The sequence below is a fragment of the Chaetodon auriga genome, chromosome 12 (genome assembly GCF_051107435.1).
Source record: "Chaetodon auriga isolate fChaAug3 chromosome 12, fChaAug3.hap1, whole genome shotgun sequence".
NCBI classification, from domain to species: Eukaryota; Metazoa; Chordata; class Actinopteri; order Chaetodontiformes; family Chaetodontidae; genus Chaetodon; species Chaetodon auriga.
Genome location: NC_135085.1, coordinates 18,952,911 through 19,172,989, shown reverse-complemented (window position 1 = coordinate 19,172,989; position 220,079 = coordinate 18,952,911). Strand labels below are relative to the sequence as shown.

The following is a 220,079-nucleotide window of genomic DNA, read 5'->3' as shown; positions in this document are numbered from 1 at the left end:
TCTCACCTGAGCTTCATTCTGCCTTTACTCTGCGTGTTAAGTACAACATTATTCAGGCTGTAGCTCATTGTGGTGATGCAGAAAGCACCTTGTACAAGAGTAACAGTGCAGTTTATCCTCACCTGAAGCTGCAGTTAGGTACAGTTTTGAGCTACTTGTATTCAAGTATTTCCATTTGATGCCACTTTTTACTGAAATATTGTACTTTTTACTCCACTACATTTATTTGACAGATATACTTTACGGATTTAGATTTTACATATGAAACATGGAGAGTTTGTAACATGATGATGTGCTGTAATTACTGTGATTAAACCATCCAAAAATAGATAAAGTGTTTTAAATTAGCTCCACCTCAGCTTAGACATTAATGTATCAATAATAACAAAGCAGTAATATAACGCTCACACAAGTAATTTTTCTGCATTTTGAAACAGTTACTTTTACTTTTTTATATTAAAATACATTTTGCTGCTATTAAGCAACATCTTTTAATTTCAGATTTATGGATTAAAAATGGACTAAAGGTGTGAAATGTAGTATGTCAATGTGACAAAATTGCCTGTCAAATGACTTCATGTTGTGTACAGCAGAAACAGCATGAACATATTTGGCACTGGATGAGTTTTCCCATTGATTCAACAACAAACTGCCACCCACTGCCAGCAGCTGGGTCTCACTGTGCCGGACTCTTTACAGCAGCAGTGACTGTGTAACAGACGCCCTCTGCTGGTGCTTTACTGATATAGATGAGATTTTCAAACTTTAAGATTAACCAGTCCAAACACATAGATATCTTACTTCTGAACAAGTGAAATGAACAAACAACCTTTAAGTCTGAGTCAGCTTGCAGAGAGTGTTTCAAAGTCAGTCAGTCTGTCTGGAGCTGAGTCTGAACCTGCCTGATGAGGCTTTTTAAAGGATGGTTTTAAATATGTCATCAAGATATGTGCTTATCTGCTGCAGTCTTGACTCTTATCTGTGCTTTGCTCAGCAGGCCTCACTTATTTCCTGCAAATGTTTCTGATGGAGCCGTGCTGACCGACTCAGTTTTATATAAATGACAAGGCCACGTTTTCTTTTGCTGTCCAGAAACAAAAGTGAACCCTGACTCGCTGAGGCTCTCTTGGTGTTTTGGCACCTTTTTTGAAACGTTTCACAAAACCAGAAAATAGAGCAGATTATTTGAATGGTTTTATTTGTATATTAATTATGGCATTAATAAATAATTCATAAATAACAACCTTGCCATCTGTTTGGTTCCATAAGTCATTAGAGCTGTTTGCTTGCTGATGATGAGCGTATCAAATGTCATCTGTAAGAGAGTGGGCAATAATCTGTTTTGTAAACTTTGAGATTGTACTTTTTAACTTTTATGCGTAATAATGTCAGTGTAAAGTTGTTTTCTTTGTTTACAAATGATACAAAGGGCTTTTAAAACCATTTTGAAACAAATGGATAACCGGAGCCAAACTGCTACAATCACTACGATGAATGACGGGAGGAGACCGAAAGAGCGGCTCGTCTCTGTTAAAGTCTGCTGTGACGGGAGGTGGACTTCCCTCTGTGTGACAGACGAACAGCTGGAACAGCTGGAGGCTTCGGGAGTGAAGTCCTTGGCAGTGGTCTCAGGAAAAACTGCAGCCTGTGCATTCATGATCTGCTCTACGTCCGGGTGAAACAGCTTAAAGGTGTTCTTCGTCATCCTGATCCGGATCGACACGAGTTCGTTCTTTGAGGGTGGGAGTGTTCCCTGTTTATGCATCTTTCAGAGAATTAATGTGGGCACAGAGCTTCAGCGCAGGTCCCAGTTTAAGGTTCATGGTGCTGACCAGGTGCTCCTCTGTCAGAAGCAGCAGGGCCTGTCCGTCTATTTCCTGGGAGCGAAACACATCGGCCACATCCAGACCACCTGGAGAAAAGACGGAGAGACAGAGTGTGTGTTCATATCTCTGCGTGATTACACAAGCTTAAATACAGATATCAGGCTTATACAACGACATATATATTCTCACAATGTCAAAAACGGAGGCCTGCTCCAGCTTTTATGGGGCAGTTTAAGCAAAGGTACCTTCGCTGCTTTGAACATCTGGTGGCATTAATTTGATACACGGGAGGCGATTCGCTTTATGTCCTTGAAGGCAGCAGCAGTGTTTGCAATATAAATGAAGGATAAGCTGTTTATTCTGCTTTCTCAGGAGAAAAAAAAACCCACAAGTGTGCTGCATAACTACCTATATAAATTCAAATGCAAGAAATAACCCAAGGCTTGTTTATATTCTGTTCATCATTCGTTTGTTGTTTAGAAGAGTCTCAGGCAGGGAATGGAGCCCAGCCCGTCGCAGCCTGTTTGTGACAAGCATGGAGTTTTTCTTGTTCGGCTGCTTACGAGCATGAGGAAATGTCGTTTTGTTAGTGTCATAATGCTGGAGATCACACTGAAAATCAACGATGTTTCCAAAGAAAACTGTCAGTGGCCACAGGTGTGCCGAGGTCGCAGCGGTACCTGGCAGGGAGCTGATGTAAGAACACACTTGTTCTACGTTCCACTGAGACGGACAGCCGGCGTCGTCCTCTCCATCAGAGACGCTGTTCGTCTCCGTCATCCTCTGCTCCTGCTCTCGCTCCTGCTCTCTCTCCCTCTCTCGCTCCCTCTCAGCCTGTTTACGGAGCCTGGTTGTCATGGGAACGGGAGGCTCATCTTCCTCTTCTTCCTCCTGGTCTTCCTGGGCCTCCTCTCGGCCGAACGAGCCCCGAGCCTGTGGAGCACAAAGACGATCAGATCATGTCCGATTTTACGGTCTCCTCTGCTTTTCTCTATTATTTCTCTCACTTTTTTTGTCCTGCCGTGTTATTTTGTCATTTTAGTTTATTTTACTGTTTCATTCTGCAGTTTTACTGTAACACACTTAACCACTCACAGAAATAGTCGTGACTAGTAGTACTAGAGGAGATTTGATTCAGACTGACTGATTGAAATGTTTTTGTTGTTTTTTTTCTTCATAGTTGACAGTTGTTATTAAGCTATAGACCAGTGGTTTCCAACCTTGGGGTCGGGACCCCCATGAGGGACTGAAAGATGAATCTGATGATTATCAGGACATGGAGAGCAGAAAAATAAATTCTGCCACACAAGTGTATTTTTTCAGACTTTCCTCTTTCTATTTTTTTCTCGTGGGTTTCTGGAAATTGTTTTTATCTCTTCAGGCCACTTGATATGACTCAAATAAAAGAAGGAAAAAAGCAGTCGAACCCCAGGCTTCCTGTTTTTTCTTTTCTTTTTTTTTTATGAAACGGCACAATTTTGAAAATATGTTCACAAGCCAGGGGTCTCCTTCAGAGTTGTGCTCCTGTCACATGCAGCTGCTCCCCAGAGAGCAGCTTGTCTCATGGGTCCAGTGATCCCTGCAGCACTGCGGCGTTTTGCCCCGTGCACCAGGTCAGTGATGCTAACTGACCTGTCTCAGAAAATGTTCTCTGGAGGCTCCGTTGACTCTGCTGGGGGGTCGTCCTCTCCTGCCCATGGGCCTGCGACCCCAGCGACCTGCTCTCAGCATGGTGATACGCTTGGTGCAGCTCACACTGAACCTAAACACAGACAGACTCAAAATATTAAAGGGACAGTGCGCCTCTAAATTAAAAATACATTTTCTACCTCTCACCTGTTGAGCTATCTTTCCATCTAGATGATTTTGGGGTGAGTTGGTGAGTTGTGGAGATGTCGGCTTCACCTGCCAACCATCATCTACTCCCCTTACTCCCCTCAGTGCTAGCTTGTGGAGATTAGTTACAGCTCAGCTGAGGAGGACGCCACTAATGTTTACATCCCCTGCTGCCACGAGCTCGAGCCGCTCCTCCATGAGTAGATGATGGATGGATGGATGCTTCCTTCTGCACAGTGATACGGGTGGTAGGTGAAGTTCGGTAGACAAAAAACAAGGTCTGTGGATAATCTTAAGTAACCAGGTCATGATTTCTGGAATGAGACATTGCCGAGTGCCACCTGGTTCCATTATATTGAAGAGAAGACAGATGTCTCTACAGCCGATATCTCCAGAACTCTGCACCTCACACCAGAACAGTCTAGATGGATAAAAGGCACGACAGCTAAGAGAAAAAAAAGGTTGATTTTGGGGTGAACTGCCCCTTTAAATTAGATGCACACGCTGCAGATGGTCACATCTGCGTCGTGGTGGCGCTGCAGCCATGATATCATCTGTGAAACACAAACGCCGTCTGAGGTTTTATTTTCCTGTGTGTTCTGAGTGCAGACAGGCCGTTAGCTGTTGGCCACTGAGCTGATAGTGTGCATCTGGACTCAAAGCTGCCCTCTTTGATGCCTGGATGGAAAAGGGAAACCTGGGAGTGATTATACCCTGGAGACTTTTTATTGTTACCCAAATGTAGCCCGATGGATTCCAGATGACAGATGACGTGTCTCACCACCACCGAGACAAACAACATGTCTTTTCATGTACTTGTCTTGTGCGGTAGAGGAAACATAATGCTGCATTTTTTAATCTTTATTTATACAAGGCGGGATGTTCTTTTGCGGTAAAAGCCTTTTACAGTCATGTTTTGTTGACCTCTGAAATGCTCCGCTGCACTAGTTAAGTGCTTTGTTCAAGGGCACATTTAGCTGCTGAGGGATGAGACTCATTATTTGCACATAATTTACCGGGCAGTGTGACAAGGCAGCTGGGGAGCAAACTTAGATTAAAACAAAGCTGAAATACCCAAGTCAGCATTTGCTCTTTAAAATAATGTTAATTTAACACTATCAAATTAATCACTCATTAAAATCAGTCATTGTTTAAATGATAAGTGTGGTGTTATTCAATATTTACATGAAAAGACCAAATAATGTCCGGCTTCCCTGCCCTGTCCGTGATCATGCATCAGTGAGGACATCACAAATATAAAACTTTATCTATTAAAAGGCTCATTAATTTCCTAAAGCAGCTGGGTATGTAGTTTTTAGCAAACGTTACTCATATAGGAGTACGTAGTGGATTTGTTGGGGACTATTTTCAGCGGTGGATTAATACACATTCAATGCTCTAATTAGTATTTCTGACTTGAATAAACTCCAGTGTGTGCGTTCATGGTAATGAAGAACATCTCATCCAGTGCAGCAGTGTGGCCAATTTACCTGTTTTCATCAACTTTCATCAAGTGAAACTTAGTTTTACTGCATCAAAATGCATTTTCAGTACTGGACTGAACCAGAGCGATGCTTGATGTTCTTTGTGCTGATTAATTGAGCTGTTGTCAGTGCACTACATGAGAACCAGAAACGTGGCAATCACGTCCGGTTGCGTGAGCGGTTTATTTACCGTCTGACACACGTCATGGAGCAGAAGCGTCTGGAGCGCAGAAACGTGTGAGCGTAACCTCTGCTCCCACAGAACTCACACTGCAGCACACCTGCCACACTCTGCTCCAGCTCTGCAACTTCACAAGACCGGCTGTTAGTCATACGTCTACTCACACACAGACACACTCGCGCGCACGCACACACACACACACACACACACACAAACACATCACCTCACCCTCTGCTGCAGGGCCATCGTTTTCCATCTCAGAGTCTGTTGAGTCCGACTGGTCAGCATCCAGAGGACTGTCCTCGGCTGCTGCGTCCCCGTTGGTTTGGATCTCCTGGGATTCAGGAAGTGAAGCCTGCTGGTCTGCTAACAGCGATGAGGGGACCACCTGCATTAAGAGGACCAATTACAAAAGTAAAATCTCACACACTGACTTGGAAAGACGTGAGGTCTGTGGAGATACAGACAGGGTGTTATTTTTCATTAGATTATAGGGTCACACTTTACATACATTCACCATTAAAGGATAAAGCTGGTGATATTCACTGTTCTGGTTATTGTGGTGAGGACACTGTTGTAACCAGAGCTGGCACAGTAAGTCAGCCATTTTCGGTTCTGACACCAGCATTAAGACATCTACTGATGTTTCAAACAGTGGGAAAGGTTTTGTACTACATTCTCCATCATGCCTGCAAATGAAATATTGAGTTTTAATTGGCTATGAATAATAAATATATTACCACCAAGCAACAAACTGCAAGACACGGTGTCAGTTTGGAGGGTTTAAGGATAAAATTTTGCATCAAAATTACCGGGAATGGCTCCAGGCCCTCTCGGATGACAAAGCCCTCTATGAGGTGCGTAAGGACGTGGGTTGTAAGTATCCGGTCAGGGCTTCCTGGGAGGCTGGCTGGAGATGATGGAGGCTGGCTGGGGCCTCTTACTGCTGCCGGCAGGATGGGAGGAGGTAGAGGAGGAGATGGAGGAGGGGGGTTGCTGCTGCTGCTGCTGCTGCTGCTGGTGAGCTGCGACGGCTCTTCCACAACTGGTGACCTGATCACCGAGCGACTGGACATGATGGGGGGTGAACTCATCACTGCAGAGCAAGAGAGGCATGAAAGATAACAGAGCTGAGGGTGTTTCATAAAGCAAGATCAACAGGTTGATTTCAGGACATGCAGTTTCATAAGGGAGGTTTAAGTTAAGAAACACAGATTGGCTTAGTGTGAGCTGAACATAGTGTGAACTAGCTATGCAACGCCAGCTCCAAACCAGCTTTATAACACTGATCCCGGTTCAGATTTTTTAGGGTTCATTCCAGACAGGCTTTTCACAATAAGTTTTGATTTTCTGAGCCACCTTTAGGAAACACCCTTCTGGCTACTGATGAGAGTTTGTAGGGTTAGAGAGGTTTTATAGTATTGTATTCTTTTCCTCTCTATTTTATTCTTTCATTATCATATCTTACCTGTGCCATTCTGCTTAGTGGTCCCAGTGACAGTTGTTGTGGTCCTGTCTCTCTGTGGACTGGGAGAACATTCATCTTTCCTCTCCTCTGAGCTCAATCCATTCACTTTGCATGTTTGCCCCGACTGAAATTCCAATCACAGCAAACCCTTTATCAATATAACACAAACTCAGAACAGACTAATCTTAATCTAATCTTATCTTCACAGCACACGGCGACTCACCGATGGAGTTTCATTGCGTCTGACTGGATGCACTTTCAGATCAACAGCCACCGTCTGAGGAGGTGGGAGGTTCTGGTAAGGCATCTGGACCAGTGCCTCCGCCACAGGTAGCTCCTGCTCTGTCAGCAGCATCCGACCCGACTGGACAGCCAAAGCCTGGACTGAGTGCAGGGACAGCCTCTGGAGGGAGGCAGGGGGGTTCTGGGGCAGCCTGGGGAGAACCAGAGGTGGAGGAGGAGGAGGAGGCTGGTTCTGCACTTGTGGGAATGAGGTCCGACGCTGCGGAGCTGCCACAAGAGGAGGAGGCTGAGGCTGAACGGTGGCAGCTGTGATTGAGGTCTGAGCTGATGATGCAAACACGGTGGTGACAGACGAAGAAGAAGAAGAAGAAGAAGAAGAAGAAGAAGAAGGGGCTTGGGGTTCATTGTTGGTTTGTGACTGGGTGCAGGGAGTGGTCAGTCTTTTAACTGAGAGAGGAAGAGGTTTGGAGTTAGTTTCTTGAGGTGCTACTCTGAGGGCGATGGGCTGGAGCTGTCTGGGGTTTGCAGCTCCTCCTGCAGCCTGCTGGAGGATGAGCTGGTGGTGTGCCAGCCGCTGGCCTGGTGGACAGGACAACTGCTGCTTTACCAGAGCGTGGGTCTGCACTGGAGAGTAGGCTGCAAGGAGAGCGAAGCATAGATAGACATAGAGCAGAACTATGCTGTGACTCATCACTTAATCTGGAAACATATGGGCTTTCGTAATCTTTCCTTTAAACTTCAGTACTTGAACACATTAGCTCACCTGGGGTCATAATCTGGGGTCCTGAGGCCAGCCGGCTGACGTCAGCCGGACCTGTTTCTGTTGAGTTGTCGGTTAGCTGGCTGGTCTTCAGCGTACAGACTGACGTCTTGGATAAAGAAGCGGCCGGAGTCAGGGTTTGGGACTGGGTGGATGGCTTTAAAATCACACTGTGGGCTGTAGCCAGAGCTCCAGGCAAGTGGGCACGCAGAGCTAGATTCTGCACATGAATACATGCGACAGAAAGTCATTTTTACACTGATTATAAACACCATGGACTGTGGGGATGACAGCCCTTCAGCGCCTTTCATTCATCTTTATTAGTGCTTCCTCCAACATTCATCAAAATCCCAAGCTGCACTATTGTAGCCACATCTTTTAATATTGCAACACGGCTCATGCTCAAAGTGTGTAACATCCTGAACTCTATAATGTTACAGTCTCGTGGCATGCATGGGTTTATTCTAATTTGATGCCTGGCCAAGCTTGTACCTGAGAGGAGGTAGGTAAAGAGGAGCAGGAGGTGACAGCGGGGAGGTCTGATTGAACTGCAGCCACCGTGGCTGCAGGGGTAAGAATGAGCTAACAGAAGAAAAGCAAAAAAGCAGGGAGAGACAGGTAGCTCGTTGGTTAAAAATAAAGAAATTCCATGTTGTCAGAAAATGCATTCAATAAAAACAGAAATAGGGCAAATGAGTCATGCAGTTTCAAAGTACCAGCATGACAAAAAGCTTGAGGTATTTGAAAAGATGTGTACCATCTGAGTGCGAAGGTACATCTGAGCTTGGTTACAGTTGGCTGGTCTGTTTCCGAGGAGCATGGCCTGCTGGGATATGGTGGTTGAAGCACCAGTGGAGCTGGACGTTTGGGTTCGGCCAATCAGCTGCGCTGTCACTGGAGATGCTGGTAAAGTAATCTAGATTCGATGCAGCATAATGAAGAATGATAAAAGAAGGATGCCGAGGTTAATATCTGTGCTGAGAGCAGCTCAGATTGATGGTGGCAATAACACAGATACCTACTGAGTTTTGGGAAACACCGGCAGGCTGATGAACCAAACTGCTGCTGGATGACGAAGGTGACTGCCTCTGACAGACTGAAGCCTGAAAAGCATTTGAGAGACATCACACAGTCTGTAGCTCAGGTTAAAATGACTCATCTCGCTCGCCCTAACACATGACAGAGACACCATCTGACCTGCTGTATGGTGGCCAGACTCTGCAGATGGGGGGTGTGCTGGTGCTGCTGCAGGGCTGCTGTCTGCAGCATGAGGTGCTGCTGCTGGGCTGCGTACATCTGATGCAGGTACTGGGCCGCCATGCTCTGAGGTCTGTGAATGGCCTGCTGGATCACCTATTGCATCACATGATGGACACATTTAGCGCTTTAGAAATTAATTTTAGTCCAGTGTTTGCAGCACAAGGCTACTCGTGTTTTCATCTTTATTCCATTTGCTCTTATTGCACCGACAAATGGATATATTTAGGCATTTAGGACATTTAGTTTTGAAAGGACAGAATTGTTCCATGTTGGGATTGAAATATTCCTAAAGTAAAGAAGATTTGTTTTGCAAAAGATACTTTTACTTTGATGGCCACTCCTGGTGGACTGAAGAGCATGTAAAAAATATGTACAGTATATAAAATAAGACTTAATATATCCCATGCCAGGGAGATTCAATTGTATTGTAATATGTATTTGAGTAGCCTCTTTCCTAAACTTTCACAATAGTACAGAGGACAGTCTATTTCCTGTACTGCCTATTTTTCATTCTGCAAAATCCCAATATTCTCTATTGGCTCTAAGAGTTAGAGGAGCTCATCTGTTACCTCTGTTAAGTCGAATAATACCTGCAGAGGTACCAGGTACTGTCTATTACCTGGTCTGCCTGCCTGTCAGGTCAAACAATGCATGCAGAGGTCCCGGGGGCTGTCTATTACCTGAGTGGATTTTCTGTCAGTCAAGTCAAACAATGCGTACAGTGACCCCAGGTGCTGTCTATTACCTGGACTCCTTGTCTGTAAAATTAAACAATGCATGCAGAGGTCCAAAGTGATGTCTGTTACCTCGACTGGCTGATGGTCTATAACGCATGCAGATGTTGCAGGCACAGTCTATTACCATGACCTGCTGACAGTCAAGTCAAACAATACCTGCAGAGGTCCCAGTTACTGTCTATTACCTGAACTGCCTGTCTGTCGGGTGAGATGATGCTGAGGGAAGTAGAGGGCGCATGGGTGCACGTGGTGCTGCTGGGGCTGACTGTTGCCATGGTGACGGCAGCTGATGTGGTGGGGGTGGGGGTCCTATTAATGTCTGCCTGCTTCTCTCCTGGGCTCTGCCTATCCATCTCCCAGGTCACACTCAGATTCAGCAATGGGAAAACTGTGGAGGTAAAATAGACATTAATTAAAAGGAGGTAGTTAAACAGTTCTGACTGGCTGGTCGGACCCGTGCTGCTTAGCTCGTTTGTGGTTTGACGGTTTTCTAAACTGCCTGTCTGCAGCAAAAGCTTTGAGTTTAGTGTAGATAAGAGGTTTAATACACCAGTTGGAGATTTACATACTGAATAGCCGTTAGTTGAATAAAGAAACCCACCAAGTGTTCATGCTTCAAATGGTTAAACTACAGTATATTACATGAACACAAAATTGAAGAGGTCAAGATATTGTATAGTACAGACATGTTGATGTCTGACTGAAATGGGACAAATCATTTGTTCCTTCATTCGTTCAGTTCGGTTTGGTTTTAGTCTGCTGTGCCCCGAAGGAAATGAATCCACAACGCATACAAATAAAATGCATATCAAGTCATTACATTAAAAAATGCATTGAAATACCATCCAGTCTGGTTTCCTTTTTTTAGCAAATATTCTTGAAAAGTGTGTGCTTTAATAAACAATTTAAACAAACTAAACTTTGTGCTTTTGTGTGAGTATCTTAAAGCAGAAAGTACAAGCGAATCATCAAATCATACTGTAGCTCTACACACAAGTTAGAATAAACAATCACACCACAACATGAAGAAAACAAAGATGGATTATTGCATGTAACCTGTGAAAACATCTCTATGAAGAACTAATGAATATGTATGAACAAGGGAAATCATCCTTATCCTGGTTAATCTTCAGAGAAGGGTGTAAAGGTTACTTTACTGTAAGGAGGCAAACATCAGACAAAGATGCTCCAATGCTGGAGGGTTTATTTTCCTCTTGACTACTAATAAAACCAGCTAAATATGAGTAACATATTTTCACGACATTGATTTAATAATCCCAAAGAGCTAGCCTTAAACAGTGATGCTCTTTGCCATATTTCAGAGGGTTAAACACTGGTGGTCTCCACTGCTGTAGCAGCTTGAATATTGATTGCTTTTTGCTGCAGAGCCGGTTCTGTCCAATTAAACGCCGGCAGGATAATCTCGATAAACCCTGAACGATCACAGATTAGTCTCAGCCTAAATATACAGTCCATAATTCAGGAGCCTTCGGATAATACATTCAACACATCGGGATGTCTCTCCCTGTCGCTCTGCTGGTCGTTTCTCAGACGGCGCTTTATGCATGCACAAACAGTCACCTCTTGTCGGCGTTACCTGCCTGGTATTGATGGACATGGGCCATCAGGAACTGACCATACGCCGGCACTTTGTCCCAGTCATGAAGTCTACTGATGCGTCAGTGCTGTCTAAAATGGAGATTAAAAAAAAAAAAATCAGACGGTTCATAGCAGGCGATCAAAAACAGCCCTGACACAGCACCGCTCGCAGTGCGGGAGGACCTTCCACAGCCGGGGGAGTCAGTGCATGGAGGTGCCGGGGGTGTTTGACGGGTTAAAATGTGTTTTTATCCGCTTTAAATGGCTTTTGTCTGACGTCCGGTGGGAGTCTTAAAATATTCCCGCAAAAAAGAGTAAAGGCACATGGACCTGAGCTCCATAAGCTGTGTGAGGGAAAAGATGCGTCAGGAGACTATTTCAAAATGCAAGACGCAAGCCGCTGATGGGCTGCTTTTAAACAACTTATTCATTCCTGTGGGTTTGTTTTCTGAGAGGACACCTTTCCGTTTCATCACTTATATGCAAAACAAGACGAAAGCCCATTTCATGTGTATGTTTGACAGTGAATAATGCGTTATAACAGATTGTTGCTCTGCAGATTTAAGTTGATGTATGTTTGCCGGCTGTATCATAAGAAATTACATTAAGTAAATCAGCACAGTAGATGAAGGAAGCTGGAACATCTGCACGTAGTCTGCATATCATATTTAGAATAAAAATGACAAATTAAGCAATCTTTATGAAATATATTGCTGGAATCTATGTTATGTTAAATAGGCTATATTGTAGGAGATTGGACTGCGAATCAAATTATCAAGAAAAAACAAAACAACTAATCATATTAATACATCATAACGACGCATTTAGGCTTACTGAAAGTGAGTAAATATGTGGAGAAAGAGAGAAGGAAAGAAACATTTTTTCTGGTCGGTCATATTTTCCATTTCACTCTTTTTCTGTCTGTTTCACGACCCGTAAAAAGCTTCATCCAGGTGGAGGAAGAACGAAGGATGCTCTTTTCACGTGGTGTTCAAATTCTATAGGATATGTTGATGAACAGATAGATCTGCGTAAAACCACTGGCCGCAATGTTTGAACCACAGCCTCTGAGTCGTATGCAGCCTGTAGTTTGAACATTACAGCAAGGACAGCCACAAAGATATGTTTCATGGCTCAGGGAGCAGACGATTTCGATTTAATTATTTTATTTAGTGTTGCTGTATGTTTGTTCACGTATAGCCTGATGATGTATTGCATTAAAAAATAACAGCAATTAATTAAAGTAACACTAATATTTAAAGTAATTGTTAAATAGCCTTTTATTTTGTTGTCTATGTAATCTATTATCATGGTGTGCAGGTAGGTTCATATTTTTTCCTTCTTTTCCTTTGTTTTCTTTTTTATCTTCGTTCTAGCACAGAAGCCCAAAGTATCTCACCCATGTATGTATGTATGTATGTATGTATGTATGTATGTATGTATGTATGTATGTATGTATGTATTTATTTATTTTATAAATTGAGGAAAGACCTGCTTCTGGTCAATTTTGTTGTCACTTCCGAACGAAAGCGCTTGAATGCGCGGCATGTCTGGAAGGTTTCTACGATGTCCGAGCTCATATGTTTGAACTTGAAAGCAGCACTCACCCACACAAAACGCATCAGTTGGTACAGTCGGAATGGTGGCAGGAGATATATTTAACTTTTAAGAGATGTTAATCACATTCTATCGATGTGTTATACTTTGTTAACTTAAAACATGTATGAAATAGTGTACTATCGTGCTTTTTAACGCACTATTTGTTGAACGTCGGTTTACATGCCTGTATGTCTGTATGCGCCACCCCAAGCATTCCAACAATGAACTAATCCGTCGTTAGGCCTCTGCAGTAGGGAGTTGTTTGGCGGATCCCGCAAGTTTTTCTTTACTTTGAATGTTATTTTTGTTTCACTGAAGAAGGGCAAATTCTTCGTTTTTATTATCACTTGCCTCGTTGTTTACTCGGTGTGTCGAAGGACTATACAATCAAAGTGTTTTGGGTGTGGTACACAACTAGACAGCCAAAGAAGGAAGGAAGGCATCGGTGAGTCGGACTGACCACAGCTGAGCTTATGATGCCGACGTTGCGGGACAGCACCATGTCCCACCCCGGCGAGAATTCCCACCAAGTCCGGGTGAAAGCTTATTATAAAGGGTAAGAAATCACTCTTTCTCCCGGCATGTCATCGATGTCCTTAACAAGCCAACTAGTAGCAGTTTTAGATTCTGAAAGGCAGCTAACCAGTTGGCTAACATTAGCTAACCCAGCTAACGGCTTGCTAATGTTGGGTGCAGGTTTAGGTAAACTTAACCAGGCAGACAGACAGGTGAAACTGTCGAGACGCGTTGTCAGTGGCTCTCTGTGTTATTAAAGATTTGTGTCAGCAATATGGCGAAGTTGTCAGGTGATTTGAACTCAGTCTAAATTAGTAGTTTGTCGTGTTAAAAGCTTATTTCTGACACAGTTTTAAAGGTTTGGAGCTAGTCTGTCAGTTCAGCTAGCTATCAGGTGCTAGCAGCGGCTGTTAGTACTAGCGTTGCTAACTGTCACAGGTAGATGATGCCGACTGCTACTTCATTAGCCCATTTAATGAGGTTTACAACTAGCTTGTAATGATGTTATACACTGGTTAACATTAATTTCCTATTGGCAACTTTGACAAGCTAATATGCGATTAAAGATTAATGTTATGATGTGTAGTTATTGACAACAGGAAATCATATCCATTAGAGTGTCGATGTCCAAATTGTCATTGTTTAGATATGGAAAATCAAATCAACTAAGGTTTTGTTGTTGATATTCATCAGGTTGGACTGCCTGACAATGTGAGCTCAAGCTGATCAGTCAGTTTCAGCTGGTATTGTCAAATATTTTACAGATGTAATGCCACAACACAACATATCCTTAAAAACTTCACCATACACGTCGCCTGTTTCCTCATTTATTTGTGTTTCCTCTTCTGTTTCTCCTTACTGTAACCTGAACCTACAATGAACTCCAACTAGGGCTACAACTAGTGGTAACTGCCATTATCAGTTCATCCGTAATCTCTGTGGTGCCTAATATTAACCTAAATTAAGGCCTTATTAAGTCGCGCTTGGACACAATACAAACAATAGATTATAGACACAGAAATATCAATGAATGTAGTATCCATCTCTGACAATGTCTTTCACGGGTTATGGAGCTGCCAGTGCTTTGAGTTTTTCTCATACCAACCTTGGCAGAGACAGTTCACCTGTTGTAGTTTCACACTTGGATATGATGATGGAAATCACTGGTCACCCAGTTGTTTTCACGACACTCCCTGCCCCACTCACTCTGTTTGATGGAGGCAGTGATTGGAGCCCAGCCAAGACTTGAAAAACGTGAAGGACAAGTCACCTCAGCCAGACCTGTTGTATTTCTGACTGGCTCTGTGACACACCTCAGGAGCGCTGTAATGTGTGCTGATGATTAGGTGTCATCTCACAGAACAAAACATCTGAAGTATTTTATGAGGTTGCTGCTGAGGAATTCCAGCTATGCTACCAAAGAGGGAATACTGTAAAATGGTGTCATTGTTAGGCACCAGAGATTCGTTAAGCCAGGATGTCAAAAGTGCTTTCATTATTTGTCTTTAGCAGTTAGGAGTGGAAGATTGAGGAGTTAGAAATGCACCAAATCAATGTACTACATTCGTACCACTGACAGATCAGGTATCGGCCAAGTCAGTATTATTTCCCTGTTTTTTCTATTGTGTTATAACAACAAAAAATAAATAACAGTTTAATCAGAACAATACTGAAAATAATTGTTAGTTGCAGCGTTAGTGATCATGTAATACTCGCCACTATCCACCATGTGACATCAAGCACTCTTAAGACTCTGCAGGCTTCCCGGTCATTCATTCCGCTGATTAGTTCTGTTTTTATGTTTCTAATTGGTAATCAATGAAATCAGCTGATTTGTTGACTGTTTCACTTTATTTGTGCATCCTTTAAACCAGAAAGGTACCAAATGAAAGCTGACCCTCTGAATGGCCTTAGTCTGTGGCACTGTTTCAGCTTATTTTTTTCAGTGTAGTGTCCTTTTTGAGTCCATTGTCTCCTTTCTGCATGTCTGCTGTCAGTCAGCGCCAGCAGCAGCAGACTGGTGTCAGCCTGTAGCAGCCTCAGCCTGTCACTGACTCGTCTTCATTTTGCTCTCACTCCGGCTGATGGTCAATGGAGAAGGCTGCAAATGCACTGACCACATGACTAGAGACTGGCAGTGATGCTGCACAATGGAAATGAATGGACTGCAAATAAAAGCGTAACGTGGTTGAGCTGCAACTAACGGCTGTTTAGATTTTGTCATCGATTGATCTTGTGATTATTTTCTCAATTGTTTTGTTTATACATTTTTAGACAACTGAGAATTGTCCATCCTGGTTTCCCAGAGCCCCAAGTGACATCTTAATGGGTGTTTTTTCCTGCCTCATAAGATATTCAGAGAGAGAGAGAGAAAAACAGCAAGTGCTCTCAGTAAAGAAACTGGTACGAGCGGAGATTCGCATTTTTGCTTGAAATAGACTTGAACAATTAATCAATTATCAGAATAGTTACCAGTAAACTTTGTTTTGATTTGCTGATTGATTGATCGACTTATCTTTTCAGCTCTAGGTGTCACCATGTTGGGACCTCTGCATAAACCTTACGCTGTTGGAGTCTGCACATTGTATTACACCCATTGTTCACTTGTTAGACAGTATTTAAGATTTGTGATTTTTTTTTTTAATTTGTAATATTTTCCCCACATAAGGCAGCTGCTCACTTATATTTCTGTAGGCGTACATTACAGTTATTAAAGTAACTAATGCTTCACAGTTTCATAGCTCTCCTTAAAGAATATATATAACTGGCATCACAGATTTCCCTTGATGGCTTGCTATGTATGGCTTGCTGTAGTCTTTTGTATGTATTTCAAGTCTTTAATTGGGCCCAAGAGAGATTTTAACAGCTGACAAACAAAGGAGTGCAGAACGGACAGGGCTTTATATAGACAATACAGTTAATCAGCATCAAGCTTGATCCTGATCCTGCAAGTTGGCTCTGGAACTCCCTGCTTAGTTACATGATGTAAAGTTAGAGCTCATTTCTCAAGATCTTTGTTATTGTAATGTGAGTAAGTAATTAGTCTTAAATAATGCTTTTTTGTTGTATGAATTGATGATTCATACATGCATTCATACGTTGATTTTCCAGAATGGTCCATTCCTTTTAAAAACAAGACAAAGCAGGTGTTTCACATGGAGTGAAATGCATCTCCTGTGTTTGCTGGTGAGCTGGTCAGGTTTTTAACCAAATATTTTTCTAGTTGGAGGAATCTGGACTTAGGAGACCAATCATCTGACACTTTCCTCTTTTTGTGTTTACCAGTCAGCCTATCTTGGTCCTGTTTGGCAATCAAGTCGTAAACTTTTTTGTCAGCCTATTTCCAAAGAAAAAGTTAACACGCAACTCAGAGTTGTACCTTACAAAATATTGAGTTGTTTATACTGTAGCAGATTTTCTTGGAAAAAAAATTTCTGTATGTCGCTGCCAGTGTGTCACCATGTCAGGCCAGAAAAAACATTGTTTTGCAGAGTTGCCAACACCAACTAACACAGGGCTTCCTATGTGCCAGATCAACTTCAGGATTCCTTTGCAAGGCATGTTGTTTGGCAGGAAACTGGGATTATACCGGCTCGACGGAGCAGTTCAGTTATTTTACTCCTTTGAAAGGAGTTGCTCTTCTTTTTCTAAGACTCTGCCATCTGCATCAGTGCTTCAAGGCTTGGCTTTGTTTGAAATATGGCAAGCGTTCCTTGTCTTGCCATTTACATTTGCTTTGAAAGCCCCTCAAGCACTCAACCGCAAAGTCATACACCCTCACCCACCCATCCAATGACACACATCTTCACTCATGATTGTATCACAGATTCTCAACAGCTGCCATCACGTATGAGAAGAATTGTGTGTGTTGCAGCTTCCGCACTTACTGCAGATTGTTTGTAATACAACTCAGGTATTTCCATACACGTGTGTCTGTCGTTACTGGTGACCTTGTCTGAGGCTCAGCAGGAATGCGTTTGGTTGGCTGCGAGGAGCGAGGCTTCCTCCTGTTAAGCACCACAGGTGGGCCGTGTTGCCTGGAGACCACAGCATCCTGCAGTCTGCGTTTCATTCACCCTGGACTTACTTGGGTGCAGTGGGATAGTTCCTGATGTTGGATGTGTCTAAGGGGCTGTTTTGGTAACTTCAACTTGATGTGCATTTGTGTATTTGCTTCGGTGTGCTGCTTCAAACATTAGCGTATGTGCGCTAGCACGCAGTTCTGGAGATCCGAGTGTGTGCTCGTGGGTTGTGTGAAAGTGTTGCGGGAGCCATACCCGTGCATGGCAGGCAGTGATGACAGAGAGATGGATGGTCTGAGGTGCTCAAGGAAGCCTAGAGAGGCACCCAGACCCGTCTTCCTGCTTGAGTGCTCACCAGTGACGAATGGCTTCATACTGGGCAGATGGGGCTGCTGAGTCCTACTCACGGCAGTTCAGATGCCAGGGGCAGAGGCCAGCACTCCTCCTCCTCCTCCTCCTCCCTCTTTAATTTAGCTGTACTGTAGGACGGTACAGAGCAGAGGAATGCCAGGTCTGTGTGGAATGCCACTTCCTCCCAGTTTCTCACCAGTGATGAGCTCCCAGTTGCTCACTGCAAAATTCTTCAGCCTTAGTCACCGCGAGGACTCACACAGCTCAGTTTCCTTTGTCTAACACAATGCCTTTCTTTTTTAACATAACTATACATTCGTCATTCAAATGAATTTATTGGCTAACGTTTCACTGTTAATAATGCATTTTTCAAATGAAAGGAAGCAGCAGACGTCATCAAACAGCTGCCTGCTCATCAGCGTGGTTAGGGAAATACTGTCAAGCTCAGTTGTTATTAGTGCTGAACCAAAGAATCCTCTGAATTTTTGTCTAGAAGAAATTAGCTAAAGTGATAAATCGATTGCTGCAACTAACGGTTATTTTTATTGTCAGTTAATCTGGCAATTGAGCAATGAAATAGTCCTAAAATAGTTAACAATGCCTATCACAATTTCCCAGAGCCGAAATTGAGGTATTCAAACCCAGAGAAAATCAGTTGACTGTCTTATGACGAACCAGCAGCAAATCCTCACAGTTGGTCAGCTGGTCTTGGTGAATGTGTGGCTTGAAAAATGACTGAAATGATTAATTGATTATCAAAATGGTTTTAAAATCATTTTCCATTCATCAGCTAATTGTTTCACCAGTAAGAACTTATGAAACAGCCATCCTAAAAATTAAAGAATCTGGGTGGAAGTATTTTGCATTTCTGCTTGCAATATATTTTTAGGACTTTGTAGTTTCTGCCACTTTCCTGTACCTGCTGCTGCTGTTAGCTGAGCATGTCACTGTGTCACAGAGGGTGTTGTTTGAGGCACCGGAGACGTGGCTAAACTTTAACTACAGTGTAGACTCGCAGTGTTTAATGAACACCCACGGCTCAGGTCCAGTTACACGTGACACAGTTAAAGTCACCTGCTGGCACTAACACACTGCCTGGACCGTGTACAGTCGCGGTGTGGGAACCGCAGTGGATCGTTTCCGTGTATGTTCATGCACTCTATCCTCTGATGTTATCAAGACATTAGGAGGAAGTAGGGCTGCCATGCTGGTCCTGGAGGAGAGAACAGACTGTGGGAGAGAAACTGCCAGTCTTTTCCTCCCCCTTCTAATCATTAACACCAGCAGGATGGAGGAAGAGGGTGAGAAAAGAGAGGGAGGAGTAGGCGTCAGTTGGAGGTTTACGTCAGTTTATTCTTCCTCACAGTGCTTTATTCATTCTTGACGTGTGATTTTCAGACAAGACACTTTTAATACGTGCTGTACGGAAGCTGCACCATCTCGAGCCACACTCTGCGGATGCTCAACAAAAATGTGAAACTGAAGCGGCACCCAGTAAATCACAGTCTGGTGGAATGTCTGTGTTTGCTCCTGGCAAGGACAGACCCCTCGGTGACCTTACACACTCCATGCTGTCCTTGGACTTGTACAGTAGATGTCCTTGAAAGTGTGTGCTGTTAACTCCATGTGTTGGGATTTTATCATCCTGCTGTAAAGCTCTCAAGCTGATGAAAAACGGGGTCCATCTTTGACGATGGCAGTAAAGGGAGTGAGAGGTCCTTGTCCTTGCGGGTCACTCCCTGGCTGGTGGGATGGCTTTTACACATTACTGTCCTCCTTACTTTCCCTTTTACTTCACCTCTTTACCATACTTATCCCCTTGTTTTGACTCATTCTGTCTCCCCACTCTTTGCTGACCCCGCACATGTAGACGCCTGAGTGCAGACCGCTGTCGCCTGCAGACCTGTAAAAGCTAATGTGTGTACCGTCTCCATCCCCCATCTTTGGGTTGTAAACACCACCGAGGCTGGCCAGAGGGCTGAGAGCTGGCGACATCAATCCTAAGGCTTCCGTGAAATGATGACGGACAAATGATCCCATCTACAGGGATAGATGCTCTCGGTCACCCACCACTACGCTCCTTATCCCGTGTCTCACTGGAATGTTTGAGTATTTGTGTGAACTGAAGAGACAGAGAGTAATATAGGGCTTTGACCGCTTTCTAGTAATTGATGGAGTGCAGTGATGGACAGCGAGCCTTAACCAAAGCGGTCACAATACAATTACAACCACCATCGCCTGTGATTCATTCTGCTTTCGTTTGTGGCTCTCTCCCTCACTATTTTGCGGTCTTTCTCACTCTTGTTTTTGCTCTCTTTCTCCCACCCACAATCATGCTGTACAGATGAATGCACACACAAATGTGACAGACTGCGAGACTGTGACTCACACACAGCAGCGCTCGGGAAAAAAGGACGCTCTCTCACCTCTTTCCCTCCTCGTCAAAAGTCTGGCGTTCTCTAGAGTTTTCCTTGGAGTGCATCAGAGAGAGGGAGGGAGTGTTTTAGCTTAACGTCTGAAGTTAATGAGTAGTGCTCACACGATCGGCAGATTAATCAGTCAGCTATCAAACAAAACTACCAAATATTCTCTGGTTCCTTGGTGGGTCGTAACACCGTGACAGCTCTCAGCAAGTGCTCAGTTCTCCATCAGCTAATTGATAAATTCCCTTTCTGAAAACACACATTTTGAATGTTTCTAATGGTATTTGCTTTAACATCCATACAGCAAATTTGGGCTGTAGTAGTAGGTGTTACATGTATTTTCCTTACCATTTGTGTTGCCCTTGGCCTATTATCACTAGTGATGCTTGTATCATCTGACTTTTTCTCTCTCTGCTGATTGCCATACCTCAGCTGTGGATATTTGCCAAAACCATGTATTGATTTATTACCAGTGCTGCCATTTTTCCAAATTTAGAATATGTGAACCTCATTACATGGAACTCATGAGAATCATTCATATGTAACACAGTGATGGGGTTTGAGTCTGTTGTGACTGAATGAATGTAACTGAAACACAATTCACATTTTATAATGACATTGACAGAGAAAAGATTTAATGTGGAATCACAAAAGTCCAATAAAGTGCTATTTGTCTTGTCTGCAGGGACATCATGATCACACATTTTGAGCCGTCCATCTCATACGAGGGCCTGTACGGGGAGGTGAGGGACATGTGCTCCATGGACAATGACCAGCTCTTCACCATGAAGTGGATTGACGAAGAAGGTACGTCTCCCTTCCCCATTCCTCCCTGTCGTTTACTGTCTCGCTCCATCTGTACTCTGAGAGGAGGCGTAAGAGACCAGCCAGGGATGCGTCAAAATTTGCCCTACAGAAGAAATTTGTTTGCAAAACAAAAATCAGTCATGGCTGCATGTGACATCATCAAGTGGATTAAACAAAATTAGAGGCCATGGCTAAATTTCCAAACATTTGGTGATGCCATGTGTTAATATGAACACATGCCCACATAAGCACACACTGCCTTGTCACTTCACTGTAAGACTCAGTCTCTTGTCAGTCAAGAAAGGGTAGAGCCCACCCACCCCCACCCAATTCTTTTTTGTTGTCTGCCAGTTAGTCAGGCAGCAGTAATAGTGTCATAGGAAAGATGGATCTGTCACATCACTCTGCTCAGGAAAAGGTCAGCCTGCCCAGACTCATTAGACTCAGATCAGCTCGCACTGGTATCCTCCCACATACAATCACAGGACTCATTAGTCTGTCTGAGAAAGAAAAATGCTTGATGGTCATAATGAAGTACTGTGTTCAGTGGTAGATGTGTCTCTTAATGCCCCCTCCATGGAAACCACATGCATACAGCTCTGCAAGGTGAACTCACATCATTATCACAATAATTGGAAAATGTACCTCTGTTTAATTATCTGGTAACCCTGGTTCAAAGGTACCAAGTCACATCTGGTCTGTGCGTCATGTGATCTGCTTTGAATCGAAAGCTTTACAATGCGGCTTTTTCAAACAAAAGGATGCTGCACTTACCGTAGCTTATCTCACGTGTTATAAAAAGTTTAAATATGATGAATGTGCACACAAACAAGAATGTTTAATGAACATCTGAACTGTATGAACCACAGGCAGACCAGTAGTAACAGGCATAGGTGCAAAGAAGAGCCTGTCAGTTAAAACTGGAACAATCAATCGATTAGTCCGAAAATATTCTGGATAATAAATTGATTATTTCAGTTTTTTCAGGCAGCATCTCTTCACATTAGTGACTGGTTTTCTCTCTACAGTCTGTTCTCTTCTCTTCAAATCACCATAGCTTGTATATTTGACAGTTTTCAGTCATTTTATTGACCAAAGTCATTAATTGAGAAAATAATCGACAGGTGAATCGCTAATGAAAAGAATTGTTAGTTGCGGTCCCACTGTGAGTATATTGGCAGATATTGGCTTCTCACACATACGATATAGATCAAAATTGGCACATATGGTTTCCAATATGTAGGAGGAAATTGCAGCACACAATAGAGATGTTAATTCTCACGTTGTCACATATCTAGCAGCCATGCAATTAGAGATCCAGATCAAATAATCGCACAGAGAAGAAATTACTGATATTTAGCCTTCATGACTATAAGATATTACAAAAGCAAATCACAATCCATAGACACTAAAGGAAAAAATATCACATAGGGAGACAAAAAGATCCATTAGGTATGTGTCCAATTAGTAATCAATCTATCGATCATCTTGCCATCTTTAGTACAGAAGAAGGAAATTGTGAGAATCACTCTCCGTATTGTGTCAGTTTGTCCTGGTGTGTTGCAGCACTGGTGTGTAGGCTTCTCTGACTGTGAAAATGCTTTGTTAACAACAGATGAGTGCAGCACACACAATCATTTCTTACTGTATGGCATTTATTTCCCAACCGTATTGCTCTCCTTTTTCACGCAGTTGTGTTGAATAATGCATCTTATTGCACTTTCAGGCCACCAAATAGATGCACAATCTGTAATTAGAGGCGAGTCTCTTTCAGCCGCCCGGCTTCCTCGCCCTCTAAATTCGAACAACAACCTGTGTTTAATGTTAGCTAGAAACAAATGTCTGTGTCAGCCTGATGTTGTGTACGGATGCCAGCGTGTTGTACGGATTGCGTTTACATCTACCTCAGATCTGAACACAATGCGAGCCAGACCACCTCCATGTGTGGTCATGGCAGACAGCATGCGTGCATACAGATGACATGGTGATACCAGGGGTAAATGGGGTCTTAATGACACCTCGTGGAAACCAAGACTTTTGAGTAAAGATAAAATCAGACTTTACCTTTACCTTTGATGTGACGTTTGCCGCAGCCCACCCACGCCTTGTGTGTGTTACCTAGATCTGATATGTACTGTGTGTCATAGTTTCTGTTCTCAGCATATACATAAAAGCAGCGGTCTGTGATTGTGATTATTAAGGTAGAGCACTAAGAATAGAGTCGGTGACCTCAGTGTTAGTTCACACATGCCTCTCTGGGTGTGTCACACCAACACCTGACTACCTGTTAATGATAAGTAATAATTAGATCTGCGTCTGAGTGGTGTGATAATTATTGACTTGGATTAATGGCTGTACAAACAGGCCTGTACAAATTTAAAAACTGTGTCAAATGGAAACGTTGACTATGTTCTCACTCACACCCACACACTTTTTTCAGTGTTTACTTAAAGTTAGTTTTGTTTTTTTTTTATGACAAGCTGCGTGACTGTATAACTCACCATTTGCACTCACAACCGTTTGCAGTATATGTACCACTTAAATGTCTCTACTTCATTAGTGCTGGTCTTGTTGGTCTGTGCATTTAAAAGTAACTTGGCTGTTGTTGATTTTCTGCAATCACCTGATCTCTTAAATGTCATGCAAATGAGAAACCTGGTTCCCCTCATTGGATTTTGTTAACATGTGAAAGTTAAAACGATTAAACAAAGAAAAGAAATATTCATCAGAGCCATCAAAGGCAGAAAAGTGAGAACATGTACAATCACCCAGTGAGGAGCAAAAAAAACTAGATAAAACACATCCTCAGATGTCTTTTTTATCCAACCAACAGTCTGAAACCCAAAAATATTTAATCACTATCATGAATGACAAATAGGAACCATGAAACCATTATACGATCATCAAAAGTATTTCAGATATATTTTCTGTCAATCTGCTGGTAACTCTTGCAGTTCTACTTGTATCACAAACAGCCTCACTAAACGTCAAACTGAAATAAATACGTTTGTTTCCACGGCAGACACATTTTCTTATTCCCACAGTCAGGATGATACTCAAACATGAAAAAGTGAAATATTGCCCTCAAGCTGCGTTGTTGTATCTTACTACCGTGCGTAATCTGTGACAGCTTTGGTTCCTCAGAAAATTATATCATTGAGAAAAAAATGAATTCAAAGTAAATGTAGGTTCTGCAGAAACATTGACTGATTTCCGTTCTTCGCCTGGTTTCCTGTGTGCATTTCAACGTGCTGAATGACATCTGGTGTCTCCCGTGCTGTTAGGTGACCCCTGCACCGTGTCGTCTCAGCTGGAGTTGGAAGAAGCTCTGCGTCTCTACGAGCTCAACAAAGACTCCGAGCTCATTATCCACGGTGAGCCTTCCTGCTCCTCACACAGGCAGGATTTCTAACATATCTCAGGCAGTTTCAAGGTTTAACTCACAGGATGTTCTGGTGCCCTGCGCCCAGGAAGATGTTGCCTCGCACCAGGTGTTCGGTCGGTAAGAGGTCCAAATGAGAAGCCTGCTATCTTTTGACTTTCTGCCCTACAAATGGTCCACTCGCCTCTGTTGATATTTTTCTGACCAATCAGGTTTGCAGCATGACAGTGTCTTCCATTTCTGGTCCCAGAGCTACAGACGAGCTGTGCCAGCCACAGATCATCCAGGCAGTTTGGCAAGAACAAAACTCGACTGATTAGTAGTTAACTGCTCGCCAGTACAAGTAATTAGTCTCTACTGCTAACATTAGAAGTAATCATGCAAAATGTTTTCATTTAATTCAAAACATCTCCTTACAAAGTCAGGCAATTAATCTTTCACATTATTTTAGTCAGATTTCATATATGATATAATAACTTCAAACATGTAGGCGTAAATATAAACAGTGAGTATAGAAGTTAAGCAGTGGGTACCTGGAGCGTGTACCATGACTTCACTGAGCCATCACTGGTGATCCAGGCTAAGTGGTGGCTCTATTAACTCTGTGTTTGAGCTTCACATCCAGCGATGAGCACGTTCACGAGGAAGAGGCGGAGTTGTTAATTACGAGCGACATCATCAGGACCGTGACTGATGTGCTTGATTTGATTCGAGATGAAATGCGATACCTGCAGGAGAATTCTGTCACAGTAACGGCAAAAAGTGATGCTCAACAAGCTGAAACATAATCACATAATCAGAACAGAAGAAAAATCTGTGGTAACAATAGAGATCATTTCCAAATATCAGAGGAGGGCTATAAATAAGTGCATGGATTATCATGCTGTGCTGCATACGTCTTTAAAATTGAATATTCTGTTACATTATTGTCAGATGATGAACAAGCTCTCATAAATATGTGATGCACATAAAAAAAAGTTAAAAGTAATGGACGAAAAATAGCTATTGATCAGATCCATCTGTCTGACGATGCATCTGTAACGATGGGAGCTGATTAATTAAACTAGATTGTGAAAGCATCAACACGGTTTGGGAATGAAAGGATCGTTGTGCAGTTAAAATGCAGCTATAATCTCCATTATGTAGTCAGTGTCGTAAAATATCCCTCCGTTCGTTAGACGCGTTTCTTGGAACTGCAGAAGAGGCTTTTATGTCCTCTGCGGCCTGGAACCACTTGCAGACAGATCTGCTGCTCGATAGGCTGGTCCCAATTAGGGCATTTTTAAAATGTAGTGAACTGTTTGTTGGCAGATTCAACTGGAATTTGTAATTACTTCCTTAGCAAGGCTTTGTAATGTCTGTCTTCTGAGGCATGTGAGTCTGTGAGGTAATACTCTATGTTTTAGGTTTTTTTAACGTCTGTGTGATTCTGGTTTGAAACACTGTAATGCTGCGATTTTGGCCCTCGAAAAAGAGATTTTGTGATCTCAGTGGGACTTACTGTACCAGGTTAGATAAAGGTTCAATTACTAAAAATAAAAATGTATGTGTTCTGCTGAGCTGTACAAATGTCCTGTAGGAGAGATGACTGATTGGTCAGTAGTCAGACTGTTGACAGGATTTGATCTGATCGTCTGAAGTTAACCTGCCCTGGAGCAGGTTAGCCGTGCAGCGTAGCTTATCATGCTAATCTGCCCTGGTTAAAAATGAGCTTTGTGATATCAGAGAACTTGGGCCCAAAGATGGCTGACAGGGTCATTTTGGAATTAAATAATAGTACAAATATAGGAAACCTGATCAGGACAGTCAAACAGTAATGCAAAATAGATCTTTGGATTTGATTTCTTGGGGTCTGGAACTGTTTATTTGTCTGAAAATGGCTTTAATCTGATGACAAGCTTTTGACTTTTCTCTTTTAGATTTTCTCCATGCATTTACATTTCGGCTTAAATCTGAACAAAGATGGCTCGCTACTGTACATGACAAAAAAAAAAAAAAAAAGCATCAAAACATGTGGTTCATGCTGCACTGACCTGTGAAAACAACATTACTTCCGCTCTTGACGTCTGTCCCTGAGCCCTTGAGCTAGTTCACGTCCTCGTCTAAGATCGGCCCTCTTTACAAATAATTGTACAACTTCACGAATGTAGAGGTCAGGGCTAAACTCAGACGCAGGGTTTGGAGTGAGGGGCGAGGGTTGTATATGTGGAGTTATACTGCACATTTGATTGGCAGGCTCTGTATGTGTAAGCCTGTAACCTGGGGGTAGCAGGGACAGGGGCTCTATGGGTAATGTAAAGTTTTAATCAAATCAGAGGTGAGGGGTCAAGAGTACACTGGATGTTAGCATGACGGCAGAGAATGAACGGGGGTGGAGGGTGGAGGAGAGGATGTGACAGTGCCGCAGGGGGGTCGCCAGGTCTGCTCGTTAACGAGCTTGTCGGCTGTAGCCCACGCCTCGCCTCTGACTCAAGCTACCCCCGTCTAGCTCGATCTGTCTCTCTTTCTTACACACATTCATACATACATACATACATACATACATGCACAAATAATCTGTCGGCCTCATTAAGATTGTGTCTTTGCCCACTTTGCTGAATGTTGCACGCACGGAAACGCTTCATAAAAACAGCACGAGTGAATTTGATCATGAATTGCTGGAGGCGACAGGTTTGCTACAGGTGTTCTTAATTGTCGTCATGATGAGAGGAAGTGAAGAACAGCCTCACGGGAATACTGTCAGACTCGCCTCCCGTGGATGAAATTGATTTTCTACATGTATCTGCTTTTTGTTTGTTTTTTGCTTCCCAGTGTTCCCATGTGTACCAGAGAAACCTGGCATGCCCTGTCCGGGAGAAGACAGTGAGTTCAACATTTTCCTTCTTTAGTTTTACCTAATTTGTCAGCTGTGGTCTCAAAGAAAAATATATTTCATTCATATTTGAGACACTTAAGCCAGTTCTTTCTGTACAGCTTTTGAAATTATTTCTGGACGTCATCACAAACTCAAAATCTTAATTGAGTCCATACAAGCTTTGTGTATATACCATTCAAATCGATGCCATCCAATGCAGAAGCCCCCCTTTTCATCTTTTCACAGAGTCTATATATCGGCGTGGGGCCCGGCGCTGGAGGAAGCTTTACTATGCCAGCGGTCACGCCTTTCAGGCCAAGCGCTTTAACAGGGTGAGACATCACACTGAATTTTGTTCGCACCTGAAGGCCCTTCACTGATGTGCTCTCTTGGTTTTAAATCTTTCTTTACTGTATGTTTAGTATTGTATGTTTGACGTATTTTACATGAGGGAAATATCTGCTGTTCTAAGTTCATCCTAAACACAGTGAACATTTCAAAGCTTGGTCACTGCATGTGTATTTAAAGGAGAGTGAGACATCCACCGCCCTTAAAGTCATTTGTCTTTGTATTGATTGATGGAGTAAGGGGGATGGCGGTGACACAGAACGATGGCTCTGCTAGAATTTGACCGTAGACTAGCGGGGCTACACGTTTCAGACGCCATCACAGCCTCTCTGTCATCTCCTGGAAAATGATCTGTGCTTGTTTGCGATGATGATGTGTCTCCGTCTGCCCTCCTGAACAGCGAGCCCACTGTGCCATCTGCGCAGACCGTATCTGGGGCCTGGGAAGACAAGGCTACAAATGCATCAACTGCAAACTGCTGGTGCACAAGAAGTGCCATAAACTGGTCACAGTGGAGTGTGGCAGGCCGATGATCCAGGTGACAAATGTCATTAGCTTGATGGTGTAAAGTGGATCATTACCGTCCCTGATTCGTGCATACGTACATATTCTGTTTCTGGGATTATACTAAATGGCAGCTGCTCTTGTGTAGGAACCGATGATGCCCGGCCCACCATCGAGTCCGTTAGACCCAACTGAACAGCCAGGTAACACACACACACACACACACACACACACACACACACACACACACACACACACACACACACCCATGTGTGCATACATCTCTAAAAGTATTTACAAATGGCAATCACAAGTCAGAAACATTAAAAGGTTTTTCCTTGCACAAAATAAAGGCGTATTCGTTTATCTGGCAGTGGCCACCCAGACTACAAGTTGGTCACTTGCATTTGGGGTTTACCTACGGCACCAGACTTAAGTCCAGTCAGGTGGTTGAGAGGCTGACTGGTATGAGAGAGCTTAGGATCGTTGTTGCTATTGCTGGTGAGGCAGTTGAAACTCCTTGTGCTAAAAATACTCACTGGCCACCTGGGAAGTTGTGGGGTGCAGCCATGGAAGCACTGTTTGAAATGCATCTGTATTGACCGTGATCACTTGATGACATGAGAAGACGTGTTTCTTCTCTGCATGTATGTAAAAAAAAAAATAGTTATTTCATACTTATTATTTTAAATATTCTGTTTTTTATTGCAATGTTAAACATACAAAAGGGTATTTTCTCTTCTCAACAAACTGCGGGGCTGTGAACAAAGCATGTGACTGTCTCTCACCTACTTTTTCCTCCTTCTTGTCTCATCTCTCCTATTTTTTTCCTCTCCTTCCTCCCCCTCTCCTTCTGTCTGTCTGTCACGTTCTCCTCTCTCACAGGCCCCCAGAATAAAGACTCCAGAGAAAGCTTGCCTTACGATGGAGAGGAGAAAGAGGTGAGAGAGAAATCTTTTCAAACGCTGTTGATGTGTGACTCATAGTCTGTCAATCTGTCATGTTGTCTGGATGGATATGTGTGCATGTATGTGTGTATAATTAGAGAGAGGGATCGGTTCTGTTTGTGTGTGAGGGAGAAAGAATAAGATCACCTGTAATTGGAGGCAAGGTTTTGTTGTCTGTAGAGACGTAGGCGCCCTTGCAGTGCTGTGGGTATTGATTCCTTCGGTGGAGCTAATAAAGTAACCTTTTATCACAGCTCTTAACACCACAGGCTGATTAATGGCCAGGGATGTAGTCTGGGGTTGAAGGGGGGTTGTTGGACCGAGCAGGAGAGCTGAAGATGGGAAAAGAATGGATCGAGTTGGACACAGATAGACAGAGATAAAAGAGGCCAAGCCAGATGATCTTATCTAAGGTTCCCTGGCCCACTCTGGGGAGGGCGGTTGTCATGTGAATGGAGGTTAGATGGATAGATAGTGGGAGCAGTTCACTACAGAACAGATTACAGGTGAGAAAAGAGAGGAAGATAGGTGAGGAGATGTTGGAGGTGGTAATCAGTTCAGTTCACAGAGAAGTAGGACTAATACAGTAAGTGCTGTAATCTAATGGAGGCAACATGACCATATTTAATACAGACGAGAAAGCGATTACCAAGATTTACTGTGAAAAGGTGGTGCTGGTTTAAACTTCATTTACAAATCACCCAAAGGAAATCACACGCGAGCACAAACCAAATCGTCAGCTCAATCAATAGTTCATCGAAAATCTTGAGAAAGGTTGATGGACTGTGTTGCATGACAGATTGACTGTATGTTCATCACATTATGTTGTTTATATGATGCTCTCTCATGCTTGTCCTCTCACTCTGCATTAACCCCCCCCCCCCCCCCCCAGGCGCGGAGCAGCAGAGATACGGGAAAATCGCCTTCCAGCCTTGGCCTGGCAGACTTCGATCTGCTGAGGGTGATCGGCCGAGGCAGCTATGCCAAGGTGCTGTTGGTGCAGCTGAAGAAGACGGAGCGCATCTACGCCATGAAGGTGGTGAAGAAGGAGCTGGTCAATGACGATGAGGTAAACAACGCCGATACCATCAGAAGCAGCATGTTGGTATTATGATGAGTTGTAGGTCAGCTTTTGCCTGGACTCTGACACAGTTAGTGGATTTGGATTAAAGTGACACAGTTACTTTGTACAGAGTTGTAATCAGGGATGGGTTCTGATAGCTGGTTCCGTTTTGGGTAAAATCCCCCAATTCATTAAGCTCCGCAATCTATGAATCGCCTAATCAAATCACTCATTCACAACCTCTCTTGGATTGTCTCTTTTGCCTCTTTCCGGCATTACAGGCGTCTGCAAAGAAACAAAAACTGGTGAGGCATCAAAACACGTGCTAACAAGACTGACTGAACATGGCAGACCGCCTTAACTTAAACCACGGATGTGTTATGACTTAACCGCTCCAAAGTGTGGATACACTTCAGCAAAGTCAACGAAACAACTGTGATGATATTTGCAGGAGGTTACTCACAAGCCCATGCTTCAATATTTATCTACCGTCCATCGTGTTAAAGTGAGAACTGCTGCCATGTTTGATGACATGACGAGTGCTCCGACTCAGCCCACAGTGGGTTTTACGCTGTATTCTGTGACCCGTCCTGTAACCTGCAGCAGACCAACAGCTCTTTCGCCTTTTAGAGCACATGAAATGCGTTGAGCATGCAGAAAAAAATCTGCAGTTAATTTGGTTGATATTTGCTGAATGATAAAGAAGAATTAATATTCTTGCCACTGTCTTCTTTTACTGTAGCTTCTACGGCTTGTGCTGCTGTAGCGCAGCTGTTCTCCCTCACAGCAAAAGGAAAATGAGTCAGGACAGGGTTACTGAATGTCACAGAGCAGTGACAAAATATGTGATGAAAGCCTTACAGCCTTTCATTACAGTAAAATTAAACCAGCACTTTTTTAAAGGCTATGATAAACAAACTACCCACACAGATTCAATAAGAGGATTCTGAACTGGATTCATTCATTTGATCAGATGCTATCAAACCCCATCCCTGGTTTTAATGTATTTACTCCATCATCTGTATTTATACGGGCAGTTTGAAGCTGTGTTCAAGAGTGGATTTTGCATTATTTGATATGAGTTCAAAGACAAAAATCAGCTTGACAGTCTTCTCCAGTGCTGACGTTTGATTTTTCATGATGACATACAAAATTATCATTTGAACCACAGCAAAAAGAACATGATGAGGGTGCTTTTAGAGCTGCGACTAACAGTTATTTTCATTACTGATTAATCAATCATTTTCTCCATTGTTGGATTGTTTATATTATAAACTGTTAGAAAATAGTGAAAAGTGAAATCTTTGTTTCCTTGTGCCCAAAGGGGGATGACTTCTGACTGTTTGACCAACGGTCCAAAATCCAAAATGCTGTTTACAGTGACATGATATAGAGAAAAGCAGCAAATCCTCACATTGAAGAGGCTGCAACCAGAGAAGGATTTTCATAAAAACAACTTAAACAACTGATCAGTTATGAAAATGTGTGTTAATGATGATCAACTTATCAATTAATCGACTAATCGCTTCAGCTTCAGATGCTTCATGTAATCTTACTTTTGTGTAATTGTGAAACAAGCGAATTTAAGCATTTCAAGTTGTAATTTCGTTTGATATCTACTCATGAAGGACAAATGCGCAAGATTTGAAAAACAAAACTGTCCCTTTAAGTCCGTACGGTGTGACAGTAACACCACACCTGCATCTATTGAGATGTGAAAAGGTTAGTTAACAGTGAAGTCATCGGTCTCTTGTCACTGCCGTGTATAATTAATGCAATTAGCAGAATCAATGGGAGCAGTTATTCACAGCGCAATGAGTGTTTGTCTCATGTGATTGAGCGTCCATCTTGTGTATCTCGTCCGAAACACTTTGAGTTAAGTTGACAGACCTCTTTCAAGCCATCCGTCTTTCTGAGAAGGTGTAGATAAACCATCATGTCATCAAAAATTGATCTCGGCGCACACATGCAGCAGCACGACCAGAGGCGATGGGAGTAGTTAGCCTTGATTAGACGCACTTTTAGCGTGATTGACAAATTGACAAGTGCCTCTCGATCAATGGTGAAGTGTTGTGCTGTCCCTGTCCTGTCGGCGTGAGCAGCATCCGTGTCCAGACACATTATCATCCAGAGCATCGATAGAGACCTGCTTCCGTTTCTACTGGCTCAGCCCTTTTTCTCCTGCCTACCGTGCACATGAGTGAACCTCTATCTGTAGAGGATGGTCGATCAAGCACTGTGCTTATTCAGCTTTTATAAGTTCAAGGGTGCTATGTCAGAATGATCGCTGATGTACTTGTGTGTTTTTGTTTGTTTCTCTTCCAGGACATCGATTGGGTCCAAACAGAAAAGCACGTATTTGAGCAGGCCTCTAATCATCCCTTCCTCGTCGGCCTCCACTCCTGTTTTCAGACAGAAAGCAGGTGAGAGCGTCACAGGGGTGGTTCAGGGCTGGGCTGCAAGAAACTGAAAAATAGTCCGATTTTGGTGTCTTTTAAATATGTCGTGAATGTAAAAATTAGGCTACATGTGACACTCTGGGATTCCAAGTCATACCACGTGACAAAAAAGGTCATTTGTCAGCAAAACATGACAAAATGATCTGTATGAGTGAAGTGAAAAATACAGAGAACACTTTAAGGTCAGGGAAAGAGCATGGGCATGATTAACATTATGGGATGAGCCCTGTCATAGGCAAACGTGTACAGACAACCCCATAAATGTCACTACATTTTGATTCCTGTCCTGATTGGTGCTTGGAAGTACATGATATTATAACATTTGCTCCTTCTTACAGACTCTTCTTTGTTATTGAATACGTGAACGGTGGAGATCTCATGTTCCACATGCAGAGACAACGGAAACTCCCGGAAGAACACGCCAGGTACAGCCAAGCTCTCTGTCGCTCTGTGACACTGATGTCACTTAATATCTTTTTGTAGACGTTTGTAATTTTGAAAACACCTGAATCTCTTTTTCAGATTCTACTCAGCGGAGATCAGTCTGGCGCTCAACTACCTCCACGAGCGGGGAATCATCTACAGAGATCTCAAACTGGACAACGTGCTGCTGGACTCTGAGGGCCACATCAAACTCACAGACTACGGCATGTGCAAGGTGTGGTTCGCTGTTTATTGTGCATGAAAGATTGATACCACAATGCACTTTGGATAAAAGCGCCTGCAAAGCTGCATAAGTGTCGGTTTACAGCCCTCTCAGATGATCTCACAGCTGATGGTCTTTTTGTCTTTGCAGGAGGGCTTGAGACCAGGCGATACGACGAGTACTTTCTGTGGTACCCCCAATTACATCGCCCCAGAAATACTCAGAGGAGAGGATTACGGTGAGAATTACATCACACGAGCACTTACCAGAAAAGCTATCCTTTTCTTTGCTATCGTACAGTATGTGAGACGTTGTGAGGTGATATCATATCTGGGATGCCGCTCTCAAATGAGAGCGAGGATCCCTGTCTGGGCAGGTGGAGCGCTGCAGCAGAAAAAGTCATTATTCCTGTTGGATGTGCTGTAATAATTGGGCCACTGCACCCTATATAATCCATTTTACTGCTAATAGAAAATGGAAGCGAGCCAAGTTTGCTTTTTGGTGACTGATGCTGAAGACAAACAGTTTAGTTTATCTGACAAATAACATAATTAAGCTTAATTGAATTCCACGTGTGCTGCTGCCTGCGCAGCCAGCGACCAGTTCCAATGACTTGGACAACAACAAAGACGAAGAAGCCTCTCATGCAGATTTTGCCTCTTTCTTTAAAAGCTGAGGAACATGCAAAAAAACATCAAAAGCGGAATAGCATTAGGGTTAGCAAAAATTTTCAGTTTTGGATCTGGTTGGTGTCAGTAAAATATTTATTTAACAGATCTTTGATCAAACCTTTTATCTCTCCTCACTCTTTTTGTAACATTTTATGGATTGTGTGATTCTTTTTCCCAGCTGACAAAGGGTCGTTAGACATCTTTGAGCTGTAGTTATTTTAGCCTCAATTTACGTGCACACGTTGAAAGGTAAGCCTAATAAGATTTGATGAGGGATTTGAAAGGATTCAGATTCGATAAAGGATTTGAATTGGAGAAAATGTTGTTGAATCTCATCCCTGTGTGCTATTTTGATCTTAAAAAGATGATGTGGAGCAAAAACAAATGATATTTCTGTCTTGCAAGTGCTGCCCGTGTCTAGTCAAGTGATAGAACTGTTATAATGTATATTTTTAGTGGTATATGGTGGGAGTGGTTGCTATAGTAGCCCTAAAATACTGGTAAGCTTTTGTGCAGTTGTAAGCAGTAATTTAAAGTATTTGAGTTAATGAGAAAAAACTTGCTCTGAAGGTTCTTGTGTATTTTGTTTTGGTTGCTTTGCTCATGTCAGTTTGTCAGTTTTGGACACTCGTATGTTCACTTTGGGCTGTTTTTAAGTAGAAATAGGGTTTGTAACTGACTGTGTGCGTTTCTTCAGGGTTCAGTGTGGACTGGTGGGCGCTGGGCGTGCTGATGTTCGAGATGATGGCGGGCCGGTCGCCCTTTGACATCGTCGGGAGCTCCGACAACCCAGACCAGAACACAGAAGACTACCTCTTTCAAGGTAATATGCACGCACGCACACACACACACACACACACACACACACACACTGATGAAGTTTGTAACCGGAGGGAAAAAATAGCGCACTGGAAGCAACACCTTTGAATTAACACCTTTCTAATGGCCACCGGGCACATGCCATCTGTTCCAGGGAGATGTGTGAATGCATGTGTGTTTTTGCCTGTTGTTATTTCATCATAAATACACCTTCAAAATGTGCCAGTGTGCTCTTATAACTGCCCGGAAAGTGTTGGGATAGTTGGGAATTGAAATGTTGCCACTTGACAGACAGAGTCATATTTCCATACACTTTTTTCAAAAGGCATTGACACTTAATTTAAAGGCATCTGTATGTATGTTCAACACGAGTCCACTGACAGGACTGAACTCATAACTGTTACTTAGCCTTAAGGGACCGTCTGTCTCACCTTTCCCCTTCTCCTCTCGCCCCCTGCAGTAATATTGGAAAAACAGATCAGAATCCCCCGCTCGTTGTCAGTCAAAGCCGCCAGTGTCCTCAAGGGATTCCTCAACAAGGTACGAACGGGTCAGACAGGCCTGGCTCAGTCTTGGACAGTGCTGGCTCCTGCCAGCCCCTGAGAATATCATTATTACGGCTGCCGTCTCTCACTGTCTTGCATTCTTCTTTCCCTCCTTGTGTCTCTCACCTTTTCACCTATCCATAATACTTTCTACTTTCATTTCTCCCCTCACCTCTTTTACACCTTTCTTGCGAGTTCTCTCCTTTCTCACCCTCTCCACCTTTCTTGGCTGTCGCCTGACTTTTTGTCTGGCCTGTTCCACCGCTGTCCCTTACTGTCTCTCACCCTCTTTTCATCCTCACCCCCTCAGGATCCCAAGGAACGTCTAGGCTGCCACCCTCAGACAGGCTTTGCGGACATCATGGGGCATCCATTCTTCCGAAACGTCGACTGGGACCTTGTGAGTCATTCGCTTTTTATTCTCTCTGTGTTTGACTTCATCACAATTTTCATCACAGCTTCAAAAAAAGGAAATCCGTATGTGCTGGTTGCCAGATAGGTCAAAATCAATCCATACTGTGATCCTGCAGAGAAGGAAAAACAGAAAGCTGCTACCAGATAGCAGAAGGTCAAATCTAAGTGCATGAGGGCACCCTCTCTCTCCTGCCCTGTGGGCGTAGAAGCTCTGTTATTACTGATGGGATGAGGGTCATATCATGTGTGTAAAGCACAATGAAGACTGACCACAGCAGAAATGGACAAACCAAGATGGGAGACAAAGATGGAGATGAATAGACATGTTGAGGTCTGGCTGTACATTTCCTTTTCATTTGTCTGACAGGGATGTTATTGAGCCATTGGATTGTGAAGCAGCTATTCATTGTCATAAGGAAGCCACTGATAAATCTAATTTCAGCTTCATTGTTAAGGAGTTGTTTTGTTCCAACGTCCTTGTGAAATGCTGAACGACACCAAGCTTCAGTGAAGCTCCAGTAACGTTGGTCACTGGCATTGAGAATCTCATATGTTTGAGTACTTTCTTGGCTTCGGCTGTGGCTCGTGTTTGCGTTTGAGTGTAAATCGTGTATATTGTTAATGCTGTAAAACTGCGAGTGTGATTATGAACGTGGAGCAGGGTGTTGGAAACGAACATATGGGCTGTATTTACAGCAGCTTCTCTGCACAGATTGTGAAACACTATAGATAAGACTGGGTCGGCTTGAGAATATTAAGCATCACAGAGTAACTTACAGGAATCCAGCTGAAAGTTAAACGAGGACTAAAAATACGAGTTGGAGTTATTTATGAAGCTTCCTGTTCTCAGTTTCAGCGATGAGTAGACGTTGTAATTTAAGAGTGAATGACATTCCTCTTTTATGACAGATGCCAGAGCTGTAAAATGAAACTGATGTCCTATAGTTTTTCTCGGTAGTTGTTGTGAGCTGTCAACACATTCAGAGGACTGACAGGTTGATCCAGTCATCATTTTTGTTGGCTTGCAACGAACGGCCATTTTCCTTATTGATCAATCTGTAGATGATTTTTTTTTTGTGTCGAGATGATGAAATGTCAGAAATATAGTGAAAAATGCACATTGCAAGTTTCCAGAGCCCAAAGATGTCAGCAAATTGCGTTTTCTATCAGGGTGGACACACAAAAATACTCAGTTTATAATTAAATAAAACACAGAAAGCAGCACATCCACACGTTTTATAAACTGGAACCAGCAAATGTTTGACCTTTGTGCTTTAAAAATAGCAAGAATTAGCAAGATTACCAAACTATTTGACCATTCATTTTCTGATAATCTCAACCTGAAATTTTTAAATGAAAATTTAGATAAAAGTTGAAAATATATTTGACCAAAACAGCAAAAAAATTACAAATTGCATTTGATCTCTGTGAAGACTGACACCAGTTGAAGTTTATCTAGTGCTGCATATTGCTCTGAGTAAAGCCAGTTTTTCACATTACATTTAAAAGAAATCAACTTTTTGCTGTCTGGCGTGATTGTTTTTAGGGATTAAAAGTGTGTGCAGGGGTTAACATGTTGGAAGAAGTGTCTAATCTCGCTTATTAGAATTCAGACCGAGAGAAATAGAATCGACAGCTTGACATCAAGGTGTTGCCAAAAGTCTGAAGGAAACAGCATGTACTTCTGAAACTCTGCACACATGTAAATGATCAGGCACATTTCATCTCCTCGGGCAGACAGACAGACGTGACCTTAACAAACTGACAGACAGACATGCACTGGTGGATGACGTGACAGACAGACGGGGCAGCTCGCCAGGGATCACCATGACCTCTTTTTCCCTGTTTGGTCTGGAGCAGGGACCCAGCAGCCGGTCACAGTGTCTGGAGGGATCGGCTTACACCCCTCCCATCCTCCAGCCCTCTCCCTCTCCCAACACGTGCACACACACACACACACACACACACACACACACACACACACACACACACACACACTAACCTGAAAGTTTGCCCTGCAGTGCACCCAATGGCCTGCAGGGGGGGCAGTGTGGGTTTTCAGACAGGTCATGTGAAAACTGAGAGACAGATGAGGCGCTGCGAGTTACCTCTGCACTGTGATACATGCATTCAGAGGCACGGAGTGGAAGTAGATCAAGGTTTTAGTGTTTTTACGGAGGTGGTGTTTGTGACTCAGCCGTGATATTTATTACTTATGCACGGAAACCTGTGATGGGGTGGCCAATGAAAGATTGTAGTGTCTTTATGCTTGTGTTTGTTCCCAGGCCAGATTACAGTTTGACCCTCCAGGGCAACAACAGTCTAAAATCTAAAGATATGTCATTGATGATAACATGTGACTAGGAAAAGCAGCAAATCCTCACTTTTGAGAAGCAGAAAGGAGAAAACGTTTGCTTGAAAATTACTGAAATTATCAATCATATGTCAAAGTACTTGCAGATTAATTGTCTTTCGATCGATTGAATAATCCTTGCTGGTGATTTTTACTCTTCAGTTTAGATATTCTGAGAGTCATCAGGTGTTTTTAATGACAGTATAGGCAGATATGGTTGTTGTGATCCCACCTGATTCCTGTTCTGTTATTTCAGCTGGAGCAGAAGCAGGTGGTCCCTCCGTTCAAGCCCAACATCTCAGGAGAGTTCGGATTGGACAACTTTGACGCCCAGTTCACCAACGAGCCCATCCAGCTCACACCTGACGATGAGTGAGCTCCCATTTTACTCTCTCTCTTCCATCTTATTATAACTTATAGGTCATTTTTCCATCAGTTGATGATACTTTAAAAAACCCACGCTTTTCTTTTCTTCGTTGTAGTGATGTGGTGAAGAAGATCGACCAGTCTGAGTTTGAAGGGTTCGAGTACATCAACCCACTCCTGATGTCGGCGGAGGAGTGTGTGTGAGAAACGCGACGCCTGTGCTCACATACACACCACCCACACACACACACTCATGCACGTGTTACGTGGCGTCTCAGTGTCCTCAAGCTGCATGGTTACGAGACAACCTGACGACATCAACCTTCTGTTCGAGGGCCGCACATGCACAGTAGAACGCTTATTTGCCAAAACCAGTCTCACACTCAGCCATTTATAACCACTTGCCCTTAAGCCTACCTTCTTTCTTAATTATTTTTATATCATGTAAATCTGCACTGATATCAATTTTCTCATCGGGGCCTCTTTACCGCTAGCCAGCGAGGCTACAAAGTTCTTCCAAGGTTGCTGTGCTCGGGGACGGGTAGGGGGTGAGGCACGGCCCCTGACACATGAACTGAACAGGCTCTCCTTCCAGCTGGTGGGGTGCTTTCAATGCATATTTTATTTGTATATATATGAATCTACTCTCGAGGAAAATGTTAGAAAGGCCTTTTTAGCTTCAAGCCGCAGTCGGACAAAGCTGACAACGTAATCATCCTGAAGTCATTTTGATTTTGGCTTTGTGGCAACGCCCCCTCTGTAGAGAAAAAGAGAATCATAACACTAGCCTTTAAAAAAAACACAAAAAGATAAAAATCTATATATTTTTCTCTCTTTTTTTTATTTAACAACATAGCAGCAGTCATTATATATGTTGTTCTGAGTGTTAAATGTCCAGCCTGAGTAACAGAACCAAACTGGTTCAGGCTTTGTTGTTTAGAGGAATACACAACATCTGGAAAACACAAGGTGTCAGCTTCAAGTCCCTTCTCCCAGAGTGAAGGAACATATACAGCAGCACCCAACCAACACTAGTAATGAGTTAATACTCTCAAACTGTGAATGAAAGAGCTCGCTGTGCGGGGAAATGGGCTGGAAGAGAAGCACATAATACCTGAACGCTGGAGCACAGGTTACATTTCGCTGTGCAGACCATTCATGAAATAAACATTCACAGAGGACCAAAAAAAAACATTTTTCTGAAATATGTCTTGCTGGTACGAATTAGAAGGTACAGTATACACAAGGAAGATGTGCTGTCCTGAGTCATAGAATTTATATATTCAGATTTTCTTTTGATATTTTTTAATACTATGCCTTTTGGAAACGTATGGTCTGTTATGATTTTTTTTGTACTTTCTCCATTCCATGTCTGTCTTCTGTTGTAAATCAAAACACTAAGTGATTGTTGAAGCGAGAGCTCGGTCAGAAGTCTAAAGCTGTGACACAGTTCAGGTTTGGTCCTAACATGTGGCTTGAAAACTGTGAACTGTGTCTGCTGTGCTCCATTTTTACCACACTGAACCCACAGTCCATTTTTTTGAATTATATATATATTTTGTAAAACTGCTTTAAAGCATATGGAGGCTCTGTAGAGCCACTCTCCACCCCTGACACGAAGTGATGGTGCATGAACCTCTAGACTCTCGTCCAATCGAAGCTTCTCTCTACTTGGAAAATGTGTTTGGGCTCACGTGGTGACCGGAGGAACATGATCATCTGTTACGCGCGTTACTTTTGTTTTATAGTTTCTTTTTTGTGAATCAGAATAAATTTTGATTTTGTTTTTTTTTTATCACTACATTGATTCCAAAACGTTACTGGGCGAACCCAATGGAAACACTCTTTGTTGTACGTGTTGTGTTTTGGGGGTGTTTACCACCCAGAGGACTCTGCTGAACTTTGTTATTAGTGTGCAAAGAAAAAACACAGACGGTAAAATAAACATTTTATTTCTCTTCTTGTGGTAATATGTGCTTGTGTCGGTGTCTGTTTTACACATCTGTCAGTTTACTCATTGTGAGGAGTGCTGATGAGCCAAAGAAGAAAATAACCCTGATGATGTCATAGTGATGCCATCAGGGTCATACTGAATTAGATTTGAAACCTGCTGTATAAACTGGGGGCATTTAACTGACTGGAGAGGTCTGATGAAAGATGCTATTACTTTGCATTGTGGGAAGTGTAGGATCCACTGTCCCTCATTTAGGATTAAAAGTGAGGATACCTGAGCTGCTCTGCTGCTCCAGTTTTGACCGTTTGTATTTCAATCTCACAACTCTCAGTGCATTATGCAAGTGTAATACTAAATCTAGAGAGTATGTTCGTTACAGTGAAAAAAGTACATTTTACTCACTTTCACTAAATTCAGTTTTCTGATTTTCCTCTGATATAAATACTATTTCTATCTTTATAGTGAGAAAGTGGATATTTTCCATTCATTGTAGGCAGACGCTGAGAATAACTACCGTTTATGGAAACTACATAAATGAAACCAAACCTGATGCTTTTGACCAAAATGGAAACTTCCTGGTCGAGATCCTGTTCAGTGTATTTCATGTTTGCCGAAAAGAAAAAAAAAAAGAAAGAAAGTGGTTTGGTGTTTGGTCATGTGAATTTATGTTTTATCAAGTTTCACAGTTAAAAGAAAAACATTGCAGTGTGACGTGACATTGGTGAACTGGGAACAGGCCCCACTGGAGTCCCAGTCCAAACTGGAATTCTTTAGCAACAAGCAGCCATGCTAGCAGCTCTGAGAGGCTGCACTCAGGTACAATGGCGTATCCAGCTGGATGCTAATGTCCGCATGCTAACAGTGACAATGCTGTCATGCTCACCATCTTAGTTTTGTGTGTTAGCAGCAGTTAATAGTTTTGGTTATTTAATCATAAATCAAAGTATAGGACGAATTCAAGTTTTGCCATGATGATTGCTCTTGAAAGGATCACTAAATTCATCAGGACTCATCCTCTGGGCACCATGACGGCTGTGTAAAAATGTCAACCTTATGGTGGCACTGAAGCAAAAGACTGAAGATCACCAAAATCAGAAGGGTTCATCCACAGGGCACCAATATCTGCAAAGATTCAGACAGACATTTCCATCTCTGGAGCCCTGCTGGTAGTGTGGCTTAAAGCGTCGACCTTTTAAGAAAAAAAAAAACAAAAAACAGCTGTAATGTGCCACAGGCTGTCACTCACTACTAGATAGAGGATGTTGTTGGCAAAAAAATGGTGCACTCTTGATTAGATCATGCAAAACACACACCTGTCTGACCAAACTCGCACCATCAGCCTTGAGTTTTACAGCTGAGACCAGACCTGAGCTCTCAGACCCACATGGCTGTCTCGAGCAAAGGGAATTAGGCTTGAGTCGTTAAGCTTGAGCTTTTCCACTCCATCTGCCTGCGTCTCCGCCGGCCACGTGACTCCCGCCTGGCTTTTAGAAGGCCCTTGGCGTCCCCAGAGGTGAAAAGGTCATTGACACCATTGCTCTCCCCTCTGCCCTCACGCAGTGCTGAGCGTTGGGAGGTGAAAAAAAAGGGGTCATGGAAATGATGATGTGTCAGAAATAATAAAACCGACTGATTTGTGTGCTGCAATAACTCTCACAATGGTGGATAGAAACCCATTGTGTGAGGCTTATTTCACATCCTGCACCGCTAAACCATTATATATTGTCTCAATTGAAGCAGATTTCGCGGAAAATTACTCCCCTTGTACGACTGCACGAGACAAATTCAGCAGTGCCACACGCAGGACGAGGATAAATGCCTTTGCATAATTCTGTATTCCCATGATGGTGTGTTTGACATTGTTCCTGTGCCCTCTCCGGTGGAGAACGGGGGTAAGCCTCCCCAGGCACTGTGGCTCCACATCACCTTGTGGAAGACACAGGGAAAACTAACCTTGTATAATTAATGATGTAAAATGGAGGAAGATCTGAAAAACATCCTGTTTTAATTGCTCTTATCTTGTTGGGTGTTTTATTCCGTCCCTGAAGGGATTAATTAAGCAGCAGAAGAATCATACTTGGTGCTAAATGCAACCCTTTAGTAAAACACACACTGTAATTTAAGGTGCGCGGTTGTTCTACTTGGCTCAGTCTGCATGGAGTCACACTACATTTACCAGTGCTCTTGACTGTAGTGCTTAGATAATGAGTTGTTCTACAATGAAACATACTTACACCACCCTCCTGTAAGGTACCTTCAAATTGGTGTGTGCTACTTCAGTGATTGTAGTGATACACTGCAGGCATCTTGAGACATAAAGACATTTGTTTCATAAGCGGACTCTTGAGATGATTCCTCATGACCACGACTTCAGAAACACCTTCATACTGCGTGTAAATGAATGAGACTCACCAGTAGAATAATGGAGGAACAACTGCTGCGATAACATACGTTGATTAGAATTAGAGAGAAACATTTGTTTGTGCATCTAACATAAACCAGAGAAAGATCACACTTTAGGAGGTGAAATGGAGAATAAAAAGCTATGTGGGCCTTAATTACATAAAATTAAATTGAATTTACAATTACAATCTCACATATAAAGGTGGTTTGTATTATGTTGAATGTCATGTCGCAGTGTTTTGCTCCAGTTTTTGTGTTCTTGCACAGTTTTTCCTTTTGGCATATTCATATGAATGCAGCTTCAGTAAATTAAAGAAGTAGCTGTCATTATAGCACAACATAAGTCACCACAAACTGCACCAGGAAGGTCGGATTTATTGCATGGCTGTTGCATAGGCTGCATACATTTTAGCCAGGTGTACCTAATAAACTGGCAACCATGTGTATAAGAGTGTATATCATCTGTGACTTGAACAATGGATGATAGCAAGAACACACGCAATCATTGAGGTACTGGGACGGTCACGCAAAAATCACATTTACATTGCATAAAAGTACATGGTTAGACACACACACACACACACACACACACACACACAGAAGAATGTGAATATATTCTTATAATGCTTATCATGCAAACGTGAGCTCACAAGTTAGTCAAGAGAAAAACACAGAAAAGACACTGACGACTTGTCACAAAAAGGAAATGCACCTCAAAAGTCACAGAGCAGGTTTAACTCATGTGAAATGTTAAGAAAACATGCATAAGCAGGACATGCTAGAGGCCACTTAGAGGGACCTAAACACACCAATCACCAGCACCGCCCAGTATCAGAAGGACCCTGCCTACAATGGGGCCACTGCACGCCCAGTTCAGCTGAAGCTAACGTGAGACTGAAGCGCTTAGAGTTTGCTATATAAATCTGTATTTTTATTTATTTTTGTCAGTGTTATCGTCGTACAGTAAAACTCAGTGTTTCCGCTATCAGTTACATTCATTCAGTCACTGCAGACCGCTGACTCAGCAAGCACGAGTCTCATGTTACCCTCCATAAAAATGCCTCCAATGAGGCGACGTGGGGCAATCAATGGAGACCATTCACATGCATTTTGGCTTTGTCCTGAAATATCCATGAGTTAGTATCAGGATTCTGGGCTGTGGTGTATAGTATTGTACTTTGGTATTATGGCAGGAGATATTGTGTAAGAGAGGGAGTTTCTGAATGAAATACATGATATGGAAATAGGATGAGAGCTCAAGAGGAACAATGTCGAGAGAAATGGACGATGTTTACGTGTCAGCGACAAGATAAGAGAATGAACTACTGAATATGTCACAGGAATAAATAGGATTGGTGGGGACACTGCAATCCACATCTTTCCTTTTTTTTATTTTCTGTGTGTGTGTGTGTGTGTGTGTGTGTGTGTGTGTGTGTGTGATCTTTCTGGAATGGAAAAGCAGTAAAAACATGAAGTGTTCCATTTCTTTTCCCATGAATTGAATCGGTGTCTCGTGCGACTTACCAGACATCTTTAATAGCCCGCAAATGCATTTAGTGTGTTTACATGCGCGCTGATATCCCAGTTTTGACTCGTGTCCTTGCTTTGATCTTATTATGGATATGATGTTTACATGGAACATAATAAAACTGCTTATTCATGTCCCTGTATGTGTTTTAACAGTATCCAGCTTTCTGATCATCTGTGTGCAGTTGTGTCTTGATTTATCGCCATGTTCTGTACCAAAAAAGAACCATCAGAAACCTGATAGGGTGTTTACCTGCCACAGTATCCTGGTTTCTATCAGAGTGCTCCAGGTGACATATTCAGTTTTCTCAAAACTGAAATAATGCTAAACTAATTAACAGTATATACGTTTTGATCTTAAACGACTGGTCAGTTGTGAAAAGAAGTGTTTTGGTAACTGATCAATTGTAAAAAATTGTGATTTCAGCTTCAGAAATATGAAGATTTGCTCCTTTTTTTGCTTTTAATGACAGCAAACGCAACCATTTTGCAGTTTGGACTGTTGAACAAAAGACATTTGACGGTAATAATCAGCAGAGTAATCCATAATGGCATATAATCATTTGTTGCAGCCTTATAGAAAACAGTTAAAAATGAGCTCCACTTGAACCCACTGCGCAAAATGTGTCACAAGCATTTATGCATGAGTCATAATAATCTAATGATATATAATAATAGAAATAATACATACATAGGATATCATTAGATAAACTATTAACATGCACAGCGGCCATTTTTCTGCATCGAGTGTGGAACTTAACGTATGATGGAGTTGTTTTACAGTACGGTATTTGGACTTTAGATGAAGGATCTGAACATTTCCTGTAACAGTGCTGCGATTACACTGGAATTTACATCATTTCATTACATCATTCTGTCTGCCTCCTGCTCATACCAAGTGTAATTATGAGGGCCAAATGATGACTACCCTTTCAAATACGTGACAAACCAAATTAGACACACACTCATCAGAGAGCAGAAAATGTGCTGAATTTCCGCCCCACGCCGTCTGACATCTCAGGCTCCGCGGTGAAGGTGCGCGACCTCAGACCAGCACTTCAACAAGCATCATTACCCCAAATTACAGATACATCTACTCAGCAGCTCAGGACATATTTCAATATCTCCCATTGATCCCAGACAGGATGTATGAAAACGACTGTGAGGCGTCTGCCCCCAGGGTCCACTTAGTAATAAGTCCAATAACAGTTAGACAGTCTCCAGGCTTATCAGCGTGCTAGTCTGTTCCCCTCTGTCCGTGAGTCCCAGCTCCCCCACCACCGTCCACCATCCCCTCATCCCTCAGCTTTTTGCTTTAACTCCGATGAACAATCAGTGCTGGTCACAATATTGCAGATATGAGATTAATTTACTCCCCGCAGTACACAGAGTGATGTTATTACAGGAAAATCAATGTCCCTCTTGTTGTTCTCTAGGGCTGGACAGGGTGTACGCACATCTGCTCTCATAATACAACTGCTGACCTTGCTGCCAGAGAGTGAGCCAGAGAGAGAGGCTGCGGCGAAACGGCCGACGGTGTTGTTTATCAAAGCTTTATCAAGCCTCCCTGCTCTCACAGACGTGTGACATCAGACTGTGGGTCAGTCAGTCAGGGTGTACTCCAGCCGAGAAAAACCGCAGCGTTATGTCGACAGAGCATGATGACATTCATAGATTAAGATTTCAGCCAAGAATTAGAGATGATAGCGGGGCTGCTATGGGAATCCAGCCTCCTTGAAATGAACATATATGACCTGTAATTCATAAAATCTCATTCCTGACCTCTTCATACTCTGTGTTTATTAACTCCCAGACAATAGACCATCTGATTGACCTCTTGACCTTTTGCAAAGGATGGGTCCATAAAAAAGGCCCAGTTTTTCCTCTTTCATCCTCTCATTGTCACAAACTTGATGGAAAGCGAAGTAGAGAGATAAAGCTGTCGTGATGTCATTTCATGCCAGCAAATGTCAACCTACCACTAATAAAACAATTAAAACTGAAAGCCAAAAACAGCCAGGGACATGTATACAGATTTTTAGGGAGATATTACCTAAAAATGTATTAAATGTTATCATGCTTCAAATCAAATGTCTGATCATATTTCCTCATCAAACATGTCCTCTTTTTTTGGTTGAGATAAAATCAAATGTGCAGTAAAGAGCCACAGCAGTGATGACCGAACGCTGGACCCCTTTAAGGACCTCTGTAAGACCCCAGTTTCGGATCCACTGACTGCCTGCTGTCGACATCTTTCTTCTGCTCGCAGCTCAAAGAACTGCTGCTGGAGGAACAAATCTCTCTCAGGCGGTGCGAGACACACGCACAGACAGACAGACGGACAGACAGACAGGCAGACGGACAGACAGACACACGAGAGACACCCCCGCATAGTTTCCGTCAGCCGGGTGACGTCTCCGCCTCTCAGCCCGTGTGCAGTGTGACGTTGCGGGGCTGTAGTGGAACCTCTAGGTGCATCTTGTTGACGGTCCGCCAGGCTTTTCCAGTACTGAGAAGACCACGGGCGAGTGAGGACGGCGCACACGCAGCGTTCAGGCAAGTGTTTAAGGCGATTTTTTAAGAATATGGGGCTTTTAAACGGACCTTTTTCAGTAGGTTGTGTGTTCAGTTTGTTGATAGCGGAGACTGGCATGTGACGGTTAACGGTTGAGTTTGAATTCCCGAGTTCAGTCGCAGCCGACGGAGGGGGAGGCGAAGCTAACCCTGGTTTAGCCTGCTGTGTCCCTCTCTGTCTGGGGTTAGCCTGCTGTAATGTTAGCGCTTTCTGTCCTCTCGCTCATCGCGTAGCCTGCTGTGCTGGGTTAGCCTGCCTAATATTGTTATTCTTTTTCGTCGCGAGGGACACTGCTGTTTATAGCTGTATGTGCTGGGCGAGCCGAGGCAAGTTAGTCTGTTTTTATTATTGCTCTCACTGCTGGGGCGAATCGGGTTAAGTTAGCCTGTCTGTGCTCTTCGGAGCTGGGTTAGCCTGCTCCATAGCCCACCGTGCTGGTTAAACTGCTTCATAGTCGACTGCACCGGGGTAACGTTAAGATGGGGGTAGCTAAGCTAGCTAGCACGGTTAGTATTGGACGTTACCAATTTCAAGGCAAGACATCTAACGATAACTGTTATTTCTCAGTTGATTTCCAGGCGAATGCGCACATTTTTACGCTTTCACTTTGCGTACACGTCTGTTGTCAAGTCTATATCGTGGTTACGATTTAAAAGAATGAATAATAAGTAATATTCAAGGCAGCGTTATATCGGACGGGCACTTGAACGTTACCTGTGTGTTTGACAGAAGGGCAAGCCGCGGTTGTAAACCCCCAACGTGCCCTCACCAAGTCGGTGTGTGCGTAACGCTCGACCGCGGTGCCTTCCCAGACCAGACTGTAGTGTAGACAGTGAATGTCATTATCAGCGCTGTCTGCATACCAGTGCCGTCGTGGCGAGCCAGCAGAGGAGGCGAGGTACAGTTTGCAGACTGGAAGGGAGGAGGGGGATAGCTGGGGATGGAGCAGAGCAGTGAGCGCTGTTATACGCGGTGTCCTTGCAGCAGAAAAAGAAGGATACCGGACGTGGGGGTGACATTAAGAAATATGTCCTAATGGCTGCGAGGTTGTTCGAGAAATACCACCGCGATGCTGTTTAGCCAAACAATGCAGCTGTTGTGATTTCTGACGGAAATTAACCGATCTGGTTGGAGGATTTAGCAGGCAAACCCGAGTCCCGGGCAGACCGGGGCAGAAGCTGCCTCCCCGCAGACCCTCGTTTGTTATTGCTCGCTGGTTTGATTTCGCAGCGTTTATTTCCCCTCCTCATTCGGCCCACGGTGATATTTGCCATTAAAACGCCCACAAACATCAACCCGCTTTGGAATCGAGCTTGAGGTTTTCACCGCCGCAGCATTTTTCACTCGATGGAAAAAAAAAACAAAACGATGGGATGCTGAAATTTGCAAAAGCATGCAAATCCATTCACCGTGGTCAATTAACCGAATGTGCGTTTTTTTGCCTTTTTTGACAAGCCGAACCCACCATTTAGTGTAGGTGTGCAATTAAAATGCATTTCACGAAAGCGCAAATGATCCAGTAAATTTTGCGCTTTCAAGCTGAAGTGCACTCAATCTGCTGTCTCTTGGTGTCATACTGCAGCAGGAGCCATTATGATCCACACTGCGTTTTAATACCAGCTAAGTGTTGTTTTCTTATCACAGTCGACTCAGTAATTCCGCAGTAAAGTCTGAGAGTAAAAAGGGGGGGATCACCGCTTTCCTCACTGCTGTATGTCAAGCTGTGAAAGGACTAAAAGAAGGGGGCGACCGCTGTTAGCGCTTTTATCAATTGTTTTTCATGGAGTTGATGGGGTCAGCGTGGGGGAACGGCGAAGGCACAGTATGGCTGGGAAGGGGACTTTCATTTGCTAATTGAAATGTTTTTGACCATTGTAATAGGCTTACATTAAGAGTGTGATGGGAGAGGGGCAGGGTGGGGAGGGGGGTTTCGCCAGGCTCCTCATGTCTGGTCAACTGCTTTTGCTTGTTAATATTCTCACGTTGTTCTGGAAAGTTTGTCATAAAACATCTGGTGAAAACCTTGATGCAGATTTCCCCTGGGGTTCAATTACAAGGGCTGAAAAAAGCCTCGTGTTTGTGTGAAGTATGGTAATGACCATTTGGTTTAGTGGTCCATGCAAACAGCCATTGACCTCTTCAGCCCCCAGCCGGGACAGCGGCCATAAAACATTTAAACTCCTCATGGATGTTCATGCTCCACAACATTTTTTATGAGATCATTTTCGGTTTGTTTATTCCTCTACAGCAAAGACATTGATTAGCTATAGATGAAATGGTGACTGGGTTATTTTTTCACGCCTCCTCTTTGTTTTCTAAATTCCCCTTTTTTCATGCTCAGGACGCGGATCAGAACATAGAAAACTTCACTGACCATCATGCATGTGTCCAACTACCAGAAGATTTGTGTCATTTGAAACGACTTAAGGAGGAAAAAAAAAGACTCAGAGGACGACAAGAACTCAGTCAGCAGGCAGAAACGACAATAACCCAGTGCTTAGACATGGCCAGCACCCAGACCAGTTTGAAAACCCCTTTCAAAGACTTGACCTCTTTCAAGGGCAACATGAAACGGCTGTACAGAGAGCGACTGGAGGATGCTCCCATCAAGAAACGAGTGATGGCGGAGATCAACCTGAAACGCCGCAACTTGGATTCCCTCCCCAAAAGTCCAAAGGTGAAGAGGGAGCAGATTGAGGATCTGTGCCACGACTCTGACGTGGACGTGGAGGGCCGGGCTGAACTGCATGTGGTGGGCTCTGCTAAAGCCCTGGACCTGAGCCCTGGGCTCAAACACACACTGGCCCAGTTCACCCTCAGCAGCCAGAGCTCCCTCGGGGGCCCAGCTGCCTTCTCAGCCCGCACCGGCCACGAACATTCCCCAGCCGGCATGCCCCCCCTGCCCTCCCCTCCTGTTCTGGGAGGGGGCCCTCTGCTGGTTCCCTGTGACAGCTCCACTGAACTCACCCACTCACTGTTGGAAGGAGAATCTATCTCCTGCTTTGTCGTCGGGGGAGAGAAGCGGCTTTGCCTGCCTCAAGTGCTCAACTCCGTGCTCCGTGACTTCTCGCTGCAGCAGATCAACACTGTGTGTGACGAGCTCTATGTCTACTGCTCACGTTGCGACGCTGAGCAGCTGCACATCCTAAAGGTGCTGGGCATTCTGCCGTTCAACGCACCTTCCTGTGGCCTCATTACACTGACAGATGCACAACGGTTGTGCAACGCTCTTCTGCGTCCTGGGGCGGCCTTGCCTACCGACCCCAGCGGTAAGCTGTCGACCCAGGGCCTGCTGAAGGAGAGTGAAGCCAGTTTCCAGGTGGAGCACCAGTGTCTGGGGAAGTGCCAGGGTCTCTTTGTGCCCCAGTTCTACACCCAGCCTGAGGCGCCCTGCATCCAGTGTGTTGAGTGCCAGTTGCTCTTTTCACCACAGAAGTTTGTCATGCATTCACACAAGTCACCTGATAAGAGGACCTGCCACTGGGGCTTTGACTCAGCCAAGTGGCCCTGCTACCTGCAGCTTGCCAGGAAGTACCAAGGCACGCCTGAGGAACCAAAGCTCAAGCAGCTCCTGGATGAGGTCAAAGAGAAGTTCCACTACAAGCTCAAGAGGTCGCTAGAAAAAGTAAGTGCACTTTTTAATAATACCCGTGTCTTCGCTTGTTTGCATGCAATAAAATGTCACTTCTTGTTCTGGAAAGGAAGCGTTTGTTCTGTTGGATGTTTTGCATTTAACGTCTCCTATATCAGCTGGTTAGTTGGTCCGTCTTCCCTATAACGACCCACTCCCACATTTTGTGTGTTCAGCAGGTTTTGACTAGACAGCCTCACGGCTGGTGTTTTCTTAAACCAGTGTTAACCTACTTTGTGTGAGAGAGGCCTGGGACAGGTGGTGACATCTGCCTGGCCAGGTCTAGTCAGACAAGTTTAGGCCAGCTGGCCACAACTGAAGGGGAAGTGCATCATTTGTCCCTCAGGTCATGTGGAGGTCACTGGAAATGTCATTGAACAAAAGGCCAATGTAGGAAGCTCAGGAAGATCCTCTTTAACTCCTGTATTAAAACTCCGTGTCAGCAGTTAATTGTTAGACCTTTTATCTGACTGTCAAGTAAAAATCATTTTGGACTTTGCCCAGGGTAACTGGAATCCGTCTTTTTGCACATTCCTACACAATTTGAGTAAATGGAAAGGAAGCCTTGTTGTATGGCTTCAGCAAGGGAATTATTTTATGAATCCTGTCAAGAGTTGCTTAGCAACTTGGATGAAATAGAGTTGCTTCTTGAAGAAAATGTCAAACTGAAGTGTGCGCCACAGTTCCAGGACTGGAACATAGGCATCATTAGTGACCCCCCCTACCTTCAGGCAAACCTGAAAGTGGAATGGCTTCATTGCATTACCAGCAGCTATCACTGAAAGCCAGAATGCTGCAGAGTCTTCCAAATGATTTTGTCAATTCTCTTTATCTTCGCTGTGTAAAAAAAAAAAAAAAAATCATGTCAATGCAGTATCTAAGCCACAACGGCAACAAGCCTATTTGAAAAGTCAGCATTCAGTTGGGAGAAAAGCTCTAGATTGTTTCCCTGCCATTGACTGGTTTATGTCTCATGACCTCCCTCTGACCACAGTGGACTGCCCTTTTTGTATTGTTTTGTGGGTAAAGGTGGGGTTGTGCTTTTGTGTGTTTGGTGTGGTTTGTTCACACTCACATCCACCACTTCAGGGTGATTTTAGTGAAATGTGAAAAATCTTCTGCCTTTAACCAGCAAACGTGTTTTGAACAGGAAGGGGTCTTAACACAGCCCATGCTGGCAAGATTTATTTGAGATAGTTGTACAGCAGGTTAACGTGAGAGACTGCAGTGTGTATTTGCAGTGTGTGTAGTTGTGAGTATGTACATTTCTGAAACACAAGACACACATTTTGTATTGTTTGTGTACCTGAGACAGAGAGATGCCTTGCTTTCTCTCTGTCTGGTTAACTCTGTGTGTGAGTGCGCCGGAAATACCGTCTGCTGTCTCGTCTAGTGTTCCCGACTGCATTCCTGTCTCTCCTCTTCCCAACTGACCTCCTCCTCTTCCTCTGCCTCGGTTTAAGGTATGCATCTTGGAAGACATAGACCTTCTTATTGTAATAGCGCAGAGGAAACGTAAATGCAGTGTCAGGCACACACAAACAGCAATGTACACACGCCTCAGACACAACAGACATGTACAAAAATGTGTGCTCAAGGTGGATGATGTGTCCTACAATCTTTGTGTCTTTCTGTCTGTTGTTGTGTGGGAGACATTGCCAACCTACGTGTGTGTAATGAGCTGCTGACTGGAGGCTAGTATGACACATCTTCGTCTCTCTCTGTCTCACACTTTGCCAGGCTCTCTGGAGCGTCTGTCTCACCACAGTTTCAGGTGCTGTCGTCTCCCTGTGGGGTGATTTCTCAGTCTGTTTTTTTTTTTTCCTTTTTGTCTCTCTGTTGTTGTTTCTTTTCTTTTTTTGTAACTTGCAGCTATTATTTGGTGGCAGTGAGTAGGTTTTACCTTGTTCTGTTGTTTGTGAGAGTTTGGCTTGATCAGACATGAATTAATTGTGGAGGTAAAAGCAGACAAGTTTGTGTCTACAGACAGTCACAAATCGCCAAATTCCTGGAAAGACAGTTGCCTGTGAGTCTACAGGAAGCAGGTGATTTTGGCATGAAAAGAGGATGTCACCCCCCCCTCAACTAAACGGATGTAAGGGTGTGCGAAAGGTCAGTGGCCGGAGAACAAGGTGACCTGGCAGTGTCCTGCTTCAGTCAGTCAGGACACAGGGGTTACCTTCCATGTCCAGCCACTCTCTGTTTGTGTGTGTGTGTGTGTGTGTGTGTGTGTGTGTGTGTGTGTGTGTGTAATGAAAATGTGTGTTTGACTGAACAGGAAGTGAGGCAGACGGACATGTCTCTCACCCAGAACATCCTCCAGACTCTCCGTGTCCAGCCGCCTCCACTGCACTGGCTGTGTGACTCATACTTTCCACATCCCAGTGGATGTTAGTGGAAGGCCAGTCAGGCCGCTTACAGTCACACATGCTTCTTAGAAAGATGGCTTGCCTCGGTGTGTTGGTCTAACCCCGACTGCAGACCCTTTTCCCAGCGGCCCTTATTTACACACAGTGTCAATGTGCACATTTACAAGCGGTTCATGGTTTTACCGGAGAGCTCTGGGACCTCTAAAAGAGAAGAGACACAAACAAGGGAGCCTTCTGGAAGTTTTTTTTCACCCCACCATCTCCAATGGCTACTAGTCCCATATCCTGTTCAGAGTGTTTGGTTTGAGAAGGTGCAGTTAAAAACTCCAAGACTTGCTCTCTATAAATGGTGCTTTGTACCCAAAGGCACCGCTGGCCTGTCTCCTGATCCCTGCTGTGTAAATAGTTTGGTAGACAGACGCCACCAACAGACAGCAACAAGCTAAAGCCTTATCTCAAGCGTATCTTACAGACAATGAGTTCATTTTGCCTTCAGGGGCTGTGACGGACACTTGTACTTTCCACTGAAACAAGGCAAGATCATGTGTCGTCATTTTTATTGGGTGAGACAGGAAGTAACACAAACTTCCATCAAAGAACTTTTTTTTTGAGCTGCGTGTTTACATGGCATGTCATCAGACAGGCTCTAGCAAAGCAGTGTATTACAAAACATCCGAGTTTCAAAATCCCCACCTGAACTTGCATTAGGTCAAGGTGTATTTTAACATGAAGATACACAAAGGGAATTTTTACCATCTAAAAAACAACACTGTAATACAACTGTATGACTTTGTGTGGTGTCATTGGTTTGGTTTACTGGAGTCTGGACTCTAAGGTAGAAGAAGTATGCTGTTTCAAAATAAGAAAAAACATGATGACCTGATAGTGGTATTTCCCCACCCTACTGAGCATAACCACATGGCAGAGCATAGTGAACATAGCTGTGTGTTCCTTATTTGCCTCAGCCTTGTTTGTTGCGTTATGCTGGCCCAGAGTCAGAAGTGTCAGACTGAGAGAACAGCCTTCCTCTGTCTGTCTCCCTGGCTGGGCTGACACAGTGGCTGCGGCACAGACGGCAGACAGCTGCATCTCTCTGGCTTCCTCTATTTGCTATTTGGAAACCAGTGACTTCATTACCGCAGACCAGTGCAGCTGCACTCTCTGGCTGTCTCCGAGGCTGTCTGCTCTGTCTGTCTGTCATTCTCTTGGGCTGTATCTAATTGGATTTTGGCAGGCATGCTAATCGCTCACAGTGCTGCCTTTGCTATCTCTTCCTCCTTCCTCTACCTCTCCCTCTGTCTTGACGTCCATCTTCAATCTGCCTTCTTCTCTTGGGTTCATGTCCTCACCAGACTCGTGGCCTTCAGTCTGCTCTTCACTTTACCATCCTTCACTCAACATCATTCCTGTCTTCACAGACAGTTCTGCTGTTGCACACATGTGGCTGTAAACAGTCAATACCCCCTGGGCCCCAATCAGTGGACAGTAACAAAATAAGCAGCCAAATGACCCGATAAGTCGATCGTTACATAAGCAATAAGACCACTTGTGTGTATCTGCAAGGCGGATGAGAGGAAAGCCAGTGGCTATTGATCAGGTCTCCAACCTTGATGGATGTGGCGAGTTGTCGGGTGACACGGACACTGAATAAAGGAGGAGACAGACCAAAAGGGAGGCAATGGGAAACAGAAGAAGAGTGAAATAAGGAGACTTGGTTATGGGGACCGCAGCTGGTGTTACATAAGTTCCTGTCTGTGTTCAGACATGTGCACCAGTCCCAAGTTAACCTCACCTCTGCCTCTGCTGTCGCCTGCTTTCATTTTTGTAACTCAGACAGGCTGCCAGACAGAAGTAGCATCAGACAGACACAAAAAAGGGTATCTGCGGTCAGAAAACATACTACCACAGCGGGAGGCCTTCGAGCAAATGTGGTAAGGGCGGAGAAGTAAAGTAAAGAGTATGAAATGAAGAAAATGTAAGGGGAAAGCCAGGACAGGTGGGTCTGGCTGTTGTCTCAGTCACACACTTCTCTACGCTTAGGTCGTCTTCCATTAAACAGGCTGTGTTCACAGCCCCTAGGTTGTTAAAGGGGGCTCGGGCCCCAGCTCTTCTTTCCCCAAGTTGAAAATTAACCTCTCCAAGACCTGAGCTGAACCACAAATCTAGCTTGGAACAGCCCTCTTGGTTGGCCAATCACATGCCGTCTAGCTCGCATTTCCCTAGCTAACACTCTCCTTTGCCCACCACCCCACCCCATGACACCCATACACATATTTTAATGTCTTTTTCTACGTCTATGCATTTTCCAAACAACATTTATCCGCTTAACACACAGCAGCTTCTTTGAACGTTGGCCTGTAGTAAGTACGGTCCATCACGCCTGTATGTAGTTTGGAGTGGGACTGTCTGTGTTCCCTGTGCACAACAGGCTGTGCCTTGGACAGTGTTAGCTGCCTGTTGTAAAAGGGCTAAATGGGGCCCCACAAGGTAGGAGGGGCTGAGCCGAGGGGCCTCTGGTATGTCACCATCAGGTCAGTGCCAGTATCACAGCTCTGTAACAGCACTGCAGCTTACTGGAGGAACGCCAAAGTCATTACTTCCCAGTCTGTTTCTTAAATAGATAAGAATCTTCTCAAGTTTTTAATTTCAGAACCAACATTTGATAATGGTCACAGGCAGCAGTCACAGTTCAAATCACCCCTTGGATTTTTCGCATGCCAGCTCACCGCTTATCCTGTGCACTACAACCGCACATTTAAAAATGTACCACTGGCTGGCTGGTGGCAATTTCCCACCCCAACGGCGGCCTTTTATTTTTGACTGTTTCCTTGGCTTGGACTCTTTTCTCACCTCACCACTAGAAGAAGATAATGCGCTGCTATGGGACTGATCTGAACTAGCCACAGCAGCAGGCAGCGGAGATAGGTCAGTCCAGATACAGTGGAGCCTCTGCCACGTCTGCCAGCAGTCTCATAGACTAAACAAACTGGCTAAACCCCTCCCAGCCAAATGTCCTGCAGGCTTTAAAAGAGTCCTGGACTGACAGCCTGTTTGCATGTTCACTGCGCTCTGACTCTCCCCCCCGAGGGCGTCAGACCAGTTTGTTGCTTCTAAGGAAAATGAGAGCAAGAACAAGTGAAAGAGAAGGGAATATAATGGGCTACGAGTTCAAACAAGACTGTAAGAAGAGAAAGCGGCTTGGATCGTAACAACTCTGACTGCTTGCCTGGGTTGTTTTCCATCAGACCGGAATAATGAGGAGTCTTGGTATTAATTAATCGATGTGTTGATGAGAAGATTAACTGTCCACTGTCTGGTCTCCCTGGGAGACAGTCAGACGAGAGGGGTGTGTGTGTGTTGGGGGAAGGGAGTCGGACGCAAGGGAGGTATACTGTAAAAGGGATGTGGGAGACTGCCAGCCAGCCTGTGCGTGTTTTGTGCAACCAGAGAGAACGCGTTTGCATTTGAAAGACTCTTCTGTGCCCCCTTCCCGGTGGGAACGGTGATTAATGAAGATATAAATGGAGAGACCCAGAGACGGCACTTTCCATAGGAGCAGCATATACACAGCAGAGACACATACACACCACACAGGCACTTGGACTCCCTCTCTCATATTTTGTCCCACAGCCACAGTCTCCCAGACAGGGAGATAAACACAGGATATCAAAGGCGTGTCATGAGTCCCGCTGGGCTGCCAAACGGCACATCCACAACACATTAAGCCCAGCCACTACAGTGATCAATTATGCATGTTGCAAACACAGAGAAATCAGGGAAAATTGTCAGCCTGTACGATTAAAGGAATCCCCATCTCTCCACTTTGCCAGTAATTTATTTGCGCGTTTGGTAATAGCTTGTCATTTCCATATGGAGGCGAGTCTGCTTACATTGTCTGTTTAAGGTGCTTTAAGGTGGTTATCAAATGGCACCCACGTGCTTAGCTACACACAACAATGGCAGCCAAGTTAAGTGCTGCTGTGGCCCATGCTAGTTTTGACCTTCAGCCTTTCCACCAGATTAAAGCAATGGGCAATGTAGCATATGCCGTTTTTACGTTTTCATAGCTCTGCTAATGGGTGTGCAGGCACTGAATACATACACTCAGTTGCCAGTTTATTTGAAGAATCTGAAATGAAAATAATATTTTCATGTGAGGAATCAGGCATCTAAGACACGACTTCACTGGAGGCACACATATCAATCAATATGATCATTATGAGGATGTAGTTGATACTAATAATACTATAATAATAATGATAATAATTGTGTGGTGCTTTGAGGCTGAAATTTCCAAACTACGTTCTGTAGCTTAAATAAGCACAATATCTGAAAGAAGACAAACTTGTCTTGTGTTTTGGTGTATAAATCTTCTTTGAGGAGAGAAAGCTGTGGAAGGTACAAGGGATAAAGTACAATATTTTCAAAGAAAAAGCAGAGGAGCAGAAAGGGATCAGTGGGTAACATCACAGGTCAGCTGTGATATCTGAAGAAAACCGACAACCACCAGACATTCTTCAGAATACCTGTCACTGTTTGTTTCCCTTCCACCGCTTGCAGCCTCTGTACCCTGTAAATCCTTATCTCACCAGGGGCCTGACTGATGGTGCTCAGGGCAAGGCTATAAAGTTAGCAACTGGGAAACAGACTGCATTAGTGAAGGTGAAACAAGTGACATTTTGTGATTTGCTCAGGCCTCCATCTCTTTCTGCCTCCGCCTTGCCAAATGCTGATGTGTTTATCTCCGTGATATTCCCACCTGCGGTGATGCCGCTCATGGGAATCATCTGTCTCCCTGATATTGCTTAGGGCAGACACACACATGCAAACATACAGTCTTTTTTGCCTCATATACCTCAGAGGTCCATACCAACTCATCAAGATCTGTAAATAGAAGACTGTTTTCCTGTGGGTCCTCACAGTCCCACTGCACCTATTTAGTAGACAATCCTTGAGGTCGTTGACCTCCAGATGCAATTAATTACCTAATAGCTTTCATGAAACCTATATGGTGTATTGTTATTTGAGCACACTTCAACTACGGAAGACTAATTAAGGGTTGCATGTTTTGAGACTCCTTAACTGCACTTCTGCATCCTTGCATGCAAGCTTATAGCCAAGTCCTCCTTAACTGTCCCCAAGCCGTGGCGTGTGCTCGTTTGTGTGCGACTCATGTTGAACATGTGGCACCGATTGTCGTTCTTCGCGTGTCCAGCTCTTTTTCTGGCCTTGCCGCGGCTCGTATTAAAACAGCCTTGCTGCTGGGGCGACTTGGCCCGCATGGAGCCTTATTGCCCTTGACTTTATCCTTTGAAGAGTGGAGCGTTGGCTTGTGGTTTACAGTCTGGCTGCATTTTAACCGGTTCCTATGACAAGTGCAGTTTGTCATGCCAGACATTTTCTTTGTCATCACTCTGAAAATTCACTGGCTGAGACACATCCTGATCCCAGATGAGGCCATATGTACAGTAGTTCTTCGGAAGACTGACTCATGTTGAGGAGAGAAGTCTAGCCTCCAGCCAAACGATGGTAAGTTTTGGCGAGGTTGCCTTTCCTGTCAGCTGCTCTGGCAGACAACCAAGCAGCCTTCTTTTCTGTTCTACGCCTCAAACAGCAATGAAAGTTGCTGTTTAAATCTTAAATCCAAAAGTCAAACTTTCTGCCCTTGTTTCATCAGAGGTGAATGACAGAAAGCCAGACTGTTCATGTTCATGTGATGACATCTCTTAAGAGAGAGATGACACACACACACACACACACACACACACACACACACAGTAGCACGGGGCACTGTGCAGATGACACAGTCCGCAGTCCATGATTAAAGGAAGTCAAAGGGTCAAACACAGCCAGAAACACAGCCAGACACACGAAACACAAACACCATCAGCCACTTCCTCCCGTCACCACGCCAACCCTATCCTGCAGCGTGAGTCACGGTGCTCCATCAGTGCTGCAGTCTGCTCTCCACTCATCAGCGTCACTGTGGAGCCAGGACAAAGATTTATCACCATCCTGGTCTCGCACAGTCTGTTTGATCTACACCCAGGTGTGTTCACTTAGAGCTCTGACTCAACCGTAATGACATTTACCAAACCCCGCCACGCGTTTCTTGGACTGTTGTCAAGCCTCCGACTGACTGTTTTAATGAAGGAAGTCTGTTGAGCAAGTGTGTGGACTGTGAGTTCACCTGTCTTAGGTTTTGGTGCATTAATATCAGTGCAGGCAGGATAAAAATGAATCCATCCTGCCTGTACGGACCAAATGCTGGCAGATGTCTGCGTGTAGGTTTTGAAGTTCTTTGAATAATTTAGATTTTGCCAGATTAAAAGTAAATGTGTCAAGTACATTTTGCAGTCCATGAGCCATTGTGAAAGCACAGAGAATGAAGAAAAATAGTTGTACTTTTATTTGATACTGTGTTTGTGCATCCTGATTTAATTGCCTGCCTTTCTATATGCAGTAAAGACAAACTACCTTACACTGAGTGACAGATCCCTGAGTGACACCTTTTGTTTATATTGTGTGGAGAGCCCAGATCAGTCACACCTCAACCATTGCAGGAACCCAACTTGCTCCAGAATCTCAGCTGCTCTCCCTTTTGGTCTTTTGTCATTACAATAGCAATCTTAACACTGAAGTGTAACCTGCTTTATCCAGGAAGCCCAGAATTCAGTTCACCTTTTGCTTTGTAAAACAGTCTTGTAGTGAGCCTGTATAAATCTACCCGGCCGCCCCCCTCCCACCTGGGGGTGGCACAGAATACACATCTTGGGTGCTGGTAGTTTCAATGTCTGTTTTGAAAAGCAGAGCTTGTGACAGAGAGAATAGGGAGAGTCATGGTAGCTGATGGATTTGCATTATGGGAGCTGTGTGTGCGTATGTGTGTTTTTGTGTGGGAGAGACAGGCGAGCCCGAGGGGCCTGCACAGCAAAGCCAAGCTGCCCATGCAGAGACGAGCAGCAGAGGCTTCAAACAAGCTCCTGCATGTAATATGGATGAGATCGGAGCTCCCTGCAGAACAGTCAGAGGACCCAGGGCCTGTTTGGATTTAACTGTCTCCCTCTCCATGTGTCTGTGATAGGTTTTACCCTGCAGGCCATTTCGGCCAGGTGGAGCTTTCTCTTTGTAGGGCTGTGACTGTATCATGGGTCAGCCCCCTCACCCCTCTCTCTCTTTCTCTTACTCCACCCTTCCCTTTTCCTTCCTCCATCGTCGTCTTCATCCTCGTTGCAGACATTGACATCTACTGCAGTATCCCACATTACAGCAGAGCAGCCTCCTGTGCTGAGGAAGAAGTAAACAAACCACCGATCAATATATGACCGCATACTAGAGCCAGTAAAGAAGTGTTTTAGTCAGGGGCAACTCCAACTCTTGCATTAAAACACTCAAACCTCTCATCTAAACACTCACGGATTTAACTGTGCAGCCCGTTGTTCTTTAGGCTTGTTTTCAGAGATGGAGCACTGAAATTAAGAGTTTTTATTTTCACCATTCACTGAAGAGACATTAGCTAATCTTAGTGCCTGATTGCCGTAAGGCTAGTCTTACGATGGCAACAGGGCCAAATTATACCGAGGTTATTGTTACTGGGTAATATAAAGCACATGTAGCTACTGAATGGCTGTATTTTGAGGCATTACTGTGGATGCTGTGTAATTTATTGCAAAGCCAGGGGGTTGGGCAGTGTCTCCATTTTGTGTTTCTCTCAGTAGTGATAGCAGTGCATTGCTGGCTTGCTGACAGCCTCTCTCGGCTTTCAGTCTGCTTAGCAACGCTCGTCCTCGCTGCAGCTCTCTCACTCCCCTCTGTCTCCAAGCACTCTGGGTTGTTTCATCCATCCGAATAGCGAGCCGAGTTCCCTTATATAGAGAACCAGGCAGCTGACTTGTGTTTTGGTTGTGTGTGTGCGCCCCTGTGTGTGTGTTTCTCTCCCTAATTGCGGATTTGAACCAGTAACCCACCTCCAAACAGCGTCTCAAGGCAGCATGCTTCTCTGGAGACTTTCTGTTTCGTTTTTAGAGATGGTGAAGCACACACACACACACACATACACACACATTGCCCCAGATGAAACTCAAATGATGAGTACAGTCATCCGCAGACAAGACAAGAGCCCACTGGCCTCATTCTCAGTCAATGTGCCCTCCTGGGAGACTGAAGTGTGTCTGCTTGTGTCTGTGTGCGTATGTGTACACGACAGTTTGCTTGCGGTAAACTACGTCACCCTCCTCATCCTCCTACACTGCTGTTTGATGGAGCAGTTGTTTGATGGGATGTCTGTTTGCTTGCATGTGCATATGTGCGTGTATGTGTGTGTGTGTGTGTGCATGTGTGTGTGTGAGATGGCCTGGTTGACTCACATAGGTGAGCCCCGACAGCTTTGGTAATTAACGCTCTGGGGGGCACTGGGGAAGGAAAGTGGAGCACACACACGCTGAGCTGCTGTGCTGCTGTGCTGCAGACAGTAAGCTGCACATGTATATGCAGCTAGTATGCTCTCTTGCGCATGGATGATTTTTAAATGCCCTTCACTGACTCAAACTCACTCCCGTTTCTTTGTGCATACATTTCCTCGTGTACATGCACAGCAGATGAACATCCCCAGTTTGATACTGGCCTCTTAATGCTTCTTGTCAAACCTAATGACAGAAACTGAGGGAAGAGCGAATCTGCGGTAGATATATGGATTTCAAGAGTCCTCATGCCCTCATAACATTGCTTTGAAAGCGAAATGACCTGGTTAGAAAGAGAATACACTTGTCGCTTTTTTCTTTACTGTGGCTGGGCAAACAGGAAATTTCTGATATAAATCTCTCGACCTGCATGTGGTGCCTGTCTTTTACAAGGCTAAACAGTATTTGCTTTCTCATAAAGGTGCACAATAAAGGCTAAAACTATCGGATGTAGCAACGTAACTCTGTTCATGACTGTTAATCATAGTCGTTGAGGTTGATGATTTGAAGGGTGACATCATTTTATTGTACTTCTTGCCTTGATGCAATGTCTGGTCTACTTACTGTTGCAGCAAGCGTTTGAGTAATGTCTCATTAAGTCCCAATTATGTCTGGCACTGTTGATCAATTCTTTATGTAGTATATGACAAATGTTCTTCTGAAGTCATCAGAATACAAGTCAGTGTCTTAAAATTGCTTCTTTTGTCACTCAAACAGTCAAAACACCAAATTATTTTTAATTTATACTTAAATATGGAAAGAAGCATTATTTTCAACATTTGAGAATCTGAAGCCACATTTTGCTTAGATTACTTGATAAATGACTTAAATGATGAATAATCAGAGTTGTCATGGATTAATACTCTGCCAACCAGCTAATCAATCAGCACTAATCGTCTCCATGATAATTATGGCAAGTAGATGCATAATATTAGTCAATCGTGAAGCCATAGTAGCATTTTAAAATGGGGATAGACAGCGAAAACTAGTTGGATAGGACAACAAATGTGGAATGATTTTAGAGCTAAAACAATTAGTTTGAAGCATCGATTGACAGGAAACTGGTCTGTAAACATTTAATTCATTTTATGAAGTAAAAATACCAAATTGCTTTTCACTACGTAAATAGATACTGTGTTGTAGAGACTGTGTGTGTGACATGGGGGTTACCTCGGCCTGCCTAGTGTATTCCAGTCAGACAATTTGTCCATTCATGAGGCAACGTTATTACAACCCTCCTCGTGTACTGCTGTGAATATAGACTGGAAGCTGCCGCCTGGGAGTCGACTGTGAAACATGAGAAACGGAGGAGGGAGCGAGAAGGGGAGGGCGGGAGGGAGATGAATAGAAAAATTGATCGAGAGAGCTTAAAGAGACGTCTTTTTATGTGAAGGATCATAGAGAAATACTGTAGATGGTTTCCAAATTTAACTTCTGGCAGTCGTAAAGCTACGGTAGGTGGACAAGTTGCACTTATTGGGGGAGATTCCTCACTATCAGTTTTATAAGTCGCTTCGTTTTCTCCCATAGACGCCAGTTAACTGTTTCCCCCGTTGGGTCCCATTGGCTGTGGCTATCAAGGCTGTGGTGTGTGGACTGTAAAATGGCTGACTGTGGCTGTAGCTATGAAGGAAGGAACTCAACCCTGTGGCAGGGAGAGTAAAGTGTGTGTGTGTGTGTGTGTGTGTGTGTGTGTGTGTGTGTGTGTGTTGGATGTGCGCGTGATGACTGTCTAGACAGAGTGCCCGTGTGGTGCAAAAATGTGCCCGAGGCCTGAAGCCAAAGCAATTCGGGAATGAACCTGTCCTTATCTGCCCGTGTGTGTGTGTGTGTGTGTGTGTGTGTGTGTGTGTGTGTGTGTGTGTGTGTGTGTGTGTGTGTGTGTGTGTGTTTGTGACTCTGGAATGACTAGTCTGGCTGATGCTTATCAGTGTGCTTGTCTGGCTCTGTTCTTTCTCTTTGTGTTTAGAAATAGGGAGGAACAGGTGTGTGAACTGTGTGTGTGTGTGTGTGTGTGAGAGAGAGAGAGAGAGTGGGGGTGGGGGGGTGAGGCACAAACAGACAGTCTGTCTGTCTGTCTCTTCATCTGTCTTGGCTGTCTGCCGGCCCTTTTTTTTTTTTAAATTTCCTGTTTACCTCAGTCACCTGTTTGTCTAACCGTCCACCTGTCAGACCTGTCCTCATCTGTTCCCTGCTCTGTTTTATTACCGCTTATCTCTTCAACCAAGGCTTAAGTAAAAGGAAAATAAGTCGAGTAATCCTCTCAGCACATACAGTAAGAAATGCATCATTTTCTGCCTTTAAGCACTAAGTGAAGGGTCAAATACTTTGAGCAGGATCCAACAAAAGATTATTGTTGGCTCTTGGCTGGAAGTGATCGATGGATATGCTGTCTGTTAGAATATACTTGACTTTTCTACCATTATTCCATTATACACAAGTATAACTGAAGACTTAAGCATTCACGGCAGATAACTTATCAAGAACTAAACATGTAGACTCTGAAACAAAACCCAGTCATCTCATTTCACAGTGCTGATTTAATTAAGAGTGTGTCTACCCAAAGAAAGTGTATTCCTTTAAATGCCCCACTTTTCTGCCCGGTTCCCTTGTGGGCTGTTATTGATTTGGCTGCTGAAACAAAGTGCGGCTCCCAGTCCATGGATAAATGGCTTATTGGATTAAAACCTCCATATAAAGGCCTCAAGTGTCTGTGAGTGCAGGGGCAAGTGGGACCACCAGAGCACTGGACCCCAGTCAAATAGAAGAAAAATACATCCTAAAGACATATATCTGATTTTCATCATCTAGATCATTGTTGGGGAAAGGTGACATTCGAATTAGATGAGTTTAAAGATAAATAAAGAAGTTTGGGCAACACATTCAGCCAAGCAAGAGGCTTTTAATATCTTGTTTCATGGTTCAGGAAGTATACCTATATATCTGTAGCTGGATCTTTGACACAGTTGAGGACTGCAGTAGAACAGGATGTGGTTTAGAAACAGACAGGGTGTGACTGAGTGTGAGTGTCTGTGTATGTGTGTTCCTCCTTTTCTCCCTCACCGTCTGAGGCAGAATGAAAAAGGCACCCAAATAAAGGCTGTTTACTTCCTCCTGAGAGAGGAAAAAGGAGAATGAGCTGCACTACTCTGTCCTTCGCCGCCGCCGCCGCCCCCCCCCCCCCCCCGTCCCTGAATGCCAGGCTCATGAATGGGTCAGATGGGGAGGAGGAGGAGGAAGAAGAGGGAGGATGGGTGGCACAGCCATGTTTTGTGTGAACCTGTCCGTTTCTGTCCCACGAGCGAGATTGCGGCGCTCGCCTGGGGTTTGTTTCGGTTTCTATACACGACCACTGATGCCTGGGTTTCAACAGATGTGAAGACAATTGGGCCCCAACAGTGTTTATGTTTTAGGGAACAGAAGGGATTTTAAATAGATTTTAATAAAACACACACGCACACACACACACACACACACACACACACACACACACACACACACACGCACGCTCACACACACACGCAAGGCCTGCTGACTGGGATGAAAGGTCAGACCAAGGCTTCAACACTCTTTATTGTGCCCTAGATAAGATTTTCCAGTAGGCTTGTTGAGATTGGTTTGTGTGAGTATGTTTAGGAGTGTGTGTGTGTGTGTGTGTGTGTGTGTGTGTGTGTGTGTGTGTGTGTGTGTGGTGTTACACTGTGGGCACGGTTTTACACCGTTACCATTTCAGTAGCATATTCAGGCTGCCAGTTAAGAAAACAGCACACTGATCCTGGCCATTAACTTGAATGAAGGGCTGCAACTGATTATTTTCATAAGTTAATGTTTTTGTCTAGAAAATGTCATTAAATAACGAAAAGCGCTTTTCATAATAAAGCCAAAAATATTCAGCTTACAATGGTTCAGAAGGAGAAATGCTCCAAATACTCACATTGAAAAAGCTGGTACAAGCAAATATGAAGCATTTCCGCTTGAAAAGTGACTCAAACACTGAATAATTATCCAAATAGCTGCCAATTAATTTTCCGTCTGTGGACCGATTACTTGATCAACTTAGTGTTGCAGCTTTAGCCGTAGCTCCAGAATGTTCTCGGGCTTCTGTCAGCGTCATGTAATGCAAGGCAGTCCTTCAAAAGTGAAACAGCTCACCACAGTTTGAGTTTGATTCATGAGTTGTTAGCTTTGGTAGCTCAGCTTATGATTTGTTTGGTAATGTTCTGTGCTCCTAAATTTTTCAGAGCCAGTGCAGATCTGCTCCATGGAAAATGCATCACTTTTGTGTGTATATGTGTGAGGGGGATGAGCGGTGAATGGATTTTATTAAACATGTATGGAGAGAGCATGTGTATTTATAGCCCGCCACTGTGTGTGTGTGTGTGTTTATATGCTGTGAGACAGCAGTCATCTGGAGTGTCCATGTGACTGGAGTGGAGAGACAGTGGGAGGGGGGGGGGGGCTTGACCTCGGACGTGTTTGTACTCTGTGTGGCAGTGTGTCGATGTGTCTGCCTTTAGCTGAGATACATTTAAGTTAAACCAAGAGTAAAAAAGAATCCAGATTCCTCCTCTTGTCTGTGATATGAGCAGAGACTGGCAAGAGCTGAAAGGGCCTCGCTTATATCCTGCCAAGTCTTCTGCTACAAAGAAATTGGGTATCTGTCAAAGTTTTGAGAAGTTGAAAGCATTCACCCCAATCAGAAATCAACTCCTCATGAATGATATGGTGGTGCTTTCGCTCGCACAGCAAATTCTGAAATCTAACGCTCTGAGAGGACTTTCGTTTCTAGCTTAAAATTGAAACAAAAAAAGCCTTCATCTAATTGCAAAGTGAACAAGCTTGAAATGACACTTTTTTTTTTTAGATCACTGTTCACAGAAGCTTGCACAAGAGTGTCAACCTCCATTTCAAATGACCCTTTGCTACTAATTTCCAGCTAAAAAGAGGTAGCAACTGTTCCTGGTGTAAATGAGATGTTAGTGCGTTTGCAGTGGGATGCACAGATGGAGCTCACGGTGGAAACACACGGCAGCCGCTGAAGAGCATTTACTACTGCCTGCGTTTGCCAGACTGTGCATGGTAATGTACAGTCATGGATGTCTGTGTAGTAGAGTGGCGCTTGTTATTGTTGGATTTAACAGCACTCAGGCTACACACATACACACTCAGAGAGAGAAAACACTTTCTGCTCCATTAATGCGTCTGCTGTAGAAATGTCACGTGTGCTAATGGTCTTGGGACTAAACTGAAGCTCTGGAAATGGGTCATTGTAAAAGTTCACACGGCCCTGTGTGTGTCTAGAGCAGTATGTTTCATCTAGCTGTATAGTGGTGGGATGAACTGTGTGTGTATGTGAGTGTGTGTGTGGCTGCAGCAGCAGGCAGACTGCTGGTGATTAGGAACAACAGGGCAGAGTTCAGCTCAGCGAGTGTGTGGAATGCTAATCCACATTGTCATAAGGCGAGCTTCAGCCTGACAAAGGACTGAAGACATAGGGGCTGTTTGTGTGTGTGTGTGTGTGTGTGTGTGTGTGTGTGTGTGTGTGTGTGTGTGTGTGTGTGTGTGTGTGTGTGTGTGTGTGCGTGTGTGTGTGTGTGTCACAGAAGCCACCCAGATAAGAGAGGTGCTTGATTATTGTAGATCAGGACTGAGTAACGGCATCATGCATGTGTTAATAAAGCGGGGGGGGGGGGGGGGGTGGAAAGGTGGAATGGACGAGAGAGAGAGAGGGAGAGATGTGCGACAGGCTAAGAGGAAAACAGCTGTGTTGAAATGTGCAAACGTTTGCACCTGCACACATTCATTAAGGAATAGAGAGCGCAGAGCAGCAGGAATAATGAGCAGGGGCGTGTGTATGCGTGGGTGCGTGCGTGCGTGTGTGTGGTGGGTGGTGGGCGGTGGATTTAAGCTGTCAACTGTCAGGTAAACAGACAGGAATTACAGGGGGAGACACAAGGAACCATTAGTGGAACACACACATACTGTACATGTATGTATGTTCTATATGTGGATACACACACACACGCAAGCATGTAAGCACTCAAACAGTATTGTGTACACACACACACACACGAACCAACATAATCTCACAGTTTCTTGTGCTCCTTCTCTCACATACACACATGTGCTCATACTCACACCATCACACACACACACACACACACAGACCTACCTTTTAATGAGCTGTCACTTGTCTCATCATGTGATCAGCACATGAAAGACCTCTGGATGACCTGGTGTTCATGTCAGTGTGGCTGCACACTCTCCCTCTGTCTGTGTTTGTCTCACACACATAGACACGCACACACTTGTGCAGGGGGGAATGACAGATTTTAGGTCGGGGCAGTGTAGTAGTGGGTGCCATCAACACACACACACACACACACACACACACACACACACATTGAGGCAACCTTGATATTGGAGGGAATCCAGCCAACGAGGACCCAGCTCGCCTCCACACCACTGCAGTGGGTTTATTGTTGTTTCTGTCAATTCAACCTTCCCTCTATCTTTGCACTCTCCCATCATCCCACTCTCTCTCTATCTCTCTCTCTCTCTCTCTCTCTCTGTGCCTCCCCTTCACTACCTCCCTCCCTCGCTCCCTCCCACCTTCCCTCCTCTTCAGTGCTGCAGTGCTGCCTTCTGGAGAAAAAAACCAACCACAGGCGCTCGTAAACAGACGAGCCCCCTTCTATACATACGCACACACATGCACCTGGCAACGCGCATGGCTCCAGCCTATTACATTTGCATGCACATACTCATTCATCCATGTCCTTGTAAATAAGGGACTCTCCCATACACAAAGTACACATGAATTCACACACCCACACAAATCAGGAATAGTAGTAGGGTTTTTTCTTCTATGTTATTCTCATGTTTGTGTGTTAAGGTCGGAGCCGGAACCAGAACATGTTTAGCTTAGTTTAAAAGCATAAAGCCCGATAAAGAACAGAGGCAGGGCAAAATGGCGAGCTGGACTCTGCTCAGAGTTCATAAATACTAAATACTACTCACACCTCTAAAGCACACCTATTAACAGGTATCTCATTTGTTTAGGTCATAAAAATACAGAAACATCAAAACAAATGTTCGTAATTTGAGAGGGAGTTACAGGTAAATTGTGAGTACAACTTAAACTAGCGTTTATTTTTATTCATTAATCTTTTTCTTATTTTTGGGATTACTTGATTAATGATTAATTCTCTTGAAATCTCATAAAATAGTGAAAATTGTCCCTTACAATTGTCCATAGCCTAAGGTGAAGATATAAAACAGAAAAAAAGCCACAAATCCTCCCAGTAGAGTAACTATTTTGCCTCATGAATGAGTGAAACCATCAGCCTTCTCAAATTCCCCTAAACTGTCCCTATAAAGCTATAAAGGTCTTGTGTGGGTGAAGTTGTTGCTTGCATGCATTGGTATTCAAGCAGGGCAGTTATGGTCAATCAATAAAATATCTTCTATATTCTAAATTAAAAAAAAAAAAAGATAAATGTATTTTATGAGATGTAAGTGAATTATTGGTATTTATGGAAATAACATTGGCTAATTCTGCTAACTAAAGCCGTTGCTAGGCTATTACCCAACATGAATGTTAGGTGCTAATAGCTAGCTGTCACAGTAATCTGGCTGTATTTTCTAAGGCTGTTTAGCTCTGGCAGTAATAGTGTCTCTTAGCCAATACAGTGTAGAGGAAAATCTTTATGTTCGGCTGATGAAAGGCTGTCTGTTTATTATGTCCGCCTCGGCGTAAGTGCATTCTGTGGATAAACGTTTATAGATGGCTTTAAAAGGCTAAGAAGTCAATTATTGATGCCTGCTACTACCTCTGTCTCACTTTTGCCCTTCTTTCTGCTCTCTGCGTGTGCACTCTTCTCCTCACTGAATCCCTTCTCTTCCTCCATATGCTGTTTTCCTGTGCTTTCTCCTCCTCCTGCCTTCTCTCCTCTCTATACCTCCACCTCTCTGTCTGGTGCTGTGAGCTACTGAATGGTTCATATGGCGATGTTGGTAGGTCTTGTTCCTCTGGTGCCCGTGCTACCTGTCAGTTCAGCTGAGAGTGTGTGTGTGTGTGTGTGTGTGTGTGTGTGTGTGTGTGTGTGTGTGTGTGTGTGTGAACTGCAGGCAGCCTGTGTGTAGTGTCAGGCCTGTCTGCCGCAGATAAGCATCAACTCCATCAGCTTGTGACCTCTCGCTGAGCGTGTCCTGGATTTGCTCAAAAAACACACACATGCACACAAACTCAGACACACATGGGCACACAACTAGAGACAGTGCCAGCAGTATTTACTGAACACACACGGCTCAGAGGGTACGAAGCTGACACAATCAGTCATAAACATTCAACAGAAAATACGTCTTCGCATTGAGCAAAAGGCTAACTCCAGCCATGCTGCATGTATACCAGTGAATCACACGCAAAGGCGCACATAATGACAGGCCATGTTGTAGCCATGCTGACAACAGGCCTGGCTTTTTCTTGTGTTTTATTCATATGATTTCCTCAGCGGGCTCATTCAGGCTCTACTCTTGGCTAATCCATTTTCCTGCTGCCTTCATTTTCTCTGACGCTGTATCACGGTCGACTCGGGCCCATAGCTCACTCTCGCGGCTCACTTTTAATGCCATTTGTCTCCATTTTCTATCTCTCGAATGTCATTTGTCTCTATTTCCTATCATTTAAATGCCTTTTGTCTCCATCTTTCCCCTCTATGACCTTGGTGCCACTTGTATTTTTTTCCTCACCACTTTTTTCCTCCTGTTCCCACGCTCCCTGACAGAGTGCGTGCATCATTTTAATTGTTCAGCGTATTCTAACAAATGTATGCTGCGCTCGATTTTCTCTTTCTCAGCTGTGTTTAACCTTGGTGGTGTTTGTCTCCCTAACCGCCATCTCTTTTCTCTGTTTGTTTCAGAAGGCAGCAGAGGAGGAGGAGAGCCAGGTGAGGAAATCCACGGCAAATCTCTGCTCCCCCAACAGCAAGTTGGCCGACGGCGACCCTTCGACAAAGGTCAGTCGCCGGATCCCTCCCCGTATCCATCCATCCACCCCATCTCTCCATCACCTCCCACCGCTCCAACATCCCCTTGTCTCTTCCCCCTCCCCCTCCTCTACACACAGGTCAGCTCTCAGGGTCACCACCCCCACCCTGACTGACAGACACACCCCCTGTTCACCCATTCATAGCGGCACGCTTCTCCTGACCTGTCAGGAAATACACTCATACAGCTGCTGAAAGGCTTTGCTCTTCACCTCCCCCTATTGCAGCACACACACACACCGACTTTACACACACAGGGAAGAAGCTTTTTATCATGATTATCTTTTTTTCTCCAACCCGTGCACACACAGACACACACACACCCATGCACACACACACACCCATGCACACACCCACACCCACACACATACTCAGCTGATGCCTGATGGATGATCCCTCATCCACATGTATGCATGCATATATTAGCTTTATTAGATTATGGCTCCAAGAGCGCCATGTGCAGTACAGCACATTCCCTTCTCCTCCTCCTGCTGCGTCTCTGCATGTGGTCATGTGTATGCATGTCTATGTGTGCGTGCGCGTGTGTCTGTGTGCGCATGTGGGCATTCATCTGATTGCCATTGTGATTATTCATCTGCAAAATCATATGCAAAGATCAATAAATGTGGATGGAAGATGCTGTTCTGTGCCTTTGTAACCGTAGCACAATAGCTGAAAAGACAATGTTGCTGTGGTGTGTGATATTTATGTGTGTGTGTGTGTGTGTGTGTGTGTGTGTGTGGGGTTTTTTTTTTCTCAGGGGAAAACATCTCCACCCACTCTGGTGTTCAACCGTCTTTTCTCGGACATCAAGGAGGAGCCAGGACACCCCACCCTGGTCCATCCCAGGTACTACACCTTTTTACTCTAAACAACACCAGTACAGCATTTTAGGGTCGCAGCTAAAGGATATTTTCATTATCGATTCATCAGTGGGTCACTTTTTCAATTGATTGTTAAAAGATAGTGAGAAATGGCCATTACCTGTTCAAAAGTCTGTGTTGTCTGACAAACAACTTGAAGATATTCAATTTACAGGTATAAAACAAATCATCACATTTCAGAAGCTGAAACCAGACAATCTTTGGCATTTTTACTTGAAAAATGACTCAAACCTGTAATCATTTATCAGAATAGTAGGTGATTAATTCTCTGTTGATCAATTAATCGTCACAGCTCCAGTGGTTTTTATGAATACATTTTTTTCTGTCTTTAGTAGTTTGGTGTCTCTGAGAACATTAAAAGCCGTTTAAAGTGCTGTTTTGGGCGTGGGTGGACTTTGCTAAAAAAAAAAAAAAAAAAAAAAAAAGCATCAGTCAATACTGAAGCTGTTCAGGTTGGCCCGGCGTTATCTTTACAAACCTGCTCCCTCTGTAATTACCGCAGTTATGTTAAGTTTCACTTTGACTTCCGCTGCTTTCTCAGTAAATGAAGTTCAGATCCCCAGTTTGTTAGCACTGCACTCCCTCTCCTGCTCTGTCCCCTCCTTGTCCTCTAGCCTTCGTCACACGTGCCACTCCTCCCTCCCTCATTCCCTTTTCTTCCTTCGTTTCCTCTCCTCTGGTTCTCTGATCCTCCATCCCTCCTCGCAGCATACCAGACTGTGTTTGGAGATGGCGCACTAATAGCTCACACCGTAATCTGACCCAGATTAGAACATGGAATTAGATGGTTTACGGCGCCACGGCAAACATGTCTCACCGCCGTCAGGCCAGACGAACTGGCAGGATTAGAGTTCTGGTCACCTACCACCATCACATGACTGCTACACGCTCAAACTGGTCAGGACTCGCGCAGACCAGTTTAGTGCATGCCTTTTTGCATTGCAGCGTTAGTGTCAGTGAACCGCTACAGCCAGACGTCGTGCTAGACATCCACAGCACTTAATGTCGTATTTTGGTTACAACCGACATCCATTAGCGGTACACTTGTCAAATACCAGGCAGGCTTACATTATTCAATCACATCTTAGGCGTTTCATGTGAAGAGGTTTCAGATTCCCAGTCAGGCGAGCAGGCGGTGCTGCGTATCCAGAGGAGAGGAGGCAAGGCTTGGTTGGTAGTGCTGTAGTTTATCAGGCAGAGTCCCACTGAGCTGTCATGCTTAACCTAGTTCACAGCTCCAGCTCCTGCTCTGTCTGGAGGGGACTGCTGGTGGGGGAGGGGTTCCGAGCTTCTCTCCTCTCCTCTCTTCTCTTCTCCTCACATCTCCTCTCCTCTATCTCTGTCTCTTTCTATTTTTCTCTCCTCCCTCCCTCCCCACCATGCAGCCAGGAATAGACAGATAGTGTTGGCTCAGTGACTTCAGTGCATCTCCAGGCACTATCTCCCTCTCAGTTGTGCCCACTACCTGGACATTTGTGATAAGCCGAAGGTCTGTTTAGACTGAGATCCTGTAAACACATGATAAGAAATATCCATATTCCACATTGTGTTTTCAACTCCTGTCTTCAGATGGTGCACTTACTGTAGGTTAAAACAGCCACCAAATGACTGGTGTCCTATGACTCTGATTCAGCTGTGTTTTATTGCTGTAGAGGTAAAAGGGCCATATAATTTAGTGTAGGAGTGTATATTGCTTTATGTATATCAGCATTGCAAAGTCCATAATGTGTAACATTTTATGATCTTCACTGCAAAGAGAGAAGTATGTGAAAGGTGACAGTGTTATTATGACCAGAATAGGAGAATCAAAGGCGAAACAATGCTTGAAATTAAATTAATTAATATTGCTATTTAGTGCTATTGCATGGTCAGTATTTTTGTTTCAGGGTCAACATTCATATGGATTTATCTGCATCTGAACTCAGGTCAGTGTTTTAATGTCTTCTCTCTTTATCTCTGTTTCTCTCCCAGTTACTACCTGTACACATACGATAAAATGGTGGCTCCCAACGTGTCTCTGCGGAGGGAGGCGGAGATGAGCCCTGAGGTGTTCGGAGCGCTGCTCAAACACCACTACAGCCGCAGAGTGCTGGGCCACGACGAGCCACCCATGGGTCAGTAATGATACACACAGTAATACACACTTGCATTGACCCAACACGCAATACACTGAGAGACAAATGGAAAGACTTTAATTGAATGTGCATACGTGCTGTAGTCATGCTAAATTCCATGCGTACACCACCGTACCACACTGATCCAGATATTAGACTTGGATAACACATATTCATCCCCATCATTTTTTTCCTAAACCAAAGCAATCAAAACTTTATTTTCTAGCTACATTAACCAACACGAGACTGCAACTCTAAGTGAAATTTCATGTTCAGAAATCAACTTCATGTGATGAACTGCTACATAACTGACTCCCATAATTTTAGTGAATGTAAGATAATGAGGAAAAAATATGATAAAACAGTATTAATTTCGTGTGTGAAATTTATTTTAGACCTCTGAGACAGTAGCTTGAGACAAAATCTTACCCCAAGCCTTTTCTGTTTGAAAGCTCTGGGTAGAAGCCAGCGAGTGGCCCTTGAATTAAAATTTTATTTTTGAATATTAATGTTATCTGGATTCTGCTTAATTTGATACTAGAACCAATTTCAGATTAACGGATTTCCATAAACAACCAGATCTGGTCACTGAATGTTAATATTTGATAAATACTCGTGTGTACGCCGTATGTACATTAGACGCACAAACATGCCTCACACATGGATACTATAAATACATGAGCCACATACAGCAAGAGCTTAACATACAAACAACATAAGCAGAAGAGACATGCAAAACATGTAACACACTCAACAGAAGAGACACGTGCTTCCTGTAAATGTACAACCTGCAGTAAACTACCATCCAACACACACACACACACACACACACACACACACACACACACACACACACACACACACACACACACACACATTCATGCACACACGCTTAACATTGCAGCCTGCAGCGATGCACATAATCATGCACTGACCTTCACATAAAGACTCTGGGGGCACCTCACTATTGATGAACAAGGGGTGGAAATGGCAGTGACCTCCTCTCCACACTGTGTGTGTTTTCATGTGCACTTTAAAGTGTGTATATTAAGTGTGCATTAATAAGATAAGACGTGTATAGTGTGTGTGTGTATGTATATATATATATATATATATATATATATATAGACAGAGTGAGAGAGAGACAGAGAGGGAGACAGGAATGGTTTCCGTCTGCCATTATTACGCCACGTCTGACTGCCAGGCTGTCTCTCTCATGTCTCCCAGGCGTTTTGCTCCCCTTTTTCTTCTCCATCCAATCTGCTTCTCTTCCCTCCATCCACCCTCTCTTTTTCCTGGCAGCTATCTTCACATCCTCTCTGAGTCCGTCCTCCGTCTGCTCCCGCACTTCCTCTTCCATCCATCCATTCATCCATCCTTGTCTCTTTCTTCTCTGGCTCCCTTCATCTACGCCTCCCTCACAGTCTGCTGTCACTTTTTCCCCTCCTCCCCCCCTCCTCCTCCTCCACCACTGCCTTCTCCTCTTTTTTCTTTTCATTGAATGCTTTCCTCTCCCAGTCTGTCTGTGTGCCTTTCACTCTCTCCCTCCCCTGCTTATTTCTTTTCTAACCACCACCAAATGACCCACTCCTGTTATTTGTGTGCTTTCACTATCGTGTGTGTGTGTGTGCATGTGTGTGCGCTGTGCAGAGCATCTATGTGGTTTTGCGTGTGTGTACGCGCATGCGCAAACCAGCTTGAGTCAGTAAATGAGTGTCTCTCCAGTGCCAGACATGCTGTGTACAGAGCATGCTGCTTCCTGTCACACACATACTGTGTGAATACATTAGGCTGGTAAACAACCCACCATTCTCATGCTCCGAGTCCCTCTCTTTCACAATTTCTGCTCAATCTCTTTCCGTCTCTGAGCTTATAACTTCAAACCATCCCTCTTTACTAGCCTACACATGTCCCACTGCAGCATCTGCGCACATGTGTCTGTGCGTGTGAGAGTGTGGCACCGCCTGTTTGATGTTTTTCCCATGATGTACACCTCAAAGGCCACAGTGAAGGAACAGGCCGGAGTGTGAGCAGAGGAGGAGCCCACGCAGAGTGGCGCAGCTCCCACACAAGGCCCTTTATTCCTTTCTATTCTCTCTCTCATGCAGAGAGTTTGCGTGTGTGTGTGTTTGGTTCCTCGGCTGTTGCCATGCCATGCTTGTGCTTGCGTGTGCGCTCACGCTGAGAAAGAGGTGTGAGCTTCTGTGAGGTTGTGCGAGGGTGTTACTAAGCGTAGGCGGGCGTGTACACCAGCTCGGCTCGCACTTCCTGTCTTTCAACCACCTCCTCTCCTTTCTTTTCTTTTTTTTTTTAACTCCTTCCTTCGTCCTCCTCTTCCTCCCCTCTCAGATCTTCATGCGTCGCCTCCCGTCTCTGCTGGCGCCGAGGAGGCCAAATCCCAACGTGCCGCTGCTGCCGCGGCCACTGAGCGGGAATGCCAAACCCAGGCAGTTTCCATGGAGACAAGCAGCCCGAGCTGCAAGAAAGCCGCCCAGAACCCCGCCCACACCCCTCCTCCTCTCCCTGCGTCGTTGTTGTCGCCGGTAACGGAAGTAGCGGCTAAGGACACGGGCTCTGCCACGAGCAGCGCTGCAGTGGTGGTGGGGGGGCTGGAGGACGACAAGGACAGGATCGTTGTGGAGATCATGCAGATGTACAGCAGGCAGCAGGAGAAGCTCAACTCCACCCTGCACAAGCAGCTGCAGCTGGAAATGGTGAGTTGGCGGTCAGAAAGAACAAAGACCAAGATAAATGAGCCCCCGACTAAACCGTACCTGTCCTCGCCTATTAAAAGTGTCCTTGACGTAGACGTGGAGGTGATGTTCACCTTCCACCGACCCCTCCATCTCTCCCTCCTACCGCCTAAAAAAAGCCTTTTCTGTCCAAATGTTGGTATCAGATGGTTCTGCAAGTCAGCACCCCTCCTCACCCCCACAATGCTTCACTTCTATGTAACATATTATTAAAACTCTCCAGTTTGAGCTCAGTTTGGACATATGGTAATAGAATCGACCTGTATTATAGTGGAGTTCCCATCTCCTGCTGAGTTTAAATCCCTCCAATGGGATGTGGACAGAATTGCATTTGTATTCTAATATTAGATATTCACCATAAGAAAATACTGGATACAAAATGTCTGACAGAATAAAATGTAAGCAAGTTGTGCTTTTTTTGTGAAAATACTAGATATACGTCACACTTTTGTTTGGGAGTCTGTTCTCGTTTCCTACTTTTGTCTTTTTTTTGCCCTTGACCGCATCCGTAATCCCACTGAATGTGTTCAAGGTCAGAGGTTACACAGTTTCGGATTCTGTCTGAATTTGGGCAGCAAGGAGGCATAAGCAGCAGAAGCTTGCATTCAAGTCCCTTGTGGTATCAAACATCTGACCTCCCTGTGGAGGGGCTGAAATGTAAAGCATTTTTCTCTACAGGGGTCAGTGAAGTATCACATTATTATTGTTATTTCCCTTGACTTAGTTTCTGTGTCTCCAGGAGCTGGAGGCGTTGCGCGGGGGCGAGGCGGCGAGGCTACGGGAGCTGAGCGCCGAGCAGCGGGAGCTGCGCTGCGAGCTGGAGGCGGTGCACAGCGAGCAGGCGCGGCAGCTCAGTCAGGCCCGCCAGGAACAACTGGAGCTGGAGACCCGTCTGGAGCAGCTCAGACAGCAGGCCTGTGCCTGCGAGCCGGGGGCACAACGCCAGCAAGAGGCCCACTACACTGCACAGGTATGGAGGGGAACACATGCATGCACTGATTTGGGCATTGGAAACCGTCTGAGTGAATCACAGTGACATATACAGTATGCACATTGGCTTGCATCACATCATGGCATGAATCTTTTGTCCTCAGTAAGTTCCTTGAATTGCAGGTCAGCTCTCAGTAAATACCAGCAGTATGTTTGGACCAGTGGGTGTTGACTAAATGTAAAAAATATTTTGAGCTCTCTGATTTTCCCATCAGATAGTGATGAAGAACTCGTGAGAGCGTACAGTCCTCACCCACATACTTCCTCTAAGGCTAGCGGAGAGGGTTTTCTGACATCCGGAGATGTGGTGCTGATCTGTGACTGACAGTTTCCCAACTAAATAATTTTGCATGTGTGCATGTCCTATGTGAATCACTGTGCCGTTGACGAGCACCCATAAATGCACAGACTCAGAGCCTTTGTTCTTGAGATAGGTTCTGTTTTGTTGGCCTCGGCTCAGGGCTGCAGTACCACCCCCCCGTCTGTTATTGAACTCCGGCTCCTCCTGCCCCCTACCCACTCCCCTTGGCATCAAACTCGGGATGTCTGCCAGCTAGGAAAGGGGGTGTGCATATGTTTGTGTGGTTGTGAGATTAGTGCTGGCCTGAAACTAGGCACTGCGTGAAGTCATTTACCCGTTTTTCCCCCAAGTGTTCAAAATCAGAGTAAAAACACAGCAGTGAATCTGTCAGTCACAGGTGTCTGTTTGACTGACAGCACGCTGCCCATGACAGTAGGCTGTAGTAATGGTAGTAGTAAAGGTTAAGTCAGAGTCTGGCTGAGCACCAAAATGTGACCGCTGATGGCTGACAGATCACCAAACAATGAGGGTTAGGGTCTCTCCAATCAGGTTTTGTCTGCAGTCACAAAACTAATGGATAGCCTCTGCTATACTTTGCTCTGTTATGCTACTAGCTAACTGCTTTTCAGCTGCCATCTGTCTAAATTTTGTGTGTAGGGTTTTGTTCTGTGTACGTCTTGCTGTTTCTTTTTTTTTTTGGTTTTTATCACAAGAGAAGGGCTTTTTCAGAGGAGAACTCTGAAAATCTTAATGGGGTTTTGTATTGTGCAACGCTGAATCTTCCCTAGTCATCACAGCATCTTTTAATACGTCAAGAACACACATGACTTGTGACAGACTGTTGTTAAATGTGATAACGTGTTGGACTAAATGCCTTCTAATTCGCTGTAGGCATAAGTTGACCTCATGTCTGTCTGTCTCTCTCTGTGTCCTCTCAGTTGTCGGAGCTGCGTCAGAGGCTGGAGCAGGCGGAGGCGGACCGGCAGGAGCTGCAGGAGGAGCTGCGCAGGGAGCGGGAGGCACGGGAAAAGCTGGAGCGCACAATCACCCAGCTCAAGCAGCAGATGGCCCAGTCTGGCACGGTGGGAGGCAGCCCCTCTCCTCCTCCTACCCCTTCCACCGGACCCCCTAACGCCCACTCCCCGCCCTCCTCCTCCTCTTCCTCTTTCTCAGAGGCCCCAGCGGCTGGCCAGAAGTAACTGCCACCCCCTCCAGGCACCTCCCTCCCTCATTCCTCTCCCAATCACCCGCCAACTCTACAGACACAAACACATCAGCCTGAAGCAGAAAGGAGCTTCATGTCTCCTCAGGCTGTTTTTTTTTTTTTTTTTTTTTTTTTTAAGTCGTGCTTCTTACTCTTCCCTTTTATTTCAGTGTAGGACTGACTTTGTTTTTGTAATTTAACAACATCACTTAAAAGAAACATTTTACGTTGTGTTTTTTATTATTCTTTCTTTTGCTCCCCTCTCCTCTCTTTAAACAGTATTTAAAGATTTTTTTGGGCATGTATGTTTTGATTTAATTTATGATTTTTACTGAACAAGCAGCTGCTTCACAGACAGGAGTTTGGTCCCGTAAAGACCAACTCAACCCATCACGATTTTGTTTTCTCCCCCTCGATTGTCACCCTCCTCTCCCAGCCCTCCTCGCTCTCTCTGGATCCTGGAGCTAATGACTTGGAGACGTCTCTTCATGCTACTACCTGGCACAGCAACTGGTGCCCACGGACACAAAATGGCGCCTGGTTGCGTGCCCCTTCTCCGTCTTTCTGTACGTACAGCCCCAACGCTCAAGTACCAGCGACTGCAGGAAACTGCATGGACATTTCAGTAGTTTTTTCTTGCTCCTTGTAAAAAAACACAGAAAGAAAAGTCTATTAACATGTTAAAAACATCAAATCTATATGGAGGAGAAAGACCTTTACTATACAAAAAAAGATGGATGTTGTAAAACCTCATGAAAATATGCCAATAGTGACGCTGAACTTGAAATGAGTGTTTTGAGTGTGACCCCCACAAGGTAGCTAGCTAGCAAATAGTCTGGCCTGGACCCCAGCTCCTCCTAACACAGACTAGCTCTCCTCTTCACTCTGCTGGGCAGCACCTGGACTCTCCTGTCGTAGACCAAACAGTCTGTCGGTTGATCCACCAGCTGCCCTTTGTCTCCTCTAACCCCCCACCCCACCCACCCCTTCACATGAGGCCTCACACCTTCCTCCGCTGCAGGATAGCACCATAGCCCTCTACTGGAAAACTCCTTAACACTTGTTTTTCACCCACTTTGGGCTAGACAGGAAACACTGTGCCGTTTTCAGGCTTGGCATGAAGAAGCTCACGAGCAGTGTTATGCACTTAACGCGCTCACCTCCCCCAGAATCCCCTTGGGAAAGGAATGTGTCTGGACACGGGGGCCGGTTGAGCCGGTGTAGCTTTTCTTAGAAAGAAGAAAGGCAGAGTGTCACATTTGCACTAGCTGTACTGTGTTACCATAATACATACGACATCCTTGCATGCCCGCACACACTCGAGTGTGTCAGCGCAGTCCAGGCTTTCAGGCAGAACAATGGCCCAGCGTTCCCAGCAGATGATCAAAGCACCAGTCTGTCCTGTTTTCTGGGCTTCTTCTTTTTTTTTTTGTATAGTTTTACTTCATTGTTCGCAGACGGTTTTATCCCCACCCTGTTTGTCAGAGTGGCATCTAAGAATGTGGGTCGCAGGTGAAAGCAGTTAGTCCAGGGTGGTTTGGGCCTCTGGTCCGGCCCCTGCTTCACGTTATTCTGCCTGGCTGAACAAACAGCACCGGGCAGGAAGAGGAAGAGAGGGGAGGCGAGGATTGAGGGGAGCGCTCGGGGGATTGGTGCGCTCTTCCCCGCGGCAGGCTGGGTGGCCCAGACGCCGGAGGTACCGAGGGAGCCCTTTTTGTTTTGTGCCGTCAGAAAGGGGGCAGCTGTTGTTGTGCAGGGGCCTCTGCCCACCCTCGGGTGAGACTGTACAGGATCCCCCATCTCTCAACTCCCTCCTCTCCCACAAAACGACCGCCACTCACTCACGTACCCGTCCATCCATCTCCGGTGTCAGATCAGCTGGGGGTGTGCAGTGTTTGTAGATGCCCAGGAGAGCGAGCAGACGTCCAGCCAGAGGAAGAGAGGACTTTTATTGTGTCAGTTGCCAGGCAAAAGCGCTTTTTATTGCCACTAAGGAGATCCCTGTAAGCGAGAGTGAGTGTGTGTAAATAATTGTTTAAAAAGAGAAGGGGATCGGCCTCAGCTAAACTCTGAGCTTTTTTTATGCATCTGCTATAAATGCAAATTGATAGACATTCCACTGTGCTCCATCCTGTTGAATGCAGATTTTCTTACACAGCTTCCCTTTACAATAACAGACCTTAAAGACCGGGCAGAGTACAGTTGTGGTTTGTTGATAGTCATAAATGCAGGTGCAGGTGCAAGCCAGTAAAATCAAACCCATGCCGCAAATGTACACTCTACTGTTGTTCCATTTAAACCTTTATGAAATTATGAAAGAAAATATTTAACGTATTAACTAAAGATTTATATTCACTTTGTAAATACAGTAGTCATTAATATATTAACTGTTCTTATATGAAAAATCTTCAAAAGGTTATATAAATTGGACCAGAACTAAGGCTTCAGATGTTTTTTGCTTTCTTTTTTTAAAAAGTGATCTTTGCAGATATCAGAACTTGACTTTTGTTGAGTGGATGTGGGGGACTGAAACGCATGGTTTACTGAGACATGATGCAGGACAAAGGCAAAATAGGAAAATGATACTTTGTTACACACTTTCCCCCTTTTCTGAACTGATGCATTTGTTTTTTGTTTTTTTTTGTGGATTTCATCTTGACGGACTGTTCAACGCGTGATGTAATGAGCTTTTCCCCTGTTAAACCCCCTCCCCTGAGCTAAATTGAAAACAAAACATTTGTTGAAGAAAATGCATTTTGGAAAAAAAGAAAACAAAATGTTTTTTTTTTTCTTTTTTTTTTTCTTTTTTGCATGTTTTGCTGCCCCCTATGTTTTGTGTCACTGGGCCACTCTATCAATTTGTTCATTGTTGGAAAAAAAAAAAGATGTTTCCCCCCTTTGTAACACAGATTTTTGAGATGGCTCATATGCATGAACATTGAACATGTGCAAGTTTTATATCATTATCGGTTAGAGGATGGCTAAATATAAAGTCAGATTATGAACATAAAATGTAGCCTAATTTGATTTGGAAATGTGTGTGTGTGTGTGTGTGTGTGTGTGTGTGTGCGCGTGCGTGCGTGCGTGTGTGTGTGTGTGAGAAAGAGAGAATGTGTGTGTGTTTGTTGGCCTCCCACGTCCGACTGAAGCACAGCAGCTTTGAAAAGGGAAAGAAAAACTTGCTCATGTAGCTCTGGATGTTTAGTTATGTTTTGGGATTCTGATCATATAACCCTTGTCTGGATGTGTTGACATCACTCAAAAGATAATCAGTATTAGTTTTTATTGACTTAATTACCTCTTTAGCAGAACAAAAGTAAAAAAAAAAAAAAAAACCCTTTCAATTAATCACATTAGCAGATAACTTGCCAGTTATCGCTTATTTTCCTTTCTGTGTAATTTGCATTTTATACACAAGGGGGTGTAGTTTAGCTAGTTGTGCACCATAATGAAAAAGGACTAAATGTAAATGAAGGGGGAGAAAAACAACACGGTGTGCTGGGCCTTTTTGCATTTTGCAGTGTTATGACATGGATGTGCTTTGTACAGGATTTTTACAGGTGTAAAGTTTGCCCAACGGATGAAAACAAGGCGAAAGGGGCACACTTTTACAATGTGAACACATTTGAATCCAGGATTTACATATCCATTGCCTCCTGGCTATGTGACGAAAACTAGTAAACAAATCCAGGGTGACCTTTGAACTATTGCAGGTGGTATGCTTTGTAGTTGGGCGAACAACTTTCAGCCAGTAATTATTCTATGTCCTTGTGGGAGAAGTAGGAAACAGGGCTGTGTTGGTAATTGATCACACAGATCACTGGTTACTAAGAAAAGGTACACCACGGTTTTATTTATCCACATCCTGTTATAAATGAAAAAAATATTCATGGCTTTGCTAAAATGAACCCTTTCCCCCCTCAGTGCTGTTCTGAAACATGAAACACAGTGTCTGTGTATGACCATTGCATACTACGTTGCCAATACTACAGTGTGATGAGACTTTTGTTCTTGCATGAATCGAGACACTGTTCTCCTACCTCATGTTGTGATATAAAAAGATGTTTTTTAAGCAGAAGACACTGCATCTCTAACTGTTTATCATTGATATTTACTAGTAAATTACATACCTGTAAATGCTTTTAGCTAATACCTCAGTTGTATCTAGTGTTTGTTTTTTTCTGTTTTTGCCCTTCCCTGATTTCAGATCTTGTAAATATACCCTGTATAGACAATGAACTTGGATCAAATTCAAGTAAAGTTCTGTAGTGTCAAACCGGTGTTGTCTTTTGTCTTTCTTATCTGCTCGTGATGCTGACTTCCTCATCACATGTTTCCAGAAGATGCTCATTGACAGTCATGGGCGCTGCTGATGTGGTTTTAAGTTAACTTCTATCAGCCTGAATGTGAACTTCAGGAGAGAAAGCAGCAGCTGCAGAGCGGTACAGTTCATTAAGGTGATTTAAAAGCCAATCACAATATGTACACACTGAGGCCAGTGATATGCACACTCTCTAAAGGGAGAAGGGTAAAAATCCCCAAATAATGTTTGCTGGTTCCACTTTTAATGTAAGATTTCTTGTTTGTCTGATGGCATTGTGTTCGAACAAGGTGGAAAACTAATCAATCAGCTAAATACTGGGCAGATTAATCAGTGATGCGTGTGAGGTACATATTCTGACATGCTTTCCTGCTGAACCTGTAGAGCAGAGACCGTTTCATTAACCCTCCCCAGTGTTAATTGTTAAATCTGGTCAGCAAATTAATTTCTATTTTTTCACAGTTTGATTTTCTGTTGCAATTTTCACTTGAAAGTAATCACACACTTTCCTCTGCAAAATCAGAGCAAAAAAAGGTGTGACTTTTAATTTCACATGTAACAATTAGGTCGTGTTAGCTTCACAGCTTGGTAGCATTAACACAAATGGTTAAAATGGTTTAATGGCAAAATCTAAAGGGGGCGTTTCCGTGGAGCACCAACAGTCCTAAGAGAAGTAGACAGTTCTTTTCGTGCAGTTTCCTGCCTCATTTACTCAGAAAAAGCTGCCATTTTCCAGCATGATAAAGTAAAGCAGTGCTGCCCTGCTGAACATGCATCAGTCTCGCCTTGGAGAGAACCTGGCTTGCCGTCCCCCGCCCCTGGTAATTTGAAAGCGGCCATTTTTCATTAGCCAGACAGTATGGAGCGGGTGCTAAAGTGCCTTTAAAATGATACAGGCTCCAAAGAAAAGTCCAAATACTGCAGGATTTCTTGGAAACAACAGTCTGCAATCATATAGCAGCTCTATGTGGTTAATGTTAATGTTGCTGTGTGTCACGGTACTGTGAGCTAAATGCTAATGTTAGCTTACTAACATGCTCATAGTGACGATATTACAAGCCGATGGTTAGCATGTACAATGCTTCCCAGGACTAAATGACCTTGTGTTTATCCCCAACCATGTCCAGTTAAGTACCTGTTAGAGAAAATGATAGTTACCTTGCCGCCTGAATGTAATGCGAGGTACAAACTGCAAACTGTTTTTGTTCAGCGTGTAACATGCTAACATGCTAATTAGCACAACGGAGATCTGAGGCTGGCGGTAATGGCTTTAGTTAGAGTCACGTTAGAAATTAGTTAGGTATTTGCTCATTCCTGGACAAATTAAGATGATAAATGTTAGAGAAAGGTATTTGCCAAGTATTATTTAAACATCTATGTTTGAATCAATTGTGTGATTACAGTCAAATGAGCCAAAGGGATTTGCTAATGAGGTGTCTGTTTGAATGTTCTACTTTTATAAGGAGCCAGTACCATCGATCTGTTATGACTCCTCTGCACATTTGGTTGCATGCCTTTCCATGCGGTCATGGTCTTGAATCAATAATAATTCTGAATGTGGAAAATTTTAACATGAAGCATTTAATAGCTGTTGATACATTTCACACATGGTTGAGGCAGATAAAAAGTGGGATGAACAAAGTCAGTAACATTCATCGTTTAGGAACGGCTGTAACACACTTTGTGCTTATGTATCTTGTAACTGTTGAGGTATTTTGCTGGGTAAGTGAAAAGTTTGACCTGCTGGTGGGGCTAGATGAAAAGTCAGAGTAGCACCAAACTCATTTGTTCTCCTCAGGACCACAAATGTCTGAACCAAATTTCATGGCAGTTCATCCGATAGTTGTTGATTTCAGTCTGGGCCAAAGTCGTGGGCCGACACATGCACATTCAGAGAGTGAGTTTGGCTAAAAAACTTCTCTAGAAATACAAATGATTTTCCTCCTATGAGACATTAAGGTCTGCACAGCTAATTCCACTTCTTCTAACACGAGTCCTGTGTGTATTTGCTTGGTGCAGTCACGTTCTGTCCTCTGCAGCCAAGCTAAATTTAAACCTCCATTCACAGAAGCTGTCGGCAGGAACTGTTGCCAAGCCCTGTGCTAGCTGCGAGGCTGGACGGACTACACATAAAACAACTGATATCAGAAGACTGTTGAGGAAGCAGAGCCAGGCAGCGTTCAGACCCAGGTATGCAGGTATTCCCACAGGAAGCAGGAAGAGCATGGCCAGAAAAACAAGGAATGGGGCCCATGTGTTCAGAAATGTATGCACGGCTAGGTAAACAACACTTCTGCTGGTATGAAGTCTGCTTTGGTCTGCAATTTGGTCTTTAAGAGGAGGATTTTTTAATAATTGTGTGCTGCACCCAGCGTGCAATGTTGCACAGCCCAGAGTCAGGAGGAGCAACATGGTGACCTGCAGGATCTGAGAGGTGTGGGAGACCCAGCACTGGTGAATCTGGCTGTGAGGCACATCCTCCAAGACAGGAATGAAGTGAGACAGCAGGAAGACGTAGGCAGCTGTGAGGTACCACAGGAAGCTGGTCACAAATATGTACAAATACCATCTGGCCCTGGCAGTGGTGGGTTGCAGCCTCTGAGTGACGGTGCACAAATGGTCCAAACCGGCTAAGACTACAACAGGCCACTGCAGAGCACTGTAGATGTGTCCGAGGATTTGAACCAGTAGGCAAACATGGTACCTGGTCAGCTGCATGCCCAGGAGGACAGCATATCCATCAGCGTAGATGTGAAGGGTGGTGACAAAGAGGGTCAGGGTTGTGTCGATGACAGCGAAGGAAAGACTGAAAACTCCCAGGAAGCTTTTGCGAATGTGGTTACTCTGGAGAAACACGAGGGTCCAGTTGAGCAGACATTTTCCTACCAGACTGAGCAGGATGGAGGGGATGGAGATGTTCATGATGTGGAGCTTTTAACTGGAAGTGCACCAGGTACCGTGAGCCACTTCGGAGACTCTGCTGCTGCAGGGGGTGAAAACAGCATTCTTGAATGAAAGCTTTAAAAACACTTTAAAAAAATAGCAACTTTATTTCACATCTCTATAACACTTAAAATATTCATGAATAAACCTGCAATAGCTTTTTTTTTTTTTTTTTGGGGGGCAGTGGAAACAAGTTGTTAAAATGTTGGCAAACAGTCATTTATTGACGCATCCAGCAGTTATGAAGCAACATGAACATTCATATGGAGTCATGTTTGTGGCCGACTGATGATTGAAAGTTCAGTATTCACTCTCCTTTTAGCTTGGTTTTTGATCTCTACCAAAGGGAAATATCTGTCTCTTTAGTCACTAAATGCTCCACTCTGTTCACCAGCTTGTCACTAACCGTGTCCCATCCACTGTTTGGTGCTGACGGGTGTAGTGTACTTTGGATTGTATAGCTTTTTTTGCTGAAAATAGCTACCTGATGAGGCCGAAAACGACTATGAGTGTGGTGGAAGTGAACCAAGTCAGTGACGCTGTGAAACTGAAACATTGAGCTGAGTGTGGCTTAGATGCTCAGTAGAGCTCAGTGCACAACTGGTTGATAAAGTTTGTCACTCTGAGTGACTCTTTTCACATGCAAGTAGATCTGTTGTTAAAATGACCGTATTGATTATAGCCACTTTGAAGTTCAGACAAAAACATTTTTATTCATTATTTGTTAAGAGTTTAACACCTAAAAGCTCACCAGGACTGTTCGACTGTGGGTTGATCAGATTTGACTGGCAGCACTGGCAACATCAACAAATGACTGTCAAATTTGGATTCAGGTGTTGCTAAAGTCTGATTGGTGCACAGAGATGTCTGACATCACCTTTCTCCAAATGGGCCCTGCTCACTTCAAACCAATGAGAAGAGCTCTCCTGTGAAGTACTTTGGAAGAAGATGTGTGTTGATGTTGAACCCCATCGCTCACAGTAAGACGCTGATTGAGGAAAGGTCTTTATTAATGAAATAGATGACTTCTATGATGAGTCCAAACCAAGCTCATTTCATCACTACCAATTTTTTAAAGCTTAAACTGTATGGAAATACAGACAAACACTTACAGAGTCACTTACAGTCTTTCAGTCAATGCTTGCAGCAGAAATCTAAAGTGTCTCATCAAGGTGTTCGAGGTCAAGGCTGCTGACATAACCAACCCAAAGCAAAGATGGAACTGTGTATTTTCCACTTCTGCTTTTCAAAACTGTCATTTAACCTTCACCTCCAACTTTCACAGCCTGAAGAGACAATAATCCCAACCAGGAAGTGAAGTCTGGAACGTCCCACATGAAACTACGCCAGTGGAAGTGATACTCCAATCTTCTTCCATAGGTGGAGTTTGAGATTCAAAGTAACTTCATACAGGCGTTGAGATTCAGAGTTCAGTCTTCACCCTGGAAACAACAGTACGACAAAACAATCTTGCCACAGGATCCACTCTGTAATTTTTGTTTCCAAGGTGAAGAATGACCTCTCAAACTGCATTTTTTCTTTTTCTGCTTATTTCACAGAAAAACCAGCTGCACACTGACAAAAAATTTGAAGGGTTCTTCAGACACAGAAAGAATTTATTCCATGTGCAAAATGTGCTGAAGCGTTGGTGCAGACAATGGACCTTCGACCAAAAGGTCACTTTTTTTTTAACCTCGTGTCACCTTTTCCACATGGAATAAATTGACTCTTTTTGCATCTGAATAAAGCTTTTTTTGTCTGTGTGCTGGCAACTTTTCTCTGAAATGGGCTGCTGATTTTTAAAAGCCTGGATTCTAGAGGGCAAACACCTTCACAAGTCTTAACATTTTATAAGAAGCATTTATTTTGTTATATTCATTGTTTTATTTGCTCTTATCTATAAAGCACTTTGTAAATCTATAGCAGTTGCCAGTTTATTAGGTACACCTAGCTAAAACTAATGCGAGGTGGTCTCTTCCTGACATTTCCATTTTAAAAGAACTCTGTAAAAGGGTACATGTTATAATGCTAAAAGACTGAAGCTAAAGCTACATGTCCCAGGCAAAATGTCAACACCCTCACCAGCTGTTGATCCATGTAATATATATAAGGGAGCGCCATTGTTTGTGTGTGTTTGCAGAGAGCTCATTCACCCTATAGCATGGTGTTGGTGGCGCTGAGGCTGCACTCAATCATTCTCCTCCACAGCCTGGAGGTGTGTTTTAGGTCATTGTTCTGTTGAAAAACCAAATTATGGTCCCACAAAGCACAAACCAGATGGGATGTCACGTTGCTACAGAATGATATGGCAGTCATGCTGGTGCTTGGGTTTAGAATAAATCGCCCACAGTATCACCAGCAAAGCACACCCACACCATCACACCTCCTCCTTCTCCTCCTCCTCCGTGCTTCATGGTGGGAACCACACATGCAGATACCATACGTTCACCCTCTCTGCATCTCACAAAGACACAGTGGCCCGAACCAACACTCTTCTTCATGTTGGTCTCCCTCAGTAGTGGTTTCCGTTCAGCAGTTCAACTGCGAAGGCCTGATTCACACAGTTTTCTCCAAACAGTAGATGTTGAACTTTGTGAAGCATTTATGTGGGCTGTAATCTGCGGTGCTGTTAAATGGCGGTGTCAGAGGCTGTTAATGTTAATGATCTTCTCTGCAGCAGAGGTTAACTCTTGGTCTTCCTTGTTCTCTTTGCTTACTTCTCTTGCCATAATGAGATCACTACAGTTGAATATGTCTGTTTACTGTATTCTAACACTACCTGTGCAACACAACTGATGTCTCAAACACATTAAGAAAGCAGAATTTTCACTAATTAGCTTCTGGCAAGGCACACTTTTTAACTGACAGCCATCCAGATCACTACCTCTTGATGCTTGCAAATAATAATAAGAATGCAAATATAGTGCAAAACTGTCATCAAAGCAAACAGTGGCTACTTTGAAGAATCTGAAATCTAAAATATACTTTACTGAGTTTAACACTTGTTTACGTAGTTTTGATGTACAGTGTAGCAAATGATAAAACTAAAGAGACATTGAATGAGGAGGTGCGTGTAAACCTTCGACCGCACGTAAGAAGTTATGTTCAAGTCTGACTTGTTAATAGTTTGCTGAGCACTTTTGCAACTGCATGGCACACTGAATTAACAATGAAACTCTGACTATTGGATGGCTGTTGGATTACAGCCTGCATTAGTGTTAGTATAAGGTTATCATTATTACACATTTTATACCAGATTTTATCCCTGGTGGAAGAGAGGAAATGCTCAAAAATAGCTTGTAGACCATCATGATGAGAAATTCTGTGACATGAGCACGATGCACAGTTAACAGCAAGCAGGAAGAGCCAGTTTGAAGTTGACATTGACATTAACATTAACACAATGAAACCAAGTCACGTTTTGGTAAAATGTCTGTGTTTATATCGTACTTATTGACCACTCAAAGCACTTAATGGCATGAGCCAGTCACACACACACACACACATTCATACACCGGTCTTAAGGTGTCTCTTGCTCATCACAAGCAATAACCATTCACACACACACACACACACACCCCAGTGGTACAGCATCAAGAGCTATGTGTGGTTCAAAATCTTACCCAAGGATACTTTGACATGTAGACTGCAGGGATCGAGCCACTGACCTTCTGATGAGTGGACGGCTGCCCTACCTCCTGAGCCACAGGCGGGAGATTAAAACAGCCATTATCAGAGAGAGAACTGAGCAAGAAATTCATTGCATTTATGGATTTAGAACATTTCAATGCTGCAAACAAGCATTTACTAAAGTCAGCTTTACATTTTAGATTTCTCTCAGTTTGACATGTTACTTTTCCAATGCAACACTCTCACCTATTTAAAACAAATGCATGCAACACATAGTTACCTTTGGATTTGTTATTGGTGCAAATGCAGTCATCTGATGTTAAAAGCAGCTCTTTATGTCTGTCCCTCTTCAATTTTTAAGGCTATGCTGGTGCAGTGCAGCTGTACTATCATAAAGTCTTTGTTTAGAAGGCGTGGTTGGACATGAGGAAACCGGTTAAGTATCTGTCAGCCGTGAACAAGGAAGTTCAAAAGTCAATTCAGCTCGAGTTGTGTTTAAACAGCCAAGCAAAGTAACCACAGTTTTATTTCATCTAAGGCTTCTCATGTGGTCCAGCAGACATTTCCCACAACTTTGGAGCAGCAAAGAGCATGCATGCGTTACCTGTAATCTGAGCCCGAAGGCAAAGAAGGTGTGATTTCATGGTGTGACTATGCAGAGAGCACGGTCTGCTGAGTGCCTGGAGATTGCTTGTTTGCACATGTTGAAAGTCTCAAGACAAACAGAGCAGAGCCACTTGTGTAATTGGCTGTTGCTCTGCCTTTGGTCTAAATCATGAATGCCCTAGAATAATTGAATTAATTTGTGATTATTTTATATGTTTTGTCTTTATCATATCATTGATTTTATAATGTCGTATTTGATCATTCAGAACACTTTGGGTCCAACAATAGTGAAGTAGAAGTAGAAAGCAGACCATATTAAGTACCTTGAAAAAGATGGATCATGTAAAAGATTTTTATGCTTCCTATACCACTGATCTGTTATTGTAGCTTTTTTTTCATATATCTTACACGATAAGAACCATTATAACAATGCTGATAGTTAAAAACGGTAAAAAGCTGTAGATCCCTGCGGTTATTTCACTGCGCTGGTTGACGTTACACTGCGTTGTTGTGATTCTCTACCACCAAACATGGCGCTGTTCCTCTGCCTGAACTGCCGTCCTGATGGCCGTCCTGCGCACACGTAGCTCACAATGACGCTCCTGAACTGTCCGCAGGAAAACGTCACTTCCTCCGCCGGTCAAACGCTGTTCTGTATTATTTCATCTGTTGTAGAGTTTGACGGCACTGTCAGGTTTAAAAAGGAGTTTTGTTTGCGTTTAAAAACACTCGAGCCTTTGTGAACTAGTAGCATTATGAGCATGTTTGCTTCTTTCTGACACAGTAAGGCTTCCTTTCCTTCAGAGGTTCACGCTGCCTAGCTAGCGAGCTAGCTAGCTAGCTAGGCGGCTGTTAGTTAACAGCTAGCTAACGTTAGCTGTCAACAGACCAACGGTTTTCCATGGCTGTGACTGACAGCTGTCCGTTAAACTCACTTCTGACAGTTTGTTCGGTGGTTTTTGTGTCAGCTAACGTTACCGGCTGATTTACGAGTTGTTTGTTATACAAAGACGGCTGTCTCGCCAAAGATGGGTCCAAGGTCACTTAAATAATATAGGGAAGAAACTTTACCCTCATTCTGCAGTGTTAATGCTGAGGCCAAACTTCAAGACATTGGCTTGATAGGGAGCTAGGCTAACTTATTTCCCCCCGTGTTTCATTAGTTTGATAACGTTAGGTCAGTTCATTTGTTAAATATCAATTTCAAGCAGTTTGTGTTTCACAGCAAATCAGTATAGTCTGTTTGTTGTAGGACTCGAACGACTTCACTGATAAAAACATCGATTTTTCGTGGTTAAACATTTACTCTCTTAAACCCAGACTAGGACACACCCCATCCGACAAGTCCTAAAATTACGAAAGGCGAAAGTTATTCTTTATTTGGAATTAGAAATACTGTATTTATTTATTTGATTTACATATAATTAAACAATCCCTTCAGCACTCATTTGTGGCTCATACTAAGTGGTTGATAAAATTTTAACATTTACAATAGTCAAAGGTTTTGTCTTCGTAAGTATGTGCACATTACAGATGGTTATATTCATAGTTAATCCTCTGATTGTTTCCCTCATTTAACTGATTGATAATTTTTTTCTACAAAATTACAGAAATAGTGAAAATGCCCAGTATAACTTTCTAGAGGTGATGTCTCTAATGTGCTTGTGATCAAATCAAACAGTTTAAAATCCAAAAGTATTTAATTCATAATGATAGAGAACATTGAAAAGCAATAAATCCTCATATTTGGTAAGATGGAACTGGAGAATATTTGCAGTTTTCTCCAATTAAATTATTATCATAATATGTACAGATGCATTTAATAGTTGGCACTTAATTCTCTTATCAAGTAGTCTGCTAATTGTTTCAGCTCTACTTAAGTACTTTCAGTTATTCATAGAATCATCTCATGGATGTTTCCTTTCTTCACATTGTCAAAAATATCCTTAACAGATGTTTCCGTGTTGCTTCCATGCAGAATGGAGAGTTCAGAGACAAGTCCATTATCGGGGCCCCTGGCAGTGCCAGACAGAGACATGGCGCGACCCTCGGCCCCCTCGGGTCAACTGTCAGAGTCAGCCAGGCCCTCCAAGCACAGGGAGCACCCGTCCAAGTCACCAAGGAGACGGCGAAAGGGGACGAGGTCGCAGCAACGGGGGGTTGGTCACGAACAGCTGCTGCGGGAGATCGAGCGGCGGAGGTTGCCAGGCCAACACGAGCACTTGGAGACCTCTGGCTCGGCGAGCGACACAGCGGAAAGCTCTCCTAAGAGGTTTGCTCTGCGGGTTGCCAGCTGGTCTGTCGTGCCACTGGCACAGCTCTGTTGCCCCGGACATTCAGTCATAGGTCTTGACTCGTCCTCCTCTTTTTTCCTCTTCACAGGAGAGCCCACTTTCTACATGGACCTTATCCAGCCACTCACTTCGGACCCAAAGCCTGTATTCTTCCAAACCCAACTTCAGTCATGTAAGCATGAGGGTGCTGATTGAGTCAAACTTTGTGTGTACAAACTGTTTGTTGGGGGGCATTGACACAGACGGGCTTGTGTAACCTTGTGAGATAAGATAAAATGAGAATGCTGTGATTGGATGTTACATGAAATGGGATGGCTAAAATAACATGCTACAGATGCTTATTGCTTCCTGGCCTCAAGAGTGTTTCCTTGGACTTGGTCTGAAAACACACACATATGAATTTGTCCGCACAATGCCTGTCATACGCCACGCAAAGGAGGAGAGAGACAAATGGTAAAGAGCAGAGAGAGTTTTTTCTATTTTGATATTTGGAATTTGGACCTCAACTTACAGTCGTTACACCAAAGTTAATGAATAATTAACAGGTAACGAGTGTCTGCAACCGTTTATACAATGTAGATTTATCTTAACCTTAGCCAGAAGATGAGGTAAGACGGTATCATGTGGCGTCTGCCTTTATTCGGAACAAACTGAATTTTGTGTTTGTGTTCAGACTGTTTCTTTGTTTCTAACACAAATGTGTAAAATATGTGTTTGTGTATAAGTATTTGTGTGTTTGTTTGCTCACTAGTGTGTCTGTTTCCGTGTCCCAGGCACATCCAGGATCCAGCCAGCCAGCGGCTCACCTGGAATAAACCTCCCGTCAACGTGCTTGTCATCAGGAAGATCAGAGATGAGAGCCTCGTCGAGCCTTTCAAAGAGCTCTGCAGGTTTCTAGTGGAGGTACTGGATCACAGAATTTCATTTACGATATGCTTGTTGTCACGAACAACGAATGTTGTAGGGTATGATTGTGATTGAGGAGGTGGACTTTGGTGTCTGAAACAATACAGAAAACAGATTCTGATTCCTTCTGATTTTACTGCACACATTAATCATTTGAATTTTCTGCTGAACAACAGACCCAATCCACGCAATTTGGCAAAAACTTACATTTTTTATTTTAATTTATTGTATCATTAGCAATTATCATTAAATACTGCTGGAAGTACTGATAAAAATGTGATATGAATAAATAGTTCCGGGCTATATTGTCCTAAGTGTTTTCCATCTTGCTGTCATGCTTTGCTCTGTAAAATACATATTGAATTCTATTCTATGTGGTGTTAAAAGGCTATTCAAATGCTTTAACGTGGATTTGACATTGAAATACTTGTAAAATCACTGCGGGCTGCAGCTGCACTCTTGATATTGCTTAAATGCATTAAACTCGTGACTCAAGTGAAATATCATCTGTATCAACACTATCACCACCTCCGCCAGCAGCGCTCAGAACTGCTCCACCTGCTGCTCTGTTTTCCTCTCAGACATTGTGGCAAAAGTTAATTTAGACTTTACATATAGAAACTCTGCATTTTGTGTTTTTCAGTCATAATGTTAAAAATGTTGTATTTCCAACATTAGTCTACCGTATGTATTGATTTCAGTTATAGGTTTGTCCTTGGCTGCTTGTAAACTAAAGCCATGTTCCTGCTGAGAAATATGGCAGAAGAATGTGTGAAAGAACAGAGTGTGCATGGAAACATTTGTGGTGCTGAGGCTCAACAAGTCTTAACGAAAAGAATTCAGGAAATGAATCAGACATGTAGGTGAAAGTTTCGGTCGGGTCTCATGCAGTGAGACGCCTTCAAGACACACGTTTCCAAAACGAGCCGCGCTTTGTGTAACAAGAGTTCATGCATTTACATTCCATACAAACGCTGTCATATTAACCTGAACACATGTTTGGCATACCCTCAACTTCATTTTAGAGAGAGTGCTTTTGAGAGATGCCTGTGTGTGCTTTGGCTGTTGTCACTAAAGCATGTCTTTGTGTGTCAGGAGAAGCAGATGATGGTGTACGTGGAGCGCAGGGTAGCAGATGATGCTACGCTGTCAAAGGATGAAGCATTCGGCTCCATCCGCAATCAGCTGTGCACCTTCAGAGAGGGTGAGACTCCCGTGTGTCCTACCACCTATCACAACAATACAGACACACGTATTCACGCTGAACTAATGGCATCATTTTGATAACTTTGAAACGTGTAACACTAGCATTGTTGGGTGTATTTGTCCAGTTTGAGCTGTGTGAAGATTTTTTCCTTGTTGTTAACGCAGTAGCTGCTGGTGAGAGGAAGTTGTTATGAAGAACCATTCCTCTTGCTCCTTGCTGTAACTTTTTCATTTTGCACACATTGTTGGTCACCTACTGTAGGCTGTGTCACTCTTTTGGTTCTTACACTGATGCGTGAAGATAAGCTTTACAATGAAAACAATGTTTTGAATACAGCTGTGTTTTTGTCTGCCTGCAGGTTTTGATGATATTTCTGATTGCATTGACCTGATCATCTGTCTGGGTGGAGATGGGACTCTGCTCTACGCCTCCTCTCTCTTCCAGGTAGTCACACTTTTGTTGATCACCACAATCAAGCTGAAGTCAGATGTCATAAAGGTTTTATACCACATGAAGTACCTTTTAAAGGTAGATTATATTATGGCTCATTTTGTATTCCTTTAAATCAAATCAAAAGAAAAATCATTTCTTGTATGATTTCTTTTCTGATCTTACCTGGAACTAATACTGTCAAGCTTAACATGGATATTTTGATGTGATATTCTCTGATTGTCTTCCTTGCTTTTACCTATTTTCAGTTTTTGTCATACCCCTATCGTGATCACTGCGAAAACATGGCAAGATGCATTTAAAGTGATGGAAAAGATTTTTCAAGTCAGGAAATTCTGTGATACTAATTCAAATATGTGACCATTTGAAGTTGCCACCTGATGTCACATGGTCAGTTCGCTGAACATCATTTGAAGATCAAACAGAAAGTTATTACATAAAAGAAAAAGAAAGAACTACATTTTTGTCAGTGATTCTAAAGTTAGTCTCAGATTGTATTAAGAGATTCGTATATAAGATGAATCTCTTTAATATAGATATAAATCAAATTGTACATGTAGTTCAGTAGTGTTCGGTGTGTTTTGGGGTCACGATCCTGCAGATTGTGAATCCAGCAGAGCCATCAGACTGATTTTTACCTCCGAGTTTCTTCTTTTCTGTAGGGCAGCGTCCCTCCAGTCATGGCATTTCACCTCGGTTCTCTGGGTTTTCTGACGCCCTTCAAGTTTGAGTCATACAAGACCGAAGTGGCCAAAGTGTTTGAAGGTAACGTCGAGATTTATATGAAATATTGGTCTCAGGTTAACTGTTGTTGTCATTTGTGAATGTGAATGCAAACACTCACATTCTCTCCTGAGAGTCAAACATACACATAAATCATGTCCACTTCTTACTTGTTACAGTAAGTAGGTAACGTGTATGTGAATGCCACATCACTGCGTGTCTGTATGTGGGTTGTTAGGAAACGCAGCCATCACTCTGCGCAGCCGTCTCAAGGTCAAGGTGGTGAAGGACATGCTTCAGAGAGCAGGTCAGCAGCCGTACAGCCGAGAGACGCAGCAGCAGGAACACAACGGTCTCCTTCCTCACGGACACACCAACAGCGAGGCCGGCAAGGTCACGCTGCAGCTACAGGTGAGGAGGACGAAGGACAAGAGTGTCCACGTGGGCATATATGAGCCGAGCTAAGCTGATGGACTGTTTATTTACATCAGACGAGCTTCTGGTGTCTTTTCCTGGAGGACCCAAGTGCTTCTTGAGCTAAAAAATACACAAAGCAGGGTAAAGATATAGATTGCAGCTACTGTTCACTGCAGGAAGTTTGCAGGGCCCCGGGAACTATTTTAGGAACATAGGAACCTTATGTGCATTTCAACCAGAGGACTTTCTGATGGCCCAGAAACTATTGGTGTGTAGGCTGTTGTGCTGAATGTCTCTGATTCGTCAAACACCAAACTCTCAGCGGCTACAACTTGTGTACAGCTTTATTAATACAAAAAGGAAATACTGGGTGAGACGAGAGTAAATATTATAAGAGGCAGACGTGTAATGAAGTGTATTGATCTTTAAATCAGAGCTCAGTTGTCAGCTTCTCGACTAGTCTGAAAAGAAAGCAGGATAAAGAGAGAGTGTATGAGAGCACAAGAGAGCGAGAGAGGCGGCAACGAAGGAGAGAACAAAGTGACTGAGCGAGAGCAACTGACGGTAATTTGCTGCTTGTTTTATCGCAGTTACGCACTAAAAAGAGATGAATGACCTAAAGTCAGTCAGCGGATTGTCTGCTTTGGAGACAGACACTCACATGGTTGAATTCATCCATTAGAGCCACACAAACATCACAGTCACACAGCAGTCAACACACACACAGCAGCAGGATGATTGTTGTGTCCTCGTGTGAAAATACGTCATCTTTTAATCAGTTTTTGAGGTAATCTGCCTCATCTTCATGGTGCCTCACAGGCAGTGGAATGTTTGAAGGAGGAGTTATTGTTCCCAGGTCAGGTCTTGAGTTAGTTCCTCTGGTTCCATAGTTCTTGGTAATATTTGGTTGAAAAGGGATCGTGCGATTACATTTAATCTTCTTTATTAATTCCTGATCACACCCAACATGATGCTGTAAGCCCATAAAGATGATGGAGGCACGTGCGTGTGTGTGTGTGCGCATGCGTGCGTGCGTGTGTGTGTGTGTGTGTGTGTACGTACATGTGCGTATGACTGCAGCAGTGAGGCATGTTGTTTAGTTACACGGTGTGTCAGACCGAGAGCGTCAGACCTCATTAAATATCCATTCAGGGTGGACTGTTGATGCCATGGTCTCCATGGCAACTGGCTCGAAAGAACTTCCCAACATCCGACTTTCTCTCCCAGCAGTTTTATTATGACTGTCACCATGGCAACGAGCTCACTCGCTGAGCTGCACGCACGTACGAACGAACACCACAAACACACCCAGGATGATAAGAGAACAGGGGACACTCACGCACACACTCACACACATACACACACACACAGCTGCAGTGTTTTTGTTTTGTTTTTGTTTTTTCGGGTCGGTCTCATCAATAAAAGGCAGCGACGGATCGTTGCGGCGTCTCCGAACCTGAGCTTGACCTCACATTACATCACGTCTGCAGGATGTTTGCTCTGTGCTCGGCTGACGTCAGTACATCTGCCAGACATCACCGCTCTGCGCTGCAGCACTCTGTGTGACTGGAACATGATTTGTATGCTGCTTGTCTGCACACCAGCAGTTTTCTCTGCCGTCATGTCGGATTGTAACGCACTGTAACCCGGCATGTGCTGCTGGCTGATTTATTGCTTTTATTGAGCGCTTCGATAAAAATTTAGTTTCACACCTGCTGTCTGTGAAAAAGAATTACATACGTTTTGAGGACTTCCCTATTGTGCTCCACACCACAGTGGTTATATTGAGCTCTTCCTCATTATACAGCAAAGGCAGTGCAGTTGTTTAGCCTTTATCATCTCTGACTCTGACTGCTTGTTTTTTCACTGGATGTCTCAAAAATTACTCAACAGACATTAAGGAAATTTTGGGGCAGATTTAGGCTGTGATGTCTTTTTGTTGTGGATAGAGCCACCATGTGGGCATTTGTAAAGAGTCTTACATTGGGCACAATCTTGATATAATACTTTTTAAATTCATCAACTGGTTCAAGATCAGGCCCCACCCATTCCTCCATGAACAGATTTGTCACTATAAATACGTTTTAAGCTCACCTTCTATACTCTCCATCCATCTGGTCAGGAGCATATTAGACTGACTCTGGAAAAGTTGTTTTAATATTCCATTGCATTTTCCTGTTACTTGTAGCCAAATTCACATATACTCTACTTATAGAATAAGTACGTATGTAGATGCACATAAACACATCAAGACATTTATGGCATTTGGCCTATAGATGGCACCACAGTAACGTGTTTGGTTGAAATGGCCACGAGTCTGATTTTGCTTGTACAAAGCCTGAATGTTCCCAAAGAGGTTTTCTCCAAAATGAACATGATCCTGTGTCACATTTTGATTTTTTAAAAACTGTTGGGAATATGAAACAGGACGATCGTGCAGCTCTGGTGGAGTTATGTGCTCTCTGAGTGCCTTCTCATCGTGAGTTTGGTGTGTGTGTCCGTTTCTGTGTGTATACAGGTGCTGAATGAGGTGGTGGTGGACCGAGGCCCCTCCTCCTACCTGTCCAATGTGGACTTGTACCTGGATGGGCGACTGATCACCTCAGTGCAGGGAGACGGTAAGAGCAGTCACACACTTGTCCTGTCATGTGATGCCACTTTTTTGTCTCGACTTGTTGACGTTCTTCTCAGACTGAAACAGCAGGTACGGACAAGGTGAACTTTGTACGAGTCAAGCAGGATTAATAACCTTGTACGGTAAATGTGGTAAAGCCCCTCCCTCCCTTTCTCTGTCCTCCAGGTGTGATTGTGTCCACACCTACAGGCAGCACAGCGTATGCAGCCGCAGCCGGCGCCTCCATGATCCACCCCAACGTGCCCGCCATCATGGTCACCCCCATCTGCCCACACTCGCTCTCCTTCAGGCCCATTGTCGTCCCCGCTGGGGTGGAGCTCATGGTAGGAATGACGAGGACAGACATGCTGTTAACAGATGGTGTCTTAGTAAGGCGTCGGGCCATTACGAGCTGACAGATCAGCTTCAGTCATGGAGTTTCTGAACTCACTGAAAGGACGAGCATTTTCCAAATGCTGTTCCCTCGTTTGCCGTTTCATGACTGTGAAGGCCACAGCACATGAATCACATTCTTTTCAAACCCATCAAACCATTTAGAGAGTTTCTCCACTCATTTACTCTTTCATTTATCTACCGTCCATAGATGTACAGCACAGAGATCACATACATTACGTTCTACATTTTTAACCTCATACGCACCTGACAGAAGCTCCCTTTTTTCTTGTAAATGAATAGAAATCCTTCAAAGGCGCTGCTGGTTGCCAGGAGATTTTTTTTTTTTAATTTTATTTGGCTTCCTGCTCTTTTCTGTCATGGTATGAAGGTTCCATCAATCCCTGTTAATGTTTGACTGCCCCACAGCACTATGTGTGCTTATTGTTTTCAGGTACTGCAGTGTTCAGAGCCTTTGCTCTCACAGTGATGGTGCCATTCTGTACCTGAGCTCAGGACCAACAAGTTACTGCACCACATGCATTTTCTACCTTACTCTGGTTCATGACCAAATACCTGCAAAACTGATGACATGCAGATCAGCCTCAACTGTACTTTGAGTTTAGCTCCGATTATCAAATGTATTATCAAAGTCAAGATAGTAAACATGGTAAATACTATAACTGCTGAACATCATTGTGAGCAGATTAGCATGCTGATGTTAGCATTTAGCTCAAAGCCTTTTCAATACTTCTGTAGCTTAAAATCTGACCGTCTGTCCTGTTCTTCCCCAAAACAGATCACCCTGTCCCCTGACGCCAGGAACACGGCCTGGGTGTCGTTTGATGGCAGGAAGAGACAGGAGATCCAACATGGAGACTGGTAAACTTCATCACCTGTCACAGCTGCCGTTTCATCCCACATATTTCTCTTTCCTCAGTTTACGATTTGCCTCCTGTTTTTCTCCCGACAGTATCAAGATTACTACATCTTGTTACCCAGTGCCCTCCATCTGTTGCCACGACCTGGTGTATGACTGGTTTGAGAGCCTGGCTCAGTGTTTGCACTGGAACGTGCGCAAGAGGCAGGCGCGACTGGCGGACGTCTCGGACTCGTCAGACACAGAAAACTGAATCAGCGAGTGCTTTTGCCGGCCTGCGTTAAAAAGACATTGAGTGGACGCTTTCCACAGCAGATGAGTGAGTGAGTGAGTGAGTGAGTGAGTGAGTGAGTGAGTGAGTGAGCGAGCGAGAGAGGGAGCGAGCGAGCGAGTGAGGGGGTCAGAGTTGTTGTGGTACATGCACGAGGTCACCCTGCAGACATTTTCATGACAGAAACTCCAGACTGTGAGAGCGAGAGCATGTGTGACTACAGCCAAATTAGTGTTAAGTTAGTCCTATGAATAGCATGTGCAATTAGCATACTGTGTTACAGTATGTGACACTGAGATATACATGTGAGAAAGCATTACATTCCAGCACAAACACAATCCGTAATTTTATCTGCAGCTTACAGGGAGAGAGCATGTTTATCACCTAAAATTGTGAAGAAAAACTGTGTGGTTACTGAAATGATTAGAGTATATTAATATTCTGAATGAGTACTCAGTTTTGTTTTTGTTTTTTTTTTGGGACTTGAAGCTCTTTCTCATCAATGTGACGATCAGTGTGTAAGCTCTAGGTGTTACTGGCATAAACTGTAGGGGGGATTATAGGTAGAAAACACTGATGAATTAAGAAAAAAGGACTGTAAATGTAAATGTGTACATACAGGATTCTAGGATACATTTATTTAATGTCATGTGATATTTATATATTTTCATGATGGGAGCTTAAAATGATTTAAAACTGAATTCCTGTAACTGATTCTGCCATCTGCATACAGGAAATGTGCAGTATGTCTTCTGTTCAGACATATTGTACAATCTAAAGGCGTCCCTCTGTACATCTCAACCGTAGCTGTAAAGGACTCGATTCATTTTTCAGTTGCTTTCATAACTTTTCTGTAAAATTCAAAGTCACGCTGCATGTCGTAGAGCAAAATAGAATGAGTTTAATCTTCATGTTGCTTTCATGATCACCAAACTGTGAAATTGCAGCAGAGCTAAAATAAAGCTTTAACACTCGCTAACTTTTTTTTAAGTCTGATCTTTGTGTGAACCCAAATTCTCATTTTGCAGGATGCCATTGCATTATTTAAGAAATAGCATTTTTTCAAGGACATGAGAATAAACTGTTCTCTTACTCCCATTTAAATCTGGAGTTTTTTAACATTTTTAGATTCTTTCAGGACTTCTGGACATCCTGCTGTCTGACTGTAGACGCGTCTGCAGCCTGAAGCCGACAGTCCAGAGACTGTGTGACTGCAGGACGGAGCAGCAGGCTGCTGACCTGCTGTGGTGTTTTTCATCAGCAACGACAACCAGAACGCTGAAAAAAAGAAGTGAAGAAGCTGTAAGTGAAGTCTTCATTATTTAAAACGTTCCACCGATTATACACTGAGGAACTTTATCAGGCACATATCACACTCAGCTGCCAGTTTATTAGGTACACCTGGTTAAAACTGCTGCAGTCTAATAAAACAGCTCGGCAGTAAATCCTCCGTTCATGAAGGTTGTGATGTTCAGTTATTGGTGAAACTGTTTTAAAGAGGTTGATTCAACTTTATATTTTATAGCGTGTGGTGCTAATACTAACACCTGTGAGTATAACACAATAAAATTCAGCACCACCACAAACTGCATCGTCCAAAAGGATCATTAAGTTGAATCAACGCCTCTGAAACAGCCTCAACAAAGACTGAACATGATAACATGATGACAAAGGGAGGATTGTTGTTTTAATAATAAACAGGCAATTGAGTTTTTTTTTTTTCACCTGATGCATATCACCAATCTTCCATTAGCATTTGCGTCTGTAAAGCTGCACATGTGATCTGATTACATTAATACTAAATGAAAAGAATCATGTTTCAACCTCATAAACAAAGTCCTAAGAAATAATTCACATTAAATAGTAACTGGTTTTCACAGCTTTCACTTGCATTAACGTTGTTGGATGCCTGTAGCAGGTGGATCCTGACTGCTCAGAAAGGTCCTCTGTGAACCATCAGTCAGATTATACAGTATCTATTTATCTTCACATACGAACGACTGTCAGTGTTTACCATTTATTCGTCTCAGCACGAGCAGCTTGCTTGTTGTTTTCATACTGCTAACGTACCATTTTGTCCCATCAAGGATCAGACCAAAAGAAAGAAAGATATATTAGAGGAAAATGACGATGCTAGTGTGCTTTCTATATTTTTATTGCAATGATAAGATACAGATATATTTCCAGACATCCAGTTTTATTAAATTATACTCCAATATTGCATGAGACAGTCTTCAGAATGACATTGATCCAAATGTGGACAACTAGGCGATCAAAAGCCCCCTTTTTTTTACCCAGAGATAAAACATGGATGTTTTACAATTTCACTTTTTATTTCCCCCAGAAATGTGCGATGAGAAGCAGCAGCATAGAGTGTAATAATACTACAATATACAACAGACCGATACTGTGCAACAGTCAAGAACAACCGGGAGGATAAATCGTTTTTTTTTCTCGTTTGTGAAGTGGTTATGCCAATATTGAGAGTACAGCAACTGGCAACTCAGGACACAGAGATGCACTTTGCCCGTTTGGGGAAGGAAAGAAAAAAAAGACAAAGATGTCAGAAAAGAAACAAGAGCAACAACATGTCGGTTTGTGAGTGAAAAGAGCGACAAGCCTCAGTGGGATTACAGACAGCAGAGCAAACGACTGAACAGTGTAGGGGAGGTCGTTTTTAGACAAAACAAATGGACCACTGTGCAGAAAGCCGGGCGAAATGTACTCCACGACTGTTCTGCCGAGAGGAGACTCTTTGCCACGTCAGATTAAGTGGGAACCAGTAGGTTGCTGTCTGTGTTACACAAGCCACTGGTTTTATAAGCTCGGGTTAATGACTGACCAGTTTCAGTGAGAGGAACACAGACGTGGCAGCGAACACTCAACCAGATCACACATCCAATGTTATGATGGCAAATGTAAAAATTAACCACAGAAAAATGCTGATATCTAGTAAGTTGCCACTGTTTTCTAATCCCAGATGTTACCTTTACACAACGAGGACACTCTTGATCGTATAAACACAAAAAAAGAGCGTTACAAACACTCAATAAAAATTATACCTCCTAATACAAAAGAAGAGAAGGGGGAAAAAAAACCCAGCCGTTTTATACTTTTAGACTAAGTATATATTTGATATATCAATAGAATCCATATATAAATGATACATTTCTATTTTTATACTTAAATATAATCCTTGCTATGACTATAAAGAGCATCTAAGACATTTCTAGCCAGAAGATAATGTGAAGGAACAGCTTGGACCTCGGCCGCCAGTTACTGGGCTTGGACTGGAAATGATAGTGTAGTCTGGTCAGTGGAGCTGGATCCATGAGGCGCCCACTGTTTTCACACACGACGGCTTGTGCGAGACTCGACAGAACTGGTTTGGATGGGAGTCTAGTGCGAACACCCTTTAAACGGTTTCATTGAGACCAAAAATCTTTGTTTAGCTACACAATAACAACATCCTGCTGTGCTTTTTTTTCACCTTTTTTTTTTGTTGTTTTTTCCAAAGATGTGAAAGGTTTGAGGAGTTTGACACCGCAGTTACAAAATGAGCAAATTAACAAAATGTTCCCCTCGTTCTCGCGCTCAGCTCTCCGTATTAAATCAGCATGCATAACATCATTATTAGTTGTGTTTGGCACTAGTTTGCTTTACTTTATATCTGGTTCTGTTTGCAAATAGACAGTAAATCTGTGAACATCTTCTAAGTTTAGTTGTACAACAAATGCTGCAATCTTTTTTTAAAAAAGAAAATGAAGTACGCCAGCTGTGTCCCAGTTGCTCACGTTTACTCTTTAAGATGAGTCCCACATTAAACATGAACTAGAAGTACTTTAGACTGTGTAAAAAAAAAAAAAAAAAAATCTGAAAATGGCAAGTACCTCAAAGAGCCGTACTAACTCTGTCCTCCAAATACTCCATCCAGCCACAATATGGTCGATTTTTAGGTTCCTTCGCGTAAACTACAGGATTTGGTCCATCTGGCTTAATTCAGGTTTAAAGCAGACCTGCTGGTCACTTTGCTTTAAAGGCTGCCTGAGAAAACTGTCAGACTCACTGGCAGGATGTGAAGCGTGCTCCTGCCGTGGTCGTGCTCACCAAAACACCAACAACAGGTGAAAGAACCGGGGCTTTCTGGCTCTCCAGAACTGCCGTGATTGTACCAACAACATGGAGCTCAAAGACGACAATGAAACAAAAAAAAAAGGGGGGGGGGGGGGTGTAAAGAAACCAGCTCGTCTTCTCTCACCGGTCAATTTAGCACAAAAGCTGTTCTCCATCATCTGTATCTAAGATCAGCAAGTGACCTCGCGTACAACACATCCACATGTAACCAAAGACGGGATAAAACATTTTCAGCTGAAACGACACAAAAAGCGACTTCATGACATGAGACACGAAAAAAAAAAGGACAAAGAGATGAAACCCCTCCGTCAGGGCTGTTGTTGGTCTGATGGGTTTTTCCTCAGGCAGGGTTTCACTGGAACATAAATAACACGTGGGTGGGAGGAATCACATCCACCGTAAGGCTTGTTTTTCATTTTTCTTAATTTGTTTTCCTCATTGTCGTAGCCGTTTACTTTTCCCGGTACTGGTCTGTCGGTACTGTTTTTGTGGAAGATCTCAACAACAAGAGATGGAGCCTCTCCTCGGCCTCGGCGGGCTCGGGGAGGCCGGACGAGCAGGTCCTGGGATCACAGGAGGGAGGGAAGGACAGAGAGAGAGAGAGAGGAGAGTGATGGGATTGTAAAGAGTTTATGTTTCAGCAGTCTGGGGTTTAGTGTCACTCCCAACCCCTTCTTTCCTCTCTTGCGTCTCCTCGTCGTCCTCCTCCTCCTCTTCCTCCTCTTCCTCCTCTGTGTGCTGCTCCAGCTCCTCCCTGGTGATCATCTCAAAGTCGTTTCCGTTGCTGTGCTGTGAGCCTTCGTCCTCCCGGCGGTCGCTGTCTGTGTCTGAGTGGCGGTCCGTCCCCTCCCCCTCCGCGTCTTTACTCTCCTCCGCCGCCTCTTTGCTCTCATCCTCTTCCTCCTCCTCCTCCTCGTAGCCGTCCTTCTTCTCGCTGTCGGACTTCTCGTCGCTGTCGGACTTCTGGGCCTTGGCGGAGGAGCTGCCGTCCTTCTCGTCTGTCTTGTCCGAGCCCTTCTTGTTGCTGGCTCGAGGTCCTTTGTACTCGTGGGTGTAGAGCGGCCTGAACGAGTCGATGAAACCGACGTCTGCTGTCAGGTTGGGGAGGAACCAGAAGTGGTGGCGCCCGCCGGTCACCAGCCAGATGATCAGGAAGAGGATGCAGCGTGCTGAGGAGAAAGGAGACAACCAACGGGATCAATTTCAAACTATAAGTATTGAAAATATATCACAGATGAGCCAAATTGAGCTTAAAACCTCTGCTGTTCACCTGCACCAGCTTTCTACAACACTTAGATTTCCTCTGCTTATACTTTGAGTCGCGTCTGATTGAAAGGTGATACACATTTAAAGCTGTGCTGTCTTAACTGAAGAAGATTATTCCCAACATTTTTTAAGCAGTTCATAAAATGAAATGACATGAAATACAACAGCTCAGCCTCAAACTCTACCTTTACAAAGGTAGTAAAGTTCAGTTTTGATTGACACTGTTGGAGATGTATTCATTGATCTGTGTGTGAGTGGTGGGGTTGTTCTGGGCTGCATCTACTGAAAGATGTTTGAATGATGTCTCTTCATAAGATGGCATGTTTTGATGATGCTTTAATTAGTAATAAATACATTTGATGTTTTTTTTTTTTTGTATTTAATTGAACAGCAGTAGATGTCTTACAGGAACTTTTAAATATTTTCACAGGTATTTTTTTTTATAAAGTGCAAGTACTTACCAACAGCAAGAAGCAATATACTGGCCACAAAGCAGCCTGCTGCAACACTTAGATAGTAAACTCCCACACGCATTTCTGCTGGCCACAGTGGGAACAGGGTGGCTGCTATCACTGCAATGACTGAAAGACAGAACACACACACACACACACACACACACACACACACACACACACACACACACACACACACACACAGATGGAGTGAGTACAAAAAAGTGCAGTCAGTAACAGACCGTCCTCCACTTGTCCAAAAGAACTCCACTTGTGATTTTCCCCGCTGACTCACCGAGTATCAGTCCCATGGCAAACGTCTTGAAATGGACAGGATCGTAAATCCACACGTACACCTGAAGAGAAGAGACACATTTCGGGTTTTAAAGTCTTTCGGGGTCACAAACACTTCCATATGTCAGCTTATTCCGGAGGCACAATCACCTCATTCCCGTCGAGGAACAGCTGATCCTCATGAGGCTCCAGTTTAAACTTCTTCTTCACCTCTTTCTTCTTCTTGGGGGTTCCAGGACTGTCATCCTGATGAACATAAACCAAAATGAAATGTAAAATCTGCATTTTACTTACAAATCATGTTTTAAATATGAAGCTACAGCTCGCTAACTTAGCTTAGCACAAAGGCTGGAAACGGGGCAATGTAGCATTTCACTTGGTTATACTGAGAAGTGGATATGACGTATTTTCTCTTTTCACGGACCCAGACCGATCATCACAAACACACCGGGCTTCTTCCTTCCATGATTTCTGTGACTCTGCACTTTAAACCTGTTCTTAAAGTCAACATCCACCCATTTACTGTCAGGCTAGGAGGCCGAGCAGAGGAGCAGTGTCACAGCTACTCTGACTGGTCATAAAACAAACAAGTGAAGCTGAAATCGGTCTGTGAAACACTGATGATCCTGTTTCTGATGGATTCCTCCGACAAGGCAAAAATAATCCATCCAGTGTTTTTGAGCTAAATTCTAAATTTGTACCACAGTTTTTATGGCATTTTGTATTTTATCACTAACACTCATCTAATGGCAGACGCTCTGTCGTTAGTATTTCTCACAAGAGAGAGCGAAACATAAAAGCTGCTAACTGATAACACGCTCTTGTGAAGATAATCTGTGGAGTTGATCGTCACAGAGGGCAGCAGCGTTGGCTCACGTACGCTCTTCTCTTTCTTGGCTTCAGCGGCCTCAGATTCTTTCTTCTTCTCCTTCTCCTTTTTCCCTTTTTTCTCCTCCTCTTTGCTGCTGTCGCCCTTGACTTTCTCTTTCTCTTTCTTCTCCTCCTTCTCTTTCTCCTTCTCCTTCTCCTTCTTGGTGTCTTTCTCAGGCTTTTTCTTCATCACTTTGAGAGCCCGGTGGAAGAACTGCTTCTTTAGGAGTCTGCAGAGGAAGGAGGACAATGACTGGTTACAAACATTTAGTTAGAATTGAGCCCAGCATTTGCATCAGTTCGTTTCATCAGTTTTCTGCTCCGTTATTCAATTTTTTTGCTTCATGCCTGTAGGGCTTTGGACCACTAATCAAGTCATTTCTAAAGCAAAAATACAAAACTTTATCGGTTCCAGCTCCTCAAATGAGATCACTTGCTGATTTTCTTCATCTTCTGTGTTTGCAAACTGAATATCTAGCAAGGCATAACCTTGGCTTCTGGGAAACTGATGGACAGCTGTCATTTTATTGACTTAACGATTGATAATTGAAGAAAATAATCAGTAATAATCATAACTTACAGCACCACATGCCATTCATTTGAAGCCTGTCTATCAAATGCTTAGATATCTTGTTCTGGAATAAAATCCCACATGACGAATGTTTATTCCTCCTCAGTATCAGAGCTTGCAGTGCAGCTCACCTGTTGCAGTAATCCAGCACAGACTCCCTGGTGGTGAACAGCGCCTCCTCTCCTTTCTTCGCCTTGGCCCACTTGGAGTCCAGCAGACAGTCCACCGCCTTGGAGGCTGAATGTAGGGACACAAAGATGGACAGAAGTTGTGGCAGGACAGCTAAGCAATGAGCTGAAACTCCCTATAAGGCTCCATAAAGCTGCCCTTTTACATTGTCCTGTTATTTTCACATTGCCATTTGATACATTCTTCTTATAAATATTGGTCATTGCCATCCCTTTGTTTGACAACAAGGGTCACAAATGAAGCTTGAATACTGGCTACAGGCAGTAGACAGCTGCAGAAATATTACTGTCCACAGCAGAGGTAAGCAATTGTGAAGTCATGTGACAGTGACGAGAGGAATGACCGGCCTCAGCAGTCATAGCCTCCTCCACCCACCAACCAACCACTGAGCAAACAGCATTTCCCAAACCTGACAAATGGATTCCGCCTTGCCGCACAATAAGACAAATATAAATACAGAGTGGGAGGATCGGGTCTGCAAATGGGACTGCAGTGGAAACATTTGTTTAAAAGCTTGACGACTCTTCAGCAACTTGGCACAGTAACTACTAATGGTTTCATTTACTGTGACAAAACGAAATGTTCAGTCAACGCAGTAAACTGTCCGTGTGTTGGAAGACAAACAGAGGGCAGGGCAGTCATCTCCTGACTCACACCTCACCCACTGTTTGGGTGTTGTGTGTTTGTGCCTGGCGCCTCACGTCCCACAGCTCAGCACTAACCGATAAAGTAGTCGACTCGGTGGCCCATCATGTTCGTGGACTTGGTGGGGCAGTTGAATCGGAGGTACTTGGCCACCGCCTTCTCCTCCTTTGTGGGCTCGCTCACCACCTGCAGAGCACAGATGAACACAGAGATGTACAGACGCTCATAATTACACAGCACAGTAAGTCATCACAGGTGGGAAAATGGTGCTTCACTATATTCTGGCATTGAACTGCAGTCAGATCACCACTAATAAATCTACAGCTACATCTACGGTTGGGTATTAACTGAATTTATCAAAACACAGACATTAAAGATCTGATTTAAATTAACTGGTGTTACAAATTCAACAAATGTTATGAATTCCTGTCAAATTAAACTTCAATAGCCAATAATAATAATATAGTGTTCCATAGCAATTTTCATACAAGAAAAGCACCTCAAAGTGCTTCACAGCAGAAGATCAGAAGGAATTACACACACACACACACACACACACACACACACACACACACACACACACACACACACACACACACGTTTGTAACCAACCAATGACTATATACTATGACGTGTAAAACATAATGCATAACCCTGTGCAAAATACTGCTACTACTAATTTAGAGAGTTGTTGTGCTGCACACTGTGCTGTGATGTACACCTGATGTTTTGTCAATACACCACAAACTATGGCCTTATTCAGAAATGATTATGTGCTCAACAAAGGTGAACATTACAAGCTTCACAAAAACAGTATTTGTATCAGGGCGTCTGCACGGCATTACACTGAGTGTCTCTTCCACTGGGATCAGCTCTTTTAATGTCAAAATGTTCTTTAAACGTCACTCAGATCATTATGTGTGTTGCTTTTTTTTTTGGAAAGTCAAAACTAGATAACAGATTAAAAATAACCTAGATCTGTTTTTCCTAATCCAGTGAATTAACAAATCTGCCAGTGAATGTACTTCATTGTATTAAAGCAACAATCCTGTAAATCTAATAGTCATAAAACAGTCCTTCTCACTGAGTGATAAAACCACCTCCAACAGCCTGCTACAACCAGAAATACCTAGAAAAGTCTCCGACAGTTGACTAATATCTATTGTCTGCAAAATCAAACCTTCATTGTTACCTGACCAAGTTCATACTAAATTTAAGGAGTCAATCATTCCTATTTTACTGTCCTCCATCACAAAAATGACCATAAAAGCTGCATGTGCAGGGGTGCCGGCATCTGTGGCTGTGAAAATACACTCCACATTTTCATTTGAGACCATATCTGAGAGGTAACATCCACTTTCTGTCTGCGTGCAAATCCAGTGTCACATATTACAGAGGTTCATCTGTAGCAATAATACAGAATAATTCTTCTTCCTTCCATCTCACAACATCTGCACTGCCAGCAGCAGTGAATCACATGCCAACGCAGAGGCAGCGAGAGCATCAGCGCAGTGAGATTCAGTGCTGCTTTATGCAGTCCAGCTGGCTCCAAGCAGCATGAGGAAGACGAGGCCATCAAACAAACCTTGTTTAAAGAAGCCGGTATCGGTCACACAGCTCAGTTACATGAGACCCTGACACAGAAAGCCCCATGTCACAGTCTAAAAGATCTACCTGGCTCGACCACACGAGGATTAGCTGCTCTGTTTAACTGTGCACTCATGAAGCAAGTAGCAAGCAGGTCTTGGTCACAGGCATTGTATGTGAGGGCTGACTGCTAGTGCTCCACACCAAGACCGAAGTAGTACAGTACTAGTCCTTTAAAACATATATCCAAGTGACAGTTTTGGCTAGACAAGTAACCCATTTCAACCCTTATGAATACATGAACAAGTAAGAATAATCAGGAGAAATCTGCCAAAAATGGAGATAAGTGTTGTGTAATGTAGACTAGTGATCTCGGGAAGCCTCTTTAGTTGTGGTCCATGCATAAAGGAGATAACAGTATGTGTTGTTATCCAACTGAACTTGAACTGAACATGATGACCTACACTTAAAAGTCATTCTGTAAGCTGTAGTTTGTGGTGCTGTTGAACTGTATAGCATTATACTGAGAGGTGATTCTAATATTCAGTCTAATCTCATTGATTTAAATGGAGTTTCAGCAGAACATCATTAACATCATCACTGTCATGGAGGCAGGATTTAATTATTGCAGGTCTGCTGGATCAGAGCATTACTTACAGTATATACATGTGCCAGGTAACTGGAAAACAAGCGTACACTGAAATAATGGTCTTGGCTTCAAACCCATGTCGATCCTTAAATGCTGTGTAAAGCACAATCAAACGGATTTCAATAAATAAAGAGGAACTTGTGTAATGTGGAGTGGTGATGTTTTAAGAGACAAGCCTCTTTTGGTTGTGGTATGCTCATAAATGAGATAACAGAGTGTGTCGTTATGCAACTGAACTCAAACGCGCAAGAGGACTACAATACAGTAGGTATACCCAGCTAAAACTAATGCAGTCTACCACAACAATCCTGCAATAAATCCTCCCTGCGTGAAGGTCATGACAGGTCTCGACTGCAACCGCTGCCAGGTTACACTGGCAACCATTTTGAGAAACTAGCAAACATATTTGGCCTTTAGCTGACGTCAGTGGCAACCACTTTCTAACAGAAAAATTAGGGTCAGCAAATGGCAAAACGTACGTGTCTAAGGTGACTAAAAATGGCGACCACATTTTCAGTGTCAGTGACCAAAAGCTCTATTTTCAGTTCCGGCAGCCAAGAGCTAAGGCCTGGTTAGCCTGATTACCTCTTTTAAAAGTTAGTGTTGATCCCCGTATCATGTTCAGTTTTTGTTGAAACTGTTTCAGAGATGTGTTGATTCAACTGTACGCTTATTTTTGTTGTTGAATTGTAATGTGTAATTTCTAAAACTGTTCTAACAGAAACTGCACATTTGATCTCTTTTACAAGTTATTGCAGGACTTCTGTATTACACAGCATTAGCTTTTCAGCAAGGTCTATCTAATAAACTGACAACGAATATTTATCCAAGTCACATGTTTGGCTGAAATTAATTTCACCCTTCAATGCTTGCTGCAAGGCAAAGCAAAGTGGTGTTTAAGTATTGAAAACTGTGGCAAAAAACGGAGATAATCGTTCTGTAATGCTGAGTGATGATGCTGGTAATGAACAGGCCTCTACAGTTGTGTGTGTCAATGGAATATATTCTGATGCAGCTGAACTTAAACACACAAAAGGACTATTTTATAATGTTGGCCTGATGCCCCACAGTAGGCAAATTCAACATTTTCTTTCATCCACAATTACAACACATGGGGTGAAAACAGTTCATCATAGCTTCACACACAACTGCTGTGTCCCAAATCCATTCTACTCACAGTATGCAGTATTTCTCTGCAGTATGTTTTACAGCTGGTATACCATCAACAGACTTACTGTTTCATACAAATAAAGAAATATAAACTGCCAACTATACACAACAAAGACAGCAAAATGTTCCACCTGAATACTTTTCCCAGTTGTGAGCTTTTTCACCATTTCCTTCATGCACTACATTATGAACAATAGCGAACATTGAAATTGCTCTCAAAAATCTTAATGGTTAGTATGATTGCTGATGTCATTGAGTATTTAGCCCCCTTTCTAGTGTCATCTCATGACAAACTCTAAACCTGAGCAGAATTAGTCAATAACATGAAACTGGGACACAGGTCATATCTGAATTAAAACTACAGACACACAATCATACTTGATCTTAAACTGATGCCAAACAGATATGATAATCTGGATTTTATGAGTATGCAGCAATGCACAGGTCAAATGGTGGATGTCTTCATCACCTGTTCTTTCCAGGTGACTCAGAAACAATCAAGTTATTGCGGAGATTGGACCATCTGAGTCAGGACATGATTGTACAAACAGCTGAGCGGTTTATTGTTTTTGGGAGAGGCTTGAGATCCAGAAATCAGACTACTAAAGTTGATTTCACATGCCTGGGAGTGATGTTTAAACTGACTGAACCTGCAGCCACTCAACAAACTGTTGCTTCCATGAAATCAATGCGTTAATCTTTAAAGGGCTGTCGGAGCCATACTAGCTTGTTGTTACCTGCACAGTAAGTTAAATGATGATGCTCTGTGTTGACTCATTAATTAAAATCCCCGCAGATTGCCTCATGTTATGTAAACACGTCTGGTTAAAGCTGACGCAGCTTAGCCAGCAAACCTTTGCAGCCACTTCAATCTAAATAAAACGGCTGACTGAGGAGACAGCTCACTTGTCGACAATTAGAACACAGTTTTCATGTGTAGACCAGTGTATGAATGCTACTGGTGGAAAGGATAAGTGGCTAGGAAGCGTCTTATCAAAACACAAATACTAATATTTGTTTTCGCTAGCCAGCTAATGCTAGCTAACATTAGCCATCATCTGGCTTCATTTGCTGCCTGCTAACGGCTCCCCACGAGGATGCTGCCGTTCACAAACATCCGGCAAAAGGTCGTAAACCAGCGCCTGGTTTTTATTTGTTGTTCTTCAACTTGCATTTGCAGTAATTTGTATGAATTCAGTGATGTTACCTGGATCCGTTTCTTTTGCCTCCTGCGCTCCGCCATGATCCTCCAACTCAGCTCGTCCGACGTGCGCGTCTGCGAGAGGTTGCGCACACGCATAGAGCGTGTAATATCGCGAGACTAAGCGATTAACGGTTAAAAAATGTGATTTCATTCATTAGTTTTACAGTTAACCAAACAAACTCGCCTCAAGCTCTTTTTGGGAGGTCTTTTGCTGCATAATCTTTTTTATGCACATATTATGTCTCATAATAATAAGGCTAATCTTTTTCCTGTTAATTTTATTTACATTAAATTGTATTCCATTTTCTTCTACTTCCAAGTCTTCTAATAGTACACTACAATTCAGAGGGAATTTTATACTTTTACTCCATTACATTTAATAAAGTAATTAGCAAATACATTATGATGAATTATTATGGATAAACAAGTAAAAAAAAACATTGTTTTAAGGCTCCCTTTGATTGGAATAATTTACAATCACACATCAAATCTAGCCTTTTTATTATTTGAAATCAAGCTACTCTTGCTTTTAATGTTTATTCTTAGAATAATGAATTCATGTCATATGGTTGTTATTGCCTTTGTTTACTATTTCTCTTGTTTTTTCCCTCAGTGTTTCTATGTATTTTTTTTTTCTTTTTTTTTTTTTTTGTATGTATCATTCAATAGTCAGTGAAATTTAATGACTTGACAGGATCCCCTTGAAAACAGGATGACGCATATAAAGAGGCTAATCCTGTAAACAAGAATTGTATTCAGTCTTCAACAGAAAATGGATTTGCTGAGTCGTTATTGGAAAAGTAGGTGTTCAAACGTAGATGTTTTTCATTCTATGGACCTTAAAAGGAAGCTGAAGATGGATTTTTATATGTTTGTTATTCTTAAAATATGTGATCTTTGATCTTCACCTATTCTTTTTTTTTTTTTTTTTTTTTTTTTTACAAGATTTGAAGACAATACTGCAGGTTCCTATGTAGAAAAACACTTTATTTACAATCCAACAAATGCAAAAAAAAGTATCAAACATCCAAATCCAAAACACTTACATATTGCATTGTTCCATTATAAAACCATTCCCAACTGATTTCTATGGTCCTTATGCTGACCTACTGGAGAAATGACATTTAGCAGCTTAAAAAAATAAGTACGTTTAAAGGTACAATCAGACGTTTAGAGACTAAGGCCTGTAATGAAAAGTGAGAAAAGAAAACTTAAATTCAACCTTCTTATTGTCTCATAACTCAAAATCCACATCAATTTCACTCCACAGTTGTCAAAAATATATGTAAATATATATGTAAAACACAAATATTTAGCAGACAGCTGGGCCTAATGTGAACCTGGGCATTAAATGCTCAGATAGCAAATAGTAATAAAAAAGCATCTTCAGTAATCATTATGTAAACAAGTCCACTGGTGGCAGCAGCAGTTCAGGTAGTGTCACGCTGTACTGTAGGTGCAGACTGGGCCCGGTTAGCTGTGCATCTGTCCACATTGTCAGGCCGTCTCACTGCTGGCAGATGGAGGGGAGTTGTTTTCTGTCTCGTGAAGATGCTCTGTAGATTTGAGGACATCGGGGTCCCTTGGACTCGCCATCATCTCCTCACTGTTGCAGTTAACGGGGGAGCAGACCTCTGGTGAGCGGTCCCCAGGCTTCTCAGGAGTGGCCTGCAGGGTGGCGGTGGAGAGCGGCAGGTTCATCATGTACAACATGTTGCCCAGGCGCCTGGACACCTGTGAAGGAATAAAGAGGTGACCCATATTAGACCAGAGATTGTACCTGTGGTCACACCTATCAACACAATACAACCAGTATAATGGTCCAAAACCAGTGGGATAAGCACAGGTTTAAATAATCAAATCAACTATAGCTGGATTCCATTCAGCTGCTTCAGTTTCGGTGTCCCGGTATTTTGCATACTGGTTCTCTGTCACACAAATTAGTAACAACTGCAAAACAGCTGTTTTTCATACTATGACAAGTCAAAATGTTTGCTTGCAGAGTCTGCCTTCCCTACCTGTGAGCGGATCTTCAGAGCTGGTCCCAGCTTGAGCCCCAGTGTGTCCAGTAGATGCTCTTCTGACAGGAGGGGCAGTGTCTCCCCATCAATCATGTGGTCCTTGAAGGTCTGCAGAGTTAAATCACAATAACATTAGACACAACAGAGGCACAAGAAAAAGATGACTGTTCCAGAAAACCATAGGAACCAACCTGAGCATATTCTGAACATGTGGGTATGCTGTTGATGAAGTTGTAAACGTCATTCACCGTCCACTTCCTGATGTCCTCGGACACCTCATCTCCATTTAGGAAGAGATTGGGTGGACCTGGAAAAAAAAATGACGTAAATCAGTTGGTTTGTTGGTCCTCTAACATACACATTAAACTCATTTTCTAAAAGAATATAATCTATCTTTAGATTTTTTTCCAAACCCACCAGGTGGAAGGAAACCATTTCCAGGGACTGGGAACATGTAAGGCATGCCTGTGAGCGCTCCACCAGCGGACGGATACATGAATTTCTCCTGGAAAGCTGAGCATTGGCTGGATATGTCTTTATCATTGGTGCCGCTGTTGGCCGCATCTGCGCACCCGTCTTGACTGTTCACGCAGGCTTTACGCAGGCCTGGCTCGCCCTCTTTGTAGTTCTTCCTGCTTCCTGTGGCGAGCTCAGAGTCTATCTTTGCTTGGTGAATCGTCTTGCTGGTGGCACATTCCTCGCCCATGTCCCCCTTCGCCTCCACCTCTTTCTCCTCCCCTGATGTGGCTCCCGGGCTCTGCTCTACACTTTTGTCTTCGGCCTGGCCCTTCAGGTTGGCCACATGGCTCTCAGTGCTCTTGTGAGCGGTGGGCCTCCGTCCAGCCCTGCGCCCCCTCTCTCTGTGCAGCGTGTTGATTGGTGGGTAAGGGCTGGCTGACATGAGTATGCTGTTGGAGTGCAGTTCATCCAGGGTGGGACGATGGACGAAGACATCGTGGCCGTCTGGCAGGCGCTGGCGGCCCCGGAAAGCCATGGGGTTGGAGGGGTATGACATGGGATTATCAATTCCCATGAGCCCCTTCTGGTGGGCGTTCTCCAGCTCCTTCTGATGCAGGATGGCGTTCATCTCCATTCTGAACAGGATCACAGACAAATATTAGACATATTTGCACAACAGTGATGGCAGAACCACATGATCACACTTTGTTGGAGCAGAGTGGACTGAGTAACGCCAGATAATGCATGAAATGTCTCCGCTTTCTTCAGTAAAATGTGATGCAGTGTGTAGGTGGGATGTTTGCACACACTACCTGGCTATATTTTGCTTGTGAATGAGCTCCTGTCGCCGGGCAACTGTTTCCATGGGCTCCGAGGGCAAGAAGCCATAGCCAGCTGAGAAGACAGAGAGAGAGATAGGCCGTTAATGCTCGTTCACATTCCTCAAGACGAGCTGGGAATTCTCTCAGGCATGAACGTGCGTCAGGCCCTGCTCACCCGCTCCGGGGAAAGCTCGCCCAGGCAGGACGTTGGCATGCGGAGGTAGAGGTGGACCCAGGTGAGGTCCCATGTGCATCTGCCTGGCATCGGACGGTACCATCTCGGTGGGGGGAACCAGCTCCCTGATGACAGAAAAGAACGGAAAATCAGTCATTTAGACATGATATAATGGGCTGATCATTTCTAGATAATTAGCTGTTGGCTTCTTTAAAAACTGTTGTGTTTTCAGGTGTATTTTGGTCTCAATAAAAACATTTTCATCAGTGCATCAGCGGCCTTGTGCTCTTCAACTACTGTGTGCACCTGCAACTGGCAATTCTCAGGGGTGCCCTTTACCAGAGAGCTACTGTTTCAGTTTCAAGAGTGAATTCCGGGACAGACCTCTCCATGAAGCGAGGTTCGAACTGTGCTGGGACCCCCTGTAACCTCTGCTGCCCCTGGGCGAGGATCTGCGGAGCCATGGCCATCTGGTTCCTCATTATCAACTCTTGCCTCTGCCTCAGCTCTGCAGGAGAGGACACAGGTCAGTGGGAAGCCATAGCTTCAATATATCCAACAATACTTGAGACATGCACTGACTGTGAAGAGACTGCAGCACGAAAGAATCTATCAGAATCAATACATGGCAGACAAGGTCACAAAGTTGGTTTGACCTGTTTGGTGGTGCCGATTGGGACTAAATTCAGACAATTTGGAGGATGTAAATTTTAAAAGGTTATACATTTACATTTATGTACATTCACATAATTATCTCAGCTCTGCAACTATTTGTAAGTTTTGAAGTTTTGTGTATTTTTCCAGTTTTCTTGGGCGGCTTTTTTTTTTTGATCTTGTTATATTTTTAGTCTCCGCTGTGTTTTCATGTCTCACCTCCAGCTGACATGCCGTTGACCAGACGGTACCAGTGCTTCTCATCCAAAGCCCCCTGTTCTCCCAATGCTGTCATCTTCCTCAGCTGCTCCCGTGGGGTCATGACACTCACGACCTTTGACCTCCACCCGAATGCTGTTAGAGTTCAAGTTTAAAAAGAGGGTTTAAATCAAGCATTCTTAGAAACTGAAACACGTGAGTGCTTTGAGAAACCATTATAATATTGCATGATATATTGTAGGTTTGAAGTATAAAATAGAAAAATTGAAAATTGAAAATTGAACTGGGATGACTGATTGATGAATACATTTTGTAATTTCTTTCTACTGCCACTAGGGGGCAGCACAGCTCTACACATATACCACAATCACTGGACTTTGCGACGCCATGCCATTTTTACAAAAGAAGAATATATAATCTCTCTAAAATACCAACAAACACATTTTATCACAAGAAATTCTCATCACGTATATTAGAAAATGTCAACAGAACGTATCTTACTCTACAAATCAAGCTTAATTCTAATGTGAGAAACAGGGACTGCCAGCATGGGATCCATGCACACACACACACACACACACACACACACACACACACACACACACACACACACATGCAGACGCTGGCCAAGTTCATTCTCTAACCTTTGATCCTCACTCTCACCTAACCCTAACCCTAACCCTCACCTCCACCCTAGTATTAAGCATTAATCTTAAACCAACCTTAACCCTAGGCCTCACGTACCTTAAACCTAATCCTTAACTTAAATTTAACACCTAAGTCCAAATCCTAACTTTAATTCTAACCCCTTAATATGTGAAGAGCAGCAGAAATTGTCTTTTTTCTCATCTCTCTATGCTTGCAGATACATTTGGTCCTCCTAAGAGAGTAATGAAAGGACACGAATGTACAGTCACACACACACACCAAATGGCCACATTGTTCTTGGCTGAGCCGGCAGCTTGTGTGCACAATCACAACCAACTTAGACACCTCCAATTAGCCTTCTACACTGCAGAAATCCCATTACAAAATATGATACTGTAAACGACAGCGCAATAATCCAGTTCTGCTAATCCAGGTCCAGGGTGCAGCGCGCTTCTGAATAAATGAATCCAAATTGTCAGTGCACTAAAGTTCGCCATCCAGCTCTTCATATAATATTAGTTTCTATTGTTCTTAATAGCATTTGACTGATATATTTGTTAGTGTATGGGACATGTGCAAACTATGCACATATACTGTACTTGTCCACATTTCTTCTTCCGTCCCCTCCCCCAGACAAATGCTGTCATAAGATTTGTCCCGAGGCCTTGTGCATTATCCACAGTCACTCAAGTTCCCTCTGAAGCCCATCTAATCTGAGGGTTGTAATCCTCCTATTAGTCGTGCAACAGTCTGGTAGCTACATCTGCTGACCTGCCTGCAGACCGCCCTGCTGGCCCATCCACCCCCCCATCCCCACCCTACCAGGCCCCTGCTACCCCCTGGATCCTATTAGCTAAGTCCTGGCTATACAGCACTTTAAAGGGATGTGTTGGAGGTAATCCGCACGTTTAGAGTTTTACCCTCAGCAAACCTTGCCTGTAAGCATCCCGGACAATACACCCTAAGTGCTAAGCCTATTAGCCTCCATTAGCTCCCAGGATGTCCTAAAAACACCTTGGGGATAAATCTGGGGATGCAATCGGTTTATGTGGTGCTATGTGGCGCGAACACATGCACCCTGCCCACACCTACTTCTCCGCCAATGTCACAACAACTAGCATCAGCAAATGAGCAGAAACGTATTTCAACATTTACGTCTCTCTAATTCCCAAGTGGGCACTAAGCCCTGAGCCTCGGGGCCTTGTGTAATATGTTAGCGCCTTCACGTTCTCTCAACTGGGAATTAACGGTTTACACTTTCATGTGTGATACCGTAAACATATTTCAAGAAGGCTGGATCTTGTTAGTTTGAGAGGATGAACAATTTACGTACTTAAAGATTAGATCTTGAAAGTAAAAGAATCAAAGTCTAAACAAAGCAATGCAGGTTTGATCCCTGAAGCCTCTCCAGAAACACTGCATTGAGTAATCCTGTGTTCAGACAAAATACCACAAACTGTGACAGGCTGTCGCCTCGGGAAAAGAGGGGCCCGTGTTAGCACCAGATTGTGCCTCCCATGTATTAGCATTACATTCAAGTCGCCGAGCCTCCTGTTTCTCAAAAAAATAAAATAAAAACATACAGTCATCTTTGAAAAAATCTTATGAAGGTATTTTCAGAATCTCCAAAGACTCCTCACACCATCTGGATGAAAAAATATTCTATTGCACAATAACAAAGGTTTTTAAACAGTTTCTCAAGTTTTTCCTGAAGACACTGCAGGTGAATAGAAGTCAATTTTCAAGTGATAAATATAACTAGTTTATTACTATTTATGTTTAAATATGCAAAGTATTCATTATCCAATTAAATATGTGCTTATGTGTAGAAATTTCATGAAGAGAAATCTGAACATTCAATAAAGCCACGAAAAATTCTTTAAATTTAATGACATATTAGAGTCAAAGGGGTTCACAGAGGGCAATTTAGAGATCTATTTTTTATCACCACATAATCAGAAAATACTGTCAACATCCATGAAAAATACATTTTTGCCATGTTTTTAGGAATGAAATGTTATGATACATGAACAAGCTCCTCTGTAAAACCGTTCAGTGTATAGAAAGGAATAAAACTGGAAAGACCGGAGTATGTAAGTGCTGCAGAAGTGGAGATTTCTGGCTCAGACTGAGAGAATAAACTCATTTTGAACACGTCTTATTTCATATATTTTTAGACAAAAAGAAAGACAGCACAGGTTAAAAGGGCAAAATTTCTAATACATTTCACCATGAAACTTTCCCAGTTGATGACTCACTTTAAGATAATTATTTTTTTGCATTCCAAGTTTGGGAAATTTTCTGTTTAAATATGCAAAAGATGCATTATCTAATTAAATATGCACTAATTTGCATACAACTTACAACAAAAATCTGAGCCACAATCAACACTTAAATTTGTATTCAGGACATTTTCCTCCACTCGTCTGAAAGAAGACATGCTATGGAAGCAAAGTAGTCCAAAAACTCACATTTGACCAGTGCATAAAAAAAATCTCTCTCCCGTCACGTCTGGCCACAAATGATTTTTTGCAAAACACAAGAAAAACAATGATGCATTATTTTGTATGCAAATATAGAATACTGGCAACAAACATCAGTTTATACTAATGAGTCGAGCTGAGTCGATTTAACTTTAATTAAGCAAACATCGAGAGAAACCTGCCTTAGTGAGCTAACAAAGCAACGTTCAGCACAACACATGAATAGCAAAACCACCACATATGCTAGAACATATTAAGGTACCATGTTTATAAAAGATGGACTAAAAACAAGTAAAGAGTTATAATGATGTTACTGATAATAGGAGTTTAATTGTGCGTCATATTGGATAAATTAACAAAGGACATATGTCATTTCCAGCCATTATCTTTGTTTAGAACCTGGGAATCTGGTCAGAAATCTTTTTCATTGTGCAGCAGACGGAACATTTTTCCATCCACGTGGTTAAAAGAGTCTTTTGTGATTCTGTGAATACCTCATTGGAACAAATGCGACTGGTATTTTTGTTTCTGGAAATTCATTTTCTTCGCTCTGTGACTTCTTGTAAAGTTAATACATGAGAGGCACAAAGTGGGACCAGGCCTGTGGGAACTTGAGCCATTTGGAGAGAATCCTTTGTTAGGCCTGTTCGATCACAGCAAACGCTCTTACGTGAAGTTGTCGGCTGTCACTTAACACATCAAGCCTCGCACACGCTTCTTTGGCGGCCGCAGAATCTCACATGGGAATTTCAAGCGGCTTCAGCATGTGTGAGTGAAACTGTGATTACAGGTGAGCCTGAAAACTCTTGTCATATTTCCTTAACAGGGGCCACACCGCAGCTGCTAAATCCGGGGATTGGACTCCTTGGATTTGCTGTTGCCTGGTTAATCTCATTACAAGAATGAATTAAAGGGAAAAATTGCTGACGACTTAGATGGAGCCCTGAGGAGGTCATATCAGACAAGACAGAAGTATTGTCTAGTCCCTCCTAATCCTCCCTCACACAACAAACACATGCTAAAATCATGTATTGTCAGTAACACGAAGCAGGTTAGATTTTATGAGAGTCACAAGTGCAGAGTTGCAGGTAGTGTTGATTTAGGAATTACCCATGGTGTCATAAGCTCATATGACCAAGTGTTGAAATTGAAAGGATAAAATTAAATATGGCTGAATATATAGAAAGACAAAGCATAATGTCGACATAAATCAGCGCACATGATATGAACAACAGGCTAATTCATTGTGCGTTTTGGCATTATTTTCATGTCATCGCAGAATCTGGGCTAATTATTAGGTTAATTATACAGATTTCAAGGTTGTTCCTCTAATCGCATTGGCCTTTAGATTAATCACTTACTGAGGGATCAGCAGCCTTTTATGCAGTTTACTGCTTACATTATGCATGGCGAGGCTGAGCATGTGAAAGTTTTACATTTTTATAGAATTGCGATGCAAATATTCAGCTACGAGCGTGGATTTTAAGGCTGTTACTTTAACTTTTGATCACATACTGAGGCGTCAGATGCTGTTATTCCCAAGAGTAAGCAGCGTAAATGTGTCTCACAACAACTCTGAAATACAGCCTAAACAAATCAGTCACAAAGAGAAGCATGGGACAAATGGAAGAGGGGAGTGGGAAATGTTGAAAGAGGAAATCTTAATGGACTTACCTTCAAGTTCACACCAGTGAGCAGAGCTTGGAACTGGTTTTGTCCCAATTCAGATAAAAGCGCAAGTCAGAAATGTAAAGGAAAACCCTTTGGAGCGCTCACAGAACCTGCCTCTCCCTACTGTTCCTCTTTCACTTCCAACTAAGCGGCCTCCCACTAATAACCAGCCAACTGGTGTGAGCGCAGCCTGCTGCCAGCTAACTGCCTTAACTAAAAAAGACCTTTTAAATACCGATTCATTTCATCTCCATTAGATGGCCTTATCTCCTGTGGTAAGCCCTCCCTGTCCTGACATCACTATGATCTCCCGTCCAACTGCTCGCCACACCTTGCAACTGATGTGTAATTACTGAAGCAGCACTGGTCCTAAGCATGGAGTGCTAAACCTCTTTCAACGTTTACTTCACTAATCCCTTGTTAGCACTTTAGACCATGGTTAAGACACCTAAATGCTTAGCTTCCTTTTCCAGTGGCAAAATGGCCAAGCCCTCCTGAACTGCCCTGAGGCCACATGCGGAGAGGCTACATGATGCTGGTTGTAGACTGCAAAAATCCAACAGATCAGTCTTGTTTTTGTTTTTCTCCACATCTAGTTTGGGTGTCAGAAGTATTGTACTCCCCAGGGTGCCAAAGGGTTGACCCAAACATGCTTCGTGGTAATTTGCTAGAAATCCGACTAAATGTTGGACAGATCATCCTCTCAGACCTCTTAATCTGACAGTTTGTGTTCACCAACAGTTTACAGCATGGGCCTGCATGTCTCTGAATGATGTTTTTTAATGCCTGGTGGGCAGCAAGGTGTGCGCAATTGGTGGGCTGGGCGGAAAATTTGCTAAAACAGCAGACATGATGTGAAGGGGGGCCATGTGGCATTTCTATCTTCTACTCTTGTCTGCAAGGCAGCAAAGAGCTCCCGGAGATTTGAGTCAATCTGAAGGTCAGTGCAACCCTGTGTTGATTATTATATTATTATAAGTGCATACGCATATACACATTGCCAATTTATTGGGCAAACCAGGCTAAAACTAATACAACAGTCAATCCTACCTTCATGAAGATTATAGTTACAGTTGCAGTTTTTGTTGAAGCTGTCTCAGAGAGGTGCTGAATCAAGTTTATTATCATTATGGAGGCTGTACGATGTGATGCTTTAGCTAGGTGTACCTCATAAACTGGTAGAATTTATCAGGTACAGTTGGGAAGTACTGGATAAGCCCTGCTTTACCTCCATAACAGCCAGAATTAAGTGAAGGTCATGAGTCTCAGTTTCCGCAACGCAGCAGCTCCCTCTTATTCTCTTATTTCAAACGTTCATATATTCTGCCTATTTATCCAGTTAACAGTTACATCAAGGTTGCACTTATTGTGAGATGAACGTAAACTCCCAACAGTTTGCTAAAACCCCCAAATTCCTTAAAGAAACACAGAGGATATGACCTCAGTATCCCAAAAATAACTGGCAGGTGTATGGATGAATCATCTGTCTATCACTGGCTATCACAGACTAACTTCAACCAATCAGATCAATGAACCACATGACGTAGTAAGACTGTTGCCGAAGCCAATCGGGAGAAGACAGAAAACATCTTTTTCCAGGAGATTCTTTGTTCTTCTTTCGATGAAGAAATACTCTCTGGTTCTGATGGAACTGTTGCTAAAGCAGCTGCTGCATCATTAACCTTGTCAGGAGCCGCCATTGTTGTTTTCAAGCGAACAGATGCTTTGCTCGCAGTTGGCTCACCTAAACCCCGCCCATGGCTGCCGGCAGTTCCTCATTGGATGCTGATTGGTGTGAACCACTGTAGTTCAACTACATGTGCATAACTTGAAGCCTGGCGAAGTGGTTTCTTAACTTGCGTGAACTCATGTGATCTTGTGATCCAGTTGCCTCGCAAGGTATCTAAATGGTAGCTACACCCCCCCTATTGAACTTCTTTAATTTAGGTAACAATATTGCATGTATTGATTTATATGTGTATGTAATCCAGTACATATACAGTATATGCGCATGTATATGACCTGATATGACCTGGTTAACTTATTTTCAGAGTTTTTTTGCAAAGCAATTTTCAGTATCCGTTCTTGGCAAGTGCTAATGTGTGTCCTAATTTATGTTTAAATATGCAAAGTATGCATTATCTCATTAAATATGTGCTTATGTGTACAAATTTCATGAAATCTGAACATTCAACAAAGCCATGTAAAAATATCTGCAAAGCTTATTCCCATCAGTCTCAGCTGTACTTTGTGTTAAATGCTAAATAGGAAATGTTAGAATGCTAACACGCTAAACTAAGATGGTAGACATTATACCAGCTTAGGATCAGCATTTTATTGTATAGTTATTATGGGCATTTTAGCATGCTAATATTAGCATTTAGCTTAAGGAACCACTGTGCTTAATTACGGCCTCAAAGAGCAGCTAACATGGCTAGAAATTGTTTTGTTTGAATGGTGTATGATGTGCCAATGTGTGTTTTTACGTCAGCTGGGTGGACTTTTGCAATGTTTTGGTTAATCTGGGGCTGAGCTGCCAGTTTCACCTCATATTAAAAGGTGCCGTGTTTCGTCGAGGTCCGGAGGCTGTGCAGGCCACTGGAGGAAACTTAAGTCACTGTCCTGTTCCCACAAATTATTATCTGATGACGAGTATACAGGTCATTATTCTGCAGCTATCTCTTTGACAAAATGGCAGACATGAAATGGCGCACCTGGTCATCAACAAAGCTTGGGTACACTATGACATTGAGGGGTCTAATGTGTGCCAGGAAATCACTCACCACGCCATTACAGTACATTACATTACACATTACACCATTATGCCTTTTAATGTGGGACAGGATGGATCCATCACACCACATTCAGGCTTTATCCTGAACATAATGCAGCATGAATACACAGAAACAAAAATGCGCTGGTGTGGTTGAAGGAGGTTTTCCCACTCTTCAGTCATCCAGGTGTGCTGATCAGGTGCTCACAGTAGCTTCATCCTCCTGTTCTGAGCAGCAGTAGCATGACTTTTATTCAGATACTAGTTTTGAACCTCTGAAACCTTTCTGTCTGTTTAATCTATACACTGAGTTTTAGCCACATGACTTGGGAATATATTTAGCATTTCTATACTGCATATTCTTACTTATCAGCTGACATATATGCACAGCCATACACTAATATATTGTTGTATGTTATCAATATCGCTAAGATTGATGTTAGTAGTTGTAGAAGCTGTATAGTCATGGTGAGAGTAATAGTAACAGGGACAGAGACAGAAGCTGTTTTAGGATTTAGTGGTAACAGTGATTCTAACCTTAGTGGGAGAAAGAGTACACAGCTGTAAAAATATAAGACATACAAACAGTATAATTACATCATTGGATGTAATAGGCGTATCACTCACTTTAAGTTTTATTAGCCTATAAAACATTAACAGGGGAGAAACATATTTTGTCAGATGGCAGCTGTGTGTTTGTTGAGCTTTTCCGGAGACAAGTAGGTTGATCATTTTTACTGAAAAGAGACTAATAAAGGACTTAGGAATTAAGAGGACAGAGCATTAGGACATCTAAACCACTAATTTAAGAGTCTCCTAGGTGTAAGCTTTTTATAAGGGATTTCTGTCCATCTTGTTTGGACTCAGCATTATAGAGTCACAGTGAGGCGAAGGGATCAGAGCAGGTTTAACCTCAAGAAACAGGCCCAGCTATAAATTCACTGAGTCAGTAACAGACACCATGCATCTTCTAACTAGGTTACACTAGCAATCTGGTGTCCGTATCAGCGCCATATCCGGTATTTTTCTCCACTGAATGACAACTGTACCAAAGCTGTAATCCCTCAGAGGTGGAAGCATTATACTTTTACGCTTGGTGGAAATCTTGTTTAGGTCTTGATTACCGTGAGATCCCAGGTAGTAGGATTCTTCAGGATCAAGAACCCCTGAAATAACTAGAAAATCCTTAGATCCTAGTTGTGTTACATTCAGGAAATACCCACGCACACAGTAAATGTTTGTTTTGTTTTTTTTTTTTTTATAAGGATTTGCTCAACATACTGTAAAAATGTGCCGCTTTTTTATGTTTTATCACAACTGCTAAATGCATAGAAGGCATCATTCTGCTTCTGATTGAAGGCAGGCAATCATAAAAACAATTCTAGGTTTAAATTAGTTTTCTTATCAAGAGAATAAACCTTATTTTGGTGAGATACTTGAGCTATAGTGTCTCTAGGCAGGCAATCTTTTTTTTTCACTCTGCTGAAGTAGCACTTGACATGTCTGCATCAATAAAAGAAGAATACCTTGTCCTGTGACGGTCTCAGTCTCAATTGAGCTGATCAAACGCGTGATTTGAGGCAAAGAGAATCCCTGATGCAAAATGCATTACAATGTGCTTTGAAGAAAATGACAAAAGAAAGCTGAAATGAAATGTGAAATGATTAGCAGGGTGTTTGGTACAATACCTGTGGCTGTTAAATATAAATCACTGGGGATGGTGTCACCTGTATCATTGGATCAAATTCATATTTGGACTGAAATGGTACCTTAATTAACGAGACAGAGTCTACAGCCTCGCTGGTGCATGGCTCTGTGAGGCTGTAGCCTACATAAGCACAACAATGCCTCGAGCTAAATGCTAATGTCAGCTAACATGCTCACATGTGTAGCAGGCTATGTTTTCCATGTCCACCACCTTAGTTTAGCATGTTAGTATGCTGACATACTCACATAGAAAATGTAAAATTGCTGGCATTTAGCAGGTACTGGCCTAATGTTTTCCATGTTCACCACCTTCGTTTAGCATGTTCGCATGCTAACATTTGCTAATTAACACTGAACTCAAAGTATAGCTGAGGCTTATGGAAACGTTGTTATTTTTGCAGATATTTGGTCATAAATTAAGGAACTGGACAAAAAAAAGTAAAGAAAATCAATCACTACAGGCTACAAAAATTACGCAAGAAAATATCATCAACATGAATGAATGTTACTGCAAATATTTGCTTGAATTCTAGGAAAAGCAGCCAAGTTCAAGGTCAGCAGTGATCCAAGTTTTACACTAACCTGTCAATCATCTCTTTTTCTGTCGGAGGCCTCTTTAAACACAAAATATCAACGTTGAACAGGTGCCAATTCTCACATAATTTTCTCAAAATAGCGTCACATGCAAACAGCAAGGAGGGGCTGCAGAGCACATGTCACTGATCTATAAAAACACCATCAAAACTCAGAGCTTCACTGCTACCCGGTAACACAGGTAAGCAGGTGGCAGGTGTGATTCTAAATGAATTATATATAAAAACTGAATAACTGAATCAGTGTTTTTTGCTCTGTGCAGGTTGTGGAGAGAAGATGAATGCCATCCAGGTGATTTCCCTCACTCTGCTGTCCGTTCTGGCAGCCAACGCTCAGGTCATCATGCCAGGAAGATGCCCGAAACCTGCTGTTCAGGAGAACTTTGATGCTGCCAGGGTGAACACCAAACCTTCTCTTTACTCTAATATATCGTGACATTTCTTGATTTTAACTGCTGGAAGGAAACAAATGAGGCCTACCGGAGTGACCATCTGTCCCAATAAAAACCAATGCCACTAAACGCCTGATGATTCTGTATCTTCTCTTCAACAATAACTGGATTTCATGCTTCCTCTGCAGTATCTTGGTACCTGGTATGACATACAGAAACTGCCACATGCCTTCCAGAAGGGCGAGTGCAGCACTGCCACCTACAGCCTGAAGAGCCCTGGAGTTGTTGGTGTCCTCAACAGGGAGCTGCTGTGAGTACTCCACCCACGTCTCTCATGGATTTAACAATATCTTTGTCATCTGGTCATCAAAATGTATGTTTTATGAAGAGTTTGACCACTAAAAGTCAATGTTTTGTTCAGTCTGTAAACGTTTAAGTTAAGAAGTCTAATACAGGAATAAACCCCTTCCAGTAATTGACTGCAAATTTTTTCTCAGCTCTTTAAAACCTGAGCTTGAATGAGAACAGGTGGTTTATTTTCTGCTGTTTCTGTCACTGTTTTTTCTCTGTTTCTTTTAGTGCTGATGGGACCATTAACTCCATCAGCGGCTCTGCCATGGCTAAGGACCCTTCTGAGCCTGCCAAGCTGGTGGTCTCCTTCTTTGAGAGTAAGGACCCCTAATTTATTACAAACCCTGTCTGGGACAGCAATTTTATGACAACACTTTAAATTGCTGCATTGTCTTTAACAGAAATTAGTTCACTTGACTGTCCTGTCCCTTCACACCTACAGACTCTCCTCCTGCCCCTTACTGGGTGCTGTCCACCGACTACGACAGCTACTCCCTGGTCTACAGCTGCACTGACCTTGGTGTGCTGCATGTTGATTTTGCCTGGATCATGAGCAGGAAGCCCACCATGCCTGAGGAGACCATCGAGGAGCTGCACAGCACCCTGTCCTCCATCGGAGTCAGAGTGGACAAGCTGCTCCCCACCGAACAGGATGCAGCTTACTGCAGCGCCATGAATCAGTAAACAGCCTGAGGTAGACCTGATTCAACCCTCAGGCCTACAGACTGCATTGTGGTGCTTGTGTCCTCTCACGGGTGGAAATCTCACTGTATGCCTCATACAAAGTTAATACAATAAACTTATTTAAACAGCAGCACAGGTTTTGGTGTGTTTTCTGTGTCCTCTGTGGTGGTGAGTGGACTTCAATATTGATAATCGTTTAGCTATTCATTACAGTGCCTTTGCTGTTATGTTTTTCCTTACTAAAATCTCCCTTTTGTTAATGGGTTTTGGCTCTGATAGACAGAACGTTTACAGCCATAGTTTCACACTACATTTCACACCATCATTACTGACTTCTAAAAGTTAACAGCTAATTTGACGTGCAATTAAAGGTACAACAGTGTCTGTTTCCTCTTGTAAACAAATTTCACTTACTGTAAGTGACATGTTGTTTTAAAGTGACATGTTTTTGTGTATTAGTAACAGTTATTCTTTTTTGGTTGTCAAAAGAAGAAAAATGCATTAGCCTCATACAAGCATGGTTTCCAGAAAAAAAACAAAAAACAACACGCTGAACCTCCAAAATAAAAATCAAAGAAGAAAAAGCTGGATCACCATCAAAGAAATCTGTGTCTATATGCAGCTTCATATTCTTATTAACACGCTCCTGCTGATGCTCTTTGATTCTACCCCCCCACGTTTACAAGCAGCATACAAACTTTTGATTTCTTGTTCATAACAGACTGTAACACGTAGTTAAGTGAGCAGATATCAATTTCTATTTATGCATTTGTCAACAAGTATAACTCCACCAATGGACAGTAAGTGCAGGCTGGTATACAAGCAGATCAAATAATACAATGCAGTTATGATAATATAAAATATGTGTTAATAGGAGAAGTTATACCACAGCTGCTGATAAATACTGTACATTAATTAACAATTCAAATGTCCTTATATATTACATTTACAACTACACTACAATACAATTTCTTTATAATATATAACACCTATTGCTCTGCTTCAGTGCGTTTGCTTCCTATAAGGACAAAAAACATCACAGTGTGTAACTTTTTATGAACAATTGGGTTGACTTCACATGCACGATAATTAATCTTACCATCATCTGCGTACTTATACTATAAAGATGTTAGTACCTTCGAAAACAAATCTTACCAATAGCTACTAACACCTAATTTGCGTACAATTTTCCAAATGTGAGATGAAAACATGATGAAAATCTAAATTTTTATTGGATTCTATTGTAACACATATAGGTATTTATTATTCGTCATTTCAGTTTGTCGGGTTTCTGCCTTTCATAGACTCACAACACTGTTTAAATATGTATTACACTGCATGAGAAAAACTGCTCCTCTTTACATGATGGAGAGCAAACTGGGGCTCAAAGCTTTGTACTTTTCAAAGTGTTGTGATTCCTCTGGAGTGGTGCAAGAAATACTCAGACCACAGTGTAGAAATACTAATTAGCCACAAAATATGCATAAAGAACAAAAAGTAAAAGCCCTCATTGTGAAGAAAGGTCCATTTCAGAACAATGTATATGATTAATTTATAATTATTGATGCACTAATATGTATATAAAGTCTCATCTTTCTCCATAATGTCATAATTTGGTGGTAACATTTTGAATTATTAGTAACTAGTAACTCAAGCTATCAAAAATAAATGTAGTGGAGTAAAATATACAATATTTTCTTCTGAATCCTTGTTGAGCAAATGAACTTTGGTATTGAAATTGTAGTACTTATTAGTTTTTGTAGTTCAGAATCAGCCTTATAGGTCTCAAGACAAAACACCCCACATCATGCATTTCTTTCCACAGGTTTATTGCACTGACTTTCAACGACAGGATGAGACAGAGAACACACTGCACACAGTCGTGTATCAAATCCAAGTCGGCCTGTGTCACAGTCCTATGGGCTGAAACAGGAGTATCTCCGTTTACTCGTTCATGGGGCTGCAGTAAGTCTCATCCTGGTTGGTGAGGACCATCTTGTTCACATTGACTCCAGCAGAGGACAGGATGCCGTGCAGCTGCTCTAGGGTCTCCTCATTCAGAGTGGGCTCTCTGCTCAGGATCCAGGACAGCTCCATGTGGAACAGGCCGAAGTCGGTGCAGCCGTAGACCAGAGAGTGACCCTCGTAGTCGGTGGAAAGCACCCAGTAGGGACCAGGGGGAGATGCTGCAGGAGAGACCAGTATGAGAGTCAAAGCTTGAGAACACAAGTAACTACTTATAAAGACTGAACTGAATGTTGGAGTATATTTGTAATGAATTAAACTTCTTTACAGTCAAAGGAGACCTCAAGCTTGGCAGGCTCAGCGGGGTTCTTGGTCTTGGCAGAGCCGACAATAAAGTTAACGGTTCCATCATCACTAAAAAAAGAGAGTTAAAACATGAAACACTGCTAATAAAAATGTAAGTTTAGTTAGCTGTGTGCTTCTGTTCAGTCTAAGTTTGAAGTTGCACTGTATCATATATTCTCCCTTTTTCATGAAATGCTTTCCTTTCATAAATTTGAAATGTGTTTTAAGGGACATTCAATGCTGCAGGTGCATCAAGGTAAAAAATGTGCACAATGTGGCTTTAAAATCAATAGACGGTCCTGCGTGGAAACATTTCCATCCCTAAGCTGTTTTTTGGTGTAACTAATTTAAAAGATAAAGAACTTTTCATTTGCTGCTGAGCTAAAACATAATGAGTTTAAGTATTAATTTTTTTTAAGAACAGGAGTATATTAAAACCCTCAAATCAAAAATGTAGACATTTAGGTGGCGTGTACTCACAGCAGCTCCCTGTTGAGGACACCGAGAACTCCAGGGCCCTTCAGGCTGTAGGTGGCAGTGCCGCACTCGCCTCTCTGGAAGGCTGTTGGCAGCTTCTGGATCTCATACCACTTACCAATGTACTGCAGAGGACAGAGGATTTCACACAGTGAGAAAACTGGAGAGGCACTGAACATGTAATTGTTGCACAAGAGACAAGAGGCGAAACTGGTTAAATCTGAACAGTATTGTACACATCACATGCTATACCATTAATTACAGCAAAGGAAAATAAGACAAAAGTTTAGTATTCACCCTGGTAGGATCAAAGTTGGCCTGAACAGCAGGTTTGGGACATTTGCCAAACTTCAAATCCTGAGCGCTGGCTGCGAGAACAGACAGCAGAGTCAAGAAAATCACTTGCATGGTCTTCATCTTGTTTCCACAATCTGCAGGAAACAAAAACAGACAGCACAATGATTAGAATATTCAGCTTTATTACCTTAACTCAGTGAACAAAACATCATTTTTGAGGGTCAACTAGAGAATGAAAGAGCAGGAGACATGCACAGAAATGAAGAGGAAGCATCATGGCTGCTGCCGCTCACCTGTACGCAACCAGTGGTCCAACCTGTGTGCAGGACATTCAGTGTTGAGGGCCTTTTATAGATCTAAGGACCCGTAGTTTCATCATTGATCACATTCTTTAGCACCTCGCCTCCTCTGTGTTTACATGTACAGGTGTGTGATGACGAGGTGGAGTGAGTGTGAGAGTTGGCACCTGTTCAAACGGGCCTCACGCCTTCTTATCTTTGCAGTGGTAAATCTATCTCATTCATTCTTCTCTGTCCATTCATCTCAAAGATACTAACTTCTGCATTAGCATCACCATTTTCTAAAGGAATCTTGGCCGAAAACTGGCAAAACAAATCTGAAAGTTGAACCAGATCAATAAAAAAACACAAACAAGATCCAAAAATAACATAAAAGTTCAGAAATATATAAATTTATCTGAGTGCTCCAATAGACAGTAAACAGGTATTAAAGCAGCTGGGTCATTCGGCCATGCTGATATTCTGTGAACTAAAGAAATACAAGAGGCCACATTTCCCCTCTGAGGAGTTTAAAACCAGCAGCTGCTTATTTGCATAGCTTAAATATTTAAAATTATCTCCTCCAAAAAATAATTTCTATGCCTTTCTGGTACATGCTGATATTAGTGAGAGAGAGCAAGCTGCATGATCACCCAAACTTTTAACCTCTATTTCATTATCAAAGAAAAAGTTATGTGCTTATTCACTTACAGTACTTCTTACAGTTAACGGTAGATGTGAAGATCAGTGCCACTGGGCAAAGCAGTTCTTTTCAGTTTACTGAATCATCAGAATGAGTTCATTAAAAAGATTCGTTCACACCGGATCGTTCGGTGTTTGATCAGAGCTCTTTCGGCATCGTTCCACTCACTGAACTGAAACAGAATTCAGGATAAACCAGTGAGCTGAGAATTTAGCTGGATAAAGATATTGTTTGCAAACTCTGGAACAAAGTCCCACGCCACTATGTATAGCATGTGTATTTTCAGCACCTAAGAAATCAAATGTTCAGTACTATATCTGACTTCAAGAGTTCAAGACAAGAGAGGGCGGGAGATGAAGAGGGGTGGGCTTCAACGACTCATTAGCTTATGCACATTTAGAAATATCGCGTTCGAATAGCTTGATGGAAACAACAAAATAAAAAAAAACTTCCTCATTTTCGCAAAAAAAAGTTTTTTTACGCTTGCTTGCTAATGTGCTAAAAGGGAGATGGAAACATCTCTGCCAAACAAGTTCAGACCTACCAAACGTAACTCGTATAACTAATCAGCTGTTTCTGCTACAAAACCCGAAGAAGAAGAAGAAGAAGAAGAAGAAGAAGAAGAAGAAGAAGAAGAAGAAGAAGAAGAAGAAGCCGTCTTCGTCTTCATAATCCTCGTCTCTGGGCAGCATGAAACACGGCCAATAGTGGCTGACATGAAAGAACAATTACAACTTGCCGAAATGAGCAAATTCCTGCAGAAATCAAACATGTTTGTTCAAAAAATGAGCAGAGACTCCAGGAAGCTGCTAACGTTAGCGGCTAAGAAGCAGCCCCACACATAAAGCCACAAACTGACATTTCAGGTTTTGTATGTATTAAGCAAAACAGATGTCGTGTTCATTTGTGAGTTTTAGAGTTGCTGTTTGAGAGAATTTATTGCATTTGGACCAAGCTAAGCTTGCAGTTTCCTCCCGCTTCCAGTCTTCATGGTAAGCTAAGCTAACTGCATGCTAGCTGTAGCTTCATATTAAGTAGATAAACATGAGAAGTCTCAACAACAAAGTGAGTAAGCTTATTTCCCAGCTGCTTTCAATAGAATATCTTTCATCTTCCTATTTTCCTGGGTATTTGTGGGACATAACAGCCCTGCTTAAAGGTAAATGGATCAGCTGTGAGGACGAGCTGCTAATTTCAAAGAAGCAGAGTCTTGATTGCAGTGGAGTTTTTTCTTCCCTTTATAGAGGAGAAAAGGAGGCAATCTGGTTCTTATCACAAACAACAACAAACAACATACAAATTCCATTCCAGTGTTACCAGTATCAGGCTTTCAATCTTCAAACATAAGCGCAGTCTCAGGTGAACATTTACTGCATCCTCCTGCTTTTACAGACCTCAGGTTTCCCTCTCAGAGTTTTCTAAAGCTCACACAGGTGTAAAGAAAGATTAATTGGGCACAGGTGCATCTGGTTTTCTTGATGCAGCGCTCCCACAGCAGCTCTCTCTGCCTTTGGATTCACTTTTAATCCCTGCCCTGCTTTTACTGCCTTGGAAACCACTTGCACTGGAAACGGGTTGGAGCCGAAGCTGCCTTTGGTGGTTTAGAAGAGATGGAGAAAACAAAATCAGACAAAAGAACTGCAGGACTCAAAATGCTCATGAAAAACATTCAACATTTAGACACAGCGGGAAAGGTGCAGTTGAAATTATGGCCAGAACTGCAATATATTGTGATAAACAACCACTGCAGGTGTTGAATTTTAATCTGTTAATTATTAGGCCCACACTCAATGCACTGGCCAATACATCCTCACTTTTGTAAGACTCTGTCTGGCAATGTATTAGAGAATAAAACTGTGCTCTCATAATAATCTAAGTTGGTTTTCGTAAAGTTTTCACAGCAAAAATTATAATAATTACCTCCTTAGAGGAAAAGGTTTTTTTAAAGCTCAGTCCAAAACATTCATAGGCAGATGTGTCCTGTGATTCACAGTCAGTGTTTTCAGACATAGAAAGATCAATCAAGTCTTTAATAATCTGAACTGAACGCAAAGTCAAAAAACAGGTCTTTCAGTGGTTGTATTGATCCTCAGTGGATCATGTTGTTGTACTCTTGACAAAGTAAGTTTTTACCTGAGAAATGACCTCTGACCCTCCAATGTGACACATTCTCAGGCATGTTTGACCAAAACCATGAAAATAAAGGCAATGGGATTCTTATCTTTGTTAAAGGATAACCACCTACAGTATCAGCTTAACCAAACATTCACCTACTGTCAAAAGTTAATGGACAATGAACAACTTATTATTTAACTTAAATAAGTGTAACATGGAGCCCCCCTACCCTGATCTTCCTTTAGAATATTATATATTCTAAGAACTGCAGTATATTGTGAATATGTAGAATATTATATATTCTAAAGGTATGCTTAAAGCAGCACGATAAACTTTCAGAAAAACATTTTTTAGTATGCTTACAACTTGCTGATTTTTTACATAATGTACCAAGTTTGTTATTGTATGAGTCATAATTAGCCTCCTCAGGAAGTGGCCGCGCTTCAGTATTCAGCATTTCAATCTAATTATATGTGTGTGTGTATTCCAAATAGTTGAGTTTTAGAAATCTGCTTAATGTCAAAAAGACTGAAAAAAGCATCTATTTGACCTCGCTCTGCTGTTTTTGTACATTTTCATGAGCAAGAAAATCTCTAGAAGAGAGTTTTTGTCCCTTCTTTTGGACATTAGGCAGATTGTTTGGTTGTTTCTGTGGATCTTTTTCTTACAGCCATTGTTCCTCACCCCCCTTCCATACTGAACTCTAACCTTACTCTTACCTCTAATGAAGGTGGATGTTATAGTTTGGATGTTGCCATAGTGTCCATTAAAGCCACGTTACTGTCTGAAAAAAACAAAAACATATATATATATTTTTTTGTTTTCAGACCTGCTTTAATTTGGTGATGATGATGATGCTACTTGCACCATGGAAACATGGAGGTGTAGGCAGAGGGAGGTGTTTTCTCAAAGATGGGAAGGTGTGTCCACCTTGTGTGTCCACCTCTGGCTAGTTAAATTTAAGAACAGGCCACATGAACAGTGACTGTAATCATGGATGAGAAGGCAGAGAAAAGAGCGCCATCTACAGAAACATCACTGCTGACTGAACTCTGGAAGTGAAGTGCAAAAATAGCACTGCAATGCGTGAAAGAGACAAAAACAAAAGCTTGGTTGATGACCGCTGAATCTGCCCTCAATGTGATGAAAAACTCTAAATTTCGAGCATGTGATCAAAACAAGTGTGAGCCATTTTTTTCTCTGCTCCAGGCAAACTGTCTGCATTCTCATCTGCTTCTTTAATATTCTTTCCCTTTCTGATATTTTTTTCTTCATCTGCGAGCACGTACCCCAGCGTGGTTGGTTCTTTCCTTGATCATCTACTGACCAGTCAGGCTCGTTGCCTCTATCCAGGGAAAAACCTGGCGCCTCTGCTTTAACCAGGCTTTGATGTTTCCGGGTGCAGCTAACAAGTCATTCCTCTCTGAAGTGTATTAGCTGGAAATGGAGCCTTTTGATCTTTCTCTTCTTTAATTTAACCTTGTTTGTAGCCGTGGGGTTTTGTCTGAAAGCAGACAGCATTTAATGGTATTTCCATTTAATTGACAGGTTTTGCATGTATTTTGCCGCATAACCATGCATGACCACGTTTCTTCAACTTTTCATAAATACAGAAGCACTGCCAAATTTTCACAGGACATTTTGAATGAATTGATCAGGCTGGCGCAGGTCGAGCTCTCACTGATCACGTACCAACTTATAGTCTTTAACTACATGAGCATGTAAGCAATAATTTTAACAAAAATCATGGTGGTAACATTTAAAGTATGAAGATTACACACTTTACACGCATATCCTGCAACATTATGCCAATAAACACAAATCAAAGCTAATTCAAAACTTTAGCATGTTTCATTTCAATGGGCAAAAAAAACAGCAACCTCTCCAGAATCATGCCACTAACAAATCAACACTTCTGTGAAAATGAAGCTCCTCGATGAGGTTTCGCAATGTGCTCCAAGTGGACCCGGCCCCTGTCTTCTGTTTCCAGCAGATTTTCCAGCATGATGGCTGACAGGATGAGAATCACCAGTCAGACTGGCTGAAAACCAACACAGAGCAACAGAGAGGAGGGATTGTGCTCACAGAACACTGAGAAGAAATGTCAGAAAAGGGGTGAAATGTGTGGAAATAGGAGACCATTGTGTGTTCATATGAAACATGACTAAGAGAAAACAATGCAGATAGGTAAACCTTTACTAGTCAAATTGATTTGTTTAACCTTTATTGTTTTTAGGTAGCTTCACTGAGCCCTGGTCACTCTCACACACATTCACATTCTGAAGCTGTCCAGTGCAAACACGGTCTCATCTGGTGGCCGCTGAGCAGCTCCCATGTTTTGTACTCTGCCCAAGTGATGGTGATAACGGAGGGGAAGGGCTGCTTTTTCACTTTCCCCCACCAGATTAATCCTGTGTGGATCAAACTGGCAACCTTCTGGTGAATGAATTTCCCTAGAGGGATAAATAAAGTATGCCTTCTTCTTCTGATCCATCCAGTAGTTGTTGAGACTTTTCACTCTGAACCAGAGATGTTCAGATGGTCACCGAAGCTTCAACATTTCATCCTCTGGGGAACATGAATGTCTGTACCAAATTTCATGGGTTGAATAACTGTTGAGACATTTCGCTTCAAACCACAAATGTGACACATGCCACAAATGGTGCCATGAGAAGCTAGGGGATAACCTGAACTCAAAGATTCATTGCCTGGGTACTGTTCATGGCCTGGGTACTGTTCATGGCCTGGGTACTGTTCATGGCCTGGGTACTGTTCATGGCCTGGGTACTGTTCATGGCAATCTATCCAATAGTAGTTGAGATATTTCAGCCTGGACTCAAAGTGGCGGACCAACAGGCTGGCATTGCCATCTTTAGAGCCACGTTACAAAGGTTAAAGTCCTGAGTTATCAAATGTATAAGTAAGCTACTGTGATATGAACGTGACAAAGAATATTGAATTAGGTCAGATCTAATTCATTTTGTGAAGCCCGCTGTGTAACCAGGACTTAGTGGTTTCCTTTCTTAGGTTTGAGAATAATGAACTATTTGTATCTGTGTGTATAAAGACATTGTGTATCTCTGTAAACTGAGGTTAGGAAAACACACACACACGCACACACACACACACACACACACACACACACACACACACACACACACACACACACACACACATTCCTGCCCATCTAAGGCAAGAGAACATCTAGATTGTGTTAGAAAATTTCTACTGGTATGTCCCCCATGACTCCACTTTGCTAATAGTTTACTTCATGTCTGAAATGAAGATGGCTCTACACAAAGACAGCTATTGATGACGCAGACACGCGGGACTGCAAAATCTCGCAGAGAGCAACGTCTCTAATTCAAATACCAGAATTTGTCTGAGGGAGAGAAGACATATCTGCACCACCAGGCCACAGCAGTAAGAAATATATCTGGTAATGCATATAGATCATGATAAACAGTTCACTTACTGATTACTTTTAGGACTTTTTGTGCGAAAAAATGCTGTTCAGCAGCTTAAATTAATGATGTATTCTTATGTTTTTTTAATGATTTCTTTTACTTGTATCCTTATCTGCACATAATTCAAATTTAGTCATTCAGTGACTCATTTGTATGTTTTGGTTGAAAAACATTTGCAGGTAACAAAGGACCGTCGACACCATGAAGTTATTTTTAGTTCTGGTTTTTGCATTCATCCTGCCGCTCATCAGGGCCCAGGTGCCCCACTGGGGGCCATGTCCAGAACCAGCCGTTCAACCAGCCTTCAACCTCAAACAGGTAAGAGCTCCTTTGTCCAGAATATGATAAATAAACTGGCAGACCAATGCTCAGTGCTGTTGATGATAATGGTGAGGGGGTGACGTGATGTGTTGGAACCAAAACAACTGTCCTTTTCCTCTTGTGGCATTTTAAAAGGAAAAAAAAAAAGGTTAAATACTGTACATTAATATTTGTGTCAAATCCCTTATATCTGCTTACTTTGTGGGGGGTTAAAGTAAACTGGCATAAGTAGTATTTTACTGTTGTAGCTGCCAAGATGGAGCTAATTTAAAGTACTTTTAAACGGGAATCTGAAATGTAGTGGAGTAAAGTTGTATAAGATGGAGATGGAGTCAAAATTGTACTTGAGTAAACGTGCTTAGTTACTTTCCCCCTGCTGGTAAAGACAAGGTTTGATGGGACACCTGCTGTACATTTTAATGAATCCACTAAAGTATGTAGATTTATTCATACTCTCTACTGACGGTGCTCTGAATTGTCTTTGAACTCGTGTGTGTTTTTGCCCTCACAGTTCATGGGGAGATGGTTTGAAATTGCCAAACTGCCGGCCCAGTTTGAGAAGGGACGGTGCATCGAAACCAATTTCACTTTTAGGACAGACAACTCCATTCGAGTGGTCAGCTCTGAAATACTGTGAGTCCTGTCTGCAATTTCACTGTGCAAATGTAGAGTCAGGAGGTAATATTTGCATGGTTTTATTTCCCTTAATCCAACATGAAATTTAACTGTCTGGTATAAAACAGAAAAGGAGAGCTGAGGAAAATTGAAGGGACTGGAGTCATAGAGGATATGAAGAATCCCGCCAAGCTGGGAATAAGTTATTCCTACGGTGAGCGAGATTGATACATCTTTGGGAATAACTGCTGTGTGTTGTTCTGTCAGTAAAGTTGGTGAGCCTCCACTTTTATCAACCTCGTATGAGACTCTCTTCCTGTGTCAGATCAGGAGAAAAGATTGGTGGTGGTCTGGTTTTGATCTTCTTTTGTGCTCCCTAACGCCACAGTCCTGCCATACTCCCCTTACTGGATCCTGTCCACCGACTACGTGAACTCGGCCCTGGTGTATTCCTGCACAGACATACTGAGGCTCTTCCACGTCGACTTCGCCTGGATCCTGAGCCGAACACGAACCCTGCCGGACTCCACCGTCGAGAAAGCCAGGGAGATCTTCGCCAACAACAACATCGATGTGAGCAGGATGATTCCCAGCAGGCAGCAAGGCTGTGACAAATTGCTCTGAGCATCAATAGAAATGCAACACAAGATGGTGCTGTTGTTGACGAGAGGGAGAACATGATTCATCATGTGAAAAATATTTGACTAATATTTTATGCTGATTGTTACCAGGAGGTTATATTCAACTCAGTCACTGTTTATTTGTGGAACAGAGTTTTCCTGCCTTTTAAAGCCAATAAAAATGTTTACAGCACAAATTAACTGCATGCCTGTATTGTTCATAATAGTAAGTGGTTGGATGTAAGTAAAGCAGTATAAGTGCATGTGAAATCATTGTTTAAACCTGATGTTTATAACATGAAATGGAGACATAAAGTACCTAACTGAGTTAATAAAAGTCAGTGAAACTTACTGTTATGTGATCTTCTTTGATTCTGTAGCTACATCCTTTACTGTATGAACATCAGTGGACAGTTCAGACCTGGGATGGACTCACGTATAGAATCAGAAACAAAAACTAATTTGAAAAGAACCACATGAAAGGTATTTTAATCCACCTGTAAAACTATTTAAACTACAGACTACTAATTAATGTACTCAATGGTACTACACTGCAAGGCATGTTGTAGTGGTATAATGTTGTATGAAACATGTATGGGAGTGGTCACTTTTATGAAGAAAGAAACAAACTTTGTATTAAAGGTCTATATAAAGTATATAAATCGGAAAGTATGTAAATTATACACAATGCGTAGGCCTGTTATGTTTTTTTCTTATGGCAGCATTTTCCAACAACTCAAATCAAAAGTAAAGAATGAAAATACTTTTTGCTACCTTTCGACTGGGTTAATATTAATGTTTTTAATGTAATAATATTCATATAATATAACGGGCGTCATATGAATGAGGGCACAATTTCATGCACGACAGCTTTCCTCATAACGAACTCGCTGCGGAACCTTTGTCTCTTGCCTTTGCCTTCACGTCGGATTTATTTTTTCCTCGCACCACGCTAGCCTCGCCGTGTAGTTTACAGTGTAGCATCTCTGGCTAAAAATTTGACGATAATCTGGTTTTGTCCTCGTGGTTTTGTCCACCCATGCCACTGAAGGATCAATCAAACTCGACCGCCATGAAACCAGCAGTGGATGAGATGTTTCCGGAGGGCGCCGGACCCTACGTTGATCTGGATGAGGTTTGTTAGCTAACCAACAAGTTAGCCGGCTAACGCATTAGCTTCGTTACGTACATAAACAGTTATCAAACGTTAGCTAGCTGTTACTTAATAGCCGTCTTTATTACCCAGTTTACAGTCTAATACCGTCATAGTTAAGTTTAACGTTAACTGGCAAAAGTAGCAAATAGAATTAAATTATATTTTCATTCACATGCTAATGTTAATGTAGCTCTGTTTCAGCAGGTAGCTTCTATTTCGCTACTTTCTACCTTACGTTATTAATAACGCTTGTTTACTTGTTAGTGACCCAGATAAGCTACTGCCTGTAAGACGTATCCAGTGGTTGGCGAAGTATGTAGATCATTAACTTCGCAGAGAAAAAGTAGTACTACCGCACTGAGAAAACACTGCAAGTAGTACTCTTGCGTCCAAACTTTCAGTAACGCTGAAACTATGGAAGTATTATCAGTAGAATTGGCCATTAGCAGAAGTACCATTATGCAGGAAATGCTCCTGTCAATGTTGTGCTCGTGAAGATGATTTTTTGGGGGATTATACTACTGGTGTATAACACTTAAATGTGTACTTTGGATTTTGCTGCTGTAGTTAGTTAAAGTTGGGCTAATTTTAACTACCTCATATATACCTGGGTAGTTAAATCTGCAGCAGTGCATCATATTCTGTACGATCATCATGAAGCGTGTCGTTATCTCTCTTTTCATGAGCTCAGGTAATTCCCGCTAATCAAAGAGGATCATCACATAAGAGTACATAATACACTGTCTTTACAGATTCATGTTTTGCTACAACTAAAATTGAAATGACAAATTTAGCTAGAATGTTAGTAACAGGCTAGTTTTCTGTGTGGTTGTCCAGCAGGCAGGCAGCAGGTGGTCTCTCTTGGGTTAAATTTGTGCCTCTGAGCTGCATGTTTGTTCTCTGGCAGGCTGGGGGAAGCACAGGACTGCTGATGGACCTGGCTGCCAATGAAAAGGCAGTTCACTCAGACTTCTTCAACGGTAAAGATTTTGTCACACAGCTTGCCATGACTTACCTTTCCATCTGACAAACCAAGATCATCAACAACAGATTTACTGTTATTGTGTCAGACACTTCAACACACACACACACACATATACAGTATGTGTATACATGCTCTAGTATTCAATTGAAGATACATAGTGATAAAAATCTAATACACAGCAGCTCAAAGCTAATTTGAGTTATTTAATATTTAAAGTATTGTGAGCCAAATGCCTAAAATCTACTGCCACACCAGTAATACTAAATGATGAGTATTTATACACAGGGCAACATTTGGGGTAGCCCCCAAGGATACATTTTTCACTGAAATGCTGTTGACTGGGTGTGTGTCCAGCATTTCAATCATGCTTCATGTGCCTGAAGATGAAACGGCTTATTACTGCAGTTATTGTCTTCATCTGGAAGGAGTTAAGGGCCAGTAGCTGCTCACGGTAACGCTGTTGTTTGCTTGCCTTGTTTTAACTAGTTCTTGCAGTCAGATTTTCAGTCAGTGCTCTGGTCTTTTCAAATAAGCATCAAGATTCATCATGACGCTGGTTGTTTCATAGCACCATTGAATGTTCTAGATCCTAGAATTTCTCTGTCGAGTTGTCCTTTTTCGTCCACAGTATTGACATCAGGCTGCTCAGCAGTTTGTACACAATGGAACCCAACGTTTTGGTTCAGTTGGCGTCCACTCCCCAGGAAGTGGACGCCTTAAAGGAGGTATTTGATTGGAGAAATTTAGCAGGAGAGGGGTGTGTCACACACAACCACACAAACCTCCATATGTAAACAAAAGACCACAGAGACTAGTTAGTTAGATAGCCGTTTGTCTGACCTTTGTATTGACTTGCCAATTAATCTGTCCACCTCTAGACGGAGCCTTTAACCTGCTTTTGGCTGTAATGATCCTCTTAGAGGATTTTACAAATAGATGTATCAAGGCAAATTAATTTAGCCTCTCAGGTAATTTGAAGTGAACTGAGGAGGAGTCACTCATCTTCAAATAGGAAAATTGTCAGTCAGGCCAGATTGAACCTATTAGCACATGATGTTATTTCACCTCTGGGCGTCAGAGCGCTGTTGGTTCCACAGCAGGAACTGTCTTTACTGGACCCCAAAACATTCCTTTTGCCCCTGCCCCCCTTTTACAAACTGTGTTTTATAATGTAGTGTGATCTCTGTCCCGAGGCGCAGCTACATCAAACAGCCACTACGTCTCGCCATATGCGACACAGATTCCACGCAGACTTCTCAGCAGGAGCTCTGTGGATGTGCTTTGTATGAGGCTCATTTGGGGCGGCAGGCTTTATTCCCTTCCGATGGAGATATGTACCACTTAACTGTCTCTAGGCTTATTGAAAGCAGCTCCCAATCCCATGGCCTACATTTTTAAAGGGATTTTAAATGTTCATTCCTTTGAACAATCAGTGACATGCGGCTCAATTCTTCCACAGTCACAAAAGTGAAACTGCTGTGTTAATTTGTGTCATTTCACACTGCACACCAATATTTAGGTTACAGCAGATCTGTGCAAACATAACTTCAGTGGATTGTACTTGTTTGGATCTTTTTCTAATGTTTTAAGTTATATTACAAAGTTTTTACTAAATCAGCCAACATGAAACTCCAGTATGCATCTCATTGGAAATGTGTGTGTATTGTCAGTTGTAGGTGTGTTTAAAGTACAGTATAAACTCTGCAGGCTCACACTCTTTACCACCGTCAACTTGTCCACTTGTTTTTTTCCATAGTTAAAGTGGGATAATACAATCTCTTTTTGCATTGACACTTGTGTTTATTCATTAATGTGGGTTCACAGTGTGCAAAAACCCCAGAGTGGACATTTAGTGTTACATGTTCTCATGCTATGGTCTCTTACTTCCAATTAAGGGACATCTAAATACTCTAATGCACACAGTGACATTTTAGACAAGAGGATGCTTCCAACTTTGTGGAAACAGTTTGAGAAAGACCTTTTCTTGTGTCAGCATGACAACATGCTCAAACCCAGGTGTAAAATGAATCTGTTTTCTGAGTTTGGTGTTGAAGAACCTGCATAAGGCCTGAGCTCAACCCCCTCTGTGTCGTGACAGCGTATAGTATGTTGGCAGGAAGTTCATTTTTCCACTGTAAAATGTCCCTCTCAGTACACGTGTCATAGTCACAATTCTTCAACAAACTAATTTAAGGGATCCTCGTTGAACATGTTTGTTTATATCATTTGTTGTTGTTTATAAAACATTGGACAACATATGAAAATCTTAGATATTGATAGCGGTATCCACCTCAGAAATCCAGCATCAGCCAGGCTAAAGCTGTTACAGCAGCATATTAATGCCGAGGGTTTTGGAATGAGATGCTCAGCAATCAAGTCTGCATATTTCTGGCCATATGGCCAGCAGTTACAACATAACAGGAGGAATTTTGTCACCTGAGCGTACCTGTCTTTCATTGTGTTTTCTTTTTTTTGTGAAGGCTTTAATTAGGGCCAAAATGTTGTTTTTCTGTCATGTGCTGTCTGATTTCTATGCTCTGCGCCTTTGATGACACCTTTTAAAACAGCAGCCTGTGCACGAGGACGACTTGTGGATAACAAACAAAAAATGTGTAAATTCTTGTGTGCTGTCTGCACACAGCACGCTGTGTGTGGACGTGTAGTAAGCAAACTTTATTTCATGCACACACACGTAAATACCTGGCTGGTAGCCATTCCTTCCTTTGCTTTGCATTTTGGTATTGAGGTTTATTTTGATAAATGATTTTTAGCCTAAATCACTTTTCAAGCAGAAATTTCAAGAGAAAAAAGTTGTTGCTTTTTTGTCTCAGGTGATCATAAAGTATATGTATTGATATTTTGGACTGCTGCTGAGTCGTGAGACGTGCAGACATCACCTTGGGCATCAGGAGTTTTAATGATTATTTTTTCATTTTTAAACAATCAATTTAAAAAAGGCAGACCAATTAATACTGAAAATAATCAGGAGTTGCAGACCTAGCCTTTATTTTACCAGGATAACACTCTGCTGCAAGTAATGATAATTTTCATAAACGATTAATGTGCTGATTAATGATTAGTTCCTCAATCAGTTGATTTATTATTGTGCCTGGAAAATATCGGAAAATAGTGAAAATGCTGGTAATAATGTCCCACAGCCCAAGGCAGAAAAACAGCCCAAATGATAAATTGAATATAAAAAGAGTTGTAGTTGCAGCAAACATACAGCACAAACATACAGTATCCCCTCATATGGCACATGTCAGGGAGTGGCTGTGGAGGTGATGCCATACTGACTGAATGGTTAAACATTCACTAAAAATGCATGCAGAAACCAAGGATGTGGCACATATTCCCATGCATGTTCCTACGGTTCTCCTGCTGACCTATGACCTCACAAACTGTCAGACCCACAGGAAAGGCACTCAGCAGACTCTTCAGATCCTTTTACTTTTTTATCACCCTGCACCCCTCTAACCCTCCAACCTATAACGCTGCTTTATGAGAAAATGTCTGGCTGGCAGAAGCATTTGAAATACAGCCACTGTTTCATTGTCCTGCTGTTATGTAACTGTAGTATAATAATTATGTTTTTGTTTTCCTTCCACAGATTTTGAGGATCTGTTTGATGATGATGACATCCAGTGACAGAGACTAATGTGTCCTCAGAGCATTGATGGATGACATTCACACCACTCCGCGCCTTTTTTTTTTTTTTTTTTTGTGGAAAGCAAACCAACCATTTACTGTCTAATGACATACAATTTCCTTTCATAGTTGTCCTAGTTTCAGGCTGTTTAAAACATCCTTAAAAAGTCGTCAGTGGCTCCAGATGTTGTGAAATTCTTAAGATCCCAAGGATTCCTTCATATACGGTCGGTCAAAATTATGAGCTTGTATTGTGCTCATGTCTTCGACTGCTTCTAAACTGGATTGCAGGTTTCAGTGTGCCGGAGAACACCTGTTAGGAGCGTAATTATACATATGATGGGCAGAGGCTCCATATGCTGTCACTCTTAAACATACTGCAGATGGCATTTGATAAATGATGCTCTGCTGAAATGGCTCACATTATTTGTATGACAGTGTGTGATAGTCACATCCATTCTGTGTGTTTTATATCTGCAGTCTGTCGTGTTACGTCATAAATTTGTACATATGTGTACAGAGGTTATGCATCCACAGTTGTATTTTTTGTGATGGATTGTACATGTGACACTGGTGACACTGAAATTGTACAAAGTTTAAGCTGAGTGATAAATAGTATCTTCCATCAGTTAATGAGCGTGTTTTCATGTGACCTAGTATCTGGGTTGTGATTGTGTTTTTGTGCATGTAAACATCTGATCCTGGTTTCAGAAGCCTGGATGTGCCACCTGGAGTATTCTGATAAAATCAGGAAAGTGGCTTGCAAACACCTTATCCTGGTTTCTGATCATTCTTTACTGGGGCAGAACAAGGTGTTAAATCAAGTTAGAATTGTCTATACACGTACACATGTAAATGCACTCCATGAGACATGAACGGAATTAGTGATTAAATGAGTTCCTGAGAAAACAGTCTCACAAGTTGGTTTTGTACATGTAGAAATTTCAACTTTCTGGTCCATCTGTAAATGGATCTAATAGTTGTTAACAATTGCTGGTTGATCGATAGATCGAAAGAAATTTAATAACTATTTTGATACCTCATTAATCATTTTATACCATTAATGACCAGATAACATTACTTTGGTCCAGTTTCTCAAATCGGTCCTCTGCTTATCTCTGATCTGTGTGACCGGAAACAGTTATCTTTGGGCTGTTCACTGTTGGTCAAGAGAAAGACAAATTCTAAAACTGGAAGGGACATTTCTCCCTCTGTTGACATTGTATAGACCAAACAATAAACTGATTAATCAAAATTAAGGAAATAATCTGCAGTTGAATTGCTTATAAAAAAAAAATAATTGCCACCTGAGGCCCTTGTGAAAAGCACCATGAAAAATAATATTTAAACCTTAGATTTTCTATGTGATTTAGTCCACTTGCCATATCATCATATGGTAAAATCCTTTATATTGTGATATTTATTTCAGCCACACTGCCCAGCCCTTTATCAAGGTGATAATAAGATTCGTTATAAGATCATTAAATTGTCCCATCATTGCCAAATCTTAAAACTGCGGGATGTATTGCAGTTTATTCCAGGAGTAAGTGCAGAATGTAGAGGCTAGATAGGATAAGCCGGCACTCAGAGCGAGTGTGATCAACTCCAATACTGCAGCCAATAAACAAAATAAGATAGAGCAACTTTTGGGAAAGAACCTTATAAACAGAAACCAATACTTACCTCGAATATGAAACAGGACAGTTTTTGTAATATAATGTTATGAGTGCAGTTGGCATCTGCAGCTATGAGCCTAAAGGTAAACAACACACAGACTGCTGTCATAAGAAACCTGCTTCAAAATCTTGCCTACAGAACATGTGAGAGACCCGCCTGGTATCTGCATGGCAACATATAGTGTTTTTCAGTCTCTGCTTGTCAATAAGCGATGTAGGTTTTATCATTTCCAAAGTATTAACTGTGCTGATATTGAGATTCCCTCAATAGCAGCACCAATAAGAATGCTGATCTGAAGGTCAATAATATTTCCTGGTTTGGGAAACAGTATATTGGGCTTTATTACTATTCAGCACAAGTTGCAGACTGATAAGAGGCTTCTGAAGAGCACGAAATGCAAACTGCAGGTTTTTAACAGCTCACAGTACAGAATCAGCAAAACACAGAACTGTGCCGTCAGCACAGACATACACAGTTGTGTACAAGACAATGGCATTAATTACACTCAAAAACCAGCAGTACACGCAAAGTACTATCTGATTGGGATTTGCAAAATGAACCAGTGGCTACAGGATTGAGGCCAATTAACAAAAGTGTCTGTTATAGCGGGAAATTATCAACTTCATGGAAAGGGCTTTAGAGAGTCAAGCCGTCCAGACATGGTACAATATAACTTTCAGTTTGTAAAGGAAGAGAATTAATATCCTCTGCAGAATTAAATACCAATTTTGGAAAAGCTGATTATTTGTTAGGAATCCCAAATTCTGGGTGTGCAAGACAATGCAGACATTTGACAGGATTAGGTTATAATTCATACTCCATTAACAAAATCAGGAGTCTACGGCTATGCTAGAGGCTCTGTGAGGCTACATGTAGGCGCAGGTGCTTCCAGCTAAATGTTAACTTTGCATGCTAACATGCTCACAATGACAATGCCGACATGGTATCATGTTTACCATGTTCACCATGCTAGTTTAGTGTCTTAGCATGCTAACGACTGCTAATTGGTGCTAAATGCAAAAAAGTCAACCTCACGGTGGCGATAGACGAAAAGTCACAGAAACACCAAAGTTATCAGGATTCATCATTTGTCTGCACAAAATTTCAATCCATCCCGTAGTTCTTGAGATATTTCAGAACCAACCAACAGTGGCATCCAGACAGCCGTGCCGCCAGCACGGCTAAAATGTCCCCAACAAAGAAACATTATCTGTTATTTGGGCAGTTGAGTCAATATTTGTGAACATAAACATTCAGTCAAAGCGACAAACCACAGAAGTCTTCAGTCTGTGATTTCATTCATCCCTGTTCTTGTTGACAATGAATGGAAAACCTGAAAAGTTTTGGAACTATGTACATGAGCTTCGTTTGATGTCAGCACTGATAGATCTGAGCCAGAAAATGAAGCCGAGTATCTTGGCTACTGTCACAACAGTTTGGCTTTATTATTGCCCTGGAATGCCAATAAAAGGAAGTTTTCTTGTTAGATTTTTTTTGCTCCTCTAATTTGACAACATAACTTTTAATTATTAATAATCACAGGCTGATCTGTTGCGGATTTATTTTTATGTGACGTGCGACTTGAACCACAGCTAAAGTGTTTACATGAAAGCATTTGACTGGCATCGTCATTTTTACAAGGGTCTGCGTTTTTAATGAGCTTTTCTTTCACAAGTAGCACGAGATGCCTAATGGGTTCTTAGCACAATCTCTTGTTAAATTGCCGTGAATTTTCCGTGCACAGGAGAGACAGACTCCTCTCTTGATGGCTGTTCTGCTTTAAGCTGAAGAAGACAACCATTTGTCTCCTTTTGTGACAGCCGTGGTTATTCTGAAATGTGTAAATTGCAGGGATCATAGCCAAGACTGAGACATCATCAGTCATGCAACGAGTACATCGTCCAAGGGGACTGACTAAAAAAAAAAAAAAAAGCACCAAAAACAGCATTTAGGAACTGAATGGAAGATGATGTTAAAGCAGAATAATTTGATTAGTTTTTTTTATTAATAGGAATCAAAATATTTCGTTATCTAACTAGCTGAAGCTGCTCTGCCATTTATACATTCTAATGTACACGCTAGTGATTTTGGCGTACTTGTGCCTCAGGGGGTACTCCTGCAGTTACCAGGAGGTATGGTCAGAGGCTGTAATGTACCTGAAAATATGTATCATTTCATTAAAAACACAATTATCCATGTATAAAATCAGCTGTTGCACTGAATCACAAGTTATGACCGAGTGTGTGAAAACTAGCAAGAGAGCACAAAGCTACAGTTAGCTAAAATGGTTGAAATAGATAGCTGAAAACAATGAATAAACACTTCAATTGTAGCAGAAAGTAGTTGATAAGGGGCTGAAATAGTTAAAAGTAATGAATATATAGTTGAAATAGTTATATATTATCGCTAGATTTTTGAAATAGTTAAGTATGGTTGAAATAGCGAGATGTAGCCTAACGGATAAATGGTTGAAACTGCTAACGTTAGCTAATGGTTGAAATAACTAAAACTTACAGCCAATGGTTCCTGATAAGTGGTTGAAATATTAAGCCAAAATTTATGGATAAATGGTTGAAACTAACTAGCTGTGAAACTAACCAACCTAAACAATGACAGTTTAATTGTGTGAAAAATTATTGTAACAGTATCCACCTTTATATAGTTAATAGTGTTAAATAACATCCAATTTATACTTTACTGCACTGAATGTGTATTTCTATCTATATGTTTGTGTTGGTACGTTTTGAAGGGGATATACCTTCAGAGATCACTTGTTGTGTTGTTTGATATTTTTTCCAGCCAGTGTTTTGTTGTTTCCATGGCTCCCTGTACACAGTATACATAGATATTCCAGTGACACAGACTGGAGGCTGCACAGGCTACGTGGCAGAACTCAGGCATCAGGAATCTGTACCAAACACACAGCGGTGCTGGCATGCTGGTCCTAATGGCTCCGCACTCGTACAGCAGCAGCAGCTTCATTAGTGGCCCTCCGTGTGAGGCCTACCTCTGCTGATTCCAGCTTCCTCCATGTTATTGAATAGAGACACTGAATAAAAAACATGCAAGCTTTTATAAGAGTGGTCAAAAGAGTATTTATGTTCTCACTGACACTTTTGTTTTAATTGTTTAATTCTCTTTTTTCTATTAAAGTTTATTGGTGTGCTTATTGAGAATGAAAAAGCCTCATATCTGAGTTACAAACAACACCTGCTGTAATAATGTTTCCCCTTCAACTCCTATAAAAAACATTTGAGTAGCTGAACTGTATTCAAAGAAAATGAAAATGGCTGCAGACTTCTGACATGTTTGGAAACCTTTTGAAAAAGGCTGCTGCATCTGTTTCAGTCCATTTCTACAGAGAGACTGTAGCGTTTCATCTCATGGAGGCGGAATAAAAGCAGCAGGTCCTGACTGATTTCTTTAGTTTCCTCTCAGTTGTAGAGACAGTTATTGTTATTTTACTGCTTGTTATTTACAACTACATTCTGTTTTATCTAACTTTTTTCTTGTGTATCATCAGGAGCGAAACATGAGCATCAGGACTACCTCTTGCTCTACGGTTTCCACTGAAAATTATGAGCCACCTCTGCGATGGCCGGAGGCACTTCTTTATAAATCTGCTCTCCTGTAACAGAGGCCTCAAGCTGTGTGGATTTAACAGCTTACAGTTTTCAAGTTCACACCCACTGAGCCGTTTAAATTTCAAATCTCAAAATCAACCAGTGGCTCAGATACGATGTCACCTCGCATGTTGACCCCGAATTCCAAACCTGTGTGGAAAGAAACCCGGCGTTAAGTGGCACCTTGTTAATGTTTCTTCACTCAGAGCAGCCGTGCTGCTCACCTCTCCTAATTACAGGATCCCTATTGGTCAGACGGATGGCAGTGCAGGAGCCAATCCTGGAGCGCCTACCAGCACGCCGGAGCTGTATGACATGCCTTTTTGTTTTTAATGATCAAGCGAGCTCCTTAAAAATGTTTGCCTGCCTGTCCATCCCATACAGGGGAGCAGAAAGGTAGAGGGTTCAGACAGCTCAGACAGCCACAGTTCACCCCCATCCAGAAGCTCGATCCAGAGAGCCGCTCCTGATCACAGGAGGCCAGAACATCAGCACCTTTGCAGGTAAGGACTGATGTGAGTGCTGCATGTACTAGTCTTCAGTTCACAGAGCCACTGCAACTGCTTGCAAGTCCAATGTCATTCTCTTTGCATGAAAATTGAGAAAATGCTCAGATTTATACATAAATGCAAAATTGTAGAAGCCAATCTCTCATTCTGAGCACAGCAGCGGTAATTCAACACCCACCGTGCAGGAACAATTCAAGCTTTTGGCTGTGTGATTGTTCAGTTCAGTTGCTTTATTTGATATTCTGATATTCATAACTAAAGTCTTATTTTTCTCAGTAATCCAGGCTCTATTACGGCATGTCCCCAATCCTCTCCATTGTCTTGGCATCAGCCAGTTGAATTAAAGCTCTGTCTTTGTTTCGAGTGCATTGTCTTCTCGTTTCCATATCTAACAGTTTGCTAAAACATTCTGCACAAAAAACAAGACACAGTCATCAATCCAAGTCTAGCTGCATTGTAATACAGTATAATGCCAGAGGTTCAGACTGTGTTAACAATCCTCAAATATGGTTCTGTTACATCAGTGAATATCGCTTCTGTCTTTTACCTCAGGAAGCACGTAAAACAGAAAATGGCGCGTGTTGGACGACCATCACTTTCCCTGATCCACACAGGACTCCTGTTAGCTATTGTTTTATTACCAGGTGAGACCTGATTTACACATTTCAACTGATTTAACATTTATCTATGACTTTGTGTCATCTTTGACACTACCATTTATTTGGCAGACACATGGAAACTGACTCTAATGTAGAGGTAGCTGTACTTGGTTCATAAGCCATTCTACTGAAGAAAATGTCATCTTCTTGAGAGTTTGGGGGATTTAATGACCTGAGGACGAGTTCACGCTCTACAGTTACAGACAGATGATACAGAAGTATCTTTAAAATGGACTGTTTTAGGGTCAAATCAGATAAGATAGCAATGATATTTGTTGACAATTTTGAAACGCTGTTTAGTACATACAAGTACATTTACTCGAGTATTATACTAAAGCACATTACTTTACTTCAGTGCTTCCACATTCTGTCACTTTCTACTTCCACTCCAATTCAGAAGAAGGTGTACTTTTTCCTCCACTGCATTTCTCTGATAGATATAGTATATAATAGAATAGTATCTTTTTAACACTGAAAAGCTTGACATGTTAAAGTGCAGGGCAGCCTGTAAGTACTTCAAAACCTCAGAGACCTTAAAAGATACCTATGAAGGCTCCTCTGGGAGATTTTCCACATTAATGAATGAGATGGACCCCAAGTTTCTGCTATAATCAGCTGACTTGGCTGTTTTCTCCTGGTTGTAAACTTCTAAAGAAAACCCCTGGTGGAGCAGAAGACACTCCACAGACATGTCCCCTCCCTCCCACCTTCCACGTATACAGTGTATTGGTAATTGGTTTGTGTGAGGGCCCACTCTTTGTAGTTTTACAGGTTAAGGAGGCCCCCAGTAGTTGCACAAACTCCCCCGGTCTGGTTCAAAGCCTAACTGAGCGTGCATGGGGCTGAGTGGGGGTCTAGAGGAGGAGGGAGGGGTATTTAATCGGCAGGATGCTGCCTTTGCCGGGCGCCAGAGCCCCAGCACCTGCCGGGTTTCACCCAGGAGCTTATTAGCGGTTCAGCGTTTTCCCTGATGTTCAGGGAAAGCTCAACATCTGGTCCTCGTCAGCTAACGACCCTGCTGCTGCTAATGTGGCTGCTGCTTGTGTTTTACAGAGTTTCTGGGGGCTGTTCCAGTGGAGCAGCACAAGGAGGAAGGTGAGGACCTGAGACGTGGCATGTGGTGCTGGCTTTTTAGTCACCAAGGTCAAAAGTAAATTGGAGAATGGACTTTAAAAACTGAAATAAAGGCGTTTACAAGGGAGCATTCAACTACTCTCGCTTTCTGCTATTCAGCCTTATCAGGAATTTCGTTCTCACAGCTGGTGGCCAGAAAAACACACTCTTACAATCTGGTAAAATCCAATCTAGAGCTGATACGAAATGAAAATTATTTTGCCACAATTGGCATAATGGATTCATTGTTTAGGTAGTTTTTTTTTTTTCTGGGGGGGGGGGATGGCCCAAATTTGCTGGTCCCAGCCTCTCAAATGTGAATTTTTCCTGCTATTGTTTGTCTTATATGATACTAAACCGAATATCTCTGGGTCAAGAACTGTTGTTTGTACAAAACAAGCATTTTAAATTAGTCATCTTTGGCATCTGGGAGCCTTTGTTGTGCATTTTTACTATCTACTGTATACTGACATTTAATAGTCCAAGTCTAATCGAAAGCATTCAGCTGATTAATTGATCATGAGAATAATCGCTAGTTGCAGCCCTAAACCGAATCCAATTGGCCTGCTAGAAGTACCTTTGTGATAGTTTTGATTTTTGTTGGCAGTGTCTCAGAGAGGATCGAACTCAAGCAAAGTTCTTCCTAGGGAGATAAAAGAGGAGGAACACCAAACGATAGGATGTAATCCATTCATTTAAATCAAATATCACACAGTATCTTACACATCAACAACCTTTCTAAACACAAGCAAGCTCAGCTCATTTATTTTCTACATCTTAAAGGAGTAGTTCGATATTTTGGGTAAGAACAACATTTATTTTCTCGTCAAGAGTTAGATGAAAAGATCAATACCACCCTATGTCTGTGCAAAATATGAAACTAGGGCCTGCAGCCAAGTAGCTTAGCATTAAGACTGCAACAAGCTATAACAGCATCATCTCCCATAAAACAGTTAATTGATGTAACATGTTTACTAGCCTTAGCATTTTGTTACCTTTGGACTGAGCCAGGCTAGCTGTTTCCCCCTGTTTCCTGTCTTTGTGCTAAGCTAAGCTAACCAGCTGCTGATTCCAGCTACATATTGAGTGTGCAGACTTGAGAGTGGTATTGATCGTCTTGTCTAACAGCAGGCAGGAATGCAAACAAACGTCACAATACAAACAGTATTAACACATAAAGAAATAAAATTACCAAAAAACATTGTCATATTTCAATATTTTCAGGCAGGTATGCAACATAACTAAGACGCTCTCTTGTCTGTGCCTCATCGTCGTGAAGACATAAAAATACACATCTTCCATACTCTTTTGTACATTCTGGCACCAGCACACTTAATTTAGCTCACTTTGTCCCTCTGCACTCCCCCCAGTGCCTGCAGTGTCTGATGATGTGAAAGCCGAGGCCATGGAGAGCCTGACGAAGCTGGTTCGCAACAGAAGGAATGTCCCCGTCTTGGCTGTGCCCCAGTTCAAACGCCTGCCGGACTTCTGGGGATGGTACAAGCACTTCATGGACAGCCACAACCAGGAGGGAGTGAGTGGAGTTTCACATTAATAATTCAGTTTCTCCTTGTCAAGATTATGAAACAGTGCTTGTTTTACTTTTAAAAATTAGTTTTTGAATCTGAGTTTTTCCTCTTATGGTTTTATGTAGTTTATCCTTATTTTTTCACAGCAATAAATTCTTTATTGCTCAGACCATGGGTATATAAACGTATTAATATGCAATTGCCCTCTTAATATGCTAAGCTACTTTTTAATGCAAGTCATGTTCCAGCATGTAAGAGCTTGGTGTTTTAAGAGTCAGGCTGTATGGTTTGAGTAACAAGACAGCGAGCTGATAAAAGTACATGCATTCCTCTCAGAGGATTTGAGTGAAACTGCTCATCCGTCAAAGGCTTTGTTTAAATAAGTTTGCCTGTGGCATGTAAATCATATGGGATCAGATTTTCTTCATTTTGTCTCCTTTCCACTTGATGTCTTAGGTTGAGGATCTGGACCGTCTGTACATGGCCTACCTGCAGAACAAGCACAGGACAGAGGAGGGCCCAACCTTCAACCACTACCTCAAGCACCTCAGTGAAATCTACAAGAGCTGTGCTGATTCTGATGATCCAGAGTGCATCGCAGAGTCCACCAGCAAGCCAAAGGCTGCAGTGGTGATGCCCACTGCCATCAAGTCTGCTGCTGTCAGGATGTGCAACCCTTACCTCGACCCCTACTGCCTCTTCCCCCTCGCCCCCAAGGTTGCTGTCCCGGAGCCAGCTCCAGCTCCTGTCAAGGTGCCCGCCCCCATCCTCACCCCCATGCTGCCAATGCCCCTGAAGAGCCCCACTGGCTTCTACTACTACGCCCCCGTCCTGGAGCCCTTCCTGACTGCTGAACAGAGGAGTGAGCTGCTGAGGATCTGCAACCCTGAAGATGTGGATTGTCTGCAGTATCACCTGAGGGCAGCTTATGGTTACCGCCCAGCCCCTGGTCCTGTTCCATCCTACGCCGCCCTCAAGTGTGACCCCAAGGACCCCTACTGCATGCCCCCCCTGGTCCACAAAGCCCCCACTGGCTTCTACCACCTGCTCTACCCCAGCTGTGACCCAGCAGTCGATCCTCTGTGTGTGACCAATGTCGCTGCTCCTGCTCCCATCTCTGCAGAGGAGGCCCCTAAAGAGCAACACTGCAACCCTCTCTTTGACGCTGGCTGCAACCCCCTGACTGCCACCAAGCTGTCCGGCCTCACCAAGCCTGTGCTGGAGTACTCCCCCAAGGACCAGCCTGCACCTCCTGCTGCTCCTCTGACCTGCGACCCTCGCTATGACCCATTCTGCATACTGGCAGCCGCTGCTGCCCTGCGCAAGCCCGCTCCCCAGATGCCCGAGCACCAGGTCTGAATTTGACGTCCTGCTACTAGGATTGAATAGTTCAATGTTTTGACTAATCTAGTGTAGTCTTGCTTGTTGAATGGTTCTATTAATCTTTTATTCCCTTTCATTTGGTTTATTAAATGATGTGGCTGAAATGGGTGTTGCATAATGCTTTCACTTGCTATCCTCGAAACACAAATCAATCAATCAACCAGGTCCGCTACAAGCTCGGCGTCCGCGGCAAGACCAAGGAGGGCTACGACTGCTATGTGCACTATGACAAAGACTGCACCCCAGTGAAGTCTGGCCCAGAGGCCAAGGCCGACCTCAAGGCTCCAGCCAAGCCCTTCTGCCATCCATTCGACCCCAACTGCGGCAAGTTTGCCTCACCCTCCGGTGCTGAAGCCCCGAAGCCTGGCAAGGACGGCATAATCCTGCCCGACCCCGACTGCGACCCTGAGTACGACTACAACTGCCGCCTGCGTCGTGCCGAGCCCGCCCCTGTTGCTGATGAGCCCGTCGCTGCTGAGGAAGAATCTGCTGATGAGCCCCCCAAGGAGGCCGCCGTCCCACGCTTTGAAGACTTCCTCAAAAGAGTCATGAGCCAGTACAAGTAGATTTCAGAAATAAGAATCAACGCCAGATAGATAATCTACCTGGCAGACATGGAGCTCACTCTGCAGTCTAATCTTTATGGACTTCATGGACACAACCTTCCACAATATCATCAAGTCCATACAAAAACTACAAAATCAATCAGCTTTTAAATAGTCAATCTGATTTTCCCAGATAATCTGAAGGTCTGATTTTAAAAAGGGTAAACAATTCCAGAGGGCCAAGCAACATAGAACAGTATGTGAAACTTGTGGATTAAACACTTCATGTGTGTATGTTTGTAGAAAAGAGTCGTATGTATAGATGTGTGATAGATTAGGGGTAGTTTGAATTTGCGTCAGCAGGCAAAAATTTCTCTCTGTTGTACATTCTCTGTTTCCATTTGAGTTACCCTAAGTGTATTTAATGTTGTTTTTCACATTTTTCTGTAACTCCGAACCTCGCAATGCTTAATCTGTTTAGTTTTTATGAAGTTCTAAATAAAAAAGATTTGAAAAACGCCTTCTTTCAAGAGAGGTTAAACCATCACAGTCACATGTGCTTGACAGCTAAAGACAGAAGCATAAAGCCCCATGACGATAGCAACAAAACATCACTATTTAAGCTTTCAGTATCCAAAAACATTTTCAGTGTTTTTATTGATGCTAGAGGGAGCCTACTCTGTAAACGCACACAGCATCTCAGCACATCAGTCTCCAGCTGTTGCAGCTAACATGCAGCACGTACTTGAGCCTCAGTGTGGCAGCTGGCAGGCTTCCTGCACCAGTTCATCCTCCACCATTATGAAAATAGCTTATTATTGCTACATCTGCATATTTTATATTCACACATAATCGCTCAAAGTATGTGTTTTGCATGATAGTACATTGCACTGCAAGACCCCTAATGAATGAGACATGGATTACTATAGGAGGCAAAAATCAATATTCAATATTTTTCAGCATTTTTGCTTTTATTTGAAGGATTAGTGGTAGCAATAGTAAAGATACAGACAGGAAACACAGGGAGAGAGCAGATTGACACTCAACAAGGGTCTCCAGCATCATGGCATGAAGCCACAGACACTGCAGTTATATGTCTTAACCACTTGGCTACCAGTTGCATTCAGTGCTCTTCTACTCAATAGTTTATCAAGGATTAACAGTAATTTTAAGGGTCAACACATCCAAATCACAGAACCCTACTGCCATGCAGACAGCATCAGAAAAGAGGAATTCGCCTCTTTGATGCCAATAAATTCTAGAAATCTAAGGCACACCTGTGTTTTGCACTAAGTTCGGATTCTAATATGTTCATAATGGCAATGCTAACTTGCAGTTGTTTGGGCAGTACAGTGTTAACAGCATTCACCATCTTATTTCAGTGTGTTAGCATGCTAACATTTGCTAATTAGCGCTTAATGGGAATGTCATTAGTCTTGCAGGCATTTGATCATAAACCTGGAAAAATGACTGATTGACCAATCAACACTGCTATCCCCAGGGTCCCACTGCTGGCATGTCCACATTTGTCTCAGTTTCTACCAATAAGAAGAGGGATTCTGGACACAGTCAGGCTACACCTCACCTCCCATCCTCACCCATTCCATTACACACACGCATACTCACACACACTTGAAGCTGGAGGATGTTGTATTGACTCACATCAACCTTAAATAAAAACCAAGTGTTTTTCCCTGAAATGAACTGTGATCCAGATTTGTTCCTACAATGTTAATGTGTGAACAGGTATTTGTCTGCAAGATACAGTTTCAAACACACTCATGCACAAAACTAGAGAAGTTGATGGTTTGTGTGGTGGAGAAGGATCATTAATATTTGCATGTCACACATCAGTGTAACAACAGATACAGCTTGGGCAAGTGGAGCATATGTCCCTGTTAGCAAATTCATTCAATGAATAAAGGTGTTCTTACAGTGTGAACCACCTGTGCTCAAGAAATACTGAAGGATGAACTGTGGTGCATTCTCTCCCAAAGCTGAAACATTATATTTTAGAAATGAACTGCAGCTGTGGGCTACAAGTACTGCAGTCTGCTTTTCAACAACCAACTCTTCAGCAGCTCCGGCGCACAGCAGTCGCCTCAAGGAGATGAACACTGCTGCTGCCGCTGACAGTTTTAAAGGCAGATAACACGCAGCCGGGCCCGGTAATGACTACCTGAACACAACATGCACTCAAGAAAGCCTCATGGAAGTATGCTCCTAATTGTAGCTGTTGTCCTGTAAAGTTTGGACTTGTGCTGAGTTCTCCTGTCGTACTGGAATTAAAACTGTCTGAAGCAAGGCAAACTTAGACTTTAATTCTGGTTCAGTCAGTATGGTCAGCTGTATTCTGTGCTCTGCGTCCCTCTTTTAGCGGAGCAGTTTAAGGGAGTCTTGAAAACAAAGTGATTGGTCTATCTTGCCGTCAATCACCATATAAATAGCCCTGGTCCCTATGAACAAAATGAACTATCACACTCAGTTGTAACGTATCTTTTGCGTGTGATTCAAGCAACATGTGAACATCTCTCTTGGTTGTGTTCCATTATTCCTAATGGGAATTGATGCTGTAAAGAGTTCGCTAAATAGCTGCATGTGTTATTCATTGATGCTTGATGTATTCGCATCCTAGGTGCTGACCCTTGACCCCTGGGAAGTCAGAACGATTAGTGACATGATTTGATTTGAGTACAGTTTGAGTAAAAGGTTACTAATAAAATTTTGGCTTGTTTTAATTATTTGGTTATGAGGCTGTTGTCAGATCGGAGTTAGTGTCAGTTTCTCCAAAAACCTCACAAGTTGCACTGGTTAGTTGAATAATGCATCAAATATATATATTTTTCAGATAGGTTAATCTGAAAAAATGGCCATACATCGGTATTTGAGCCTGATAAGAGAGTTTCAGAAGCACATAACTGGAAACAACTGCTTTTGTTTTGGAGCTGAGACGGAAAGCGTTAATTTCCTTTAGGGTCTTAAATCCTTTTCATCTTGAAGAAAATGAAACAACACCTGCCATTTGAAAGGGATAATTTCAGAATATATTCCATGTTTAAAGGAAACTTTCCTCTCATGTCTCATATTTTTAATTTGCTTCACTCAGCCTCCATCCAATAAATGTTTTTCCTGAGAATGCCTTTAACCAAATAAAAATCCACTGGAAATAATATGAAGTCCATCATTTCAGAGGTGTCTTCACTTTATTTTGGAGCGTGAGCCTTCATGTTTACATGCAGCGTCCACCAGGTGGCGCTGATCTCCCAGCGCCAGGCTGTCAGTGCTTAAATTGGTGCAGGTCTGCCATCTGTCTACCTGCTGTCACAACTGTCTCTGTAAATGAATCTCTGTCTTCATCAGCATCTGATAGCTGTTTTAATAAATGACAGATAGTTGATAGAAGAGTCAGTTGAAGACAAAACAGTTTAGCAAGTAAAACCCACAAAATATTCACTAATTAATCTTAATTACGCCATCAATCCAACCTTGATTGTGTCAGTTGGGCTACCTCCTCTCTGATACAAGTACAAACATTTTTTAATCCAAACTGTACAGAACAGTTTATCTAAAATGAAAGCCGGATATCTTCAGGTGAGATGTGTAAAAGCTGCATAAAGTGTTCGTTGTTCAAAAAATTGAATTTCATCAAAGGTCGTCTCGGGGGAGCAGAGATCAAACAGTGTGAGGACGAGAAAAAGAAAATGTTTGGAATCAATTTCACGCCTCTGTGAAGAATAATTGCTGTGGATTTTAAACATTATGATATTAAGATAAGCACTTTTTCAGCTTGTCACAGCGGAACGCATTTAGTCTACTGGTTTATCACGGCTGCCTGTTTTGTGTTAATTACTAAATAACTGATGAACTTATGTGCTGTGAAAAACCTTTTTTCCCCACTTCTCTCTGTGACTGTGCTACATAGATAGATAGATAGATAGATAGATAGATAGATAGATAGATAGATAGATAGACAGGGTTTAAGCTTCACATCTTACTTTACTAGCTCTACCACATGCATGTATTCCCCTGACCTTTTTCCCTAAATTATTCACATCAGGACAGTCATATTTGTGTGCGACAGACCTACATGTATACATTATGCATGGAGAGTCATGGTCAGCTTCTGCTTTTGGGGACATCGGTTTAATAAAAGAAAACTCCAGCAGAGGTTTTTTCTGTCATAAACAAGCACTGAGCTTGTCTGGAGTCCCAGCCATTTATATCCTGACTCCTTTATATGGAGGCAGGCTGAAGGAACTAATGGGAGCAACATGTATTAATAACGCACTGGGAAATACACTTTTCAGTTGACCAGAATCCCGGAGCAGAAGCTGACGTGGTTTAAGCTGCCAGCTGGTTCAGGTTGGTGGCCTTTAGAGTCGAGTTAAAACTTGTCGCTCTCCACTAGTGGACTGCCTGAGTCTAAAGGAGCAATATAATAATATTTCTTTTTCTTGTCCTCGGTATTACTTTTTATATGAGTGAGGTAATACGGTGTAAAGGTTCACTAAAGCCATAAATTGACAGGGGCTCGTATATCTGGCAGTCTGTAGGGACCCCCTGCACTTGTGCTACAGACGATAATTATGTTTTGTGGGCCAGTGTCTGCTCTCCATATTATTTTGCTGTTTCAAAGAGATGATGGAAAATGCAAATGATTAGCAGAGTGGGAGACTACAAGTTGTGTGAGAAAGTGAGTGTGACAGGCAGACAGAGTGAGTCATTTGAAAGGTCAGCTCTGTATGAGCTCTCAGTGTGTTTTTGAATGAAGTAATCTAATGAACCTTTGCATATACATGTGTTTCAAGCTCAGCCAGAGGTGGCTCGAGGGTTCTTCAGTTTCTGCTGGTTTTGGTTTGTATGAAAAAATTGCTCTGACTCTTAAAAATGGCCTAGTTTCCTTAAATTATGTGATTTGCAATTTATTATGCTTAAATTACACAGTTTATGCTTTTAATTGATCATTTTAGGTGGCAGATATGGTGGTCTTAAGCTGCAGTGCTGAATGAATCACTGGAAGCAATAGCTGCTGAACCTCTGTTATCACCTTGTTGTCCTATCAACATTCATTGTGTTTCAAGTCAGCGGTAGGTCACAGCAAGACCTCAAACATGGAGAGAAACCCCACAGAGATTCTCAGCTGTCGAACAGAGCTGCTTCTGTTCCTAAAATCTATTTTCCTGCATAAACATCTCCCCCTAATAAATCTAGTCTTCTATATTTTTAACCAGAAAAAAAAAAAAGCCTGCAGCTTTGTAGGGGAGTAATTGCACCAAGACATTTTAAGAGTTTCTTTCCCTGCCAAGGCTGTGTGAGCCTATTTTATTTTCTAAATTATAAAAGGGAGGTAATTTGGTTGTTTCATCAGATTAATTTAAGTTTATTACTCTTTATGGGGTTGCTGCTTTGGTTTGCCATGAGGTACCAGAGGGAGATGTTCAGGGAGGTAAACAAAAGAGTTTTTTTTTTGACAGATTTATGATCGACTATCTACATCTGAACTTTAATTGGCCAAAGTCTACAGCGCACTTTGGCCTACTGATGTGAGACTATATATGTAACTTATGAAAGAAGAAAATCTCCTGCTTACAAATGAAATGTTGAATTCATTAGCAATAAAACGCACTGTTGCTCTGTTCAGCACACACACAGCGGGTTTACTGCTACAGCCTTACTTGGCAAGCCTTCTGATGCTGGTGTATTTTCATAATATATGACCCAATTATTAGATTTTATTCTTATTCTCTTTTAATGACACATTCCCCATTAAGGCTTACTGTTTCCTCTTTAAAATTCCATGCAGGGCTAGCTGGCAACCTAACTGCTAACATTCTAATGCTAGCATGCCACAATAGCTCGCTAAGCTAACTAGCTGGCTAACTGTCACTGACAGGTCAATCAAAAACCTCTGACCTTATGTTTATTAGATGGTGAAAGGCAACACTGTGTGACAGTGATTGTGAAAGCTCAATTTAGCATACAAATAAGTCCAAAAGATGGAAAGATTTCAGTTGTTTCTATTGTTTTTACTTTCACATCTTACTACCTCAGTCACCACTGGCTAACAGCTAGTTAAACCTCTTTAAATCTCTGTGTTTATATCAGTAAAAAAAACGATTATCTTGACTTTACACCAAAGTGGCTGTTCAATAATAGTTAGCTGATAGCTTGACAAATTCTCAATAGAGAGGTGAAGAAGAAGTGGAGGTAGAAAGATCCAGAAACAAGTAAATTGGCTTTTTATTTGTCAAGGTCTGCCTCAAGTTCTGTGTTTCTTAGCTGTGGTGCTGATTGCCATTAAATAAATGAACAGGGAGCCATAGCAGCAGAATTGCAGATTGGGCACTGGTTACATCTCTCAACAATCACTCTTTCCTCCCATAGACCTCCATAAAAAAAGAACATATTGATGGCTGTCAGCTGATCTGATCAATGTTGGCTGGCCACTTTTTTAATTCATTAACTGCATGGCGCATGGTCTTTCAGATGCAATCTAGCCTTGAATAACAGTGAGCGGCCCTGACAGGCTTTGTCATCGATCTGTCGCAGCTCGGCGGCTCTGCCAGCAGAGATCAGACCCATGGGTAAACCTGGAGATGCCTGCCATTCATCAGTGTTGACTCACACCAAGATGAACGAGGATGCAGGCGGAGGGCGATGGAGACGGAGTGGGAATGGCGGAGAGCTGTGGTTTATGCTGGATATTTGCAGGGAGATACAGTGGGCAGAGAGAGTGGAGACCAGAGAAAGAGAAACAGAGACAGATAAACACACATGGACAGATGGAGACTTAGAGAGAGACTGACAGGGCGAGTGAAAGAGAAAATGAGGGAAGGAAATTGACAGATGTACAGACAAACAAACTGTGGGAGTTGGGGGTGATGGAGTCAGAGACAGCCCTGGGGTGTTGGTGGAAAGCAATGATCAAAAAAACACCGAACTCCATTATTGTTATTCAGTCGGCATTCCTCTGGGTCTTGTGGACAACGATTTTAGCTGACTTGCTACAAAGGCAGCTCCTCGCTAAGTCTTGGCCTCGGAGGCTGCGAGGGAGACCCGGGCACTGTGGGAGTTTTCTCCGTTGCTTGAGTCAGCACGGGTGAGGTTTGTGCTGACTGTGGCTCAGCGAGGCCTCCGCACCCTGCACCTCCAGAGAGCTGGGGAATATCATTACCTCCAATCAAACCTACAGTCTATGAATGGCAATGAGGGGAGAAAAACCGAGCCGGTGAATAAGCTAACTGAAATTAGCTCCTCCGTACAGTCATTACACCCTGGTCGCAGCAGTGCCACAACGTTGCACTGCCTGAATCTGTACGGCGCATTTTGGATTCAGCACACGGAGGGCGTCTGCAGTCTGTTCATCAAAAGTTTAAAATGAAAAGCTTCAGTGAGAACGCAGCCGTTTCAAAGTTAAGTTTTCAAATATTCAATGTCTGAGTGAAACTTAGAGAACTGGCTACGTTTTACACTGTTTATACGAGGATCCCAAAAGATAAAATCAGCAAATATGAAGTAAAGACATTCACCGAAGACAGCAAACACAGTCTTTGCAGTGTATTACTGTTGCATTTGATGTGCTGCTCGAGAGCCACAGTCAACAACAGAGAGCTTGTTTGCTGGCAGACTTGTACTGGAAAAGTAGATGTACTGGAGCTTGTAAATTCACAAAGTTGCTCTTATCGCATGCAACTAAATTCACGTAATTTAAAGTGCAACAAGGAGCTCGGCTAGTCAGAAATGGTTCTAGCCTCGGGAGGGATGTTGTCAAGAATTTTCTTGGGTTGTCCTTTTGGAAATATTCCCTCAGCAGCACAAAGACATCAAACCGGTCCTTCAAAATGTAAAACAAAGTAAAGAGAAATATCAGATGGCATCTTTAAAATATTTAATGAAAATATGGCACACTTCTTTCAAGTGTGCAGACCTTTTTTTTTTTCCTCCCATCCTTTGGATACAAATGTTTTTTGTGTTCAAAGGCAGTGATGTAGTCAAAGTGCTTCTCTGCCTCAGGGTTTATTCATAATTTACAATTTTCCTACTTTTTTTTGCGAAAGAATGGGACTGGGCCTCACCGCAACCACTTCAGTGCTACTTTTTCCCTTTTTTTTGGATTCACAGACCCAAAAACTCATAGAGGGTATTAGCTTTCAATAAGAACATCATTTGATGTGGACTGCAGGAAATAATCTGCAAATTTTCAGATGTATCTCACTCAAATGCACTGACCAGGATGGTGACAGTGAGCATCAAGATTTTGGGAGCATAGCAGAGAACGCTATCTGACCTGTTTAACTGACAGGTAGGGAGGAAGGCTAAAAGCCATCATTTCTGACAGCACTCACCCCCTCTGCTCTGAATTTCAGATTTTGCCTTCTGGCTCTTGGTTCAGATTCCCCGATGTTAAGAGTAACAGGTACAAGCACTCCTCTACCCCACGGCCATTCCTCCTCTGAATGTAGGCCCGGTGAAGAGTTAGTGAGGCCGGAAGGCTACTCGCTTGGCTGAGTGTGTGGTGTGCTTGCAATGATATGATGATGTGATTGTGATGATGACGATGACGATTATGATGATGACGATTGGTGTTATGATGGCAGAGATGCTGATCATGTAATCATATCTAATCATTATGCACTTTACCCTTGTTGTGTGTTCATATGGTCATATTCTGATGCTGCTTATCAAAGACCCCCTCCAAAGCTCCACCGAAACCAAGTTTAACTTTGCTAACATGCCCATATAGTGTTGTTTATATGCCAATCTAAAATGCCATGCGTAAGCGTTTCCACCTTGGATCTGAAGTTAGCCAATGGCAGTGTCACAAGCGCGGACTGAGACGGCCAGAGCCAATCCTGTCAAGTTATGGGGTGGGGCTACGGTGAAAGGAGGAGGAGAAGCCAGGTGTAGCTACTTATCAGTATTTTGCTGAAATACTTTGCTGAGTATTTTGCAAGTTTCACTATTCAAATCAATCAATATTTTCAACTGTGAAGTTGCAAAAGGAGAAATGGTGAGCCTTGTATTACCAAAGGAAAATCCAAGAGCCAAACTGTAGCCATTTTCCAGAGCACTTTTTAAAAAAATTACACAACAACAGCAGGATTTTGCCTCAAAGCTGAGATCAAAGCCAGACGCTGATCCACCCATTTATCCTGGGGACACAGCGAGTACAAACCAACATGTTGGTAAGTTTATTTTTCCTTGAGTTTCATCTGCTGACTGTGTTCAAACACATGGGGGGTGTGTTGGATAATGTTAACCAACGTTAGCCTGACAAGTTACATGATGATTCATGTCAGATGCGGACAGGATGTTTTATATGGCTCAGGGGTGTGGATGGAGAAAGTTACTTCAAATGTTACTGAAAACACTTGGTTTGTTAGATGATGGATAAATTCATTAAGATAATTCTGACAGAAAACTTCACATTACTTTAGGGCTGTTACTCTCCTATACTCCTATATCACCTCTTGCCATTGTGTAGCATACAGCAGCTAGCAACACAAAAAGCAGGTGCGCTCCAGCTGCAGGTGAGTGGGTGGAGATAGACGCGGGGACTATTTTGATCCATGCATAGTAACTGAAGGCAAAGCTGTAGAGTTACATCCAAGCCATTTTAAAGCATGGAGGGATTTTTTTTTTCCATGGGACAAACGTCTAAATATGTAAGCTTCATGAACAGAGATTAGTCTTTAGGGGTTCAATCAATGCCTGGAGAGGAGCTTTCATTTAAGTAGTAGTTTTTAGATCTTGCTGTGGCTTTTACACTGTGAAGCTTGGATGCCAGTGACAACTACTGGACTTCTTGATCACTGTATTCAGGGCACCTTCCCTCCCCCTTCCTGTACTGTATGCCTGCCTTCTTTTATGTATTGTACTGTGCCTTGCTGTAAAAGCGTCTGCCCTGTGGGGACAGAAATAGAGTTGAAAGTTGAAGTTGAAAGTCAGATTTGGGGGTGAATGTGAGTTTTTTGAGCTTTTTAAAGCTTGTTTTAAGGCGACTTCTTCCATTTCCTTTTTGTGCGTGAAGCATTTTTAAAAGCATGCGAGGATCCCTCTGAGCCCCGTGGAGTTCAGTGGTATTGACCATATTATGGATGGAAAAGTACTCTCTCTCTCACACACACACACACGCGCACACACACAGTGCTGTGCATTTTCTTTGAAGCATCTGCTGCACAGAATATTCCTCTCAGTATGAATTTCTCATAGTTGCTACATCTTTAACTCTTGTGCTCTTGATGTTGGATGGAAGCAGACTTCACAGGTCAGACAGACGACAACTCTTTGACCCAAATACTCCCAGATTGCTGTCAAACATGCCACACATTTATGCTGAACACAGACTTGTGTCGTGAAACCATCTTCCGGTGCTTTCAACTGGAATCACCAAACCTCTCATAATCTTCGGCATACCTGACTGCTGCTGTATGTGCAGAGAGAAAAAAAGACATTGGTAGCATTTGCTTTGGGTATTGCTTTTGTGTAAGAAAATAAGAAAACAGAATGAGAAGTCAAGAGGGAAATAAAATGTTTCTACTGCAGGATTAAGGCCAGGACAAGCAGAAAGTACATGACTTACGTTCTATAGTCCTATGTTCCTCTCTTTTGTCTGTTGAAGTTCACAACACATTTATTGAAGGTCAACAGTTTGCTGCAGCGGAGAGACGAGAAAGGAGCGCAGAGGCAGGATGACACATCCTTTGTCTGTGAAAGCAACACACCATCGTCTTTGTGAGACAAGGATAACTGGCAAAGCCATCTTGTTTTGCCATCTTCTCTGACAACCTTGTAAGAATAGATTCCCAGTGGGTTTTTTCTGCGGTTCACTCACAGCTGGATGACTTATTCAATGTGCCCGAGGAACCTCCTTATCATGTATCTTGCTTTTTATTCTTCAGTAATGAAAGGTTCCACTATAACACCAATACATCCTTCAATAATATATACTGTTCACAAATGCAGGATTAGCTTTTTCCCCATGTGAGACTTATATATTTCAGGCGTGAGAAAGAAGACAAAACTACACACAGTTCTTAGTTCACCTTGAGAGTGTTTGGGCCTTGAAGGAATAGTTCAACATTGTGGGAGATATGATTATTTGCTCTCTTGATGAGATTTGAATCAGAAGATTGATCAATTTCTCATGCTTGTCAGTTTAATATGAGCCTATAGCCAGCAGCCGGTTAGCTTAGCATAGCATAGCATTAAAAAAGTGCATAAATGGCTGTGTCAGGCACAAATGGATGTTTTTACACTTTTTTACCAATAAAAACAGAGATATATCTTGCTTCTTTAGTGAATTCTAAAACCTATTTTAAGTGAATTAAGGGACCCCCCCCCCCATTTAATTGCTTATTGTTTGTTAATATGCTTTGTTTTTTGTACAGATTAAACAAACAATGCATAGCAAGTTAATTGATGGCTTTAGAAGTTTTGCTGCTGTTGTATTTTGTCACCTTTGGACAGAGCCAGGCTAGCTGTTTCCCCCTGTTTCCAGTCTTTATGCTAAGCTAACAGGCTACTGGCTGGAGGCTTATGATGACCAAATAGGTAACTAATATTTAACAAGAAAGCCAATAAAAGCATTTTCCAAAATGTCAAACTACTGCTTTGATAATCCTGAATCAGCACAGAAGATGACATGAAAATTAACCCTTACTTTTACTCTCCATCACTCTCTCTCACAGAGAAACACTCTGACAGCTTTCCTAATCTACTCTGTGCTGCCAGTTACACACTTTCTTCTCTCTCACACTCATTTTTATCAATTTCTTGGTTGCTTTATTATATACTTTAAAAAAAATCAATGCACTGCAGCGTCTTGGGGTATACAGCAATGTGAAAAACCTTGGAAAATCGCAGAACTGATCATTATCACGGAAGTTGGGCTTTTTATCTTCGAGTTTATGTGCTTTTAATTTGGTCTGTCTCTGAAGCGCAGAGCTGACCGGTCTGCAGCTCGGAGGTGTGTGTAACGAGACAGATGCCTGGCAGATGTCAAGGTTAAAACGTGCTTGGAGGAATTCACTTTCTGTTTAACAGGCTGTTGAGAACATGCCTTTTAGCTGTAGCCTATGGAAATGGAAAACTGGTGTGTGGCATCTATGGTATGTGTATTTTTGGGGTAGATTTCGAGAGTGCACACTTAAGAAAGCACATGACACTGTAACCTTTCTATGTATGTGTTTGCAATCAAAGCTCTGCATTTTTTCTTTGGGTTTTGAGGCTGGATAGAAAGAGAAACACCAAGATCTCAAGGGAACGGTGATAAAATACAGAGTCATGAAATGAGATGACACTCGTGGGTTTTTCACGCTTAGATTGAAGGTAGCTGCCAGCGAAGACGATCGTTTTCAAGATTCAACTTAAGATGGAGCCCTGCTCCCTTTTGAAACATATAAAGGACCAACATTTCACGTGTGGGAGAGAAGCACCAAGTGGGAATGAAGAAAAGGTGGATTTTGTGTCTGAAACTGTCAGAGCTTCACGAAAACCACGTAGGTTTATTTCAGGGAAGTTGAACTCCTCCTGCTGCTCCGAAATCTTGACACACCTTGAACATCTTTACATACATTACTGATTTTTGCCACTTTTATTTAAGAGAGAGGTACAGTAAAAGGGCAGTGAGCAATATTCTGTGTAATCGCATGGAAACAATCTCATCTCTTTGGAGGATGCTGTGAGTGACATTTTGAGATTTACGGCGCAGTAGAGACAGAGGGGAGGCTTCAGCTACTGTTTCATCTTTGACAGTAACAACTTCTCAGCAGAGCAGCCCTCCCATTAGCTCAAGGGCTACCATTACCTCTCAGTCATCCTTTACGTGCACAAACTGGTCTTGGGAGCTCATTTGGAGGAGAGCGAGCGCTGTGGACTCACATTTCTGTTCCCAGTTTGTGTCTTTATGTGTCTTTATTTTTTGTTATTGTGTCGCTTAACACCGATACGTGCAGAAATACAAACCAACTTTGTGAAAATTAACAAGGCTGCGTCTTTGTTATGGAGAGGCAGGAGTGGGCATGATACTGCGAAATTACCCACCTGATGCTTGCAGTACACGCCACACGCACAGGGAATTGCTTTGCTCTTATTTGATAATCAGCTGCAGGAACAATCAGAATGGGAAATGAGCAGCCATAGAAACGTGTGCCCCTTGAGTACACAATGCATGCAATAAATACGCCTGCAAATCACTTTCAGTTCTTATCCTCGGCCAACCCTGCTCTGCTACTGGTTGTAACTGATGACTTATTAATATGTTAATACCGTCCAATCACGCGCTGTATTGCATGGCCCGCAGGGAGAAAGATTCAGTCACACTCCGTCCACCTCTCATACTGTTCCACTGCTCCAGGTCACCGTCAGGTTAGTCCAACAGAACCTGTTCAATAATTCAAGCACTGGACTGGAGGGCTGGGACCCACATGTCACACACAATGAGGAAGCACACGACACTAAACTCCAGCCAGGCACTCACTGCTCATCATCAGCCGCCGACGGGTAATGAACCTAAATGACCTGACATGAGCAGAGAGAGATAAATTAAGTGCGGCAGAACTGGAGAGCATGCACAGAGGACATCTAGGTTTAAGACGGGACACTTATTTAATGTTTATATAATGTTCCATCATTGCGAGGAAAAGTTTGACATTTTCTTTCTTTCTGAGAGTTAGATGAGGAGATTGATGCCACTCTCATGTCTTTACAGTAAATGTGGCACGACAACAAACATCTAGTTAGCTTAGCTTAGCACAAACACTGGAAACAGGAGGAAGTAGCTAGCCTGATCCTGTCTGTAGGTAACAAAATCTGCAAAACTAGCACCTCAAAAGCTGCTAATTAACTCATAGCATCGTTTGTTTAATTAGCACAGAGGGCACAACAATTTCCTTTTTTATAGGGGGGTTATATGCTGGACTATTCCCTGGACAGGACCAGTATTATCCCCCACTGGTTGCATGGCATTGATCCCAGTAAGGAAATTGTCTGGCACATGACCCCCATAAAATGGCTAATTGCTTCAGTGATGCTGGAGGTGAATTTTGTTATCTTTGGATAATCAGGCTAGCTGTTTCCCCATGTTTCCAGTCTTTGTGCTCAGCTACAATAATCTGGCATCAGCTTCATATTTACCGCTCAGACCTGAGAGTGGCATCGATCTTCTCATTTATCCCCTGGACAGATATAAATGAGAACTTTTTCCTATTCCTTTCTCTCAGCTGCTGTTTGCTGTTGTTGTATTTCCAGAAACTGTGCCTATGTGTCATGGCAAGCACCCGTAAATTAGTGCTGAGGAATTTCACTAAACACATGAAGTCAGAACCCTTCGCGGCAGCGGTTACTACATGTGAGCACAAGGATGCAATGAAACATTTTGACAACTTCTGAACATCTTAAATCCCCACATGCAGGAAGCTTAATAATCACCCCTTGAGCTTAAACTGAGAGGGGAGGGAAATGAGCGAGAGCATCAAACTTCTCCATCGGCTGAATTAATCAGGAGCCTGAGAGTATTCGTCAGAGCGCTGGCTAGCATCACGTCTAATGACTCCAAGTCAGAGTACAGCATGTCCCTAATTGAACTTTAAACACTTGAGAAAGACAAGGACCGAGGGAACAGAAATAACAGTGTGTACCCATTACTCTTTACATAGCAGAGTGAAAGTTCAGCCTGAATTTTTGAAGGGATACAAAGATATGAGTTCCCCCTCGGGTTGAAGGTGCAAATACGGATTTCTACTGGAGTGAAAATCACGATGAATCCTCAGGGTCTGCAGATCATGTCTCTGTTTTCAGAACAGATGAAATGTTTTGAGTCTTACTGAATGGGCATTTGGAGGGAACAGGTACTCATCGTGCAGTAAGACCTTGCTTGCATATGTGCAATAGGCACATATTCCCAAGTGTGCTATAATACATCATGGAGTTTGCATAGCAGGCAAGTCAGTAGTTTCACATTTGCAATTCATAGCACCCCCCTACACACACACACACACGTCTGCTCACTCTCTGGAGTAACAGACTCCTGTCATTGATGAGTCCCCAGGGTGTACAGAGTGAATCCTTTCTCACGTCTCTATCGATTGGCCCGAGATTCCTACCTGATTTACATTGACAAGAGCGTTGGGCTCCAAATGAGAGTAAGCATGTTTTCCAAATTGGAAGCACAAGGGACACGTTGCTCCGCAAACAGACAGCTGGGAAGGTAAACGCTGATGTTTGGATTGAGCGCTGTGGGAGACGGCTGACTTGGCTACTTCTCTGGCTCATTCCTTGGGAGGCAGTGGTCACTTTAAACAAACTGTGCTCTCATGCTTTCAGGACAATTTAAGGTTTGTTCTATTTAGATAAAGGGCTTCAAATACAGATGCTTTGTCATGCCTGCGGCATCTCATACAGTCTCACAAGGTACCTTTTAGTGTCTGTATGAGACACAACTAAACTGTAAACCCATTGGCAAAATTAGATGCTCAGGGCAAGGTGACATAGTATAAAGAGCAAGAAAGTCGAAGAAAAGGAGTAAGGTGGTGTGGGTTGATGGGTCACACAGACACACAACTTTCAACCTGGAGACAGCGGTTCATTTCCTAAACGTGAACAATCTTTTCCTAAGCTCACCAAGCAGTTTTGATGCCTAAACTTACCCAAAGTGTGACTGTTTCACTTCATTTAGCACATGTTAGAAAGGCTTTCTGTCAGGAAGGTTTTGTGCATCAGTTGGATGAGAATGCGTTGGACATCTGGAGGAGCTGGTCCAGACGTCTAATATTGCCGCAGATGGGTTTATATTAGAGTTAGCTGTAAGCCTGATGCGCCTCATACAGACACTAAAGGATACCATCTGTCTGTGTGACATGCCGAGGGGCGTGACAAAGCGGTGGTATTTGACAGTCACCTTATCAAGTCTTTATGGCTAACAGCAAACATTAGCAAACATTTGCCTCTTAACATGTCCTGCAGATATTGAGCAATAATAGCATTCATTTGAAGTCATGTTGTTTCCGGAATATAAGTCCAATATGTAATTACTTTTTAGTCTTGTTTTGGTCTCCAACAACTCTTTAGCTGCTAAACGCTTCATTGTGTTCAGCCGCCACTTGCTGCTTCTGGACAGGAGACTGATGAGAGTGAACCAGAACAGTAAAGCTGTGGGCCAGACAACCAAAACAAAGAGCTGAAAGATGCTAAAACGCTGCATTGAGCTCTCAGTGGCTTTATTACTTGAAGCTGCACCATTTGAGTACATGTACTGATTTGATCCAGTGTTAGTACAAAAATATTGATCATCATCTATCAATCTAAAATTTAAGTAGTTTCAGCAGTAGAACTTTACTGTGTGTCAGAGTTTGAGTTCCATTTTTTTTGCATAAGCAGCTAAAGCTTCACTTTTGGTTGTGTGTTCACACAGAATTGTAATATTATGAGGTGGATCTCTGGGTTTGCCAGGTTAATTCACAGTATGATAGGGAGACCCACAACATATGGGTGGCCATACTGAGAAGCCAAATGAACAGATGGGCTAAAACCTGCACCGTCATTAGTTGTCAGGGCTCATTTAAGAGTCAGTTTCATAGGCTGCATGTGTGATTTTTAAAAAGTCAGAGCTGCTTTTTAATTTCAGTGAGATGCAGTCGGTGAAGTTTGACGGACAGGGAGAGAGAGTGATTCATCAGGTTTGTTTAGACAGATTTTCCTTGAGATATACACATACAGTAGCTACAAATCATTATGAAATCTATAGGGCTTTATCAGTAGCTTGACTGAAGATGACCAGGATATCAAATATTCCGCCCACGGGGATGCAGCAAGATCACGAGATGTCCAAATCACATCACGCACAGTCAGCGGGTAGAACACTTTGTTTTAAAGCAAAAACATTAACTTGAGTTCATATTTGACAGGGGGCAGATGAGGCAGTGAAGCTGATGTAATTATGTTGTTGATGCCGGCTTTGCATGATATGAGAGCTGACAGGGCCAGCAGCTGAGGGAAATGTGAGCCTAAAGAATGTCAAGGGTTTTAGTTGCACAGAGAAACACAACAGATCTTGGGAAATGTCAACGTGTAAACACATTAAAAGGTTACGCTTCATCAGTGGCGTGCACGCTGGCAGATGCACAGACAAACATATGATCTGCACAGGCACAGACTGTCACTCTCTAAAAAAAAAAAAAAAAGCACAGAAAGACATAAATCCAGCAGTCCACCCACAGAAACACACACACACACACACACACACACACACACACGCACTGACTGCATCCGTAAATGACCTTTTGTCTAATCATTATTTTTGAGTAAGCAGCACAAATGGTGTTTTCATGAATCTCGCAGACACTCAAATTACTTTTCTTTGCATAATTTTCTGTGAGAAATGGCAGAGCATGCAAAGAAATGCCTCAAAAATGGGGCAGAGCAGAACAGAACCAAAAAAGAGCAACAGAGGGAAAAAAGGCAGGAGAGGACAAGCGCTCCGAATTTCCTCAGAGCTGTAACTTATACACCATTAAATTCTGCTTTTTCTCCCAGAGGACCTTGAATACTGGCAGCATTATACCAGGACAAAGCTTATTTGGTTTGCATTCACACACCACTCAGACACTCATTTTCACTTCCCTTTCTACATATCCTAAATTGTATTTAATAGCTCCAATCAGTGCGGGGATAGTGATTCCCTGCTGCTAATGCACTATTCGTGTTTGAAAAGGGGACATTGTGCTCGAAGCGTCAGTCCTCTTGCCATTAACGTTACATTACATGTCCTGTTCCCCACCATAATTACAGCTCTTGCTCTGCCAGAGTGCAGACTCATGACTCGACCTGAAGCACAGAATAAATCCAGACTATCAGGTGTTATGAGGAAGAGCCTGCAAAGCACACAAACACGCCAACACACACACACCTTGTCCGCGATCGCCTCCTTCGCCTGCAGACACAAGGCTCGGAGACGGGAGTGTCAGCCAGAGTATCAGCTGAGATGAGCTGCGAGCCAGATACTGTTGGACTATCCACACAGAGCTTAGGTTCCCGGCCAGAGAATCAGCGTGTGTACTGAGGTGGAGGGAGGTGGATGGAGATGAATAGATGCAGAAATCCTTGGTCACACTTTGCTAGAATGGCATCTGCTCAGAGACTTGTGTGTGACACTGAGCAGACAGGAGTGGTGTGAATCCTTTTCTGTTTTTTTTCTTTTTAGGTTTTAGCTGAGGTGAAGTGTCAGACTCTTCTGATGTGCTGCTGTAGGAATAGCAGGCAGCGTAAATTCCCATAACAGGGCTGATGACGCCACCATGCAATGCTGAAATCAGCTTCTGCATCAGTTTTCTGGCTTGTTTTTGTTTTTGGATTGAGTTGCTCCAGCTTCCTTCGTCCTAAGTTTTTAATAACTGTTCTCAAACCAGTGATTTACTTGTATATTAAGAATCACATGACTTGCATGTGACAGTTGCAGCTCATAGTTAGAAATACAGAGAATTATCCCTTCAGCTCAATGGAGCATTTTAATGTCTTTTAGCTTATTTTGGTTTTTCTAGCCATACGTTTACTGTCTTGGTTCACTCTCACTCCTCTTGATGTGTCCATTTTGGCCACAGCAGGCTTGTTTTCAGCCAAAAAAAACCTCTGATAAACCCACTGAACACTACCTGCTCAGCACCAAACAGCAGACAAATTGGATTCATGCATATCTGAGTGGAGTGGAATTGGAAACTGGGTCTGTATATATTGCATGTGAGCGCGTTTGTGTAGATATCACATCTTTTATAAGATTTTTTTTTTATGCATAAACAAATATTTTCCAGTTATTCTAAACTGTATGAATACACAGATTTCTCCATGTCAAGCATAAATAAATAAAATAAAGTAATTTCTACGTTTACAAAGGTTTTGTTTTTGTTGTTTTAAATATATTCATTTTACAGACATTTTTTGAACATTACATGTTGTTATTCTGTAGCTTTATAGTTAATTGCTTTTGATTGGAGGGCACAACAGATGATTTCTCATAATTAGAGTCTTAACTGGCTTTAATGGTGCAACTGGGTTTAGTCAAATACTAGTTTGAAACTTACTGGTGGCTACTCAGAACTTACAGATCATATACTGTCGCTGGCTGAATAAATCTCCACTTAGCCAACACTTACATTCACACTTGGCAAAGTCTGAACAAGTGCAACTAGCTCTTGGTGACTCATTTGTCTGTAACAACAATAAACAAATCTCATAGACGCAGAAGAGCACAAGAACTTGTCTGATAGATGCGGCTCCTGTGATGTTTGCCAAAATCTATCAAGGAATTCATCCTTGTAAAAAGAAAACAAAGAGGCACGGCAGGAAGCGTGCCGCCCTTGCATCTGTCTGTCTGAGCCTATCAGCCCCTTGAGAAGTCATTGATCCATACAGACCCTTTGCTCATATGCCCGGCAGACGCTGAGGCAACAGCAAAGACTTCTGTTCCTCCCTGACAGCATGACCACTCGCGTTTCCGTCAAGAATGGGTAGGAACCCCGGAGCTGTCAACCTTACAGAGCTGGATCAAATAAAAACACAATGACAGGCCAGGCTGGACTCTTTAAGTTTTCCAGACTTGAAATCCGCTGCACCTTTTATGTCCCGGAGTTATCGTTAACGTTTTGGAAGATGCTCAGTCAATATTGCTTTGTCACCTGTGGGCTGTATGAGCGCTCATTGACGGTAATAGCTGAGCTTTAAACTCAGTTAAGAACTGCCCTGAGTGTTGACATCCTCACTGATGATCAATATTCTTATATGGCTCAATAGAAACTCAGATGATTAATCCTTTAAGTAGTTTTTAATGAGAGAGCACCAGGAGGTTGGAGTTGTGAAAGTGATGATATATGGAAACCTTTTTCAATCATTCAGCGGATGATAACAGCCTTCAGCAAAGATGATTATTAGCAAAGGGGACCAAATTTATGTAAATAGCATAATGAACTACAAGGAGCAATAAAATGAAAAATGCTGGTGGACTTAATTGGGACAAGATATTCTCTTTTATATTGTAAATGTCGTAGTGGCCCAGGAGATAATTCTGGTTTATTAACCGGCTAATTTTTGTAGTTTTCATTTCTGTTACTTGTGATGCCATTGTGCTCGCCAAGTTAATTGCTTAGATATGAGAATGCAACGACAAAAAAAATGTCAGAGGGGGAAAGAAAACTAAGGCAACGGGTAAATTTGCTTTGCAGATTACAGAGTCTAAACTGTCTGTCTGGTTCAACTTTGACCTACTGTATGCTTCCTGCGCAATAAAGGATTATTTCCAACATTTCCAGTGGTGGAAACTAAAGCCTCTCTTCCGCTGTGGTCTCCATGGTATGGCTTTACTCAACTAAACTCCTCTCACTTTTAGTATTTTACTTATAGTTTAGTAAAACCCCAAAAGAAGCCAAGTCAAGCAGTACCACATGCTTAAGTACAATTCTGAGGTACTTTTCTAGCTTTACTTGAGTATTTCAATTCTATGCTACTGTATATTCCACTCCACTGCATCTCAGAGGCAGATGTTGTACTTTTTACACCCCTGTTTTTTTACCCTTATTATAATCCGCTGCAACCCACTATCATCCTACTATGAATTCTCAGTTATACTGTCGTCTATATACTCTATACTCTATACAGGTGTGTCAGCTTCATGACCAGAATGACAAATAGGAACATGGAGACACAGAAGAGCCAGAGGATCATAGAGACACATTGCTTCCTGTAATATCTCACTGATTATTTCATAGCATCTACGCTGCTGAAAATCCACCTCAAACCAAACCACCTCTGGAACAAAAGGAGAGACATGACTACAGATGCAGTTTTTACTACAGGGTTTGGTTAATTTTAACCATGTCGTCGATGTGAGGGGCTCAGAAAAGCAACATGTTCTGTTGTCTAAACTGGGAAACCAAAAAAAGCCACATTTTCCTTTTGAATTTTTAATCACAGTATACAGAAGTTAGAGGCAAGATTTGAATAATTTACAAAAATGAAATGGAGGAAAGTCCAACATCATTTAGTGTGGCACAAAATGTTTTTTTTCCTCCCTTTTAACTGATCAATTATCTCTCTGCCCAGCCTTTACTCCACTACCACACCTGCCTATTGGACCAATTCAGATTTAACAAGTGACTGGCCAAACAGAGCATGAGTTAGTCTAGCGAGCTTTTCAATATCAAGGACCCGCAAATAAATAAATATCAAATCACAGATCCGCTCTCATAAGAGTGTAGATTAGTATATATGTCATATATTACGTCAAAAAGCTGTACGATTGTTTCTAGCTGTATACATGTATGAACCGGAAAACATTGCAAAAATAAGCCTAATCCACATTTCCCCCTGTAGGGACCCTCCTGCGACACGGGCAGTGACATCGGGCAGTACCCGGACCCTCGAACAGCGCCGGGCAGAAAAATGAATGACATTAGGTGAGGAGCTGCTATCCATTACCGCACTGAATGCCTCCGTGTGTAGCTACAAGAGCAAAGCTTGGACTGATTCAAAAACTCTGGCCAATCCCGAGTCACATGACTCAACCACCGGCAGCGATAGAGAGCGCAAAAGGGACGCAGAGCCTCGGTTCATACAAGCCTGCACACCACCAATCCACCACCGCTATACGCCCAATTTCTTTTTAATTGAAACCTTTTACTCCCGCTCGGTGAGTACATTTCGCACAGCATATTTTTATCCTCTTTTTCTTCCTTTCTTGTCTTGGTGTTGCGACATGGGGAACATGTTTTCTCGTTTTCTGCATGCAATGATTTAAATCTTGGATATGAGTGTTGTCGCTCCGGCGACATCCACTGAGAAATATCCCTACGTGCTTGCGGACGCTCTTGATATTTTTTTTTCTCCTCCTCTCCCTCTTCCTCTTCTCTTACCGAAGCAGCTTCTTTGCGAGCTCACTTGTTATTATCCCCACATTTTGCTTATTTTCAGGCTTTTTCCCCTTTCTCATGGCTTGTTTTGGTGTGGTTTTGCTTTTGGTGCTTTTCTCTGATCTTGCAGTGTTTCTCTGGTGTTGGAGGCAGCACGTCTCCGAGGGCGCAAAAATAACAGTTTTGATTTTCACCTTTGAGGATTTTGCTTTTCTAATAGGTGAGGAATTGAACTTTGCTGGAGTTGTTTTGGCATTTTCTTTGTACTTCTTTGTGCAGCCTTAACGAGCAAATGGGAACTTTTTGTTTTTCAAACCGACTGTCTCGGACAGAGCCGGATTTGTATTGAATTGTCACATAGTTTGAGATCTTTTAATACAGTAGATCTGTCCTCAGAACTCAGCAGAAGCACATGTCAATCAGCATACCACAATTAAAGACATTTTTCATCTTAAATGCATATTCTTGTTTCTTTGGAGGAAGAGAAAAGTGAAAAAATTTCACAGGAAGCAGGATTTTTTTTTTTTTTTTTTTGCCCTTCAAAGTTGCCTCTCAGTGACAACCATTTGGAAAATTTCAAACAAGTCTGATGAATGCAAATCACTGCTGTGCAAAACAAAGCAGGAGCAACAACACATTCCTGCCAATTGAACCAGACACAGCTGTGCTCCTCCGCCCTGTTTCGCTTGCCACACACACAAACCTTGTTGCGTTTGGGAGTGATAACTGGCGGACACAGTCAGACATCACACACAGAGGAGCTTGGAAACTTAAACTGTCTGAATGAGTCAACAGAGAGGGAGGGGAAGGAGCGGTTTGACGGGGGTCTTTAAGGACCAGGCAAATTTTGCAGCAGTTCATTATGCAAATCAGGCTGATAGATTTGATTAATAGTTTGACCTTGACATGCAGCCAGAACTCACCCAGAAAACCTGCAGGCAACACACATTAAAAAACACATGAAACCTCCTGCAATTGAAAGACATGGAAAAGGTGACGTTACCCTTTTAAATGACTGCTGGCATCAGCTGTTTAAAATCCTTGACCAAACTTTGTTTTTGTGCTCTCTTAAAGGAATGCTTTGAAAACTGCTCAAGACAAAACCTCCTTTCAATCATCCTCGAAAGATATGGGTGAATGCATTTGACAGCTATTCCAGCCTTCAGACTTTGCAGGTCAGGGAACAGGTGGGGGAAGCCAAGCATGAAATGTGCTGCTACGCAAACAATACTTATCTCTCACTAGGGATGAAGTGGGAGGCTGGCTCTGGAATAGCCAGCCTATATACGCATGCACTGAATCACTATGAGCCCAGAGAGGAGGAAGGAGGAAATAAAGTTTAGCCAGGCATTTCTGGACCGGTCAGTAATCTGTCTCTGGTCAGTCGCGGCCTGTCTTTACGTTTCTGCACCTGTGGGCCAGGATGATCATTGACCCTGAGCAGGTGTACGATGTGGGCTGTCTCAAAAGCCACGCACCACAGAGTCCATCCTCTGCGAGATACGGATGAAAAACATTTTAGAGCCGCTCCGGCTTTCGGGCTATAGGTCAAAGAACAGATTAGGGAGCTGCTTCTCTCTGTCTCTTTTTATATCCCTGCATGTGAAAGATAACCACAGAGGAAAACAGATGAGTGAGTCAGACAAACAAAAAAGAAAGATGCTCGCGTGAAAGAGTGTGTTTATGTGGCAAAAAGTGGATCAAAACTCACGCACACACACGTCTGATACCCACCTCATATAGAACACTTCTATGTTATATTGTGCATGTGGCAAAACCCACTGCTCCCTTTTAGATCTCCTATTCTGGGATCTGTACGCTGTGTTCCACGCCTGCATTAGTCATATTCAAAACATCCTTCAATACCGCTGTCTCAGCCATTGGAAAGCAGCATTTTGGATAAACAACAGCCACAGTATATGCATGCACCTGATGCTCAGTTCTGTTGTGAGACGTGCCATTAGCCTAGCAGCATCAGTATCTCAGCACCACGGCCAGCTCCTTTTATTCTCCATTCAAAGAGATAGCGGTTGATTTCAGCACCATGGACAGCTGCCAACACTTTATTACTCTGGCAGCTGGAGCGAGCTGATTCTTGCCTGAAGTCTGGAGTGTCTCTTCTCACTAACCCCTGCCCTCCCCACAGCACCTGTCTTATTCTGAGCTGTTTCAAGCTCTGTACCCCACGTTCAAAAGGCTAAAAATGCAGTTGCACCACAGATAAGAAATGAAATGATAATGTGTTGTCAGAAGGAGTTCCGGCATATTTTAAACTAGTTGAGGAAGCTTAATTCAAGCCAAAACTGGGATACACCTTGTATTGTAGGGGTGGATATATAGGTGTACAACAGGTATTTGTGTCAAAATATACCAAAGGTACCTTGTACATGAATGAACACATCTCTGCCACATCTCCCCCAAAATTAAACATGAGCTCTGTACTATTACATGAATGTTGGATTGTTTGGTGTTATATTGTCAGGTTTACCAGTTTTGAATCCAATGGGCCAAAAAAGACATTTCGAGGTATATTTTGCTTACTGACATCAAATTCCACGAAGAAAAAAAAAGTACTATAAGTATTGTCTACCTCAGTACCACAACCAGGGGCTGTATACTCCAGGGGATTCTCCTGCAGTTGCTGGAGTACATGGAAATATTCTGGAGTAAGTCAGCTAAAAAAAAGTGATTTGAGAAACAAAAATCCACATATTTGTGTTTACAGGATAAACAAACACAAATAGGATTACACAACACGTTGGTGTGTGGATGATCTTTAGGGTATTTGCTATCTCAATAATACATAAAGCAGCAGCAATGATGGGCCAACATACGTTTCTCACCAGCCTGAGTCCGTTGTAGCTCTTGAACACCCCCCCGCTGTGACTGAGATCATGAAAGCTAGTTAACAAGCGAGCTGAGAAGTAAAAAAGACACCAGGCCTGAGAATGAACAATTCCAGGATCATTCTTTCTTGTATGAAAAAAATAAATAACAGTGTCCACTTTTATATGATTGATCGTGTGGAATAACATGCAATTTAAAAGAAAACGTTTGGAAAATGAAGAGTGGTGTTTATGAAGGGGCGCTTAACATCATCTGATGGGGGTGGGCGGGTACATCAGACTGAAAACATTGGAAACAACTGCCATAGACCATTGTTGTCCAAACACGGTTAAAAACTCATCACTAAGCCGCTCCGTTGCTCTGGGTAACATGTGCCCTCATGACCATGAGTCAATCCTACATTTACTTTGATCAGATACACAGTGCTAACTAGAGTGCCAATTATCTATTAGCAGAAAGTAGTTCCCAACAAATGCACCATTTACTCCTGTTTGAGTAACATTTTCTTAAACCTGCAGCTGTTTTTTTGGAACTTAATGAGCCTTTTTAAAAATGAAACTATATATTCAGGAGCCGTTTATGAAGCTTTACGTCTTTAGAAGGGACCAATGGGCTTGTGGCTGAGCGCCACAGACAGGCTCAGGGAGATGCACTAACACATTGTTGGTTTTAGTCTTTGTGGTCATAGAATTTATTGACAATAACAGAAATGTTGAATTTTGACAGCCTTGGCTTTCAACTGAATCTTTCAAAAACACAAAATTGAAATAAGCCTTGAAAATAGCTACTGTGAGCTTCACAAACGTAGCATTTATTGTGTGAATGTTGTATTGGATCGCATTGAATTGTCAGGTGTACCTGTTGCAAAATGCTCGTGAACAAATATAGAAACTAGGCGACAAATGGATCATCAAGACAGAAAAACGATGCCTTCCTTCATGTTCTTTTCTCTTTTTTTTCTGTTTCTTCCCTGGTCCTATTACAGCGGATGTTTATTTGCATTCAAATTAGCATTATGTTTGGTGTTTACCAGTTTTGATGTAGTATGTATTCTCCCTTCTGTCACTGTGTCTACCAAATCTGTTTCCTATCCACTATACGCTAAACTGAAAACACTGCCAGCTTGTAATGTTTAATGCCGGAGCCCATTTTCCCATTTAAATTGCAAATTGTTCCTGAAATGAAATCAGTTCTTAGTTGTGTTGTTTTTAGTATTCACGTGTAGGAAACTCCATGTCATGCACATCCAGCTCGGCTTCATGCATTTCATTCATTTCATCAAGCCTGCAGATGCTATCGTGTGATATGAATGCTCCTCCCCATGTGTGCAGCCTCTTGCTCGTTTTCACCTTTGACCTCTCACCCTCACTGGTAGTCAAATCATTAGCTCGGTCTACAGCCTTCTGGTGCCATAAAGCTGAAATCAGCTAATTACTCACAGCTCTAGTGACCCAGTTACTTTAGCCTTGTGGAGCGAATGCTATATTTGGCAGTCACACAAGAGGAGAATTAAGGAAATGGAGAAATATGTCCCTGCCAAGAGATATGGGAAACCGTGGCATATGTTCGCATGCCCTCGAGCAGAGCTGTGGCCTCCCTTGCTACAGCAGGTGGAGCCTTTTTCTCCCTCTTTCCTTCAAATACACATATTGATGCAGGAGTAATCCTTTGTGTTTTCTACAGTGTGGGAATGGGAAAGTCTCCAAATAAAATAAAGAATAAACTTTTAAGAACAGGCAGCAGCATGATACACGGTGATGCAACAGAGAATTTCTGAAGCGAAATAGTTGGCAGAGGCTGCTGGTGAAAAGAAAAACAGAGTTTAAAACGTTCCCCCACAACAATAAAAGTCCCTGTGGAATCAACGAGGCAAAATCTGAGGAGCTGTTTGCCATCAAAGTCACCCAATAAGTTGCTCTGTGTATCACTTCCGCAAGTGTTTACAAAAGCTAACAGCGCAAACAGCTTTAAGTTGTCCAGGTGATACACGCTGACCTCAAAGATCAGGTGTGTGATGTGTAATAAAAGCTGTACAAATGCCCTGATTACAGAGATAATCGGCCCTGCTGTTGTAAGATGCATGATGAGAAAGTGTGTTCCAGAGATACGGCTTCATCCCATCTCAGCGAATAGGTCACATTGTGCTTTTATCTCCCTGCTGTCATCGCTGGCCGAGGCTATAGGTTGCTCAAATCAGATTATGGGACAACTCATTTTAGGTGCGCGATCGTCTGCCCTTAGTCGCCACGCTTCAGAGATCCTCCATAATTTCACATGGGGGGTGGGGGGGGGGAGATAAAGCTAATGGAAATTGGAATGTATTTTCTATACAGGAGCTCTGTGTAAGCGAATACCTGTGGGCTCTCACACGGGAAAGCATGGCCCTACGGTACAAAAAGTCAGTTCAGTAAAGGTATGGAAGTATATAAATGATAAAAGGATGATAGGATGTTAATATAAAAGGATAGTCGTAGTAATAATTTATAAGCTAGCGCTACATACCTACCGCATGGTGTATGCCTGCATTTTCCATCTTTGATATTCTGGTCCGAGGCCCAGTTCTAAGCTCCTTGAAGATGATTGGCATTGCAAATGTCTCTTTACCCCCTTTTTTGAAGTTCCCTCATTCCCTCACCCTCTTTTATTCTCTCTCCGCCTCTCTATCTCTCCCCTTTTGTTGCCCCCCCCCCCCACTCTGTCTTCAATTCAAACTCAAGACAGATATTATGCAGGAGGTAATGGGGTGTAGGAACGGAGGAAAAAAACAAGAATAGTGCTTGACAGCCATCCTTGTTAAGCTCCAGAGCAAAACGGTTTCAAAGAAAATCCAGGTACATATACTGTAGTAAACAGGCCTCAAAACAGCAAGTTGCTCATTATATGTGGGCAGTAACAAGCCATTCTCTATCCTCTCTGCACTGTTAGCCAGTATTTACTGTACAAGTCCTGCAGGAGAGATTAGATTCCACTGGGCTCCTCTGGGTTGGGAGCAGAATGGCCCAGAAAGGACCTCTATTCATTAAGCTCTTAATTGCTAATTGAGGTCTTTGAATGATTCAGCAATAGCTGCTGCTGTTGGGGCATTAGCTGAGTAATTTATGGCTGCGAGGGAGCAGGGAAAAAATGAACAAGGGCGAGAAAGTGTTATTAAAAAGGACACTGGTGCCCGCACAGTGTTGTTATTACACAATAACCTCTTGTTAACTCTCAGAAATCTGTACAATGCTCTTTTTTTATGGCTGATTTTCACCATTTGTCCCAGTTAAAGTCAGTATGTTCTGTGATTAAGTACCATTTAGCCATAATGCATTTTGACTCTCCACTGCTCATGCAGTTTTGACTTAATGTTTTTTGATTAAGCACATTATTTTGTCTGTAAAAGTCCTGCATTTGTAATAATGATGTTTCTTAACAGTCAGGTCAGCCATTATTCTTGCTATAAAATCTCCCAGTGGCTCTGTCATTGAGTGATTTTAGGCTCTATTCTCAGCTTTTGTATTATTCACAGCAGCATTTTGATAAATCCTCACATTTTATGCTGCATATGCTCTCACAAAGCAGCAGAGAGAGGGAAAATAACCCATACCTGTACTGCAGAGTACTTCAGAACTGACTGTATAAAAATGTAATTATATTTCAGTCCACATTTATTCCCTCGTAATGTGTTTGGTCATTCAAAAGAATGAGGCAAAAAGGAAGAAACTGCCTTATTATAGGCCCATGTTTCATTCCCTCGTGCAGACATATTTTTTCCAGGGAGACACTAAAAGTTGAGACTTAGTTCGAGGGATGTCTGTCTCCTGAGTCTCCTGATAAGGCAGGAGGTGATGTGTCGATGTCGCAGGCTATGAAGACGTCTACAAATTAAACCCAGCCTCATTTTCCTCTGTTGACGACAGCTGAGGTTAGATGCTTTCGGTGTTGTACGCCGTCAACTCACCGAAGATAAAATGCTGCAATGCAACATTCAAGCAGCAGAGAGTGAGTGTGGCCTGAATGCATTCTTCACATCCCATATGTATTTGTCATATTGGATGAAGAGTTTTCATCTTTTCTCCTTAGATGGGAGCGCGAGTCAGTGAGGAGAGATCAGAGAGAGAGGAAGTGCTAAAATGATTACTTTCACCAGTTCCTCGCTTCTTTATCTCCGGAGAATTCAGACTCTGAAGCCCCTGACAGTCGGTGTGAAAGGACCAAAGAGGATCCATGAAATACTTACACTTGGAATCTCTGCAACACGGGAGGGTGCTGTAGAAAAAAACCATCACTGTCAAGCACTCCCTTCCCTGTTAAAAGAAAGACTTTCATGAGACAAACAAAACGTCTTTGCGTGGAAAAACATGCGAGTGATGAGTTGGAGTGCGTTCACAGCTTCACTGACGCATGACGATGTTATTTAGCATTAATTTCTGGAGCACTGAGTGCGCCAAGATGAATCCAAACTCCTCTCTCTCCTCCTGTCTTGCCTATCAGGCTGCTTTGAATTCAGTGTGAGTGTGTTTTTTTGGCCTGGGACGTTTCCACCAGCATTTGCCAGCAGTTATGCCACATGTTCTTCTTAAAAGGCTTTGAGGATCTTAGAGACTCATGAATAAAAGAATCATCTTTGAAGTGTCTTTTTTTCCATTTTGAACAAGCTAGCGGAATAATGTAAAACACTTTTTCTTGTGACCATTTTCATTAAAAACATGTAATTGAGGGCAATTGACAAAGTAATTCTTGAGCACCTCTGGGGTGTTAATCTAAAGTGATGCACGTGACAAGAGAGACTGAAAGCTTATGAGTGTCTTAAGGCTTAAGGCCACAGATTGCCTGTAGTATTTCCGTACCAGCTGCAGCCCGTGGTTATTTAAAGCATGAATTCAGTGGTTGCTCAGTGACCATCACATGCTGTCAGCTGCTAATAGAAGTTTGACAAGTGTACAGACTTTGTAGAAAACTACAAACCATTAGTCGAGCTAATGTCTTGTGTCCATAAGCAGGTTTGCATCAGCCTTGAAATTCAAGACAGACACAGACACTTTAAAAGCAGTTTACTGTTTCTTTCTGCTCCATAGCTGCTTTTGCTTGTTATGATACCGTGCCTCAGGCCTCGGAGGAGGTTGTTTGAATACAAAAAGTTTTTTTTTAGCTTTAACACTGAGTGACCAGTACAGATGTGAGTTTATCAAACAGCTAAAAGTGAAGTTTTTGACTTAAACTTACTAAAAAAGTATGCTTCTTTGCTTTCTTGTCAAGAGTCAGAGGAGATCAATGTGGGTGTGCTAAGTGTGAGACTGCTGACAGGAGATGATTAGCTTAGCTTAGCAATGGACTGGAAACAAAGGGAAACAGCTAGCCTGGTCTAAATATAACAAAATTCACCTACTGCCACCACTAAAGCTCACTAATTAAGACACTTTATACGGTAAAAACTTGCCATTTTATTGAGGTTATGTGCCAAACTGTTTCTTTACTGGGACCAGTGCCATGCAACCAGTGGAAACTGGAACTGGTCTGGCATATAACCTCTCATAAAACAAAGAAGATTCTCTGAATTGACCAGCGAGCTCTAGAGGTGGTAGTTTTTCAGATTTTGTCACCTACAGACAGATTCAGGCTAGCTGTTTCCCCACGTTTTTGCGCTAAGCTATGCTAAGCTAACTAGCTGTTTATGGTAGTTTCTCCTTTAGTGGCATCGATCTCCTCATGTAACTCTCAGAAAGAAGGCAGATTAGCTGAGTCTTAAGCTACAGTCTTAACACTTTAAATAAATAATACCTACTGGTGTTTATTTAGTGTTTATATCCCACAGAAATGCTTAAGATTTGAACTTTTTGGGGGCTTTAAGAGTAATTCCTGGGTGGTAATGTGCTATAAGGTGAGAGAACAGTGACTCTACTGCACACATGGGCCACATTTCTCCTATTTCAACTCTTTGCAACTACGCATGAACATACATGTAAAATAACTTGTAACTTTTCTAAAGTTTCTCACTAGCTACCAGAGTCTTTTTAATGTGACACTGTTCATTCAAACATTTCAACTACATCATGAGCAAAGCCCAATCACCGCTTTCATGTGGCACTATATCCCAGCTCAGCATGGTCTTAGATTACAGAATTCACATTTTCCCCAATTAAGCCTGCTTTACAATGTGCTCTTGCTTGCTTAATCAACCACCTAATGGTCTCACCTCTGTGCATTTGCCTTAAAGAAGCCATTCAACGCGCTTCACATCCATCAGTCACTTAGTTGGTTGAGTTAGGCGCCGGAGCTGTGAGGCTGTTCAAAGGTAGAGATGGAGTGAATGAGATTTGATTTGATTGGATTGACTGGTGGGCTTTTTAGTCCCCTGCTCTGTTGATAATTAAGTTAATCAACTCCTGGAAACTCAATGACGGCATTGCCACATTATGTGACTTGCAGCAGTGTTAAATTAACTCCCATTATGTGAGGTGCGAACGCAGATTTTTGAAGAACAGCAGAGGAGATTTAGAGTGGATTATGTGTGGGTAGAAGCAAAAGATGGAAGTGAGGAGCAGGTAGGATGGGGAAAATTGTGAAGGGAAGCGTGGCCATGAGGAGATCGACTGCAGAGAGCATTGGCATATTTGTGTGTGTGTGTGTGTGTGTGTGTGTGTGTGTGTGTGTGTGTGTGAGGATGTGTGAGGTGTATTTTTAGAAAATACCTGTACATATTATTATATCTTTCCAACCTTTCCCCATACTTACTCATTTCTATTCAGGCTGGAGCGATAAAACATTCACATATTAAAATGCATTCACGTAGAGTCTCCCGATCGCCTGAGCTGCACTGGACCGGAGGAGAATACAAGAAGTCATCCAGATGGTTTCCTCAGTTAAACAATTTGTCGAAATATTGATTTTCAATTAATCATTCCAGTCATCTTTCAAGCGAACGAACTATGTTTGGGTATTGGACAGGCAGTTAGCGATTGCAATGAGTGAGAGTAAGATGCAGCTTGGGCTCCAGACAAAACAACTAATTGATTTAACTGAGAAAATAACCTGCGGATAAACTGGTGATGAAAATAATCATTAGCTGCAGCCCTGATCTAGAACTCCTAAGTGAAACCTTTGAGGATATAGAGAGAAACCACTATAAAAGTCAATAAAGTGTCATTCCAAAACCCAAACATAAACAGTTTACAACCAAAAAGCAGCAAATAACAATTGAGAACCTGGAATCAGAGAAAGTTCACATTTTCATGAATTCATTCATTATGAAATAGATTAATATAAACATGTAGCATATCAACGTTAATTTGATTAACTGTTTCAGCTGTAACAGAAACCACAATCTTGTTTCTGTGGGGTGACAGTGCTGACCGCTGAGACTCACTCCTGCCCTGCATTTTTACAGTTTTCTGCTCCTCCAGCCTCGTTAGAGCTTCTCCTGTGATAATAATGTGTGTACGCTTTGTCAAATCTGGGTTAATGAGCCTCATTGTGCAAAGGTACACAAACACATGAACGAAAATCATCACCAACAGTGAATTCCAGGAAGCAACAACCTGAGAGGTACCTCCTTCAACTGTGAGTGGATGTGTTGCTATGGTGACACTTCCTGATCCCCCCCCCCCAGAGGACTGTAGCATGATGGGAACAAACAGCAGGCCGCAGCAGGGGGTGGTAATTGATTTGAAGTGTCCAGCTAAATAGTTTCTTCTTTCTGCTGACCTGTTGACAGTAACGAAGGTGTCAGTGGTGCATGTTAATAGCAGTGATGGGGGACAACAAGAGTGTACAAGTACTCCATTACAAGTACAAATCCTGCATTCAAAACCCTAAAAGTACTCGCTCTGCAGTAAAATGGACTCTGTGCCTGGTATGTTACTATATTTGACATTATTAGATTGTTAATACTGATACATGATTAGCTTTTTAATGATTTAGCTGCTTCATCTGGAGCTATTTTTAACTACTTTATGTAGGTGCTTTAGCCCAGTGGTTCCCAATCCAAGGGTCAGGGCCCCTCCCAAGGGTCGCCAGAAAAACCTGAATCTTCATATGTAAAGTAACAAGTAGCTTTAAAATAAATGTGTGAAAAGTACAATATTTACCTCTGAATGTAGTAGACATACAAAGGTGCATAAAATGGAAAGACTCAAGTTCCTCAAAGTTGTACTTAAGTACAGCGCTGGTCGATACTTGGAATAGCTGTAAGATGTTTGACACAATGAGGGAAAGCAGAGGAGAAACAGTGAGCCTGAGTCCTGTGACTCCAGTGTGATGTGCTATTTTCAAACATGGGAACACAGTTTTCATATATAGCGAGGGTTCACCCGTCAGAGCTCCTCTCACCTCCTGCAGACAACAATCTGTCTGAGCCCCCGTCTTCCTTAAAGCTCAGAATTCAGAGCACAGGTGGAGGGGAGACGACTGGATGGCCACACCTGCACAAGTGTGTAACTTGTCTAGAGGTTAAACGGTTAATCGATTAACTGAGAAGTAAAATGGACAACTGTTCAACTTCATTGATAAAGTCAAGCAAAAAAGTCCAAAATTCATGTGTTCTGGCTTCTCAAATGGTTTTCTTAGTTAAATTAGATTTCTGTTGGTTTTATATCATTGGTTGCACAGCATGGGATTAGTCAAAAACTCTGTTTCTTGGATGTATGTATGTATGTATTAACTGCTTTTCTCTGTTTCATATCATAGTAAACTGAATATCAAGCATGACATGACGATTAATCAATTATTCAAGAAAATCAACAAATGAATCAATGAATAAGTCGATTTTTAGTTACAGCTCTAACTTGAAGACGCCAGGCTGTGCGTTGGGAAATTGAAATGGACTCTTTTCACTATTTTCTGGCTTTCTATGAGCCAAAAGATTAATCTAAAAAAAAAATCAATGACATGAAATAAAATGTAATTGTATTGTCACCCTAAATGATTCACTAAAACTTTCTAGTTTTTAGTTTTCAGGTCTTTCACAATCAAATAAGAAAGTATGATCCCATAAATCGAGCCTTTGCTGCGTTTAGTACATTGAACCTGTTGGGTAAAAATCTTCAGAGCATAAGAAAGCATTTTTCTTTATTTTGACCATCCGGTGGGGTTTACAACGGACTTATAAAAAAACATAGAATTTTCCCTCTCAGTTATCTACAGCACATGCTTTCAGCTCTCGGGCGTGTTTTCGTCTCACTGGTGCTCACTGTTTGGCTTTCTGTGTGTAACCTCAACGGTCTAACCTTCCTGGCTTTCTGAGCAGTGTGCAAACTGTGTCTCCCAGCAGGCAGTGCTGCAGGACAAGGATGACTGGGAAGACCCAGACCAGCAACGTGACCAACAAAAATGACCCGCGCTCCCTCAACTCCCGCGTCTTTATCGGCAACCTCAACACGGCCGTGGTGACCAAGGCAGACATCGAGGCCATTTTCGCCAAGTATGGCAAGATCGTGGGCTGCTCGGTGCACAAGGGCTACGCCTTCGTTCAGTACGCCAGCGAGAGGAACGCCAGGGCAGCCGTGGCCGGGGAGAACACCAGGGTCATCGCCGGACAATCACTAGGTAATGTTCAGATTACAGCCTGCAAATTACAGCACAAACATTTGGCACTGCAAGAGAGACCAAACTGGACACTACACTGTACATTTTCAGTGCTTTTCCCAGAACATGGATGCAGGGTTGCATTCAATTAAAGGACCAATGTGTAACATTAACAAGGATCTATTGGAAGAACATGGCCTGAAATAGATTATAATATTCATAATTATGTCTTCATTAGTATAATCTCCTGAAAAAAGAAATTGTGTTTTTGTTACCTTAGAATGAGCTCTTTGCATCGACAGAGGGAGCAGGTCCTCTTCCACAGAGACCACCGTGTCGCACCGCCATGTTTCTACATTAGCCCAGAAGGGACAAACCAAACACTGGCTCTAAGGAGCACAAGATTCGTGGCCACCGCAGGTCCTCCTACACACTTGTTAAGGGAGGGGTGAGATAAAGGGTATTCAGTTGGTTGCAATCTGCAGCTTCACTGCTAGATGCCACCAAATCTTACACGCTTGTCCTTCAGTTTAGCTGTTGAGCCAGATGATAACAGCACAGGGCAGACAAGACATGCTGTTACAAATGCTGGAACAATGATAGATTAAAATAAGTCCACAACGTGTAACAGGTTCTACATGGTCGCCCTCACATATTTCCTGGCAAAACTGAGGTGTTCAAGTGAGGTACTGCCACAGAAAAGCAGTTTGTATGACCTCGACTCTTAATGCAACTGCTACTGAGTTACACCCTCTCGTCCCCCAGTAACAATGATAATGTGCATTATTAATAATAAAAAGTAATGCATATTCTGTCGATACATCATAGTTTTAAAATAAATGATATGACACCTAATTTCATTGCAGTATCAGCTGTGTAACCTGCTTTCTCCATTGCCCCGTCTTGTTACCCAGTAACAATATTCTTCTACCCTAATCCTTAAATACAGCAGTACTCAGCAGGTTTTTTTTACAGTGTAATTTAAGTACACCTTAAATACAAAGTTTTTACCCCTTTACTCTCTAACCATTTGTCTTATTCCCTTGTACTTAAATAGTGGTGACGGTATAAGTACCCAGTGTTGGATCATTTACACAGTAATTTGCTGGCTGTAACCTGAAGGGTTACCTGTGCATTAGTTATTTTAATGAAAGAAAAATGAATCATGTTTCATTCAAAGCTATTAGAAAACAAAGCACCGTATATAAGACATACAATTTACTGCAAAAGCAATAAAACCTGAACAAAAAGTTGATATAAAAGCAAGGCAAGAGTCACAGCAGAGGGGTCAATATCAATTATAAAGCAGAATGTCATAAAAGCGAGTCCATATAAGGTTTAAGATCGGTAAAATGTGATACAGATTTAGTCAGTGTGAGACCTTCAAGCATGTTATTTCACACTAAAAAAGATCAACTCTTATTTTTAATCAATATCGCCTGAAGACCTCAAGCTGCCATCTGGTTCACAGTGGTTAAAAAAAGTGCCTTGATGTGTCTTGATGATCTTCTAATACGATCAGTAAAGCCTTAAAATCACTCTGAAATGGAGACGTATACTGCAGCCATGTGAAGATACTAAGACACATAATCCATTTCTAAGAGTTAAATACCACCAGGACACGAGGCGAGCGTGAACATAAAGACAAGACAGGCAGACAGACAGACAGACAGACAGGCAGACAGACAGACAGGCAGGCAGGCAGGCAGGCAGACAGGCAGGCAGGCAGGCAGGCAGGCAGGCAGACAGGCAGGCAGGCAGACAGACAGACAGACAGACAGGCAGGCAGGCAGGCAGGCAGGCAGGCAGGCAGGCAGGCAGACAGACAGACAGACAGGCAGGCAGGCAGGCAGGCAGGCAGGCAGACAGACAGACAGACAGACAGACAGACAGGCAGGAACAAGGAGGAAACATTCAGAGCCCGGTCCTCAGGGGCATTCAGTGGATCCCTGTAAATCTTTTTTATATTACGTATTGATTGGTTCACAGCCTCCTCCATGGAAAATAAAAGTCCTCCCCAAGTCCTGCTCTCTCATTAAATATGAATAAGAGCGCTGCAGGGTCACATCTGTAATTCCACCCTGTGTTTGCCCAGTTTCATGCATTTTTGGTGTGTGAAATTACACATGGGAGTGGTGACACTGCAAGGCTGAGTTGTGATTTTCTGTATAATTATGTGACTCAAGAACTATTATTGCAGAACTTAAGGACTGATGCTTGCTCACCTTTAGTGAAACTCACTGAAGTGACTGGCACGAGTCAACTCAGGTGTTATGACTGGTAATAATTACCTTTACCCGGGCCTGTACCTGGCTACCTGACAAGATTGGTGAAAATAGGACACATATTATACAAACTCCAATACAAACCAAACAAATTTGCAGGGAAAAATGAAGCCCAACAGTAGAATTATGACCCAAACTGGCTGTGGCAAACATCCATCACAGCATTCATCACGGCTCCTGGTTCAAGGGTTTTGCTCACACAATTTTCCCGTTCAATGAGGGATTATTACTCACATTTCTGGCACGGTTACTTCAGGCTTTTCCTCCAAATAAAGTGGTTTAGATAATCTGACTGAACCGTTGGCTTGTTCAAAACCTTATGAGGAGGAAGAGGAGCCAAATCTGTCTCAAAATGAGCCTGGAATAACCCTCCTGAATAAAACTCAAAAGCACATAGAGAATGTTTCAGCTCTGCCATTTTTCACATCTCATAGCAAATATAGTTTTTTAATATTTCTCCAAAGATGTCAAAGTGAGACCACACATGAGGACTTTTGTTTACAATCAGCCTTGGTAGATCTTGTTCTAATTGGTGCCATGTTCCTATTTACTTTGTTATCATAGCTGTTAGGAATAATGGCTAAAACTAGAAAAATGAGACCCAGATTAAGATAAAGTGGAACGATCCTTTAAAGGAATAATTCAACAAGATGCTTATTTACTTTCTGGCCCAGAGATAGATGAGAAAATCGATAACAGTCTTGCGTCTGGATGCTAAGTATGGAGCTAGTGCCAGGATGCCATTAGCTTAGCTAGGCATTAATACCGGAGGCAGGGGGAAACACCTAGCATGTTCAAAAATGGAGGTAAAAATATCGCTTCCAGCACCTCTAAAGTTTGTTAATTAAAACATTGTGTTGAGTTATGTGCTGTAACTAATTCTTGACAAACAGCAAAGCCTCCGAGAAATAACTACGGCACAAAACTACCCATAAACCCACAAGTTTTTAAACGCTAACCGCCTTCTGCCTTCAACGCAACATTTAGACACAAGAGTGGTATCAGTTTTCTCTTCTGTTCCTTCAAGTGTTGCAGGGTAGAGTTTGGAATCCTGGAAACCTCATTGACTCTTTTATTTCGCTTTGCCCAGTTCACGCTTCATCATTTTTAAGGAGGCATTTCAAGGTTTTCACAGCAGCGTCAATAAAGTTAGAAAAGATAGCCAGAAATCTGGGTTTCAGTGGGAACATTGCTTCATTCATAGGACCTGATCACTGACAAGAAAAATGAAAAAAACACGGTGTTTTATGTTGCCACACCAGAGAAATATTCACACTGCTGTCAACACAAATTCACGTCCCGACTGTCTTGTCCTGTCTGCATCATTGCATCCACTTAAAGAGGCTCCTCTCATTGCTATGCGCGCTGATAAACCACAGCAGTTATATTATCTGAGAAACACAACGGCCGCACAGTTTCCCGAGAGAAAGGAAAGGATGTCTCAGGTGAACATGCGTCTCCTGAACAAAGGCAGCCAGAGCTAAAATCACATAGAAAATGGCTTCATACAGCAATCAGACTGAAGTATTCCTTTGCATAATGTGGCAAACTGCTTCTTCACAGGCTGCACCTCATAGTGTCCCTGTAAACTCTCTCTCTCTCTCTCTCACACACACACACACACACACACACACACACACACACACACACAGAGTGAATTCAGTGTATTATCAATGCACCATAAGTGTCAGAGGTATATCAAAGGTGCCTACAGTAATGTTTCCCTCTGCTTTGGAAATCAGATATTCCTCCTTTATTCTGCTGTCCCTGCGAAATTTAACCCTCGCACCTTATCTTTTAAACATGAACTTTATATTTGATTAAGCTCTGGAACTATATTGCCAGAGGTGGGCGCAGTCTGCACGACGTATGAATTTTTGATATTTTCTTGAACGCGCTCCTCTTTTATTATATTGCACGCGGCGACGAGGGACAGGTGTGGAAAGGTGTGACATGTGACAGGAAGGTCAGAATCAAACCCGTAAAGTCCTGAGTACCCAGCATGCAGCTGGGCCCGCTGAGTGACCACGACATCCCACGCTTGAGTAGATTTAATAGCCGTGAGATACTGAAGCTCCGGCGATTGCTTTGCTCGATTTAATTCCTCTGGACATGACTGGATTGCCGACACAATGGCTTTAAGTAGTTCAAGCAAATAAAAGTGACATTCAATCACAGCGGTGGTTCGCCTCAGACAGCTGCTACTTAGATTCTGATGAAGATGTCGGCTGGTGATGAAGAGCACGCGGGGGGGGGGGGGCTGGTTCATTCTCATTTCGCCGACTCAGCATTTCTGCTTTCTGCTTTTATGATAAAATCTATGTATTGATATTTTGCGGTTCTTCATAATCAGAGCTTGGTGTGATCATATCTGCTTTCCCATCATCTTTGGTTCGGCGTGTGTGAGAGCGTTCGTGCGTGGCTGCTGTCTGGTAGTCTTTGAGCGTCTCTCAGTGGCTGAAAAACTTACTGCACAACACCATAATAAAATCCAAGGTATTTTAAGGTCCTCATTCATGATATTCAGCACTATAGGCCACATAAAGCTCTTCAGTGACTAATTCTTATGAAATTGGTAGTAAAGCTTGAGAATTTAAAAAAAAAAGAATAGCTGTTGGGAAAAGTGTCTGTATTTCACGTAATGGTGAAGCATCTGTGTGTCAATCTAAAAATCTGAAAAAACAGATAACTTAATCGATTTGTTTTTGTTAAAATGTGTAAAATAAGGCAACACAGTAAGATTAAAACAAGAAGTTATGATATGCATAACAATAAGGGCTTCAAATCAATATGGAAGTCAAGCATAATTAAACAACGGCTCCTGTTTACGTCACATTAATCCTTAGAGATAACTATGGGTTTGTTCTCTGTCAAGCAGGCAGTTTTTTCTGCATTCATGAATTTTCCATCAGCATGAACACTAGATGGTGCTGAGAGAATAGCAGTGAGAGCGACGCCACCGAAACTGGGACATCTTTTATTGTCCCACAGCATGTATGATTCATTTGTATCCTCAGTTGTCAACCTCATGCAGGGAAAGGCTGCATCCTGTGCAGAATATTCAATCACATTTTTCAGTTTTGAGTCATTTTATGCCACGAGAAGTAGCATTTTTAATGGCTGCCTTTGTTGTTTCCACAGTGGTGTTAAGCAGCTTGGAAGCTGTTGACACGGGGACTGTTTTGTGTTAAGATATGACAATGATTATGATGCTGCTGTCAGTCGTGGTGCTGGATAAGATGAGGAACCTTCTTGAATAAAACCCCGAGAGAAGAAGAATCACAAAGAGCATGGTTTAGTTTCCAGTCGCCACATCACATAATCAGAGATGTCTTTTGAATCCTCCTCCAAAGGCGTCAAAGTGAGACAATAGTTGAGGACACTGGCGTTTGGTTCCAGTGACTCGAACTGAAACAATGCATCCGTCACACTCAGCCTCTGTCTTTCAGGAAGCTTTTAGTTTCTTGTCGTTTCTTATCAAGGACAAAGACGCTGGGGGACTATTAAGACGTCAGGCTGTGCGTGAGACAGCTGCAAACCCCATGTCAGTGTAATTAGATATTACAATTACAAGGCTCCGTCTACAACAGAGCCCAAATGCTTCAACAGCTGGGGAATCAGTAGGCAGCTCCCCCCCCCCCCCCGGGCGCTCTGCCTTTTCAATTTGTCTCTTAAGTCCACAGCCCATCTACTTAAAATTAAACAAAAAAAAAAAAACATGGAGACAAATGGGAGACAGTGGCAATAGGAAGCTGGCTTGCCATCCAGCGGAGGAGAGCATGTGTGCCATTCACTTTTTCTCTTAATTAGTTTTTTTTTTTTTTTTGGTTAATTTGCAACACATGAGTGCTGAATTGTGGTGGAATTGCATGTGTGAGTCTGTGTTTAAGGGAGAGCATCATGAAGGATGACATGCTTTCCTGTGGGACATTTCCTGTCTTGATTTTTAATTATTTAATACGCAGAATTTCCGTTTTGTTTCCATTTCCATTCTGACCATTTGTCACTTTGTTATCAGTAAGTGCTTGTTTTATCCCATGTACCATAAAGTATTTATTTACTCACTTTACTCTGTTTGTGTATGTATTTTGTGATGAAAACAACGTGCCAATAAAGCTTTGTTGAATTGAGAGAAGCATCTTTCCATGTAAGGAAGAGAGTTGCTCGTGGAATAGTTTAACAGAGACAATACAGATAAACAGGGTATATAGAAAACAACAGATTTCATGTTTACACTGGTTTAACAACTGAATAAACAAATGGATAAAACTGATGTAGGATAAAAAACACACAGATAAACAAAACAGACTCTGTGTGTGTGTGTGTGAATATGCATGTGTGTTAGAGTGTATGCATCATATATGATTAGACACGCATTGAAATATATGTAGGAGCAGGTCCATTAAACTTGATTAAAGCTGCACTGAACAATATTAACAGTGGGTCAGATGGCTGTAGGTCGCTCTTAGTGACAAATACAATGAGATTCATCTCTCGACTGCTGTTTTCTTCAGCTACACGGAGCTTTTTCGTGTCTTTCAGCTCATTGTTTTGGTTTTAGTTCTGTTTTAGTTCACCCTCACTGCTCTCGTGATGTTGTTCTCACAGCGAAAAGCTCTAATAAACCCGCTTTACACGACCTGCCCAGCACCGAGTTAGTGACTAGCTGGTGAACAGTGGAGCATTTAGCAACTAAAGAGCTGAATTGTTCCCTCAGGAGGCCAAAAACAGAACTATGAGGATCCCAATTACAGAAAATGTTGAGATGCTGTGTGAAACATAAATAAAAGCAGAACGCGATCGTGAGCCCTCGTAGTCATCTCCTTTATCCAGTCATGTGTTCACAAAGTGGTGAACATCTCTCCATCCTTGCTTGTATGACTGAGCCTTTCCAGGATGCCCCTTTCTTACCTGTGGAATGATCCAAACAGGTGTTTTTGGAGCACTCCACATCTTTCCCAGTCTTTAGTTGCTCCTGTCCCAACGTGTTTGAAACGTGTTGCTGCATCAAATTCAGAATAAGCAGATATTTACAAAAATCAGTGAAGCTGATGAGCTCAAACATTAAATATATTGCATTCGTACTGTTTTCAATGGAGTATATGTCAGAAATGGTTAGCAAATGATCACATTGTGTTTCATTTATGTTTTACACAGCGTCCCAACTTGTTTGGAATCGGGGTTGTAAGATGAAGTTGTTGTTTTAATGTTGTGTTTGCAGCCAGTTGTGCTTCCCCCAAGTGGTCAGAAAATCAGTGTATTAAGAAGTATGATAGTCATTGTTACTGTAAATTAGTCCGTACAGTTTTATGACAAGATATGCACGAGTGTTAACATAAAGAACTTAAAATTACATGCAAATGTACAGTATAAGTGTAATGTGTTGAGGTAATAATTCAACTTTTCGGCCTTTTCTAACCTTAAACATCCAACATATACAGCAAGGGACTGTTTGGTTTGATAAAACAAGAAATCTGAAGATTGAGCTCTGATAACTTGTGATTTTTCACTTCTTACTCTTTACTTTTATAGACCAAACAGTTAATTGATAAAATAATCTCTAGATAAACTTATAATGAGTTGTAGCCATACACACGTTGGGCTGATTCCAGCACATTAAGACTCTCGATATTTGAATTTGACTACTTTTAGGTCAGTAAATAAATGATTAAAAGATTCTGGATTTCATCACCACAAGAACTGAACAAATTAAATATGAAAAAAAGAAGAACTTAATTAAACCAAATCCAGGACCTTCTTATTTGAATATTTTCTGAGGGGTGGTGGGCTTAAATCCTGGTTATGGTTTTGTAGAACATTTTCATGATCTCTGCTTTGTTTAACATCCATCATAAGTTTGTTTGCTTCTGGTGCATCACTTCAAACCTTCATCTCATAACCGCTTCTCCCTGACAGCCAGGATCTAAGGGGAGAACTACCACCTCTAAAGGATCATTAAACTCCTTATTCCTCACCACTTAATCTGCGGAGAGCCACAGAGGCAGAGAGGGATGTTTTTTAAGTGCAGCTCGTGTTCGTGCATCCGGAGCAGGGCGCAGTGTTAGAGGCGAGGATTCCCCCTGGAATAGTCTGACAAATGGTACAGTCTGAAGCCGCTGGGCTCAGGCTCCGGAGCTGGAAGTGCGCCGGCAGTCTGTCTATTTTGGGGCAGAGAGGAAAGGAAGCAAAGTCGGCTCGACCGCGGCAGAGTTCTCACCGTGTTCGCCTCCTCACCGTCATGACCATGTACAAAGGCAGGCGTCGCAACCAGAGATGTGAGTATGTCTGTGTGTCAGGCGCCGATGTCCGAGGAGCTCAGGTCGCTGAAGTTAACGCTGGACAGAAAGTAGATGAATTCAGGTGTTTCTAGAGGACACTTCCACTTACCTCGCGCTGAAATTGCTCTGCTTCAAATATCTCCCTCTGAGTGCTCATGTCTTGAGAAACTTGCTGCACGCGGGCTACTTTGCAGTGGTTTTCTGTTGTGAAATCTGTGTCCTCTGCACTTCTTCTTCTGCTGCTGCTGATCAGTGTGTGTCGGCGTTTGCATGCAAATTTGAAATTGCAAGGGGAGAAAAGTAAATCCTCATTTGATCTAAAAACGCTCTGTGAAATGCAGCTTTTCTCTTGGTTTGAAAGGAAATTAAGGGCACTGATGCAAATCATGCAGGATAATCGTTTATTTATGCCCGGGCTAAAATGATCAGAATTTACCAAATCGGACGACATAAATTCATTTCCATCCAGCTTTTTGTGCTTTTCACTGGGATGATGTGACTCATTTTTCCTGTGTGACTTGATCACAGTCATGAAATTGCTGCCTAAAGGGCATAACGCTTATTTCAGTATACTTGGCGACTGCAGTCTTAAGAATCATAGTGGTGGTCTTCTGATGTTCAGACTGGACTGCGGAAGTGCCTTTGAGCAAAGTACTTCTCTGCTCATCGCTCCAGGTGTGGTGCGCACCTGTGTACACGAGAGACGACGAGCTGATGGAGATGTTTTTGCATTCCTAGCAGATCTGTGGGTAAATTAATAATTCATTGTATTAATCAATCTCCTATATTATCATCTGTACTCATTCATGATCAAAACACATTATTTATACAGCTGGTGTGTTTTGCATTTGAAATCCCTTTATTAATGTTTATTTAGAGACATACAGTTACAAGTCACTGTATGTCCGAAACTGACAATTATTTTCATTATCAATAGGTCTTAATCACAGCAGACATTTTGACTTATCACAGAAGGAAAAACACAAAACTAATAACATTATCAATGGTTTTGTTGTATTCAGTGTCCCAGTAGGCCATGATAGTGTGGCAGTGAGCCAACATGCACAAGACCAGGACCCTGAAACTGAGGCAGCTCAGTGCAATTAATTTTATTACCTACACCTGTGCTACGTCTGTTTCCTACCGCCAAAATGTCTTTCATGAACAAGGCCTATGAGTTTGATGATTATTTCCTCAATTCATTTATGAATCGTTCAGTAAATAAAATGGAAAAAAAACAGAGAAAGTATTCACTTTAATTTGTCGGGGCCAAAGGGGACGGCCTGTCTTTTTCTGACCAACTTTGCAAAATCCAATTTAACAAAAAAAAAAAAAAAAATCAGATAGAGACTAAGAAATGCTGAAATCAATTGTTTGACATATTTCCTTAAAAATTACTTAAAGGAGCGATTTGTAAGAATTAAAAACACAAACATTTTTAAGTTTAAAACATTCAAAACAACTAAAATTATCAACAGACTGTGAAGAAATAACAGTTTTGATGTTATGAAAAAGATGATTTCTACTGGTTAGCACTGCTAACCAGCTAACCTCGGCCTGTCCGGTCTCATAAAACCACTCTGTACCTCAATAGGCCGTAGCGACTCACTGTAGCCTCCAGTCTGCCTCAGTCCAAAAACACTGAGGTGGTGTTATTGTCAGGTTTGTCTCCTGGTCTCCTGGCACCCCGGGTCTGATCCTGCTGTAACCTTTGCTCAGGGCTCCAGAGGCGGGCGCTGACTGATGCTGGGCCTCCCTCTTGCTCCTCTCTTGCTTCATGCCCCTCCTGTCCCCATCTGACCCCGCTGTGTCTTCGTCACCCCCAGAGTCAGAGTCCTGGTCAGAGCCGATGGAAATCACCATCACTATGTCTGACACTATGTTTGGTTCACTGGAAAGCTGCTGAACCCAGTAGCGTAGCCTCGCTCACTCTGTTCTGGTTCTGGTGCTCATTCCCTACTGAGTCCCCTTGGCCTGGGCCTGAAAACCTCCTCCTGCCGGTGGTCCAAAGCACCTGTGCTGGCAGTGTAAACACCAAAGCTCCCTGGTGCTATGAGCCACACCGTGTACCCTCTACGGCTAACTGAGCTAAATTAGCTGAAGGCAGCTACAGTTAGCAGCAGCTAGCGGTTCTGAGTATGTATTTGACAGATGGCAGGTTCTTGCATATTGTGACCAGTTAAACCAAAGATTTCATTTCATTTGAATAATCTTTAAAAGGCCTGAAACTTACCCAGTAATGACAAGAAAAAAGGAAAGATCATAATTTTGGGCAGCAGGAACATTTTTTTGTCTTTTATTATCCTGTTAATCCTCTGGTGAGAACTTAGATTTAATTAACATCCCTTTGTGTCCCCTACACGACCCACAGGTTGGGAACCGCTGGCTTAAATTATTAATTAGATATCACAATCGTGCACATTTTCTGTTGATCAACTAAATGATTAATCATCTATTCATCTCAGCTCTATAGAAAGTAGCCTGACAGTCTTGGATAATTCAGGACAGATGTGTTATGCTTTGGCTTCCAGTTGTAACTCCATGCCATCATCTCATGAATGAGGAGGCCAAGTTTCAGAGCAGATGTACGAATAGTTCCAAGCAGGTGGCAGCCGCTGGTTTGTTTTGCAGCTCCTTGCACAGATTCAGGAGCATGTAGTTAGGTTGAAGTGATGGACTGGCTTGAGGGGGTTAAAATGTTTCAAAGCGTTGCACTTAAGAGCCACATAGTTACATCATAAGAAAAAGTGCCAAAATGGAAAAGGAGGAAAAGTGCATTAACAGCTCAGGAGAGATGAAAGACTAAATTATCTTTACCTCGGGCTACGGCAGTATGCTCATTATGGTTTAATGTAAAAATCAACACGTGCCAATGTTGAGGTGCACCACAGCTGCATGAAAACTTTACCTTCGGTGCTGCTGGTCTGTCTCTGAACAGAGGAACATTCACCTACTAATTGTTTTCCCAGTGCGATATGTGGAACACAGTCAACCCGAAAATTTAGCAACCCCACATCATGTTCGCCTTAATGGACCATCGCTCAGCAGGTCTAATGAAAATAATTTTATTAGATACTCGGGAGCTTGGGGACCGGCTGCCAAACTTAGTGCTGCCAAGTAACCATTTTCTTTGAGAGGGCGAAAGAGCAAAGTACAAGGAATTCATTAAGGAAGGACAGGCTGTTGAGCAATTAATCCACATGTCCCCCTCCAACCATAACAAACACTGTTAAAGCCTGGAGGTTCTCATCCTGATTGGAATCAGTCAGGACGTAATACACTCCAGCTCAGAGCGTGCAGCTCACAGAGGGCTGACAGAGGAGTAAGCTTGCGTGGGTCGCCCTGTGTATGTGGTTTAAACATACAGTACGTGAGACTGACATGGTTCACGTTAAAGATATCTGCAGTTTATTTCGGAGTCGTCAAAACCTTAACTTGAAATATCTCTAATTACATTATGAGTAGTCAAATTTCACATTTAGTTGTTTGGAGAATCTCATAAACGACGTGTGCAGTTGTTGATTATCTGATCTGTGGATTCCAGATATCTTCATCAGGGCAGCCACTACCAATTAGATTCAATTAAATCAATTAAGTGTTCGGATTATAAAATGTCAGAAAATAGTAAGAATTCATTACGATACCCTGAAGTTGATGTCTTCATATAGCTTATTTTTTTCTTTTTTGGTCTGGCCAACAGTCCAAAACCCAAAGATATCCAGTTTACTATGGACACTGTAAGACAAAGAAAAAGTGAAAAATACTTAAAAATGTTCTGATCTAATCTAATCTAATCTAAAATACTTATTTGAGAAGCATATATCACACTTACTCCTGACAAATGAAATGATTATCAAGATTGTTGACTCTTAACATTCCATTGATTAATAAATCCAAAAATATTTTCAGTAATTGACAAAATAATGTCAACACAAGGTCCTCTTAGTTTTACTCCCTTAGCTCCCTTCAAAGTGGAGAAATCTCAGTTCTCTGAGATATTTACAGATGCATTATGGATATCCTAAAAAGGTTATTTTGAGACGCCTTCTGCTCTCTTTGTGATTGTGGGTGTAGTGAACTAAACACACTTCCTAAAAGTTGAAGACAGCTGTCGACACTTGAGATTTTTACTGGAGGCAATTGTGAAACTGTGAAAACAGCACTGGGCTGCAAATTCAGTAATAGTGATTATCAGAAAGAGATAAGAAACCATGAACAAGAGCTAGACCGACATATATTAAAAGTGAATTGGTCTAGTAACAAGGAAATTGGTTTAACAAAACTGGACTGTAGAGTAGCCCAAGCTTAAGTTAGGCTTAGGCTAGTCAGATGCAAGTTAGACGCAAAATAAAAGGCAGACTTATTTAAAGGTGAAAAAGTTAGCCACCCAGGCTAACTCTTAATTAAGAGCACCCGTGGCACCAAATGACAAAAAAAAAAAATGGAAAACATGGCTCTTAAATTATGGTTTGTTAACATTGTTATGGAGCGAGAAATGAGGAGGGAAGGAGTTTTTAAAGAGCACGGTGACCTTTTGGAAAATTACGGCTGTGAGGACGTCCTCAGTTGACGTGTCCAAGCCTGACTTAGTCCTGAGCCACAGCAGCACAGGTCTGAAGGTCTCAGCTTTATACTTGTGTTGAATTTTATGCTGCAACTAATATGTAGCATTTATTGTTGATGTTGATGCCATTTTTTCAGTTTGAGCACAGAAAAGAAGTCTTAATTCACCCAGAATTTATGGCAAATTAATTCTACTTAAGATAGTCAAGAACTAGGAAGCATCTCTCTGAAGTCTGACTGTTAGTGTGACGAATGAAAATATATCCGTAATTGCAATCAATATATCTACAACGACCACTATAATTCATTCTGCTGTTGCATTCTGAGCTGTAGGAACAATATGTCAAGATAATGCGAACAGAAGGTCATCATGTCCACACACGCACACGCGCACTAATGCATGCACATGTGCGTGTACCCACACACGCATTCCCAGCGTCTACTTTCTCAGCCTGTCGTTCATCCTGCCCTGCTTGAGGAAACACACTCTCAGGTGTAATAAAAAGCCGAAGCTCCCTGTGCCCCTGAGCCCAGATTGGAGATTATTCAAGTCCCCCCTGTCAGATTTACAGGGTGCGAGAACATGGCGTAGATTGAATCTGCGACAGCTGTCACGCAGGATGTCTCTTAGTTGCACATTTGTATTCACACAGGTGCCTGGATGATCTCTTAATCAAATACCGCTCACCTGCTCTCAGGATGCGTGTTACAGCAGAGATGGAGTTTGTTCTTATGCCAGGAATGATCCTCTGCCTGCCAAAGAGTATGTTTAGGCATTAGTTCAGGGAGGAAATGCACTCTCACATTTCTTTTCACCGCCTATATTAGCATGTCATTTACCTCTTGTGTCGTATTGGACAGAGAGCTAGTTTAACATGAATCACTTACTTCCCAACTATCCCCATTCATTTCCTAAGAGCCATGAAGAAAGAAAGGCCCTTAAAAGCCCCAATTGCTTTGTAAAGTCTCTTCAAATGTATTGTTACCCATGAGAATAACCCCAGTCAAGAGGAACATTGCTACAACACTACAATTCAGCCTGTTTGGCTAAATGGAAGCAGCACAGAGGCTATTCAGTTATTTAGCTGCTTTTTCCTTTTTAAACCAGGCTCGTCCCAGTGGGCTAATTCAAATTTGTGTGTGTGTGTGCGCGTGTGTGTGTGCATGCGCTGTGACTCATTGTCTGCACCCTGTCCAGCTGTAATGACTTGTCCACACCTCCAGAGACAAAGAGCTCAAGGGCACGCTGAACTGAGCCATCCTGTATCTAACGAAAATAGACACACACACACATGCATGCAGTAACACAGCAACACACTCGCAGGTAATTTAGCATCATTAATATGAATGAATCCAAACTGTGTCAGAGGCTCCTGAGGTGGTGATGGTTGTATTCTTGAAGGATCCAGCGTGGATGGATGAGCCGTTACTGAACTCAGCCGGATCCTTGCCGTAGGAGACGCTCAGTTAAAATGAAGTCTTGTAAAGCCTGAGATTGATGCTTTCATCTTGTACACAGATGAGGAGAGACAGTGTGAAAACACCCCTTTGACCTCAGAGTGTGTGACTTAGACTGAATAAAACTGTGCCTCTGAATGTGTTTAGGCAAGGATTTGCCGTGCATATAAAGTCCTGCTCACGGCTGGATGACATGGCTGAAATTAAGATCGCAATATTAATAGAAATTATCTTTCTCATGTTGATTGGTAACTTGATATAGTCAGTAGAATCTCTAGAAATCTAATCTCAAGGCCTCTTTATCCTCAGTGGACTGACTTTGATTTAAATATTTATTGACATGTTTTTCATCATCTTTTTTTATTACAGTGAAGCAACTGACATGTCCTGTATAAATGAAATTTACTTACTCACTCACTTGAATGGAAAACCTTCAACCTCACCGTAAAACTCAAATCCTCATCATCCTTAAAGCTGCACTAATCAGTGTTTTCATATTAACTATTCAAATGTCTAAGTGTAATATGAAAGAGGTCACAAGAGGTAGTGATGAATCAATAGAAAATGATCACCTCCCCTTCAGCTCATTGTTTTGGTTTTCAAACTCTGCTCAACACCATTTCTAAGCCTGAAAAACCCGCTGTTTGCTATCTGCTCGGCACCAAGGTTAGCAACTAGCTGGTAAAAGTGGAATCGTGAGGCATTTTAGCAGCTAAAGAGCCATATAGTTGATGGAGACCAAAACAGAGCTAAATGATGAATACAAGATCAATATTTCTTTATTTGTCCCGCGAGGGGAAATTCCAGAAAGATCTTGATAAAGATCAAGTAACACAGCCTTAAGATTTGCATTATACTTAATGAAATCAATCAATCATTTACTTTTTTTATGTTTGCTATATTTGCATTCTGTAATCACCTCTTCAGTGCAAGATTAAAATTGTGTGGCATGTTAGCATGCTAAGAGAAAAGCTAGTTGTGGACCATCGTCTTTTGTATTCTCTATTAACTCAGTGGCAACAGCGGCTGAAAACAGATTCAAGAGCTGCTCTTGCATTAAATGTGTATTAAAATGCTCTGGACGGTCAGGTGTTAAGTGCAGCACATTCAACATTTTACCAGTGTAGAAGAAGAAGAGTCGCCTCTCATGAGTCGAGCGGATGGCCAGTGGCTTCACAGCATCAGTGTCTGACTTTGTTTTCGGTCTGTGAATTTATCTTTGTGTTATTTTGCTGCGGCCAACTCGCCAATAACCGCTTCAGCATAAAGTAACTTTTTATATTCCCCCTCAATGTGATGCTGCATACAGTTTACAGTATCAATCAAGTCCTAACTGGCTATTGCTTAGCAACACAGTCTCCATCTCCTCTATCTGTAGCCTCAACCTTTTTATGGCTACATGTGCAAACAAGTCAGTAATACACACACACACACAAACACACATTCGCTCCATTTTTTTTTGTATATGATTAGTATAATGACTGTAATTAATCAGAGGCTCAGTGTGTGTCTGTCGGGGGTGTCGAGGGTGGGGGGTGCTGTGAGGTGGCAGCGTTCGTTTTAGAGTGCTTTTTAGTGCCTTGCTCTCTCTTTAATGACCACAGCAGGGGACCAGAGGAGAGCACGCTTCACAATGTGAACCATTCCTCACATCTTCCTGGAGCCTAATGATAATGATACAGCTGCCCCTGTGCACCTGAGAGCTACCGATACACCCCCAGTCCATTAGTCCATTAGGGAGAGCAAGGAGGGAAATGAGGAGAAAGAGGGAGCAACGGACTCCAGCACAGCACCATGGTTCATCTGCTGACAATGTGAAGGTCCGGGCACAGGTGCAGCTGCTGGAGTGTGTGTCTGCGTGTGTGTGTGTGTGTGTGTGAATATATGATGTGCCAGAGGAAAACAGAAAGAAAGCAGAGATCTTGTATACTGTCGTCTGAGATATCTTGCATTCTTTAATTCATAAGCTCAGCGCATTAACATTGCAGCCTGGGATTTCATTATCATCTCTGCCAGTAGGGGGGAAGAAAGACGAAGACTGCAGCGCTTTCAGCAAAATGACTTTACTTCAGCTCCTGTCATGACATTTGCTGCTGCATGATCCCCAAGGCAGTTGATGCAAAACTGATGTTTTATCTGTGCAACTTGTTGAAGCTGTCAAGGGTGACTCACTCAGACAGGGATCTCTCCTGTGCGTGTGTATATGTGTGTGTATGTGGGAAGGGTGTGTTTGATATTTGTGTTTTTGTGTATGACCTTGAGCGGCACTCAAGGCTGATTGAGCTGAGTTTGAGCAGAAGCAGCGACAACAGGCAGTCAGACTAAAGGCAGTGATACCAGCCTGGTTTAGTGCAGAAGAGCTCTTGGCAGGTGGAATTGGCTGTCAGTCATGACAAGTGCCATGTGGTGTGTACAGATGAGTCACAGTCGTCAGCTAATGCATTTTTTCTCATCTTTTTACTAAGTGAACAAAGAAGAACACTGTCCAAACATTGATTTTTAATCCTTTTTTGCACAATCAATGTCTCAGTTGTCTCAAGGCCCTTAAGACCATTAAAAAGTTTTCAGCTTCTCTGCTCGTCTTTATCTACGTCCCTTTGAGACGGACTGAAGTGAAATCACTAAATTAATCAGTGCTTTCTACCTTAATTCGCCTGGTTAGTCTCATCAACGCTGAACTGTAGGTGCTTGGACAACACAAACCTCCGCCATCTTTTGGGCTCCAACGAACAAATACTTTCAATAAGAATTCATCTGCACATTTTCCATCAGTCAGTTAATCAATTCATGCCCAGTTTAAGTTACCAGAATCTAAAATAATGTTCTCCTTGAGTCAAAAACAATAGTAAATAAAGGATTTCCTTACATTTGAGGTGTTTTTTTTTTTTTTTAATTTTACAACTTGATAATATAACCAAAAAATATTACATTAATTTATTGATCCTAGCTATTTGTAAAGAAATCTCCACCTTTTCATTTAAATCTCAATTTAATGAATGCAGATTCGTCTTTAAAATTCTTATTAGCAAACTACTGACAAACAAAATTACAATGGATTTTTTCTGAGTAATAATATAATTGAGTAAATAATACTTAACAGTATTATAAACAACTGTGAAAATGAAAATTGAACTCATAGTTTCAGCTCTTCCATAAAAATATACTTCCTGTCTGATTTTTAACATAATAATGATAATGATAAAAAATATTAAATGAGATATGCTTCTGACAGAGAAACCACAGGGTTTTAAAACATCGTGCACACGTTTCTATTTATTTCCTGATTGCTTTGATATTAAACTTGTTACTGTGCAGCTTTTGTTGCAATGCACAGATTTTAAGTAAACCTTGTTCAAGTGTATGCTGCAGCAGGGGTTTTTAAAGTCTGCCACCGTGGGGCAAACTCTCAGACACCTTCTCAGTATGCCGAATTAGCCATTAGCAGTTCCTTTTTCCTGTACACCCATGAATGTACAGACGGCTGTCAATGGATTACGTGGACAGTGAAGAAAACCTAAGAATGTGATGATTCCCAGGCAAGTTCTGCAGTTGTGTCTTTTTTTCTGTGATTCCATAATGGACATCAAACTTAATGATATCCTGGGGAAGTGTAAGTCACACTATATTTGAAAATATGTGTACTATGCATGTGTTTTCTGAAGAGACTGACTTATGACTCAGACAAGGAGCAGCCTAAGTGCCTTAACAGCCTCCGTGAGATGTGTCTGTGAGCTGGAGCAGCAGCTGTGCAGATAAGCAGGTTAGACCAGCAGGACAAGCTCCCTGTAGTTTTTAGAGTAAAAACTTGTCCCTTTCATCTCATGCAGTATCTTGGACTCATGATGCCATAACATGAACCTCTGTGTGTTACAGCTTTGTCGCTTTTGTTCATCCTCAGTGATTACGCTGAACTTCATTACAGCTCTTATAACAAAATAGATAACGATTTTCTGTCTGGCATAAAAAAGGTCCAGTGTTAAGTAAGACCGCGACAGAACAGATTGTACAGACTCTAATCACTAAATATGTATACTTCTATAATCTGCCTGTGCTTCGTAGATTGACTTTGTTTCTTTTGTGCATCATGATGAATGCCATGGTATTCATGGTTTTTAAAGGAGAGTAATGTTAAAGGGCTTTAATATTGCAGTGAAAAGCTGCTACATAAATTGTAAGTCATGAAAAGCTTAGGGTTGAAAGCGTTTTGCTCAGTGCTGTTTGGATAATTGAAATCATCAATGTCAACCTGTTTTTATGAGATCTGCATGGTGCCATGATTTGATATCAACTGTGTTGTTTTTTTACTGCATAACTTCTAAAGAGTGTTGTTGATGCAGTCAGAGAAACTGCTGGTATGATGTATATTATGCTATTGTGCGTTACGTGCAATAGTACTGTAAATGATTGAATTGATGTCTCTTGTTGCGTCGTTTATAAGGCAGCTTCTTAAAACGTAGACTCAGAATCCCTGCAAAGATTCAGCCTTGTGTGATCGAAGTTGGTAAACTTTCCCACATGAAATCCATGTCTATAAAATAGAAGGAAAAAAAATCTGCGAGGTTACCCAGGAGGTGAAATTTAGGAGACAGACAGAATGAAGTCTGTCTGATGTGTCCGTGTCTGAGAAGTGATTTAGAGGAATCAGCCCTCGAGCATTTGTCAGCAGCGCCCTTCCTCTAATCTCACCTTGCACTCTTTTTCTCCTCAAAAGAAAATCCTCTAATTAGCGGTGTCAGTCGTCTCACAAAGTTAGGATACCGAAAGTTACTCTGTGTTATTTTTCATGTGACTTTTGTCTGAAAAGCATGCGAATCCAGTGATGGTGAGTTTATTTCCTGTTCCTGTTTATTTAATCTGCTGAAAAATGGGTGGTGGTCAAGCCGAGATGATCTGATCAACAATCCAAAACCATAAGATATTCTATTTTGAATCCTATAAGATGGAGAAAACCAGCAAATTCTGACATGGGAATCTTGAACCAGAGAATGGGTGTTGTGAATGTTTTGCAAGATAAAAGACTTCTGAGTCAAAGTCTTCATTGCAGCTCTACAGTAACTACAAACACAATGGTGTTCAGCAGCAAAAACATCCGACTGTCATAGCAGGATTCATTTGAATATAGATGCACTCTTTGAATAGTACTTTGCAAGTATTTCCTATTGTTATGCTTGCGTTCTTATATTCAAACAAACCCTGATACCTATCCAAACTTTATTTCTTCCAGTGACAGTGAAGTTACAAATTCTGTAGCATGTCTATAATTTCTGCTCTTGTGATCAAATTTAAACTCCAGTTTTAATTTAGTCACAACTAAACATCTTTGAAGCTCTAAAAGCAGTTATAAGTTGTTGTTTTTTTGTTTTTTTTTTAACATATATTCAGAATGTTTTCTGTGTATTATAAGCTGCCACTGTATTGCATCATGACATTTTATTTTTATTCTGTTTTCAGATATCAACATGGCAGGAGAGCCAAAACCATACAGGCCGAAGATGGGCTCCAAGAGGCCTCTCTCATCCCTCTACAGGTCTGTGTGAGACGTGTGTCTTATTTTGCTGTATCAGTCGGATATTACTTCACTGACCTACTTTTCCTGCTGTTCTTACATTCATCTGCTTGTAAATTATATGCTCATGATCCTCACTGTCAGGCCGGTACTTCTGGAGGAACCGTTAATTCCCTACCTGTGCTATCAGTGCCCCATTTTTATCTGGTGCTCTTAAACACAAGCAAAGAAAAACTATAGAAATTAGCTGTTTATTAGAACTAAATAAAATAATTTAACATTTTTGGAAATTTGCTTATTTGCTTTCCTGCTGACGGTTAGATGAGATAATCAACACCAGTCTTATATGTGTGCACCAGATATGAAGCTTGAGCCTGGAGGTGGTTAGCTTAGCAGAAAGACTAGAAACAGGGAACAGCAAACCTGGCTGTGTAACAAAATCCACCTCCCAGCACCTCTGAAGCACTAATGAGTATATGTTAGCGTATATTTGTTTATTTAATCTATATAAAAAAACATGCAAAAGCGACATGTTACAGTTTTCTTGGCAGTTAGCTCATGTGCCAGAATAATGAAGCCGCAGAGCTAGGCTAGCTGTTTACTCCTGTTAATAAAGCTAAACTAGCCTGCTGCTGGCCATAGCCTTATATTGAAAGTAGTACTTTGACATTTTTGGAAATACATTTATGTGTTTTCTGATAGAACTAGATGAGAGGACTGATACCAATCTCATGTCTGTACGGTAAATATGAAGCTGCAGTCAGCAGCTGGTTAGCTTAGTTTAGCACAAAGACTGTTTCTGCTCATAGACAGGAGATAATCCAGCACATGAACCCATCATGAAATGTTAAATTGTTGTTTTCTTTGGTTTTTGTACAAACTGAACAAACATGTTAATTAGTGAGCCTTAGAGGTGCTGGTAAGGTGATTTATTGGACAACGTGAGGCTAACTGTTTCCATCTGACAGAAGCTAACTGACTGCTAGCTGTATATTTATGTTACAGACATTAGAGTGACATTGCTCTTGTCCTCTAATTCTTGAAATTGAATAAGTGCATTTCCTAAACTGTTGAAATTTTGTCTTCATGAAAGCACTGAACAAATTATTCTGTTTGGATGTGTGTGTGTGTGTGTGTGTGTGTGTGTGTGTGTGTGTGTGTAGGCTACATGTCATGTTTTATTTCCGTTAAATCTTGCCTGTTAGCGTCTTGTGTCAGGACTTTGCTTCTTCCCACACATTTAACACAGAAACATTTTCAAAAGTCTCTTTTATCTTCACAGTGGCTACGAGTTTGACTATGACTACTACAGAGACGATTTCTACAGCAGGTATGTAAGAAAAGATAATCCAGTGGCCCAGTCGGGCTGTGCTATGTCTGTCCTTTTTTAACTTTCTGTTTTTCAAGTCCCTTTTCTCCTGATATTTTGCCCCTCATGGCACACCCTCCTTTCTCCCCATTTCCAAGTCAACTACTTAGATAAAGATGAGTTCTGAGCAGAATAGCCCCATTTCCATCTTAGGCAAAGTAACTACATTATCATAGGCATAATGAATGTCATATTGGGGAGGTTTTTATTCCTCTCCGTTGGGCTTACTAATGATGCTTTTATCCGCATAGACGAGTACAGAATGTCAGATAGTCCCCCGGCTGGTCATTTGCGCTGGCAAGGCAGAGAATGTATCTTCCTTCTGACATTTTCATTGGTTTGTTTACTTCCTCTACTTTGCAATATCCCTGAGAGTTGAATCCTTCAGCTTTGAGTCATTATTGCTATTTTGGCAATTTGGTATGTCATAGGCAATGGGGGACAGGATTTGATTGAATGGCTGTGCTGTTGTTCAATATGTACCACTATCTTTCAAACATCTTTTGCAGTATGTGTATTAGGTGCTTTGTAAAGGCTTTTTGTTGCCCGAATAACAACATCCAGGGGCTGCAGGAGTCACGCTTGGGGGGGAGAAAAAAAACACCAACTTGATGACACACTTGAGTGTTCAATACCAGTAATAAATCCAGAAATGCCTCTTCCTGCTGTTTAAAATGTGTTTTTCGGCACTGTAATACCTCTGTACATTTCTTTTTCTGCTAAGATTGCTGCAACTTTATTTTTCATGTGTCTTCAGACTCTTTGAGTACCACGGTCGCGTCGTGCCCCCGACCCGGGCCGTGATCCCCATCAAGCGATCGCGGCTAGTTGTCCCCTCCACACGCAGAGCCAAATCCTCCTTTCCAGTCAGGGCGTGTTCTTCCTCCTCCTCCTCCTCTTCCTCCTCCCGAGCACTCAATGTCAGCTCTTCCATCACAGCCCCTAAACGTATGTTCTCTTTGTCCCTTTTTGTTCCTGTAAGTCACTTTGATTTGGAGAAAAAAATTATTACAACGTGGGTCTTGTTTTTGTAGATATCAGTTTTTACAAAATTGTAAACACTGAAAATGCTGGAAATATCGCTGCCATACCAAGACAAGAAAACACGAGTGGTTACACATCACAATGATTTATCTGCTGATTGTGTTCTCGATAAACTGATTAATCATTTGGTCTGAAAAACACCCATCACAGTTCCACTGAGCACAAGGTAACAGTGTGTTTTGGCATTCCCCCAAATTTAGCTGACAGTCATGCAAGACAAAGAAAAGCATCAAATCTTCACATTTAAGAATCTGGAGCAAGTTAATTCTGGCATTCTTGAAATATGTCTCAGGTGATGCTGATTACTTTTCTGTTGATCAATTAATTAACTAATTGTTTTAGCTTAGACAGGTTGTAAACATCTGTCGCATCTGTATTGTAACAATATCAGCTGCCAGCTGCCTGCAAACATCTGTCTGTAAATATCTAAATGACTTTATTTGGAGGTAAAACAGTAAGCGTGTTATCTGAAATGTTGGTAATAATCCCTTATTGCACAGGAGAATTTGAAAGGCTGCAAACTGGATGGATGTTTCCTACAGAGACTTTGGGTAATAATTTTTGTTTGCCTTTTTATTATGCTCCAAATAAGTTTGGCTAATTTGTTAAAACCAGTCTGTTCTGACTGCTTATGTTTCCTCCCCAGTCTGGCTTCTTTTTAGTGTTCCCACACCTCAGCAATTAAAGCCACACTCATCAATATTTTATGTGAACAATGGATCAACTGACTGTGTAATGTAAAAGGTGCTGCTCGTAGTGATGAGCCCACAGATAATTGTCACCTTTCCCTCAGCTCTCTGCTCTTGTTGTGGTTTCATGGCCTGCAACTTTACTGTTGTGGCTCACTCTCACTGCTCTCATATAACATTGTTTGCAGCTTATTTCGGCAAAAAAGCTCTAACAGTCAGCTGTACACTGCCTGCTCAGCATCGTCTGGCAGACAGACAATGTTAGTGGCTACCTGGTGAACATAGTGAAGCACTGTAGCAGCTAAAGAGACAGATATTTTTCTCAGGAGGATTTCAAGTGAATTCTAATGTTACTCTGTATCTGCTGGATGTGTAAATAAGTAACTGTGTGCTAATACATTTGCCATTTGTTCAGTGTGGTGTTTACACCTTCTTGTTCTGCCCCAAAGTGGCCCAAAAATGAATCAATGCAGGTTTAAAGGACATTCAGGGAAATATGCTTTTTCACTTTCTTGCCAAGAGTTAGACGAGATGATTTATGTAATTATCAAGTGTGTCTGTTAAATATATGGCTGCAGCCAGCAGCTGTTTAGCTTAGCTTAGCACTAAGACTAGAAACAGGGGGAAATAGCTAGCCTGCCTCTAGCTGCAGGTCACAAAATCCAACCTCAGCATCTCACTCTCAGCCAGAAAGTCAATAAGTACATTTCAAAAAACTCTTCTTTTAAGTTGGTGAATTTATGATTTCCAAAACTACAAAAATAAGACACAGGTTGTATGGATCTGTAATTTTCTTTTCATTTTTCAACAATAAACTCTGCACTGCTTGTACTCTGCAGTACAGTGAAATATCATAAACTTTGCCTTCCATTCCTATGCCCTTTCACTAATTGTGCCTCAGCTGCTGTGCCAAGATGTGTCGGAGCAGTGCAGCGGCTGTTGTAACTGTGTCTGTCTCCTTGTCAAACATCACATTAACTATGCTTTTTACTTTATTAATATATGCACGCAGTGAAGACAGACCAGCTCCTAACAATCAAAAAGGAGCTGTCACAGATCAAGACCAAGATCGACTCACTGCTGGGAAGGCTGGAGAAGATAGAGAGGCAACATCGCTCTGATGCCGGTAAGATTTGACAGAGGGGAGGAAAGGACCTGTCTGCATGCATATATATACAGGAGGCGAGACAGAGTGTGCTCGCTAGGTACTGAAGTGAAAGACACACACGGGGCGAAGTGATAAAGAAAATATTAAAGCTTTATGGAGCGGCTTGTCTGAATGAAAGATTGTTCTATTAGTAGAATAAGATATAAATTCAATAAATCTATTATGCTGTGATGTTAACTGCCAGTCTCTTCTTGTCTTTTGCCAGATATGCAGAGGAAACAAGACGAGGTGTGCGACTGTCTCCATGGGGATGCGGCCGACCACTCCGGTGGAGAGGAAGTGGAGGGGACAGCCGAGGTAGAGGCGGGGGAGATGACGGACGGCGCCGAAGACGACTTTGAAGATGAAGGCACCAGCGATATGGTGAGCAAGTAGCCATTCATAGTCTCAACAAGGAGTGAGCGTGCTACCTGACCTCTGCTGTCTGTATGAGTCTACAGTACACCTACACGGGTGTGAAGGGTGTGTGCTCAGTCACTTTGGTGTGTGTTTAGTTGCATTAGCTGCACATCTACTGCATGTGTTACTTTTACACGATGCTACGCTTATTCGCTTTTTAGCAGAGTTTCATGAGAAGATTGATACCACTCCCATGTCTGTACGGTAAATAAGATGCTACAGCCAAGATCCAGTTAGCTTAGCTTAGCGCAAAGACTGGAAACAGAGAGCCTGACCCTGTCCAAATGTAACAAAATCTGCCCACCAGCACTTCTCAAGCCCACTAATTAAGATGTTATATCTTGTTTGTTTCATCTGTTCAGAAACAGAAGGATTAAGTGCTGGACTAATTCTTGTCTCTGAGCAGTTGCCAGGCAACCAGCTGAGACTCCAGTAAGTTGCTGGTCCCAGCCAAGAAATAGTCCGGTATTAAACCACCTTTTAAAACAGCTAATTGTTGTTTTCAGACTTGACTTTTTGTAAGGATTAAGCAAATAAGATACCTTTGGAACATAGCAGAGCACTGAAACTGCTCTAAGTAATGTAATTAATGACCTCAGGCTTAGTTCTGATTAAAATAAGGCTTTAAGGTTCTTGTCCCGTTAGACCAGAGTGCAGTGTGTGATGTGATCACCCATGATCTCTTAAGTGTCTGAACAGTTGGTTGGTCTTTCAGAGTTTAACTGGTTTAAAACATACATCAAAGAGAGCCACCTGTCTGAGAAACATGACCTCTGTTTTGGGGTATCAAGCAGGTTTTATTCTTCATGTTACTTTCCATTAATTCTCTATTTTCATTTTCCTATTTTTATCTTCATTCTGTCTTTTCTTTATGTGAAGCACTTTGCGTTGGATTTCTTGTATGAAAGGAGCTTTGCAATAAAGATTATTATTGTTATTATTTACATTTGCACAGAGCCAGGCTGCTTTTCCCTGTTTCCAGTCTTTATGCTAACATAAGCTAACCAGCTGCTTCATATATATACGCTACAGATATGAGTGGTATCAATCTTCCCATCTAACTCCTCACAAGACAGCAAGTAAGTGTATTACCAAAAACTTCTACTTTAAAGTATACATTGTGGCCCAGCATGAACTACATTTCTCATTTCAATAGACTAGATACACAATCAACAGCTGTCAGTTCTATTAGTAGGGCCAGCAAATGAAATGCCTCCAGGGGTAACACTTTTTTATAGTCTGTAATTTCAAAATAATTTCCTAGAATGTTTGCTGGAAAGAACTGTGTAATTTGGTTCTTATTATAGAGGAAACAAAGTGTTCAGTTGGTACATTTCCAATTAATTAATTCCAAAGTCTTTTCATCTGGGAGCAGCAGGTCATCTGAACATTAAAAAATGTGAAATTTGTGTGCAAGCAGGCAATTCAACATGTATGAAGGGTAAAGTTTCCAATGATGAATGAATAATAAATGAATATTGTATGCACATGGGTTTACATGCAACAGTCATTTCAATGAGATTTTTAATTACAAAGTTCTTTCCAGGAAATCTCTTTCAGAAATTAGTAGGAAATTACAAACTCGGAAAATAAAACGGCATCCCATCTGGTACAAATAGCAAAGCAATACTTTTTTCCCTGAAACCTTAGTTTGGTGTATAAAAACACATTTGAACCCTTTTTCCTTTGAAACGAAACATTGTTCAGTACATCGGTGTTAAATAAACTGCCTCGCCTTAAAGGGTGAAGCTGGTGATGTTCCATATTTTTCCTACAATGAGCAGATCCAGTGAACAGTCCATCTCTCAATACTTTCCAACTTTCCTGTCTGAGACTCTCAGTCACAAGCTCACTTATTCATACTCAATGCTATGAACAGCTTTTGCTTCAATAACCAGCCCTCTCTTTACATTTTATAGGAGTTGGTCACACTCTGGCAGAAAAAGGGTCTGTTGGATCGAGATGCGAGATGTTTTTTGTGTCCTTTGTTGGGGAAAAATATGAAAACCAGTTTCTTGTGCCATTAAAAGCACTTCTTTTATTCATGAAAAAGCCATCAATGTGACATTTTAACAACCTACAAGTGGTTAAAAAAACACAAATTCATAGTTTCATTTAAAAAGATTAGGACTTGAAAAGGAGTTCAATCTTGCTGGGCAGTTATCTCATTCATATTGATTTCATGGCTGTGATTTATTTTTTTTTTTCCTCTTAATTACAGATAGAAAACCACATATCGGACATTGACAACTGAGTAAGGTCAGTATTTAATCTCTGCTTGAAAGGGCATAAGTCTTTATTATACGAGCACAGAACAACCATTGTACAATTTACTGTCTGACATTTCATTTTGTGAATAGAACTTGAACATAGACACAGGCAGCATATGCACAGGATCCCTTTTCAGTGGCCAACAGCTTGTATTCAGCAACAACAGTGACTCAAAATATCTCAGGCTTATTTTTCTACTTTTAAGCAGAGTGAGAGAGAGAGAGAGACAGAGAGACTAACACTGCTCTTCTAAATGGCCTGTCATTCTCTCCGTCTGGGAGTGGAGGCAAGGAAAGGAAAGGCAGCTTCTCTGCAGTTATCACTGATGACTGTCTGAGCAGCCGCAGAGATAGGACTCCATCTCATCCGCACTTTCCATCAAACGGCATTTAAATCCCCTGATTTTCTTTGTATGGACAAATAGCTGTGAGATTTAATTTGCCTCTTGGCTGACATTTCCTCCCCGCTGTCCTCAAGTGCCCGATAACGGAAATCTTTTTCAGCCGCCCTGAACATGATAGATCGTTAAGATGATGGCCTAATGAACTGTTTGTTGGATATCTCAGTGGTTGCAGGTAATATCAGGAACGTTAGTCACAGCCCCGATGCCTCCTCTGTTTGTCCACCCTCCTCACAGGACAGTAGATAAAGCACCTAAAAATGTCGCCACCTTTTCTCCATAAGTTTACTGTGAAAGACAGTCTGGCAATAATAATCAATTTTCACTGCAGTCTGTCTGTTGTTGTTGTTTTTTTTTCAAGTTGGGGGAAAAGAAGGCCTACAGTACCAGAAGTTGGGAGAACAGATACTGTACCAGCAAAACCCTGTTGATCAAGAAGGTGCATTTGAAAATAAAGGAAAGCAGTGACGTGTCTGACAGCAGAGGGAGAGTTTTTTCAACCCTGTTTGTTGCTTGTTTGCCTCATTAGAACATGACTCTCCTGATCTGTACCTCATCAAAATGCTGGTTATGAATATCCTCCAGACTACTGCAAGATCAACTGCAAAGAGCAATCAATAATTTCCCTTCAAACTGATTGCCTCTCTGAAAAATATGGACAATATATCGTGTGCTTAATATATTATGATCTGTATTGTGCATAAAGATACAGTTACGTGATCAATCAGACGAACCATGAAACGCCCTCCTTTTGTTGTACCGCAGATGTGTTTGTTCTGTTTCTGTGCGTTGAAGCCACGACGCTGGCAGAGAGCTAAATATGAATGTACGAGGAACACGTTTTCTTTGACACTTGATTATGATGTGATTTGCTTTATCGGTACATTTGGCTGAAATGTACAGTATGTAATTTGTTGACGAAGCCTCCACACAGTATTGTATGCATACCATGTTTGTCATTTGTTGTACATGATGAGATGCATTTTGAATTTTGTTTACATTCTGTTCACTGGAAACAAAAGATGACTATTTTTTACTATCAGCATGTTAAAACTGTGGTTATTATGGATCATTTGTATTCATTGCATCTGTTGTACAGCTATGGATGATATCAGTTTTTGAAATAAACCTGTTCCTCCCACAAAAAGTGTTGTGGCTTTCATTTCCACAAACAACTAGAAGAAAAAGCTCACCGTGTTTCTGTGGGGGCCTCCTGCTTCGTACAAAAACTTTATTTTCACTTAAGTCTTGCCGCACAACTTCAACTATTTTTTTAATTAACCTTGTATGACATGAGAGGCAGCCGTGGAAACTTGATACCGAACTTAACTAAAAGTTAACTTTTTC

General features: G+C 42.3%; 13 protein-coding genes across 22 annotated transcripts; 8 read left to right on the top strand and 5 right to left on the bottom strand.

Annotated features, from left to right (window-relative positions):
- Window positions 1–1,181: 1,181 nt before the first annotated feature.
- On the bottom strand, window positions 1,182–11,567 carry phc3 (polyhomeotic homolog 3 (Drosophila)). Of its 5 annotated transcripts, none has more exons than XM_076745842.1 (15): window positions 11,397–11,567; window positions 9,981–10,183; window positions 8,996–9,151; window positions 8,821–8,901; window positions 8,556–8,714; window positions 8,291–8,380; window positions 7,802–8,018; window positions 7,019–7,674; window positions 6,796–6,919; window positions 6,140–6,423; window positions 5,556–5,715; window positions 5,337–5,454; window positions 3,459–3,588; window positions 2,507–2,759; window positions 1,182–1,912 (listed from the first exon to the last, which is right to left on the bottom strand). In XM_076745842.1, the coding sequence occupies exons 2-15, from the start codon at window positions 10,146–10,148 to the stop codon at window positions 1,758–1,760; spliced, it is 2,751 nt and encodes a 916-aa protein (XP_076601957.1). In that variant the 5' UTR covers window positions 10,149–10,183; window positions 11,397–11,567; the 3' UTR covers window positions 1,182–1,757. The 5 variants fall into 5 exon arrangements, with proteins under 5 accessions (XP_076601957.1, XP_076601958.1, XP_076601955.1 ...); XM_076745843.1 differs by having other exon boundaries at window positions 5,337–5,448; window positions 11,397–11,507; XM_076745840.1 differs by having other exon boundaries at window positions 11,393–11,423.
- Window positions 11,568–13,221: 1,654 nt separating this feature from the next.
- On the top strand, window positions 13,222–40,441 carry prkci (protein kinase C, iota). The gene is made up of 18 exons (XM_076745036.1): window positions 13,222–13,549; window positions 20,991–21,112; window positions 24,397–24,486; window positions 27,306–27,356; window positions 27,595–27,680; window positions 28,097–28,234; window positions 28,349–28,403; window positions 29,086–29,141; window positions 30,040–30,216; window positions 32,536–32,633; window positions 33,008–33,094; window positions 33,192–33,327; window positions 33,466–33,553; window positions 34,684–34,809; window positions 35,266–35,345; window positions 35,661–35,750; window positions 38,374–38,489; window positions 38,600–40,441. Exons 1-18 carry the CDS (start codon window positions 13,467–13,469, stop codon window positions 38,685–38,687), a joined length of 1,767 nt encoding a protein of 588 aa, XP_076601151.1. The 5' UTR covers window positions 13,222–13,466; the 3' UTR covers window positions 38,688–40,441.
- Window positions 40,442–46,813: 6,372 nt separating this feature from the next.
- skila (SKI-like proto-oncogene a) lies at window positions 46,814–82,084 on the top strand. Its single transcript, XM_076744449.1, has 8 exons — window positions 46,814–46,923; window positions 49,284–50,567; window positions 70,323–70,418; window positions 71,209–71,297; window positions 73,304–73,446; window positions 75,796–76,160; window positions 76,939–77,169; window positions 78,429–82,084. The coding sequence occupies exons 2-8, from the start codon at window positions 49,446–49,448 to the stop codon at window positions 78,687–78,689; spliced, it is 2,307 nt and encodes a 768-aa protein (XP_076600564.1). The 5' UTR covers window positions 46,814–46,923; window positions 49,284–49,445; the 3' UTR covers window positions 78,690–82,084.
- Window positions 82,085–84,743: 2,659 nt separating this feature from the next.
- Window positions 84,744–89,928, bottom strand: gpr160 (G protein-coupled receptor 160). Its single transcript, XM_076745766.1, has 3 exons — window positions 89,869–89,928; window positions 89,582–89,656; window positions 84,744–85,998 (listed from the first exon to the last, which is right to left on the bottom strand). The coding sequence occupies exon 3, from the start codon at window positions 85,935–85,937 to the stop codon at window positions 85,035–85,037; it is 903 nt and encodes a 300-aa protein (XP_076601881.1). The 5' UTR covers window positions 85,938–85,998; window positions 89,582–89,656; window positions 89,869–89,928; the 3' UTR covers window positions 84,744–85,034.
- Window positions 89,929–90,720: 792 nt separating this feature from the next.
- nadkb (NAD kinase b) lies at window positions 90,721–101,333 on the top strand. Of its 2 annotated transcripts, none has more exons than XM_076745912.1 (12): window positions 90,721–90,977; window positions 92,173–92,466; window positions 92,577–92,660; window positions 93,262–93,391; window positions 94,490–94,598; window positions 94,960–95,045; window positions 95,714–95,816; window positions 96,013–96,185; window positions 98,710–98,809; window positions 98,992–99,149; window positions 99,998–100,080; window positions 100,172–101,333. In XM_076745912.1, exons 2-12 carry the CDS (start codon window positions 92,174–92,176, stop codon window positions 100,329–100,331), a joined length of 1,479 nt encoding a protein of 492 aa, XP_076602027.1. In that variant the 5' UTR covers window positions 90,721–90,977; window position 92,173; the 3' UTR covers window positions 100,332–101,333. The 2 variants fall into 2 exon arrangements, with proteins under 2 accessions (XP_076602027.1, XP_076602028.1); XM_076745913.1 differs by lacking the exon at window positions 90,721–90,977 and adding an exon at window positions 91,867–91,943.
- Window positions 101,334–102,488: 1,155 nt separating this feature from the next.
- Window positions 102,489–113,493, bottom strand: sec62 (SEC62 homolog, preprotein translocation factor). Its single transcript, XM_076745168.1, has 8 exons — window positions 113,384–113,493; window positions 108,848–108,956; window positions 108,068–108,173; window positions 107,376–107,595; window positions 106,646–106,741; window positions 106,497–106,557; window positions 106,211–106,330; window positions 102,489–105,652 (listed from the first exon to the last, which is right to left on the bottom strand). Exons 1-8 carry the CDS (start codon window positions 113,474–113,476, stop codon window positions 105,114–105,116), a joined length of 1,344 nt encoding a protein of 447 aa, XP_076601283.1. The 5' UTR covers window positions 113,477–113,493; the 3' UTR covers window positions 102,489–105,113.
- Window positions 113,494–114,346: 853 nt separating this feature from the next.
- On the bottom strand, window positions 114,347–122,861 carry samd7 (sterile alpha motif domain containing 7). The gene is made up of 9 exons (XM_076745236.1): window positions 122,535–122,861; window positions 117,730–117,864; window positions 117,241–117,364; window positions 116,857–116,981; window positions 116,673–116,754; window positions 115,819–116,495; window positions 115,593–115,708; window positions 115,399–115,509; window positions 114,347–115,114 (listed from the first exon to the last, which is right to left on the bottom strand). Exons 2-9 carry the CDS (start codon window positions 117,830–117,832, stop codon window positions 114,878–114,880), a joined length of 1,575 nt encoding a protein of 524 aa, XP_076601351.1. The 5' UTR covers window positions 117,833–117,864; window positions 122,535–122,861; the 3' UTR covers window positions 114,347–114,877.
- A 452-nt stretch (window positions 122,862–123,313) lies between these two features.
- LOC143329616 (apolipoprotein D-like) lies at window positions 123,314–129,044 on the top strand. Its single transcript, XM_076745602.1, has 5 exons — window positions 123,314–123,332; window positions 127,868–128,001; window positions 128,185–128,306; window positions 128,576–128,664; window positions 128,790–129,044. Exons 1-5 carry the CDS (start codon window positions 123,314–123,316, stop codon window positions 129,029–129,031), a joined length of 606 nt encoding a protein of 201 aa, XP_076601717.1. The 3' UTR covers window positions 129,032–129,044.
- Window positions 129,045–130,975: 1,931 nt separating this feature from the next.
- Window positions 130,976–132,235, bottom strand: apoda.2 (apolipoprotein Da, duplicate 2). Its single transcript, XM_076745702.1, has 4 exons — window positions 132,116–132,235; window positions 131,822–131,943; window positions 131,325–131,410; window positions 130,976–131,217 (listed from the first exon to the last, which is right to left on the bottom strand). Exons 1-4 carry the CDS (start codon window positions 132,233–132,235, stop codon window positions 130,976–130,978), a joined length of 570 nt encoding a protein of 189 aa, XP_076601817.1.
- Window positions 132,236–138,593: 6,358 nt separating this feature from the next.
- On the top strand, window positions 138,594–140,549 carry apoda.1 (apolipoprotein Da, duplicate 1). Of its 2 annotated transcripts, none has more exons than XM_076745554.1 (5): window positions 138,594–138,634; window positions 138,858–138,996; window positions 139,511–139,632; window positions 139,743–139,828; window positions 140,003–140,549. In XM_076745554.1, exons 2-5 carry the CDS (start codon window positions 138,880–138,882, stop codon window positions 140,236–140,238), a joined length of 561 nt encoding a protein of 186 aa, XP_076601669.1. In that variant the 5' UTR covers window positions 138,594–138,634; window positions 138,858–138,879; the 3' UTR covers window positions 140,239–140,549. The 2 variants fall into 2 exon arrangements, with proteins under 2 accessions (XP_076601669.1, XP_076601668.1); XM_076745553.1 differs by having other exon boundaries at window positions 138,603–138,650.
- Window positions 140,550–141,161: 612 nt separating this feature from the next.
- On the top strand, window positions 141,162–146,656 carry LOC143329194 (COP9 signalosome complex subunit 9). The gene is made up of 3 exons (XM_076744981.1): window positions 141,162–141,369; window positions 142,298–142,370; window positions 145,986–146,656. The coding sequence occupies exons 1-3, from the start codon at window positions 141,274–141,276 to the stop codon at window positions 146,021–146,023; spliced, it is 207 nt and encodes a 68-aa protein (XP_076601096.1). The 5' UTR covers window positions 141,162–141,273; the 3' UTR covers window positions 146,024–146,656.
- Window positions 146,657–149,609: 2,953 nt separating this feature from the next.
- and2 (actinodin2) lies at window positions 149,610–157,502 on the top strand. Its single transcript, XM_076744980.1, has 6 exons — window positions 149,610–151,826; window positions 152,385–152,476; window positions 153,545–153,586; window positions 154,975–155,138; window positions 155,590–156,486; window positions 156,681–157,502. The coding sequence occupies exons 2-6, from the start codon at window positions 152,404–152,406 to the stop codon at window positions 157,080–157,082; spliced, it is 1,578 nt and encodes a 525-aa protein (XP_076601095.1). The 5' UTR covers window positions 149,610–151,826; window positions 152,385–152,403; the 3' UTR covers window positions 157,083–157,502.
- Window positions 157,503–178,416: 20,914 nt separating this feature from the next.
- LOC143329748 (RNA-binding Raly-like protein) lies at window positions 178,417–219,875 on the top strand. 4 transcript variants are annotated; one of them, XM_076745776.1, is made up of 10 exons: window positions 178,631–178,734; window positions 179,085–179,174; window positions 191,046–191,323; window positions 211,338–211,413; window positions 212,675–212,722; window positions 213,519–213,709; window positions 215,507–215,620; window positions 215,868–216,025; window positions 218,283–218,320; window positions 219,094–219,875. In XM_076745776.1, the coding sequence occupies exons 3-9, from the start codon at window positions 191,068–191,070 to the stop codon at window positions 218,313–218,315; spliced, it is 876 nt and encodes a 291-aa protein (XP_076601891.1). In that variant the 5' UTR covers window positions 178,631–178,734; window positions 179,085–179,174; window positions 191,046–191,067; the 3' UTR covers window positions 218,316–218,320; window positions 219,094–219,875. The 4 variants fall into 4 exon arrangements, with proteins under 4 accessions (XP_076601890.1, XP_076601889.1, XP_076601891.1 ...); XM_076745775.1 differs by lacking the exon at window positions 179,085–179,174 and having other exon boundaries at window positions 178,417–178,734; XM_076745774.1 differs by lacking the exon at window positions 179,085–179,174 and having other exon boundaries at window positions 178,453–178,734; window positions 191,049–191,323.
- The last annotated feature ends 204 nt before the right edge of the window (window positions 219,876–220,079 follow it).

What these genes read in the sequence shown, in the direction of transcription:
- phc3 (XM_076745840.1), bottom strand. Translation starts at nt 11,420, where the DNA reads ATGGCCCATGTCCATCAATACCAGGCAG. An exon ending in ACCCCAGATTATGACCCCAG is followed by an intron (nt 7,675 to 7,801) that starts GTGAGCTAATGT and finishes CTCTCCTTGCAG; the next exon opens with CCTACTCTCCAGTGCAGACC. An exon ending in GACGCAATGAAACTCCATCG is followed by an intron (nt 6,920 to 7,018) that starts GTGAGTCGCCGT and finishes TTGGAATTTCAG; the next exon opens with TCGGGGCAAACATGCAAAGT.
- prkci (XM_076745036.1), top strand. Translation starts at nt 13,467, where the DNA reads ATGATGCCGACGTTGCGGGACAGCACCATGTCCCACCCCGGCGAGAAT. An exon ending in CTCCGAGCTCATTATCCACG is followed by an intron (nt 24,487 to 27,305) that starts GTGAGCCTTCCT and finishes TTTGCTTCCCAG; the next exon opens with TGTTCCCATGTGTACCAGAG. An exon ending in CAGCTCACACCTGACGATGA is followed by an intron (nt 38,490 to 38,599) that starts GTGAGCTCCCAT and finishes TCTTCGTTGTAG; the next exon opens with TGATGTGGTGAAGAAGATCG.
- skila (XM_076744449.1), top strand. Translation starts at nt 49,446, where the DNA reads ATGGCCAGCACCCAGACCAGTTTGAAAACCCCTTTCAAAGACTTGACC. An exon ending in CCCACCCTGGTCCATCCCAG is followed by an intron (nt 71,298 to 73,303) that starts GTACTACACCTT and finishes TTTCTCTCCCAG; the next exon opens with TTACTACCTGTACACATACG. An exon ending in CCACGACGAGCCACCCATGG is followed by an intron (nt 73,447 to 75,795) that starts GTCAGTAATGAT and finishes CTCCCCTCTCAG; the next exon opens with ATCTTCATGCGTCGCCTCCC.
- gpr160 (XM_076745766.1), bottom strand. Translation starts at nt 85,937, where the DNA reads ATGAACATCTCCATCCCCTCCATCCTGCTCAGTCTGGTAGGAAAATGT.
- nadkb (XM_076745912.1), top strand. Translation starts at nt 92,174, where the DNA reads ATGGAGAGTTCAGAGACAAGTCCATTATCGGGGCCCCTGGCAGTGCCA. An exon ending in CCAAACCCAACTTCAGTCAT is followed by an intron (nt 92,661 to 93,261) that starts GTAAGCATGAGG and finishes TCCGTGTCCCAG; the next exon opens with GCACATCCAGGATCCAGCCA. An exon ending in AGTGGCCAAAGTGTTTGAAG is followed by an intron (nt 95,817 to 96,012) that starts GTAACGTCGAGA and finishes GTGGGTTGTTAG; the next exon opens with GAAACGCAGCCATCACTCTG.
- sec62 (XM_076745168.1), bottom strand. Translation starts at nt 113,476, where the DNA reads ATGCGTGTGCGCAACCTCTCGCAGACGCGCACGTCGGACGAGCTGAGT. An exon ending in CCGAGTCGACTACTTTATCG is followed by an intron (nt 108,174 to 108,847) that starts GTTAGTGCTGAG and finishes CCCTACATTCAG; the next exon opens with CCTCCAAGGCGGTGGACTGT. An exon ending in TGCCATGGGACTGATACTCG is followed by an intron (nt 106,331 to 106,496) that starts GTGAGTCAGCGG and finishes TCTGTCTTTCAG; the next exon opens with TCATTGCAGTGATAGCAGCC.
- samd7 (XM_076745236.1), bottom strand. Translation starts at nt 117,832, where the DNA reads ATGACCCCACGGGAGCAGCTGAGGAAGATGACAGCATTGGGAGAACAG. An exon ending in GAACCTCGCTTCATGGAGAG is followed by an intron (nt 116,982 to 117,240) that starts GTCTGTCCCGGA and finishes TTCTGTCATCAG; the next exon opens with GGAGCTGGTTCCCCCCACCG. An exon ending in AAATGGTTTCCTTCCACCTG is followed by an intron (nt 115,709 to 115,818) that starts GTGGGTTTGGAA and finishes TTTTTTTTCCAG; the next exon opens with GTCCACCCAATCTCTTCCTA.
- LOC143329616 (XM_076745602.1), top strand. An exon ending in AGAACTTTGATGCTGCCAGG is followed by an intron (nt 128,002 to 128,184) that starts GTGAACACCAAA and finishes CTTCCTCTGCAG; the next exon opens with TATCTTGGTACCTGGTATGA. An exon ending in GGTGGTCTCCTTCTTTGAGA is followed by an intron (nt 128,665 to 128,789) that starts GTAAGGACCCCT and finishes TCACACCTACAG; the next exon opens with ACTCTCCTCCTGCCCCTTAC.
- apoda.2 (XM_076745702.1), bottom strand. Translation starts at nt 132,235, where the DNA reads ATGAAGACCATGCAAGTGATTTTCTTGACTCTGCTGTCTGTTCTCGCA. An exon ending in GTCCTCAACAGGGAGCTGCT is followed by an intron (nt 131,411 to 131,821) that starts GTGAGTACACGC and finishes CTCTTTTTTTAG; the next exon opens with TGATGATGGAACCGTTAACT. An exon ending in GCTTGAGGTCTCCTTTGACT is followed by an intron (nt 131,218 to 131,324) that starts GTAAAGAAGTTT and finishes TCTCTCCTGCAG; the next exon opens with CATCTCCCCCTGGTCCCTAC.
- apoda.1 (XM_076745554.1), top strand. Translation starts at nt 138,880, where the DNA reads ATGAAGTTATTTTTAGTTCTGGTTTTTGCATTCATCCTGCCGCTCATC. An exon ending in CAGCCTTCAACCTCAAACAG is followed by an intron (nt 138,997 to 139,510) that starts GTAAGAGCTCCT and finishes TTGCCCTCACAG; the next exon opens with TTCATGGGGAGATGGTTTGA. An exon ending in GTGGTCAGCTCTGAAATACT is followed by an intron (nt 139,633 to 139,742) that starts GTGAGTCCTGTC and finishes GGTATAAAACAG; the next exon opens with AAAAGGAGAGCTGAGGAAAA.
- LOC143329194 (XM_076744981.1), top strand. Translation starts at nt 141,274, where the DNA reads ATGCCACTGAAGGATCAATCAAACTCGACCGCCATGAAACCAGCAGTG. An exon ending in CCTACGTTGATCTGGATGAG is followed by an intron (nt 141,370 to 142,297) that starts GTTTGTTAGCTA and finishes GTTCTCTGGCAG; the next exon opens with GCTGGGGGAAGCACAGGACT. An exon ending in TCACTCAGACTTCTTCAACG is followed by an intron (nt 142,371 to 145,985) that starts GTAAAGATTTTG and finishes TTCCTTCCACAG; the next exon opens with ATTTTGAGGATCTGTTTGAT.
- and2 (XM_076744980.1), top strand. Translation starts at nt 152,404, where the DNA reads ATGGCGCGTGTTGGACGACCATCACTTTCCCTGATCCACACAGGACTC. An exon ending in ACAGCCACAACCAGGAGGGA is followed by an intron (nt 155,139 to 155,589) that starts GTGAGTGGAGTT and finishes TTGATGTCTTAG; the next exon opens with GTTGAGGATCTGGACCGTCT. An exon ending in CCCAGATGCCCGAGCACCAG is followed by an intron (nt 156,487 to 156,680) that starts GTCTGAATTTGA and finishes TCAATCAACCAG; the next exon opens with GTCCGCTACAAGCTCGGCGT.
- LOC143329748 (XM_076745775.1), top strand. Translation starts at nt 191,068, where the DNA reads ATGACTGGGAAGACCCAGACCAGCAACGTGACCAACAAAAATGACCCG. An exon ending in GCAACATCGCTCTGATGCCG is followed by an intron (nt 215,621 to 215,867) that starts GTAAGATTTGAC and finishes GTCTTTTGCCAG; the next exon opens with ATATGCAGAGGAAACAAGAC. An exon ending in ATGAAGGCACCAGCGATATG is followed by an intron (nt 216,026 to 218,282) that starts GTGAGCAAGTAG and finishes TCTTAATTACAG; the next exon opens with ATAGAAAACCACATATCGGA.